Here is a 288,358-nt window from a genome sequence, read left to right as displayed (position 1 = left end):
CGGGAGGCTGAGGCAGGAGAATGGCATGAACCTGGGAGGCGGAGCTTACAGTGAGCCGAGATTTCGCCACTGCACTCCAGCCTGGGCGACACAGCAAGACTCCATCTCAAAAAAAAAAAAAAAAAAAAAAAAGAATTTTAAAAACCAAAATCCAACATGCCTTTTTACAAGGGTCAGGATAGTCAAGGCCCTCAGACAAATAAACTTTGGTGGTTCGGAGAGGACAGAAAATGGAGCAGGCCAATCACCTGGTAGGGCTTGTTATCAATGTCATTTGTAAGGCTACTTTAAAAAAGATTGTCCAACGAGAAACAAGCTACCCCCTCGCCCATCTCCACTATGCTGAGGCAATCACTGAAAGGCGCACTGCCCCAGAGGACAAAGGTTCTCTGGGCCAGAAGCCCCCAACCAGATGATCCAACAACAGGACTGAGGGTGCCCAGGGCAAATGCCACCTCACATCATCACCTTCACTGAGCCCCGGGTACATTTAACCATTGAGGGTCAGGAAATTGACTTCCTCCTGGACACTGGTGTGGCTCTCTCAGTGTTAATCTCCTGTCCCGGACAGCTGTCTTCAAGGTCAACTACCATCCGAGGAATCCTGGGACAGCCTGTAACCAGATATTTCTCCCACCTCCTCAGTTGTAACTGGGAGACTTTGCTACACATAGTAAGTATGCTTATCTAATCCTACAAGCCCATACTGCAATATGGAAAGAAAGGGAGTGCCTAACCTCTGGGGGAACCCCCATTAAATATCACAAGGAAACCATGGAGTTATTGCATGCAGGCAAAAACCCAAGGAAGTGGCACTCTTACACTGCCGAAGCCATCAAAAGGGGAAGGAGAGGGGAGAACAGCAGCATAAGTGGCTGGCAGAGTCAGGGAAAGATCAGCAGAGAGGAAAGACAGAGAAAGACAGGAAGAGACAGAGACAAAGAGAGACACAGAAAGAGACAGTCAAAAAGAGAGGAAGAGACAGAGACAAAGAGTCAGAGAGACAGAAAGTCAGAGAAGGAGAGAGGAAGAGACAAAGGAATCAAAGAGAGAGACAGAAAGTCAGAGAGAGGAAGAGACAGACAAAGGGGAGTCAGAGAGAGAAAAGACAGAAAGTCAAAGAGAAAGAAAGAGAGATGGAAGTAGTGGAGAAAAAACAGTGTACCCTTTTCCTTTAAAAGTCAGGGTAAATATAATTGATCATTGAAGGCCTTCTCTGTAACCCTATAACAATCCAATACCACCTTGTCAGTGTAATCAAGGGCACAGCCCAAAAGCACTGAGGCCACTGACAACCCATAGCCTTCCTATCAAAAATCCTTAACCCAGCAGGTTTCCTAACAGGGGATCTAAACCTTAACTAATTACCATACAAAGGTCCTACCAGATATAGGAGGAACTCCCTTCAGGACAGAAAGACAGGTGGTTCTTCCTGGGCGCTTAAGGGAAAAAGACACAATGGGTATTCAATAAGTGATAAGGAAACTCTTGTAGAGGCAGAGTTAGGAAAATTGCCTAAAAATTGGTCTGCTTAAACGTGTGAGCTGTTTGTGCTCAGCCAAACCTTAAAGTACTTACGGAATCAGGAAGGAGCCATCTATATCAATTCTAAGTTAATATGGACTGAGCGAAGTCTTATTAATAGCAAAGAGTAATTGAAATCCCAAGCTTACAAGGTTTTCAACAAAAGTAAAATTTGCTAAAAGTTAACACCTCTCCTTGCCCCTTTAATGGAATCCTTTTACTATTTCATCATATTATTAAGCAGCATACTAACCATACTCTTTGCCTATCTATCCCTCCTGCTTCCTTGGATACCTCATACAATCACCCCTCCCCTTCCACTAGCTCCTAATTACCTATACAAGACTCTCAACTTAACCCACTGTCTGTTAAACCAGTCCAATCCTTCCCTGGCAAATGACTGTTGGCTTTGCATCTCTCTATCAAACTCTGCTTGCGTTGCCACTCCCATTCCCGCAAAAAACTGGGTCTTTACCAACTTAACTTACCATCCTCATTATGAAGGAAAAGACCCTTTCTGACATCTAGATATGCAATCATTAGCCAACTTCCCCATCTCTGATAGGACCAAGAATACCCTAACAGGACGTGCAACCAACTTTAACATTCTTACATTTCCAACCTCACCTATTACACAAGCAATGAAAAGCCCATACATGGCCATGTAACTACGAATACCACCTTAACTTTCCAAACCCCTTTATGCATCCAACGCAATCTGTTATCAGGCCTTCCCCCGGGGCACCTACTACTCCATCAGTGTAATTACACCCTACAACTTCAAGCCCCAACTGATCATAGTAACTTCTGAGTCACCCAAACAGCTCCATTCAGACAGCATGTCTGTCTCTCAGGGTCTCCAAAAATCATCACCTCCTCCCTGCTTAACAAACAGTCCAGGTTTTGTAATGGCAAACATACTTCCTGCATGACCATTCACCCCTGGACCCCCTGCAGCAGCGCCCCCACCACTAGTGAATGCCTTTTCATCCCCTCTTTCAATCACTCTCTCCAATGGTTCCTAGTAGATACAGAACGGTTTTTTCTCCAATGGGAAAAGAGAACACAGGGAGCCACTCATTTTTCTCCCAACACCCCTTTCCAGCTGCTCACCAGAGCTACCTTGGCAAGTACTCTAGGAGTATGGGAAAACAAAAACAACAAACTCACACACCTTTTTAACATACACAACTAGTTCTGTCTACCCAGGCAAGGTATATTCTTATGTGGAACGTCAACCTATAAATCTGCCTCCCCACTATCTGGACAGGCACCTGCACCTTAGTCTTTCTAAGTCCCAACATTAACATTGCCCCAGGAAATCAGATCCTATCAGTAACCCTCAAAGCTCAAGTCCAGCAGCACAGAGCCATACAACTAATACCCCTACTTACAGGGTTAGGAATGGCTATGGCTACAGGAACCGGAATAGCCAGTTTATCTACTTTATTCTCCTACTACCACACAGTCTCAAAGGATTTCTCAGACAATTTGCAAGAAATAACGAAATCTATCCTTACTGTACAATCCCAAATAGACTCTTTGGCAGCAGTGACTCTCCAAAACTGCTGAGGCCTAGACCTCCTAACTGATGAGAAAGGAGGACTCCGCACCTTCTCAGGAGAAAAGTGTTGCTTTTACACTAACCAGTCAGGGATAGTATGAGATGCTGCCTGGCATTTACAGGAAAAGGCTTCTGAAATCAGACAATGCCTTTCACCCTCTTATACCAACTTCTGGAGTTGGGAGACATGATTTTTCTCCTTTCAAGTTCCCGTGACAGTCATCTTGTTATTACTCGCCTTCAGGCCCTGTATTTTTAACCTCCTTGTCAAATTTGTTTCCTCTAGAATCGAGGCCATCAAGCTACAGATGGTCTTAAAAATGGAACCCCAAATGAGCTCAACTAACAACTTCTACTGAGGACCCCTGGACAGACCTTCTGACCTTTTCACTGGCCTAAAGAGTTCCCCTCTGGAGGACCCTACAACTGCAGGGCCCCTTCTTCAGCCCTATCCCACAGGAGGTAGCTAGAGTGGCCATCACTCAATTCCCAACAGCAGTTGGGGTGTCCTGTTTAGAGTGGGGATTGAGAGGTGAAGCCAGCTAAGCTTCTGAGTCAGGTGGGGACTTGGAGAACTTTTGTGTCTAGCTAAAGGATTGTAAACGCACCAATCAGCATGCTGTAAAAACACACCAATCAGCACTCTGTAAAATGGACCAATCAGCACTCCGTAAAATGGACCAATCAGCACTCTGTAAAACGGACCAATCAGCAGGATATGGATGGGGCCAAATAAGGGAATAAAAGCTGGCCACCAGAGCCAGCAGTGGCAACCTGCTGCCGTCCCCTTCCACAGGGTGGAAGCTTTGTTCTTTTGCTCTTTACAATAAATCTTACTGCTGCTCACTCTTTGGGTCTGCACCACCTTTAAGAGCTGTAATACTCACCATGAAAGTCCGCAGCTTCATTGTTGAAGTCAGTGAGACCAAGAACCCACCAGAAGGAAGAAACTCCGGACATATCTGAAGACCCGAAGGAAGAAACTCCAGACACACAATCTTTAAGAGCTGTAACACTTGTTGTGAAGGTCCGTGGCTTCATTCTTGAAGTCAGCGAGACCAAGAACCCGCCAGAAGGAATAAATTCTGGACACATTTTGAGTAGGCAAGCTGAGATTTTAACAGGAGAGCAATCCTCTAAGAAATAAAATGTTAGCCATGTGTGAATTTTTTTTTTTTTTTTTTTGAGCCAGAGTCTCCAACTGTCACCAGGCTGGAATGCAATGTCATGATCTCGGTTCACTGCAACCTCCACCTCCCAGGTTCAAGCAATTCTCCTGCCTTAGCCTCCCAAGTAGCTGGGATTGCAGGTGCCTGCCACCACACCTGGCTAATTTTTTGTATTTTCAGTAGAGACGGGGTTTCACTATGTTGGCTAGGCTGGTCTCCAACTTCTGACCTTGTGATCCACTCCCCTCGGCCTCCCAAAGTGCTGGGATTACAGGCCTGAGCCACTGTGCCCATCTTGAATTTTAAGTTTTTTAGTAGCCACATTAAATATAATAAAAAGAAACAAGTGAAATTTTTTGTAATTAACCCAGTATATCCAAAATATTTTTATTTTAATACGTGATCAATATGTAATTATTAATAAAGTAATTTTTGGTTCTAAACCTTCTTAACTCACTCTGTATTTTATATTTGCAGCACATCTCATTTTAAATCTGCCACATTCCAGGTTCTTAGTAGCCTCAAATGTCAAGTAGCTGCCACATCAAAGAGCAGCTCTGAGGGATCTGACTCTCTGATCTCAGGGAGCTGAAGGGCCTAAATACCCGCTTTCTGCTGGAAATGAGGGAACAGCCTCTCCCTGCTGCAGCTTGCCATGGTTACCACAGGACTGAATGAAGGAGGACAAATGAGAAATGAAAACCTAAAACAAAAGAAACTATTTTAAAGGAAGGGGCCAGGGGAAGAAGAAGAGGACGCCCTGCGTCTGGTGAGTGAAGACAGCCACCTTGAGCTTCTACAGCCCTTCATATTTATTGGGTAGAAAAAGCAGGAAGGAGGAGGTAATGTTTGGTCAGCTGCTTGAGTGATCACAGGTTCACATTATTGCTAACAGGCTTCAGATGTGCCTAATTACAAGAAGCACTGTGCTTGGGGTGTGACTGCCCTCAGCATTCTTTCTGGGTGGCAGATGCAGTTGTCAGCTGCTAACATCCTGCATTTATGAGAACAGTTTGCTGTTTACTAATATAGCCTCCAGTGGTATACTGAGTTGATCACAACCCTCACTCTTTTGGCCTGCAACATCTCCTTATAAACTTCTCCGTTCAGGCCCAAAGATGGGAGGGACAGTGCCCCTAGAATGAGCAGCCACTGCAAGCAGGAAGTGTCCACATGTAGACCATTGTCTCCCAGTTTCTGTTTGGTGAGAATTCCTCTTCCTTCCAAACATCAGACAGTAAACAATGGATGATAGGGCCCCAGCAACAGGGAACCCCATGTCTTCAGGACTCTTTATAGTGTTGACCTCCAAAGTTTAGATGTGGAGAAAATAGACTAAAGGCTGATATGGTTTTGTTCTGTGTCCCCACTCAAATCTCATCTTGAATTGTAATCCCTACATGTCAGGGGAGAAACCTGGTGCGAAGTGATTGAGTCATAAGGGGCAGACTTCCCCTTGCTGTTTTGTGATAGAGTTCTTATGAGATCTGGTTGTTTAATAAATGTGTTTCTTCCTCTCTCTTTCTTTCCTGCCACCTTGTGAAGACGGGCCTTGTTTTCCTTTTGCTTTCTGCCATGATTGTAAGATTCCAGAGCCCCCCTTAGCCATGTAAAACTGTGAGTCAATTAAACCTCTTCTCTTAAACTACCCAGTTTCAGGTAGTTCTTTACAGCAGTGTGAAAATGGACTAATACAAAGGCCAACTTCTTATTTTGCCGTTTGGCCTTGGACCTAATTGTTCAGCTGTAGCTGCGTGTTTTTCTCCTGTGATGTGGGGCACTGTGTGAGTTTCAGCACCAATCACATGCATCCACATCTACCTGCTCTTCTGTATAACTCAGTACCATCTAAGTGAAATCTAACTTTAAATGAAGGAAAAAGAAAATTAATACTTATAGGGTGCCAAACATCTGGAGGTTATTTGTAATTAAACTTTACTGAAATCCTTACATCCTGCCTATAATAAATGTATTTTTTAGTAAGACATAACTGCATAACAAACTATCCCAAAGCTTACTAGCTCATTATTGAGCTGGTTAGAAATTTAGGCTGAGCTCAGCTGGGCTTCTTCAGGCATGAATGGTCAGCTGATGGCAGATTAGGTGGCTCTGCTTCTGAGAGTGAGCTGTCTGTCAACTGGGGCACTTTGGTTTTTCTCCCCATGATATTTTATTTTTCAGCAGGCTAAAATGGGCTTTTAAGACCAAAACTGGCACACTGTCATATTCACAGTTTTGCCCCATGCAAATAAGACCAGAAAGATCCAAGGTTTGAAAAACAGATTCTTCCTGTTGATGGGAACTACTATAAAAGCATATTGCTAAGGGCATGACTATAAGAATGAATAAAAAGAATTGTTGTATTTTCAATCAATATTATTATACCTTTTCTTGCACATAAGATTTATATAACTGTCCCACAGCTACTAAGCTGCTGGGCTGGGACTCAGGATTAACTCTGTCTGAGTCCAAATCTCATTCACCTCAATAGACCACACTACTCAGCCAGGTTTTCTAGTCCATCGAGGTCCTGGAGAGAGACACTTCTGAAATAGAAGCTATATATATATATATTCTCATTCCATTTACCTAGTACTCTTCAAACATTGAAATAAATTCATTATCACCAGAGAATACTGCTGAAGCCTGTGGGAAAAACAGAGGAAATGGCTGAGCACTGAGTTTAGAAATTAAGGCCTAAAATTATATTTTTTATTTCTTATCACAGGAGAAATTTGAAAACACCTATAATGCACTCCATATATCTGCAAACTCTTTGTATCTCTCTTTGGTATTTGTAGACTATGTATGAGTTCCAAAACAAACTACATCAAATTACTGTGCCTGATAGAGCTGCTGACTATTTTCTTCTGCTGCAATTTGGCTGAACAGTTGTGGATGCCTTAAAAGGCAAAGATATTTTATAAGACCACAAATTTAGGAGTAGCTATAGGGCAAAGCCCTGAAGCACATATAAAAATCACACAACCGATGCATTCCTCACCCTGAATCAATGCTTTTCACCCCTGGCTGCATATTAGTACAAACTGAAGTGGGGTTATTTAAAGTCCCCAAACCCAATTTGCAATGGAACAATTAATCAAAATTCCTGGAGTGAGACCCAGGCAATAGTGTGATATGAAGGTCTCCAGGTGATTGCACTATTCAGCCAAACCCCCAAATCACTGCTTTAAACTAACATCATTTGGTTAACTAGTTGAAAAAAAAAATTTTTTTTTTTGAGACGGAGTTTCACTCTTGTTGCCCAGGCTGGAGTGCAATGACGTGATCTTGGCTCACCGCAACCTCCACCTCCCGAGTTCAAGCAATTCTCCTGCCTCAGCCTTCCAAGTAGCTGGAATTACAGGCATGCATCACCATGCCTGGCTAATTTTGTATTTTTAGTAGAGACAGGGTTTCTCCATGTTGGCCAGGCTGGTCTTGAACTCCCAACCTCAGGTGATCCACCCACCTCGGCCTCCCAAAGCACTAGGATTACAGGTGTGAGCCACTGTGCCTGGCTGAAAATATTTCTTAAATAAATGTAAAAGTGTTTGCTGCTGAGTTGTTGTCTTTCAGTCTTACTTGTATTGCCTACTTTCTATCTTTTGCAGAACTGACATCTGCTACTTATTTCACTCCTAATTCAAATCAGTTTCATACCTACCAAGTGCACAATATGTGCAGAGCACTGTGCTAGGTGTTCTGGCCTTGGTGACTATTATCGTGGGGAGAAGACTTTGCAGTAAAAAATTGCATTCAGCTGGGTGTGGCGCTCATGCCTTTAATCCCAGTGTGTCAGGCCAGGTCTCACTAATGCAGTCTTCCATAGCAACTGTTTCAGTACTGACTGAGTGCTTAAGTTAAATGTTAAGAGCCAGTGCACTTATACAAAGGCTAGAATGTAACAAAAGCTCACCAAGAGTTTTGCCTAGGCCTTCCCTGTGCCCTAAAGCATGACAAAATAATGAAGAACTTCATCTTGAGTTTGTCTGTTGATAATTTCCAGGCCTTCTTCCTGTAACCAGTTGCAGAAAAAAAAAATTCTCTTCATCCCCAGTTCATCTGAAATAGCAGCCCAATCATTAGTTTGGTCCAGGAACAAAATTTGGCACAACGGCCAGGAAAGACCAGGATGGTGTTGCATTCAGCAGCCAGCGGCTTGAGATGAGACAGCCCCTCCCGAAGGCTGTCCCGTGTGCAAAATTGCATGTCTCTTTCACTACTGGGGAAGAATGGAGATCATGAGTGGACACGTTCAAAGGGTGAGACCACCCAATCATATGCCGGGAGCCTATTGTTTTCTTATCTGGGCTTGTTAAGCCATTTGTCAGGTACTGCCAAGGGAAACAATAGGGCTCACTCATATACCCACTTTACACTTTGGTTGAGATCAGGTTTTGAGTTGGTTTTAAGTACCTTTTGTCTGAGTGCACTCCCACTTGTGTTGTCCAGAATTTGTCTCCGCTCGTTTGTGTATCTGTCTTATCCTTTTTGATACCATGTAAACTTGAAAATGGGAGGTATTGGGTCCAGTCCTGCTGAGAGGCCTCTGGGAAGAAAAAAAAAATTTTTAGGAGCTCAATAGCTAATTGTCAGCTTCATTAAAAGCTAACATCCAACATGTGTATATGTATGTGTGCATGCTTGTATTTAAAAGGCAACCATGTTTTTATTTTTGTTTATTTCTCTCCTAGGATGTTGCCTTTTTGAGCAAAAATTTTCTCAGATTAACTGAATTCTGTTTTCTTCATTAATAGCTATTGCAACAGAAGCTACTCTGGGATTTTTAAGAAAAAGTGTAATTTAGACACTTAGAAATGCCTTCGTTTGGGAAAAAAAAATTTTTTTTTGATACCAAGTTTCACTTTTTCGCCCAAGCTGGAGTGAAACGGCGTGAGCTCGGCTCACTGCAACCTCTGCCTCCCCGAGTTCAAGCAATTCTTGTGCCTCAGTCTCCCAAGTAGCTGGGATTATAGGTGCCCACTACCATGCCTGTTGAATTTTTGTATTTTTAGTAGAATTGGGGTTTCGCCATGTTGGCCAGGCTGGACTTGAACTCCTGACCTCATGTGATCCAACTGCCTCAGCCTCCCAAAGTGCTAGGATTACAGGTATGAGCCACTGTGCCCGACCTGGGAAAAAAATTCTTAAGTGCACTGTAAAAGCATCAAATAGTCTAGTCTCATAATAATTCTCCCTTTTTGAAAACCGAGGATTCAGTGTGGGCTCTGCTCAGAGCTCAATGATCCAGCTAAAAGATAGGTAGTCAAGATCTAAATAAAGTTAGTCTCCTTATACAGTTGTTTGAAAAATTTCTATAATCTTTTGTTTGATCTGGCATCCATTTTTAATCTTGCTCTAGCACCACCAGACTTTCTCTTTCTGTACCTTGAGATGTAAATTTTGCCATTTGATTTTCACCTAAGAGTTGTTTCCTTCCACATGCAGATTTAGGCCTATGTAGCTGACAACTGCCAGAGTAATAAAGCAGGTCATCAAGAGTTTGCAAGTCGAAGATAGGAAAAAGGAGGTCTTATGAATCTATTAAATGTACTTCTATTGGCATGGCTAATATGTCTATGTATTTATGTCTAGTGTACCCCATGTTTACTACTGAAAATATATAAAAGAATTCTAACCAATTGGCTCAAAAAAAAAGCACTTAAATGCTTTTTTTTTTTTTTTTTTTTGGAGATGGAGTCTTGCTCTGCCACCCAGGCTGGAGTGCAGTGGTGCAATCTTGGCTCACTGCAACCCTCCACCTCCCGGGATCAAGAGATTCTCCTGCCTCAGCCTTCCAAGTAGCTGGGACTATAGGCACCTCATACCATGCCTGGCTAATTTTTGTATTTTCAGTATAGAAGGGGTTTCACCATATTGGCCAGGCTGGTCTCAAACTCTTTACCTTGTGATCCACCCCCCTTGGCCTCCCAAAGTGCTGGGATTACAGTCATGAGCCACCGCACCTGGCTAGCACTTAAATACTTTAACAGAAAAAAGAAAAGACTAGTCAAATGCTTTTTTAAGTTTATATGGCTTAGTAAAATAGTAAATAAGCTACCTTTAAAAATTATTGGTAAAGTAATATTAGAAATGTCTTAAGAGTTGCCATACATTTTTGCCTGCATTTATTGATAAAGCAATTTTATACTTATCTCTGCCAAAAACTATAAGGTGTCAAAATTTGGCATAGAGGCTACAAAACTATAACTCAGCCCAAAACAGAATGATCTTTGCTGTGTAACTCTTAAAAAATAAAACATTAATATTTGTTTAATGAAGATAGCTACAACTTGAATAATTCAGTAAAATACCCTCACTTCTAATTTTGTGGCTTTAGGCAGTCTAGTCCACAGACATGAAGGAAATTTGTTCTGGGAAAGGACTGTTATCATCTTTGTTTCAAAGCTAAACTGTAAACTAAGTTGATGAATAAGAATAGACTAGAAGTTAGAAGCAAGATGGAGTCACTTAGGTCAGATTATTTTCACTGTCTCAGTTATAATTTTGCAATGGCAGTTTCATAACTTTAAATAATGACTATCACAGTTTTCATAAATAATCTAGGTAAATGGTTAAAATAAATCACAGATAAATGTAATGGGATAAATACTCATAAACAACTTTGTCATAATTTGGAATCTAAAGTTAAATTAAACAACAGTTATTTCATTATTTGGGTATTTTCCAATAAAAAATATATTGTAGGAAAACATTCTTTCTAGAAATTATGTCCTTTTTAAAGGGGAACCAATTTTCATCTAATTCAAAGCTTATTTAAAGGTTATATATAAAACAAAGTAAAATAAACCAGGAAATAAAGGAGATATAAAGAAAGTTATAAAAATAAAGATAGTTTTAAAGATTATTGGTAAAATATAAATATTTTCAGAAATGTAAACATTTGGTCTAAATTATGCTGATCAAATATTACATTTGCTGAAGGCTTTAGGTCATACACTACTTTTTTGACTTAAAAATTGTTCAATTTCTTTTGGAGTGTTAAATTCTAGATAAGGCCTGTGGACATATGAAATTAGCCATGCCCCTAGCTATGCAAAAAGGTATTAAAGAACAGATATTTTATGTAAGAAAGGATCTTGTATGGTAAATTCTTGTCATATAGTAAAATAACTGGTCATTTAAAAAAAAGGAATGTTTAGGACAAGTCAGAAAGTCAAGGCATGTCATAGCTTGTCTGTGTAAGTAGTGAAAGAATTTATAAAGGGGAATTTATGCAAGAAATGTCATACAATTTAAAGGTAATTAGGCCTCCTAAATACTTTATAAAATGCCACTATGACTCTTAGCTATACAACTTGCCTGCTTTACAGCTAGGTATGTCCTGGGATATATGGAGTTAGATGCTGGAATAAGTCAGACCTTATCTGCACTTCTGTCTAGGTCCTAGGCTCCACATCTAGTACATCATTAAAATCCCAAACTTACCTGGGTTTTCACCAAAAGTGAAGGTTGCTAAGAGTTAACATTGTAACATGTATGTGTGACTATTGAAGGAATGGTTTATATGCAATGTAAAAAATATATATATACTTTTGGTAAAATAAATTATAAGGAAGCATGAGAATGTGGATATCTGACTAGATTAAAAGGTTAAAGAACTGTTTTAAGTTGGATAAGATAAAGACAAAGGTTTAAGCAAGTTGTGGAAGGGTGATTGTAAAGGAAATTCTGTGTGTAAACATACTGGCTGTAGTTAAAAAGGGTATTGTCCAGTTTTTCTGTAAATTGAGCATTAAAATAAAAGCACAATGGGTTTCTCTTACAGCACTATCCTGCTTTTTTTTTGCTTTTTTTTTTCTTTGGAGACAGAGTCTCGCTCTGTTGCCCAGGCTGGTCTCGAGCTCCTGACCTCATGATTCATCCACCTCGGTCTCTCAAAGTGCTGGGATTACAGGCATGAGCCACCATGCCCAGCCATATTTACCCAATTTTAATGTTTGAGTATGAGGTAACATTTTTATAGACATTTTATAACCCTTTACAATTTTTGTTAAAGAGCAGGTTAGTGGGTCGTGTGCAGTGGCTCATGCCTGTAATCCCAGCACTTTAGGATGCTGAGGCAGGTGGATCATGAGGTCAAGAGTTTGAGACCAGCCTGGCCAGCATGGCAAAACCCCATCTCTACTATAAATACAAAAAATTAGCCAGGCATGGTGGCACACATCTGTACTCTCAGCTACTTGGGAGGCTGAGGCAGGAGAATCGCTTGAACCCAGGAGGCGGAGGTTGCAGTGAGCCAAGATCACGCCACTGCACTCTATCCTGGGTGACAGAGCGAGACTCTGTTTTAAAAAAAACAAATGGGTGAATATGTCTATAAGGTTTTATTAAGAATTGGGTTTAACAATGTAAAAGGTAAAATTTGGCTCATTTGGTACCAAAAATCATACAGGAAGCATTGCCAAATATAAAATGGGGCTTGGCTTTCTTTGGGCTATATTTGTATAAATATGTTATTGGTATGTGTTCCAAAATCATGTGAAACTCCTATAATTCTGATATATCTTAGTGTATGTTACCAGTAATAATTACAATTGTTATGTTAAATTATTGTGTGCCATAGAGGTAACAATTTTCACTGTCAATCGTGTTTTTAACTATGGCTATCCTAAAACTTTTTGTCATCAGTAAACAATTGTTTTCTTGTTTTGGTCCTCTTTAGAAGGTGGTTTTATAATCATCTGTAAAGCTCTAAACAGTGCTCTTGAATGCAGGTTTCTGATCACTTTGGAGATTGTGACATAAGAATAAAGGAAAAATGTTCAGGACTCTTGAAGTGCTAAAATGTTCATTAATGTCAAGAAGAACAGGAATTAAATGCATAAATTAAACTAATGGGAAACTGAAGTGATCTTATTGACTTTTTGCTTAAATTGCTGCTAATCCTTTGTTTTGTTTTTCAGAATCAAGGAAACTTTTCTTTTGAACTATTAACAGCTTTTAACAAGTGTACTTCTATCAACAAAATTTGGAGCTATTAACAGCTTTTAACAATTAAGTATACTCCTATGAACAAAATTTGGAGCATATTTATTTCTCTCTACCTGATTTCTGCAGAACTTGGAAACTATTTTGAGTATTCTTAATTTATAGCAATATAGTTATTTGCATAAGTGCAATAAGAATTTGTTTTCTTTTGTAACAGGACACAATTGGCAAACCTGGTTATTTTACCAAGGCTTTGACTAGAATGGTGTGCTCTCCTTTAAGGAATCAAACTTGATTTATGAAGCCAATAAAGCCCTTGGAAAACTGGCTTCATATTTTGTGTACACAGTCCCTGTACAGGGTTTCTGATCTGTGATAAGTAAAGAATGTCACTTTCTAACAGGTCAGGAACCAAAAGTTATCTTGGAACCTCAAGAGAAGAAGAAGTCACCCAACACATAGGTATTTGATGGTACAAATCCATGGTTGGGCTCAGTGGTTTTTTTTTTTTTTTTTTTTTTTTGAGATGGAGTCTTGCTCTGTTGCCCAGGCTGGAGTGCAGTGGTGCAATCTCAGCTCACTGCAAGCTCCGCCTTCTGGGTTCAAGCAATTCTCCTGCCTCAGCCTCCTGAGTAGCTGGGACTACAGGCATGTGCCACCACACCTGGCTAATTTTTTGTATTTTTAGTAGAGATGGGGTTTCACCATGTTAGCCAGGATGGTCTTGATCTTTTGACGTTGTGATCTGCCTGCCTCAGCCTCCCAAAGTGCTGGGATTACAGGCATGAGGTCTTATCTCAGATTCCTTCTATGGAACAAAGTTCCATCAAAGCCAATTTAAAGGGCCTATGTGAAAAATAATTATTCTTGCTGCACTGTATACCAATAATTAGGCCAAGTATAATAAAGCAAACCAGTCCTACCACAATTTATCTTTTAGTAAAACTGAGAAACTGGAGAGAAAGAAGTTATGTTTCAAAAACAATAGTACACCTGTGATTAAATTCTAGTCTTACCTGATGTTTTTCAAATTTTATTGTTTTCTACAGTTTGGATTAAATTCTAATTTTTCTGGCTACAAGTCTCCAAAATAATGTTTTTAACTTTTTGCTTTATATTGTTCTGTTTCCCCATTTTTCCTAATAAGAAATCACTAAAACCCAAGCTGTGCTTTCTTAAAGCCCTGTGAACTAAAGACTAGATGACTTAAACTTCAGAAGAGCAGCAACCTATTTATGCGTGCTTCTGTTGCATACTATTATGTTTCAGAAGGTGCTGCCTCTAAGCCCCCAAAACAGAGAGTGCTATAGGAAACAAATTGACCTCTTCCACTCCAGCGCTGCATTCAGTGCCCCATAACAATGACCCCCTCTCTGCAGGAAGTATCCAGAAGGATTATGACCCCCTCATCTCCCTCCAATTCTTGTGATAAATAAATACACAAGCAAGACAGAAATCATGCATGAATTGACAGTAGGGATTGTGGCAGTCCAGCTCTTACTAATAGAGGCCTCCAAAACAACTGTTTCAGTACTGACTGAGTGGTTCAGTTAAATATTAAAAAATAGTGCCCTGGCTGGGCATGGTGGCTCACACCTGTAATCCCAGCACTTCGGGAGACTGAGGCAGGTGGATCACCTGAGGTTGGGAGTTCGAGACCAGCCTCACCATCATGCAGAAACCCCATCTCTACTAAAAATACAAAATTAGCCAGGCGTGGTGGTGCATGCCTGTAGTCCCAGCTACTCGGGAGGCTGAGGCAGGAGAATCGCTTGATCCTGGGAGGCAGAGGTTGCAGTGAGCAGAGATCATACCATTGCACTCCAGCCTGGGCAACAAGAGTGAACCTCAGCACCCCCACACCCCCCCCCCCACAAAAAAAAACCAGTGCCCTTATACAAAGGCTGGAATGTAACAAAAGCCCACGAAGAGTTTTCCCTAGGCCTTTCCTGGGCCTTACAGCATGACAAAATAATGAAGGAATTCTTAACAGGACCTATGTAGAATTAAATGAGCTTTTTTGTGGGTCTGAAGAAACCCCCAGGCCTCCACAAACAAGTTTACTGGGGGTCTGAAGGAACTACCCTAACCTCCGTGATTCAGCAGGAGACAAGATAAGGGTAATCACCTCAGCACCTGGACCCATTTAGATTAAGTAAATTTACTGAGGTTCCAGAGGAAAGTCTTCAGGACTCAGACATTAGTTATATTAGTGTTAATTTTCCAATGCTTCTGTATTACAATAAATACTTGCTTTACTGAAAGTAGAAATAATCTAGAACAAAAAGTAACAACCATCTCTAAATTGTTAAATTTATGTGAATATTTTGGAGTTGATGTTTTGTGACCTCTTCCTTGACATCCTAGCAAAGATATTTCTGTAAAAGTATATTTCACAAATACACTTTCAAATACAAATTAGTACTATCCATGTTTTGGTTACTTTTGCTTTGCGCTTCCACCTCCATATTATTTTTGATAACAAAGCACAGCAACATGATTTTTCTTTTTTTTCTGAGATGGAGTCTCACCCTGTCGCCCAGACTGGAGTGCAGTGGTGCAATCTCAGCTCACTGCAACCTCTGCCTCCCAGGTTCAAACAATTCTCTTGCCTCAGCCTCCCAAGTAGCTGGGACTACAGGTGTCTGCCACCACGCCTGGCTAATTTTTTATATTTTGATAGAGACAGGGTTTCATCATGTTGGCCAGGCTGGTCTTGAACTCCTGACCTTGTGATCCACCCACCTTAGCCTCCCAAAGTGCTGGAATTACAGGCGTGATCCACCGCAGCTGGCCTGCAACATGATTTTTCTAAAGCAGGCCTCATGAATTTCGCCTGGATGTTAACACATTAAAAGGAGGTGAATGCAATTAAAAGGTGTTTAATACATTCCACCAGAAAGGAGAGGCACAGCTGGCCATGCTGGGCCTCACAAAGGCTGTCTCATGCACAGATTGGAAAGCAGAGGTATCAGGGAACTGGGACTTTGTCTTTATGACCATGATGATTGTAAGCAACCAAGCAAGGCTGTCCCTTTGGACACAAAGTAAAATCTTGCATGTTGGGGTCTGTGGTTGGGAAGATGATAATATTTGCATGCTAATAAAAGCTGCCTGAAAAGGAACATGTAAACAACAGTGATTGCTTATCTGCCCCTGTGACTCAGCAGGCTTATGAAACAGTTATAAATAGCAGCTGTCAAATGGCCAACACAATCTAACAACATTTTCAATATAATTTATTACTAGTGGAAATCCTGAATTAATTTATTATTATTTTTGAGATAGAGTCTCGCTCTGTCACCCAGGCTGGAGTTCAGTGGCATGATCTCGGCTCTCTGCAACCTCCGCTTCCCGGGTTTAAGCAATTCTCCTCTCTCAGCCTCCTGAGGAGCTGGGACTACAGGCGCACACCACCACGCCCAGCTAATTTTTGTATTTTCAGTAGAGACAGGGTTTCACCATATTGGTCAGGCTAGTCTTGAACTCCTGACCTATGGTGATCCACCCACCTTGGCCTCCCAAAGTGCTAGGATTACAGGCATGAGCCACCACACCCGGCCCTGAATTCTTTAATTTCTGCAGTTTCCGTTACTTCTTAAGATGCTTTAAATGAATAAAATCTGCCTTAAATGTTGATACCTGATAACTTCTCTCTGGAGGATTTTGAATTGGCCAACTTAATCAAAACTCCAGCTCTTGCCATCTAAGTGCAATTAAATGGAATATTTAAGATTCCTAAGGGGTCAACTATTACACTTTCAACTTCTTTTTAACGATATATTATTTTCCAAAAATTCTTATGACCATTTGAATAGTTTAGCTTTTGCTCCTCTCTTGTGAGCAACAGGATTATATATATTTGGTAAAATGTAATACAGAAAACTTAAAAATTATACTGGACAACCATCAGTAAAATGTATATATCTGGTATAAACAACCTTTTTCCGCAAATTGAATTCTGCATTTTTCTCTTTTCTGATATATATGAGATGCACAAGTATGTTTTTCTCCTGTATGGGCATAAAGAGGTGATTGTCATTTGTATTATCTGCTAAAAGCTTGTGGCAGCTCATGGTATTATTGACCACATGTTCTAATGTCTTTTTGCAGATTTAAATATTATATTGTAGTGTCAATTTAACATTTAGATGTGGGTTAAATCTCTAGATATATTGTAATTAGATTGATTTTTTTTTTTTGAGACAGAGTCTCCCTCCATTGCCCAGGCTGGTGTGCAATGGGGTGATCTTGGCTCACTGCAACCTCCACCTCCAAAGTTCAAATGATTCTCCTGCCTCAGCCTCTCAAGTAGCTGCGATTACAGGCACCTGCCACCACACCCAGGTGTGTGTGTGTGTGTGTGTATTTTTAGTAGAGATGGGGTTTTGCCATGTTGGCCAGCCTGTTCTCAAACTCCTGACCTCAGGTGATCCACCCACCTTGGCCTTCCAAAGTGCTGGGATTATAGGTGTGAGCCACCATGCCTGGCGTAATTAAATTGATTTTTTTGTAATGGTGATTGTCCTGGTAAATCAATATAAAATAAAAATTATACACCTTTAAAAGATAGTTATTTACAATTGCTTAGAGTTTACCTGGTCAGCCGAGGCCTATCTTCTTCAAGACTTTGCTGAAATTGCACCTGCTCAGTTACAGTCTCTCTGTACAGTCAGAAAAATAATCCTGACTGAGAATGGCTAAGAAAAGAATGAAAAAATTTTGGCAGAGGAATCCTACATGTAAAGAAACAGTTGTGGAAAAGAAAATAATGTTCAGAGATGTGTTTTACTGCAGTTATTTTTTATTTTCATTTTATTTATTTATTTATTTTTTGAGACTGAGTCTTTCTCTGTCACTCAGGCTGGAGTGCAGTGGTGCTATCTTGGCTCACTGCAACCTCTACCTCCTGGGTTCAACCGATTCTCCTGCCTCAGCCTGCTGAGTAGCTTGGACTACAGATGCACGCCACTACGCCTGGCTAATTTTTGTATTTTTAGAGAAACAGGGTTTCACCATATTGGCCAGGCTAGTCTCGAAATCCTGACCTCACGACCCGCCTGCTTCTGTCTCCCAAAGTGTTGGGATTATAGGCATGAGCCACTGCGCCAGGCCCGTAGTTATTCTTTAAAAAAAATAAATGCTTAGGCCGGGTACAGTGGCTCAAGCTGTCTCTAAATAAATAAATAAATAAATGCTTCAAAGTCAAATCAAATTTATGTACTTAATTGAAAAATTGCAAATATAGTGGTGAATGAAATAAAAGGTTTTTGTCTTCACAGAGTGACGAGGGAGCCAGCATACTGTAGGGTTTAGAAAATAAGGATAATTAGATAATAAATAATCCCTCATATAAATCAGGTAGTATAAGTTGCTACTACATTCTGGAAGAAGGCTTGCCAATGCCTACACAAGCTGAAGATACAAATATATTTCAATTATATTTGTGGTTATAAAGTGGCATCATTTGTCTGGGGTAATACCCCAGGTTCCTTGCCTCATGCCAAGGAAATCAAGGACACGGACATGCAAGGAGTGAGTTTAAGAGGGAAATTTTAATAAACAAGAGAGAAAAGCCCCCTCATGCAGAAGCAGAGGGTTCTGAACAGATCTCTTCATTCATGGCAAGATGCATTTGGTTTTATAGATGTGCTTGAGGAGGTGGTGTCTGATTTACATAGGGCACAGAGGATTTGTTGGACCAGGTGTGCCAATTACATAGTGTGTGAAGAAGCTTGCCATAGCACCCTAATCTTTTAATATGCAGATGAATTCTCTACCTGGTGGGTGCCATGTTACCTATTCTCTGACTTCACACATGTTGACAAAGAAAGAGGAAGATCATATCTTTCTTCATCTTCTATCTGCATCCTCCTCTTCTGTGAATAAATTTAAAAAGAGATGCCAAGAAGACACATCTGTTTCCTATTCACACATCACTTCAACTCACTATCAGTCAATGTAAGTAGAGCTGATTGATTATAGCAATTTCCTGGCAGGACACTTCTCAGCAATAAATAACACACTGAAAGAAAAGTATAGGCTGGGTGCAGTGGCTCATGCCTGTAATCCCAGCACTTTGGGAGGCCAAGGTGGGCGGATCATGAGGTCAGGAATTCAAGACCAGCCTGGCCAACATAGTGAAACCTCATCTCTACTGAAAATACAAAAAAAAAAAAATCAGTTGGGTATGGTGGCAAGCACCTGTAGTCCCAGCTACTTGGGAGGCTGAGGCAGGAGAATTGCTTGAACCCAGGAGGTGGAGGTTGCAGGGAGCCGAGATCGTGCCACTGCACTCCAGCCTTGGCAACACAGTGAGGTTCTGTCTCAAAGAAAAGTAAAGTATAGATTTTTCGTAAAAAGCTAATGTATTTTTAGCGAAGTAAGCATATGCATCAATAACAAAATGCTTCCTGCCAGGCACGGTGGCTCCTGCCTGTAATCCCAGCACTTTGGGAGGCCAAGACAGATGGATCACCTGAGGTCAGGAGTTCGAGACCAGCCTGGCCAACATGGTGAAACCTCGTCTCTACTAAAAATACAAAAATTAGCTGGGTGTGGTGGCACCACCTGTAGTCCCAGCTAGTCGGGAGGCTGAGGCAGGAGAATGGCTGCAACCCAGTAGGCAGAGGCTGCAGTGAACCGAAATTGCACCACTGCACTCCAGCCTGGGCAACACAACGAGACTTTGTCTCAGAAATAAATAAATAAATAAAAATAAAATGCTTGTGGTAAAATATAGATTCATTTTGTTGATTTCTATTGAGCTCAGGTAATATTTGACCAAAAGCTAGCAAATATACCACAGAAAAAGGAATATTTTAAATAAGAATATGGTGAATGAAGTTATCCTATCAATAGAAGTAAAAATATTGGCCAGGCGCGGTGGCTCACACCTGTAATCCCAGCACTTTGGGAAGCCGAGGCGTGTGGATCATGAGGTCAGAAGTTCTAAGACCAGCTTGGCCAACATGGTGAAACCCTGTCTCTACTAAAAACTACAAAAATTTACTGGGCACAGTGGCAGGCATCTGTCATCCCAGCTACTCAGGAGTCTGAGTCAGGAGAATCACTTGAACCCGCGTGGCTGAGGTTGCAGTGAGATATTGTGCCACTGCACTCCAGCCTGGGTGACAGAGTGAGACTCAGTCTCAAAAAAAAAAAAAAAGAAGTAACAATATTATAACCTCATACTAATAGTCTCATCTATAGTTATACAACATCAAATGCTTCTTTTTATTAAAAAGTATATTTCATATGATTATTCAATGTATATCACCCCCCTTCATTATTTCAATGCCTTCTCCACTTTATATCCCTGCAAAACAGGCCAGCTGTTTCTAGGAAAGCACATGGTGCTATTGCTATTTTAATGATGATATTGGAGAGCACTTGTTTGGGTGGTAATTCCATGGCAAACACTGCTATTTGGCCCAAAGTACTGGTTTTCTATTCTTCTCTAAATTTATGGATAAAATAAAATTCTTAGCTAAGAAGACTTTATCTTATTCAAGTACGTATTATGGAATTTTGTTGACACTTAAGTGTTTCTGACTTACCTGGAATATTGAAATTTCCCATGAATTCAAATTGAACACTGTAAAGAAACAATCCTTTACTAAAAGCGTTTTTGAGGCAGAGTAAGATTCATAAAATTTCTTTATAATATGGAAACAATTGTGTTAATGACGTTCCTAGTAATCCCTCTGAACATAGCATTCTCAATTCTCAGTATTCACCCTGAATCACTCAGGGAAAATTGGTATCTCTGCGAGCAGGCAGAAGAAGGTGCTGAGTAGAGGTGCATCACATTGCACATAAATGCTGTCCACATGCACCTATTAGAGTCTTAATTTAATGGACTGTTATTTGCATGGCTAGATACTTACTAAATCTAGTCATATTATTTTTGGCAGCTAACGGTATCTGTTACCCATTAATTTTTTTTTTTTTTGAGACAGAGTCTTGCTCTGTCACCCAGGCTGGGGTGCAATGGCATAATCTTGGTTCACTGCAACCTCTGCCTCCCAGTTTCAAGCCATTCTCCTGCCTTAGCCTCTCAGGTAGCTGGGACTACAGGCATGCGCCACCACACCCGGCTAATTTTTTTGTATTTTTAGTAGAGATGGCATTTCACCATGCTGGCCAGGCTGGTCTCAAACTCCTGAGCTCAAGTGATCCGCCTGCCTTGGCCTCCCAAAGTGCTGAGATTACAGATGTGAGCCACTACACTTGGCCACCCATTAATTTTATACAATTATTTCCCTGGCTGAAAAATTAATCCTTTCCTAATTTACTCTACATAGAGAGATCAGATTTGCAATCTTCAATCTTTTAATGTTAAAGCAAATCAGAGAAGAGCAGTGTATGTATATAGAATGCATTCTTCTGCCTAACTTCAAAATTCTTCTTGCCCTCTTCCCTCTTCCCTCTCCCCTCTCCCCTCTCCCCTCTCCCCTCTCCCCTCTCCCCTCTCCCTCTTGGTCTCCCTCTCCCTCTCTTTCCGCGGTCTCCCTCTGATGCTGAGCCAAGGCTGGACTGTGCTGCTGCCATTTCGGCTCACTGTAGCCTCCCTGCCTGATTCTCCTGCCTCAGCCTGCCGAGTGCCTGCGGTTGCGGGCGCGCGCCACCACGCGTGACTGGTTTTCGTACTTTTTTGGTGGAGACGGGGTTTCGCTGTGTTGGCCGGGCTGGTCTCCAGCTCCTAGCCGCGAGTGATCCGCCAGCCTCGGCCTCCCAGGGTGCCGGGATTGCGGACGGAGTCTGGTTCACTCAGTGCTCGGTGGTGCCCAGGCTGGAGTGCAGTGGCATGGTCTCCGCTCGCTGCAGCCTCCATCTCCCGGCCGCCTGCCTTGGCCTCCCAAGGTGCCGAGATTGCAGCCTCTGCCCGGCCGCCACCCCGTCTGGGAGGTGAGGGGCGTCTCTGCCTGGCCGCGACCCCGTCTGGGAGGTGAGGAGCGTCTCTGCCCAGCCACCCCGTCTGAGAGGTGAGGAGACCCTCGGCCCAGCATCCGCCCCATCTGAGAGGTGAGGAGCCCCTCCGCCCGGCAGCCGCCCCATCTGAGAAGTGAGAAGCCCCTCTGCCCGGCAGCCACCCCGTCTGGGAAGTGAGGAGCCCCTCTGCCGGGCCAGCCACCCCGCCCGGGAGGGAGGTGGGGGGGTCAGCCCCCCGCCCGGCCAGCCACCCCGTCCGGGAGGTGAGGGGCGCCTCTGCCCGGCTGCCCCTACTGGGAAGTGAGGAGCCCCTCTGCCCGGCCAGCCGCCCCGTCCGGGAGGGAGGTGGGGGGGTCAGCCCCCCACCCGGACAGCCACCCCGTCCGGGAGGTGAGGGGCGCCTCTGCCTGGCTGCCCCTACTGGGAAGTGAGGAGCCCCTCTGCCTGGCCAGCCACCCCGTCCGGGAGGGAGGTGGGGGAGTCAGCCCCCCGCCCGGCCGGCCGCCCCGTCCAGGAGGGAGGTGGGAGGGTCAGCCCCCCGCCCGGCCAGCCGCCCCGTCCGGGAGGGAGGTGGGGTCAGCCCCCCACCTGGCCAGCCGCCCCGTCCGGGAGGTGAGGGGGCGCCTCTGCCCGGCTGCCCCTACTGGGAAGTGAGGAGCCCCTCTGCCTGGCCAGCCGCCCCGTCCGGGAAGGAGGTGGGGGGGTCAGCCCCCCGCCCGGCCAGCCACCCCGTCCGGGAGGTGAGGGGCGCCTCTGCCCGGCCGCCCCTACTGGGAAGTGAGGAGCCCCTCTGCCCGGCCACCACCCCGTCTGGGAGGTGTACCCAACAGCTCACTGAGAACGGGCCGGGATGACAATGGCGGTTTTGTGGAATAGAAAAGGGGGGAAAGGTGGGGAAAAGATTGAGAAATCGGATGGTTGCGGTGTCTGTGTAGAAAGAAGTAGACTTGGGAGACTTTTCATTTTGTTCTGTACTAAGAAAAATTCTTCTGCCTTGGGATCCTGTTGATCTGTGACCTTACCCCCAACCCTGTGCTCTCTGAAACATGTGCTGTGTCCACTCAGGGTTAAATGGATTAAGGGCGGTGCAAGATGTGCTTTGTTAAACAGATGCTTGAAGGCAGCATGCTCGTTGAGAATCATCACCACTCCCTAGTCTCAGGTACCCAGGGACACAGACACTGCGGAAGGCCGCAGGGTCCTCTGCCTGGGAAGACCAGAGACCTTTGTTCACTTGTGTATCTGCCGACCTTCCCTCCACTATTGTCCTATGACCCTGCCGAATCCCCGTCTGTGAGAAACACCCAAGAATGATCAATTAAAAAAATAAAAATTAAAAAAAAAAAAAAGAAAAAAGAAAAGAAAGAAAAAAAGAAAAAGAGAAAAAAAAAGAAAAGCAAACAAACAAACAAACAAAAAAAATTCTTCTTATATTTTCTTGGATACCCTAGGAAGCCACCTAAAGAATATGCCTGTCAAATCCTTTAGCCAGGAGTTTAGATTTCATAAGGTCAATAACTTAATGATTGAGCAAAGCCAAAATCTTGTCTTTGCTTCTTCTTAGCAATCTGAGCATTTCAAAAAGCATGGCAATTATGCCAAGCCTTTGAAAAGATGTGGTTTTGATTAATTTTATCCCATTTCAAATGTTTTCTCTAATTGTTACTTTTATTATGTTACTCTAAGAGCAGATATCTACGTAACTGTTCATACATTAAAGAAATATTCATGGCTGGGTGCGGTGGCTCACGCCTGTAATCCCAGCATTTTGGGAGGCCGAGGTGGGCGGATCAATTAAGGTCAGGAGTTTGAGACCTGCCTGGCCAACATGGTGAAACCCCATGTCTACTAAAGTTACAAAAAACTAGCTGGGCGTGGTGGTGCGTGCCTGTAATCCCAGCTACTCAGGAGGCTGAGGCAAGAGAATCATTTGAACCCAGAAGGTGGAGGTTGCAGTGAGCCGAGATCGTGCCACTGCACTCCAGTCTGTGCGACAGGGCGAGACTCCGTCTCGAAAAATAAATAAATAAATAAATATTCATATTATGACCAGGTGCAGTGGCTCACACATGTAATCCCAGCACTTTGAGAGGCCGAGGTGAACAAATCACTTGAGGTCAGGAGTTCGAGACCAGCCTGGCAAACATGGTGAAACCTCATCTTTACTAAACATAAAAAAATTAGCCAGATGTGGCCAGAGCAGGGCTGAGGCTAGAGTGCAGAGCTGGCGAGCCACAGCTGGGGCCAGAGTAGGGAGCGCGGCGTGGCGTTGCCACCCAGTGCAGGTGGCAGAGAGATCAGAACCCTCTTCCCCAAGCCAAGCGAACCTCGGCAGGGACCCGGGCTCAGGGGCGCGGCAGCGGCGACTGCAGTGGCTGGATGATGGCAGCGCCCGCTGGAGCCGGGGCAGTGATTGCAGCCCCAGACAGGAGGCGCTGGCTGTGGTCGGTGCTGGCGGTGGCGCTGGGGCTCTTGACAGCTGGAGTATCAGTCTTGGAAGTATATTTACCAAAAGAAATCTTCGTGGCAAATGGTACACAAGGGAAGCTGACCTGCAAGTTCAAGTCTACTAATACGACTGGCGGGTTGACCTCAGTCTCCTGGAGGTTCCAGCCAGAGGGGGCCGACACCACCGTGTCATTTTGCCACTACTCCCAAGGGCAAGTGTACTTTGGGAATTATCCACCATTTAAAGACAGAATCAGCTGGGCTGGAGACCTTGACGAGAAAGATGCATCAATCAACATAGAAAATATGCAGTTTATACACAATGGCACCTATATCTGTGATGCCAAAAACCCTCCTGACATTGTTGTCCAGCCTGGACACATTAGACTCTATGTCGTAGAAAAAGAGAGTTTGCCTGTGTTTCCAGTTTGGGTAGTGGTGGGCATAGTTACGCGCTGTGGTCCTAGGTCTCACTCTGCTCATCAGCCTGATTCTGGCTGTCTTCTATAGAAGGTAAAACTCTAAACGGGATTACACTGGCTGCAGTACATCAGAGAGTTTGTCACCAGTTAAGCAGGCTCGTTGGAAGTCCCCTTCTGACATTGAAGGTCTTGTAAAGAGTCTGCCTTCTGGATCTCACCAGGGCCCAGTCATATATGCACAGTTAGACCACTCTGGCGGACATCAGAGTGACAAGATTAACAAGTCAGAGTCTGTGGTGTATGTGGATATCCAGAAAAATTAAGTGAAGACCTAGAACATATCCTCAGCAAGAAACAAAACTAAACTGGACTCTTGTTCAGAAAATGTAGCCCATTACCACATGTAGCCTTGGAGACCCAGGCAAGGACAAGTACATGTGTACTTACAGAGGGAGAGAAAGATGTCTACAAAGAATATGTATAAATATTCTACTTAATCTTCCTGATGTGGGAAGCCAATGTTGCATGATGAAAAGATGGTACGATTCTACATATGTACCCATGGTCTTGCTGTTTTTGTACTTTCTTTTCATGTCATTTAGAATTGGGAGATTTCAGAAACATTCCTTTCACCATCATTTAGAAATGGTTTGCCTTAGTGGACACAGTAGCAGATCCTGTAGTATTTCCTGTAGAATGGCCTTTTAACCTAAGGGCTTAATCAGTCTTAGCATTTATTGTAGTTGGAGGATGGAGATGCTATGATGGAAGCATACCCAGGGGGCCTTTAACACAGTATCAGTACCAATTATTTGTTTGCAGCTTTAAAAAAATACCCATTGGCTCTGCCACTTGAAAACAACTTGAGAAGTTTTTTTGATGTTTTTCTCACTAAAATATGGGGCAATTGTTAGCCTTACATGTTGTAGACTTACTTTAAGTTGTACCCTTGAAATGTATCATATCAATTTCTGGATTCATAATAGCAAGATTAGCAAAGGATAAATGCTGAAGGTCACTTCATTCTGGATACCTTTGGATCAATACTGATTAAGTAGAAAATCCAAGCTTTGCTTGAGAACTATTGTAACGTCGAGAGTAAAAGTTATCGGTTTTATTCTTTGCTGATGTCCTTTCTGCTTGAAATAACAGTCCCCATACAGCTAAAGGAGAGGAGTTTCTTCTAAGTAGGCAAAAATGGGATCATTATATTGCCACTCTCCAATATCCAAGAGCTCGCTCTCTAGAGAATCACCTTTTGATTTTTTTTTTTTTGAGGTAGTCTCACTATGTTGCCCAGACTAGCCTTGAACTCTTGGGCTCAAGTGATTCTCCCTTCTCAGCCCCCCAAGTAGCTGGAACTATAGTTGCACCATGGCAGCTGGCAAGAATCACCTTTATAAAGCGTCAGTCATGCTTCCAGCAAGAGGCAGCATCAGTCATGGCTTTATAACAGCTTCATGGTGCCTCAAAGACTCTTGAGGTTAACGAGAGCCTAGATTAGACAGTTTGGCTGTCCTTCCCTAAAACTTGTTTTCTCCCATTCACTACTCCCCATCCCACTTAAAATCTATGAGTTTTTACTTTTTACTGGGAATGGAAAGCATGGTGAAGATCATTAAACACTTACGTTGTCATTTCAAAAAAAAAAATTTGCCAGGTGTGGTGGTGTGAGCCTGTAGTCCTAGTTGCTCTGGAGGTTGAGGCAGGAGAATCACTTGAACCTGGGAGGTGGAGGTTGCAGTGAGCCAAGATGGTGCCACCGAACTCCAGCCTGGTTGATGAACTGAGACTCTGTCTCCAAACAAAAAAAAGGAATACATATACATTAAGATGTTTAAAGTTCAATATTGTATTAAAGTATAGTAAAATTCTCTAAAATCTAAAATTAACAGAAGATAAGTTCATCATCAAATTAATTATGTTTTCAAGATTTTTCAGTTGTGAAAATGAAAAATTAGATATGTTTTTCATGATAATTTTAATTCTAGGAGGGTACCTACTGGTCCCCATGGTATTTCTGTAATGAGTAGTGTAAAACTGGGTCACCAGAATGGTGAACACATGCTGATTTAATTAGAGTAAGAATGAGTTCACCCTCACTGATGGTAGACTATCAATATCCCACAGGTTCATCATTCACTACGACTTACTAAATGTTGCTTCATAATGCCAGTGACCCCTTTCAACCAGATTGCCTCCTTCCTCCCATTGATGTGGTCATGTTGTGGTCTCCTCTGTTTATCTTAAGCTATCTCAGATCAGGTGATTATTTATTGAATGAATGAGAACCCCCTCTTCTTTCCTCTGCCATGGAGAGGATCCATGGGATCCTCTTGTCCTCCCTACTGGAAGCAACATGTGGGAGACAGGAATGATGAAAAGATACAAGTATATTTCCTGCCATGTGGCCTCCATAAGCAGTTTAGCATGGCCCGCCTGGAAGTCTCTTACTTCCAGACCAGCAGGGGTGTTTTTCTCTGACATGTCCTTTTCTTTGTTTGTTTTGTTTTGTTTTCTTTTTGAGACAAAGTCTCACTCTGTCATCAGGCTGGAATGCAGTGGCACGATCTCGGCTTACCACAACTTCTGCCTCCCGGGTTCAAGCAATTCTGTCTCAGGCACCCGAATAGCTGAGACTACAGGCGCACGCCACCATGCCCAGCTAATTTTTGTATTTTTCATAGAGACAGTGTTTCACCATGTTGGCCAGGATGGTCTCCATCTCTTGACCTTATGATCCACCCGCCTAGGCCTCCAAAGGGCTAGGATTACAGGCGTGAGCCACTGTGACCAGGATGTGTCCCTTTCTTTTAAAAGCACCTCTGATTCAGTTTAGCCCAATCAAGATAATCTCTCTTTTGAGGAACACAAAGGCAACACATTAGTAACCTAATTTCATGAGTGATTTTCCTCCACAGTCACACTTTTTTTTTTTTACACTTAACAAAAAAAGGATTATACACCAGGTGTGCAACAGACTGGGAATCCTGAGGATCATCTTAGAATTTTGCCTAGCCACCTGAATAGACTTTTAAAATAGTCTTTTACTTGCTTTTGTCATCTAAGCAAACAAAGATATCATCTGCAAATAATAATTAACTACTTTCCAATTTTATTCATTGAAATATTAACTAAATTATCCTTTTTCTGGCTTATTTCTCCTTTATATATCATTTTATACATTCACAAGCACATAGAACAATGAAAATGTATCCAATTACTCAATTCTGGTTAACTTTTATTTAAAAATTAGTGTTAAAAATAATTATTTTGTGGGCCGGGCATGGTGGCTCATGCCTGTAATCTCAGCACTTCGGGAGGTCGAGGCGGGACAAGGTCAAGAAATTGAGACCATCCCGTCCAACATGGTGAAACCCCGTCTCTATTAAAAATACAAAAATTAGCTGGGCATGGTGGTGCATGCCTGTAGTCCCAGCTACTCCAGACGCTGAGGCAGGAGAATCACTTGAACCCGGGAGGCGGAATTTGCAGTGAGCTGAGATCGCGCCATTACACTCCAGCCTGGTGACAGAGCGAGACTCTGTCTCAAAAAGGGGGGGGGTCTCCTTTCTTGGCTTTGGAGCACCCCCCTCCCTCTGTCTCTGTACAGGGAGCTTCTTCCTTCTTTCTTCTCCCTTCTTTCTTGCCTATTAAACTCTCCACTCCTTAAAACCAAAACATAAAATAAATAAATAAATAAATAAATAATTATGCTTTGGCCGGGTGCGGTGGCTCACGCCTTTAATCCCAGCGCTTTGGGAAACCAAGGTGGGTGGATCACCTTAGGTCGGCAGTTCGAGACCAGCCTGACCAACATGGAGAAACCCTATCTCTACTAAAAATACAAAACTAGCCAGGCATGGTGGCGCATGTCTGTAATCCTGGCTACTCGGGAGGCTGAGGCAGGAGAATCGCTTGAACCCAGGAGGCGGAGGTTATGGTGAGCCAAGATTGCACCATTGCACTCCAACCTGGGCAACGAGAGCAAAACCCCATCTCAAATATATATATATATATATATATATATATATATATATATATATATATTACTAATTTTTCTGTTTGAAGAGGGTTTTTATTGTTTTATTGGTTTATCTCTGGAGACAAAGTTGCCTGTGGTTTAATATTGGCTTTGGTATGGTAAGCAAGTCATTTTTCTCCTTGGCTTTGTTTCTTTCTCTGTAAAATGAGGATAATAATACCTGTTATTCAGTTACTGTGAGAATTAAATTTATTAACACATAAATTGTGTTACGGCTAGTGCTCAGTACAAATTAACTATTATTAATAATATACATATATGCTGAATGATATTAATACATGTTTTAACACAGAAATACTCTTCCATGACATGAGTTTTTCAACGAATAGATGAATATATTTAATTTTTTTTTTGAGACAGAGTCTCGCTCTGTCACCAGGCTGGAATGCAGTGGTGTGATCTTGGCTCACTGCAATCTCTGTCTCCTGGGTTCAATCCATTCTCCTGCCTCAGCCTCCCAAGTAGTTGGGATTATAGGTGCATGCCACCACACCCAGCTAATTTTTGTATTTTTAGTAGAATCAGGGTTTCATCATGTGGGCCAGGATGGTCTCCTGACCCTGTGATCCGCCGGCCTTGGCCTCCCAAAGTGCTGGGATTACAGGCGTAAGCCACCGCGCCTGGCCTTAAATTATTTTTTTGTAAAACAAATGTGGCATAGATACACAATGGAATACTATTCAGTCTTAAAAGGGGGTAAATCTCATAATTTGAAACAATATAGATAAATTTGGAAGACATTATGCTAGATGGTATAACCCTGAGACAGAAAGATACTGCATGACCTCATTTATATATAGAATAAAGTTTAACTCAAAAAAATAGAAAGTAAAATCATCTTTAACAGAGGCTGAGTGTGGTGGGAAGAAAATAGGGAGTTGTTCATCAAAGGGTACAAAGTTTCAAATAGAAGGGGTAAGTAGGTTTTGAGATCTATTGCACAGCAGGGTGACTGTCATAAAAAATAATGTACTGTATATTTTAAAATAACTAAATGTAAATTTCAAGTGTCTCACCACAAAAAAATGATAGGTAAGCAAGTTGATAGATATGTTATTTAACTTGATTTAATCATTCCATATTTTTTATATATATATATTCAAGCATCATATTGTACTCCAGAAATGTATACAACTTTGATATGCCAATCAAAAATACTATTATGCTTTTTTTTAAAAAAAGGATAGTATTAAAAATATTTAACTAGTATTATAGCCCCAGACTAACTAGAATAAACATGGGTTACAAACCACTGATGTAGCGACCCTGTTTTCAGGCTTAACATTAATCATGATCTAACAGAATTGACAAATAAGAGCTAATAAGTTTCCTATACACTTGCTACGTTCTGGGTACTCTTTGGACATCTTTGTTTTAATTGCTTTAATTTTACCAAAACTCTAGTATTTGGGACTATTATTTTCACTGTACAGTTGAAAAGTCAAGCAAAGAGAGGTCAAGAAACTGTATTTATGGGGTGGGCATGGTGGCTCACACCTGTAATCCCAGCACTTTGGGAGACTGAGGTGGGTGGATCACGAGGTCAGGATATCGAGACCATCCTGGCTAACACAGTGAAACCCCGTCTCTACTAAAAATACAAAAAATTAGCTAGGAATGGTGGCGGGCGCCTGTAGTCCCAGCTACTTGGGAGGCTGAGGCAGGAGAATGGCGTGAACGTGGGAGGCGGAGCTTGCAGTGAGCCAAGATCGCACCACTGCACTCTGGCCTGGGCAACAGAGCCAGACTCTGTCTCAAAAAAAACAAAAAAACAAAAAAAACCTGTATTTATGTCATACAGCCCATAAGTGGCAGAACTGGGATGCAATCGAAACCACCTGATTCTGAGTTTCAATATATTAACCATTATGCTCTACACCCTCTCACCTGATGCTTGTTTTTATTCCTGATCTAGTATTTTGCCTCTGAATTTCGTAATTTAGTAAAAAAATAAAGAGAAATTTGCAAACCACTTTTTTGGAAAAAAAAAATGGCATTCAGGAGGCAGAACCAGATTGCAGCTCCCACTAGGACAGACAAAGCAGTGTGTGGAGACTGGCATCGTGAATTTTTGCTCCAGAACTACTGCAGGAATAAACCAGGAATGCTGAGAGAACCCACAGACCCTCTGAAGAAAGTGGATTGCTCCTGCAGGACTTAGGAGACAGCCCAAATACTGTGAGTGCCCAATCTGTGAAAGTGGGAAAAAGGGATCATCCACCCCCAAACACATACCCTTACTGGGGAAAATGAATGTCTAGATCATGGGAGAAGGATCTCACCTTACCTGGAGCTGAGTCAGTTTAGAGAGTGACTGAAATATAGGGATAGAGGAAACAGCAGAAAAAGCCCTGTGGGCTCTCTGTGTTCCCTGGGAAGCTATTTCATACTTGCCTCGAAGGGGTTTTAGGGGAGGGCTGCCAGAAGTACTTGGAAAAGACCACAAGAGGAAGGAAACCTCCAGCTGAACTTTGTAACAATTCCAACTGAACACAAAGTCTCCTGGCAAGAACTCTGGGGAAGGCATGAATCTGGTGTGCAGTCTCTACAGGAAGGGAGGCACCAAAGCCCTGCTCACTTTCTCAGCTGGGAGGCTGGTAGCCTGGGGCAAGTACTCAGCCCTGCTCACCCACTGGCTGGAAAAAATCTCAGTGCTGTTGAGGGGTGGGGTACGGTGGGAATGAGACCGACCTTTTGGGTTGCATGGGAGCTGAGTGAGGCATGTAACTGCTGGCTCTCTTCCACTTCCCTGACAACCTGCATGACACCACAGAGGCAGCCATAATCCTTCTGAGAGCAGATCTCTATTAACCTGGGAAAAACACCCCCATTTCCTGCAGCAGCTGTAGCAAGCCCTATCCAAGGAAATCCTGGCTGAGACACCTGCAGACAGTTCACATTACAGGACTCTGTGCAGACAACCCCCAGTGTACCAGCCCAAAGGCTGGTAGACCTGCTGGGTGGCTAGATCCAGAAAAGAGATAACAATCACTACAGCTCAGCTCTCAGGAAGCCACATCTCTAAAAAAGGGTGTACAGTAGTACATCAAAGGAACACCCAATGGGACAAAAGAATCTGAACAGCAGCCTTGAGCCCTAGACCTTCCCTCTGACATAGCCTACCCAAATGAGAAAGAACCAGAAAAAAAAATCTGGTACTATGACAAAACAAGGTTTTTTAACATCCCCCAAAAACACATTAGCTCACCAGCAATGAATCCAAACCAAGAAGAAATCCCTGATTTACCTGAAAAATAATTCAGAAGGTCATTTATTAAGCTAATCTAGGAGGTATCAGAGAAAGGTGAAGTCCAATTTTTAAAAAATCAAAAAAATACAAGAAATGAGAGGAGAAATTGTCAGTGAAATAGATAACATGAATAAAAAGCAATCACAACTGCAGGAAATAAAGGATGCACTTAGAGAAATAAAAAATGTTCTGGAAAGTCTCAGCAATAGAATCAAACAAGCAGAAGAAAGAATTACAGAGCTCAAAGACAAGGTTTTTGAATTAACCCAGTCCAACAAAGACAAAGAAAAAAGAATAAGAAAAAATAAAGCCTTCAAGAAGTCTGGGATTATGTTAAGTGACCAAACCTAAGCATAACTGGTGTTCCTGAGAAAGAAGAGAAATATAAAAGTTTGGAAAATGTATTTAGGGGAATAATCGAGGAAAACTTCCCCAGCTTTGCTGGAGACCTAGAAATCCAAATACAAGAAAATTGAAGAACACCTGGAAAATTCATCACAAAAAGATCATCACCTAGACACACTGTCATCAGGTTATCCAAAGTCAAGATGAAGGAAAGAATTTTAAGAACTGTGAGGCAAAAGCACCAGGTAACCTCTAAAGGAAAATCTATCAGATTAACAGCAGATTTCTCAGCAGAAACTTTACAAGATAGAAGAGATTGGGGCCCTACCTTCAGCCTCCTTGAACAAAACAATTATCAGACAAGGATTTTGTATCCAATGAAACTAAGCTTTACTTATTTATTTATTTATTTATTTGAGATGAAGTCTCACTCTTTTGCCAAGCTAGAGTGCGGTGGTGTGATCTCGGCTCACTGCAACCTCTGCCTCCTGGGTTCAAGCAATTCTCCTGCCTCAGCCTCCTGAGAAGCTGGGACTACAAGTGTATGCCACCACACCCAGGTAATTTTTTTGTATTTTTAGTAGATACAGGGTTTCAACATGTTGGCCGGGATGGTCTTGATCTCCTGACCTTATGATCCACCCACCTTGGCCTCCCAAAGTGCTGGGATTACAGGTGTGAGCCGCTGCACCCAGCCAAAACTAAGCTTTATAAATGAAGAAAAGATACTGTTGTTTTTAGACAAACAAATGCTGAGAGAATTTGCCACTATGAAGCCAGCACTACCAGAACTGTTAAAAAGAGCTCTAAATCTTGAAACAAATTCTGGAAACATGTTAAAACAGAACCTCTTTAAAGCATAAATCTCACAGAACCTATAAAACAAACAAATAAAAAAACAAGGTATACAGGCAACAAACACCATCATGAATAGAATACTACCTCACATATCAATACTAACGTTGAATGCAAATGACCTAAACACTCCACTTAAAAGATACAGAATTGTAGAATGGATAAGAATTCACTGACCAACTATCTACTGCCTTCAAGACACTCTCCTAGCACATAAGGACTCACATAAACTTAAGGTAATGAGGTGGAAAAAGAAATTCCATGCAAATGGACACAAAAAGTGAGTAAGAGTAGCTATTCTTATATTAGACAAAACAAACTTTAAAGTAACAGCAGTTAAAAAAGACAAAGAAGGAAATTATATCATGATAGAAGGCCTTGTCCAACAGAAAAATATTACAATCTTAAATATATATATGCACCTAACACTGGAGTGCTCAAATTTATAAAACAATTACTACTGGACCTAAGAAATGAGATAGACAGCAACACAATAGTAATGGGGGACTTCAGTACCCCACTGACAGCACTAGACAGGTCATCAAGACAGAAAGTCAACAAAGAGACAATGGATTTAAATTATACCCTGGAACAAGTTGACTTAACAGATATTTATGGAACATTCTACCAAACAACCACAGAATATACATTCTATTCATCAGTGCATGGAACTTTCTCCAAGATAAACCACAGGATAGACTACAAAACAAGTCTCAGTAAATTTAAGAAAGTTGAAATTATATCAGGTACTGTCTCAGACCACAGTGGAATAAAACCAGAAATCAACTCCAAAAGGGACCTTCAAAATCATGCAAATACATGAAAATTAAATAACTTGCTCCTGAATGATCATTGGGTCAACAATAAAATCAAGATGGATATTTAAAAAAATCTTCTAACTGAATAATATCAAAACTTCCAGGATACAGCAAATGCAGTGCTAAGAGAAAATTTATAGCCCTAAATGCTTACAACAAAAAGTCTGAAAGAGCACAAATAGACAATCCAAGGTTATACCTCAAGGAACTAGGGAAACAAAAACAAACTAAACCCAAACCCAGGAGAAGAAAGGAAATAACCAAGATCCCAACAGAACAAATGAAATTGAAACAAAATAATAGAAAAGATAAATGAAACTAAAACCTGGTTCTTTGAAAAGATAAATAAAATTGATAGACCATTAGCAAGATTCACCAAGAAAAGGAGAGGATCCAAAGAACCTCAATTAGAAATGAAACAAGAGCTATTACAACTAACACCACAAAAATACAAAAGATTATTTAAGGTACTATTTAAACATCTTTATATGCATAAACTAGAAAACCAGAAGAAGATGTATAAATTCCTTGAAAGATACAACCCTCCTAGCTTAAATCAGGAAGAATTAGAAATCCTGAACAGACCAATAAGAAGCAGCGAGATTGAAATGGTAATAACAAAATTGCCAACAACAACAAAAAAAAGTCCAGGACCAGACAAATTCACAGCTGAATTCTACCAGACATTTAAAGAAGAATTGGTACCAATCCTATTGACACTACTCCACAAGATAGAGAAAGACGGAATCCTCCTTAAATCATTCTATAAAGCCAGTATCACCCTAATACCAAAAACCAGGAAAGGACACAACCAATAAAAAAACTATAGACCAATATCCCTGATGAATATAGATGCAAAAATTCGTAACCAAATACTAGCTAACCAAATCCAACAGCATATCAAAAAGATGTGCAAAAATCATGCTGCTATAAAGACACATGCACACGTATGTTTATTGCGGCACTATTCATAATAGCAAAGACTTGGAACCAACCCAAATGTCCAACAATGATAGACTGGATCACGAGGTCAGGAGATCGAGACCATCCTGGCTAACACAGTGAAACCCCGTCTCTACTAAAAATACAAAAAAATTAGCCAGGCGTGGTGGCGGGCACCTGTAGTCCCAGCTACTCAGGAGGCTGAGGCAGGAGAATTGCTTGAACCCAGGAGGCAGAGGTTGCAGTGAGTTGAGATCGTGCCATTGCACTCCAGCCTGGGTGACAGAGCAACACTCTGTCTAAAAAAAAGACAAAAACAAAAAACAACTGCTTTTTGTTGCTGTTGCTGTTGGCTGCTGATATAATTGTATACCTAGAAAACCCTAAAGACTCTTCCATAAAGCTTCTAGAAGTGATAAATGAACTCAGCAAAGTTTCAGGATACAAAATTAATGTACACAAATCCATAGCTCTGCTATACACCAACAGCACCCCAAGCTGAAAATCAAATAAACAACCCAACCCCTTTTATAATAGCTGAAAAAAAAATAAAACACTTAGGAATACACCAAACTACAAAACACTGTTGAAAGAAATCATAGATGACACAATCAAATAAATACACATCCCATGCTCATGAATGGGTAAATCAACATTGTAAACATGGCTATACTGCCAAAAGCAATCTACAAATCCCATGCAATTCCCATCAAAATACCACCATCATTATTCACAGAACTAGAAAATGCAATCTGAAAATTCATATAGAACCAAAAAAGAGTCCACAAACCAAAGCAAGATTAAGCAAAAAGAACATTTCTGGAGACATCACATTACCTGATTTCAAACTATACTATAAGGCCAGAGTCACCAAAACTGCATGGTACAGATATAAAAATAGGCACATAGACCAATGAAACAGAATAGAGAACCCAGAAATAAACCCAAATACTTATAGCCCACTGATCTTCAACAAAGCAACAACAATAAAAAAAAAGTGTGAAAGGACACCCTATTCAACAAATGGTGCTGGGATCATTTGCAAGCCACATGTAGAAGAATGTAACTGGATCTTCATTTCTCACCTTATACAAAAATCAATTCAAGATAGATAAAGGTCTTAAATCTAAGACCTGAAACAAAAAATTCTCAATGATAATATTGGAAAAACCATTCTAGACATTGGCTTTGGCAAAAACTTCATGATCAAGAACCCAAAAGCAAATTCAATAAAAACAAAGATAAATAGGTGGAACTTAATTAAACTAAAGAACGTTAGCACAGCAAAAGAAACAGTCAGTAAACAACAACCCACAGAATGGGGGAAAATTTTCACAATTTATACATCTGACAAAGGACTAATATCCAGAATTTACAATGAACTCAAACAAAATAGCAAGAACGAACAAACAATCCCATCAAAAAGTGGGCTAAGAAAATGAATAAACAATTCTCAAAAGAAGATACACAAATGGCCAACAAACATATGAAAAAGTGCACAACATCACTGATGATCAAGGAAATGCAAATCAAAACCAAAATGCAATACAATCTTACTTTCACAGGAATGGCCATAATCAAAAGATTAAAAAAAATAGATGGCATGGATGTGGCGAAAAGGGAACACTTCTGCACGGCTGATGGGAATGTAAACTAGTATAACCACTATGGAAAACAGTATGGAGATTCCTTAAAGAACTAAAAATAGAACTACCATTTGATCTAGCAATCCCACTACTGAGTATCTATCCAGAGGAAAAGAAGTCATTATACAAAAAAAATACTTGCACAGGCATGTTTATAGCAGTACAATTTGCAATTGCAAAAATGTGGAACCAATCCAAATGCCCATCAATCAACAAGTGGATGAAAACTATATATAAACAAGTGGATATATATATATATATAATCGAATATATATAATAATCAAATATATATATATAATCAAATATATATATAATCGAATACTACTCAGCCATAAAAAGGAATCAGTTAATGGCATTCACAGAAACCTGGATGAGATTGGAGACTATTATTCTAAGTGAAATAACTCAGGAATGGAAAACCAAACTCGTATGTTTTACTCATAAGTGGGAGCTAAGCTATGAGGATGCAAAGGCATAAGAATGACACAACAGATTTTAAGACTCAGGGGGAAAGGGTGGGAAGAAGGTGAGAGAGAAAATACTACACATTGGGTTCAGTGTATACTGCTTGAGTGATGGGTGCACCAAAATCTCACAAATCACCACTGAAGAACTTACTTGGGTAACCAAATACCACCTGCTCCCCAAAAACCTATGGAAATAAAAATTTTTTTAAAAAAGACTGAAAGGAACCTCAGAACTCATCCAGCCTCACCTTCCTCATTTTGCAAATGCAGGAGAGGGACTGAAGACATTGCCAACTTCACATAGCCTTTAAGAGGCCAACTCCAGACCTAAAATCAGGCCTTGTGACCCCAAACCCAAGTCCCCTTCTTGCCTTTTGCTATTACTCTGTCTCTTCAAAGGACAAGATAGAGCCAAGTTGGGATGGGGAGTGGTCACACCCACACCCAGATTCTACCCTCACGGGCACTGCCTTCCCTATGGGACCTATTTCTTTCATTTCCAGTGCTCATGTTATGGCCAAATCCCGGAAAAATGTGCCCTTTAAATCTTCGTGCACCCCTAGAACTAGCAGACATTAAAAGTAATAATAATGGGCTGGGAACACTGGCTTGTGCCTGTGGTCCCAGCTACTCGGGAGGCTGAGGAGGGAGGATTTTTTGAGGCCACAAGTTTGAAGCTGCAGTGAGCTATAATTGCACCACTGCACTCTAGCCTGAGTGACAGGATGAGACCCTTTCTCTCAAATAAAGGAAAAAGAAAAAAGTAATAATAACAAAATAAAAAGAGTAATTTACCAATTACTGAGGGAGTCTAGAAAGGTTAAGTATACCCCCTCTAAATTGGAAATAACAGTTTAAAAAATATTTTATTGGTAAAAAAATAAAAGCCACTTTTTATCCTGAGAGAGTATGTAGAACTTGAATTTTGGTTTAAAGCACTTATTACTAAGCTTAACGTAAATACTTTGGCAAATTGATTCTAACAAAGATATCCTTCTCATGACTTAAAAGAGCCACTAATTTTACTTTTGAAATATGTTTAATTTTTATATTAAAAGCTAGGATGGCTGGGCGCAGTGGCTCACGCCAGTAATCCCAACACTTTGGGAGGCGGAGGTGGGTGAATCACCCGAGGTCAGGAGTTCGAGACCAGCCTGGCCAACATGGTGAAACTCCGTCTGTACTAAAAATACAAAAATTAGCTGGGCTTGATGGAACATGCCTGTAATCCCAGCTACTCGGGTGGCTGAGGCAGGAGAATCACTTGAACCCAGGAGGTGGAGGTTGCCATGAGCTGAGACCGTGCCATCGCACTCCAGTCTGGACATCGCAGGGAGACTCTGTCTCAAAAAAAAAAAAAAAAAGAAGAAGCTAGGATGAGCCTATTATATAGAAAATTTGTGATCTGTATGTGCCTCCTCATCTATTGAGTGGTCAACAGTTTCTGAAACTTTCAGAAACACTACTATAAGAATACTTTTTCCAACTGAAGAATTTAAAGATATTAAGTTTTCTCAGTGATTAAAATGAAATATATTGGAATAATCAGTCACTTACAATGGGGTTTTAAATGTTATTTAATGAACACGTGAAGTTTCTTTTAAACTCATTTTAACAAGTTATTTCTATTGATTTTTCACTTTCATTAGAAAAAATATTAACATTTCTGTTACTACAAAGCTATGAATTTTACATAAACACAGTGCTAATCTTAAAAGATCTGTATGCTTAGGATTATAGAAAGTCTATTCTCTGTTTACATTTAGAAGATAAATAACTGCTTTCCAGTAAACCAAATGGGGCAACTGTGACTCACAATCATAAGATATTAAAATACTAATACTATTTTTTTTTAGATAGAATTTCGCTCTTCTTGCCCTGGCTGGAGTGCAATGGTGCCATCTCCACTCACTGCAACCTCTGCTTCCTGGGTTCAAGCGATTCTCCTGCCTCAGCCTCCCAAATTGCTGGGATTACAGGCATGCGACGCCATGCCCGACTGATTTTGTATTTTTAGTAAAGACGGGGTTTCTTCATGTTGGTCAGTCTTGTCTTGAACTCTCGAACTCAGGTGATCCGCCCGCCTCGGCCTCCCAAAGTGCTGAGATTACAGGCACGAGCCACCGTGCCTGGCCAAAATATTAATACTATTATCTAGGTAAAAATTTTAGGTATCTGCATGTTCAAGTTGTTTAACTTATACAATTCAGAAACTAAAAATTTTTATAAACTAAAAAAAGTAAAAATATAAAGTATCAATTTTTTTCAGTTATGAAATACTGTCAATATTTCTAGTTGACATAACGTGAGAATTCAGATGCTGTGGTTGTAGAAACTAGATATGTCATGGTTGACTGTTTTGCTTCTTGTCTTCCTATTTTACATAAACAAAGAAGCACAAGAAAGGCCAGAAATGCTATACCTTGATTCCAAACACACCAAGGCCCTTCTAGGGAGAATATATGTGTGAGCATATTAACTTGAAATTTATGGCAACTTTTGTTGAAGTACAGTATTGTTTTTCTTTTTTTCGAAACGGAGTCTCACTCTGTCACCATCCTGTTTGAGCCCAGCCTGACCAACATGAAGAAACCCCGTCTCTACTAAAAATACAAAATTAGCTGGGCGTGGTGGCACAGGCCTGTAATCCCAGCTACTCGGGAGGCTGAGGGAGGAGAATCACTTGAACTCAGGAGGGGTAGTTTGCAGTGAGCGGAGATCGCGCCGTTGCACTCCAGCGTGAGCAACAACAACAAAATATGATTGAACAACTTAACATTTTTCTCCCCAAAAAAGTAGAGTAACAAATTAACTCTATAGTCTAGTGTACAGTAAATAAATGAAAAACAAAGATATTGAGTCATTTATTTTAGCTGCACAATTGGGAATAAAACACTTCTTGGGCTACAGGCCAAGAGCTTTCAAATATGTTAGCTTATAGAATGTGGGGAGACCTGGTATAGAAACATTCACCCCTCGTGCCAGGCGTGGTGGCTCATGCCTGTAATCCCAGCACTTTCGGAGGCCAAGACAGGCGTTATCACTTGAGGTTAGGAGTTTGAGACCAGCCTGGCTAACATAGTGAAACCCTGTCTCTACTAAAAATACAAAAATTAGCCGGGTGTGGTGGCAGGTGCCTGTAATCCCAGCTACTCGAGAGGTTGAGGCAGGAGAACCACTTGAACCCGGGAGGTGGAGGTTGCAGTGAGCCAGGATTGCACCACCGCACTCCAGTCTGGGCGACAGAGTGAGAATCTGTCCCCCCACCCAAAAAAAAAAAAAAAAAAAAAAAAAAAAAACAGAAACATTTGCCCCTATGCCCAAAGTGAACATAATTCTCTTTCACTCCTAATTCCAACTATTAACTTAGAACTGGAGAAATGTAATATGTCATTATTCCACAAAGTGTTTTATTACTTTTATTTTAGATTCAAGGGGTACACATACATATTTGTAACATAGGTATACTGCATGATTTTGAGGTTTGGGTATTTAATAATCTCGTTGCCCAAGTAGAGTACATCATACCTGATAAGTAGTTTTTTCAAAGCTTATCTCCTTTTTTTTTCTTTTTTAGAATTCCCAGTGTTTATTGTTTTTATTTTTGTTTCCAGGTTCACCCAAGGTTTAGCACCCACTTATAAATAAGAACATGTGGTATTTGAGATACTTATACACATGCAATACTATGGAGCCATAGAAAAGAAAAAGTAATGTTCTTTGCAGCAACGTGGCTACAGCAGGCCTTTAATCTAAGCAAATGAACGTGAAACATCAATCTAAGATTCATATGTACCTGGTTTAAATCCATGCCTTTGCTATTGCGAATACTGCTGCAGTAAACATCTGAGTGCAGGTGTCTTTTTGGTAAAATAATTTATTTTTCTTTAAGCATATACCCAGTAACAAGGTTGATGGGTCAAATGGCAATTGTATCTTTAGTTCTTTGAGAAATCTCCAAACTGTGTTCCACAGGGGCTGAATTAATTTGCATTGCCACCAACAGTGTGTAAAGATTCCCTTTTCTCCACAACTACGACGTGTTATTTTTTGACTTTTTAATAACAGCCACTTTAACTGTTGTGAGATGGTATCATATTGTCATTTTGATTGACATCTCTCTGATAATTTGAGATGTTGAGCAATTTTCTTGCATGTTTATTGCCAGTTTTTATGTCTTCCTTTGAGAAGTATCTATTCATATCATTTGTCTGCTTTTTTCCTATTAAATTTCTTATAGATTCTATATATTAATTTTTATTGTACACAGTTTGCAAATATTTTATTCCATACTGTAGGTTGTCCATTTACTTTGTCAATAGTTTATTTTCCTGTACAGAAGCTCTAGATTAGATGTCAATTTTCAATTTTTTTTTTTTTTAAGACAAAGGACTCACCCTGTCGCCCAGGAAGGAGGGCAATGGCATGATATCAGCTCACTGCAACCTCCGCCTCCTGGATTCAAGCAATTCTGCCTCAGCCTCCCGAGTAGCTGGGATTACAGGTGTGCACCACCACACCCAGCTGGTTTTTTGTATCTTTAGTAGAGACAGGGTTTCACTGTGTTGGCCAGGCTGGTCTCAAACTCCTGACCTCATGATCTGCCCACCTAAGCCTCTCAAAGTGCTGGCATTACAGGCATGAACCACTGCACCCAGCCTGTTGCATTTATTTTTAAGGTGTTAAATTCCTTCCAGAGGCCAGTGTCTAGAAGAGTACTTTCTAGGTGTTCATCTAGGATTTTTATAGCTTGAAGCTTCACAACTAAGTCTTTAAACTATCTTATGTTTTTTATATGGTGAGAGGTACAGGTTCAGTTTTTTTCTTCTGCATATGACTCACCAGGTTTCCGAGTACCATTTATTAGATAGGGAGTTACTTTCCCTTTGTTTATTTCTATTGACTTTGCCAAAAATAAGTTGTTTGTAGAAGTGTAGCTTTATTTCAGGGCTCTCTCTTCTGTTCCATTGGTCTATATGTATTTTTTTGTTTTTTTGTTTTTATTTTATTTTATTTTTTTATTGATCATTCTTGGGTGTTTCTCGCAGAGGGGGATTTGGCAGGGTCATAGGACAATAGTGGAGGGAAGGTCAGCAGATAAACAAGTGAACAAAGGTCTCTGGTTTTCCTAGGCAGAGGACCCTGTGGCCTTCCGCAGTGTTTGTGTCCCTGGGTACTTGAGATTAGGGAGTGGTGATGACTCTTAACGAGCATGCTGCCTTCAAGCATCTGTTTAACAAAGCACATCTTGCACCGCCCTTAATCCATTTAACCCTGAGTGGACACAGCACATGTTTCAGAGAGCACAGGGTTGGGGGTAAGGTCATACATCAACAGGATCCCAAGGCAGAAGAATTTTTCTTAGTACAGAACAAAATGAAAAGTCTCCCAAGTCTACTTCTTTCTACACAGACACAGCAACCATCCGATTTCTCAATCTTTTCCCCACTTTTCACCCTTTTCTATTCCACAAAACCACCATTGTCATCATGGCCCGTTCTCAATGAGCTGTTGGGTACACCTCCCAGACGGGGTGGTGGCCGGGCAGAGGGGCTCCTCACTTCCCAGTAGGGGCGGCCGGGCAGAGGCGCCCCTCACCTCCCGGACAGGGCGGCTTGCCGGGCGGGGGCTGACCCACCTCCCTCCCGGACGGGGCGGCTGGCCGGGTGGGGGCTGACCCCCCACCTCCCTCCCGGATGGAGCGGCTGCCCTGGGGGGGGCTGACCCCCACCTCCCTCCCGGACGGGGCGGCTGGCCGGGCGGGGGCTGACCCCCACCTCCCTCCTGGACGGGGTGGCTGCCAGGCGGAGACGCTCCTCACTTCCCAGACGGGGCGGCTGCTGGGCGGACGGGCTCTTCACTTCTCAGACGGGGTGGCCGGGCAGAGATGCTCCTCACCTCCCAGATGGGGTCGTGGCCAGGCAGAGGCGCTCCTCACATCCCAGATGGGGCAGCAGGGCAGAGGCGCTCCCCACATCTCAGACGATGGGCGGCCGGGCAGAGACGCTCCTCACTTCCTAGATGGGATGGCAGCCGGGCAGAGACGCTCCTCACTTTCCAGACTGGGCAGCCAGGCAGAGGGGCTCCTCACATCCCAGATGATGGGCGGCCAGGCAGAGACGCTCCTCACTTCCCAGACGGGGTGGCAGCCGGGCAGAGGCTGCAATCTCGGCACTTTGGGGGGCCAAGGCTGGCGGCTGGGAGGTGGAGGTTGTAGCAAGCCAAGATCACGCCACTGCACTCCAGCCTGGGCACCATTGAGCACTGAGTGAACGAGACTCCGCCTCCAATCCCGGCACCTCGGGGGGCCGAGGCTGGCGGATCACTCGCGGTTAGGAGCTGGAGACCAGCCCGGCCAACACAGCAAAACCCCGTCTCCACCAAAAAAATACGAAAACCAGTCAGGCGTGGCGGCATGCGCCTGCAATCGCAGGCACTCGGCAGGCTGAGGCAGGAGAATCAGGCAGGGAGGTTGCAGTGAGCCGAGATGGCAGCAGTACAGTCCAGCTTCAGCTCGGCATCAGAGGGAGACCGTGGAAAGAGAGGGAGAGGGAGACTGTGGGGAGACGGGAGAGGGAGAGGGAGAGGGAGAGGGAGAGGATGTATTTTTTTTGTATCAGAACCATGTTATATTGGTTACTGTAGCATGTAGTACAGTTTGAAGTCATGTAATATTAGGCTTCCAGGTTTATTCTTTTTAAGAATACCTTGGCTATATGGGCTCTTTTATTCTTTAATATGAATTTCAAAGTTTTTTTTTTCTAGGTTCACCAAAAATGGCATTGATAGTTTGATAGAAATAACACTTAATCTGTGGGTTGCTTTAGGGAGCATGGACACTTTAATTATATTGATTCTTCAAATTCATGAGGATGGAATGTTTTCCCTTTTTTTTTTTTTTTTTTTTTTTTTGAGACATAGTCTCGCTCTGTTGCCAGGCTGGAGTGCAGTGGCGCAATTTCGGCTCACTGCAACCTCTGCCTCCTGGGTTCAAGCGATTCTCCTGCCTCAGCCTCCCAAGTAGCTGGGATTACAGGCACGCGCCACCATGCCCAGCTAATTTTTGTAGTTTTAGTAGAGATGGGGTTTCACCATGTTAGCCAGGCTGGTCTTGAACTCCTGACCTCATGATCCACACACCTCGGCTTCCCAAAGTGCTGGGATTACAGGCATGAGCCACCGCGCCCAGCCATGTTTTCCATTTCTATGTGTCGTCTCTGATTTGTTTCAGTAGTGTTTTGTAGTTCTCCCTGTGGAGATATTTTACCTCCATGACTTAATGCATTCCTAGGTATGTTAATTTTTTGGTGTGGCTATTTTAAATAAAGCTGTGCTCTTGATTTTATTGTCAGCTTGAATGTTATTGGTGTACAGAAATGCTACTCATTTGTGTATGTTAATTTTGTATCTTGAAACTTTGCTGAAGTCATTTTTTAGACTTAGGAGTCTTTTGGTGAAATCTCTAAAGTTTCCCTGGTAGAAAATTGACTTTCTTTTCTCCTATTTGGATGACTTTTATTTCTTTATCTTGTTGGATTGCTCTGGCTAGGACTTCCAAAACTATGTTGAATAGGAGTATTTAGAGTGGATATTCTTATTTTTATTCTTATGAAGAATGCATCCAGCTTTCACCTGTTCAGTATGATGTTGGCTGAGAATTTGTCATAGATGGCTCTTATTATTGTGAGATATGTTTCTTCAATGCCCAGTTTGTTGAGGATTTTTGAACGAATATTGGATTTTCTTGAGTGCTTTTTCTGCATCTATTGTTATAATCATCTGATCTTATGAGTTTAATTATCTTCACATGGTGAATGACACTTATTGACTTGCATATGATGAAATATCTTTGCAGTCATAAAATAATACTCACATGATTGTGGCAAAATAACTTTTTGATTTGCTTATGAACTCAGCTTGCTAGTATTTCAGGAAGGATTTCTGTTTCAATGTTCACCAGGAATATTGGCCTGTAGATTTTTTTTGTTGTGTCTTAAGCAGATTTTGGTATCAAGATGATACTGATTTCATATAACAAGTTGGGAAGGAAACCCACTTTCATTTTTGGAATATATTCAGTAGAATTAGTACCAGATCATATTTGTATTTGTGGTAAAATTAGGCTGCAAATACATCTGATCCAGGGCTTGTTTTATTTTGTAGGGTTTTTGTTTTATTACAAATTCAATTTTATTATACATTTAATACATTTTTGCTCTGTTTAAGACTTCTCTTTTTTCCTGATTAAATCATGGGAAGTTGTGTATATTGACACATAGGCCAATGGAACAGAAAAGAGAGACCAGAAGTATATTCATGTATTTACAGTTAACTAATTTTAGACGTAGGTGAACATTTTCTAGGGAAAAAATAGTATCTTCAACAAATGGTGTCAAGAAAACTTTATATCCACATGCAGAGAAATAAAATGAGACCATATTACACTATATATAAAAATCAACTCAAAATAAATTAAATACTTAAATGTAAGGCCTGAAACTCTGAAACTACTATGAAAAATATAGAGTGAAATCCCCATAACATTGGTCTAGGCAGTGACTTTTTTAACTTAACCTCAAACTCTCAGGGAATCAAAGAAAAAATAGATGAGTCAGACTATTTCAAATTAAAAAGCTGCTGCACAGAATCTGATACGACCAACAGGATAAGACAACTAAAAAATGAGAGAAAATGCTTGCAAATCACATGTGACAAGGGGTTAATATTTTAAAAAAAGCTTAAATGACTGTACAACAAAAGACAAATAACCATTAAAAATGAGCAAGAGGCTTAAATATTTTTCAAGGAAAGACATACATATGGCTAAGAGATATATAAAAAATGCTCAACATCAATTATCAGAGAAAATAAACCAAAACTCTTTGAGGTATCCATTCACTCCTGTGAGAATTACTCTTATTACAAAGAAAATAGGTTGTGAAGAAAAGGGAATGCTTGCACACTGGTTTGAATGTGAATGAGGACAGTCATTATAAAAAACTAAATATTTCTCAAAAAATAAAATTAAACTACCATATAATACAGCAATTTCAGCCAGGTGCAGTGGCTCATATCTGTAATCCTAGCACTTTGGGAGACCGAGGTGGGTGGATCACGAGGTCAGGAGATCGAGACCATCCTGGCCAATGTCATGAAACCCTGTCTCTACTAAAAATACAAAAATTAGCTGGGCGTGGTGGTGCATGCCTGTAATCCCAGCTACTCGGGAGGCTGAGGCAGAAGAATCACTTGAACCGGGGAGGTGGAGGTTGCAGTGAGCCAAGATCGCGCCACTGCACTCCAGCCTGGCAACAGACCTAGACTGTCTCAAAAAAAAAAAAAAAAAAAAAAAAATTCACTATTGTTTATATATCCCAAACAAATGAAATCAGAATGAAGAAATAATTGCACTTCTACACTGCTTGCAACACTCTTCACAATTCTCAAAATATGGAATCAATAGTTCAACATTTAACGAATAAAGACAATGTGGTACATACTATGGAATACTATTCATCTTCAAAAAAGAAAATTCTATTATTTTCCATCACATAAATTAAACTGGAGGACATTATATTTGTTGAAATGAGCCAGGTACAGAAAGATGACCATTTCATGATTTCACGTACACATGGATTCCAAAAAACATAATCTCGGCCAGGTGCGGCGGCTCATGCCTGTAATCCTAGCACTTTGGGAAGCCAAGAGGGGTGGATTGCCTAAGCTCAGGAGTTCGACACCAGTCTGGGCAATGTGGCAAATCCCTGTCTCTACTAAAAATACAAAAATTTAGCCAGAGGTGGTGGTGAATGCCTGTAATCTCAACTACTCAGGAGGCTGAGGCAGGAGAACCACTTGAACCTGGGAGGCGGAGGCTGCAGTGAGCTGAGATAGCACCATTGCACTCTAGCCTGGGTGACAGAGTGAGACTCTGTCTCATAAATAAATAAATACATACATAAATAAACAAAATGTAATCTCATTGAAGTAGAGAGTAAACTGGTGACCACCAGAATCCAGCGTATTTAGAAAAAAGGGAGGGTGGAAAGATGTCAAAGAATACATAACTATAGTTGGATAGAAAGAAGTTCAGGAGGTTTTTTTTTTTAAAGCATGGTGACTATAGATTATAATAATATATTAGTATTTTTGGAAAATGCTGACAATGTCATCTGCTCTCACCACAAAAATGTTAACTCTGTGAGGTAAAACTTTAATGACCTAAAATTAAGCATTTGACAATGTATATATACTTCCAAACATAATGTTTTACAGAGCAAATACACATTTATTTATTGCAGACAGTAATGGAATGAAAGACACTGAAAAAGAGGTGTTTCTTATGGTCTCATGACTAACTACTCTGTTAACACAGTAAATAAGTTTGCATGCAAAATAACAGAAAACGTTTTAATCCAAAAGCTGCCATTATCTCCAAAAGTTTTCCATAGAAAATAAGAAGTTGGCTAGTTAGGTGACTAAGAATAAAAACTGTAGACTAAACCAGTTATTAAAATAATTATATAAAGAGTGAGAAATTTTTCTGAATTGTACCTATCAATATAGAAAAGACATAGTATTCCAAATATTGAATCAACAGAGGTCATATTACTTTGCAACCTTGAATATTCACCCTTTAAAATAGAAGATTCTGCAAAAAAAAAGTATGCTGTGCTATATCATGGAAAATTAAATTTAAAATTCTTCACTTACCATTAGCTCTCTTAAAAATTTAATTTCTAAGATCTATTTTCTAGTAAATTTAATATTTGCCACACTTTATGTAAGAATTTAATAAGATGCTCCTTTTAAAAACAGGGGAAAACAATGCTGATTTAATCCTCTCACCTGTGGACATTAAATGCCTTTTTTCTTAACTAATCTGAAAGTTATATTGATAAGCAAACTCTCTAGTTATAACCAATTTTTCAGTGCATTAAAAAATACCAACTTTCTCATCAAAGCCTACAAAGTACCATGTGAATTGACATGGCATGAAGACAACAGTGAGAAAACTGTGGCAATAACACAGAAAAAGAAGGACTGTGTTGAATACACTGAAGACACATAAGATAAACAAAACTGAAGATAATTAGGAAATTAAAAAAAAAACAGCAAGATTCAGCTTTGCAGCCTGAAAAAAAATGTTCTCTCCACATAAAAAATCAATGTTAGTTCTTCACTATTAATATTTTCCATCTCTGACTTGAAGTTAGTTACAAACTAACACCAGCAGAAATACATATGGCTCATTATGGAGCATCTGTTACACCATAAGCAATGTCATGTTTGTTTGCTACATCTATATATAAAAACATTTTCATGACTTATGAAGTCTTTCTAGTTCTTACCTGAACTAGCTCAATAAATAAATTTACTTATGTCACCTATAACAAGACAAAAGAATACTAACTAAAGAAAAGTAGGCTTATATAGGATTCTACAATGGAAAGAAGAAATAGAATGTTCTAAATAAAATATAATACACAAATTTTGGAAACACATCTAGAAGTTATTTTGTGTGTACTCCTAAACTTTATAAAAATCATTCTTATAATCCATGACCAGCTCACATGATGAATACCTGATAAATTATAAAAGAAAAACGCATAAGTAACAAGAAAATTAAAGGTGTAGCATGAGTATCACGCAAGTATAAACAAAAACTTTGCATGGGGAGATTCTAAATCGTAAGCCAGATTTTACAGAAATGAATTCAATGCAAAGCAGAGGGTATAGATTTGCTTTCAGCATTTTTGAGGTTTTCAGTTGTCTAGTAAATTAGTCACCTTTTAAAAATTATTAGTTTTGGCCGGGCGCGGTGGCTCACGCCTGTAATCCCAGCACTTTGGGTGGCCGAGGCGGGCGGATCACGAGGTCAGGAGATTAAGACCATCCTGGCTAATGCGGTGAAACCCTGTCTCTACTAAAAATACAAAAAAATTAGCCGGGCGTGGTGCTGGGCGCCTGTAGTCCCAGCAACTCGGGAGGCTGAGGCAGGAGAATGGCGTGAACCCGGGAAGCGGAGCTTGCAGTGAGCCGAGATCGCACCACTGCACTCCAAGCCTGGGCGACAGAGCAAGACTCCGTCTCGAAAAAAAAAAAGATTAGTTTTGTTCCAATATTGCTCGTCTTCTGAAAATAGGTACAAGCTAATACACAAACACACTTACTTGCTCCATAATTTTCTCATACCTAAGGTTCATTTTTAGAGTAATATATGTGTATAGTTAAGTGTATGTAAATCAAAACTAAAATGCTGTATGTTTGCAGGCAGAGAGGTCACATGTTCAAAGAAAAATATATAACATTTTTTAAATGTTTATTCAGAACTCAGAATTTTCTCATGGTTTATTTATACTTGTATATAATTTTTATTATAACCATAAAATGACCCTGTAGTAACGACTGTACATTCTAAAGTATCTAAAAGTGCAGAATTGGTTTGTAATACAAAGGAGAAATGCTGGAGTTGATGGATACATCTTTTGCCCTGATGTGATTAATACATAAAATTATATGCCTGTATCAAAATATGCCATACATGGCATAAAGATATACACATACTATGTATCCACAAAAATTAAGAGAAATAAGTTTAAATTTTAAAAAGAATAAAAATCTAACCTATGGGAACAATATTCTTTATTAGCAGTTTAAAGTCACTAGCAAAAATAATTATTAGAGATGTTAGCCCATTATGTTATCAAGTAGTATACTGTTACCCTCTTTTACCTAAACCCTTGAGTAATGTGGGATAGGTAAAGTCAGTGGCATGAAAACACTTCATTGAATGCACAATAGTTTTAACATGTTAAAAAAAGTTTAATTAAAAAACTAAGTTCACGCATAATCCAAAAATTTTTAAACACATTGCATTTTATTACATAAAAGTACAAATAGTAAAATGATATACTACTAATTCACTTTAATTTTAACTAAGATTAAAAATGGTTTTCTCTTACTATAATGCAGAAGAATATTGCTCTGAAAACCTACTTCATGGATCACTCAATATTATAAGTTAAACACAAACAGCCTCTTCACTCAGGTTTTCATCATGCATCTTACATTTTAATGTCCTTATTCTTTCATAGAAAGTGTCATAAATAATACCGACCTAACAGAAATGATTTCTCATATCTTTGATGCATGAAAAATTAATCACATGCTTTCACATGTGAATACAATAGGAATGAAGAGCATGAATTTGAGTTGAATTACATCATTTGCTTTTCAAAAACTAATTTTTCAAGAAAAAATATAATTTGAATGTAATTATACATCTACAAAAAAATTCTACTTCTTTTAAAGTTATATACACATTATTTACCTACCAACTTTAGTTTTAAATTATTTTCTATACTCAGCATTCTGATTCTATACTCAGCAATGTCTGAAGTGTCAGTACCTTAGATATTTCTACTGTGAATTCTCTGATATTTATATAGACTTAATTTTGGATTAAATTATTTTTATATTTACTTCACTTGCAAAAATATATTTTAGTATGAGGCCTCTGGTATTTTCTAAGCTGTAGTTTTTTAAAAAATGTTTTCACAAATGCATTACATTTACAGTGCTTTTCTCCAATATAAATTTTCTGGTGTTGAACAACATTTGAGCAACTGCTTCATGGTTTTCCTCTAGTGCAAAATGGGTACAAAAGTATCTGTGATACAAGTAAAGGTACTACAACCCTCTTCGTATTTGTATTGTTTGTCCTCACAATGAATACTCTTTTTTTGTTTTGTTTTTGAGACGAAGTTTTTGCTCTTGTTGCTTTGGCTGGAGTGTAGTGGTGTGATTTCAGCTCACTGCAATCTTCGCCTCCCAGGTTTGAGCAATTCTCCTGCTTCAGCCTCCCAATTAGCTGGGATTACAGGGGCCTGCCACCACACGCAGCTAATTTTTGTAAAATTTTTAATAGAGATGGGGTTTTGCTATGTTGGCCAGGCTGGTCTCAGACTCCTGCCCTCAGGTGATCCACCCACCTTGGCCTCCCAAAGTGCTGGCATTACAGATGTGAGCCAGCACAACTGGCTCCTCTTCTTCACTTTAAAGGCTTATATTTTCTGAAAGATCTCTTGACAAAAATTGCATTTATAATGCTTTTATTACGTACTAACTCTCTAATGTTGAGTAAAATCTGAGCAGATAATAATGGCTTTTCCACATTCCTTGTATTTGTACAATCTTTCTGAAGTATAAATGCTTTCCTGTGCAATAAGGGGTGAGCATTTATTAAAAGTGTTGCCACATTTTTTACACTTCCAGGAGTTTTCTTCAGTATGGATTCTTACCTACAATCAAGTGTGACAACCATTTAAAGGCTTTGTGATATTTTTCACATTTCTAGGATTTTTCACCAGTATGATTTATGTTAGAAAGTTCGAGGTGTTGTCAAAATTATTGTCACATCATTCAGGTTTGTAAAGTTTTCAGTATTATCTTATGTTTAGTGAGGTTTGAGGATTGGTTTAAAGTATTGCCACATTATTCACATTTGCAGGGTTTCTCTCAAAGTATAAACTGTCTTATATGTAGCAAGGTGTGAGGACCAGTTAAAGGCATTGCCACGTTTTTTACATTTGTAGGGTTTCTTTCCAGTATAAATACTCTTACATGTAGTAAGAGTTGAGAATCAGTTAAAAGCTTTGCCACAGACTTCACATTTGTAGGGTTTCTTTCCAGTATGAATTTTCTTATCTACAGTTAAGGGTTAAGGAAGGTTAAAAGCTTTGCCACATTCTTCACAATTGTAGGCTTTCTCTCCAGTATGAATTTCTGTATAGTAAGGTATGAGGATTGGTTAAAAGCTTTGCCACATTCTTCACAACTATAGAGTTCCTCTCCAGTATAAATTATCTTATGTGTAGAAAGGTGTGAGGACTGATTAAAGGCATTGCCACATTCTTCTCATTTGTATGGCTTTTCTCCAGTATGAATTACCTTATGTTTAGTAAAAGTTGAGGATCAGTTAAAGGATTTGCCACATTTTTCACATTTGTAGGATTCTCTCCAGTACGAATTTTCTCAACTTTCAGTAAGGTTTGAAGATTAGTTAAAAGCTGTGCCACATTCTTTACATTGTAAGGTTTCTCACCAGTATAAAATACCTCGTGTGTGCAGAAAAAGTTGAAGACTTGTTAAAGGCTTTAACACATTCTTCACATTTGTAGTTTCTCTCCAGTATGAATTTTCCTATGTGTAGTAAGCTTGTAGGATCAATTAAGTTTTGCCATACTCACATTTGTAGGGTTTCTCTCCAGTATGAATTTTCTTATGTGTAGTAAGATTTGAGGATAGGTTGAAAGCTCTGCCATAATCTCCACATTTGTAGGGTTTCTCTCCAGTATGAATTATCTTATGTATATTAAGAGATGAGAACTGGTTAAAGGATTTGCCACATTCTTCACATTTGTAGGGTTTCTCTGAAGTATGAATTTTCTTATGTGTAGTAAGGTTTGAGGATTGGTTAAAAGCTTTGCCACATTCTTCACATTTATAGGGTTTCTCTCCAGTATGAATTTTCTTATGTGCAGTAAGGGTTGAGGATAGGTTAAAAGCTTTGCCACATTCTTTACATTTGTAAGGTTTCTCTCCAGTATGAATTATCTTATGTCTATTAAGGGTTGAGGAGCAGTTAAAGGCTTTGCCACATTCTGCACATTGGTAAGGTTTCTCTCCCGTATGAATTCTCTTATGTATAGTTAGGTTTGAGAATCGGTTATAAGCTTTTCCACATTCTTCACATTTGTGGGGTTTCTCTCCAGTATAAATTATCTTATGGTTAGTAATGTTTGAGAATAGGTTAAAAGCTTTTCCATGTTCTTCAAATTTGTAGAGGTTCTCTCCAGTATGAATTATCTTTTGTGTAGTAAGGTTTGAGGACTGGTTAAAAACTTTGCCATGTTCTTCACATTTGTAGGGTTTCTCTCCAGTATGAATAATTTTATGTATAGTACGGTGTGAGGACTGTTTAAAGGCCTTGCCAAATTCTTCACATTTGTTGAGTTTCTCTTTAGTATGAACTATCTTATGTCTAGTAAGTTGATAGGATTGATTAAAGGCTTTTCCACATTCTTCACATTTATAGGGTTTTTCTCCAGTATGAATTCTCTTATGTTTAGTAAGGGTTGAGAATCGGTTAAAAGCTTTGCCACATTCCTCACATTTATAGGGTTTCTCTCCAGTATGAATTTTCTTATGTTCAGTAAGGTTTGAAGACTGGCTAAAAGCTCTGTCACATTCTTCACATTTGTAGGGTTTCTCTCCAGTATGAATTTTCTTATGTCTAGTAAGGGTTGAGGATCGATTAAAAGCTTTTCCACATTCTTCACATTTGTATGGTTTCTCTCCAGAATAAATTTTCCTATGGTTAATTAGGTTTGAGTGTTGGTTAAAAGCTTTGCCACATTCTTCACATTTATAGGATTTCTCTGCAGTATGAATTTTCTTATGTTCAGTAAGGTTTGAAGATTGGTTAAAAGCTTTGCCACATTCTTTACATTTGTAGGGTTTCTCTCCAGTATGAATTATCTTATGTCTAGTAAGAGTTGAGAACTGGTTAAAGACTTTGCCACATTCTTCACATTTGTAGGGTTTCTCTTCCATTAGAATTTTCTTATGTGCAGTAAGTTTTAAGGATCGGTTAAAAGCTTTGTCACATTCTTCACATTTGTTGAGTTTCCCTCCAGTATGAATTTTCTCCTGTTTATTAAGGTTTGAGGATATGTTAAAAGCTCTGCCACATTCTTTACATTTGTAGGGTTTCTCCCCAGCATGAATTCTCTTATGGTTAGTAAGATTTGAGAATAGGTTAAAAGCTTTTCCACATTCTTTACACTTGTAGAGGTTCTCTCCAGTGTGAAGTATCTTTTGTGTAGTAAGGTGTGAGGACTGGCTAAAGACTTTGCCACATTCTTCATATTTGTAAGGTTTTTCTCCAGTATGAATTATTTTATGTATAGTAAGGTGTGAGGCCTGTTTAAAGGCCTTGCCACATTCTTCACATTTGTTGGGTTTCTCTTCAGTATGAATTATCTTATGCCTAGTAAGTTGTGAGGACTGGTTAAAGGCTTTGCCACATTCTTCACATTTGTAGGGCTTTTCTCCAGTATGAATTCTCTTATGTTTAGTAAGAGTTGAGAACCAGTTAAAGGCTTTTCCACATTCTTCACATTTGTAGGAATTCACTCTAGTATGAATTCTTCTATGCTGAGTTAGTTGTGAAAGCACGCAAAATGATTTGCTACATTCTTTACATTTGAAGTGTTTGTTTCCTGTATGTCTTCTCTTATATCTATTTGAATTTGAAAATTTATCAAAGACTTTCACATATTTATTACACTGGAATATTTTGCTTGGGGTAGCTGTCAAACATTGGTTAACTGTATTATGACCTCCTTTGTGCCCCGTACACTCATCCACATGTTTACAGCCTTTTCTTAACTGTAAATTCTCATATTCACATTTTCCGTATCTTCTCAGTGTCACTTTCTGGAAAGAATCTTTTATGTTCTGCTCTGGCCAAAGGTCTTGGGCAAAATGAAAAGACATTACTGAAAGAAATAAAAATAATAAATTACTCCACTTGCTAGACTCAGATAAATGTACTTTAAAATCTAATCTATAAAATTATACAAACTACATAAGCCAGATTGCATAGCAAAATACCACAGGCTCTAATTTCTTCATAGACATATAAATGTAACAAAAACATAAACACCAAAATACATTTGTGGAAAATTTATAAATGAGTTCAGTGTGTGCAGTGCCCTAGGTGAGCACAATGCAAAGAGCCACATAGAAGAAAGAGACAAGTCTGTTTTATTTACCCAACAAAGCTCTTTCTGTTCCCCAATATAACATAGTGCCTTTAGAAGTAAATTGCCAACTCTTAGTGTTTTTTTTTTTAAAGACAAGAAAAATAATAACAAACATATACATCTTTATTTCTGGCTTCTATGTGCCTTTGCAGATATTGGTTTCGGTCTCCCATGACATAGAGGGCTGAAAGAAATGGTGGTATACTTTGGAATGACATTTTGAGTTGCTGAGATCAAAGGTAAATGTTACAGCAGTGAAGAGACTGCAGTACTACAGACAGGTAACAGTTGTAGCAAGTGATTACCGACTATCAAGAAGAAACATGAACAAACTCTTTTAACTGAAAAAAAAAAAAAAAAGCTAGAAAATTTCAGACAAGACACATCTTAAGAACATGTCTGAAAGACTCTCAGAATCACTACTCAAGACAAATGGTTTCCAACTATGCCAGGACAAAGCTACATTATAAAGATTGTGATGGACAACTTGTTTTTAATTTCCAAATTTCAATTAAAGATTACAACGTATAAAAAATATTAGGGCAATACAGCCCCACAAAAATTATAAAATTTTCAGAAAGCAACCATTAAAAAATAAAAATGTACAAATTAATTTTAAAATTTTAAAGTAAATTGAATAACACTCCATGAGTGAATAGGAACACAAACAACTATTGAAAATCAGAAAAATGAGAATACCAACAAAAATATTAAAAATAGCAAAAAACAGAAATTGTGGAGGTAAAAATGCAAAAAAAACTTAAAAATATAAAAGAAAAATTAATGTAAAAATAAAGACAACAAACTAGAATACACACGAAGATATTTATAAAACATATATAAGCAAAATTTCAAAAGTCACAGACAACAGAATCTTGCGAACTGCAAGATGAAAGTGATATGTCATTTATAATAATAGGCTTATAAGATAGCCAGTGAATACGTCAAGAAAATTTTGCAGGTCAGAAGGGAAGTATGATATAGTCTAAGTGCTGAAAACAATAGCTGTCAAGTGAGAATAATACCAACAACTGTCCTGCCAAATAAAAGAAAAACACCTTCCAAAATAACAAAATTTGGCTGGGTGCGATGGCTCACGTCTGTAATCCCAGCACATTGGGAGACCAAGGCAAGTGGATCACTTGTGGCAGGAGTTCAAGACCAGCCTGATCAACATGGTGAAACCCCATCTGTACTAAAAATATAAAAAATAATTAGTGAGGCATGGTGGTGCACTCCTGTACTCCCAGCTACTTGGGAAGCTGAGGCAGAAGAATCGCTTGAACCCTGGAGGTGGAGGCTGCAGTGAGCCGGGGTCACACCACTACACTCCAGCCTGGGCAACAAGAGTGAAACTCCATCTCGAAATAAATAAACAAAAAACAAAATTCTGAAAATGTATTTTGGCACTGCCTATGCCCTACATATCAAAGATACTGAAAGGAGTTCCTTCCACTGAAAATAACATGATGCAAGAAAACAGCACATAATCATATGAAAATATATGACTTTCAGCCAGGCGCGGTGTCTCGTGCCTGTAGTCCCAGCACTTTGGGAGGCTGAGACGGGCAGATCACAAGGTCAAGAGATTGAGACCATCCTGGCAAACATGGTGAAACCCTGTCTCTACCAAAAATACAAAAATTAGACAGGTGTGGTGGTGCATGCCTGTAATCCCAGCTACTCAGGAGGCTGAGGCAGGAGAATCACTTGAACCTGGGAAACGGAGGTTGCAGTGGGCCAAGATCGCGCCACTGCACTCTAGCCTGGCGACAGAGTGAGACTCCATCTAAAAAAAATAAATAAATAACTTTCTGGGAAAGATATGCACATATACAAAAACAGAATTTCACAGCATTATCATAATGGCGCATAAAGCATTTTTAATTATTATCTAAAATGTAAAAAAAGCACAGGAATTATTATAAACACCTGCTAATGAATATACAACATATAAATATATAATTAACATCAATGACAAAGTTGAGGGCAGACGTAATGAATAAGAATTTTTGTATGCAAATAAAGTTGATTTTTTTTTTACTAGATTATAATATACTGTTTTATCTTGTAGAGGTTTTATGTAATCCCCAAGGAACCACAAAGAATATATCTGTGTAGATATACAAAACCAAATAAGAAAGAAAAGCATATAAATACAAAAATCAAAAGACACAAAGGAAGAAAGAAAGACAGAAAATAAGGGACAAAGATACAAGAATCAAATTAAACAATAACGTTAGCAAGTCTTTCTGTTTCAGAAGATTATTTAAATATATATATAATTCACTTTATTTAAATATCTATAAAATCAAGAGACAAACTTTTGGCCAGGCACGGTGGCTCAGACCTTTAATCCCAGCACTTTGCGAGGCTGAGGCAGGTGGATCACCTGAGGTCAGGAGTTCAAGACCAGCCTGGCCAACATGGTGAAACCCCATTCAATTGAAAATACAAAAATTAGCTGGGCATGGTGGTGGGTGCCTGTAATCCCAGCTACTCAGAAGGCTAAGATAGGAGAATTGCTTGAACCTGAGAGGTGGAGGTTACAGTGAGCTGAGATCATACCACTGCACTTTAGCCTTCAAATTATCTTTCAATCTAAACGTTTTGCTCCCACACAAAAATATGGATTCAAATATAACTAAATGTTGAAATTAGGAGAATTTTTATGACTGCTCACCTAGACAAAATTGAACAACCATTCACAACAAACCTGTGCCAGAAAAATACAAATCATAAAAAAATACAGGGATAATATTTATACAAACAGATAATTACATTGGCAGTAGACAATGAATATGGTTAATTCATAGTTGATTTTGCTCCACACTGTCTTAAATTGCAGAGTTAAATATTGTCATACACAATTAAAATATAAACTATCAAAATACAATTAACTGGTGTGAGGTGGCACATCCTAAAATATATAACATAAAAATATTAAATTGCAAAACAAAATTAAAGCATGGAATGCAAAACTTATCGAATGCCATCAAGTATGTCAATATATTCAAGAAAGAAATATTAGAAGAAGAATATAGAAAAAAAGTAATAGAAAGGTTACTTGAAGACATAAAAGGCGGATAACTTCCCAAATTTTGATGTAATAAAAAAATTTTAACCAGTAAGACTTAATTCAAAATTATTTTACTTCAAACACAAAATATAAATAAAGACTTCCCAAAAAAAGAGGTAGGCTGGGTGCGGTGGCTCACGCCTATAATCCCAGCACTCTGGGAGGCTGAGGCAGACAAATCACCTGAGGTCGGGAGAGTTCGAGAACAGCCTGACCAACATGGAGAAACCCCGTCTCTACTAAAAATACAAAATTAGCTGGGTATAGTGGCACATGTCTGTAATCCCAGCTACTCCGGAGGCTGAGGCAGGAGAATCGCTTGAATCTGGGAGGCAGAGGTTGTGGTGAGCCGAGATCGCACCACTGCACTTCAGCCTGAACAAGAGCGAAACTTTGTCTCAAGAAAAAAAAAAGTACATGAAAAATGAAATATTAATCTGTTAACAAATACACAATATAAAATAATTTGTAATATCAACAACTGAAAAATATAGAGGTTTAGTTTTTGTATTTAATTGAAGTTGTTAAGAGTTTAAAAATATTGGCCGGGCGCGGTGGCTCACGCCTGTAATCCCAGCACTTTGGGAGGTTGAGGCGGGTGGATCATAAGGTCAGGAGTTCAAGACCAGCCTGGCCAAGATGGTGAAACCCTGTCTCTACTAAAAGTACAAAAATTACAGTGTGCCTGTAATCCCAGCTACTTGGGAGGCTGAGGCAGGAGAATCACTTGAACCTAGTGGGGCGGAGGTTGCAGTGAGCCGAGATCATGCCACTGCACTCCAGCCTGGGCGACAGAGCAAGACTCCGTCTCAAAAAAAAAAATAAAACTGTTTTAACTTTAAGATGTTTTATGTAATCTCCATTTTTCATGACCATTATGAAAATATTTATAGAATGTATGAAAAACATTTTAAAAATAAAGTATGTCACTACACAATTAAAATTTAAATTGAAGAAAACAGAAGAAAAAACATCTACAGGAAACACATAAAACAATAATAATAAAATGATAATAGTAGCTTCATTTATTTAAACAATCATTTTAAATATAAATTAACTAAACTACTTAATAAGAAGAAATGTAATCCCAATATTTTGGGAGGCCAAGGTGGGCTGAACACTTGATCCTAGGATTACAAGACCAGCCTAGGCAACATAACAAAACCCTGTCTCTACAAAAAATACAAAAAATCTAGCTGGGTGTGATGGCACTTACTTGTAGTAGAGATACTTGAGAGGCTGAAATAAGAAGATTATCTGAGTTTGGGAGGTTAAGGCTGCAGCGAGTTGTGATTACACCACTACAAGCCAGCCTGATTGACAGAGTGAAACCCTATCTTAAATATGAATGAGTAAGTAAATATATTAAAAAAAAAAGAAAATACCTGAATGACTTAAGAAAAAAGCATACAATATGCTGCCTATAAGAGACTAATTTTAGGCCTGGCACAGTGGCTAACACTTGTAATCCCAGTACTTTGGGAGGCTAAGACCAGCCTGGCCAACATGGTAAACCCTGTCTCTACTAGAAAAAAAAAAAATACAAAAATTAGCCAGGCATGGTGGCACACCCTTGTAATCCCAGCTACTCAGGAGGCTAAGGCAGGAGATCACGTGAACCTGGGAGGCAGGGGTTGCAGTGAGCCAGCCTGGGTGACAAAGCAAGACTGCATCTCAAAAAGAAAAAAAAACGAAACTCATATTAGCATTGAGTCAAATAGGTTGAAAATATCAGAATGGGGAAAATATCTTTATTCTATGCAAATAGTAACCACAATTGGGTGAGGTAGTCATAATTATATTAGACATAATATGCTTTAAGTGAAGTATTAGCATGAGACAAAGATTGATATTATATAATAGTAAAATGGGTTAATTCACCAGGAACATGTAACTATTATATTTATCTATATGTACATGTATATATAACAATAGGGCTTCAAAATATATAAAGAAAATACTGACAAAAATGAAGCAAGAAATACATAGCAACATAATTGTAGACATCAAGACCCTATTTTCAATAACAGTTCAGATAAAAGATCAATAACAGCAAACTTAGAAAACATTATAGACTGTATTAATTTTTTTACATATAGAATAATACCTGAGAGCAGATAACTTATAAAGAAAAAAATGGCCAGGCATGGTGGCTCACGCCTGTAATCCCAACACTTTGGGAGGCAAAGGCGGGTGGATCACCTGAGGTCAGGAGTTCGAGACCAGCCTGGCCAACATGGCAAAACCCCATCTCTACTAAAAATACAAAAATTAGCCAGGCATGGTGGCAGGCACCTGTAATCCCAGCTACTTCAGAGGCTGAGGCAGAAGAATCACTTGAACCCAGGAGGCTGAGGTTGCAGTGAGCTGGGATCACGCCACTGCACTCCAGCCTATGCCACTGCACTCCACAGCCTGGGCAACAGAGGAAGACTCAGTCTCAAAAAAAAAAAAAAAAAAAAAAAAAAAAAGGTTTATTTGGCTTGGTTTGACAGACTGCACCTGTACAAGAAGTGCATGCCAGCATCTGCTTCTGGTGAGGATCTCAGGAAGCTTACGATCATGGTGGAAGGCAAAGAATAACTGAACATACACATATCACATGGTAATAGACAGAGGAAGTATGAGGTGAAGGAGCTAGTTTATTTTAATGAATCAGCTCTCATTTGAATTAACAGAGTATAAACTTTTTGATTACCAAGAGGATGACGCCAAGCTATTCACGAGGAAGTTGGCCCCATGGCCCAAATACCTGCCACCAGGTTTTACATCCAACATTGAGGAGTACATTGCAGCATGAGGTTTGCAGAACATGGACATGCAAACCATATTACAGACCAACTAAGCTTAACAGACATGTATAAAACTTTTCAGTCAAAAGCAAGAGAATGTACAATATTCTTTTTTTTTTTTTTTTGAGATGGAGTCTCACTCTGTCGCCCAGCCGCGGTGGCATGATCTCGGCTCACTGCAAGCTCCGCCTCCTGAGTTCACACCATTCTCTTGCCTCAGCCTCCCGAGTAGCTGGGACTACAGGCACCCGCTACCAAGCCCGGCTAATTTTTGTATTTTTAGTAGAGACGGGATTTCACCATGTTAGCCAGGATGATCTCGATCTCCTGACCTAGTGGTCCGCCCGCCTCGGCCTCCCAAAGTGCTGGGATTACAGGCGTGAGCCACCACGCCCGGCCGAGAATGTACAATATTCTTATTTGCACCTGGCGTATTCTGTTAGGAATCAAACCAAGTCTTATGAAATTTAAAAATACCAGTGAACTGCAGGAGCTCATGAGACCAACGTGGGAAGATTACTGGGGCCAGAAGTTTGAGACCAGCATGGACAACTTAGTGAGGCCCTGTTCCTACAAATAATAAAAATATTATCCAGACATGGTGGTCCCATAGTATGTCTGTAGTCCTAGCTACTCAGGAAACTGAGGTGGAAGAATCACTTGAGCCCAGCAAGCTGAGGCTGCAGTGAGCCAGTCATGCCATCATACCACTGCACTTTAGCCTGGGTGAGAGTAAGATCCTGTCTCAAAACAATGACAACAACAAATAAATTTAAGAAGACCAAAATCATACATTCCATGTTTTCTGACAAAACTGAATAAACCTACTAATTAAAAGCAAAAGTAAAGCTGGAAAACTCAAAAATATATTAAAATAAAACACACTGTTCAACATATTCTTGCTCAAGGGTAAAAAAATTTAATTTTTAAAAGATGTCAATATAACATACAGTGGTGAACAAATTCAATATAATTTTTATAAAAATCTTAATAGCACAATTTTTTACAGAAATATTATTTAAAATTTTAAATTTTTATTATAAACTATAACACCCATGGAAAAAAACAAAGAGGCATTATACTTCCTGATTTCAAAACAATTAAAAGCTATAATAACAAAAACAATGTGGTACTGACACAGACAGATAAACAGATGAAAGAACAGAAGAGACCAGAAATGAACCCATCTGTATATAATCAAATGATCTTCTACAAAGTTGCCACGAGTACAAAAGAGGGAAAAGATAATCTTTTCAAAAAATAATGTTGAGAACTGGATATCAACACTGATGAAATAAAGTTGGATCATTTCTTTGAACCATTCTCTTTGAAAATACAAAAAATATTTTAAAAAAATACTTAGAAATAAAAAATAACAAATCTCTTAGAAAAGAATATAAAGAAAATACATGACATTGGTCTTGGCATTACTTTCTTAAATACAACATTAAATGCAAGAGCAACAAGCCAGGCATGGTAGCTCACGCCTGTAATTCCAGCACTTTGGGAGGCTGAGGTGGGCAGATCACCTGAGGTCAGAAGTTCAAGACCAGCCTGGGCAACATGGTGAAACCCTGTCTCTACCAAAAATACAAAATTATCTGGGCATGGTGGCAGGAGCCTGTAATCCCAGCTACTGGAGAGGCTGAGGCAGGAGAATGCTTGAACCTGGGAGGCAGAGGTTGGAGTGAGCTGAGATCACACCACTGCACTCTAGCCTGGGCAACAAGAGCAAGACAGTCTCAAAGAAAAAAAAAAAAGAAAAATTCAACTATACTATATTTAAAATTAATGCACATCACAGACAACATTCAATAGAGTGACAACACCTCTTAGGAAATGAGTGAAAATATTTGCAAATCACATGTGATAGAAGTTAATATTACAAATATACAAACAACTCTTAAAACTGAACAATAAAGTTGAATTACTTCATTTAGAAATGGACAAATAATTGAATTAAATTTTCATCAAAAAAGATACACAAATTAGAAAACGCAACTGAAAGAACACAGTAAATTATCATTTGTAGAGAAATGCATAAAAATCACAATGAAAAACAAAATCACCTCACACCAATTAGAATGGCCATTATCAATTTTTTAAAGACACCAAATCTGTTGATGATGCAATAAAAATGAAACCCATATTGACTTCTGGTGAAAAACAAGAATGCAGCCATTGTTTTAAAATGTTATGTTTTACCGGCCGGGCGCGGTGGCTCACGCTTGTAATCCCAGCACTTTGGGAGGCCGAGGTGGGCGGATCACGAGGTCAGGAGTTCGAGACCACGGTGAAACCCCGTCTCTACTAAAAAATACAAAAAATTAGCCGGGCGTGGTGGCGGGCGCATGTAGTCCCAGCTACTCGGAGAGGCTGAGGCAGGAGAATGGCGTGAACCCGGGAGGCGGAGCTTGCAGTGAGCCGAGGTTGAGCCACTGCACTCCAGCCTGGGTGACAAAGCGAGACTCCGTCTCAAAAAAAAAAAAAAAATGCTATGTTTCTAAAATAATTAAAAATAAAATACTGTATCAAATAATAAATCCTATTTCTTAATCTATATCCAAAATATGCAAAACAGGACCTGAAAGACATATTTGAACATCTATGTTTATTGTACCAGTATTCACAAAAGCCAAAAGGCTGAAGGAACCCAGGTGTTCCTTTACTTATAAACACATCAAAAAATTTAACATATACATACAACAGGTGCTGGAGAGGATGTGGAGAAATAAGAACGCTTTTACACTGTTGGTGGGACTGTGAACTAGTTCAACCATTGTGGAAGTCGGTGTGGCGATTCCTCAGGGATCTAGAACTAGAAATACCATTTGACCCAGCCATCCCATTACTGGGTATATACCCAAAGGATTATAAATCATGCTGCTATAAAGACACATGCACATGTATGTTTATTGTGGCACTATTCACAATAGCAAAGACTTGGAACCAACCCAAATGTCCAACAATGATAGACTGGACTAAGAAAATGTGGCACATATACACCATGGAATACTATGCAGCCATAAAAAAGGATGAGTTCATGTCCTTTGTAGGGACATGGATGAAGCTGGAAACCATCATTCTCAGCAAACTATCGCAAGGACAAAAAACCAAACACTGCATGTTCTCACTCATAGGTGGGAACTGAACAATGAGAACACTTGGACACAGGAAGGGGAACATCACACACCGGGGACTGTTGTGGGGTGGGGGCAGGGGGGAGGGATAGCATTAGGAGATATACCAAATGTAAATGACGAGTTACTGGGTGCAGCACACCAACATGGCACATGTACACATATGTAACAAACCTGCATGTTGTGCACATGTACCCTAAAACAAAGTATAATAAAAAATAAAAAATAAATAAATAAATAAATCTTGTCACATTTTAAGATAAACTTTGAGAATATTATGTCACTAAAATAAGCTAGTAAAAAACTGATGGATACTACATGATTCCACTTACATGAGATAACTTAAGTAGTCACACTCATAAAAACCAAAAGTGGAAGGGTGTTTGTCAAGAGCTGGAAAAGGGGTAAAATGGGCAGTTGTTACTTAACGGGTATTGAATTTTAGTTTCACAAGATGTAAAATTTCTAGAAGTCTGTTAAATAACAATGTGAATATACTTAACATGCCTGAAATGAACAGTATATTTTTTTGAGACCAGGTCTCACTCTGTCACCCAAGCTGGAGTGCAGTGGCACAATTATCACTCACTGTAGCCACTAACTCCCAGGCTCAAGTAATCCTCCTCTCTCAATCTCCCAAAGAGCTGGGAAAACAGGTGCACACTACCATGCCTGGCTATTTTTTTAAAAAAACTGTAGGCTGGATGCGGTGGCTCATGCCTGTAATCCCAGCACTTTGAAAGGCCGAGGCGGGTGGATCAGGTCAGGAGTTCGAGACCAGCCTGGCCAGCATGGTGAAACCCCGTCTCTACTAAAAATACAAAAATTAGCCAGCCATGGTGGTGCACACCTGTAATCCCAGCTACTTGGGAGGCTGAGGCAGGAGAATCACTTGAACCTGGGAGGCGGAGGTTGCAGTGAGCCAAGATCATGTTTAGCTGGGCAACAGAGCGAGACTCCATCTAAAAAAAAAAAAAATTGTAGAGAGGGAATCTCCATATGTTTTCCAAGCTGGTCTCAAACTTTTGGGCTCAAGCGATCCTTTTGTCTTGGCTTTCCAAAATCCTGGGATTATAGATGTGAGCCACCACCATGCCTGGCCTTGAAATGTACACTTCAATAGATTTAAAACTGTATATTTTATGTAATGAGTTTTTACAACAATATTTTAAAGAAAAACTGAAAAAAATATAGAATTATAAATCTTTTCAAAAATTGCCTCAAATCACAAAACTGTTTCTCTCACACAAAGGAAATATAAATTCATCGTTAAACACACAGTGAAAAGATGATTTCCATGACTACTTAGACAAGCTAAAACCACCATTTAAAATCAGCTAAGAAAGAATATAAACAAGATAAGCCATAACCAAAATTTGGGTCATATTTATATATAAAACACGCACATATATAATCTGATTGTAATAGACATATGGCTAATTTATTTTTTAAACCCCACATTGACTTAAAAGTGTACAAACAGAATTGCAAATTATCTAAAATTACATAAATAAAACAAAACACAATAATCTGATGTTAAGAAACCTACACTGAAAAACCACACTAATATGGAACTACAAAACAATAAGAAAAATGTTTATTCATGAAATCTTTTTTGCAATATTGATGTACCATTAAGAAAGAATTTGTCTAGATAACTGCAATATTTAAGTGTGTACTCATGGAAGACAGGTATTTTGAATCACTGGCATGTGTTGTGTGGCAGTAAAAGTTCAGAGAAAATGCAGTATAATCATAAATAGAAGATGCTAATGAGAAAATTTTAATAAATGAGTATTTAAAAGGAAGTGGAGATAATTCTGATATTTAAAATATATGCTATTCTTACACAAAATAAAACTTCTGTAACCTTACTTTAGAAGCAAAGAATACCCTTACATTGCTAAAGAGAAAATATATGTGTATGTATATATATATTTATTTGGGTATGTAATATATATTTATATGTGTAAGTATGTGTGTGTGTGTGCACAGAATATGGTTAGAGTCTCTAATATATAAAAGTATTTGAGAATAAGTTATATTATTATTTAGATATAGGCTGAAGAAAGTGGGTGAAAATCCTATAATTTGTTTATAACGACAGCTAGCTCAAATTTGTAAGTAACTATTTTAGTAAATATAGAATGCCTACTAATTATCTAATTTATTTTAGGCATAACTTGTAAATTCTAGTACATTGCCCTAAATGTCTGAATCTGAAGTTATAGACAAATTTGAAGTAGAAAATAAAAAACAAAAATGTATACAGAGTGACATCAGTAAGATGGAAAAATAAAAGGTGCCCTACTTTCTTATATCCCAACAGCAAAAACATTTATCAGCCATCCCTGACCAAAAAAAATGTATTTATGAGAGAGCCAGGCATCATGTATCACACCTGCGATGACAGCTAAATGGTATATTCAGGTTGAAGAACTGCTTCAGACCAGGATTTAAAGACCAGCCTCAGTTATAAAGCAAGAACCCATCTAAAAAATAAGTGCCTTTAAAAACAAAAAACAAAAAAAAACAAAAAAAAAGAAAAAAGAAAATAAATAAAAAATAAGTGCCTTTAAGAGAGCTCCGAGTTCCAGGAAGGGAGTTGTGAAACTCTGCTAGAGCCAAAGATTGAGAAGTGTTCCTTTTCAGAAGGCGGGTCCTTATTCAGGAGGCAAACTACAAGACCCCTGTACTTGGCTACAGACCAGGAAATGGCCCTCCCAACTTGGTCCCACTAATTCTGAACTCTGTCATCACCTCAAACTTCTCCCAGCCACAGTCTGCGAGAGGTCCTGTCTTTCCAGAGGCCTGGAGGAGAACACTCATTTGTAGCCATGCAGGCAGGCCTGCAGACCTTGGCCTCTACTGTGGTCCCTGAAACAGTTCAATGACTCAGTTCCAGCTCCCTGATCCACAGTTCATGGTCAGTTCTGCCTACATAGAAACCCACACAGTGGCTGGGTGTGGTGGCTCACGCCTGTAATCCCAGCACTTTGGGCGGTAGAGATGGGTGGATCACCTAAGGTCAGGAGTTCGAGACCAGCCAGACCAACATGGTAAAACTCCGTCTCTACTAAAAATATAAAATTAGCCAGGCGTGGTGGCACACATCTGTAATCCCAGCTACTTGGGAGACTGAAGCACGAGAATCGCTTGAACCCGGGAGGCAAAGGTTGCAGTGAGCCGACATCACGCCACTGCACTCCAGCCTGGGCAAGAAAAGCGAAACTCCATCTCAAAAAAAACAAACAAAAAACCCACACAGTGACCTGGAAAAATCCTCTCTGGTATTCAGTGAAAACCATACTCATCCACATCCTGATATAAGGCCTACCATATGCAGACCCGACTGCAAAAACATGCCCTAATATCTGCCCTGCAGAGCAACATCCTGAAGGACATTCAGTCTATCCAAAACTAAAATGGGAATTAAAACTACCCAAGCTTCTAGTAACAAGCCAATAAAGGTGGACCCTAGTGCAGACCCAACATCCTTGTGACTAAGCTACAACCCCTCTCCACTACAAACCCAGAGGGCATCCCATCACCTGGGGGCTCAACAAAAGATCTTTACCTCCTAAAATTAGTTTATAAAAACTTAAAGAGGTTTTTGCTCTTTCAAATTCACAGACACCAGTGCAAAACTATATTGTGCCCATTGTCAATGCTTTTATCATAGCACTGAAAGTATGTGGCAAAAGAATTAGTTAAGAAAAAAAAAAAAAAAACTGGCCAGGCGTGGTGGCTCACGCCTGTAATCCCAGCACTTTGGGAGGCCGAGACGGGCAGATCATGAGGTCAGGAGATCGAGACCATCCTGGCTAACATGGTGAAACCCCATCTCTACTAAAAATACAAAAAAAAAAAAAAAAAAAAATTAGCTGAGTGTGGTAGAGGGCGCCTGTAGTCCCAGCTACTCAGGAGGCTGAGGCAGGAGAATGGTGTGAACCCGGGAGGCAGAGTTTGCAGTGAGCCGAGATCACGCCACTGCACTCCAGCCTGGGCGACAGAGCAAGACTCTGTCTCACAAATAAATAAATAAAGAAAAATAAAATAAAATAAAACAACACTGAAATTGAAGACAAGTAAAAAGTTGCTGGTTGCAGATCATATACTCTTACACATACAAAACCATAAACAGTACATTAAAACCCATCAAAACTGATAAATATACTTAGCAAATTACCAAAATATAAAATTAACATACAAGTATAAATTATGGTTCCATCCACTCAAAACAAACTATCTGATAAAACAGAGGAAGAACACAATCCTATTTATAATACCATTAAGATAATATATTCTTGAGAACAAATTAAACCAAGGAGGTAAAAAAAATTTACAATGAAAGAAATTAGAGAAGACACAAATAAATTTTAAAATATTTTATGAATATGGATTGAAATAATAAATATTGATAAAGCACCATGTTTTCCAAAGTGATCTATAGATTCAATAAACTCCCTATTGAAATTCCAGTGGCATTATTTTCACAGTAATGAAAAATAGAATTCTAAAATTTACATGAAACTACAATAAACTTTGAAGAGCCAAAGCAATTTTGTGAAAAAAGAACAAAGCAGAAGAACATCATAGTTTATAATTTCAAACTATATTTCAAGACTATAGTAATAACAACAGAATGGAATGGCAGAAAAATCAACAAATAAAAGAAAACCCAATGGAACAGAAACCACTACTCACACATTTCAGATATGATGCAAAAAATAACTTAAAAAAGTTTAACATAGAGGTTTTCAAAATTATGCAGATGTATGTGTGTCCCCCAAAACAATAAAAAAGTCAGATTGTGCACTCTCTTATATGCCATGAAAAGAACTTTGGCTGTCACTGTGAACTTGAAGAAAGATCACTGAAGGGAAAGTAGAATCCTTAGAGAATTTAAAAGCATAAGACAGAAGATGCCCTATGTGACAGCAAAAGAAAAAAAAACTCAGGCTTTCCAGAAACTATTTCCTTTGGAACACAGCTTCCCAAATCATATTTTAAGGACTGGCTTTTTCTTTGACCTTTGACCTTTCATCTTTGTCATCTGTTGTATTCACTTTCACTCTCACCTACCTGGGGGTTTGGCTACCATCTCATGTCTTTTTATATTCCAGGGCTCTTTTTTTTGCTCCAGACAGGTGATCAGATATGGCTTAGAGACAGCAATACCTGTTTTATTGAAAATAAATATATAACATGAATCTTAATCATATTCTCCAATTACTAATCCAGTAAGGTGCTCAGTAAAGAGGATGTAATAGAATAAATACTAATTTATAACATATATTTCTAAATATTCAGAAAATATTTTAAATGTGTAGGTTTTAAATTTTACTATCTGGTACTATTGAATCAAAAATTGGTGTTGGAAATTAGATTTTAAGGCGTGGGCAACAATATTTCATGCCACTAAATTTCTGGAATTATCACTAATCTAGAGTGAAAAATACAGATTAGCTCACTAATGTGAAAAGTTCAGGTCAAGATGAAGTATCTTGAAGGAATTATTTTCTACACAAAGAAATCTCAAGGATTTTCTTGAAAACAGAGATCTGAAACTCATTTATGCAAAGCATAAATTACCAGAAAACAGTCTACAGAAATAGAGAAATAAAACTTTAAGGGTATTTTGGGAATTGTGTATTGAAGTTATCCTCACCCAAAAAGACCAGGTTTCTGTAGTTCTCTAACAACACATTCCTATATAAATCCCGCTGTGCAGTATCCAGGCATTGCCACTCCTCCAGAGAGAATTCTATGGCGACATCTTTAAATGTCAGTGGTTCCTGAAAAACACAAACACACACACATTTACCAAGCAGCCATAAGCTGTCATTGAATTTTTAAAAAAATGTATAGGATAGTCGGGTACTGTGGTTCATGCCTGTAATCCCAGCACTTTGGGAGGCCAAGGCAGGCAAATCACGAGGTCAAGAGATTGAGACCATCCTGGCCAACATGGTGAAACCCCGTCTCTACTAAAAATACAAAAATTAGGCCGAGCGCGGTGGCTCACGCCTGTAATCCCAGCACTTTAGGAGGCAGAGGCGGATCACCTGAGGTTGAAGAGTTCGAGACCAGCCTGACCAACATGGTGAAACCCCGTCTCTACTAAAAATACAAAATTAGCAGGGTGCAGTGGCACATGTCTGTAATCCCAGTTACTAGGGAGGCTAAGGCAGGAGAATTGCTGGAACCCGGGAGGCAAAAGCTGCAGTGAGCTGAGATTGCTCCACTGCACGCCAGCCTGACAACAGAGTGAGACTCTGTCTCAAAAAAAAAAGAATAAAAAAATGTATAGGATAAAAGCTAAATATAGTCAGATGAGAGGGATACAGAAAAGGACAGTTTAATGTGGTTTAGATAAATTTTCACTGTGTTTATTTTTTTGTGACTTGTGGGAAACTACTGGATCTGCAGGAATAGAAAACACATTGCTAAATGGAATGTCTCTGCAAATACTGGTTTTAATAAAAAATTTTAAAAATTAGGACCCTAAAATGCATACCTTTTTTTCCCATTTATCTCCTTGTGGAATTCGGGAATTGTTAGCAACCACTCCGGAAAGGCACCAGCCAAAACTCTGATCTCTTCTAATCAGTTCTGTGAGGCAAGACTCCAGGGTGGGGCCAGACCTAAATAAAGCCTCCAAAAAGGGTGAATCTGAACAGAACTGCAGCTGGGAGTAAACCCTATATATTACTCTGCTCAACCCATCAACTGTGTAAATATACTAATTAGCCATTTAAACAAATCTCCTGGGGTTTTCTAGGGTAATTTTATTATAAGATAAATATGTATTCTTAGCAAAGTAAAAGAAATAAAAATATTTAAAACTCTTGTGGTCATAAACATTCATTCAAATGATGACCTCAGAAGTCACAACGATATAAAGAAAGTGGCCCAAATAAAGCCCACACGTTTTCCCACACATCTATTCACTTTGCCAACCATATGATGCTTAATTCAACCACGTATTCAGTTGCTAGTCTAGACTAACAGTTCCTAGATGGTAGGGACCATGACTGCTTTATCTATTTTTCTAAGGGCCATATGAAATGGTAGCAATTAGTTTATCTGCTTGAGTCTCCAGACCTCCTCCTTGTTTTTCATCCAACTATCAGGAAACTGGGAAACTCTCAACTGGATACCAACCAAAGACATCTCTTGTATGAGGGGAGGAGCAAACACAGGATGTCTCATTTCTCTTACACTGAGACAGAGGCAGAATTAACCACTCTTGTCAACCTGACACAATTCTGCTCTGGACATCCTCAAATATCTCAAAGATGCCTAGGTGATTGTGAGAGAGTTCCCAGTGACCCTGGGCTGATGGCCAAGGATAAGGCAGGCAGGAGAGACTCAGGCTGATTCTAAATAGAAAGTGGAACTGCCACAGTGGAGCTCCAGATTACGGGTCCTAATTAGCTAGCTCTTGGGCAAAAGGAAAGAAAAAATACTCTAGTCCAGTATTACATTTTACGGGTAGGTATAATTGTGATCATGACTCTCGATACTTTGTGGCCTTCATCTCTCACCCCTAAGATGCTTGTTTACGCTTACAGAATCTGTCATCAGATTCTATTTACACCTGGATCCTCTCACATAACTGTAGCAGGTCACTGAACAAGATCTGAAAAGTTCTAAGAGCAACACTCTCAAAGGGAAGCTTTAAGATGTCTATGTTGACATCTCACAATGCAGAAAATGTCTCCTGTTGGTTTTCTGTACTTTCTCAAACCAGAGTCTGGCCCTGTCTTGTAAATTCCAGGGAGAGGCCAGACCTTATGTACAGATTCTAGGTGGGAGCAGCCTGCCTCTGCATTTTTGGGTGTTACAGCAAGTGGAGCACAACCAAAGGAGAGATCGCCTCATAGAGGCTGCTCTAGCACATTCTAAATAATATGTCTACTTGAAAGGAAAAAGCTGAAGCTACATGAATATAAGTAGAGAGTTTATTTGAGCCAAGATTGGGAATTGTAACCTGGGATCAAAGATTCATGTTGCCAGGAATCTACACTTTGATTAGCGCAGCTGCAAGTGGATTTGTAAAGGCAAAAAGAGAGGGAAAGAGGGTGGGCTGATACAAAGTTGTTTGTCAGAAACTCTCATTTGTTTACAAAAAAATAAGATTGATTATTGATTGGATAAACATTGTTAAGCTATAGGGTGTGGGTTACAGGATCCAGTGTGTCATTATTAGTTTAATTTATACCTACTTGTGGCAATAGCAAGCAGTTTCAAGAGATAAATTCTTAGCTCAAAGAACAGAGAAATACATAATTGTGGTATTATTTTAATGTCTCTGAACCTTATAACTAAAAGAATTTGCATTTCTCAGATAAAAGGTTTTATTTTTTCCCAAATCTTAAGACCCTGATTCAGAATTTGGAGCTGCAAATTTAGTTCCTGGATGGGTGCAGTAGCAGTAGGTGTCATCCACACATTTGTGGGTATTTTAAGAAGAGGAAGAAGGGGTTGGGTGTGGTGGCTCATACCTGTAACACCAGCACTTTGGGAGGCCGAGGCAGGCAGATCACCTGAGGTCATGAGTTTGAGACCAGCCTGGCCAACATGGTGAAACCCCCCCTTCCACTAAACATACAAAAATTAGCTGTACGTCTTGGTGCGTGCTTGTAATCCCAGCTACTCAGGAGGCTGAGGCAGAAGAATCATTTGAACCCAGAAGGTGGAGGTTGCAGTGAGCCGAGATCATGCCACTGCACTCCAGCCTGGGCAACAGAGTGAGAACCCATGTCAAAAAAAAAAAAAAAAAGAGGAGGAAGGGAAAAAATATGGAGATTCTCATGTCTACTTAAGGCACACGTTACTCTGGGTTTCTGGGTCCCATGATCTCTGAAGCAGTTTCTGGTCTAAAGATACAAGAGTCATTGAAAGAGGTAAAATGGTTAACTGCTGCCCTGTGAAGTATGTAGAAATCTGGCCTAGCTCTCTAGAGGTGACTGTAGAGGACTATAACACCAAATAGACAGAGACACAATTCTGCCTGCATATTTAGGGGACAGCATGCATTTTGCAGCACAATTGTGAGTTGACTGGAAGCCTGAAAGGAAAAGCCTCCTCTGGATTAAAGCTTGGTTGGCACCTTATATGTTTATATCATGTGTGGTAATTCTAGACAGTGTTTGGAAAATATAAATAAAAGAAAAATTTTCTCCAGCTCCAGAGTAACTCCACAATGATAGAACAGAAAGAAAGCTGTTTTATTACACAATTCAACCAGAATGTGACATGCATCACAGTCAATCTGCTTAAGAGATTGCAAAGACAGAAAGACGGTCACAATAATTAGTCCACAAGTAGAAAAATTTACAGCACATGTCATACATAGTTCATCATAAATTCACCTGGTAATTTGGGAGGTCATCCATATATGCTAATTGGTTATAATCAATGACAAAATACACTTTTCACATCTTCATGACAAAAGGTAATTTTGCAACTTAAAGCCAGGTGCCTCCTGCTTGCCGTCTCCTGGTAGCTTGTGTCCTCTCTTGACTCCTACCATCTGCCACTGAGGCAGAGCCCCCAGCACACAGCTCACACCTGGCACCCTATATATAACCCCAACTGCCACAGCAGCACTTCAATGCCACATCAGAGAATGAAGCCTGAGTTGCAGGAGGAGAGCCTGCAGGCCTCCTGGGTAGAATTGCACCTTCACAATAATGGGAATGGGTGCAGTGTTTAAGCCTCAGTTTTTTATTTGTAATGGTGACATGGAAATCACTCTGCTGGATTTCCAGCATGAGTCCATATAGAGATAGCTCCAAGAGTTCTCACTATGACAGCCCACCTCATTAACAGACACCATGGGATAGTAATAGGGCTTCCAAAACAGACACCCAATGCATTCAAGAGAAAAACAGCTCACTCTGAAAATGATTATATTGAGAGGGAAAAAAAAAGAAAAGCATCTTAAGAAAAAAACTCAGATTAGATATGATTGAACAAGTCAGCCAGAAAAACTTCCCCTAAAACACATTTCTCTGTAAAAACCCAAAGTGCACAGCTACCCTCAGTATGAAAAACATGAGCATTATGAATAACGGGGGGCATATTCTCAGCAGAATTTTGTAAGTGTGTGTTACAGCGTGGTCTGGATTGAAGACCCAAGCAGACTTTGTGTGAGCAACAAGGCCGTTTATTCACTTGGGTGTTAGTGGGCTGAATCGGAAAAGGGAGTCAGCCCGGAGGTGTGAGGGAGAGCAGTCTTTACAGGGCAAAGTGGCGGGTGGAAAATTACAACATGGTTTTGGGACTTGTTGACTCAAGAAGTTGATCAACCAGTTGGAACAGAAACCCGTTGTTCTTCTTTTGTGGTTTTTGGTTGTTGCAGGTTTTCTGGTTCCAGGAAGTCTGGAGGCATATGTGCTGGTCACAGAGTTCTTAATGGCCCACCGTCAATAATGGCCTGCTGGCAATAATGCAGCCATATTTGTGGGATATGACATTCCTGTCTTTTTGTTTTAATAAGAAAAGAAGTGGACGGGGTGATGTTTCTCAGGGATTCTTCGAGCGGGACTTGGGGCGGCATGGACTCCTAATTGGGAGAGAGATCTTGGGGTGGGGGTGACATTGAGGGGCAGTTAGGAGTAGCATTTGTCGCATAGATTGATTGGTAATAGCTTGAATGAGATTTTGTAGGAACTGAGAGGCTAGACGGAAGAGGCAGGGTCCAAATAGGAGAAGGAGAATGATGGAAATGAGGGGCCCAGCTATAGGGAGAAGCCACAACGCCCAGCTCCAAAGATTGGTGTTAAAAGTCTGAAAGACATTGTCTGATTTTAGAAGCCTTTTCATTTAACTGCGAGGCAGCATCTCGTACTAGTCCAGACTGGTTGGTGGAAAAACAATCTTCCCCTAAAAAGGTGCATAGCCCACCTTTTTCGACGGTTAGGAGGTCTAAGCCACGGTGGTTCTGCAGAGTTACTGCTGCTAAGGAGTCTATTTGGGATTGGAGAGTAAGGGTGGATTTTGCTATGTCTTGTAGGCTGTCTGAGAGATCCTTTGAGAGTGTATGATAGTAGGACAGGGAAGGGGACAAACCTGCTATTCCAGTTCCTGTGGCATTGGTAACTCCTAGTCCTATAAGCAAGGGTATTATCTGCACAGCCCTATGCTGATGGACTTGGGCTCTGACAGGGACTGGTAAGGTTTGGTTTCCAGGGGCAATGTCAATTTTGGGGCTTAGGAAGATTAGGGTACAGGTGCTTGTCCAGTTAGTGGTGAGGCAGACATAGGTTGAAGTTCCACACAAGAAGAATATGCCTTGGCTGGGTAGGCAGAACTGGCTGTGTATGTTAAAAAGGTGTGTGAATTTGTTTTCATTTTCCCACACCCCTAGGGTACTTGCCAAGGCGGCCCCAGTGAGCGGCTGAAAAGGGATGTTTGGGATAAGCTGAGTGGCTCCCTGTGTTTTATTTTCCCATTGGAGGAAAAATCATTTTGTATCTACTAGGAGCCACTCAGAAGGGTAATCGAAAGAGGGGATAAGGAGGCATTCGTCAGTGGTGGGAGTGCTGCTGCAGGAGGTCCAGGGGTGAATGGTCATGCAGTGCGTATGCCTGCCATTACAAAACCCGGATTGTTTGTTAAGCAGAGAGGTGCTGATGACTTCTGGGGGCTTTGAGAAGCGGACAGGCTGTTTGAATGTAGCTGTTTGGGAGACCTGGAAGTTAATACAGTCAGTTGGGGCTTGAAGCTGCAAGGCGTAGTTGCACTGATGGAACAGTAGGTGACCTAGAGGTAGGCCTGATGACAGGTTGTGTTGGATGCATAAAGGGGCTTGGAAAGTTAAGACAGCGTTTGTAGTCACAGGGCCGTGTATGGGCTTTTCATTACTTGTGTAATGGGTGAGGCTGGACATGTAGGAGCGTAAAAGTTGAACTGCACGACCTGTCAGGGTATTTTCGGTCATTTCATTGATGGAGAAGTTGGCCAATGACTGCATATGTAGGAGTTAGAAGGGGCTTTTTCCTTCATTACGAGGGTGGTAGGTTAAGCTAGTAACTACCCAGTTTTTTGTGGGAATGAGAGTGGCAACGTAAGTGGTAGCTGATAGAGAAATGCAAAGCCAGCGTCCTTTGCCAAAGAAGGGTTGGACTGGTTTAACAGAGAGTGGGTTGAGAGTTTTGTAGAGGTAATTAGGCATTACTGGAAGTGGGAGTGCGGCCATGCCAGGTAGCCAAAGGAGCAGGAGGGATAGATAAAGAGTGAGTAGGAAGGTAAACAGAGGCGTCTCATCTGGGAAGAAGTTATACAGAGTGCCCTAAAAGATGAGATCATCTATCCAGTTTAAGAGAGAATCTAAGGTGGGAGTTTGGGGATGAAACCAGGAGATGTCTTGGCAAATAGAGTGGAGGAAGAGGGTGAAGAAGCAGGGCGGACAGGAGCAGGACATTTAAGTTTCTTCAGGGATTTCGGTGAGTTTTAACGAGGTCGGGGAGAGTACTTGCGACTTCCAAGAGGAGGAAGAAGGGTCAGGCTGAGTGTCAGATGGACACAGCTTTACTCTGGAAGGGTGAATCCACTGAGGAGGATCTTGTAAGCAGACAGCCATTGGGGTACCATAAACGACCAGGAAGGGTCCTGTCCACTGAGGTTGTAGAGATCAGGGGGTTAAGCTCTTTATCAGGATGGGCTGTCTGGCCAGAGTGTCCTCATATGGCTGGGTATCTGAGGTGGGTAAAAGAAGGTTAGCAGCCTGACAGATTTCATTCCTAGCCTGTTGGAGGACTGGTGTCTGGGATGAGGTTGGGCCCCAGTAGAAAAGTACTACCATATAAGAGTTCGAATGGGCTATACCTGGTAGGTTCATGGGCGGTGGCTCAGATCCTGAGAAGCACAAGTGGTAGGAGAACAGTCCAGTCCTTTCGGAGTTGGAGGGTGAGTTTTTAAGAGGCCGTTGGCTCTTTCAACCTTTCCTGAGGAATGAGGATGGTATGGGGTGTGGAGATTCCACTGGATGCCAAGGGCCTGGGAAACTGCCTGGGTGATTTGGCTAATGAAGGCTGGACCACTGTCAGATTGGATGGAAGTAGGGAGGCCGAAACAGGTAACAATATCTGTTAGAAGAGAGGTAAAAACTGCTGCAGCCTTTTCAGATCCAGTAGGGAAGGCCTCGACCCATCTGGTGAAGGTATCAACCCAAACTAGGAGGTACTTATATTTTTTGACACGAGGCATATGAGTGAAGTCAATTTGCCAATCTTGTGTAGTAGTAAACCCTCAGGCCTGATGTGCTGGGGAAGGAGGGGGCCTAAGAAAACCTTGGAGTGGCAGACAGAACATTAAGAAGTGATTGTTTAAGGACGGACTTCCATGATGAGAAAGAAATAAGGGGCTCTAGGAGGCGAGCCAAAGGCTTGTATCCTACATGGAAGCGGTCATGGAGGGATAAGAGAATAGATTGCGCTTGTGAGGCAGGAAGAAGGAACTTTCTATGATCTAAGAACCACTTGCCTTGTGAGTTGGAAAGGACTAGCAGAGCAGGTTTTCAGAAGAAGAGTAGTAGGTAGGGATAATAGATGAGAAAGAAATATACTGGTCTTTTGGAGCAGAGACTGGAACGTCTGCAGACACTGAGGTGTTTGCCACCTCTTTTGCTGTTTTACTGGCATGGGCATTTCCTTTAGTGATAGGGTCTGTTGGTTTTTGGCATCCTCTGCAGTGGACAACTCCAGCCTTGGCTGGCAGAAGAGCAGCCTTAAGGAGGGCCTTTATGAGAAAGGCATTGATAATGGAAGACCCTTGTGTGGTTAGAAAACCTCTTTCCACCCAGATGGCAGCACTGTGATGAAGGATGTGGAAAGCATACCTGGAATCAGTATAAATATTGACGTGCATTCCCTTAGAGAGAGACAGCGTGAGTTAAAGCAATTAGTTCAGCTTGCTGAGAGGTGGTGGAGGGTGGAAGTGCAGCAGCCTCGATAACAGATGTGTGGGACACAACAAATAGCATAACCTGCCTTGGCTGGCGAAAATTGGTTGGGTCTTGAAGAACTACCATCAATAAACCAAGTGTGATCTGGGTTTGGGACTGGAAAAACAGAAATGTGAGGAGAGGGGGAGGATGCCATGTGTATTAAGGAGATGCAGTCATGTGGCTCAGGACATGTGTTGGGTGCTAAGTGAAAGGCTGGGTTGAAACTGGGTCCAAGAGCAATGGTTAGCATGGGGTTTAAAATAAAGAGTGAATAAAGCTGGAGGAGATGGGAGGAGAGTAGTTGTGTGAGGTGAGAGGAAGAAATGAGACTCTGGAGGTTGTGAGCGCTATAGAGGGTAACTGGGGTGTAACCAGTGATTTTGAGGGATTCTAGGAGTATTAGGGCAGTGGCCGCTGCAGCATGTAAACAGGGCAGCCAGCCTAGGACTGTGAGGTCAAGTTTAGATAAGTAGGCCACTGGTCGTGGGCCTGGCCCTTGTGTTAGGACCCCAACTGCACATCCCTTTACCTCTGCCATGTAGAGAGAAGGGCTGGGTGGAGTCGAGGAACGCCAGTGAGGAGGCTGTCTCAAGAGCTTTTTTCAGGGAGTGAAAGGATGAATGAGGGAAGGTTTGGGGTCTATGGGGTCAGCTAGGTTGCCTTTTGTAAGCTTATAAAGGGGTTTTGTTAAGAGGGCAAAACCAGGTACCTAGAGGTGGAAGTACCCAATGATGCCTAGGAAGGAGAGAAGCTGCTGTTTTTGAAGGGACTGGGGTCTAGGAGATTAGGTGAATACGGTCAGCGGGGGGAGTGCGGGTGTGCTGATGGAGAATTATGCTGAGACAAATAACAGAAGGGGAAGAAATTTGAGCTTTAGAAGGGGACATTCGGTACCCTTTAGAGTCTAAATGCTGAAGGAGTAGGAGGATATTCTGTTGGGAGGATTCCTAGGAGAGACTGCAGAGATCATCGACATACTGGATGAGGTAGGAAAAGGAAGGCTGAAAAGAGAGTAGGTCGCAGGCAAGGGCTTGGCTAAAATAATGAGGGCTATTCCGGAAGCCCTGGGAAGAATGGTCCAGGTTAGTTGTTGGGACTGATGGGTGTCAGCGTCAGTCCAGGTGAAGGCAAAAAGAGGTTGAGAGGAGGGATGTAGGGGAATGGTGTAGAAGGCATCTTTTAGGCTGAGAACGGAATAATAGGTAGTGGTGGGAGGTATTCTGGACAAGAGAGTATATGGGTTTGGCACTATAGAATGGATGAAAAGTACAATCTGATTGATGAGACGAAGGTCTTGAACTAATATGTAGGACTTGTCTGGTTTTTGAAAGGGAAGGATGGGAGAGTTAATGGGTACTAAGAGGCCATGTTGTAAAAAGTGGGTAAAAAGGCTTTAGGCCTTTTAGGGGTGGCATAGGGATAGGATACTGGCATTGGGCAGGGTAAGGATGGTTTGGCCTTAAAGGGATGATAAGGGGGGAGTGATCTGTAGCAAGGGAGGGAGAGATGATATCCCAGACCCTGGGGTTGAGGAAGGGAGACGTTAGAGGAGCTTGTGGGGATGGTGAAGGGTTGGGGAGAAGGGTGGCAAGGAGGTGTGGCTGTAGCCTAGGAATAGTGAGGGAGGCAGACAGTTTTGTTAGGATGCCTCAGCCGAGGAGAGGGACTGGACAAGTGGGGATGACTAAAAGGAGTGCAAAAAGGAGTGCTGATCTAGTTGACACACAAGTGGAGTCTGGAGAGGTCTGGAGGCTTTGCCGTCAATTCCCACAACAGTCATGGAGGCTAGGGAGACAGGTCCCTGAAAGGAGGGCAGGGTGGAGTGAGTGGCCCCCATATCGATCAAAAAGGGGATGGACTTACCCTCCACCTTAAGAGTTACCCGAGGTCCATGATGGTCCATGGGGCCTCCGAGGTGTTCGGGCAGTGTCATTCCTCAGCCGCCAAGCCGAGGAGATCAGAGAAGGAGTCAGCCAGGGGGCTGTGGGGTTAAGCTCCAGGAGCTCTAGGGATGGCAGCTTGAGTTGGACAGTCTGACTTCCAGTGAGGGCCTGCACAAACAGGGCATGGCTTAGGAGGAACCCCAGGCTGCAGGCATTCCTTGGCCCAGTGACTATTTTTATGGCACTTGAAGCATGGCCCTGGAGGGGCTGCTGGGCGCTGCGGTCTGGATGCCTTGAAATCCCTACAGGCCATTGGTGTGGCTGGGGTTCGTCTTACGGCGGAGGCAAGCATCTGTAATTCAGAAACACGCTGCCACCAGGTAGCCTCTTCCCTGTTACTGAACACCTTAAAGGCAAGGTTAATTAAATCCTGTTGTGGGGTTTGAGGGCCAGACTCTAATTTTTGAAGTTTTTTTCTAATGTCGGGAGCTGACTGGGTAATAAAATGCATGAGTCGGCCTTCTGGCCCCTGGCCCTTCAGGGTCTAAAGCTGGATTTATGGCCAGATGGGCCACAAACTGGGCTGGATTTTCGTCCTTGCCCTGAGTGATTTCTTTTAACTTATCATAATTGACAGCCTTATACGCAGCTTTTTGGAGTCCCTCTACTAAGCAAGTGATCATATAATCTCGCCCGGCCATACCAGGAGATCCTGTTTGATAGTTCCACTGGGGGTCCTCACGGGGGACCTCCCTGGAGACCTGGCTCAAGGCGCCAGTGGTCACCTGCATAGGACTGAGCTAGGGCCCAAACACCCTCCCATTCTTCAGGAGTGAGTGTAGAAGTGAGGATGACATTTAAGTCACTCCAGGTGAGGTTATAAGACTGAGTTAAATATTGAAATTCCTGGATATATTTAGTGGAGTCTTATGGAAAAGAACCTAAACACTGGCTGACCTGAGACAGGTCAGACAGGGAGAAAGAAACATGAACTCGGACTATCCCTTCAGCTCCAGCCACCTCTCAAAGGGGAAATAGTGGGGTGGGAGGAGGGGGATTAGAAGTGGGACCAAATTGTCAGCCAGTTCGGGTATGGGGCAGAGTAGGGACAGAAGGGATATAGGGAGGCATGGTATGGGTAGAAGGGGGACTGGGGTCTGGAGAAGGGTTGGGACCGGAGTCGGACGGGCAGGGAGGAGAAATATCGGAAGGGTCTGTGGACAAGAAGGACTCGCTGTCGCCAGAGGGTGGTAGGGGAGCAGATGGGCGGGACAGAAGGAGAATTTGAGACAAATTGCATTGGGAACAAGGGCTGGGGAGGGACCGAAGTGTAAAACATGCCTGGATGTATGGAACCTCAAACCATTTGCCCATTTTGTGACAAAAGTTGTCTAAGTCCCACAAAATAGAGAAATTGAAAGTGCCATTTTCTGGCCACTGAGAGCCACTGTCTAATTTATATTGGGGCCAGGCCATATTACAGAAGAAAATGAGATGTTTAGGTTCCAAATCAGGTGAAAGACGGAGCGGTTTTAGATTCCTAAGGACACAGTCCAAAGGACAAGGAGGAGGAATGGAGGGTGGAAGGGTGCCCATAATGAACAGCGGAGGACTGAAGAAACAGAGAGACAGGGAGAGAGAAACGAGGAGGAGAGCAACCACAAGGACCTTCAGCAGGTGTCCCCATCTGGGTTGTGCAGTGGATGAGTGGCCAAGGCACATGTCCCTGTGGTTGACCAGTCACCTAGGGAAGCCTGTCTTCCCAGAGATAATCCATGACCAATGTTAGATTTAGGAAACACAGACAGTGAGTGTCCTCTCCTCTCTAAGAAAAGGAAAGTTTGAGAAAGGATGGAGGTCTCTTACCTATCCGAAGGCAGAGGCGGGGCTTTTACAGAGCTGGTCCGAGGTACCGAGGTCGCGGGTGGGTCTCTTCAAGAAGTCGGGGGAAGGGGTTAAGGGACACGACTCCCAAAGGAGTTCCCCTATCCCGGATTTCAGCATCAAATGTGTGTTATGGCACAGTCTGGATTGAAGAGAAAACCCAAGCAGGCTTCGTGTGAGCTCGCACCCAAGTGAATAAATAGCCTCACTGCTCACACAAAGCCTGCTTGGGTCGTCTCTTCAATCCAGACTACACCATAACACAAAGTAAGGTTCCTCTTTCATCTCTGCTGCTCTCTTATCTTCTAGCCATTGAATGGGAGATCTATACTGGAATATGCCTGACAATTTCCACCAAAACATTTTGATGAACAATTGGAATATGACTTTGTTAATATAGTGGAATATATTTGAGCTTGCATCATGGCTAAGTGAAGAGCTATTATGGTTTTTGAGTGGCCACATCACCCTTATTTGTCTTGTAATAGCAGCATTCCAATTTAGTGAAATAAAAGACACTAAAATCATGCTTCCCTAATATTATCTCTATTGAATAAACTAGTAAGCATATCATACTAATATCTACTATAATAATTTGGTAGTAAATTTTCTTTCACATTGGATAAAATACCTAAGTATAAATAATTTTAGTGTACTAGTCATAATGTATGTAGGATTTTAAAATATTGTCTGTAACCATAATTCAATTAAAACACTTTATGTTTTGAAAGTATGAATAACAATACTAAAATGACTAAGGGATTCATTCAAAGTAAATATTGTGGCCTTACATTTATACTAGTGTAGAAAATACTGTTCAATTGATATGAATGCAGTTTGTCTACAAATGCTACACCTAACTATGCTAATTGTTCTGAAGTAATAAATAGAAACCAAAGAACAACTACATACTCCACTGTTCGGTTCATACACTGAACCTCGCTTTTGCAATGGAAGTATTTTAGCCTGCAAATATTAGATAATTACGTTGGATAATCCATTTTCTGTCAAAGGAATTTACTCAGCATTTTTTAGTCCTCATTATTCAGTACTGCTAAATTTAATACTATCTTTGTGCTCAACTTTTGTGTGCTCTTAAAATGAGTTTTGATTTAAACAAATCTGTGTCTACTTTAAAAGATTAAAAAATTTTAAAAAATTTGCCAAAGCAAAAACAAAGCAATAAACCTGAGGTCTCAGATAAAGACAATCCCAAATCAAGAACAATGACCAAAAATTTATTTAGCTGTTAATATAATTTATGTATCGTTCAAAACAACAAAGACAAAAATCTATGTATAATTTAAATCCTTTAAGAAAAAAGAGATTAGCAAAATATCCTCCCTTATTTTTCACATAGGAGAATAAAGCCTCTTATTTCTAATTTTTATTTTCTCCTACAACAGACAGGTCTCTGGACATGTTTTTGAACTCCTGGACATCCTTTTTTTTTTTTTTTTTTTTTTTGAGACAGAGTCTTGCTCTGTCGCCCAGGCTGGAGTGCAGTGGCTTGATCTTGGCTCACTGCAAGCCCCGCCTTGCGGGTTCACACCATTCTCCTGCCTCAGCCTCCCAAGTAGCTGGGTCTATAGGCACCCACTACCACGCCCATCTAATTTTTGTATTTTTAGTAGAGACAGGGTTTCACCGTGTTAGCCAGGATGGTCTCGATCTCCTGATCTCATGATCCGCCCGCCTCGGCCTCCCAAAGTGCTGGGATTACAGGCGTGAGCCACCACGCCTAGCCGAACTCTTGGACATCTTAATTTTGCACACTGTATGCAACTGAAAGAATGTTATCAGAAAAAAAAATAGAAGAGAGAAAGGTGTTATAAAAAAAAAAATCCGGCGAGGTGCGGTGGCTCATGCCTGTAATCCCAGCACTTTGAGAGGCCAAGGCGGGTGGATCACCTAAGGTCATGAGTTCGAGACCAGCCTGACCAACATGGCAAAACCCCGTCTCTACTAAAAATACAAAAATTTGCCAGGCATGGTGATGCATGCCTGTAATCCCAGCTACTTGGGAAGCTGAGGCAGGTGAATGGCTTGAACCTGGGAGATGGAGGTTGCAGTGAGCCAAAATCATGCCACTGCACTCCAGCCTGGGCAACAAGAGTGAAACTCCATCTCAAAAAAAAAAAAATCCATGGGTATGTTAATCCAGAAAAATGACAAGACAAATCTCAATCATTTTAGGAGGTTTTTTGCCAAAGTTAAGGAGGTGTGCCCTGGAGACAAGTCTATGTCTTTCTTCTAAGATCATTTTGAGGACTTCATATTTAAAAGGAAAAGGGTGGGATGTTGGTAAGTATACAATTTTCATGTAAGAAGAGGATAGAAAAATACAGTCATTCATGCCTTTGTCTGGCTCAGTGAATCTGCATTTTTTTTAACATAAGATGACACAGACAAATAGGGCAGAAGAAAAATGCAGGGAACCTGAATTTTTACATAAGATAACATAGACAAAATGGGGCAGAGGAACAGATAGGCATCTGTGTCTGATGGAAAGGGGAGTGACTGAACCTATAAACTATCAATTTACATTTCTATGATAAAATTTTAACAGAAACACCTTGGGGTAAAGATCTGCAGCTCACTAGGAATTTTACTGTGGACACATATGGGGGGAGGTATGCAGCTTTTCATCTTTTAACCATCTTATTTAGGAACCAAAAGGGAAAGGCAGGTTTGTGTGACCCAGTTCTCAGATTAACTTCTCTCTTTGGCTTAATGAGTTTGGAGTCCCAAGATTTAATTTGCTTTCACAGGTGCACATGAATAAAGCAATTTCTTAGAGATTTATAAAGAGACTTAGATTCTGACACAGTAATAGTGGGAGACTACAACACCCCACAGACACTAATAAATCACTGAGGCAAAAAATTAACAAAGATATCAGGACCTAAATGTAACACTTGACCAAATAGTCCTAATAGACAGCTACAAAACTCTTCATCTACAAACTACATAATATACATTTTTCTCATCACCATATGGCACATACTGTAAAACTGACCACAATCAGAAATAAAACAATTCTCAGCAAATTCAAACATCCCAAAATTATACCAACCACAAACTTAGATCACAGCCTGATAAAAATATAATTGAATACAAAGAAAACCACTTGAAACCATACAATTACATACAAATTAAAAAACCTGGGCTGGGCATGGTGGCTCATGCCTGTAGTCCCAGCACTTTGGGAGGAAGAGGCAGGCAGATCACTTGAGGTCAGGAGTTTGAGACCAGCCTGACCAACATGGTGAAACCCTGCCTCTATTAAATATACAAAAATTAGCCGGGCGTGGTGGTGCATGCCTGTAATCCCAGCTACTCAGGAGGCTGAGGCACAGAATCACTTGAGCCCGGGAGGCAGAGGTTGCAGTGAGCCGAGATTGTGCCACTGCACTCCAGACTGGGTGACAGAGTGAGACTCTGTCTCACAAAACAAACACCTGCACCTGAATGACTTTTTGGTAAATAACAAAATTAAGGGAGAAATCAAGAAATTCTTTGGAACAAATGAGAACAAAGTACTGCAACACAGCTGACACAGTGTTAAGAGGGAAATTTATAGCACCAAATGTTCACATTAAAAAGTTAAAAAGATCTCAATTTAACAAACTAACATTATAAACAAAAGCATGAGAGCAGCAAGAGGAAACCAACTTCTAAACTAGCAGAAGGCAAGAAATAACCAAAATCACATCTGTACCAAAGGAAATTTAGACATGAAAAACTATACAAAAGATCAAGAAACCTAGGAGTTAAATCTTTGAAAAAATTAATAAGTTAAATAAACCACTAGTTAGATTCATGACAAAGACAAGATCCAAATAAACACAATTAGAAATGACAAAAGAAGCATTACCACTGACCCCACAAAAACACAAATAACTGTTGAAGTCTGCTATGAACACCTCTATGCACACAAACTAGAAAATCTAAAAGAAATGGATAAATTCCTGAACAAATACATCCTCCCAAGACTGAGCAGAAAAAGAAATTGAATCCCTGAATAGACCAATAACAAGCTCCAAAACTAAATTACTAATAAATAGCCAAGCAACCAAAAAAGGCTCAGGACCAGAGAGATTTACAGCTGAATTTTACCAGATGTACAAAGAAGAGCCGGTACCATTTCTTCTAAAACTATTCCAAAAAATTGAGAAGGCACTCTTCCCAACTCATTATATAAGAACAGTATCATATGATACCAAAACCTGACAGAGATATAACAAAAAAAGAAAACTTCAGGTCAATATCTTTGATGACCATTTATGCAAAAATCATCAGCAAAATACTGGCAAATTGAATCCAGCAGCACATCATAAAAGCTAATCCACTATGATCAAGTAGACTTTATCCCTGGCATATAAGGTTGGTTCAACATACACAAATCAATAAATGTGATTCATCACATAAACAGAAATACAGACAAAAACCACAAGATTATCGCAATAGATGCAGAAGAAGCTTTCAATAAAATTCAACATCCTTCGCATTAAAATAATTAAAGGCCCTCAACAAAGTAGGCACTGAAGCTACATACTTCAAAATAATGAGTTATCTATGAGGAACCCACAACCAACATATGGAATGGACAAAGCTAGAAGCATTTCTCCATGAAAACTGGCACAAGACTAGGATGCTTTCTCTCACCACTCCTATTCAACATAGAATTGGTGGTCCTCACTAGAGCAATCAGGCAAGCGACAAAAATAAAAGGCATCCAAATAGTAAGCAAACAAGTCAAACTATCCCTGTTTGCAGACAACATATCTAGAAAAGCCTATAGTCCTCACAGAAAAGCTCTTTAAACTGAAAAATAACTGAAGCAAAATTTCAGAATACAAAATAAATGCACAAAAATCAGTAGCATCCCTCTACATCAACAACATCCAAGATGAAAACCAAATCAAAAACACAATCTCATTCACAATTGCTACAAAAAGAATATTTAGGAATACAGCTAACCAGGAAAGTGAAAGATCTCTACAACAACAATTACAAAACACTGCTTAAAGAAGTTAGATATGACACAAATAAATGGAAAATCGTTTTATGCTCTTGGATAGAAAAGATCAAAATTATTAAAATGGCCATACTGCCCAAAGAAATGTACAGATCTAATATTATTCCCATCAAACTCCCAAAAACATTCTTAGCAGAACTTAAAAAAAAAAAACACCTATTTTAAAATTCATATGGAACAACAAAGAGCTCAAATAGCCAAGGCAATTCCAAGCAAAAAGAACAAAGCTGGAGGCACTGCATTACCTGAATTCAAACTATACTTCAGGGCTACAGTAACCAAAGAAGCATGGTAGTGGTAAAAAATAAATAAATAAAAATAAAACAACAACAACAACAACAAAAAACAGACCAATAGACCAGTGCAACACAATAGAGCCCAGAAATAATGCCACACACCTACAGCCATTTGGTCTTCTCACAAAGCTGACATGAGGAATGCGGGAAGAATTCCGTATTTAATAAATGATGCTAGAATAACTAGCTAACACTATGTAGAACATTGAAAGTGGATACCTTTCCTACACCATATATAAAAATCACTCAACATGAGTTACAGATTTAAATGTAAAACTTAAAATTATAAAATACCCTGGAAGACTAACCTAGGAAATACCATTCTAACATAGAAACTGACAGAGATTTCATGACGAAGATGCCAAAAGCAAATGCAACAAAAGCTAAAACTGACAAATAGGATGTAATTAAACTAGCTATTTCACAGCAATGGAAACTATCAACAGACAAACTACAGAATAAAATAAAATATTTGCAAACTATGCTTCTCACAAAGGTCTAATATCCAGCATCCATAAGAAACAAACAAATTTGTAAGAAAAACACAAACAACCTTATTAAAAAGTAGGCAAAAAACATGAACAGATGCTTTTCAAAAGAAGACATACATGTGGCTAAAAAGTAAATTTTAAAAATGCTCTGTCAGGTGCGGTGGCTCATGCCTATAATCCCAGCACTTTGGGAGGCCAAGGCGGGTGGATCACGAGGTCAGGAGTTTGAGACCAGCCTGACCAAGATGGTGAAACCCCATCTCTACTAAAAATACAAAAATTAGCCAGGCACGGTGGCAGGCACCTGTAATCCCAGCTACTCGGGAGGCTGAGGCAGAAGAATCGCTTGAACTCAGGCGGGAGAGGTTGCAGTGAGCCAAGATCGTGCCACTGCACTCCAGCCTGGGCAACAGAGTGTGACTCCATCTCAAATAAATAAATAAATAAATAAATGCTCATCACTAATCATTAGAAAAATGCAGAGAAAAACTACAATGAGATACCATCTCATACCAGTCAGAATGGCTGTTGTTAATAACAGATGCTGGCAAGGTTGAAGGGAAAAGGGAATGCTTGTACACTGCCTGTGGGAATGTAAATTAGTTCAACCATTGTGAAAAGCAGTGTGGTGATTCCTCACAGAACTAGAAACAGAATTACCATTTGACCCAGACACCTCATAATTGGGTTTATACCCAAAGAAATATAAATTATTCTATCACAGAGACACATGCACATGCATGTTCACTGCAGCACTATTCACATAGCAAAGATACGGAATCAACCAAATACCTATCGACGGTAGACTGGATAAAGAAAATATGGTATGGTAGGGCACGGTGGCTCACACCTGTAACCACAGCACTTTCGTAAGCTGAGGCATGCAGATTTGCGGAACTCAAAAGTTCAAAACCAGACTGAGCAATGTGGAAGAACCACGTCTTTACAAAAAATACAAAAAGAAAAATTAGCCGGGCATAATGATACACATCTGTAGTTCCAGCTACTTGGAGGGCTTAGGTAGGAGGATTGCTTGAGCCAGGGAGGTTGAGGCTGCAGTGAGCCAAGATCACACCACTGCACTTCAGCCTGTGTGACAAGATGAGACCCTGTCTCCAAAAATAATTATAATAAAAATAAAATAAAACAAAATATTTAATACAAACAAAATATGATACATAAACATCATGGAATACCATGTGGCCATAAAAAAGAACAAGAGCACGTCCTTTGCAGCAACATGGATAAAGCTGGAGACCATTAGCCATAGAAAACTAATGCAGAATAGAAAACCAAATATATTTTCTCATGTATAAGAGCTAAATAATAAGAACACATGGACACAAAGAGGGGAACAACAGAGGCCTAGCTGAGGGTGGAAGGTGAAAGAACAAAAAGGGTCGCCAGCCGGGCGCGGTGGCTCACTCCTGTAATCCCAGCACTTTGGGAGGCCGAGGCGGGTGGATCACAAGGTCAGGAGATCGAGACCATCCTGGTTAACACGGTGAAACCCCATCTCTACTAAAAAATACAAAAAAAAATTTAGCTGGGCTTGGTGGCGGGCACCTGTAGTCCCAGCTACTCGGGAGGCTGAGGCAGGAGAATGGCCTGAACCCGGGAGGCAGAGCTTGCAGTGAGCAGAGATCGCGCCGCTGCACTCCAGCCTGGGCAACAGAGCGAGACTCTGCCTCAAAAAAAAAAAAAAAAAAAAGAACAAAAAGGATCAAAAAAATACTTGTTTGGTGCTATGCTTAGTATCTCAGCGATAAAATAATCTGCACACGAAACCACCCTGACACAATTTTACCTATATAACAAACTGCATGTGTACTCCAAAACAGAAATAAAAGTTAAAAGGAAAAAAATCCATGGGTGGGGGAGAATGCCATGTAGGTGGGAGGAATGGTCTGTGCTACAGATAGTGGCCCAGATGGGGCTGTCCTCTGATTTATTTGCGTCCATGCAGGCAGATGAGATTATGAACAGGTGGTCCAGAATCCTTGGTTGGTGGAGAGAGCAGGCTGCTGCTGCAGATTCAGTGTCTGGGAATAGGAATATGTCAGGAGACTTGTAGACACTTTGGTGGGTTTTTGGCAAAAAACACTAGAATAAAAAAATGCTGTAGTGAAATTCCTAAGGGCGGTGCCTAGTCCTGGGAGGGGTGTGGACACATCAATGTATAATGGGTATGTTTGTGAGTGGGTGGAAATTCTGGGATGGCAGCTGCGAGAAAAGGGGGTCTATAATCAGACCTCCTTTCCTCTAAGTTTTCAGTCCTCTCTCACCATGGAAGGAGACCTGGAATCACAGGACAATGGGCAGTGTGACAGTCTGTGTACAGGAGGGTAGAGCGTCGCATTCCCAGACACCCAGAGTTCCACTCCAGGCCAGGCCTCTGTGATATCTTTCTTTTGGCACCAAATCTGTAAAGTTTGCTTAACACCAAGCAATTCTCCAAAACTAACACATTGTTTAACATTTGAATTCTGACCCCAGAGTCAGCAGACCCTGATTCAGGGCTCAGTCCCACAACACTGTCCTCACTGCAGATGCCAGTCAAAAACCATACGGGCCTATCAGTGCTTCTAAACTACTGTTTGAAAATTTAGAATTCCCATAACTCCCTCAAGTTCAATAATTTGATAAAGCTACTCACAGAACTCTGCAAAACACTGTGGTTATGTCGACCAGTTTACTATACAAGATACAACCCAGGAAAATTCAAATGGAAAAAATGTATAGGACAAAGAAAAGAGATGGGGAAAGATGAAGCACATAGATAATCCTGGTAAATAGCTGCGATTAATAAAAGTCCCCATCCTTTGTGTTCTCCAGGAACAGTTTATGAAAAGAAACACCCTTCCCATTATGACTTAGATGGTACTCTTTTTCTTAACTGTTTAATAACCAAACACTCACTCTGCATATTTTCTTTTTCATATTAAAAAATTAGCTGAATTTTTCTTCAGTGGTCAAAAGAAAGTTCTTCTTAATCAAACTTCACTTAAGTTTATCTCCTTTCCACAGGCTCCTGAACTTTGAGGTACCCTCAGTCTGAGCCAACATACAACCCCATTTTTTGTCCCTCCTAAAGACTTGATGACTTCAGGATAAAAGTGTTCTAATCTAGTATTTGATTTTTTTCACCCTCCATTTGCCATTCCCCTGTGACCTTCTTTCTAACCTTCTTTGCTCCTCCCTAAAAAAAAAAGTCTTTGTCTGCCTAAACTTTGCAATTCTTAAAGATCTTTTAGTTGGTATTTCCTTCTGTTGCAATACTCCTTTAAAATTCAGAATTTTTTTTACAGAAACCTTATTCTGTTTTTACAAAAAGTAAAATACTGCCTCAAAACGATAACAACTTCATCTTTAGTAAGACTCTCTCATTCCCCTTCCATCTTAACGTTAACTGCATCTGCCTGTGGGTCCCCCGACGTCCAGGGCTCTGTAGCTTCTCTCAGAATAAAGGCTTCTTCCATGGCTGGGGTGAGCAGGGGAGGCTTCCAAGAAAGAACTAACTGGGCCTTTAATAACCTCCCTTCCCTTTGCAGGCTCAATATTAGCCTTAGCTTGGAATCACTGGGCATAAGCTTTAATTTCCATGTCAAGGTTATTCACTTGGGTTTTGAAACTGCTTTAAAAATTCAGCAAAATTATGCACAGTATTTATATATGGGAAGGAAATTATTTTTTCTTTTTTTTTGAGACAGAGTCTCGCTCTGTTGCCCAGCCTGGAGTGCAGTGGTACACTCTTGGCTCACTGCAACCTCTGCCTCCCAGATTCAAGTGATTCTCCTGCCTCAGCCTACCGAGTAGCTAAGACTACAGGTGCCTGTCACCCACACCTGGCTAATTTTTCAGTAGAGACGGGGCTTCACCATGTTGGCCAGGCTGGTCTTGAACTCTTGACCTCAGGTGATCCGCCTGCCTCAGCCTCCCAAAGTGCTGGGATTACAGGCGTGAGCCACTGCACCCAACCAAGGGAAGGAAATTTTAAGGTGCTTACATTTCATACCTCAGTAAGAAATGCAAAGTATTTATTTCTTTCAGACGATAAATGTATTATTCTATTATTTTCATTAAAAATTAGGTAGTAATCAATTAGTCATATGGGATTAGTAATCAAGAAGTCATACTTCTAGGAGGTACCAACTTTCATCTCATAAAATTTAGCATTAACCAGCTGGGTGCAGTGGCTCATGCCTGTAATCCCTTGGGAGACCAAGGCAGGCAGATCACTTGAGGTCAGGAGTTCAAGGCCAGCCTGCCCAACATGGTGAAACCCCGTGTCTAATAAAACTACAAAAATTACCTGGGCATGGTGGTGCATGCCTGTAATCCCAGCTACTTGCGAGGTTGAGGCAGGAGAATTGCTTGAGCCCGGAAGGCGGAGGTTTCAGTGAGCCGAGATCGCACCACTGCCCTTCAGCCTGAGCAACAGAGCGAGACTCCATCTCAAAAAAAAAAAAAAAAAAAAAAAAAAAAAAAAAAAATTAGCGTTATCCTCACAAATCAAGATGATAGGATATAGAACAGAGGTATTTACTGTAACAAAAGTACCCTGCAAAAAGAGGAACTGATGCTTTCATAAATCTATGTAACTCATCAATTATCTACCACATTTTCTTGTAAAAATGTATTCATTTTCTACAGTCAAAATGGAAGAGAGGTTTTTTTCCTTTTTGTTTCCCTGCTAGCACTCTAAAAACTAAGCCTTGGAATACCGTTGGACATCACCCAGCCATAAAAAACACACCTGAGTAAATTCCTAAACTAAGTCTGGGAAAGAAAAAGGTAAATGAGAATTCTTAATAAATGGAATATATGATTAGATATTATTTTTCTCTGAAACTCACCTCTTTTATGCTCTGTAAATATTTTCTTAACTTTTAAATCATACTAATAAAATGCAAGTTACAGTTATAAAACTGAAATCAAAATAAGTGAACAAATCTTTTCAAGGTGACAAACCCAGGGAGTGGCGGGGCTGATTAGAAAACAGATGTGTCTGATGAGTTCATGGCCTTTGCAGGGACATGGATAAAGCTGGAAACCATCGTTCTCAGCAAGGACAAAAAACCAAACACCGCATGTTCTCACTTATAGGTGGGAATTGAACAATGAGAACACATGGACACAGGAAGGGGAACATCACACACTGGGGCCTGCTGTGGGGTGGGGGGAGGGGGGAGGGATAGCATTAGGAGATATACCTAATGCTAAATGACGAGTTACTGGGTGCAGCACACCAACAGGGCACATGTGTACATATGTAACAAACCTGCACGTTATGCACATGTACCCTAAAACTTAAAGTATAATAATAATAAAAAAAAAGAAAACAGATGTGTCTGACTCATGTGTCAAGTCAGGCCACCCAAACACTAGATTCTCCTACCCCATCCTGCTCATTTAAGTGCCCAATGACCACCCTCTCTGTAGACACTGCCCTATGCCTCAGTGACTACTCCAAGTGCATTTCATTTTGCAAGTTCTTGTACCATCTCACTGGGGTCAAGTTTGATTTTTTTTTTTTTTTGTCTTCTGGAATACTATTTTTTCTTTCACAAATCTTAGAGAATCCAGGGGGCAGAAATTATTTCTGAGTTTTCCTCTCAATACCAGCATCTGATTGGCTGACCAGCAATGTACCTCTGAGAAATGGAAGTCGGGTTGAGTGAACACAATCTTAATGCCTCAAAGGGTTAGCTTTCCAAAGGAAGGGTATACCAGGAGATTCCTCTCAGCCCCAGGGCATCCACCTGCTCCCTTGAGAGGCTACACTCCAACCTCAGATTGTCCTCTGTCTCCCATTCCCAGATACCCAGAGTTCCATTCCAGGCCAGGAGCTGAAATTTACTAGAGATTCTAGCATACACAGCCACAGTTGATATCTTGATTTATCCCCAGACAGTACTGAAACCCAGGACCAGGAGAAAACCGAAAGGTGGCTGAGGACACATCACCCTGTAAAGTTTCCAAAGGGAAACCTTGACCCAAAAACATTCTGATAAGATCTCTGCGCCTAGGGAAGATAAAAGGAAAATAGGCACAGACTTTTTTTTACAATACAGTGTCAGGGGATTATTTTTTGTTTTCTTCTCATTGGAAATATTTTCAAACAGCAAACAATTTGTTTAAAGTGCCACCCAATAATTTGTCAACAATGATTAATTAAAATACAGTATCTAAAATGTACACTAAAGGACAAATAGTTGATAATGTGAATTAGGGAGGGGAAGCTGGGATTTGGGAATGTCAAAGGAAACTGGAAATTTAGCATTTTACTGAAAGTCAGTTAGGCTAAAAGAATGGGGAATAGGGAGTAGTCTTGAGACCCTGCTTGAGACACGTGAAAGTTGCAGGGGAAAATCTGTCCCCTGTGGAGTGTGAAAATAACTAAATGGCAGGCAATTAGACTGAGGTGGCTCTAGTCCCAGGGTTTTTACTTTTTAAAAAATCTAACTCAAATGCTTTTTTTTTGTAAATTACTACATTGGGGAAAACAAAATTTAGACTTAATCAACCATGAACTGCCAATTAAGCTCTGATTACGTGACCAGAAAATTTCCACCTTCATCTAAAACTAAGAAACTACGTAACTCTACCTAACCAATTATTGAGTTTGCTTTCCTTTATCATGCACCTTCTAAAAGTCTTTTCTTCAAGCCCCTCCCATGGAAAATAAACTACAAACCACAGCTGGGTGCTCTATAATTCTTCAATTACTCTTTGATTAAATTCTTTAACATTTTTGTGGTGACTTCCATAGATTTTTAAGAGAAAAAAGATGGACTAGGAACCCCACAGACTAAAGCTTTTCCCATTCATGAACCCCGCATCCCGAGTCAGGATTCTCCCCTGATGACCCTCCCGGCATCCCTGCACAATCGGGGAGAGATGCCGCGCTGCGGGTGCAAAGCCGCCCGGAGAGGGCTCCAGGCCAGGGCACAGTCACTGAGCAGGGAGGAGACAGGACGCCCAGGGTCCCGGCTGTCAGCCCAGCCGCCATCTTACGGCTGAAGGGGACTGAGGACCGAGCTGCGCCAAGGAGAACTCGGGGCCGCGGGGGACTGAGGGCCGAGCTGCGCCAAGGAGAACTTGGGGCCGCGGACTTTGGAGGCCCGAGTCCAGCCACAGCCACTTCCGATCGGTTCCAACCAGCCCCTCCCCCTCTCTCGGGATGTCGGACCCAGCACTCTCACCATTTCTAGGTTTCCAGGGAGTCCCGGCGTCTTAGCTGTGGATCTCCCAATATCTGCAGGTCACAGGGACACAGAGGCTGGGCCTCTAGGAGCAGAGGACACTGAGCAGTGAGGAGGAGAGCAGGAGCTCCGGCTGCAGCCAGAGACAAAGGCCCCGCCAAATCCCGGAAGCCGTCCTGTCCGCTCCAGCTGCGTGCCTGATTGGACGGTTCCCAGCCCAGCAGTCCTGATTGGATAACGTTTGCTGCCCTGCTCCCTCAGGCCCTGAGTGACAGAAGCTGTGCTCAGATGCTGGGCTGGAAGAAGATAAAGTGAAACCTAAGCTGCAGCCTTTTCAGGCAGGGCTCCTCCCTGAGTTGAGCCAGGTCCACCCCAGAAGGCATTTGCATTTAACCTGTATATAAAGTCATATGCATTTATAAATAATATATTATGTGGCTATTCACACATGAAAATAATATAACAATTATTTTAAAATTCCAGATTTTATGCCCTTTCTGAATTCTGGTCCTTTGAGCAGGCCGATTGAGAGTTTAAAAAGGAGGCAATCCTCTGAAATAAAACGTGAGCCACATGTGTATTCTAAATTTTCTAGCAGTCAAACTTCAAGAAGGAAGAAGAAGGCCAGGCGCGGTGGCTCACGCCTGTAATCCCAGCACTTTGGGAGGCCGTGGTGGGCGGATCACGAGGTCAGGAGATCGAGACCATCCTGGCTAACACGGTGAAACCCCGTCTCTACTAAAAATACAAAAAATTAGCCCGGCGCGGTGGCGGGGGCCTGTAGTCCCAGCTACTCGGGAGGCTGAGGCAGGAGAATGGTGTGAACCCAGGAGGCAGAGCTTGCAGTGAACCGAGATAGTGCCACTGCACTCCAGCCTGGACGACGGAGTGAGACTCCGTCTCAAAAAAAAAAAAAAAAAAAAAGGAAGGAAGAAGAAACAGGTGGAATTCATTCTAACCATTTAATTAACCCACTATATCAAAAATATTATATTAATATCTGAGCAATATGTAATTATTAATAAAGTGTGTATATTTTTGGAACTAAATCTTTAACTCTGTATTTTACCTTTCTAGCACATCGCAGTTCTGACCAGCCACATTCCGGACACCCAGTAGCCATACATGGCCAATAGCTGTCACATTAAAGTGCAGCTTTGACAACAGGGGTTTGAAGGGCCTGAACATTCCTTTTCTGCCAGAGGTGAGGGAAGAGCCTCTCCCTACCAACATCTCTCTTCAGTTCTGAGGTGGAACAGACCGTGGCCATAAAAAGAGCAGAGGACAGCAGGAATAAAATAACCTAAGGTTGTTAAGAATTAATGTAATTAATATGTATATAATTAAAACTACTAGATGTATGAAAAACAATTCTGCATAGAGAATGTATAAACAAAAGTAAAATATGCTTTTAAGGAAGAAAGTTAGAAACATTTTATCTAGTTTGAAATTACTTAATGATTGTTTCAAATTGAAAAAAGAAAAAACCAAAAATATAATATAAAAAGTTGAAAAATTTATTATAATAGACTATAAAATATTTATGAAAATCTACAGTAGCCAAAAATGACACATTTGATGGATTTATTTATAAGGTTTTATTAAAGTTAGCTTTAGTATTAATAATACAGTAATACAAAAGTAAAAGTTGATTTTCTTTTGAACAAAAATTTTACATATCAATATGACATAGTACAATATTTTTGTCCACCTTTTGAATAAATTTTAAAATAAAGAAAGTAAAAAAGAGAATTTTTCTCATGCAGTCTTTCTCAGGTTTTTTGACTGGAAAACTGAATCTCCTGTATCAAACAGTAAATGATTTTGTTTTTAAAATCTTTTAATTATCACTTTGGATAAATAAATGACTATTATTTTATGGTGATCTGTGGTCCTATTTTAGTGAAGTGTTTTAACCCTATGACATATTTGACAGGCTTCCCAACATCAAATTTTGCTTTAAAAGTGTCTTTTTTTTACACCCCAAACTTTTGGATGCTATAGAGTGTCAATGCAGCATGCAAAAGAGTGATAAACAGGCAGGGGGAGGCGGGCAGATCACCAGGTCAAGAGATGGAGACCATCCTGGCCAACATGATGAAACCCTGTCTCTACTAAAAATACAAAAATTAACTGGGCATGGTGGTGAGCGCCTGTAATCTGAGCTACTCAGGAGGCTGAGGCTGGAGAATGGAGAATGGCTTGAACCTGGGAGGCAGAGGTTGCAGTGAGCCAAGATCGCTCCATTGCACTCCCACCTGGGCAACAAGAGCAAAACTTCGACTGAAAAAAAAAAAAGTTAACTTACATGGAAGCATTATCAAAATAAAAATAATGTTTGCCAGGCGTGGTAGCTTATGCCTGTAATCCCAGGACTTTGGGAGGCTGAGGCAGATGGATCACCTGAGGTCAGGAATTCAAGACCAGCCTTGCCAACATGGCAAAACCCTGTCTCTACTAAAAATACAAAAATTAAGCCAGACGTGGTGGTGGGTGCCTGTAATCCCAGCAACTCAGGAGGCTGAGGCAGGAGAATCGCTTGAATCCAGGAGGCAGAGGTTCCAGTGAGCTGAGATTGTGACATTACTCTCTAGCCTGGGTGACAGAGCGAGATTCTGTCTTAAAACTATATATATATATTTGACCTCCTTCGACTTATATTTTAATAAATATGTTATTAATATTTATGTCAAAATTGTATGAAATTTCTAAAACTCTAATGTATCTGAGTATACGCTCTTATTCATAATTATGGTTATTATGATAAATTATTGTAGGCAACAGATATAATCAATTTCTTTTAATTTGTTTCTTTATAACCATGAAAGTCATTTCCACAGTTAATGGCTTAATTCTGATGTAGTTTCTAAAAACTTTAAAAGCATGAAAAATCCTAGAGTACTGTGTATTCAAGGAGGTTCATGAAAAGATGGAAAAGGCCCAGATGAGTTGAGCACAGATTTCTGATAACGTTAGAATTATATTGTTTGAATTAGGTAAAGATTGTGAGAATTTGGCCAGGCACGGTGGCTCATGCCTGTAGTTCCAGCACCTTGCATTTCTGTGGGATCAGTCGTGATATCCCCTTTATCATTTTTTATTTCAACTATTTGATTCTTCTCTCTTTTCTTCTTCATTAGTCTGGCTAGCAGCCTATCGATTTTGTTGATCTTTTCAAAAACACCAGTTCCTGGATTCATTGATTTTTTGAAGGGTTTTTTGTGTCTCTATTTCCTTCAGTTCTGCTCTGATCTTAATTATTTCTTGTCTTCTGCTAGCTTTTGAATTTGTTTGCTCTTGCTTCTCTAGTACTTTTAATTTTGAGGTTAGGGTGTTGATTTTACATCTTTCCTGCTTTCTCTTGTGGGCATTTAGTGCTATAAATTTCCCTCTACACACTGCTTTAAATGTGTTCCAGAGATTCTGGTACATCGTGTCTTTGTTCTCATTGGTTTCAAAGAACATCTTTATTTCTGCCTTCATTTCGTTATTTACCCAGTAGTCATTTAGGAGCAGGTTGTTCAGTTTCCATGTAGTTGAGCGCTTTTGAGTGAGTTTCTTAATCCTGAGTTCTAATTTGATTGCACTGTGGTCTGAGAGACTGTTTGTTGTGATTTCCATTCTTTTGTATTTGCTGAGGAGTGCTTTACTTCCAATAATGTGGTCAATTTTAGAATAAGTGCAATGAGGTGCTGAGAAGAATGTATATTCTGTTGATTTAGGGTGGAGAGTTCTGTAGATGTCTTTTAGGTCCACTTGGTCCAGAGCTGAGTTCAAGGCCTGAATATCCTTGTTAATTTTCTGTCTCGTTGACCTGTCTAATATTGACAGCAGGGTGTTAAAGTCTCCCACTATTATTGTGTGGGAGTCTAAATCTCTTTGTAGGTCTCTAAGAACTTGCTTTATGAATCTGGGTGCTCCTGTATTGGGTGCATTTATATTTGGGATAGTTAGCTCTTCTTGATGCATCGATCCCTTTACCATTACGTAATGGCCTTCTTTGTCTCTTTTGATCTTTGGTGGTTTCAAGTCTGTTTTATCAGAGATTAGGATTGCAACTCCTGCTTTTTTTTGCTTTCCATTTGCTTGGTAAATATTCCTCCATCCCTTTATTTTGAGCCTACGTGTGTCTTTGCACGTGAGATGGGCCTCCTGAATACAGCACACTGATGGGTCTTGACTCTTTATCCAATTTGCCAGTCTGTGTCTTTTAATTGGCGCATTTAGCCCATTCACATTTAAGGTTAATATTGTTATATGTGAATTTGATTCTGTCATTATGATGCTAGCTGGTTATTTTGCCCATTAGTTGATGCAGTTTCTTCATAGTGTCGATGGTCTTTACAATTTGGTATGTTTTTGCAGTGGCTGGTGCCTGTTGTTCCTTTCCATATTTAGTGCTTCCTTCAGGAGCTCTTGTAAGGCAGGCCTGGTGGTGACAAAATCTCTTAGCCTTTGTTTGTCTGTAAAGGATTTTCTTTCTCTTTCACTTATGAAGCTTAGTTTGGCTGGATATGAAATTCTGGGTTGAAAATTCTTTTCTTTAAGAATGTTGAATATTGACCCCCATTCTCTTTTGGCTTGTAGGGTTTCTGCAGAGAGATCCACTGTTAGTCTGATGGGCTTCCCTGTGTGTGTAACCCGACCTTTCTCTCTGGCTGCCCTTAACATTTTTTCCTTCATTTCAACCTTGGTGAATCTAACGATTATGCGTCTTCGGGTTGCTCTTCTCGAGGAGTATCTTTGTGGTGTTTTCCGTATTTCCTGAATTTGAATATTGGCCTATTTTGCTAGGTTGAGGAAGTTCTGGATAATCTCCTGAAAACTGTTTTCCGACTTGGTTCCATTCTTCCCGTTGCTTTCAGGTACACCAGTCAAATGTAGATTTGGTGTTTTCACATAGTCCCATATTTCTTAGAGGCTTTGTTCATTCCTTTTTTTATTCTTTTTTCTCTAATCTTGTCTACTTGCTCTATTTCAGTAAGTTGATCTTCAATCTCTGATATCCTTTCTTCTGATTGATTGATTCGGCTATTGATACTTGCGTAAGCTTCATGAAGTTCTTGTGCTGTGTTTTTCAGCTCCATCAGGTCATTTATGTTCTCTAAACTGGTTATTCTAGTTAGCAAATTGGCTAACCTTTTTTCAAGGTTCTTAGCTTCCTTCCATTGGGTTAGAACATGCTCCTTTAGCTCAAAGGAGTTTGTTATTACCCACTTTTTGAAGCCTACTTCTGTCAATTCATCAAACTCATTCTCTGTCCAGTTTTGTTCCCTTGCTGGCGAGGAGTTGTGATCCTTTGGAGGAGAAGAGGCGTTACAGTTTTTGGAATTTTCAGTCTTTTTACGCTAGTTTCTCCCCATCTTTGTGGATTTATCTACCTTTGGTCTTTGATGTTGGTGACCTTCGGATGGGGTCTCTGTGTGGACGTGCTAGTCCTTTCTGTTTGTTAGTTTTCCTTCTAACAGTCAGGCCCCTCTGCTGCAGGTCTGCTGGAGTTTGCTGGAGGGTCCACTCCAGACCCTGTTTGCCTGTGTATCACTAGAGGAGGCTACAGAACAGCAAAGATTGCTGCCTGTTCTTTCCTCTGGAAGCACCCAGAGGGGCAACTGCCAGATGCCAGCCAGAGCTCTCCTGTATGAGGTGTCTGTCAGCCCCTACTGGGAGGTGTCTCCCAGTCAGGATACATGGGGGTCAGGGACCCACATAAGGAGGCAGTCTGACCCTTAGCAGAGCTCAAACGCTGAGCTGGGAGGTCCTCTGCACCCTTCAAAGCCGTCAGGCAGGGATGTTTAAGTCTGCTGAAGCTGCGCTAAAATTTTTTAGTATGCCATTTGAATAAACTCTGCGGTCCAAGTCAAATCACCTATAAGAACCCCTCATTTATTTGTCCTATGCACCTAATTTGGAGACACAAACTTCGTACTTAAGAGGACATAAATTTAATGTTCAGTGTGGACCCATGAAGAACCTAGACAGCCAACAGCCAGTTGTTCATTCCTGAGTTCTTAAAGCTTCTATTATTAAAAAGCTGTGCATTCCATTATCATTATAGAAGAGATAAAATGATCTACATAAAATATAAATTAGGCTGGGTGCGGTGGCTTACGCCTGTATTCCCAGTACTTTGGGAGGCTGAGGTAGGTGGATCACGTGGTCAAAAGATCAAGACCATCCTGGCCAACATGGTGAAACCCCATCTCTACTAAAAATACAAAATTAGCCGGGTATAGTGGCACACGTCTGTAATCCCAGCTATTCAGGAGGCTGAGGCAGAAGAATCACTTGAACCCGGGAGGTGGAGGTTGCAGTGAGCCAAGATCACACCATTGCACTCCAGCCTGGGCAACAAGAGCGAAACTCCATCTCAAAAAAAAAAAAAAAGAAAGAAAAAGAAAAGAAAATAGTCACATCATCTACATGTTGAGGCCACACATATGTATATGTATTGATATGTATCAATAACCCTTGTGGGCAGGGACCAGACAGAAGAACCACATCACCTGTGTGCTGGGCTCTGTGATAAGTCACCCTTTATCTGTGGGTATGGCCCAGGTAGAAAAGGCAAGCCAAATCACCTGGTGCAGGGCCCAGAGATATGTCACAATGTCTTCTATAGGCAAAGGCCAGGGAACAGAGGAGAGTCACATCAAATAGTTGATGGACCCAGAGATATGTCACAATGTCCCTGTAATCAGGGTCTAGGTAAGAGACTCAAATCACCTTTGTTCTGGGCCCAGCAATATGTCACAATGCTTTCTCCATAGCTGTCATACAAAGAGGAGACCCAGGCTCTTACCTAATTCACTAAGCCTAGCTATGACAGTATCTCTTACATTGGCTGGCTTGTAGGAAGAGGATCGTCAGCTCTCCTGTGAGCTGGACCAAGATATATGTCATAATCCAGTAGAGAGCAAGCATGAGAGTCACATCACCTGGGTGCTGGGCAAGTGATATGTTACAGTCTTCCCTGAGGACAGGGACCAGGCAGGAGAGTCACATTAGCAGGAGAGTCACATTACCTGGGTGCTCAGGGAGGGATCTTATTTGACAATCCCCTCCTGAAAGCAAGGCACAGAATGCATAGTCACATCACATGGGTTCTGGGCCCAGTAATATCTTACGATGCTCAGTATGAGCAACACCCTCTCAGGAGAGGCAGATTACCTTAATGGTGGACCCAGCAATATGTCACAATCTTCTTTGTGGGCAGGATGCAGGAAGAACAAAAGTCACATCTTCTAGGTGATGGATGCAGGGAGATGTAAACAGTCCCTCTGTGGAAAGGGCCAAGGCAGAAGCCTCCAATTCTATAAATGTAGGGCCCAGTGATTTGTCACAATACCTAACATATGCAAAGCCCAGGCAAATAGGAGAGTTATATCACTTAGCTCCTGGGTCAAGTAATATGTCCCAATCCTCCCTTTTGACATGGCCCAGGCAGCAGAAGAAAGTGACATCACCTAGGTAATGAATAAAGAGATATGTCATAATACACCCGTGGACAGGGCCAAGGCAAGAGTCACATCACTTAGATGTTGGTCCCAGCCATATGTCAAAATACACAAAGTATACTGGACCCAGGAAGGAGAGGAGAGTCATGTCACCTAGGTTCTGGGCCCAGGCATACATCACAATCCCTACTTGGGCAGAGCCCAAGCAGTAGAAGGGAATTACATCACCTAGATACTGGGTCAAGAAATATGTCACGATACTTTCTGAGGGAAAGAATGAAGCAGGAGATTCACATCACCTAGGTGAGGGGCCCAGAGATATGTCACAATGACCTTTGTTAGTAGAGCTCAGGGAAAAAAAGTTACATAACACAGGTGCTGGTCCAAATGATATGTCACAATTCTAACCATAGATAGATCCCAGTAAGAAGAAAGTCAAATCATCTATAAGATGGGCCCAAAGATAAGTCAAAATTACCTCTGTGGGCAGGGACCAGGCAGAAGAATCACGTCACCTGTGTACTGGTGATAAGCCACTTTATTTTGTGGGCATGGCCCAGGTAAGAGAAGAGAGTCACATCACCTAGGTTCTCAGCCTAAAAATATGTCACAATCTCTTTTATGAGCAAAGCCAAGGTAAGAGAGGAGAATGACATCAAATAGTTGATGGGCTAGAAGACATGCCGCAATGCCACCTGTGGGCAGGGTTTACAGGGAGACTCACATCACCTTGGTGCTAGGTTCAGCAATATGTCACAATGCCTTTTGAGGGCAGGGCTGAGCAAAAGAGTAACTTCAGCTCTTTTTTTTTTTTGAGACGGAGTCTTGCTCTGTTGCCCAGGCTAAAGTGCAGTGGTGCAATCTCAGCTTACGCAAGCACCACCTCCCAGGTTCAAGCAATTCTCCTGCCTCAGCCTCCCAAGTAGCTGAGATTACAGGCACCTGCCACTGCGCCTGGCTAATTTTTTATTTTTGTAATTTTCAATTTTGTATTTTTAGTAGAGACAGGGTTTCACCATCTTGGCCAGGCTGGTCTGGAACTCCTGACCTCATGATCCACCCTCCTCAGCCTCCCAAAATGCTGGGATTACAGGCATGGGTCACCGCGCCCAGCCAGTAATGTCAGCTTTTTGTTGGGCCCAGCAATATGACACAATCTCCTCTCTTGGCAGGACCTAGGAAGACAAAAAGAGTCACATCAACTAAGTACTGGGCCCAGTGAAAGATCACAATCACCTCTGTTAGCAGGAAGAAGGCATAGTCACAACACCTGGGTAATGGGTGCAGCGATACATCACAATGCCCCCTGTAGGAAGAGCCCAGCAGCAACATAACACTGGTAATGGACCCAGCAGTATGTTACAATGGCCAAGGTGGCCAGGGCATGGCAGAAGAGTCACATAACTTGGGTGAAGGGCCAAGTTATATGTCACAACATTCTTCTGTGACCAGCACCAAGGCAGGAGAGGAGACTCAAATCCCCTGTGTGCAAAGCCCAGCAATGTTTCAAAATGCCTCCTGTGAGCAGCATCAAATGCAGGAGAATAGTGTCACATTAAGTAGATGGTGGGTCCAGCCATATGTCACTATTCCGTCTCCAGGCTGGGCCTAGGCAGAAGAGTCATTCACTCAGGTGCTGAGCAGAGGTATATTTCACAATCACACCTGCAGGAAAGTCCAGGGATGAGACTAACAATTCCACACATGTCCTGGTTGTAGGCGTGAGCATTAACACTTTCTGCGCTTTTTGTCTAACTACACGAGTTACAATCTCATTGGTAAACTGTATCTGCGCATGACAGCCTCAATCCCTTCTGCAGATTTGTGTTGCTTTAGTGGAGCCACAGCCTCACGGGTGTGCTGAATTTGTTTCTGACAGTACCAACTAACCTGGAGATCAGATCCAGGTATGAGAAGAAATTTTAAAACTTTTAACTGCTTAAGGGTCTGAAATTTAGAACCTCAATAGTGGGCTGTGTTCATGTGAAAGATGACAAGTTTTACTGTCAACTTAGTGTGCATACCAGTGTCACAATCTCACCTGTGTGCTGGGCCTTGTTAGGACACTCTCTATACCACTCGAGGGCTTTATATAATATACACGTGAGTCACAATATGCTCTGATACCTTCATGCTGGTACAGACCAATGATTGTAGCTGTGATCCTAGGCCCAGGTATGAGAGTCAGCATCTTTTCAATTGGCTGTGTGAAAATAATACAGTCATCACCTGCCCATGTGGTAAGTTTAGAAGTGAGTCACCATTCAAACTGTGGCCAGATGTTAACAAATGACAATCACAATTCCAATTGTGAACTATGTCTCCGTGTAAGATTCAGGACCTCACTAGTGGGATCTGTCCATGTTTGAGGGTGACAATCCTTATGGTTGGTGGTGTGTGCATATGAGAAACACAATCTCACCTGTGTGCTGGGCTCTGGAATGTCACACTCTACCACCCAAGGGCTTTATGTGATATGCAAGAGAGCAGTAGTCTTGAATAACCTTCATACAAAGAGAAGACCGAGGATCTTACCCATTTTTCTAAGCTAGCTATGAGTAACAGTGTCTCTCCTATTGGCTGATTTGAGAGTCATCATTGTACTTGTGACCTGGCCCCAGATATATGTCACAATCCCACCTGTAGGAAGTGAGCAAAATAAGAGTGTCGCATTACTTGGGTGCTGGGCTAGGCCTATGTCACTATCTCCCCTGAGGACAGGGACAAAACCCAGAAAACATCTGGGTTTTTGGCCAGGGATATTTTGCAATCCCCTCCTGAAAGCAGGACACAGGCCAGCAGTGTCACATCACGTGGGTGCTGGGCCCAGTGATATTTCACAAAGTTCCCTGTGAGAAAGATCAAGGCAGGAGAGACACACCACCTGGTTATTGGGTCTAGTGACATGTCACAATCTTTCTTGTGGACAGGGTACATGCAGAAAAGGAGAGTCAGATTCTCTGGGTGATAGATGCAGAGATATTTCACAAGGTTCTAGGTCAGCAGAACACAGGCAGGAGTCTTTTATTCCCTACATGTTGGGTCCAGTGATATGTCATAATTCCCAATATATGCATTGCCTGGGGAAAAAGGCAAGTCATGGCACCTAGGTGCTGAGTATAGTGATATGTTATCATTTCCTCTTTTGGCAAGATTCAAGCAGAAGCGGGGGGTCACATCGCCTAGGCGATGAATGAAAAGTTGTGTCATAATACCCTGGTGGGCAGAGCCAATGCAAGAGAGTAGCATTACCTAGGTTTGTGATCGAGCCCCATGTCACAATACACAATTTATGCCGGGCCCAGGCAAGAGAAGAGAGTTACATTACCTAGGTGCTGGGTTCAGCAATCCATCACAATTTTCTCATGAGCAGAGCCCAAGCAGTAGAGAAGAGTCACATCACCTATTTGCTGGGCCCAGAGATATTTCATAGTCTCTTCTGTGAGCAAAGTCCATGTAAGAGAAGAGAGTTACATCAATAGCTGATGGGCCCAAAGATATGTCACAATGCCCCATGTTGGCAGAGTCTACTAAGAAGACACATCGTTTTGATGCTGAGCTAAGAAATATGTCACAATGTCTTCAAGGGTGGGTCCAAGGCAAAAGTGTCACATCACCTTCATTTTGAGGACAGCAATAAGTCAAAATCTCCCTTGTGGGCAGAACCTAAGAAAAAGAAAAAAGTCACAATAGCTAAGTGCAGGGTTCAGCAATAGGTGAAAAGCCCCTTGTGAGCAGAAACCAGGCAGGAAAAGGGAGTCAGAACACCTGAGTGATGAGTGCTGAGATATGTCACAACGCTCCCTGTAAAAAGGGCCCAGGCAGAGGAGTCACATCACCCGGGTCTTGGACACTGCAATATGTCAAAATGGTCAATGTGGGCAGGGCACAGGCAGAAGAGTCACATAACCTGGGCTCAGAGGCCAAGCAATATGTCACAAATGTCCTCTCTGTGGGCAGCTCCAAGGCAGGAGTATAGATCACATCACCTGAGTTTTGGGCCCAGAGAAATATTAAAATTCCATCTGTGGGCGTGCCCTAGGAAGGGAAGTCAAATCAGTCAGATACTCGGCACAGGCATGTGTCAGAACCACACCTGTAGGAAAGTCCAGGGATGAGATGAACAATCCCACACATGTTCCAGCTTTAGGTGTGAGAGTCAACACCTTGTGTGTGATTGGTCTAAGCACATGAGTAAAAATCTTTTTAAAATTTTTTTTATTTTAGTTTTATTTATTTATTTATTTATTGAGATGGAGTCTTACTCTGTCACCCAGGCTGAAGTGCAATGGCACGATCTCGGCTCACTGCAACCTCTGCCTCCCAGGTTCAAGTGGTTCTCCTGCCTCAGCCTCCTGAGTAGCTGGGATTACAGGCACTCACCACTATGTCCGGCTAATTTTTGTATTCTTAGTAGAGACAGGGTTTCACCATGTTAGTCAGGCTGGTCTCGAACTCCTGACCTCAGGTGATCTGCACGCCTCTGCCTCCCAAAGTGTTGGTTTACAGGCGTGAGCCACCGCATCCGGCTATGAGTAAGAATCTTAATGGTAAACTTAATCTCTGCATGAGAGTCTCAATTCCTCCTGTGACCTCCTTAGTAGAGTCACAGCCTCACACGTGCTGAATCTTGGTCTGAGGGTCACTGACTCACATGTGGACCAAATCCACGTGTGAGTCAATTTTCAGCTGGACATGGTGGCTCATGTCTATAATCCAAGCACTTTGAGAGGCCAAGGTGGGTGGATCATTTGAGGCCAGGAGTTTGAGACCAGCCTGGCCAACATGGTAAACTTCCCTCTCTACTAAAAATACAGAAATTAGCCGGGTGTGGTGGCATATGCTTGTAAACACAGCTACTTGGGTGGCTAAGGCGCAAGAATCGCTTGACCCTGGGAGGCAGAGTTTGCACTGAGCTGAGACCGTGCCAGTGCACTCCAGCCTGGATGAGAGAACAAGACTCTGTCTCAAAAAGAGAGAGAGAGAGAGAGTCAATTCTCCAGATTTTGACTGTTTCTGGGTGGAAGATTCAGAACCTCAAAAATGGGTTGTGTTCATGTGGAAGGATGCCAGTTTTTACTACAGTGTAGCTGCACAGGAGTGTCACAATCTCAACTCTGTGCTGAGCTCTGTGAGAACACTCCCTTTATCACCCAAGAGCTTTATACAGAATGCATGAGAGTTGTAATTTGTGCAGGCCCCATGATCATACCTGTGGCTCTGAGCCCGTGTATAAGAGTAAATACCTTTCCAATTGGCTAGTTTCTTTTTCTTTGTTTCTTTGTTTGTTTCTTTCTTTTTTTTTCTGGGTTGCGGGGTGGTGGGGATAGAGTCTTACTCTATCACCCAGGCTGGAGTACATCTCAGCTCACTGCAACCTCCGTCTCCTGGGTTCAATCAACTCTCCAGCCTCAGCCTCCTGAGTAGCTATGATTACAGGCACAAGCCACTATGCCCAGCTAATTTTTGTGTTTTTAGTAGAGATGGGTTTTTGCCACATTAGCCTGGCTGGTCTCAAACTCCTGACCTCTGGTGATCTGCCCACCTCGGCCTCTCAAAGTGCTGGGATTACAGGTGTGAGCCACCATGCCCAGCCTAATTAGCTAGCTTCTGATAAAAGAGTTCACACTTACCTATGACCTGGATTTAAAAATAAGTTGCCATTTCAACTGTGGCTGGATGTTGACATGTGAGAGTCAAAAATTCAGCTGCATACTGCATCTATGTGTGAGATTCAAGACTTAACCAATTTGTTCTTTTCATGTGTGAGGGTGACAATCCTAACATTCAGCTGGGTGTGCATGCAAAAAAGACAATCTCACCTTTGTGCTTGGCCCTGTGATGACACGCTCTGTATCGCTGAAGGGCATTATGTAACATGTGAGAGTGGTAATCCCGTATAACTTTTTTTTTTTTTAAGATGAAGTTTCACTCTGTTGCCAGGCTGGAGTGCAGTGGCGCGATCTCGGCTCACTGCAATCTCCACCTCCCAGGTCCAAGCGATTCTGCTGCCTCAGCTTCCCAAGTAGCTGGGACTACAGGCAAGTGCCACCATGCCCAGCTAATTTTTATATTTTTAGTAGAGACGGGGTTTCACCATTTTGGCCAGGACGGTTGTCATCTCTTGACCTCAGGAGATTGCCCGTATCGGTCTCCCAAAGTACTGGGATTACAAGCGTGAGCCACTGCGCCCAGCTCCCATAACTTTTTTTTTTTTCTTGAGATGGAGTCTCACTCTGTCGCCCAGGCGGGAGTGCAGTGGTGCAATCTCAGCTCACTGCAACCTCCGCCTTCCGGGTTCAAGCAATTCTCTGCCTCAACCTCCCAAATAGCTGGGATTACATGCGCCCGCCACCACGCCCAGCTAATTTTTGTATTTTTATTAGAGATGGGGTTTCACCATCTTGGCCAGGCTGGTCTTGAACTCCTGACCTCATGATCCACCCGTCTTGGCCTCCCAAAGTGCTGGGATTACAGACCTGAGCCACCGCGCCAGGCTGCCCATAACTTTTATATAAAGAGGAGACCCAGGGTCTTACCCGTTACACTAAGCCTCAGTACAAGAGACAGCATTGCTCATATTGGCAGGCTCAAGGAATAAAAGTCATCATCATACCTCTGAGCTTGGACAAGATATATATCAGAATTCCAGCTGTGGGTAGAGAGTAAGCAGGAGAGTAAGTTTACCTGGGTGCTGGGAAAAAGACGTGTTACAATATTCCCTGAGGACTGGCACCAGGAGAGTCACATCATCTGGGTACCAGGCCAGGGAAATGTCACAATTCCTTCTGGAAATCAGGGCAAAGAAAGCAGAGTCACAATACCTGCATGCTGGGCCCAGTGATATGTCACAATGCTCCCTGTAGGCAATACCCAGGCAGGAAAGACACATTGTCTCAATCGTGGACCCAGCAATATGTCACAATCTTCCTTATAGGCAGGATGCAGGCAGAACAGGAGAGTCACATCTCAGTGACAGATGCAGGGATACTTTACAATGCCCCCTGTTGGCAGGGCCAAGGCAGGAGTCTTAAATCCCATTCATGTAGGGCTCAGCCATAGGACTCAATACCCGATATATGCAAGGTGCAGGCAAATAAGACAGTCACATCACCCCTAGGTGTTGGGTCAAGTGACACGCTCCAATCCCCTTTTTTGTCAGGGCCCAGGCAGAAGGAAAGAGTCACATCACCTAGGTGATGAACAAAATAACATGTCATAATACCCTTGCGGGCAAAGCACAGGCAAAAGAGTTGCATCACCTATGTTTTGATCCCAGCCATATGTCACAATGTAAAATGTATGCAGGGCCCAGGCAGGAGAGGAGAGTCACATCACCTAGCCTCTTGGCCCAGTGATACATCACAATCTCTTGGACAGAACCCAAGCAGTAGAAGAGAGTCACATCATCACCTAGGTGCTGGCCCCAGCAATATGTCACAATATACCCTAAGGGGAGGGCCCAGGCAGGAGAGTCACATCACCTAGGTGAGAGGCCCAGAGGTATATCACAATGCATCCTGCATTAAGGCTAAGGAAGAAGAAAAAGAAAGTCATAAAGCCTATGGGATAGACCAAGTTATATTTCACAATCACCCTAGTGAGCATGGTTGAGGCATGAGTGGACAGTCACATGATGTAGGTGCTGAGCCAAGTAATTTGTCACAGTCCCCTCTGTGATTAGGGACCAGGTAGGAGAAAAAAGTCAAATCACCTGGGTGATGGATGCAGAGATATGTCACAATATGCCCTGTAGGCAGGGCTCTGACAAGAGAGTAACATCACTTTGGTGTTGGATTCAGAAATATGTCACAATGCCCCATGTAAGCATGGCACAAGCAGGAGAGTCAGAAAAATTGAATGCAAGGCCTGGTGATATTTTATAATTTCCACTGTGGACAGGTTCAAAGAAGAAAAGGAGACTCACATAATCTAGGCTATGGGCCCAGTGATATATCATCATTAGCTCTATTGACAGGAACCAGGCAAGAGTATCACATCACCTTTGTGCTAGGTCACTTCACCTAGGAGATGAACAGCAATATATTACTCTTTCTTCTCTGGGCATGGCCCAGGCAAGAGAGGAGCATCACATTACTTAGGTACTGGGCCCAGAGATATGTCATCATATTTCTTTTTTTTTTTTTTTTTTTTTTTTTTGAGACGGAGTCTCGCTCTGTTGCCCAGACTGGAGTGCGGTGGCAAGATCTCGACTCACTGCAACCTCTGCCTTCCAGGTTCAAGCGATTCTCCTGCCTCAGCCTCCTGAGTAGCTGGGACTACAGGCGCACGACACCACACCCAGCTAATTTTTGTATTTTTAGTAGAGACGGGGTTTCACCATGTTGGCCAGGGTGGTCTCAGTCTCCTGACCTTGTGATCCACCTGCCTCAGCCTCCCAAAGTGCTGGGATTACAGGCTTGAGCCACCGCACCAGGCCAACACCACATTTCTTATGAGCAAAGACATGGTAAGCAGGGAGAGTCAAATTAAATAGTTGATGGTCCCGGAGATATGCCACAATGCCCCCATGTGGGCAGGGTTCAAATATGAGACACACGTCACCTTGGTGCTGGTAACACTAATATGTTACAATGCCTTCTGAGGGCAATGCTTGGGAAAAAGAGTAACATTATGATCATGTTGGGCCCAGCATGATGTCACAATCTCCCCAGCAAGCAAAACCTCAGAAGAGAAGAGTCACATCAGCTAGGTACTGGACCAAGCCATATGTTACATTTTCCCGTGTGAGCCAGGACCAGATAGTCACATCAGTTGGGTGATAGGCCCATGATATGTCACAATTTTTGTATAGGCAGGGCTTAGGCAAGAAAGTTAAATCAAATAGGCATAGGACCAAGTGATATGTTACAGTGCAGTATCAAGGCGTGAGAGGAGACGCATCACCCAGGTGCAAGTCTCAATGAAGTCAAAATGCCCTCTGTGGGCAGTGCTACGGAAGGAAAATAGAGTCACATGACCTAGGTTCTGTGTCCAGTTACATGTCACAATCTCATACGTGGGCCGGGTCAAGGCAGTAGAGTCAAATCACTCAGGTGTTGCACTGGGGCCTATGTAGCAATAACACCTGCAGGAAGGTCCAGGGATGAGATTAACAATTTCACACGTGTCACAGTTCTATGTATAAGAGTTAACATCTCCTGTATGGTGGTTCTAAGTGCACGAGTTACAATTTCAATGGCTGACAGAATCCATGCTTGAGAGCCCCATTTTGTCCTGTGCACTGTGTCTTTTTAGTGGAGACGCAGCCTCACAGGTGTGCTGAATCTTAATCTGAGTGTCATAAACCCATCTGTGGAACAGATCCAAGTATAAGAGTCAATTTTCCAACTTTCAACCACCTCAGGGTGTGAGATTTAGGACCTCAACAGTGGGCTGTGTTCATGTGGGAGAAAGACAATCTTTACAGTCACCTAAGTGTGCATATGAGTGTCAAAATCTCACTTGTGTGCTGGGCCCTATTAGAATACTTTCTGTACCACCTGAGGGCTTTATACAACATGCATGAGAGTCCACTTTTGCTCTGATTCCTTCGTGCTGGAAAGGACCCATGACTGTACCTGCGGCCCTAAGCCCAAGTATGAGAGTCAACATCTTTCCTATTGACTGTGTCCAGAAAGGAGAGTCCTCACCTGCTTATAAGCCTAAACCCAACTTATAGGCAGGTGAGAACTCTCCTATCTGGACACAGTCAACAGGAAATGAGTAACCATTCCAATTGTGGCTTGTTTTCCAGATACGACAGTTACAATTCAAACTGTGGACTGTGTTCATGTGTGAGTTTCAGGACCTCAGCAGTAGGCTATGTTTATGTCTGAGGGTAAAAATTCTAATGGCTGGTGAAATGCACATATAATAACACAATCTCACTTGTGTTCTGGGATCTGCAAGAACACTCTAGTACCCAAATGTTCTATATGATATAGGAGAGTGGTAACTTATTATGACCTTTCTACAAAGAGGAGACCCATGATCGTACTCATTTCCCTAAGCCTAAATATAATAGAAGGTATTTCTCCTGTTGGTTGGTTCAAGGTATAATAGTCATTATTGCACCTGTGGGCTGAAACAAGATATATGTCACAATCCCTCCTCTCAGTAAGAAGTGAGCAGGACAGCCACATCACCTAGGTGCTAGGCCGTGAATATTTCACAACCTTTCCTGAAAGCAGGGACCAGACAGGAGAGTCACATCATTTGTACGTGTGGCAGAGAATACTTTAAAATCTCTTGTTGAAAGAAATGCAAGGATACCTAGGAATTGAACTCAGCTCTGCACCAAGCAGACCTAATAGACATCTACAGAACTCTCCACCCCAAATTAACAAAATATACACTTTTTTCAGCACCACACCACAACTATTCCAAAACTGACCACATAGTTGGAAGTAAAGCACTCCTCAGCAAATGTAAAAGGACAGAAATTATAACAAACTGTCTCTCAGACCACAGTGCAATCAAACTAGAACTCAGGATTAAGAAACTCACTCAAAACCACTCAACTACATGGAAACTGAACAACCTGCTCCTGAATGACTACTGGGTACATAACGAAATGAAGGCAGAAATAAAGATGTTCTTTGAGACCAACGAGAACAAAGACACAACATACCAGAATCTCTGGGACACATTCAAAGCAGTGCGTAGAGGGAAATTTATAGCACTAAATGCCCACAAGAGAAAGCAGGAAAGATCCAAAATTGACACCCTAACATCACAATTAAAAGAACTGGAAAAGCAAGAGCAAACACATTCAAAAGCTAGCAGAAGGCAAGAAATAACTAAAATCAGAGCAGAACTGAAGGAAATAGAGACACAAAAAACCCTTCAAAAAAATCAATGAATCCAGGAGCTGGTTTTTTGAAAAGATCAACAAAATTGATAGACCGCTAGCAAGACGAATAAGGAAGAAAAGAGAGAAGAATCAAATAGATGCAATAAAAAATGATAAAGGGGATATCACCACCGATCCCACAGAAATACAAACTACCATCAGAGAATACTACAAACACCTCTACGCAAATAAACTAGAAAATCTAGAAGAAATGGATAAATTCCTCGACACATACACCCTCCCAAGACTGAACCAGGAAGAAGTTGAATCTCTGAATAGACCAATAACAGGCTCTGAAATTGTGGCAATAATCAATAGCTTATCAACAAAAAAGAGTCCAGGACCAGATGGATTCACAGCCAAATTCTACCAGAGGTACAAGGAGGAGCTGGTACCATTCCTTCTGAAACTATTCCAATCAATAGAAAAAGAGGGAATTCTCCCTAACTCATTTTATGAGGCCAGCATCATCCTGATACCAAAGCCGGGCAGAGACACAACCAAAAAAGAGAATTTTAGACCAATATCCTTGATGAACATTGATGCAAAAATCCTCAATAAAATACTGGCAAACCGAATCCAGCAGCACATCAAAAAGCTTATCCACCATGATCAAGTGGGCTTCATCCCTGGGATGCAAGGCTGGTTCAATATACGCAAATCAATAAATGTAATCCAGCATATAAACAGAACCAAAGACAAAAACCACATGATTATCTCAATAGATGCAGAAAAGGCCTTTGACAAAATTCAGCGACCCTTCATGCTAAAAACTCTCAATAAATTAGGTATTGATGGGATGTATCTCAAAATAATAAGAGCTATCTATGACAAGCCCACAGCCAATATCATACTGAATGGGCAAAAACTGGAAGCATTCTCTTTGAAAACTGGCACAAGACAGGGATGCCCCCTCTCACCACTCCTATTCAACATAGTGTTGGAAGTTCTGGCCAGGGCAATTAGGCAGGAGAAGGAAATAAAGGGCATTCAGTTAGGAAAAGAAGAAGTCAAATTGTCCCTGTTTGCAGATGACATGATTGTATATCTAGAAAACCCCATTGTCTCAGCCCAAAATCTCCTTAAGCTGATAAGCAACTTCAGCACAGTCTCAGGATACAAAATCAATGTGCAAAAATCACAAGCATTCTTATACACCAATAACAGACAGAGAGCCAAATCATGAGTGAACTCCCATTCACAATTGCTTCAAAGAGAATAAAATATCTAGGAATCCAACTTACAAGGGATGTGAAGGACCTCTTCAAGAAGAACTACAAACCACTGCTCAATGAAATAAAAGAGGATACAAAGAAATGGAAGAACATTCCATGCTCATGGGTAGGAAGAATCAATATTGTGAAAATGGCCATACTGCCCAAGGTAATTTATAGATTCAATGCCATCCCCATCAAGCTACCAATGACTTTCTTCACAGAATTGGAAAAAACTACTTTAAAGTTCATATGGAACCAAAAAAGAGCCCGCATCGCCAAGTCAATCCTAAGCCAAAAGAACAAAGCTGGAGGCATCACGCTACCTGACTTCAAACTATACTACAAGGCTACAGTAACCAAAACAGCATGGTACTGGTACCAAAACAGAGATACAGATCAATGGAACAGAACAGAGCCCTCAGAAAGAACGCCACATATCTACAACTATCTAATCTTTGACAAACCTGACAAAAACAAGCAATGGGGAAAGGATTCCCTATTTCATAAATGGTGCTGGGAAAATTGGCTAGCCATATGTAGAAAGCTGAAACTAGATCCCTTCCTTACACCTTATACAAAAATTAATTCAAGATGGATTAAAGACTTAAATGTTAGACCTAAAACCATAAAAACCCTAGAAGAAAACCTAGGCAATACCATTCAGGACATAGGCGTGGGCAAGGACTTCATGTCTAAAACACCAAAAGCAATGGCAACAAAAGACAAAATTGACAAATGGGATCTAATTAAAGAGCTTCTGCACAGCAAAAGAAACTACCATCAGAGTGAACAGGCAACCTACAAAATGGGAGAAAATTTTTGCAACCTACTCAGCTGACAAAGGGCTAATATCCAGAATCTACAATGAACTCAAACAAATTTACAAGAAAAAAACAAACAACCCCATCAAAAAGTGGGTGAGGGACATGAACAGACACTTCTCAAAAGAAGACATTTATGCAGCCAAAAAACACATGAAAAAGTGCTCACCATCACTGGCCATCAGAGAAATGCAAATCAAAACCACAATGAGATACCATCTCACACCAGTTAGAATGGCAATCATTAAAAAGTCAGGAAACAACAGGTGCTGGAGAGGATGTGGAGAAATAGGAACACTTTTACACTGTTGGTGGGACTGTAAACTAGTTCAACCATTGTGGAAGTCAGTGTGGCAATTCCTCAGGGATCTAGAACTAGAAATACCATTTGACCCAGCCATCCCATTACTGGGTATATACCCAAAGGACTATAAATCATGCTGCTATAAAGACACATGCACATGTATGTTTATTGCGGCACTATTCACAATAGCAAAGACTTGGAACCAACCCAAATGTCCAACAACGATAGAATGGATTAACAAAATGTGGCACATATACACCATGGAATACTATGCAGCCATAAAAAAAGATGAGTTCATGTCCTTTGTAGGGACATGGATGAAATTGGAAATCATCATTCTCAGTAAACTATCGCAAGGACAAAAAACCAAACACCGCATGTTCTCACTCATAGGTGGGAATTGAACAATGAGAACACGTGGACACAGGAAGGGGAACATCACACTCTGGGGACTGTTGGGGGGTGGGGGGAGGGGGGAGGGATAGCATTAGGAGATATACCTAATGCTAAATGACGAGTTAATGGGTGCAGCACACCAGCATGGCACATGTATACATATGTAACTAACCTGCACGTTGTGCACATGTACCCTAAAACTTAAAGTATAATAATAATAAAATTAAAAAAAAAAAAATAAAGAAAGCAACGCAGAAGAAGCAGAATCATTTCATCTGGGTGCTGGGACCAGCAATATGTCACAGTGCTCCCTGTAGGAAAGGCCCAGGCAGGAGAGATACGTCTATTGGTTGCTGCATGCAGAAATGTGTCAGAATTTTTCTTGTTGGCAAAATGCAGGCAGAAATGAAGAGTCACAAGTTTTAGGTGACAGATGCAATTTTTAGGGGATGGATGGATTTCACAAGGCTCCCTGCAGGCAGGGCTCAAGCAGGAGACTCACATTCCCTAGGTTCTGGGTCTAGCAATATGTCATAGTACCAAAAATATGTCGGGCAAAGCAAAAAGAGGGGAGTTACATCATCTAGGATTTTGGTCCACCAATATGTCAAAGATATTGTTTGGCTCTGTGTCTCCATCCAAGTCTCATCTTGAAGTGTAATCTTTATAATTCCCACACGTCAAGGGAGGGACCAGGTGGAGGTAATTAAATGAGGGGGTGGTTTTTTTCCATGCTGTTCTCATGATAGTGAGTTCTCACAAGATCTGATGGTTTTATAAGGGGCTCTTCCTTCTTTGCTCAGAATTTCTCCTTCCTGCCAACTTGTAAAGAAGGTGCCTTGCTTTTCCTTTGCCTTCCACCATAATTGTAAATTTCCTGAGGCCTCTCCAGTCATGCTGAAATGTGAGTCAATTCAACCTCTTTCCTTTATAAATTACCTAGTTTTGGGCAGTTCTTTATAGCAGTATGAGAATGGACTAATAAAGTCACAATCCCCTTTTGGCCATGCCCAGGTAAAAGAGAAGAGTCACATCTTCTAGGTGATGAACAAAAATATATGACAGAATGCCCCTGTGTGTAGGCCCCATGCAGAAAAGTCACAAAACCTAGGTGTTGGCCTCAGTCCTATATCACAATATGCAATGTATGCAAGGTTCAGGCAGTAAAAGAGAGTCACATCACCTGGATCTGAGCCCAGTAATATGTCAAAATCCCTCATTGGACAAAGCCCAAACAATAGAAGAGTCATATTACCTTGGTGGTGTGCCTAATGATACGTCACAATTCTTTCTTGGTCAGAGCCCAATCAGTAGAAGAGAGTCAATTCACACAGGTTCTGGGTTCAGCAACATGTCACAATACCCTTTGAGGAGAGGGCTCATGCAGGAGAGTCACATTACCTGAGTGACAGGCCCAGATATATGTCACAATTTCCCCTTTGGGGAGGGCTCAGAAACAAAGGGAGAGTCACATAACCTAGGGGCTGGGCCCAGCTATATGTCACAATCACCCCAGTTGGCAGAGCCCAGGCATAACAGAAATGTCATATCATGTAGTTGCTTACCCAAGAGATGTGTCACAATTTTCACTGTGAATAGGTCCCAAGAAGAGTCACATTATCCAGGTGATGGACCCAGAGATATGTTACAATGTTCCCTGTTGGTAGAACTCAGAAAAAGAGGAAAATTACATAACATAAAGGCTGAGTTTAGCTATGTCAGTTATCTCAGTGGGCAGGCCCAAGGCATGAGAGAAAAATCACATCATTAGTAAGTGCAAGGCCTGGTGAAATGTCACAATACTTACCATGTACAGGACACAGGAAGAAGAGGAGAGTCACGTCATTTAGGTGATGGGCCCAGAGTTAAGTCACAATGAGTTTTGTGGGCAGGGACCAGGCAGAAGAATCACATCACCTCTCTGCTGGGCCCAGAAATAAGTCACTTTCTCTTCTGTGAGCACCATCCAGGCAGAAAAGGGAGTCACATCACCTAGGTGCTGGGCCCAGAGTTATGTCCCGCCTTGGTCTCCCAAAGTGCTGGGATTTGCCTCTCCTACAGGCAAAGCCAAGGTAAGAGAAGAGAGTAACAACAAATAGTAAATGGGCCCAGAGATATGTCACAATAGCCCCTGTGTGCAGGCTCCAGGCAGGAGACTCACATCACCTTGGTGCTGGGCCCAGCAGTACGTCACAGTGAACTTCAGAGTTCTGGGCCAAGGCAAAAGTGTAACTACACCTTGGTGTTAGGCCCAGTGATATGTCACAATCTTCCCTGTTGGTAGAACCTAGGAAAAAGAGAAGAGTCACATCAGCTAGGTGCTGGGCCCAGCAGTAGGTCACAATCTCCTCTGTAAGGACCAGGCAGGGGAAGAGAGTCATGTTGCCTGAGTGACAGGTGCAGAGGTATATAACATGATGCCCCCATTAAGCAGGACTGAGGCAGGAAAGTTACATCATTTGGGTGTTGAACGTAGCAATATGTCACGATTTTTTTTTTTTGAGACAGAGCCTTGCTCTGTTGCCCAGGCTGGAGTGAGGTGGCATGATCTCAACTCACTGCAACCTCCGCCTCCTGGGTTCAAGCAATTCTCCTTCCTCAGCCTCTTGAGTAGCTGGGATTACAGGTGCGTGCCACCATGCCCAGTTAATTTTTGTATTTTTAGTAGAGACGGAGTTTCACCATGTTGGCAAGGCTGGTCTCAAACTCCTGACCTTTTGATCCACCCACCTTGGCCTCCCAAAGTGCTGGGATTACAGGCATGAGCCACTGCACCCAGCCAATATTTTACAATTATTCCTGGGGACAGGGCACAGGCAGAAGCCATCTAGTACCAAGATGCAGAACCCAGCAACATGTCACAATACCCCTGTGAGCAGTGCCAAAGCAGGAGGGGAGGCCCACATAACCTTGGTGCAAAGCCCAGAGATATAGCAAAATGCCCCTGTGGGCAATACCAAGGCAGGAGAATAATGACACATCACGTAGGTTCTGAGTTAAGCAATATGTCGCAATTCCACCTGTTGTGCCCAGCTAGGAAAGTCAAATCACTCAGGTATTGGGCAAAGAAATATTTTACAATCACACCTGCATAAAGGTCCAGGGATAAAATGAACAATTATGTACATGTCCCGGTCCTAGGTATTAGAGTCGATACCTCCTGTATGTAAGGTCCAAGTACATGAGTCACAATTTCAACAGGTGACTGGATCCATGCTTGGGAGCCACAGTCCCTCAAGTCCACTGTATATTCTTCATAGAGTCACAGCCTCACAGGTTTGCTGAATCTTGGCCTGAGAGTCACAAACCCACCTGTGGACCAGATCCATGTATGGGAGTCAATTTTCCAACTTTTGACTGCCTCTGGTTGTGAGATTCAGGACCCCAACATTGGCTGTGTTTATGTGGTTGAATGACAGTCTTTATTGTTGGCCATGTGTGCATACAAGTGTCACAATTTTACTTGTGTGCTGGATACTGTAGGGACCCTCTCTGTTTTACTAAGGACATCACACAGTATGCATGAGAGTTGCAATCTGCTCTGAAACCTTTGTACTTGGATCCAGAGATATGTCACAATGCTCTAGGTTTATAACTGTATTTGGGCTTATAACCACTATCTTACCTGTGGTTGTAGGCACAGATATGAGACTGAATATCTCTTAAAATGACTGGTTTTAGATAGGAGGGTCTTCACCTGCCTATAAGCTCGGTTTAGAAATGAGTAACCATGGGCTGGGTGTGGTGGCTCACACCTGTAATGCCAGCACTTTGGGAGGCTGAGGCAAGTGGATTGCCTGAGGTCAGGAGTTCGAGACCAGCCTGGCTAACATGGTGAAACACCATTTCTACTAAAAATACAAAAATTAGCCAGATGTGGGGGCAGGTGGCTGTAATCCCAGCTACTGGGGAGACTGAGGCAGGAAAATTGCTTGAACCCAGGAGGTGAAGGGTGCAGTGAGCCAAGATTGCGCCATTGCACTCCAGCCGGGGTGACAAGAGCGAGACTTCGTCTCAAAAAAAAAAAAAAGAGAAAAAGAAATGAGTAAACATTCCAACTGTGGCCAGATGTTCAGATGTTCACATATGCAATCACAAATCTAACCGTGGACTGCATCCATAAGTTGGATTGAGGATGTCACCATTGGGCTCTCTTCATGTGTCAAGGTGACAGTGCTAATAGTTGGCTGGGTGTGTCTATGAAAAGAAAAATCTCCCCTGAATTTACGCTCTCTGCATCACCCAAGGGCTTTATACAATGTGGGAGAAAGTGGTAATTCTTTATGATCTTTGTACAAAGAGGAGACCCAGCATCTTACCTGTTTCCCTCAGCCTAGCTATAAGAGAGAGTATTTATTTTTACTAGCTAATTTGAGGAATGAGAGTCATCATCACACATAGAAGTTAGGCCAAGATATATGTCACAATCTCATTTGTTGGTAAGGATTGAGCAGGAGAGTCACATCAACCGGGGGCTGGGAGAGGAATATGTCACAATCTTCCATGTGGACAGAATGCAGGCTGAAGAGGGGAGTTACATCTCCTTGGTGACAGACGCAGATATATATCACAAGGCCCTATGCGTGACAATGCAGATATTTATCACAAGGCAGTGCCCAGGCAGGAACTTCCCTTTCTGAAAGTTTTGGACCCAGCAATATGTCACAATATCCAAAGTATGTGGATTTTGAGAAAAAAAGAGAGTCAAATCACAGAGGTGCTTGGTCCACTGATATGTGAGGCCCAGGAAGAAGAGGAGAGTCACATCACCTAGGTGATGAATAAAAAAATGTTTCATAATACCCCTGTGGCCAGAGCCCATGCAGAAGAGTCTCAATGGACCAAGCCATATGTCACAATACACAATATATAGAGTACCCAGGCAGAAGATGCAAGTCATGTCACCTAGGTGCTAGGCCCAGTGGTACATCACAGTCCCTTTCAGGGCATAGCTCAAGCAATAGAAAAGAGTCACATAAACTAGGTGCTGAGTTTGGCAATTTGTCACAATACCCTTTGAGGGTAGGCCCCAAGAAAAAAATTCACATCGCCTAAATAAGGGGGGCAAAGAAACCCCATCCATACTAAAAATACAAAATTAGCTGGGTGTGGTGGTGGGTGCCTGTAATCCCAGCTACTTGGGAGGCTGAGGCAGGAGAATCGCTTGAACCCTGGAGGCGGAGGTTGCGGTGAGCCAAGATGACACCATTGCACTACGTGCTGGAAAACAAGAACAAAATTCCATCTCAAAAAAAAGGAGAAAAAAAAAAGGTAGGTGTTGGGCCAAGCCATATGTCACAATCCCTGCCATGGACAGGTCCCAGAAAGAAGAGAAGAGTCTCATTATCTAGGTAATTGGCCCAGAGACATGTCACAATAACTCCTGTGGGCAGTGATCAGGCAGAAGAATCACATCACCTGTATGCTGAGCCCAGGAATAAGTCATTCTCTCTTCTGTGGAAATTGCCCAGACAAGCACAGCAAGTCATATCACCTAGGTCCTATGCCCAGAGATATGTCACAATCTTTCCTATGGGCAAGTCCCAGGCAAGAGAGGAGAGACACATTAAATAGTTGGTTGGCCCAGAGATAGGTCACAATGACCCTGTGGGGAGGTTTCAGGCAGGTTCACCTTGGTTCTGGGCTCAGCTATTTGTCACAATGTCTTCTGAGGGCAGGGCCAAGGCAAAAGAGTAACGTCACCTTGGTGCTGGGCACAGTGATATGTCACCATTTCCCTTGTGGGCAGAACCTAGAAAAAAGAGGAGAGTCACATCAGCTGGATTCTGGGCATAGCAATATGTCACAATACCCGCTGTGAGCAAAGACCAGGTAGAAGAAGACAGTGACATCATGGAGCCTCCTGCAGGCAGGGCCATGACAAGACAGTTACATTACCTGAGTGCAAGGCCTGGTGATATGTAACAATGTCTACTTTGGGCAGTGCCAAAGCAGAAGAGAAGACTCACATCACCTGGGTGCAAGGCCCGGTGATATGTCACAATGCCCACTGTGGGCAGTGCTGAGACAGGAGACTAGATCACATTACCTAGGGGCCAGGTCCAGCAACATGGCACATTTTGAACTGTGGGCCGGGCCCAGGCAAGAGAGTCAAATCACTTAAGAGCTGGGCAGAGACTTATTTAACTATCACACCTGTAGGAAGGTGCAGGGATGGTATTAACAAGCCCACACATGTCCGGGTTCTAGGTATGAAAGTCAGCACCTCTTGTATGTTGGGTTTAAGTACATGAGTCACCATCTCAGCAGTGGACTGGATCAGTGCATGGGAGCCTCAATCTTTCCTGCAGACTATCTCACCTTAGTAGAGTCCCAGCCTCACAGGTTTGCTGAATCTTAGCCTGAGAGTCACCAGAACACTTGTGGACCTGATCCACATATGAGAGTCAATTTTCCAACTTTTGACTGCCTCCAGGTGTGAGTTTCAGAATCTCAACAGTGGGCTGTGTTCACGGGAAATGATAACAATCTTTACTGTCAGCAGGGTGTGATATGGGTGTACGGTCAATCCTCTTGGGAGAGATTGACCCAACATACAAGATATGTTGACACTCCCACCTAGAACTAGAACATGTGTGGGATTGTGATCTTATTCCTGGACCTTCCTGCAAGTGTGATTGTGACATACACCTTTACCCAGCACCTAAGTGGTTCGACTTTGCTGCCTGGAGTGAACTCACAGATAAAATTGTGACATATTGCTCGACCCTGCACCTTGGTGGTGTGACTCTACTCTCAAGCCTTGTCATTGCCCACATGAAGAATTATGACATACTGCTGGGTCTTGCACCCAAGTTATGTGAGTCTTTTCTTCTGCCTTGGTGTTGTATACAGGGAGCATTATGATATATTGCTGCATCCTGTGTCAAGGATTTGTGGCTCTTCTGCCTGTGCCTTGCCCACATGGGCCAATGGGACATACTGCTGAGTCTAACACTTAGGTAATGTAACTCTCCTGCCTGGGCACTGCTTACGGGAAACATTGTGACATATTTGTGTACCTATCAACCAGGTTACATAAATCTCTTCTCCTTCCTGATTCCTGACACTTAGGTAATGAAACTTCCCTGCCTGGGAACTTCTTACAGAGGACATTGTGATATATGTGTGTACCCATCAACCAGGTTACATAAATCTCTTCCCCTTCCTGATTCATGCTAACAGAGGGGATTGTGGCTCTTCTATTGTTTTTAGGTTCTGTCTTCAGGGAAAATTGTGACATACCACTGGACCCAACACTAACAGGATGTTACCGTTTCGCTTTGGCCCTGACCTGGAAAGGCATTCAGCCCTATTGCTGGGCCTAGCACAAAAATCATGTGGCTCTTTTGCCTGGAGACACATTGTGACATATCTCAAACTTATCAACTATTTGATGTGACTCTCTATTCTTACTTGCACTTTGCTTTTGAAAGATTCTGACATATCTCTGTCTCTGGGTCCTCTCCTTCTGGACAAACCCCCTCAGAAAAAAAAAAAAGTGACTTATTGCTGACCTCAGCACACAAGTGATGTAATTCTTCTGCCTGGTCCCTGCCCACAGAGAGCACTGCAACGTATTTTTTAGTCTATAAACTTTTGATGTAACTTTCCTCTTTTACCTTAATCCTCCACATGGTCCCTGCCCACCCAGGGCATTTTGACATATCTCTAGGCCCCTCAACTATTGGATATGATGCTCTTTTCACATCTGAGCTTTGCCAAAAAGTGAGATTCTGATATATACCTGTGGGCTCAGCACCTAAATAATATGACTCCTCCTTTGCCTGGGTCCTGTATTCATTGTGTGTTATGACATATGGCTGAGTCCAATACCTACATGATGTGACTCTCCTGCCTGGGTTTTGCCCACAGGGTACTTTAAAATATCTTTTTCTTTATTACCTATGTGATGTGACTCTCTTATTCCACCAGAGCCCTGCCAAATAGAAGGATTGTGACATATCACTGAACACAGCACCTAGGTGATGTGACTCTCTCCTTTTGCCTGGGCCTCACATATTTTGGGTATCGTAACAAATTGCTGGGCCCCACCACTGGGAGATGGGAGGCTTGTGCATGGATCCTGCCTATGTGGGGACCTTTTGATACTTATCTGCATCTATCACTTAGAAGATATGACTTTCCTACCTGCACCCTGCCCACAAGGAAGATTGGGAACTATCACTAGGCCATGCGTCCAGGTTATGTAACTCGGCTGCCCGTGTTCTGCTTTCAGGAGGGAATTGTCACAATCTCTTCTACAGGCAATGCCCAGGTAAGAGTAGAGAGTTACATCAAGTAGTTGACAGGCCCAGAGATATGTCACAATGTCCCCTGTGGACAGAGTTCAGGAAAGAGACTCACATCACGTTGGTGCTGGGTCCAGCAATATGTCACAATGCCTTCTGAGGGCAAGGCCAAGCCAAAGAGAAAAGAGCAATGTCACTTTGGTGCTTGGCCCAGTGGTATTTTACAATCCCCCACATGAGCAGTGATCAGGCAAAACGAGAGTGTCATATCACCTGCGAGATGTGCATAGAGATATGTCACAGTGCCCCCTGTAGTCAGGGTCTAAGCAGGAGAGTTACATTACCTGGGTTTTGGACTAAATAACATGTTATAATGCCTTATGTGGGCAGGGAACAGGCAGAAGAATCACATACCTTGGGTGTGGAGCCCAGTGATATGTCACAGTGCCCCCTATGGGCAGTGCCTAGGTAGGAGAGGAAATTCACATCACCTGGTTACTGGCCTAAAAAATCTGTCACGATTTTTTTTTCGTGGCCAGGGTTCAGGCAGAATGAAGAGTTACATCTCCTAGGTGATAAATGCAGAAATATGTCAAAAGGCCCCCTGTGGACAGGGCCCAAGCAGAAGCCTCCCAGCCCCTGGGTGTTGGGCTAAGAGATATATCACAGTACCCAAAATATGCTCAGGCCAGTAAAACAAGAACAGTCATATTACCGAGGTGCTGGGTCCAGTTATATGTCACAATCCCCACTTCTGGCAAAGCTCTGGCAGAAAAGGAGAGTCACATAACTTAGGCAATGAATAAAAAGATACCCCTAAGGGCAGAGCCCATCAAGGAGAGTTGCATAACCTAGGTGTTGGACCTGACCCTATGTCTCAATACACAATGTATGAAGAACTCAGGTGGGAGGGGAGGGTCACACTGCCTAGGTGTTAAGCCCAGCAATACAACTAAATCCTTTTTTTAGGCAGATCCCTAGCAACAGAAAAGAGTCAGATCACCTAGATGCTAGGTCCAGCAATATGTCACGATATTCCTTGAGGAAAGAGCCGAGGTAAGACAGTAACATCATCTAGGTGAAAGGCCTAGCAATATTTCACAATCTTCTCTGGAGACAGAACCCAGAAATAAAAGGAGTCACATCAGCTAGGTGCTCGGCACAGTGAAATGTCATGTTGGGTATAACTACATGAGTCACAGTCTCAATGGTGGACTGGACCAAAGAATGAGAGCCTCAATCCATCCTGTGGACTGTGTCTTCTTAGTAGAGTGATGGCCTCACAGGTTTGCTAAATGTTGATTTAAGAGTCACAAACGCAAATGTGAACCAAATCTACATATGAGAGTCGATTTCCCCACTTCCCTGCCTTTGGGTGTGAGATTCAGAACCTCAACAGTGGGCTGTTTACGTGGAAGGAAAGAAGTTTATACTGTTGGCTGGGCATGCATATGAAGGTCACAATCTCAGCTGTGTGCAGTGCCCAGGCATAAAAGAAGAGTCCAATCGCCTAGGTGTAGAATTAAGAGATTTTAATCTCTTTTTTTTTTTTTTTTCAGACAGAGTCTCGCTCTGTCACCCAGGCTGGAGTGCAGTGGCTTGATCTCAGCTCACTGCAAGCTCCGCCTCCCAGGTTCATACCATTCTCCTGCCTCAGCCTCCCGAGTAGCTGGGACTACAGGCGCCAGCCACCACACCCGGCTAATTTTTTGTATTTTTTAGTAGAGACAGAGTTTCACCGTGTTAGCCAGGATGGTCTCGATCTCCTGACCTCATGATCCGCCTGCCTCGGCCTCCCAAAGTTCTGGGATTACAGGCATGAGCCACCATGCCCGGCCTTAATCTCTTTTTTAATCTCTTCTGATACTTCTGTGGGCAAAGTCCATTGAGGAGAGCCACATCATCTATGTTTTGGACCCAGCCATACATCACAATGCACAATGTATTCAGGGCCCAGGCAGAAGAGGGGAGTCAAATAACCTGGGTACTGGGCCCAGTGATACATCAAAATACCTCCTTGGACAGGGCCTAAGCAAAGGAGGAGAGTCACATCACATCAGTGTGTGTGCAAAAATATGTCACAATACCCCTCTGAGTGAATGGCTTAGTCATGAAAGTCATGCCACCTAGGTGAGGGGCTCGATAATATGTTGCAATTTTCTCCATGTGTAAGGCTCAGTAAGAAAAGAAGAGTCACATAACCTAGGGTCTGGGCCCAGCTTCATGTCACAATCATTCTAGTTGGAAGAGCCAGAGAATGAGAGGAGTGTTACATCACACAGGCACTGGGCTCAGCAATAGGTCACAATTCCTGCTGTGGACAGGTCTCATGAAGAAAAGGAGAGTTACATCATCTAGCTGATAGGCCCAGAGACATGTCTTAATGACTCCTGTCAGCAAGAACCAGGCAGAAGAATCACATCACCTGTGTGCTGGTCATAAGTTACTCTCACTTCTGTGGGCATGGCTAGGCAAGAGAGGAGAGAGTCATATCACCTAGGGAGGGGCCCATATACGTGTTCTAATTTTTTCTTTGTGTAGGGCTCAGAAAAAAAGGAGAGTCACAAAACCAAGGGTTTGGGCCCAGTTATATGTCACAATCACCACAGTGGGCATGACCCCAGTATGAGAAGAAAGTCACATCATGTAGGTGCTGGGTCTACCGATATGTCACAATCTTCACTGTGGATAGGTCCCAGGAAGAAAACGAGTGCCATGTAATCTAGGCGATGGGCCCAGAGATACATCACAATATCTCCAATGGGATAAGCCCAAGCAAGAGAAGAGCACTCCACCAAATAGTTGATGAGTGCAGAGATATGGCACAATGCTTCCTGCAGCCAGGATCCAGGTAGGAGACTCACAGCACCTTGGTTCTGGGTCCACCAATATGTCCCAATGCTTTCTTTTGGTAGGGCCAAGGCAGAAAACTTACATCACCTTTGTGTTCGGCCCAGCAATACATCAAAATCGCTCCTGTGGACACAACCTTGAAAAAAGAGAAGAGTCACATCAGCTAGGTGCTAGGCCTAGTGATATGTCACAATCCCCACTGTGAACAGGGATAAGGTAGGAGAAGAGAGTCATAACACCTGGGTGATTGGCATAGAGATATGTCATAATGTCCCCTGTAGGTGGGACTCAGGCAGGAGAGTTAAATTGCCTTTATGTTGAACCCAGCAATAGGCCCCAGTGACCCGTGTGTTGGATGTTAGACCCAGCAATATGTCCCAGTGATCCATGTGGGCAAGGCACAGGCTGGAGAGTCACACAACCTGGGTGTGGGGACCAGCAATATGTCACAATGCTGCCAGTGGGCCATGCTAAGAAAGGAGGGGAGACTCACATCACCTGGGTGCAAGGTCAAGCTATGTGTCGCAATACTCACTGTGGGCAGTACCAAGGCAGGAAAATAAAGTCACATCTCCTAGGTGCCGGGTTCAGCAACATGTCATAATGCTATCTGTGGACTGGGCCAAGGCAGGAGAGTCAAATCACTCAGGTGCTGGGGAGAGGCATATTTCACAATCACACTTTCAGCAAGATCAAGGGATTAGATTAACAATTCAATCTAGGTGATGAAAGAAAATTTATGCGATAATACTTCTGTGGGAAGAGGCCATTCAAGAGTCAGATCACTTCGGTGTTGACCCATCCAAATGTCACCATACACAATGTATCCAGGGTCCAGAAAAGAGAGGAGAGTCACGTTACAAATTGCTGGGTCTAATGACAATTCTTTTTTTTTGGCAGAACCAAGGCAGAGATTAATAGTCACATCGCATAGTTGATGGATGAAGAAACGTGTCACAAGACCCCCTGTGGTCAGGACTCAGGCAGGAGCCTCCCATCCTTTAGGTGTTTTGCCCAGTAATATGTCACAATACATAAAATATACTAAACTGAGGCAAAAGACCAGGGTCACATCACCTAGGTGCTGGGTCCAATGATATGTCACAATCTCCAATTTTGGGAGAGCAAGGGCAGAGTTTTCATATCACCTAGGTGATGAATGAAAAGACACATAATACCCCTGCGAGCAGGGTGTTGGACCTAGTGGTATGTCACGATAACCAACAAATGCGGGTCCCAGGAAGGAGAGAACAGGTACATACCTGAGTGCTTCACTAGCAATAAATCACACTCTGCCTGGAAAGAGCTCTAGCATTATAGGAGGGTTACATCGCTGAGGTGCTGGGTCAAGCCATATGGCACAATACCACCAGAGGTGATGGCCCAGGCAGGAGTCACAATACCTAAGTGAGGGGTCCAGAAATATGTCCCAATTTTCTTCATGGGTAAGGTTTAGGGTAGAAGAGAGTAGCATAAACTATGGAATCAGGTCTTGGGCAAAGCAATATGTCACAACAACCACTGTGGACAGGTCCCAGGAAAAAGAGGAGTGTCACATTATCAAGGTGATAGCCCCAAGGTATACAAGGTATGTCATGATGACCTCTGTGAGCAGGGACCAGACAGAAGTATCATATCATCTGTGTGTTGGGCCTAGAGATAAAGTCACTCTCACTTCAGTGGGCATGGCCCAGGCAGGAGAGAAGAGTCACATCACCTAGGTGCTGGACCTAGAGATATGCCATAATCTTTCCTATGGGCAAATACCAGGTAAAAAAGGAGAGTCACATCAAATAGTAGATGGGCCCAGAGATATGTCACAATGCTTCATGTGACCAAGGTCAAGACAGAAGACTCATATCACCTTGGTGCTTGGCCCAGCATTATTTCACAATACCTTCTGAGGGCAAAGTAAAAGAGTAATGTCACTTTAGTGATGGGCCCAGCAATATGTCACAATCTCTTTTGAGGGCAGAAATTATGAAGAAGAGAAGAATCATTTCAACTAGTTGCTGAACCAAATAATATGGCACAATATGCCCCTCGGAGCTGAGATCAGGTAGAAAAGAAGTCACATAACCTGCATGATGGATGCAGAGATGTCACAATGCTCTCTCTAGGTAGAACCCAGGCAGGAGAGTTACATTACCTAAGTGTTGGACCCAGCCAAATGTCACAATGGCCCACATGGGCAGAACACTGGCAAGAGAGTCACATAAGCTGGTGGTGTGGCCCAGTAATATGTCACAGTTCCCTCTGTGGGAAGCACCAAGGCAGGAGAGAAAAGTCGTCTTATCTAAGTGAAAGGCCCAGCAATATGTCACAATGCCTTCTGAAAGCAGGGCCAGTGCAGCAGAGTAATGTAACCTTGGTGCTGGGCAAAGTGATATGTCACCGTCTTCCCTGTGGGCAGAACCCAGTAAGATGCAAATAATAAAATCACCTCAGTGCTGGACCCAGTGATAGGTCACAATTACCCCTGTGAGTGGAAACCAGACAGGAGGAGAGACTCACATCACCTTGGTGATGGCTGCAGTGATATATCACAATGTCCTATGTAGCCAGGAACCAGGCAGGAGAGTAATATCACCTGGGTTCTGAACCCAGAAATACATCACAATTGCCCATGTGGGCAGGGCACAGGCAAGAGAGTCACATAAAATCCATAACAACCCCATTTGTTGGTTGAGGCAGGCAAGAGTATTAAGTCACTCAAATGCTGAGCAGAGGCATACATCACAATCATACCTGCAGGAAGCTCCAGGGATAAGATGAACAATCTATCTTGCACATGCCCTAGTTCTAGGTATAGGAGGCACTGTCTCCTGAATGTTAAATCTGTGTGCATGAGCCACAGTCGCAATGGTGAACTGGATCTCTGCATGAGGGCCTCAATCCTTCCTATGGACTGTGTCTCTGTAGTGAAGTCACAGCCTTTATAGGTGTGCTGAACCTTGGTCTGAGAGTCACCAACCTACCTGTAGACCAGATCCACATATAAGTAACAGTTCATTTTCCAACTTTTACCTGCCTCCTGGTGTGAGATTCAGAGCCTCCACAGTGAGCTATGTCTATGTGGAAGAATGACAATTTTTCTGTCAGCTGGGTATGAATATAAGTGTCACAATCTCATCTATGTGCTGTTCCCTGTTATGACACTCAACAGCTTTATACAGTATGCATGAGAGTCACAATTTACTCTAGAATCTTCGTGCTGGTATGGAAACATTATTCTACCTGTGGCCCTAAGCCCAGGTATTACAGTCAACATCTCCTTAATTGGCTGGGTCCAGATAGGAGAGTTTTTACCTGCCTATAAGCTGGGTTGATAAATGAGTCACCATCCAAACTGGGCCAGATGTTTACATATGGCTGTCAGAATTCCAACTTTGAACTGCGTTCACGTGTGAGATTTAGGAACTCAACAGGAGGCTCTGTGAGAGTGACATTCCTAACAGTTGGAAGGGTGTCCATATGAGAAACAATATCTCACTTGTGTCCTGGGCCCTGTAATGACACTCCCTGTACCACCAGAGGGCTTTACACCATATGTGAGAAAGTGATGATTTTCTATGAGCTCTGTACAAAGAGGAGACCCAGAATCTTACACATATTTCTAAGCCTAGCTATAAAATACAGTGTCTCTCTCTCTCTTTTTTTAAAAAAAAATTAATAATTTTCTAAGTTCTTGGGTACACGTGCAGAGTGTGCAGGTTTGTTACATAGGTAAATGTTGCCATGGTGATTTGCTGTACTTATCAACCCATAACCTGGATATTAAGCCCAGCATCCATTAGCCATTTTTCCTGATTTTCTCCCTCTACCCACTTTGCCAGACGGGTTCTAGTGTGTGTTGTTTCCCAACTTGTGTCTATGTGTTCACATTGCTCATATCCACTTATAAATGAGAACATGTGGTGTTTAGTTTACTGTGCCTGTATTAGTTTGCTGGGGATAACAGCTTCCAGCTCCATTTATGTCTTTGCAAAGAAAATGACCCTGTTCCTTTTTATGGCTGCATAGCATTCCATGGTGTATATGTACATTTTCTTTATCCAGTCTAACATTGATAGGCATTTGGATTGATTCCATGTCTTTGCTATTGTGAATAGTGCTGCAGTGAACATACACATGCATGTATCTTTGTAATAAAATAATTTATATTCCTTTGGGTATATACCCAGTAATGGGATTGCGGGGTCAAATGGTATTTCTGGTTCTAGGTCTTTAAGAAATTGCCAAAGTGTCTTCCACAATGATTGAACTAATCTATATTCCCACTGTGTAAAAACATTCCCATTTATCCACAGCCTTGCTAGCATCTGTTGTTTCTTGACTTTTTAATAACTGCCATTCTGACTGGTATGAGATGGTATCTCATTGTGGTTTGATTTGCAATTCTCTAATGATCAGTGGTGTTAAGCTTTTTAAAAATGTTTGTTGGCCACATAAATGTCTTCGTTTGAGAAGTGTCTGTTCATGTCCTTTGCCTAATTATTGATGGAGTTTCTTTTTAAAAATTTTTGTTTAAGTTTCTTCTAGATTCTGGATATTAGATCTTTGTCACATGGATAGATTACAAAAGGCTTCTGCCATTCTGTAGGTTGTCTGTTCACCCTGACAATAGTTCCTTTTTCTGTGCAGAAGCTCTTTAGTTTAATTAGATCCCATTTGTCAATGTTTGCTTTTGTTGAAGTTGCTTTTGATGTTTTTTTCATAAAATCTTTGCCCATGCCCATGTCTATGTCCTGAATGGTATTGCCTGGATTTTCTCCTAGGATTTTTATAGTTTTGGGTTTTACATTTAAGTCTTTAATGTATCTTGAGTTAATTTCTGTATAAGGTGTAAAGAAGGGGTCCAGTTTCAATTATATGCTTATGGCTAGCCAGTTCTCCCAGAACCATTTATTAAATAAGTAATCCTTTCCCCATTGCTTGTTTTTTTAGGTTTGTCAAAGATCAGATGATTGTAATGTGCAGTCTTATTTCTGAGTTTTCTCTTCTGGTTTCATTGGCCTATGTGTCTGTTTTTCTACCAGTACCATGCTGTTTTGGTTACAAGACACAGTGTCTCTTTAACTGGCTGGTTCAAGGTAACAGAGTCATCATCGCAGCTGTGAACTGGGCCAAGGTGTATTTCACAATCTTACCTGTGAATCGGGAGCATGCAGAAGGGTCACATCAGCTGGGTGTTAGGCCAGGAATATTTCACAATGCTCCCTTTGGGCAAGAACCAAGCAAGAGAGTAACATCGCTCAGTTGCTGGGCCCAGCAATATGTCACAATTTTCTCTGTGGGCAGGGTGCAGGCTAAAGAGCAGAGCCATATCTCCTAGGTAATAGATGGAGAGATATGTCACAAGGTCCCCTGTGGTAAGGGCACAGGCAATATCTTTCTATCTCCTCAGTGTTGGGCCCAATGATATGTCACAAATACTCAAAATATGCAAGGCCAAGGCTAAAGAGGAATGTCACATCACTTAAGTGCTGGGCCCAGCCATATATCACAACACATAATGTATTCAGGGCACAGGCAGGAGGCGAGAATCACATCACCTAGGTGCTGGGCCCAGAAATACATCACAATTCTTTCTTAGGCAGACCCAAGTAGATGAGTAGGTTTATATCACCTATTGCTGGATCCAGCAATATGTCACAATACCTTATGAGGAAGCAGCTTGGGCAGGAGAGTCACATTACCTTGGTGAAGAGCTCAGAGATATGTCACAATACTCCTTTTGGATAGGGCTGAGAAAGAACAGTTACATAACCTAAAGATTATGCCCAGCTCTATGTCATCACTGGCCCAGAGGGCAGGGCTCATGCATAAGAGAAGAGTCACATCACATAGCTGCTGGGCAAAGCAATGTGTGATAATCCCCACTGTGGACAGATTTAAGAAAAAAGAGGAGAGTCATATTATTTAGGTGATGAGCCTAGAGGTATGTCACAATAATTCCTGTGGGCATAGGCCAGGCAGAAGAGTCACATCATGTGTTCGCTGGACACAGTGATAAGTCACTTTCATTTCTGTAGGCATGGCACAGGCAAGGAGAAGAGTGCCAACATCTCAGTGCTGGACCCAGAGGTATATCACAATCTTTCTTATGGGCAGAGTTCAGGTAATAGAGGAAAGCCACATCAAATAGACAATGGGTCCTTAGGTATGTGTCACAATAACTCCTGTGAACAGCATCCAGGGAGAAGGCTCACATCACCTTGGTACTGGGTCCAGCAATATGTCACAGTGCTTTCTGAGGTCAAGGCCGAGACAAATGAGTAATGTCACTTTGGTGTTGGGCCCAATGATATGTCACAATGTCCTCTGTAGGCAGAACGTAGGAAGAAGAGGAGTCACATCAGTGAAGCGCTATGTTCAGTGATATGTTACAATTCCACTTGTAAACAGAAAAACCAGGCAAATAAAGAGAGTCTCATCACCTGGGCCACGGGTGGAAGATATGTCACAATGCCTTCTATAGGCAGAGCACAGGCTGGGGGATTAAATCCCCCACAGGGGCCCACAGTGGCCCCCATGGGCAAGGCATAGGGAGGAGAGTCATATAACCTAAGTGTGAAGAACAGTCATATGTCAAAATTCTCCCTGTAGGCAAACCTAAGGCAAAAGAATAAATTCACATCGACTAAGTGCTGGGTGCAGCAATATATAACCATTCAGTCTGTCAGCTGAGCCCAAGAAGGAAAGTAAAATTGCTCAAGTGCTAGGCGGAGGTGTATGTCACAATTGCAGCCGTAGGAAGGTCCAGGCATGAAATTAAGAATCCTGCACATGTCCCAGTTCCAGGTATGAGAGGCGCCACCTCCTGTATGTTGGGTCTAAGTGTGTGACCCAGTCTCAACACTTTACTGAATCCATCCACAAGAGCCTCAATCCCTCCTGCAGACTGTGTCCCTTTAATGGAGTCAAAGCCTCATAGATATGCTCGATCTTGGTCTGAAGGTCACCTACCCACCTATGAACCAAAGCAATGTATGAGTTAATTTTTCAACTTCTACTTTTTTTGGATGTGAGATTCAGAACCTCAACAGTGGCCTGTGTTCATGTAGAAGAATGACAATTTTATTGTTGGCTGGGTGTGTATATGAGTGTCATAATCTCACCTGTGTGCCATGCTTTGTTAGGACACCCTCTGTAACACCTGAGGGCTTTATACAATATACATTAAAGTCACAATCTGCTCTAAGATTTTTGTGTTTGTATGAACCCATGATTCTACCTGTGGCCCAAAGCTCAAATATGATAGTCAACATCTCTCCAATTTGATATGTCTACATAGAACAGCTCAAACCTGCCAGAATTAGAAACGAGTTGCCATTTCAACTGTAGCTGGATGTTTACATATGACAGTCACAGTCCGAACTGTGAGCTGTGTCAACATGTGAGACTAAGGACCTCCCCAGTTGGCACTGTCCATATGTGTGAGGTGACAATATTAACAGTTTGTGGGGTGCACATATGAGAAACACAATCTCACTTGTTTACTGTGACACTCTCTCTACCACTTGAGGGCTTTATATGATATGTAAAAGAATGGTAATTTTTTATGACCTTCATTCAAAGAGGAGACTCATCATCTTACTTTTTTTTCTAAGACTAGCTATGGAAGACAGTATCTCTTCTATTGGCTGATTTGAAGTATGAGAGTAATCAATACACCTGTGAGCTGGATAAAATATATGTCACAAACCCACCTGTGGGTTGTGAGTGAGAAGTCATACCATGTAGGTTTTTGGCCAAGGATATGTCACAGTCTTCCCTTAGGGCAGAAATCAAGCAGGAGAGTCATATCACCTAGGAGCTCAGCCACAGATATGTTACAATCCTCTCCTGAAAACAGACCACACGCAGCAGAGTCATAGTGAAGTGGCTTCATTGTCTGGGGAAATACCCGAAGTTTGTTGTCCTGCACTGAGAAGAGTAATGACTCGAACACACACACGGAATGAGTTTCAGGAGCAGAAAGTTTAATAGACAAAAGACAGAAGAGAGAGAGGGAGAGAGAGAGCTTCCTCCTGCGGAGAAAGTGGGTCACCATAGCAGGTTTCCAGGTTTGGGGCAGAATGTGATCAATTTTATAGAGAGGCTTGAGGAGGCAGTGATTGATTTATATATGTCCCAGGAAATTGGTTTGACCAGGTGTGGCATTTACATAGCACACGAGGAAACTGGCCCTCCCACACTAATCTTATTATGCAAATGTGGACACCCACATGCATGGTGACAAAGTAAAGGGAGAGGGAATCGCCACTTTGAGTGTACTTGGCTTTTAGTATAGCTGCTGGCATTTACATATGCAAACTTCCAGCTTGCTTATCTATGCTTGCAGTTTGACTTTTCAGGCTGCTTTCTTTTAGAAAAGAGATGGTTTTTTGGCTGCTTTTCATTGAAGGAAAATTCCACCGAGAACTCTTTTACCCTTGCTAACTGCCTAAAATATATTTTTTTAAACTCCTATGTTATTCACCCCTCAGAAGATAGTATTCTAACTGCTGTTGGGGGTGTTGGACGACGAATATTTCTGGCTACTTCCTGCTGAAAAGGGGTGTCGTGTGGGGGATCAACAGCTGGGGCTCCTCCTGAGGTTTATTTAAGTGTTCTCGGAAGAATGGCATGTCTATGGGTGGTTCTGTTTGCAGCGCCATTTGGAGTTTTTTTCTAGGTAAAAAGATAAATTTTACAAGAAGTTTTAGAATATAGGGTTTTAACATGAGTATTAAGATTATTATTATTAGTGAGAGTACTATAGGCCATAACTATGACAGCAGAGTTTGATACCTGTTACTATTTCAATTAGTTGTAATACAGGTAGATGTCCACTAGATGTCGCTGTAGACTACCAGAAACGTTACTGTAAAAGTAACATTTTTCTTTGAGAAACACATACATTTATCCCCTTGGCTTGCCGTCAGGAGATAATTTTAGGTTCGGGCAATTTTTTATAACTTGTGATATGATTAAGAGAAATACATTATTCAGTGGCTAAAGTAACTTAAGTGTTAATCTTGGCCATTTCTTTCCTTTATTAAGTTCTTTCATGACTTCCACAGATTATCTTACAACATTCTTAAACTTTCTGACTTGTCCTAAATATCCTTCCTTTAAACAACCAGTCTTTTTAGGACAAGAATTTACCATAAAAGCCTTGCTTATAAAATCTCTTTTATAACCTTCTTTCCATAGCTTGGAGTGCACCATATTGCCAATCTTTAATAAAAAGTCCTGTCAAGCTCAGTGATAGTATAACTTTCATGCTTACTTCTTGTCTGTAACTATTACCCCTGCTATAGGGATAATAATTAAGCAAAGCAACCTTGACTAAATTTTTTCTACAATTATTCAATTATTATTCCTCTTATAAAGATGATAATTAGGCAAAGTATTATGGCAATTAGAATTTTACAACTAGAATTCCACACTGTGAGTTCCATAGTGTATAGTTCTACTACAAATAGTAGAGTGAATTTAGCAACTCCCACAAGAGTGATGTAGTAATTTTTATTTATAAATTTTATTTGCCAAGGTATAGAATTTCCCTTTGGGGTTCTATGAAGTTACAAATGCAATCCTATGAATAATTAAAATTTTCTTGTAAATATGTGTTAAAAGAGAAGTTTTAATAGTTGGCGGCAAACTTGGAGAGGAAAAATAGAAATGACAAAAAGTGTCCAATGACGTAGTAGTGAGCAAGATGAGTAGCCCTAAGTTACTTATCTTTTATGATTTTCAGCTTAAGATTTTCTATTTCTTCACACTGATATTCAGGACATTCCTCTGGGCTTGTAAGGGGTTGCTCCCTCAGCTCTTCAGGACTTGACTTGAGTGTGGTGTATCCAAGAGTTGATATCTGTAATTTTTTTTTTTTTTTTTTTTTTTTTTTTTTTGAGATGGAGTCTTGCTCTGTCGCCCAGGCTGAAGTGCAGTGGTGCGATCTTGGCTCACTGCAACCTCAGCCTCCTGGGTTCAAACGATTCTCCTGCCTCAGCCTCCCGAGTAGCTGAAATCACAGCCCCATACCATGCAGCCCAGCTAATTTTTGTATTTTTAGTAGAGATGAGGTTTCACCATGTTGGCCAGGCTTGTCTCAAACTCCTGGCCTCAGGTGATCCGCCCACCTTGGCCTCCCAAAGTGCTGGGATTACAGTCATAAGCCACCACGCCCAGCAAATACCTGTAACTTTTATTGCCAAGGGAAGAGGGGGTTGAAAAAAAACAGTGTAGGGCCCTTCCCAGCTTGGGCTTAGGGAAAGAGAGAGAGAGGCATGAGATTTACTGATAGCAAATCTCCTGGGTTAAATGAAGGTGGTCTTATTTCTTAGGGTTGGGCTACTGCTAGTTGTGTTAATTTTTGTTGGAAGTGAGCTAGAGAGGTTACATACTTAACCAAATTAGGTTTTCTGCTTTAATAGAAAAATCGTTGGTAAGAAAAGGCCATTTATAGAGCTTAGACCTAACTTTGTTTTTGTTTGTTTGTTTGAGACAGAGTCCCACTCTGTCTCCCAGGCTGGAGTGCAGTGCCGCGATCTCGGTTCACTGTAAGTTCTGCCTCCTGGGTTCATGCCATTCTCCCACCTCAGCCTCCCTAGTAACTGGGACTACAGGCGCCCGCCACCACACCCAGCTTATTTTGTTTTTATATTTTTAGTAGAGATGGGGTTTCAACGTATTAGCCAGGATGGTCTTGATCTCCTGACCTTGTGATCCACCAGCCTCGGCCTCCCAAAGTGCTAGGATTACAGGCCTGAGCCACCGCACCCAGGTTACACCTAACTTGGAAGGCATATTTCTTACCCATAGTAAGGCCATGGGAAGAAGAGTGACAAGTTTTTTAAGGTGTCTCTTGATAATATCATTTGTTCTATACCTTTACTGAGAATTGGGATTTTTAAGCACAATGGAGACCATATTCTGTGCCTAGCACATTTGAGACTCCCATGTGACAGCTGCCTTAAATGAGGGGCCATTGTCACTTTGAAGGTATTTAGGTAGACCAAAGCAGGGGTTTTTTTTGTTTGTTTATCTTTTTCTGAAACAGAGTCTCGCTTTGTCACCCAGGCTGGAGTGCAGTGGCATGATCTCAGCTCACTGCAACCTCCGCCTCCCAGGTTCAAGCAATTCTCCTGCCTCAGCCTCCTGAATAGCTAGGATTACAGGTGTGCACCACCATGCCTAATTTTTTTGTATTTTTAGTAGTGACGAAGTTTCACCATGTTGGCCAGGCTGGTCTCGAACTCCTGAACTCGTGATCCGCTCGCCTCGGCCTCCCAAAGTGCTGGGACTACAGGCCTGAGCCACCGCGCCTGGCTGGAGTTATTTTATTAATTAACACTTTTATTACCTCAGAGGTCTTTTCTGTATGGCATGGAAATGCTTCCACCCAGTTAGTAAAAGTATATACCCAAAACAGAAGGTATTGGATACCCTTTGTCTTTGGCATGCGGGTGAAGTCTATCAGCCAGTCCTCCCCCTGGATAGCTTCTTATTTTTTGGGTTTTAGGAGGAAGGAGCCACCTGTTCAGTGGATTATTTTTAAGACAGACTTCACAGGAATTAACAACCTATTTGACTGTTTTTAGTAAGTTCTCTTCTGAAAACAATCTCTGGGCATAGTGATAAGTTTTATCCTTTCTTAAGTGAAAAACTTGGTGAAAGATTCTAAGGATTTTCCTTTGGCTGAAGGCTGGCGAATGGAGTTTGCCATCCTCTGATTGTAGCCATCCTGAGGTCTAAAAATATACCCTCGAAAAGTGGCCCATTCTATTTCTGCAGGGGAGTACTGAGGCTTAATTTCTCTTATGGAGCCTTCCCAGGTTAGAGGGGCTTGAAGTGTGTTGATGCCTCAAGGCTTCCTTGCTGCTGACTTAATTGCCTGATTAGCTAACGTATTTCCTTCGGCTACTTCATCTGTTCCCTTTTGATGTCCCTTACAATGCATCATTGCTATTTTTCATGGAAGAAAAACGGAGAATAATTTTCTGGTGATACTTTAAAAGAGATCCATTAGCGGTAAGAAAATGTATTTTCTTCCAAATGGCAGCATGAGCATGAAGAACCAAGAAAGCATACTTTTAGTCTGTGTAAATGTTAGCTACCTTTCCTTTGTTTAATTCAAGTCCTCTTGTAAGAGCTATCAGTTCAGCTAATTGAGCGTTTGTGCTGGGGAGAGAGACACACTTTTAATAACGTTGTTTAGAGTGACTACTGAGTATCTTGCCTTATGTATTTTTTGCTTTACTGGCTATTTGTTACCTAAGAGGTCCCCCTAGAGGACAGTAATTGTGTCATGTTGTGTGGGGTGTAAGTTAAATTCTCTAGTATAATTAAAGAGAATTATGATTATAATTTCCAGGGTTAATTTGGAGACTTTTCTAAGTAGTAGAGCCACCATGGCAGTGGCTACAGGAAGAGGGGAGACCTGAATTAGAGAACAGAAAAGAGGGAGACTGGCTCTATTGTTTAGAAGGATGATTATCTTCCTTCTTTTAATTTCCAGAATCACCTTGGGATCCTAGGCTATAATGGCAGTTTGAGCTGCTGGAGCTGGGGGTTGGGTCCCTAGGACCCATTATTCCTGCCAAACGATCTGTGAGACTGGTTCTGAATCTAGTGACCTCATCTCTGGGGGCAGTTTGCTCTCTAGTGTCTCTGCCACAGCCTGCAGAGGGTTGAGGTGGCTTCTTCTTGATGCTTGGGCACTGCTTCTTAAAGTACCCTGACTTGCCAGACTGATAGCAATGAGCAGATGAACCTTGGAAATCCTGGACATTGCAGGCTTGCAAAGCAACTACTAGAGCCTTTGTCCTTCTCCTGAGTTTCCTCGCTTTCTCTTGGGTTTTCTCCTGGTCCCTATTATAAAAGGCTGAAGTGGCTACCTTCAGGAGGTTCTCTAAGGTGCTATCTGATTCTATAGCCTGCTTTTGTAGTTTCTTTTTTAATATCAAGAGCTTGGCCTGGCGCGGTGGCTCACGCCTGTAATCCCAGCACTTTGGGAGGCCGAGGCGGGCGGATCACGAGGTCAGGAGATGGAGACCATGGTGAAACCCTGTCTCTACTAAAAATACAAAAAATTAGCTGGGTGCAGTGGCGGGCGCCTGTAGTCCCAGCTACTCGGGAGGCTGAGGCAGGAGAATGGCGTGAATCCCGAGGCAGAGCTTGCAGTGAGCTGAGATCGCACCACTGCACTCCAGCCTGAGCCACAGAGCGAGACTCCGTCTCAAAAAAAAAAAAAAAAAAAAAAATATCGAGAGCTTCGTGCGTAATAAACCTGTCCTTTAGAATGCACTATTTGTTGATTGGATCAGAAGAAAAGGAGATATGCTCTATTAGTGCCTCTCTCTGCCTTTTCATAAAGGCTGCAAGACTCTTTTCTGGCATTTGGTCTATCATGGACAGTTTAGAGTAAGAGATTTGTCCTCATGGACAGTTTAGAGTAAGAGATTTGTCCCTATTCATAAACCCTCTAATATGCATATTAAAGTGTTTTTTTTTTTTTCCATTTATCTGCAGAGCTATTGGAGTTCCAACCAGGGTTGTAAAGAGGAACTGCTTCCCTTCCTATTGGGAATGGTGTTTCTGTTATTTCTTCACTTTCTCCTTTTTAAATTTTGGTGCATTATAGGCGACATATTGTTCATTTCTGCAATTCTCTGCTGCCTGTAGAGCTGCCTGCTTTTCAGCTGCAGTTAGGGTTTGGTTTAGGAGCAGCACAACATCCTTCTATGTGAGGTGAAACACCTGAGTCAAATTTTGGAAAGCTTCTATATACCTATTGGGGGTTGTCAGAAAATCAGCCTAAGTCTTCCTTTATTTGGCTAAGGTCTTGTAATAAGAGAACTTGAGATGGCTCTAAATAAGGGGGATTCTCAAATGGCTTCCCTGGAACTTGCTTTTCTAATTCTGGTGAATCATTTTCTATAAGCCTGCCTGATATGACTTTTTAAAAAGCTGGGTTGATCTTACACTACCTGCAAAGGTGTAGTATAAATGTCATGCCCTTGTGCAAAAGAAAATGGTTGCTTTCTTCTTCAAAGTCCGGAGGTTAAAGAAGTTCCAGTGTTACAGAATGCACTCCAGAGGGTTGCAAGCTGAAGTTGGTCTGTTGCCCATCTAGAAAAAGTGAGAATAAAAGGGTCCTTTTAGTCTCCCTTTTTTTTGGTATGACCAAGGGTGAAGGGGAAAACAGTGGGAGTGTCACCTCTACTCTTTTCTCTCCTTGGTTCCTGGGTCCTGTCACCATGTTAAATGTGTCACTCATGGTTGTGGGTGTGACCTCTCCAAGCCATGAAACCAGATGAACTAGGTGATGGATTTTAGCCACAATTACCCATATAGCCTTATTTGTCCACTTGTGATTTCCCTTTGACTTTCTAGACTTGTGTGATCTGTGTGCCACCCCAAAAAATGGATTTTGGGAAAGAATATGTAATAGTTGCCTTTGGGCAAGGCTCATTTAATGGAGGGATTGTGCTAGATGGAACTCTGTATTCTACTCTTATGCCCCATGCTAAATCATTTACCCTTAGAAAATGATTCTGGTTAACTTTTGGATGTAAAGTTCCCTTACTAATTAAGTACTATTTTAATTAGAGACAGAATAGGTGCCTTAAAGAACACAAGGGACCTAATGGCATTTTTCCTGCTGATAGGACAGTATTCAAACTAAAATTTAGCTATGGAAGACATTTTACTCTTAATTGTTAAAGGCAGCATTTTCCCATTCACAGAAGGGCATAGAGCCTGATTTTTAGCGGTGCAAAAAGGGAGAATTGGGAAGCTACAGTGTATTGCAAAAGACTGACAATGTGCCTCATGGAGATAATTTCTATTTCCACTAGGTGGTGCTGTTGGCTTAGAAATACCATGTACTCACGGAGGACGTGTATTGGGTTAGTATGGCATTTGCCGATCTTTCCTAACAGAACTGTTCCCCCGAATTGTAAAAATTCCTGCACATTTCATACACAGAGAAAAGACATGGTGACTGCAGATAGAAAAGGAGAAATTTTGCAACAGGATAGATGGAGATTCTCTTTGCTAACACCTGGATGAGTGGTCAGAAGTTGGCTTTAGTCCAGAAGCCTTTGGATAACACCAGGGTATGCCCTGGCCCGAAATTTTCAGTTGCTCCAAAACCTCTCCCAGCCCCATGTAATGGCTAGGTCCTCCATGAAAGAAAACTGGTTTAAAGCATGGCCAATGTGTGTATTGCAGGGGATTCATCCTCTCCCCAGTAACCCTCACATTTGAGTCTTCAAGAACAGTAGCCATGCTAATCACATTTTTAAATGGCTGTTTGGATGCCCATTATTAATTTGATTTGATTTTATAATAAGGCCCATAGCCTCAAAATTAAAGGACAGATTCTGAGGTTCACTTCCATACTTATTGCTTTGATGTTTATACCTATCATTCCATTTCTGATTCTGAAGGAGCCCCCAAATGAAGTGGCTTTGTTCTGTGGGGACATACCTGAGGTTTCTTGTCTCATACAGAGAAGATTAATGACATGGACACGCACACACGGAGTGAGTTTAAGAAGCAGAAAGTTTAATAGAAGAAAGGGAGAGACAGAGCTTCCTCTTTCAGAAAAAGTGGGTCACCCAAGGGGGTTTCTGAGTTTGGGGCAGAATAGATTCAATTTTATAGAGGATTGGATTGAGGAGGCAGTGATTGATTTACACAGGGCCCAGGAGATTGGTTTGACCAGGTGTGCCATTTACATAGCCCACAAAGAAAATGTCCCTTCTACCCTAATCTTTTATTATGTAAATGTAATCTCTACCTGGCCGATGCCATGACACCTGCACACGTGATGACAGAAAAAGGAGGGAAAATTGTCATGTGTGGTGTACCTGGCTTTTAGTATAGCTCCTGGCATTTGCATATGCAAGCTTCCAGCTTGCTGATCTATGCTTACAGCTTCACGTTTTAGGCTGCTTTCTTTTAGGAAAACAAATAGCTCTGGGGCCCTGTTTTATTAAAGAAAAATTCCATTGAGAACCCTTACTCTTACTAACTCCCTAAAATAATTTTGATTTAACTCCTGTATTAATATTGCCTGTATGCTAAGTCCAGTGATGTCAAAATGCTCCTTCTGGGCATGGCCTTAGCAGGAAAGACAAATCACCTGGTGTCATGGCCCAGCAATATGTCACAACATTTTCTATGGGCAGAATACAGGTAAGAGAGAGTCACATTTCCTAGGTGATAAATAAAAAGATATTTTACAAGGTCCCTTGTGGGCAGGGCCCAGGCAGAAGCACCCCATCCCATAGGTATGGGTCCCAGATATGTGTAATAATCTCCAAAATATGTGGGGCCCAGGGAAAACAGAAGAGTTTCATCACCTAGATGCTAGGTCCACCTACATGCTAGATGCTACCAGGTTTCATCACCTAGATGCTAGATGCAAAATCAGAGATATGTCACAATCCCTGATTTTGGCAGGGCCCCGGCAGAAGAGGAGAGTGAAATCAATCACCACCTCTTCTCCGTCACCTGGGTGATGAATAAACAGATATGTTCTAATACCTCTGTAGGCCGGGCCCATGCAGATTTGCATCATGAAAGTGTTAGACCCAGCCATATGTCACAATACTCAATGTATGCAGGGCCCAGGCAGGAGAAGGAAGTCACATTACCTAGGTGCTGGGCCCAGTCATATATCACAATCTGTCCTTGGGCAGAGAGATCAAGCAATAGAGGAAAGTCACTTCACCTGGGTGTTAGGGCCAGCAATATTTCACAATTCTCTCTGTGAAAAGTGCTTAGACAAAATTATAGGCTCACATCATCCAGGTGCTAGGTTTAGTCATTTGCCACAATCCCATCTGTAGGGCCCAGGCAGAAGGGTCAAATCACTTAGGTGCTGGGAAAAGGTGTATGTCACAATCACACCTGCAAGGTCTAGGGATTATATTAAACATCCCACACACGTCCTGGTTCTAGGTATGAGAGTCAATACCTTCTCTATTTTGGGTCTAATTTCGTGAGTCATAGTCTTAAAGGTGGCTAGATCTGTGTCTGAAAGCCTCAATCCCTCCTGTGAACTATTTTCCCCTAGTGGAGTCAGAGGCTCACAAGAGTGCTGAATCTTTATCTGAGAGTCACCAACCCAGCTGTGGGCCAGATCCACATGATTCAATTTTCCAAATTTCAGCTGGCTTTGTGTGTGAGGTTCAGAACCTCAACAGCGGGTTGTTTATGTGGGTGCAGGACAATCTTTACTGTTGAAAGTGTGTGCATACAAGTGTCGTAATCTCACCTGTGTGCTTGGCCCTGTTAGGACACTCTCTGTACTATGCTAGGGCTTTATGTTTTGCATGAGAGTCACAATCTATTCTAAGACATTTGTGCTGGTATGAACCTATAATCATATCTGTGTTCTTAACCCCAGGTATAAGAGTCAACATCTCCCTAATTTTCTGTGTCTAGATAGGAGAGCCCTCACCTTTCTATGAGCTGCATTTAAAAATGTTTTACTATCCCATATCTGGCTGGATGTTCACATATGACAATTCCAAATGTGGACTGCATCCATATGTGAGATTACAAGTAGGGTCTGTCCGTCTGTGAGAATTACAATTTTAATGGATAGTAGGGTGTGCATACACACAAGTAAATCTCACCTGTGCACTGGGCTCTGCAATGACACACTGTGTACAACCTGAAGACTTTATACCATATGTGAGAGTGTGATACTCCTTTCTGACCTTTATAAAAACAGAAGACCCAGAATCTTATCCATTTTTCTAAGCCTAGCTATGAGAGACTGTATCAACTATTGGCTGGTTCAATATATGAGAGTCATCATCACACCTATGAGCTGGAACAACATTATGTGTAACAAATCCACGTGCAGGTAGGTAATAAGCAGGGGAGTCACATCACCCGGGTGCTGGGCCAAAGATTTGTACAATATTACTTGAGGGCAGGGACCGGGAAGGATAGTAACATCCCTTGGCTGCTGAGCCCAGAGATATGTTACAATGCTCCCTGTGGGCAGGGTTCAGGCAAGAGAGACACATCACCTGGTTGCTAGGTCCAGCAATATGTCACAATCTTCCCTGTAAGCAGGGTGCAAATGGAAGACAATAGTCACATTTCCTAGGTAATGAATGCTGAGATGTCACAAGGCCTTCTGTGAGCAAAGCCCACTCATGTGCCTCCCATCCATCCCCTATATCACAATACCCAAATATGTGAGCCCCAGGCAAAATAGGAGTCACCTCACCTAGGTTCTGGGTCCAGTGATACATTATAATCCTCTTTTTGGCAAGGCCCAGGCAAAAGAGGCACAAAAGAGAAATGGCAGGGGATGAATGAAAAAATATTTCATATCTCCATGGACAGAGCCCATGCAGAAGAGTCACATCAACTAGGTGATGGACCCAGACATATGTTTCATATACTATGTGAACAGGGCCCAAGCATAAGAGAGTTACATCATCTAAGTGCTGGGAATATTGATACATCATAGTCGCTTCTTGGGCAGAGTCTAAGTAGTGGAGGACAGTCATACCACCTATGGGCTGGGTCCAGAAATATGTCTTGATACTTCCTGAGGGGAGAGCCCAGGCAGTATTATCACATCACCTGGGTGCTGGAACAGAGATATGTCATGGTCTTCTCTGAAAGCAAGGACCAGGCAGGAGGCTCATGTCACATTTGGCCAGTGATAAGTCACAATTCCTTTCTAAAAGCAGGGCTTGGGCAGTAGTCACATCACCTAGTTTCTGAGACCAGGTGTCACAGGGGGCTCCACAGGGAGCATTGTAACATATCACTGGGCTCAGAAACCAGCTGTCACAATACTTCTGGTGGGCTAGGCCCAGGCTGGAGACACATCACCTAGTTGTTGTGTTATGTCACCATCTTCCCTGTGGGCAGGTGCAGGCAGAAGAGATGAGAGACGTATGCCCTATGTGATGGATACAGAGTAATGTCAGAAAGCTGCCTGTAGTCAGGGCTGAAGCAAAAATGTCTCATTTCCTAGGTGTTGGGCCCAGCAATATGTCACAATACCAAAAACATGCAAGGTCCAGGCAAAAGAGGAGAGTCACATCACTTAAGTGCTGGGTTCAGTGATAAGTCACTATCATTCTTTCTGGCAGGGCCCAGGCAGAAGTGAGTCACATCACCTAGATGACTAAAAAAATGTGTCATAATACCCCTGTGGGCAGGGTCCATGCAGGACAGTCACATGACCTAGACATTATTCCCAGCCGTATGTCACAAAAACAATGAATGTAGAGCCCCGGCAGGAGAGTCACATAGCCTTGGTGCTGGGTCCAGTGATACATCACAGTTTTTTATTGGGCAGAGTCCAAGCTGTAGAGAGAGTCATATCACCTAGTTGCTGTGTGTGACAATATATAATAATACTCCCTGAGAAGTGGGCTCAAGCAGGAGATTCACATCACTTAGGTGAGAGGTTCAGAGATATGTCACAATGCCCCCAGGTGAGTAGCAGTCAGGAAGAAAAGTTACATAAACTAGGGCCAGAGCCCAGCTATATGTCACAATTACCGCAGTGGGGAGCACTCAGGTATGACAGGAGAGTCACATCACATAGGAGCTGGGCCAAGCAATATGTAGCAATCTGCGCTGCAGACAAGTCTGAAAAAAGAAAGGTCACATCAACTAGGTGATGAATCAGAAATACAGCAAAATGATTCCTGTGGGCAAAGACCGAGCAGAAGAAATTACACCACGTATGTGATGAGCTTAGTAATACATCACTCTCTTTCCTTGGGCATGGTCCAAGCAAAAGAAAAGTCACATTACCTAGCTGTTAGGCCCAGAGTTATGTCACAATCTCTTTTACAACAGAAGCCCAGGTAAAAGGAGAGTCACATCAAATAGATGATGGTCCCAGAAGTATGTCACAATGCCTCTTGTTAGCAGGGTCCAGGCATACCAACTCACATCACCTTGGTGCTGGGTTCAGCAATATGTCACAATGCTTTCTGAGAGCAAGGCCAAAGCAAAAGGGCAACATCACCTTGCTGTTGGGCCCAGTGATATGTCACAATGTTCCTTGTGGGCAAAACCTAGAAAGAGTCACATCAGCTAGGTGCTGGGCCTAGCAATCTGTTTTGATACACCCTGTAAGGAGAAACCAGGCAGAAACTGTCTTATTAACTGTGTGATGAGCAGAAAGATATGTCACAATGCTCTCTGTAAGCAGGGCCTAGGCAAGAGAATTATATCACCTGGGTGTGGACCCAGCAATATGTCACAACAGCCCGTGTGGGCAAGGCACTGGCAGGAGAGCCACATAACCTGGGTGTTGGGTGCAGCAATATGTCACAGGGTTCCCAGTGGGCAGTGCCAAGGCAGGAGAATAGATTTACATTAGTTAGGTCCTGGGTTCAGCAATGTTTCACAATCCAATCTGTGGGCTGAGCCCAGGCAGAAGAATTCAATCACTCAGGTGCTGGGCAGAGGCATATGTCACAATCACAGCTGCAGGAATGTTCATAAATGAGATTAACAATCCTGCACATGTCCAGGTTCCAGGTATGAGAATCAACACCTCTTTTATGTTGGGCCTAAGTACATGATTCACAATCTCAACAGTGGACTAGATCCATGGACGAGAGCCTCAATTCCTCTCACAGACTGTTTTCTTAGTGGAGTCACAGTCTTTCAGGTGTACTGAATCTTGGTCTGAGTGTCAATAACCCACCTGTGGACTGAAATAAACGATGAGACAATTGTTCAACTTTTGGCACTTTTTTTTTATTGTGGGGTTCAGAATCTCAACAATGTGTTGTGTTCATGTGGGAGGGTGACAATCATTACTGTTGGCTGGGTGTGCTTATGAGTGTCACAATCTCACCTGTGTCCTGAGGTCTATTAGAACATTCTCTGTCCTACTTGAGGGCTTTGTACTGTATGCATGGGAGTGCAATCTTGTCTGAGACCTTCATGCTGGTATGGACCCATGATTGTACTTGTGGCCCTAAGCCCAGGTATGAGAGTCAACATGTCTCCAATTGGCTGAGTCCAGAAAGAAGATGCCTTACCTGCCTAGGAGCTGGGTTTAGAAATGTTTCACCATTTCAACTCTGGCTGAATGTTCACATATGACAGTCACAATTTCAACTATGGACTGTGTTTGTGAGATTAAGAACCTCATTAGTGAGTTCCATCCATGTGGGAGGTTGACAATACTAAGGGTTTTTAGGGTGAGCATATGAGAAACACAACCTTACCTGTGTGCTAGGCTCTGTAATGACACTTTCTGTACCATTCAAGACCTTTACACAATATGCAAGAGAATGGCATTTACAATCTTTATAAAGCGGAGGCCCATGAACTCACCTATTTGCCTAAGCCTTGCTAAGAGACACAGGATCTCTGCTATTGGCTGGTTCAAGGTATGAGACTTATGCCATCTGTGAGCTAGGCCAAGATAAATGTGACAATTACACCCGTGGATAGGGAATGATAAGTAGAGTCACGTCACCTGTTTTTTGGAGCCAGGAATATGTCAAAATCTTCCTGGAGGCCAGGGACTAGGCAGGAGAGTCACATTACCTGTTTGCTGGGCCCGGGAATATATCACACTGCTTTCTGTCAGCCAGGCCCAGGCAGGAGAGACACATCACCTGGTTGCTAGGCTCAGTAATATGTCACAATTTTCTCTGTTGGCAAGGTGCAGGCAGAAGAGGAGAGACACATTTCCTAGGTGATGGATAAAGAGATATGTCACAAGGCCCCATGTGAGCAGGGCCCAGGTGGTACTCCCATTCCCTACATGTTGGGCCCAGCGATATGTCAGAATACCCAGAATACACAGGGCCCAGGCAATAGAAAAATGTCACATTACCTAGGTACTGGCCCAGCAATACACCACAATTTTTTTTTTTTTTTTTTTTGCCAGAGCCTAAGCAGTAGAGGAGAGTCACATCACCTAGTTTCTAGGTCCAGCAATATGTTACCGGACATGGCCCAGGCAAAAAAGTAAAATTATTTATGTGAAAGACCCAGAGATATGCTACATTGTCATCTGTGTGTAGGGCTAAGAGAGAAGAAAAGTGTTACATAACCTAGGTCCTGCTCATGCCACCTGTTTCACAATCACCCCAAATGACAGGGCCCAGTCATGACAGTCACATCACATAGGTTCTGGACCAAGTGATATGTCACAATATTCTCTCTGTACAGTTTACAGGAAGAAGACAGTCACGTAATCTAGCTGATGGGCTTAGAGATATGTCAAAATAACCCCTGTGGGCAGGGACCAGACAGGATTACCTCACCTGTGTGCTGGGTTTGGCAATAAGCCATCTTTCTTCTGTGGGCATGACCCTGTCAGAAGAGAGTCACATCACCTAGGTTTTGGTCCCAGAGATATGTCACATTTTTTCTTATGGGCAAAGCCCAGGTAAGATAGGAGAGTCACATCAAATAGTTGATGAAGTCAGAAGTATGTCACAATGCCCTCTGTGAGCAGGGCTCAGGCAGGAGACTCACATCACCTGGGTGCTGGGCCCAGCAATATGTCACAATGTCTTCTGAAAGTAGGGCAAAGGCAACAGATTAATGTCACCTTAGTGTAGGGCAAAGTGAAATGTCACCATCTTCCATGCGGGTGGGCCTTAGAAAGATGGGAAGAGTCCCATCAGCTAGGTGCTATACCCAGCAATAGGCAAAAATATCCCATCTGAACAGAAACCAGACAGGAGTCACATTACCTGGGTGATGAGTGCAGAGATACATCACAACGCCCATGTAGGCAAGGCTGAGGCTGAAGAGTTATATTACATGGGTGTTACACTAAGCAGTATGTCACAATGGCCCATGTGGGCAGGGAAAAAATAGGAGAATCACATAAGCTGGGTTTTGAGCCCAGAGATACGCCAGTGTCCCCCGTAGGCAGTGCCAATAAAGAAATGGTGACTTACATCACTTGGATGCAAGGCCCAGTGATATTCCACCATCTCCCCTGTGGGCAGCACCAAGGCAGGAGTATGGAGTCACATGTGCTGGTTCAGTGATATGTCGCAATTGTGCCTATAGACTGGGCCCAGACAGGAGAGTCAAATCACTCAAGTACTGAGCAGAGACATATGCCAAAATCACACCTGCAGGATGGCTTAGAGGTTAGATTAACAATCTCACACATGTCCCAGTTCTAAATTTGAGTCAACACCTCCTGTATGTTGGGTCTAATTAAGAGACTCACAATCTCAATGGTGCACTCGATTTGTTTATGAGAGCCTGAAGTCTTCCTGCAGACTGTGTACCCTTACTGGAGTCACAGACTCACAGATGTGCTAAATATTGTGAAATGCATCCACATATAAGAGTCAAGTTTCCAGGCTGGGGGTGGTGCCTGATGTCTGTAATCCCAGCACTTTGGGAGGTCGAGGCAGGCCTGGATCACTTGAGGCCAGGAGTTTGAGAGCAGTCTGGGAAACATGGTGAAACCCTGTCTGTAGAAAATATACAAAAATTAGCTGGGTGTGGTGGCACATGCCTGTAATTCCAGCTACGCAGGAGGTTGAGGCACGAGAATTGCTTGAACCCAGAAAGTGGAGGTTGCAGGAGCTGAGATTGCACCACTGCAGTCTAGCCTGTGTGTTACAGTGAGTGAGACTCTAAAAAAAAAAAAAAAAATAAAGTCAATTTTCCAACTTTTGACTGTTTTCATGAGGGAGACTCAGGACCTCAACAGTGGGCTGTGTTCATGTGGAAAGATAACAATTTTTACTGTTGGCTGGGTGGGTGTATGAGTGTCACAATTTTGTCTGTGTTCTAGGCTCTCTCAGTACCACACGAGAGATTTCTACAGTATTAACGAGAGTTGCAAACCACTCTATGACCTTCATGATGAAGGTATAGACCCATGATTGTACCTGTGTCTCTAAGCCCAGGTATGAGAGTCAGCATCTCTATCACTGGCTGGTTCCACGTAAAAGAGGACAGGCATGGTGGCTCATGCCTGTAATCCCAGCACTTTGGGAGGCCGAGGCAGGTGGATCACTTTAGGTCGGGAGTTCGAGACCAGCCTGGCCAACATGGTGAAACCCCATCTCTACTAAAAATACAAAAATTAGCCCGGTGTGGTGGTGCACATCTGTAATCCCAGCTACCCAGGAGGCTGAGGCAGGAGAATCGATTAAAGCCAGGAGGTGGAGGTTGCAGTGAGCCATTATTAAACTACTGCACCCCAGCCTGGGTGACAGAGTGAGATACTGTCTCCAAAAAAATAAAAATAAATAAAATAAAAATGAAAAATAAGAGTCCTCACCTGCCTAGGAGCTAGATTAGAAATGAGTCACCATCCCAACTGCAGCCAGATGTTCACAAATAACAGTCACAATTTCAACTCCATCCACATGTGAGATTCAAGACCTTACCAGTAGGCTCTGTCCATGTGTGAGGGCAAAATCCTAATGGCTGATAGTGTGCATATGAAAAACACAATCTCACCTGGGTCCTGGGTCCTGTGATGAGACTGTCTGTACCACTTGAAAAATTTATATATGTGAGAGGCTGGTAATCAACTATGATATTCATACAGAGGAGATCCAGGACCTTACTCATTTTCCTAAGCCTAGCTTCAAAAAACAGTATCTCTCCTATTGGCTGGTTTGAGGCATGAGAGTTATCATCTCACCCACAAGCTGAACAAGGATATATTTTACAATCCCACCTGTCGATAGAGAGTGAGCAGGAGAGTGACATCACCTGGTCGCTAGGACAGGAATATGTCACAATCTTCCCTGATGGCAGGAACCAGGCAGAAGAGTAACATCACCTGGGTGATCAGCCAGGGATATGTTACAATCCTGTTCTGAAAGCAGGGCATGGGCAGCAGAGTCACAGCACCTGGGTGCTGAGCCCAGTGACATGTCACAATGCTCCCTGGGAGCAAGGCCCAGGAAAAGGAAGCACATCACCCTGTTGCTGAGTCAATGTTATTGTCACAATCTTCCCTGTGGGCCAGGTGCAGGCAGCAGCAGAGGAGTCACATCTCCTTGGTGAGGAATACAGAGATATGTCACAAGGCTCTTGAGCGTTGTAGGGCTAGAGCCCTGTTTGCAGGGCATAGGCAGGCACCTCCCAAATTCTACATGTTTGGCCCAGTGATATGTCACAGTACTCATATGTGGGGCCCATGAAAGAGGAGAGTCACATCACCTAGGTGCTAGGTCCAGTGATACATCACCATCCTACATTTTGGCAGAGACCAGGCAGAAGGAGAAGGCCACATCACCTAAATCATGAATGTAAAAATATATCATAATACCCTTGTGGGCAGGACCCATGCAGGAGAGTCACCTCACCTAGGTATTGGACCCAGCCATATGTCACAAAACAAATGCATGCAGTGTGACAGTAGGTAGCTAGTCCAGCATAGGCAGGGCAAGAAAGGGCACCCCACTCCACACACACCAGAAATGTCAGGCAGCAATCAGGTAATGGCCAGGCAGTGAACTATCTCTCTAAAGTAATAATTGGTGACAGCTGTTGCCAGGGACAGGCAGTCTCCTAATAAATACGAAACACCTAAAACTGGTCATCAGTAGCTTCCCAGTGAGATCTCAGGAGTTGGGTGGGTTAGGAGAAGTAATGCAAGACCCCAGAAGTATGCCAACACATAAAATCCCAAGAGGAGAAGAGAGTCACATCACGACAGTAATGGCAACAGAGATATGACACAATGACCCTGTAGGCAGGGCCCAGGCAGGAGAGTTACATCAACTGGGTGTTGGACCAAGTAAAATGTTACAATGGCTCACTTGGGCAGGGCACAGGCAGGAGAGTCACATAACCCGGGTGTGCTGCCCAGCGATGTGTCACAATGTTCCCTGTGGAAAGCACAAAGGCAGCAGAGGAGACTCACATCACTTGGGTGCAAGGCCCAGCGATCTGTCAAGATGCTCCTGTGGGAAGTACCAAGGAAAAAGAATAGAGTCACATCACCTAGGTTGGGGTCCAGCAATATGTCACAATTTCCACTTGTGGGCTGGGCGCAAGCAAGAGTCTAATCATTCAGGCGCTAAGAAGAGGCATATGTCATAATCACACCTGCAAAAACGTCTAGGGATGAGATTAACAATCTTGCACATGTCCTAGTTCTAAGTAAGAGAGTCAACATCCCCTGTATTTTTTTTCTGAGTACACAGTGACGATATTAACTGTGGATAGATTTGTGCCTGAGAGCCTCAATTCCCCATGGACTGTGTACCTGTAGCAGAGTCACAGCCTCACAAATGTGCTAAATCTTGGTCCTGAGTCACCCATCATTCTGTGAATGGAATTTATGTAGGGGAGTCAATTTTCCAACTTTCCACCACCTTCAGATGTGATATTCAGAACCTGAGCACATTCAGAACCTGAGCACCTATAAACACAGTTCATAAAAGATGACAATCTTTACAATTGGCTGGGTATGTATACAAGTAACACAATCTGACCTGTGTGCTGGGCCCTGTTAAAAACACACTCAGTACCACCCAAGGGCTTTAGAATGTGGCAATTTGTTGGCCAGGCGTGGTGACTCACACCTGTAATCCCAGCACTTTGGGAGGCCGAGGTGGGTAGATCACGAGGTCAAGAGTTCAAGACCAGCCTGGCCAAGATGGTGAAACCCCATCTCTACTAAACCCCATCTCTACTAAAAATACAAAAATTAGCCAGGTGTGGTGGCGCACGCCTGTAGTCCCAGCTACTCAGGAGGCTGAGGCAGAAGAATTGCTTGAACCCGGAAGGCGGTGGTTTCAGTGAGCCGAGATTACGCCACTACACTCCAGCCTGGGTAACAGAGACTCTGTCTCAAGAAAATAATAATAAAAAAACAAAAAAATAAATTTGGTATGAGACCTTCATGCTGGTATGGACCCATGATTGTACCTGTGGACCTAAGAGCAAGTACAAGAGTTAACATCCCTTCAATTGGCTGGGTCCAGATATAAGAGTTCTCACCTACCTATGAGCTGGGTTTATAAATGAGTCACCGTCTCAACTGTAGCAGGATGTTGATATTTGACAATCACAATTTCAACTGTAGACCTCATACATGTGTGTAGTTTAGAACCTCACCAGTGGGCTCTTTCAATGTGTGAGGGTGACAATCCTAACAGTTGGCAGGGTATGCATAGAAAAAACACAATCTCACCTGTGTGCCGGGCCCTGTAATTACACTGTCTGTAACATTTGAGGGCTTTATAAGGTATGTGAGTGAGTGGTAATTCTTTATGACCTTCATACAAAGAGGAGACCCAGAATCTTACCTAGTACCCTAAGCCTAGCTACAAGAGACAGTATCTCTCCTATTTGCTGACTCAAGTTACAATAGTTACTATTGCACCTTGATCTGGATCATATATTTTATATATATCACAATATTTCCTGAGGGCAATATATATATATATCACAATATTTCCTGAGGGCAGGCACCAGGCAAGAGAGTCACATCACCTAGATGCTCAGCCAGATATGCTACAATCCCTTCCTGAAAGCAGGGTACAGGCAGCAGAGTCAAATCATAGAAGTGCTAGGCTCAGCAATATGTCTCAATACCTTCTGTGGGCAGTGCCAAAGCAGGAGGATAGTCATATTACCAAGGTGCTGGGTCCAGTGATATGTCACAATCTCATTTGTAAGCTGGACTCAGGCAGGAGAGTCAAATCACTCAGGTGCTGAGGAGAGGTGTATGTCAAAATCACACCTGCAGGAGGTCCAGGGATGAGACTACCAATCTCACACCTTTCCTGGCTCTTGTTATGAGAGTCACTGCTCACTGTAGGTTGGGTATAAGTGAAGTAAGAAATTAAGAAAATAACAAAATAATAGCATAAGTAATAATAGTAAAGATTATAGTAATAGTAAGACAAATAATAATAGCTCATAGAATGAATTGCTGTATTAACCATGGCTGAAAAAAATTTAAGTAGCGCCCCACGAAGTTAAAGTTAAAAAAAAAATTAACTGCCTGTCCCAAGAAACATTAACCATATCCACTCTCCACATATTTTGTAGGCTCTATAAGCTCCTGTTCCTTTCTTCCCTGCACAGCTGCAAGGTCACAAAACAAATAAGCATAAGCTACAAACCAAGTATTCCCAAAGATGTAAGACATGTTGCAAAAATATCACAGCAGCCTTTGTTCTTGCTTCTGTAAGCCTGCTTCCTGCTTCACATAGTGCCCGCCTCAAAATACTTAAAAGGAACTCGTTTTCTTTGTTCGGGGCTCAGACTTTCAGGACACATGTCCACTGAGCCAGTGTACACCTTAAATAAACACTTCCTGCCCTCCATTTGGTCTCTCCGGTTCCTTAATTTCCCGCAACGTAAGTACACAAGTCACAATCTCATTGGTGGACTAGACATGTGTTTGGGAGCCTAAACTTCTCCTGCAGACTTTGTCTCCTCCGTGGATTCACAACATCATGGGTGTGCTAAATCTTGGTCTGAAAGTCAGCAACCCACCTGTGGATGGAGTCCACGTATGACAGTCATCCATGTATACAGTCAGTTATCCAACTTTCGACTGACTTTGAGTGTGAGATTCAGAAACGCAACAGTGGACTGTTAATGTAGAATGATGACAATCTTTGCTGTCTGTTGGGTGTACATCTAAATGTCACAATGTCACCTGTATGCTGAGCTCAGCACTCAGCACTATTCAAGTGTTTTATACAGTATGCATAAGAGTCGCAGTCTTCTTTGCAACCTTTGTGATGATATAGACAAATAATCATACCAATGGTTCTAAGCCTAGATATGCGAATCAATATGTCTCCAACTGGATGGATCTAGATTGGAGAGTCCTCACCTGCCTATGAGCTGGGTTTAGAAATGAGTCACCATCCCGGGCCGGGCGTGGTGGCTCGCGCCTGTAATCCCAGCACTTTGGGAGGCCGAGATGGGCGGATCACAAGGTCAGGAGATGAAGACCATCTTGGCCAACATGGTGAAACCCCGTCTCTACTAAAATACAAAAAATTAGCTGGGGGTGGTGGCATGTGCCTGTAATCCCAGATACTGTCCACAGAGAGCCAACAGAAGAGTCACATCACTTCAGTGATAGGCCAGAGTTATGTCACAATCTTTCCAGAGGGCAGGGGTGAGGCAGGAGGGGTCACATTACCTGGGTGCTCAACCAGAGATATGTTACAATTTCTTCCTGAAAGCAAGTCACATGAAGCAGAGTCCCATCACCAGTGTGATTGGCTCAGGAGTATGTCACAATGCTCTCTGTTGGCAAGTCACAAGCAGGAGAGACACATACCTGGTTGCTGAGCCCAGCGATATGTGACAATCTTCCCTTTGGGCAGAGTGAAGGTAGAAAAGAAGAGTCACATCTCCCAGATGATTGATGCAAAATTATGTCACAGGGCAACTGTGAGCCAGGCCCAGGCAAGAGCCTCCAACTGCCAAGGTGTTAAGCTCAGCAGTATGTCACACTACCAAAAATTCTAAGTCCCAATCGTAAGAGGAGAGTCACATCACCTGGGTGCTGGGTGAAATGTCACAATCCCCTTTTTGGCAGGACAAAGGCAAACAAAAAGAGTCACATCATGTAGGTGATGAATAGAAAGATATATTATAACCCTGATGGCAGGGGCTGTGCTGGAGGGCAAAATCACCTAGGTGCTGGACCCAGAAATATGTCCCAGTACACAATATATGCACGGCCCAGGCAGAATAGGAGAGTCACATTACCTAGGTGCTAGATACAGGTATATATCATAATGTACCCTGAGTGAAGGCCCAGAAAAGAGTCACATCACCTAGGTGATGGGCCCAGAGATATGTCACAATGCCCATTGTGGATAGGGCTCAGAAAAAAAGAGGAGAGTCACATAACCTAAGGGCTGAGCCCAGCTGTATTTCACAATCACCTCAGTGGGCAAGGCCCAAGGAAAAAAAAATTGTATCATTTAGGCGATGGCCTCAAAAATATGTCACGATGACTTCTTTGGAAAGAAATCAGAATAATTACATTTGTGTGCTGGTTCAGGCGATAAGTCACTCTCCATCTCTGGTCATGGCTCACACAGCAGAAGAGAGTCAAATCACCTAGGTGCTGGGCCCAAAGATATGTCAAAATCTCTTTTATTAAAAAAACTCAGATAAGAGTAGAGTCACATCAAATAGTTGATGGGCCCAGAGATATGTCACAATGTCTTCTGTGGGTAGGTTTTAGTCAGAAGACTTAACATCACCTTGGTTCTGGGCCCAGCAGTATGTTATAATGTCTTCTGAGAGCAAGGCCAAGTCAAAAAAGTAATGCCACCTTGAAGTTGGGCCCAGCATTATGTTACAATCTTTTCTACAGGCAGAACCTAAGAAGAAGAGAAAACTTACATTAGCTAGGTGCTGGGCTTAGCGATACATCAAAATCCCCCCTGTGAGCAGAGACCTGGCAAGAAGAGAGTCAAATCACCAGAATTATGAGTGCAGAGATATTTCACAATGCCCCCCTGGACTCAAGGCAGGACTCAAGCAGGAGAGTTACATCACCTGGGTGTTGGACCCAGCAATATGTCACAATAATCCATGTAGGCAGGGCACAGACAGGAGAGTCACGGAACCTGGGTGCAGAGATTAGTGATATGTTACAATGTGTTTTGGGGGCAGCCCCAAGGCAGGGGAATAGGTTTACATCACCTGGGTGCAATTCCCAGCAACATGGCACAATGCCCCTTGCCACACAGTACCAAGGCAGACAAATGGAGTCACATTACTTAAATGCTAGGTCCAGTGATGTCACAGTCCCATCTGTTGTCTGGTCCCAGGCAGAAGAGTCAAATCAGGTGATGGGCAGAGGTATATGTCACAGTCTCATCTGCACAAAGGTCCACAGATGAGATTAACACTCCCAGACACATCCCAGTTTTCAATATAAGAGTAAACACCACCTGCATATTGAGACTAAGTACAGGAGTCACAGTTTCAGTAGTGGACTGGATCTGTGAATTAGTGCCTTAATTTTTTTGTGCAGACTGTTTTAGTGGAGTCACAGGCTCACAGGTATGCTGAGTGTTGGACTCAGGGACACCAATCCACCTATGGATGAAATCCATGTACAAGAGTCAATTTTCCAACTTCTGACTCTTTCTGGGTGTCAGATTCCAAACCTCAATAGGGGGCTGCATTCATGTGTGAGGATAACAATCTTTACTGTTGGCTGGGTGTGCATACAAGTGTCACAATGTTGCCTGTGTGTGGGGCCCTGTTAAGACACTCTCTGTATTATCTGAGGGCTTTATATGGTATGCATGAGAGTTGGAAATCCACCGAGACCTTCTTGCTGGTATGGACCCATTTTTGAACCTGTGGCACTAAGCCCAAGTATGAGAGTCAACATCTCTCCAATTGGCTGGGTCTAGATATGAGAGTCCTTGCCTGCCTATGATCTAGAAATGAGTCACCATCCCAACTTTAGCCAGATGATTACTTATGACAGTCACTATTCCAACTATGGACTGTGCCCACGTGTGAGATTAAGGACCTCACCAGTGGTTTCTTTCCATGTTTAAAGGGTGACAATCCTAACACTTGGTGGAGTGTGCATACTAAAACCACAGTCTCATATTTTTGCTGGGCTCTGTGATAACATTCTGTGCACCAAATGAAGGTTGTATACAATATGCAGAAGAGTGGTAATCCTCTATGACCTTAGTATAAAGAGAAGACCCAGAATTTTACCCATTTCCTTAAGGTTACCTAACATAAATGGTATCACTCTTATTGGCTGGCTCAAGGTATGAGAGTCCTCATTGCATATGTGAGCGGGGCTAAGATGTATTTCACAATCCCATCTGTGAGCATGGAGCAAGGAGAGACACATCGACTGCCTCTCTGCCAGGGATATGTCACAATCTTCCCTGAAAGCATGAACCCAGCTGGAGAGTCCCATCACCCAGGTGCTTGGCCAAAGATATGTTACGACCCCCTTCTGAGAGCAGGGAACTGGCAGCAGAAGAGTCAAACCCCTGGATACTGGGCCCAGCAATATATTCCAATGCTCCCTGTGGGCAAGGCCAAATGAGAAGAGACACATCACCTGGTTGCTGGGCCCTGCGATATATTGCAATCTTCCATTTGGGCAGCATGCATGAAAAAGAGGGAAATCACATCCCCAAGGTGATGGATGCAGACATATGTCACAAGGGCTACTGTAGACAGGGCCCAGGAAAAGTCTCTCATCCCTTGGGTGTTCAGCTCAGCAATATGTCACAATACCCAAAATATGCAGGCTCCAGGCAAAAAAAAAAAAAAAAAAAAAAGCACCAAGGTGCTGGATCCAGTGCTATGTCACAATTCTCTTTTTGGTTAGGGTCCAGGCAAATAAAGAGAGTCACTTTGCCTAGGTGATAAATAAAAGGATATGTCATAACACCCCTTTGGGCAGGGCCCATATAGAAGAATCTTATTACCTAGCTGCTAGACTCAGCAATACATCACAATTTCACTCTGAGCAGAGCACTAGCAATAGAGGAGAGACACATCACCTAGGTGCTGGGTCCAGAGATATTTCACTGTCTTTCTTTTGAGCAAAGCCCAGGTGAGAGAGGAGAGTTCTCATCAAACAGTTGATGAATGCAGAGATATGTCACAAACCCCTAAGAATAAAGCCCAGGCAGAAGAGTCACATCAGCTGGGTGCTGGGTTCAGCAATATGTCACAACCAGGCAGGAAAGTCACAATTACTTGGATGCTAGGTCCAGCAATATGTCACAATGTCCCTTGTGGACTAGGCCCAGGCAGGAGAAGAGTCACATCACCTAGGTACTGGACCAGGCAATTATGTCACAATCCTCCCAGAAAGCAGGGCAAAACAGGACAGTCAAATCACTTAGTTGCTGGGTCCAGTAATATATTGTAATATCTCCTGAGGGCAAGGCCCAGGCAGAAGAGGAGTTACATCATGTAGGTACTGGGTCCAGCCATATGTCACATCTCTTCTGTGGGCAGAATATAGGAAAAATGGAAGTGTCACATCAGCTGGGTGCTGGGCCAATGATATTTCCAAATAGCTTCTGTGACCAAAAACAAGCAGTAAAAGAGAATCACATCACCTGAGTAATAGGCATAGAGATATGTCACAATGCCCCCTGTAGGCAGGTCTCAAAGAAGAGAGTTACATCCCCTTGGTGATAGACTTATCAATATGTCACAATGCCTCTGTAAGCAGGGTCCTTGCAGGAAAGTTGCATTACCTAAATGTTGAACCCAGCGATACATCCCAGGCAAGAGGGGGAAGAGTTAAATCCCTTTGGTCAGCCAAGCACGGTGGCTCACGTCTGTAATCCCAGCACTTTGGGAGGCCAAGGCAGGCAGATCACCTGAGGTCAGGAGTTTGAGACCAGCCTGGCCAACATGGTGAAACCCCATCTCTATTAAATACAAAAATTAGCCAGGCTGTGGCGGTGGGTGCCTGTAATCCCAGCTACTCAGGAGGCTGAGGCATGAGAAATGCTTGAGCCCGGGAGGTGGAGATTGCAGTGAGCTACGATCCCACCACGGCACTCCAGCCTGGGTGACAGAGGGAGACCCTGTCTCAAACAAACAAACAAAAAAGTTGGCAATCATCAGTGATAATGTATTGTGAGACCTTTGTATCTTGTAAATTCTTTTTGAAAAAATAAATAAAAATTAGGCCCTAAATCTCAACAAACCACAAAAAAAGGAAAAGTCACATTAACCTGATTGTCAGCTCAGCATTATGTCACAATGTGCTTAGAAAATAAGACCCAGGCAGAAGAGAAGAGTCACATCACGTAGGGGGCTGGGATCAGCAATCTTTCACAATCATCCCTGTGGGCAGGGCCTATGCAGGAGAGTTGTATTACCTGCGTGCTGGGCCCAGTGATAGATCACAATTCCTTCTGTGGAAAGAAGCCAAGCGGTAGAGGAGAGTGACATCACACAGGTTTTGGGTCAAGCAAATTGTCACAATACTCCCTAAGGGGGTCCCAGGTAGGAAGGTCACATCATCCAGGTGAGAAAAGCAGAGATATGTCACAATGCCTTCTGTTTATAGGGCTCAAATCAAAGCAGAGAGTCACATAACTTAGAAGATGAGTTCAGCTATATGTTAAAATTGCTTTATTGGGCAGGGTCCAGGCATGAGAAAAGGGTCACACCATTTAGGTGCTTGATCAGGCAGTATGTCACAATCCCCATCATGGACAGGGCCTAGGCAGAGGAGAGTCACATCAACTAGGTGACGGGCCCAGAAACATGTCACAATGACTCCTGTGGGCAGAGCCCAGGTCAGAGAAGAGAGTCATATCAAATAGTTGATGGGTGCAGAGATATGTTACAATGCCCTTTGTGGGAAGGGTCCAGAGAGGATACTTACATTTCTTTGAAGCTGGGACCACCAACATATCACAATGCCTTCTGAGGGCAGTGAGAAGGCAAAAAGTAACATCACCGTGGTGTTGCAACCAGCAATATGTCACAATCTTCTTTGCAGGCAGAACCTAGGAAGAAAAAGGTCACATCAGCTAGGTGCTGAGCTCAGTGATATGTCACAATCACCTTTTGGGACATGGAATTGTCAGAAGAGTCAAATCACCTTGGTGATGTTTGCAGAGGTGTGTCACAATGCCCTCTGCAGGCTGGGCCAAGGCAGAAGAGTTACATCACCTGGGTTTCGGAGTCAGCAATATGTCACAATGGCCACTATGAGCAGGGCCCAGGAATGGAGAGTTACATAATGTGAGTTATGGGTGTAGAGCCCAGTGATATGTCACAATGCCCCCTATAAGCAGTGCCAAGGCAGAAGAGACTGACATCACCTGACTTTAAGGATAAGCAATATATCATATGCCCCCTTTAGACAGTGCCAAGGAAGGAGAATAGAGTCACAATACCTAGTTGTGGGGTCTAGTGACATATCACAATCCCATAGGTGGGCTGGTCTGAGGCAGAAAAGTCAAATAAGTCAAAGGCTGGGCAGAGGTTTATTTCTCAGTCACACCTGCAGGGAAGTCCAGGGATAAAATGAACAATCCTGTACATTTCCCAGTTATAGGTATGAGGCAACACTTCCTATATGTTGGGTCTCAGTATATGACTCACAATTTCAACAGTGGACTGGATCCACGCATGACAGCCTCAGTCCCTCCTGCAGACTGTGTACCCTTAGTGAAGTCACAGCCTCACAGCTGTGCTGAATCTTGGTCTGAGAGTCACCAACCCACCTGTGGACAGGATTCACCTATGAGAGGCAATTTTCCAACTTTTGTCAGCTTCCTAATGTGAGATTCAGAGCCTCAGTGGTGGGTTGTGTTACTGTTAAAGAATGACAATCTTTACTGTCATCTGGGTGTGCAACAGTCACAATATCACCTCTGTGCCATATTTCATTAGGTGTCAACATTTAGCATGAAAATTATAAAACTATAAACCCAGCTCAAGGCAGAATAATCTTTTTGTGATTTTTAATAAATGAGACATTTAATACGGTGTATTTAAAAAGCTACACATTCTGAGTTATCAACAAAATGTCCGTGTATTTAACTTAAAGGTTTTTACATAAACACCTAATGTTCTCAAGCTTTAAAATGGTTAACAAATAACTTTAAATAATAACTACCTTTGTGTAATATCTCAGTTTTCAGAAGTAGTCTAAATAAATGGCTAAAAATGAAAAAATTGGGTACATAGATAAGATAAAAAATAGTATTTTGAAAATCTGTTTCAAAATTGTGGAATGGTCCTCATCTATGAAATGCTCATATCTGATGGGCAGTTCACAAATTTTTGCTTCATAGGTTTATATTAAATGTGCCAAAAAGATAGGTTCTCATTGAAAAATGAATAATTTTGTCTAATTCAAGAGTTATCTAAAAGTTAACTCAAATTATGAATTTAAAAAGATTATTGTATTCATGCAACTCTCTGTATTGCCTGAAAAATCCTTGTGCTGTTAAGTTCCAGGGATTCAACTCTTGGGTCTAAAAAGTGCACATAATTGTTTTCACATATATATATAAACCCATATGTATACATACATATATAAATATACACACACACATATACACATACATATACACATACACACACATATATACATGCATATATACACACATACACATATATACATACATTGTGTATATATATTCATATATACACATTCATACATATATACACATATACATATTTATACATATGTACGTATGTGTGTGTATATATACGTATATATATTATTTGAGACAGTCTCGCTCTGTCACCCAGGCGTCCAGTGGCGTGATCTCAGCTCACTGCAACTTCTGCCTCCCTAGTAGCTGGGATTACAGGCATGCGCCACCATGCCCAGCTAATTTTTGCATTTTTAGTAGAGACGGGGTTTCGCCATGTTTGCCCAGGCTGGTCTCAAACTCCTGACATCAGGTGATCCACCCTCCTCGGCCTCCCAAAGTGCTGGGATTACAGGCATGAGCCACAGACCCCAGCCTAATTTTGTATTTTTAGTAGAAATGGGGTTTCACCATGTTGGCCAGGCTGGTCTTGAACTCCTGACCTCAAGTGATCCACCCACCTCAGCCTCTCAAAGTGCTGGAATTACAGGCATGAGCCACCACACCTGGCCAGTTCTATTTCTTTAAGCCTATACATTTGCACTTGTTGAAAGTATTTGAACTGGGCCAGGCGCGGTGGCTCACGCCTGTAATCCCAGCACTTTGGGAGGCCGAGGCGGGCGGATCATGAGGTCAGGAGATCGAGACCATCCTGGCTAACACGGTGAAACCCGGTCCCTACTAAAAATACAAAAAATTAGCCGGGCGTGGTGCGGGCGCCTGTAGTCCCAGCTACTCGGGAGGCTGAGGCAGGAGAATGGCGTGAACCCGGGAGGCGGAGCTTGCAGTGAGCGGAGATCGCGCCACTGCACTCCAGCCTGGGCGACAGAGCCAGACTCCGTCTCAAAAAAAAAAAAAAAAAAAAAGAAAAAGAAAGTATTTGAACATACAATTATCCAGCTTCATGCTTTCACTGAGTCTTCATAATGTGGCATTTTAATGATGTGAGCAAGCCAGGAGCTTTGAGCTTTCTGTGCCACGTAAGGATGCTAAGCCCAGAGACAAAGAGGCCAAGGCTAGGGTTTGGGAACAGGCAGAACCTGGGTTCACCCCGGTCATGGAGGTTTGCTTGAAGCAGAAATAGTCAGGATTCAGTCAGAATGGTGACTATTAAAAAGTCAAGAAATAAAAGATGCTGGCAAGGCTGTGGAGAAATAGGAATGCTTTTACACTGTTGGTGGGAGTGTAAATTAGTTCAACCATTGTGGAAGACAGTGTGGTAATTCCTCAAGGATCTAGAACCAGAAATACCATTTGACCCAGCAATCCCATTACTGGATATATACTCAAAGGAATATAAATGATTCTAATATAAAGACACATGCACATGTATGTTTATTGCAGCACTTTACAATAGCAAAGACATGGAACCAACCCAATGCCCATCAATGATAGACTGGATAAAGAAAATGTGATACATATACACCATGGAATACTATGTAGCCATAAAAATGAGATCATGTTTTTTGCACGGACATGGATGAAGCTGGAAGCCATCATCCTCAGCAAACAAAACACCGCATGTTCTCACTCATAAGTGGGAGTTGAACAGTGAGAACACATGGACACAGGGAGGAGAACAACACACACCAGGGCCTGTCGGGGGAGTCGGGGGCAATGGGAGGAAGAGCATTAGGACAAATACCTAATGCATGTGGGGCTTAAAACCTAGATGACGGGTTGATCAGTGCACCAAAGCACCATGGCACATGTATACCTATGTAACAAACCTGCACGTTCTGCACGTGTATCCAGGAACTTAAAGTAAAATAAGATTTAAAACAAAAAGAAAATGCACTAAGGCCACGAGAAACATTTATTGCAAGGTCAAGGCTGACCACTCTAATTCTGGTGAACACAGAACTAAAGATAAAGTAGCTTCAGCTTAAAAGCTCTCCCTCAAATTTGAAAGTGCTAGAAATTTTTCTTCACAGCTTTCATCAGTATAGGGTATCTGTTTTTTTGAAAATGTGACATAGGAATAACATATCATATTTATGTGGGATTCTTTGGCTGGAAAAGTGAATTATGGGGTAAAAAAGAAAAGCCAAGAGTTGTTACTTAAAGATAGACTATGATATTAAAAGCACATTTCAGTTTATTTTGGAAGCTTTACTCTATGGATTTAGATACAGTATAAAAATGTAGATAGGTTAAAAATACAAACACACAGGGTTATATAAATATGTGTATTATGTCTTGTAATAAAGCCTTGAAATAAAACTGAGTCAGATGAGAATTCTCTACTCATCCCACCCACTCAGTACTTGTAAATCCAACTAGGTAATTAGCTCAGGTCAGTTGGTTGTTTTTTTTGGGGGAAGTGGGGGGATGACGCAGGGGGAAGGGAACGGAGTCTGGCTCTGTCGCCCAGGCTGGAGTGCAGTGGTGTGATCTCAGCTCATTGTAACCTCCACCTCCTGGGTTCAAGCGACCTCCTGAGTAGCTCGGATTACAGGCGTGCGCCACCACACCTGGCTAATTTTTGTATTTTTAGTAGAGATGGGGTTTCACCATGTTGGCCAGGCTGGTCTCAAACTCCCGACCTCAGGTGATCCACCCACCTCGGCCTCACAAAGCTCTAGGATTACAGGAGTGAGCCACAGCGCCCAGCCAGGACAGTTTTTCTAAAATTAGCAAATTATCTCAGCCCAGATGATTCCAATCAGCAAATTATAAAATTAGGTTCTTTCAGAGGGGGGCGAGGTGGCTCACACCTGTAATCCCAGCACTTTGGGAGGCCGAGGTGGGCGGATTGTAGCAGGACGAGTCACAGACAAAACTCCTCAGACACCGGATTAAAGGAAGAGGTTTTTTATGTGGCCGGGAGCATCGGCAGACTCGCGTCTTAAGAGCCGAGCTCCCCGAAAAAGAGATTCCTAGCCCTTTTAAGGGGTTACAACTCTAAGGGGTCTACGTGAAAGTCATAATAGATCAAGTAAGGTGAGCAACGTGACTGGGGGCTACATACATCAGCTAACAGAACAAAAAGTTTTACAGTGCTTTTGCATACAATGTCTGGAATTTACAGATAACACCAGTAGTTTTGGTCAGGGGTTAATATTATTATTATTATTTTAACCACCAGGGCCAGGTGGTGACGCCAAGGGTGTCTAGCTATTTATCTTACTTCTGTTTCTTTCCAACTTTTTGCTTTCTCCCTTTTCTCCTGTCTTATAAGCTAGGGAAAAGGGGAGGTTGGGGAGAAACTGGGAAGGACAACAGGAGAAGTGGTGGTCTCATTCCATAGGATGATGAGGTCAGGAGTTCAAGACCAGCCTAGCCAAAGTGGTGAAACCCCGTTACTAAAAAAAAAAAAAAAAAAAAAAAATACAAAAGTTAGCTGGGTGTGGCAGCGGGCACCTGTAATCCCAGGTACTCAGGAGGCTGAGGCAGGAGAATGGCTTGAACCCAGGAGGCGGAGCCTGCAGTGAGCCAAAACCACGCCATTGCACTCCAGCTTGGGTGACAGAATGAGACTCCATCACACACACACACACACACACAAAATTAGGTTTTGTGTTGTTTTTTTTTTTTTCCCAGAGCAGGAGTGGGCAAGAAGGAAAGTGCACTTGGGAGAAACCCAAGTGGGCACCTGACGTTTAAAGGGAGTAAAATTAGGTGATTTCAACTAGCCAGTTGCCTCAGCCCAGGTGTATCTAATTAGCCAATTAGCTCACCTTAGATGATTTCTATCAGCCAATCAGCTCAGCCTAGGTGGGTACATCCAGTCAATTATCTAAATAGGAACTGCAGATTCCTCAACTCAGGCTCCAAATGCTAGATGTGAATAGCATCCTATTCACATAGTTCTAGGAATAGGTCCTAGAAAAAATATGTTTATATGCAGATGTATTTGATGCAATTTTGTATCCATATTTATACAGAATAAAGATATAGGTGGTAGAAGTATTGATACTGAAATTAAAAAAACTTTCATGCAGGTATAAACTTCTATACCCTAAAAATTATATCTACAATAGTACAACATCCTGTTGCATTTTATATATATAAAGGAAGCATTGGTCCGTTTTGCTCAATTTTGTGATACTAAAATGGGAATTATGTGAGACTAAAATTGAAATTAAAAGGTCATGGGAATCATTCATTGCCAGGTCAAGGTTGACTCCTCTTTTTCTGGTAAAAATGGGCTCGCATATGAACCAGCCTCAGTATAAAAGCACTCACCCAAATTTCAGAATGCTTATTTCTTCTTATAGCTTCTGTCAAGATAGGGGTTAATTTGTTTCTATGAGTGTGGGATGTAAAAGTACACTTTTGTATTTACATCTTTGTGGCTAGAGTAGGGTCTTCATGGTAAAGAAAAGAAAGTCTAGGTCTGTTTTCAGAAGATATACTGTGATACTAAAAGTAAAATTATGGTAGATGGTAACTGACCACTTTTTTTTTTTTTTTTTTCTGAGACAGAGTCTCACTCTGTCACCCAGGCTAGAGTACAATGGCATGACCTCGACTCACTGCAACCTCTGCCTCCCAGGTTCAAGCGATTCTCCTGCCTCGGCCTCCCAAGTAGCTGGGATCACAGGTGTGCACCACCATGCTCAGCTAATTTTTATATTTTTAGTAGAGACGGGGTTTCACCATGTTGGCCAGGCTGGTCTCGAACTCCTGACCTCAGTTTACCCACGTGCCTCCACCTCTCAAAGTGCTGGGATTACAGGCGTGAGCCACAGTGCCCAGCCTACCTGACCACATTTCTACCAGGTAATAGTGAACATGTGCTGAAGTGTCAAAGGTGGATTTTATTAAGCAGGCCAGAGCTTGTTTGGACGAAGTCTAGGCCCACTGTTGTTAGGCATCTCTGACTGTTTATAGATGAATGGTTAGAACCACAAGTGGGCTCATTTAATGAAAAACTAAATTTAAAACACCTTGGAGCCAGTATCAAGGACATTTTCACATTAAAAAATGTGGTTTGGTGTTTGGCTTGTATTAGATAAATCTTCACAAAGTGAATTGGCTGATTGGATTCACCTGGCCTGGAGGTAAAGGCTATGGAAAGAACCTCTGACCTAGTTATTTGTGGGGGATTTTTAAATTTACATTTAAATATAAGATTGTGGATAAACATATACACACTGGCTGGGCACTGGCTCACGCCTGTAATTCCAGCACTTTGGGAGGCCAAGGCGGGTGGATCACCTGAGGTCAGGGGTTCAAAACCAGCCTGACCAACATGGTGAAACCCTATCTCTATTTAAAATACAAAAATTGGTTGGGCATGGTTGCGGGCGTCCTGTAACAATCTCTTCAGCACATAGCACCTGCTTAATAAACATTACATTAGTACACATGAAAATGTTGTTTTCCCAATGCAGATTTATTCAGACATGGCTGCTTTTTGTTTGTTCTGTAAACTTTAAAGAGCCAGCAAAAAATATGAAAATCAGTTGTCTTCATTTTTCCTAAAGTTGGCTTATTGAATTCACCTGTTCTGCCTTGGTTGGGAAGAGACATGACCTCTGATCTACTTTTCTTCTGAGGCTTTATTACCAAACATGCATATATGGGCATTACCTAAACAAACCCATGAAACACATTCTGTGTGTATATGTCTTTATTTTTTGGGCGCCTGTAATCCCAGCTACTTGGGAGGCTGAGGCAGGAGAATCGCTTGAACCTGGAAGGTGGAGGTTGCGCCATTACACTCCAGCCTGAGCAACAAGAGTGAAACTCCATCTAAAAAAAAAAAAAAAAGATATAGGAGTCATTGGCTAGGCGCGGTGGCTCACGCCTGTAATCCCAGCACTTTGGGAGGCCGAGGCAGATGGATCACCTGAGGTCGGGAGTTTGAGACCAGTCTGACCAACATGGAGAAACCCTGTCTCTACTAAAAATACAAAATTAGCCAGGCATGGTGGTGCATGCCTGTAATCCCAGCTACTCGGGAGGCTAAGGCAGGAGAATTGCTTGAATCCAGGAGTCGGAGGTTGCAGTGAGCTGAGATTGCACCATTGTACTCCAGCCTGGGCAACAAGAGTGAAACTCCTCTTAAAAAAAAAAAAAAAAAGATATAGGATTCATTGAAAGAGGTAAAATGGTTGACTGGTGCCTAATGAAGTGTGTAGAAATCTAGTCTAACCTCTCCAGATGTGACTGTAGAGGACTATAGATACCAAATAGGCAGAGAAACAATTCTGCCTGCACATTTAGGAAACAAAATCCACTGTGCAGCACAATTGTGAGTTGACTGGAAGCCTGAGAGAGAAAGGCCCCTCTAGAGTAAACCTTGGTTGTCACCTTACATGTTTATATTACGTCTGGTAATTCTAGACAGTGTTTGGGAAATGTAATTAAAATAAAAATTTTCCCCAGCCCCAGAGTAACTTCACAATGATAGAATAGAAAAAAAAAAAAAAAAAACAAAAAAAAAACTGTTTTACTACACAATTAAATCAGAATGTGACATGCATCAGTCAATCTCCTTAAGAGATTGTAAAGAGAAAAATATGGTCACCATAATTAATCCACAAGCAGAAGAATTTGCACACCATGTCATACATAGTTTATCCTGAATTCACCTGTCAATTGGGGGAGGCCATGCATGTGTGCTAATTGATATAAACAATGACAAAATAAACTCACATCTTCATGACAAGTGGTAATTTTACAACTTGAATCCAGGTGCATGCTGAAGGTAGGCTCTCACTCTTTTACAAAAATGATTGAAAAGGGCACTATCTTTTTGATCATTTACATTTTAAAGCAATGGCTGTCTACTCCCTGAGCACTGGGCTGTATGTAGCACACCTACTTGCCTTCTACTGGTGGCTGGTGTCATCTTTTGACCCCTACCATCTGCTACTGAGGCACAGCCCACAGCATACAGCTCACATATTACATGGACACCAATTGCCACAACATCACTCCAGTGCCGCGTCAGAGAGTGAGGCCTGAGCTGCAGGAGAGCCTGCAGGCCTCCTGGGTAGGACTGCACCTTCGCAAGAATGGAAACGGGAGCAGTGTTTCAGCCTCACTTTCTAGGTGACATGAAAAAATACTGCTGGATTTCCAAGACAAGTCCGGATAGAGATAGCTCCAAGGGTTTTCACTATGATAGCCCACCTCATTCATAGACACCATGGGATATTAATAGGGCTTCTGAAACAGAAACCCAAAGCATTGGAAGAAAAACAGCTCTCAGTCTGAGCAAGATTATATTGAGAAAAAGAAGTTAAAAGCATTCTTTAAAAAACTCAGATTAGATATAAGATTGATCAAGTTTACCAGAAAATATTCCCCTAAACGAAATTTCTTTCTAAACACTCAAAGTGCACAGCTACTCTCAGCATGAGAAACATGAGTGTTATGAAGAAAGGGGGCATATTCTCAGCAGAATTTAGTAAGGTTTCTCTCCCATCTCTGGGGCTCTCATCTCCTAGCCATTGAATAGGGGATTTATATTGAAATACATCTGACAATTTCCATCAGCACTTTTTGGATGAAGAATTGAAATATGACTTTGTTCATACAGTGGAATATATTTGAGTTTGCAACATGGCTAACTAAAGAGGTATTATGGTTTTTGGGTGCCCACATCGTCCTTGTTTATTTGTCCTGTAATAGCAGCATTCCAATTTAGTGAAATGAAAGACACTAAAATCATGCTTACCTATAATTATGCCTTTGGATAAATTAATAAGCATGTGAGACTAATATCTACTGTAACAATTTGGTAGTGAATTTTCTTTGGATATTAGATGTAAATATCTAAGTATAATTTGTGTACTAGCCATAATGTACATAAAAATTTTTTAAGTTGTCTGTAACCATAATTCAATTAAAACCCTTTATATTGCAGAAGTATGAATAACGATTTAAAATGACCATTTAAGGGATCTATTCAAAGTAAATACTGTGGCTTTATATTCATACTATTGTAGAAAATACTGTTTAATTTTTTCTACAAACACTACACATAACTATTCTTACTGTTCTGAAGAAATAAACAGAAATCAAAGTACAACTCCAGACTTCACTTTTCATACACTGAACCTTTTGCAGTGTAAGTACTTCAGCCTGCAAATATTGCATAACTACTTTGGATAATCAGTATTTTTTGTCAAAAGAACTTACTCAGTATAGTAAAGTCTATCATTCTGTACTGCTAAATTTAATCCTATCCTTGTGCTCAACTTTTGTGTGTCTTAAAATGAGCTCTAATCTAAACAAATCAGTCTACTTTAAAAGACCAAAAATAAAAAAACAAAAACAAATAAATCTGAGGTACTAGATAAAGACAATCTTGAGTCAAAAATAGTAACAAAAGGTTTCTATGGCTGTTACTATGATTTACATATCTTTCAAAACAAAGAAAAAATCTACATATAATCTGAATGCTTTAAGAAAAGAGAGATTGGCAAAATATCCTCTCTTATTTTTAACAAAGGAGAATAAAGACTCATTTCTTTTTTTTTGTGACATAGTCTTGCTCTGTAGCCCAGAAAGGAGTGCAGTGGCCTGATCTTGGCTCACTGCAACCTCAGCCTCCCGGGATCAAGCGATTTGCCTGCCTCAGCTTCCCGAGTAGCTGGGACTACAGGCGTGCACCACCATACCTGGCTAATTTTTGTATTTTCAGTAGAGACGGGGTTTCACCATATTGGCCAGGCTGGTCTCAAACTCCTGACCTTGTGATCCACCCGCCTCGACCTCCCAAAGTGCTGGGATTACAGGCATGAGCCACCACGCCCAGCCAAAGCCTCTTCTTTCTAATTTATATTTTCTCCTACAATAGCCAGGTCTCTGGACATGTTCTTGAACTCCAGGACATCTGAATTTTGCACACTGAAAGAATGTTTGTGGGGAGAAAAGCAGAAGAGAGAAAGGTGTTATTTAAAAAGCAAATTCTTAGAGATTTATGAAGAAACTTGGATTCTCACACAATAACAAGAGACAACACCCCAGAAACACTAATAGATCACTGAGGCAGGAATTTTATGAAGATATTAGGACCCAAACTCATCACTCGAACAAATGGTCCTAATAGACATCCACAGAACTCTCCTAAATAGACATCTACAGAACTTTATTTAAAAACAACATAATATACATTATTCTCCATCACCATGTGGCACATACTCTAAAATATTGACCACACAATCAGAAATAAAACAATTCTTAGCAAATTCAAACATCCCAAAATCATACCAACCACACACTCAGATCACAGCTTGATAAAAATATAATTCAATACAAAGATAACCACTTGAAACCATATAATTACATGGAAATTAAACAAGCTGCACCTGAATGACTCTTGGGTAAATAATGAAATTAAGGCAGAAATCAAAACATTATTTGAAACAAATGAGAACAAAGTACAACATACCAGAATCTCTGCAACACAGCTAAGGCAGTGTTAAGAGGAAAATTTATAGCACTAAATGCTCACATCAAAAAGTTAAAAAGTGGGCCCGGGTGTGGTGGCTCACGCCTGTAACCCCAGCACTTTAGGAGGCTAAGGTGGGCGGATCACGAGGTCAGGAGATCAAGACCATCCTGGCTAACACGGTGAAACCCTGTCTGTATTAAAAATACAAAAAATTAGCTGGGCGTGATGGCGGGTGCCTGTAGTCCCAGCTACTCAGGAGGCTGAGGCAGGAGAATGGCGTGAACCTGGGAGGCAGAGCTTGCAGTGAGCCGAGATCACGCCACTGCATTCCAGCCTGGGCGACAGAGTGAGACTCTGTCTCAAAAAAAAAAAAGTTAAAAAGTTCTCAACAACCTAACATAATAAAAGTATGAGAGAAGCAAGAGAAAACCAACCCCTAAGCTAGCAGAAGGCAAATAATAACCAAAATTAGATCTGTACTAAAGGAGATTTAGACATTAAAATACAAATAACTATTGAAATCTACTATGAACACCTCTACGCACACAAACTAGAAAATCTAAAATGAATAAATTTCTGAATACATCCTAACAAAACTGAACAACAACAAAAATTGAATCCCTGAATAGACCAATAACAAGCTTCAAAACTGAATTACTAATAAGTAACCTAGCAACCAAGAAAACCCCAGGACCAGAGAGATTCACAGCTGAATTTTACCAGAGGTACAAAAAAGAGCTGCTACCATTTCTTCTAAAACTATTCCAAAAAATTAAGGCACTCCTCCCCAACATATTATATAAGAATAGCATCATTCTGATACCAAAACCTAGCAGAGCTAAAACAGAAAAAGAAAACTTCAGGCCAATATTCTTGATGACCACTGATGCAAAAATCTTCAACAAAATACTGGCAAACTGAATCCCGCAGCACATCAAAAAGCCAATCCATAGGCCGGGCCCAGTGGCTCACGCCTGTAATCCCAGCACTTTGGGAGGCTGAGGCAGGCAGATCACGAGGTCAGGAGATCGTGACCATCCTGGCTAACACAGTGAAACCCCATCTCTACTAAAAATACAAACAATTAGCCAGGCGTGGTGGTGGGCACCTGTAGTCCCAGCTACTTGGGAGGCTGAGGCAGGAGGATGGCGTGAACCCAGGAGGCAGAGCTTGCAGTGAGCCAAGATAGTGCCACTGCAATCTGGCCTGGGTGAAAGAGCGAGACTCTGTCTCAAAAAAAAAAAAAAAAAAAAGAAATGTACAGATCTAATGTTATTCCTACCAAACTACCAAAAACATGCTCAACAACAACAACAAAACTATTTAAAAATTCACATGGAACCAACAAAGAGCCCAAATAGCCAAGGCACTTCTAAGCAAAAAGAACAAAGCTGGAGACATTACATCACCCAATTTCAAACTATACTAAAGAACTACAGTAATTAAAGCAGCATGGCACTAGTACAAAAACAGATTCATAGACCAATGCAACAGAATAGAGCCCAGAAATAATGCCACACATCTACAACCATCTGATCTTCAACAAAGCTGACAAGGGGAATGTGGGAAGAATTCCCTATTAATAAATAGTGCTGTAATAATTAGCTAACACTATGTAGAAGATTGAAACCAAATGCCTTTATTACACCATGTACCAAAATCAACTCAAGATAAATTAAGGACTTAAATGTGAAACTTAAAATTATAAAATATCCGGCCAGACACGGTGGCTCATGCCTGTAATCCCAGCACTTTGGGAGGCTGAGGCGGGTGGATCACAAGGTCAGGAGATCGAGACCATCCTGGCTAACACAGTGAAACCCCATCTCTACTAAAAATACAAAAATTAGCTGGGCATGGTGGCATGCGCCTGTGGTCTCAGCTGCTGGGGAGGCTGAGGCAGGAGAATGGCATGAACCCAGGAGGCAGAGCTTGCAGTGAGCCAAGATCGTGCCACTGCACTCCAGCCTGGGCGACAGACCGAGACTGCATCTCAAAAAAAAAAAAAAATTATAAAATACCCTGGAAGATAACCTAGGAAATACCATTCTGGACATAGAAACTGGCAATAATTTTATGATGAAGGTAAGAAAAGCAATTGAAACAAAAGCAAAAATTGACAAATGGGACCTAATTAAAGAGGTATTTCACAGCAGAGAAAACTATCAACACAGTAAACAGACAACCTACAAACTAAAAGAAAATATTTGCAAACTATGCTTCTGAGAAACGTCTAACATCCAGCATCCATAAGGAACATACATAAATTTATAAAAACAACATTATAAAGTAGGCAAAAGACATGAACAGATGCTTTTCAAAAAAGACATACATGTGGCTAACAAGCATATGAAAAAATGCACATCACTAGTTATTAGAGAAATGCAGAGAAAAACCACAATAGCATCTCACACCAGTCAGAATTGCTATTATTAAAGTCAAAAAATCACAGATGCTGGCAAGGTTGAAGTGAGAAAGGAATGGTATACACTATTAGTGGGAGTATAAATTATTTCAACCACTGTGAAAAGGAGTGTGTTTATCACAAAACTAAAAAGAGAATTACCATTTAACTAAGCAACCTCATAATTGGATATATAACCAAAGTAATATAAATTATTTTATCATAAAGACACATGCACATGTATGTTCACTGCAGCCCTATTCACAATAACAAAAACATAGAATCACCTGGTATACCTATCAATGGTAGACTGGATAAAGAAAATATAATATGGCAGGGTACACTGGATCACACACCTGTTTGGGAGGCCAAGTGATGTGGATTGCCTGAGCTCAAAAGTTCGAGACCAGCCTGGGAAATGTGGAAAAACCCCATCTCTACAAAAAATACAAAATGAAAAATTAGGCTGAGCGCAGTGGCTCATGCCTGTAATCCCAGCACTTTGGGGGGCTGAGGCAGGCGGATCATGAGGTCAGGAGTTCAAGACCAGCCTGGCCAACATGGTGAAACCCTGTCTCTATTAAAAATACAAAAATTAGCTGGGTGTCGTGTAGTGTGTCTATAATCCCAGCTACTCAGGAGGCTGAGGCATGAGAATCACTTGAACCCAGAAGGCGGAGGTTGCAGTGAGGCAAGATTGCACCACTGCACTCCAACCTGGCAACAGAGGGAGGATCTGTCTAAAAAGAAAGAAAGAAAGAAAAAAAAAAAAGAAAAATTAGCCAGGAATAACGGTGCATGCCTGTAGTCCCAAGTACCTGGGGGGCTGAGGTAGGACGATTTCTTGAGCCCAGGAGGTTGAGGCTGCAGCGAGCCAAGATCACACCACTGCACTGCAGCCTGGACTACAGCATTAGACCCTGCCTCCAAAAATAAAAGGCTTAATAAAAACAAAATATGGTACATAAACATCATGGAATACTGTGTGGCCATAAAAAAGACCAAGATTATTTTCTTTGCAGCAACATGGATAGAGCTGGAGACCATTATCTTTAGAAAATTAATGCAGAAACAAAGCCAAATGCATTTTCTCATTTATAAGAGCTAAATAATAAGAACACATGGACACAAAGAGAGGAACAACAGACACTAAAGCCTAATTCAGGGTGGAGGATGAAAGGACAAAAAGGATCAAATCAATACTTGTTTAGTGCTATGCTTGTACCTCAGCAACAAAATAATCTGCACACCATAGCCCCATAACACAGTTTTATCTATAAAACAATCCTGCACGTGTACCCCTGAATCAAAAATGAAAGTTAAAAGAAAAAAAAAAAATCAACCAGCCATGGTGGCTCACACCTGTAATCCCAGCACTTTGGGAGGCCAAGGTGGGCAGATCACCTGAGGTCAGGAGTTCGAGACCAGCGTGGCCAACATGGTGAAACCCATCTCTACTAAAAACACAAAATTAGCTGGGTGTGGTGGCACACACCTGTAATCCCAGTTACTCAAGAAGCTGAGGCAGGAGAATCACTTATCACCTGAACCCAGGAGGTGGAGGTTGCAGTGAGCTGAGATCACACCATTACACTCCAGCCTGGACAAAAAGAGCAAAACTCCATCTCAAAAAAAAAAAAAAAAGAAAAGAAAAAAAATCCATGGGTGGGGGACAGTACAATGTAGGTGGAAGGACAGTACAATGTATCTGGTCTATGCTACAGATAGTGGCCCAGGTGCCGCTGTCCTCTCATTTGTGTCCATGAAGGCAGATGAGATTATGAACAGATGGTCCAGAATCCCAGGCTGGTGGAGAAAACGGGTTCGTACTGCAGATTCAGTGTCTTGGTATAGGAATATGTCAGGAGCCTTGTGGACACTTTTGAGGGTTTTGGCAAGAAATACCAGGATAAAATATGCTGTGGTGAAATTCCTGGGGGGTGGTGTCTATTCCTGGGAGGGGTGTGAACACCTCAATGTCTAGCATCTTTTTTTTTTTTTTTCCCAGAAACTCAAAGTCAGTGATTTATTTTTTATTATGTTAAAGGTGACAAATCTTGGCTTAAGAAAAACTAGATTTGTGACTAAAGGAAACATTTTCTTGGAGCTTTTCATTGTTCTGGCTTAAATTTCCTTTTAAAAAGTAACTTTCCGGCCGGGCGCAGTGGCTCACGCCTGTAATCCCAGCACTTTGGGAGGCCGAGGTGGGCGGATCAGGAGGTCAGGAGATTGAGACCATCCTGGCTAACACAGTGAAACCCTGTCTCTACTAAAAATACAAAAAATTAGCCGGGTGTGGTGGCGGGCGCCTGTAGTCCCAGCTACTTGGGAGGCTGAGGCAGGAGAATGGGGTGAACCCGGGAGGCGGAGGTTGCAGTGAGCGGAGATAGTGCCACTGCACTCCAGCCTGGGCTACAGAGCAAGACTCCGTCTCAAAAAAAAAAAAAAAAAAAAAAAAAGTAACTTTCCATAAGTTAAAGTTAGCACTTTCACAAATACTAGCAGAGTCACTAAATGAAATATCAACATCAAAACAAAAAACATGATTAACAAAAAAATATTTTATTATTTTGCTGCAAAGCTGTTGCTTCACTGTGTAAAAATAGCATCAGCAAATGCAGTGTATTGCAAAATTAAGATAGTATTGTTCCTCATCTGACACTGTACAAGCAACAAAAACCTCTTCACTCCCAGTTATTTCCAATAGAAAGATCATTAAGTATTTCAGGCCAAATCCAGGTATGGATATATGCAAGTTACAATATTATATAAAGCTTAAGAATAACATTATCTTTGAATTATGTAATTTTTATAACCAGTTTTTACCATGGATAATCTCATGAATTCTGAATACCAGAGCCTAGACTAAAAATCATAGGATATTGTGGAAAAGACGTGTATTATCTTTATCTATAATCATTAGAAAGTTAAAGGGCATTTTCTTTCATTAGCAGTGTTAACAGTAGTTTTTCCTCCCCCCCCCCATCGGTAATGCTGAAAGTTGCTATTCTAAGTCTTCCATCCACCACTAATTTAAGACAGCTCTGCTGGGTTATTTCACACTAGTTTATTTAGGGGTTCCATTTTCACTCCTCAATAGATTTTCTCTATCTCTCATATACTTCTTCACTCATAAGTTCATCTAGTTCTGAAGGGTTACTTAGTGTCATCTTGATCAGCCAACCATCTTCATAACAAGATTTGTTTACAAGTCCTGGATTTTCTCCAAGAGCTTCATTAATTTAAGTTACTTCTCCTGATAAAGGAGAATAGAGTTCACTAGCAGCTTTCACACTTTCCAAAGCACCAAACTCATCTTGTTTGTTCTTTTGTCCCAACTTCAGGCAGACTACAGTAAACAATATCTCCCAACGTTTCCTGTGCAAAACTGCTGACTCCCAGTGTTCCAATATCATTTTCTGTTGCCATCCATTCATGTTTCTCTGTGAATTTACGCACCGAGAGCAGAGGTGGTCCCGCGCGCAGCGTCCGAACAGCGCCCACCCCCCAGCTGCCAGGGCCTCGGCGGGCAGGGCGCGGCGGGTGACAGGGCCGCGTGAAGGGTGCGCCCGCACACATGCTCCGCGCCACTCGCAGCGCCACTCTCCAGCGCCACGTTCGCAGGGGTGCTGGGGGTCGCAGCCCTAAGCCTCAGCCAACGGCGCGGGGAGGCGGGGCGGGGCGGGGCCTCTAGTAGGTATCTTTGTTAGTGGGTGAAAATCCTGTGGTGGTAGCTGTGGGGAAAAGGTGATCTGTTATCAGCGCTCCTTTCCTTTAAGTTTTCAGTCCTCTCTCACCCTGGGAGGTGACCTGAATCACAGGACAATGGGCAGTGTGACAGCCTGTGTACAGGAGAGCAGAGCCTCCCTTTCCCAGATACCTAGAGTTACATTCCAGGCCAGGCCTCTGAGATATCTTTCTTCTGGCACCAAATCTGTAGTTTGCTGAATATCAAGTAATTCTCCAACACCAACGCACTGTCTAAAACTTGAATTCTGATTGTTAGTCCAAGCTGCACCATTTTGTAAGCCCCCCACCACCACCATTTCGCAGACCATGGTCAGAATGAAACATTCCACGGGGATTCGGGCCGTGCCAAACATCCTGCCCAACCACAGGATTTTCTTATCACACACGTCTGTGTAACAGTCCAAGCAACCTCCTTATTACATCTTGCTGGAAAAAGGGCCAAACTGCCTGACCACAAGAACATCTTATCAACATCCATCCAGGCAGCAAGCCATACTGCCTAGATCCCTCCCACCAGTCTGAGCCAACATACAATTCCATTTTATATCCTTCCTAAGAACATGCTGACTTCAGGGTACAACACTTCCTAATCCAAAATCTTGATATTTTCTCACTCCATTTGCCATTCCCCTTCCACCTTCTTTCTAATCTTGTTTTCTCCTCCCTATGAAAGAAAGCCTTTGTCTGCCTAAACTTTGCAATCCTTAAAGATTTTATAGCTGGTACTTCCTTCTGTTGCAATACTCTTTTAAAATTCAAATGTTTTAATAGAAACCTAATTTTGTTTTATTTTACAAAATCTAGAAACTGCCTCAAAACAATAACAACTTTATTTTCAGTAAGACCCTCCCATTCCTTTTCCATTTTAACTTTAACTGCATCTGCCTGTGGGTCCCCAGCTTTCCAGGGGTCTGTAGCTTCTCTCAGTATAAAGGCTTCTTCCACGGCTGGTGTGAGCAAGCTGGGACATCTGCAGGGGCGGCTCCCCAGAAAGAACTAACTGGGACTTTTAATAACCTCCTTTTGCAGACTCAATATTAGCCTTAGCTTGAAGTCACAGGGCTCAAGCCTTAATTTCCATGTCAGTTATTCATTTGGTTTTTGAAACTAAGTGTTTGAAAAATCCAGCAAAATTACTCAAACATGGTGTTAATATAAGAGAAGAATTTTTTTTTTTTTCTTTTCAGACAGTCTTGCTCTCTTGCCCAGGCTGGAGCACAGTGGCACAATCTCGGCTCACTGCAATCTCTGCCTCCCACGTTCAAGAGATTCTCCTCCCTCAGCCTCCTGAGTAGCTGGGATTACAGGCACCCGCCACCACGCCTAGCTAATTTTTGTATATTTAGTAGAGACGGGGTTTCACCATGTTGGCCAGGCTGGTCTTGAACTCCTGACCTCAGGTGATCCGCCTGCCTTGGCCTCCCAAAGTGCTGGGATTACAGGAGTGAGCCACCGCACCCGGCCGACAGTTATATTTTATACCTCAATAAGAAATGCAAAAGTATCTATTCCTTTCAAAAAATAAACCCGTTATTATTTTTTTTTTTTTAATTTGAGACGGAGTCTCGCTCTGTCGCCCAGGCTGGAGTGCAGTGGCGCGATCTCAACTCATTGCAAGCTCCGCCTCCCGGGTTCACGCCATTCTCCTGCCTCAGCCTCCTAAGTAGCTGGGACTACAGGCGTCCGCCGCCACGCCCAGCTAATTTTTTTGTATTTTTAGTAGAGACGGGGTTTCACGGTGTTAGCCAGGATGGTCTCGATCTCCTGACCTCGTGATCCGCCCGCCTCGGCCTCCCAAAGTGCTGGGATTACAGGCTTGAGCCACCGCGCCCGGCCCCATTATTATTTCTATTAAAAATTATGTAGTAGGCCAGGCGTGGTGGCTCACACCTGTGATCCCAGCACTTTGGGAGGCTGAGGCGTGTGGATCATGAGGTCAGGATCACGAGGTCAGGAGACCGAGACCATCCTGGGTAACACGGTGAAATCCCATCTCTACTAAAAAAAAAAAAAAAAAAAAAAAAATTAGCCGGGCATGGTGGCACACACCTGTAGTCCCAGCTACTCGGGAGGCTGAGGCAGGAGAATCACTTCAACGTGGGAGGCAGAGGTTGCAGTGAGTCCAGCTTGTGCCACTGCACTCCAGCCTAGGCGACAGAGCGAGATTGTCTCAAAAAAAAAAAAATTATGTAGTAGACAACTAGTCATATGGGAACACTTCTAGGAGTATCAAGTTTCAGCTCATAAAATTTAGCATAAATCTCAGAAATCAAGATGATAGGATATAGAACATAGTGTCACAAATTTACTCTGCCAAAGGAGGAACTGATGTTTTCATAAATCTATGTAACTCACCAATTATTTACCACATTTTCTTGTGGAAATGTATTTATTTTCTGCAGCCAAAATGAAAGAGAGTTTTTTTCTATTCTTTTCCTTGGTAGCATTCTAAAAGCTAAGTCTTGGAATTCTGTTTGTAATCACCCAGCCATTTAAAAAAGACACACACACCTGAGAAAATTCCAGAACTCACTCTGGGCAAGAAAAAGGTAAATGAGAATCGTTAACAAATGGAGTATGAAATTAGGTATTAATTTACTCTGAAACCCACCTCTTTGATACCCTTTGTGAACATTTTCTTACCTTTTAAGTCCCACTAATAAAATGCAAGTTACAGTTTAAAAGCTGAAGTCAAAATAAGTGAACAAATTTTTTCAAGGTAACAAACCTAAAGAGTGGCAGTACTGATGAGAAAACAAATGTGTCTGACTCACGTGTCAAATCAGGCCATCTAATCACTTGAAAGATTCTCCCACCCCATCCTACTTATTTAAGTTCTCAAAGACCACCCTCTCAGGAGACACTGCCCTATGCCTCAGTGAGTGCCCCAGATGCTTTTTACTTTGCAAGTTCTTGCACCATTTCACTGGGGTCATGTTTGGGTTTTTTGTCTTTGGGGATACTACTTTTTCTTTCACAAATCTTAGAGAATACAGGTGGCAGAAATTATTTCTGTGCTTCACCCTCAATGGCAGCATCTGATTGGCTGACCAGCAATGTGTCTCCAAGAAATAAGCTGGGTTGGGCAAAGACAATCTTAATATCTAAAAAAGCCTGGACACGGTAGCTCACGCCTGTAATCCCAGCACTTTGGGAGACCGAGATGGGCAGATTACCTGGGGTCAGGAGTTCGAAACCAGCCTGGCCAACATGACAAAACCCCATCTCTACTAAAAACACAAAAATTAGGCCGGGCGCGGTGGCTCACGCCTGTAATCCCAGCACTTTGAGAGGCCGAGGCAGGCAGATCATGAGGTCAGGAGATCGAGACCATCCTGGCTAACATGGTGAAACCCCATCTCTATGAAAAATACAAAAAATTAGCCGGGCGTGGTGGCAGGCGCCAGTAGTCCCAGCTACTCGGGAGGCTGAGGCAGGAGGCTAGAGAATGGCATGAATCCGGGAGGCGGAGCTTGCAGTGAGCGGAGATCGCGCCACTACACTCCAGCCTGGGCGACAGAGCGAGACAAACAACAATAACAACAACAAAATTAGCTGGGTGTGGTGGGCGCCTGTAATCCCAGCGACTTGGGAGGCTGAGGCAGAAGAATTGCTTGAAGCTGGGAAGCAGAGGTTGCAGTGAGCCAAGATCGCGCCACTCCACTCCAGTTTTCGCGACTCTGTCTCAAAAAAAAAAAAAAAAAAAATCTAAAAAGGTTTGCTTTTCCGAGGAAGACTACACCAGGAGATTCCTCTCAGCCCCAGGGCACCCACCTGCTCCCTTGAGAGGCTACACTCCATACCTCAGGTTGTCTTATGGGAGAAAATGACTCAGGAGCTGATATTCACTAGACACTCTAGCCGACATAGCCACAGTGGATATCTTGATTTATCCCCAGACAGTACTGAAACCCAGGACCAGAAAAAAACTGAAGGGTGGCTAAGGACGCATCACTCCATAAAGTTTCCAAAGGGAAACCTTCACCCAAAAACATTCTGATAAAATCTCTGTGGCTAGGAAAGATAAAAGGAAAAGAGGCACAGAGATTTTTTACAATAAAGCGTCAGGGGAATTATTCTGCTTTCTTCTCATGGGAAATAATTTCAAACAGAAAACAAAGTGCCATCCAACGCTTTATCAAAAAATGATTAAAATACGGAATATAAAATGCATACTGAATGGCAAAAATTTAAATGCATTCTAAATCTAATGCTTTTCTTTTCTTTTCTTTTCTTTTTTTTTTTTTTTGAGACAGTTTTGCTCTTGTTGCCCAGGCTGGAGTGCAATGGCGCAATCTCTGCTCATCGCAACCTCCGCCTCCCAGGTTCAAGTAATTCTCCTGCCTCAGGCTCGCGCCTCAGCCTCCCAAGTAGCTGGGATTACAGGCATGTGCCACCACGCCAGCTAGTTTTGTATTTTTTTTTTTTTTTATTGATCATTCTTGGGTGTTTGTCGCAGAGGGGGATTTGGCAGGGTCATAGGACAATAGTGGAGGGAAGGTCAGCAGATAAGCAAGTGAACAAAGGTCTCTGGTTTTCCTAGGCAGAGGACCCTGCGGCCCTCCGCGGTGTTTGTGTCCCTGGGTACTTGAGATTAGGGAGTGGTGATGACTCTTAAGGAGCATGCTGCCTTCAAGCATCTGTTTAACAAAGCACATCTTGCACCGCCCTTAATCCATTTAACCCTGAGTGGACACAGCACATGTTTCAGAGAGCACAGGGTTGGGGGTAAGGTCACAGATCAACATGATCCCAAGGCAGAAGAATTTTTCCCAGTACAGAACAAAATGAAAAGTCTCCAATGTCTACTTCCTTCTACACATACACAGCAACCATCCGATTTCTCAATCTTTTCCCCACCTTTCCCCCTTTTCTATTCCACAAAACCGCCATTGTCATCATGGCCCGTTCTCAATGAGCTGTTGGGTACACCTCCCAGACGGGGTGGTGGCCGGGCAGAGGGGCTCCTCACTTCTCAGACGTGGCGGCCGGGCAGAGACGCTCCTCACCTCCCAGATGGGGTCGCGGCCGGGCAGAGGCGCTCCTCACATCCCAGATGGGGAGGCGGGGCAGAGGTGCTCCCCACATCTCAGACGATGGGCGGCGGGGCAGAGACGCTCCTCACTTCCTAGATGGGATGGCGGCCGGGCAGAGGCGCTCCTCACATCCCAGATGGGGAGGCGGGGCAGAGGTGCTCCCCACATCTCAGACGATGGGCGGCCAGGCAGAGACGCTCCTCACTTCCCAGACGGGGTGGCGGCCGGGCAGAGGCTGCAATCTCGGCACTTTGGGAGGCAAAGGCAGGCGGCTGGGAGGTGGAGGTTGTAGCGAGCCGAGATGACGCCACTGCACTCCAGCCTGGGCGCCATTGAGCACTGAGTGAACGAGACTCCGTCTGCAATCCCGGCACCTCGGGAGGCCGAGGCTGGCGATCACTCGCGGTTAGGAGCTGGAGACCAGCCCGGCCAACACAGCGAAACCCCGTCTCCACCAAAAAAATACGAAAAGCCAGTCAGGCGTGGCGGCGCGCGCCTGCAATCGCAGGCACTCGGCAGGCTGAGGCAGGAGAATCAGGCAGGGAGGTTGCAGTGAAACGAGATGGCAGCAGTACAGTCCAGCTTCGGCTCGGCATCAGAGGGAGACCGTGGAAAGAGAGGGAGAGGAAGACCGTGGGGAGAGGGAGACCGTGGGGAGAGGGAGACCGTGGGGAGAGGAGAGGGAGAGAGAGGGGGAGGGGGAGGGGGAGGGGGAGGGGGAGAGGGAGAGGGAGAGGGAGAGCTAATTTTGTATTTTTAGTAGAGACGGGGTTTCTCCATGTTGGTCAGGCTGGTCTCCGTGATCCATCCGCCTCGGCCTCCCATTGTGCTGGGATTACAGGCGTGAGCCACCGCGACCGGCAATCTAATGCATTTTTTTTGTAAATTACTCTTTGGGGAAACAAAATTCAGCCTTAACCAACTATAAACTGCCAATTAACCAATGAATACCTAACCAGGAAATGTCCACCTTGATCGTACAAATTAAGAAACTACATAACTCTACTAAATCAGTTATTGAATTTGGGTTTCTCCATCATGCACTTTATATATAAAGTTTTTCTTTTATATTTAAAGTTTTAGGGACATGGATGAAGCTGGAAACCACCATTCTGAGCAAACTATCTCAAGGACAGAAAACCAAACACCGCATGTTCTCACTCATAGGTGGGAATTGAACAATGAGAACACTTGGACACAGGGTGGGGAACATCACACACCGGGGCCTGTCGTGGGGTCGGGGGAGGAGAGAGGGATAGCATTAGGAGATACACCTAATGTAAATGACAAGGTAACGGGTGCAGCACACCAACATGGCACATGTATACATATGTAACAAAGCTACACGTTGTGCACATGTACCCTAGAACTTAAAGTATAAAAAAAAAACCAAAAAAATAAAAAAAGGAATCGTTATAGAAAGTACTATGTAGAGATATAAGAGAAGCAGTAAAATCTCATTATAAATAAAAATAAATAAACTTTTATATATAAAGTTTTTCATGGACCACAAACTACACACCATAGCTGCTAGCTGGGTGCTCTTCAATTCTTGAATTACTCTTTTTTTTTTTTTTTTTTTTTTTTTTGAGACGGATTCTCGCTCTGTCGCCCAGGCTGGAGTGCAGTGGCGCAATCTCGGCTCACTGCAAGCTCCGCCTCCTGGGTTGACGCCATTCTCCTGCCTCAGCCTCCTGAGTAGCTGGGACTACAGGAGCCTGCCACCACGCCTGGCTAATTTTTTGTATTTTTAGTAGAGACGGGGTTTCACCGTGTTAGCCAGGATGGTCTTGATCTCCTGACCTCGTGATCCGCCCGCCTCGGCCTCCCAAAGTGCTGGGATTACAGGCGTAAGCCACCGCGCCCGGCCCTTGAATTACTCTTTGATTTTGTTCTTTAATATTTTTACCTTGACTCCCATACTTTTTTTTTCTTTTTTTTTGAGACGGAGTTTCGCTCTTCTTGCCCAGGCTGGAGCGCAATGGCGCGATCTCGACTCACTGCAAACTTCGCCTCCCGGGTTCAAGCTATTCTCCTGCCTCAGCCTCCAGGGTAGCTGGGATTACAGGCGCCTGCCACAACGCCCAGCTAATTTTTGTATGTTTAGTAGAGACGGGGTTTCACCCTGTTGACCAGGCTGGTCTTGAACTTCTGACCTCAGGTGATCCACCCGCCTCGGCCTCCCAAAGTGCTGGAATTACCGCGTGAGCCACCGCGCCCGGCCCGACTCCCATAAATTTTTAATCAAAAAAAAAAAAAAAAAAAAAAAAAAAAAGGCGGGGGCACTGGAAACACCACGGCCCAAAGCTCTTCTCATTCATGAACCCCACACCCTGAGTCAGGATTTTCCCTTGACTACCGTCCCGTGGTCCCGGCACAATGGGGAGAGATGCGGCGATGCCGGTGCAGAGCTGCCCAGCGAGAGCTCCAGGCCATGGCACAGTCACCGCGCAGGGAGGAGACAGGACGCCCGGGGTCCTGGCTGTCAGCTCAGCCGCCATCTTATGGCTGAAGGGGACTGAGGGCCGAGCTGTACCAAGGACAACTCTGGCCAAGGATTTTGGAGCCGACAGCGGGGAGGCCGGAGTCCCGCCACAGCCACTTCAGACTGGTTCCAACCAGCCCCTCCCCCTCTCTCGGGGTGTCTGACCCAGCAGACTCACCATTTTTCTAGGCTTCCCAGGGGGTCCTGGCATCTTAGCTGTGGATCTCCCAATACCTACAGGTCACAGGGACACAGAAGCTGGGCCTCTAGGAGCAGAAGACACAGAACAGAGAAGAAAAGACCTGGAGCTACGACTGCAGCCAGAGACAAAGGCCGCGCCAAATCTCGAAAGCCGTCCTGTCCACTCCAGCTGCGTGCCTGATTGGATGGATCCCAGCCCAGAGTCCCTGATTGGATAACGTTTAACACCATACCCCTTTAGGCCCTGAGTGACAGAAGACGTGCTCAGGTGCAGGGCTGAATGAAAATAGAGTTGCAGCTTTTTCAGGCAGGGCTTCCTCCCTGAGCTGAGCCAGGCCTGCCTCAGAGGGCATTTGCATTTAACCATGTGTAAAAGATCATATGTGCATTTATAAATAATATATTATATGGCTATTCACAAGTGAAGATAATGTAATAACAATTATTTTTAAATTCCAGATTTTATTACCTTCCCGGCTTCTGGTCCTTTGAGCAGGCAGCCTGAGATTTTAAAAAGAAGGCAATCCTCTGAAATAAAATGTGGGCCACATGTGAATACTAAATTTTCTAGTAGTCAAATTTTAAGAAGAAAGAAGCAACAGGTGGAATAAACGGTAACCATTTAATTAACCCAATATATCCAACATACTATCATTTTAATATGTGAGCAATATGTAATTATTAATGAAATATATATAATTTTTACTCTAACTTTCTAGCATATCGCAGTTCAGACCAGCCACATTCCAAGCACCCAGAAGCAACATATACCCAATAACTGTCACATTGAAGTGCAGCTGTGATGTCAGGGTGGGCAAACGGCCTGAAAATCCCTTTTCTGCCAGAGGTAAAGGAAGAGCCTCTTCCTACCAACATCTCTCTTTCGTTCCAAGGGTGCAAAAGATAGTGACCATAGAAAGAGCAGAGGGCAGCCGGACACGGCAGCTCATGCCTATAATCCCAGCACTTTGGGAGGCTGAGGCGGGTGAATCACTTGAGGTCAGGAGTTCGAGACCAGCCTGGCTATCACGGCGAAACCCCATCTCTACTAAAAGTACAAAAATTAGATGGGCATGGTGGCAGGTGCCTGTAATCCCAATTACTTGGGAGGCTGAGGCAGGAGAATTGCTTGAGCCCTGGAGGTGGAGGTTCTAGTGAGCGAGATCATGCCACTACACTCCAGCCCAGGTAACAGAGCAAGACTCTGTCTCCAAAAAAAAGAAAGAAAAAAAAGAAAGAACAGAGGCCAGCAGAAATAAAATAACCCCAGGTAGACCACTGCTGCCAACGTGTTTTCCATTTTTGTTCCAGAGATCAGACAGTAAACAAAGGATGATGGGTCCACAGGAGAAGAAAACTCTATGTCTTCAGATATGTCCACAGTCTTGACCTCCAGTGTATAAATATAGAGAAAACAGATTAAAGGTAAACTTATTTTGCCATTTGGCCTTGGCCCTAATGGTCAGGCTGTGGTTATCTGTTTTCTCCTGTGGTTTATGGAAATGTGTGAGTATAAGCACCAATCACATGCACACATGTCTACATGTATTTATTCATTTCTCAGTATTACAAAACATCTAACTTTAAATCAGGGGAAAAAAGTCAGCACTTTTAGGGTGCCCACTGTTAGAACGTAATTAGTAATCAACTTGCCATTAATTTTTGGCATCCTATCTGCACTGGGTGCACGTATTAGTTAGCTCTTACAGCATAACAAACCATCCAAAACTTCTTAGCTCATAATTGTGATGGTCAGCCATTTAGGCTGGGCTTGGTGGGGCCATTCTTCTGGTCTCAGCTGAGCCTGTCAACTAGGCAGCTGTGCTTCTGGGCATGAGCTTCTGCTTCTGGGATTGTCAACAAGGGGCACCTTGCTTCTCCTCCCTGTTGTATCTTATCCTCCAGCTGGCGAACATGGGCTTTTTTCATGGAGATGGCAGCATTCTAAAAAACAATTAGAAGCATTTAAAACCACTTGAGCCTAGGCCTCAAACTAGCACACTGTCATGTTCACAGGTGTCTACCACCCCGAACAAATAAGGCCAGCCAGATCTGGGGTTTGGAAAACAGATTCTGGATCTCCATGGGAACACCTGTAAAAGCACCTGGCAATGAGCATGGAACAGGGAGAACAAAAAATTGCTACCATTTGTGCAATCAGAATCATTCTGTTTTTCAGCTTTTTGTTTTGTTTTGCTTTGTTTTTGGATATATGTGGCTTATAGAACTCTTCCACATCAAGAAATTGCCCAAACACCCACAGCTATTAAGTGACTGGGCTGAGACTCACTCTCTAGGGCTCTAAATCCTGGAGAGTAACACTTCTAAAATAGAAGCCAGATTCCTTTTAGATTTGTGCCCAAATAGTACTGTTTATTATTGGAAATAATCTCAATAAATTGCATAAGCACATGGTGGCTCATACCTGTAATCGTAGCACTTTGGCAGGCTGAGATGAGAGAATTATTTGATATCAGGAGTTAAAGTGCAGCCTGGGTAACATAGTAAGATCCTGTCTCCATGAAAAAGACATTATCCAGGCATGACAATGCATGCCTGTATTCCCAGCTACTCGGGTGGCTGGGGCAGGAGGACTGCTTGAGCCTGGAAGGTTAAGACTGCAGTGAGCCATGATTGGTTACACCACTGCACTTTAGCCTGGGTGATGGAGTGAGACCTTGTCTCAAAAGAAAATAAAATAGCTGGGCGTGGTGGCTCACGACTGTAATCCCAGCACTTTTGGAGGCTGAGGTGGGCAGATCACCTGAGGTCGGGAGTTTGAGACCAGCCTGACCAACATGGAGAAACCCCATCTCTACTAAAAATAGAAAATTAGCTGGGAGTGTTGGCACATGTTCGTAATCCCAACTACTCAGGAGGCTGGGGCAGGAGAATCGCTTGAACCTGGGAGGCAGAGGTTGCAGTGAGCCGAGATCGTACCATTGCACTCCAGCCTGGGCAACAAGAGCAAAACTCTGTCTCAAAACAAATAAATTAATTGGCCTGGTGTGGTGGCTCATGCCTGTAATCCCAGTACTTTGGGAGGCCGAGGCGGGTAGATCACAAGGTCAGGAGATCAAGACCATCCTGGCTAAGATGGTGAAACCCCGTCTCTACTAAAAATACAAAAAATTAGCCGGGTGTGGTGGTGGGGGCCTGTAGTCCCAACTACTCGGGAGGCTGAGGCAGGAGAATGGCGTGAACCCAGGAGGTGGAGTTTGCAGTGAGCCGAGATTGCGCCACTGTACTCCAGCCTGGGCGACAGAGTGAGACTCCATCTCAAAAAAAAAAAAAAGACATAGAATAATGTGGAGAAAACAGCTGAGAGATGAGTTTAGAAATCAAAGTCCAACAACACATTACTTATTTTTTTCATAGAAAAAAATTTGAAAACGTTTCAAAGAAAAAAGCTTTTAGAGAAATTAAATTTTACAGAGTTTAATTGAGCAAAGTATTATTTGCAAATCAGGCAATCTGTGGGCCCAGAGTAGGCTCAGACTTCAACACAGCCACATAGTAAAAAAAGATTTATAGACAGAAACAGCAAAGTAACATACAGAAAAAGAAAGTGAGGTACAGAAACAGCCAGATTGATTACAGCTTGAGATATGTCTTATTTGAACATAGTTCGAAAAGTTGATGTCCTTTTATTGGCATAAACACAGTAGTTGGTACAAGAATGGGTTACAGTCTATTTATATATCCAGTTAGGTTCAGTTTACTATGGTACTATGTACTATGGCAATTAGCAATTGCCATAACAGAATTAAATAAATATTTCTTATGGTCATCTGCTACAAGCTAATTAATTAGAAAAATTGGATAATGACTTTATGCTTTATTACATGTTAATTGTAAATGGTTCCAATCAGCATAAATATACTAAAGTATTTTCAACTTTGAAAGATCCAAGAATGATTAAATCCTTCTGAATAAGTGTTTATAATAACTAAGATTATAGCCCTGTAGCTACAAAAATAATAGAAAAAATAAAGTTGTTATCTATGAGAACAACATTCTTCAAATTATTTGAAGTTTAAAGGCACTGGGAAAAGGGATTACTAGAGATGTCATTTTACTATGTTACCCAATAATGTATTATTACCATTTGTTACCTGCAGCCTTGATTAAGGTGGGATAGGTTACAGATGGTGACAGGATATACTTCATTCAATGCACAACAATTTAAACACACTAAAGCCACTTTTGTTTGATTTTAAAAATTATGGATCGCGCCCCCCAGCCCCCTCCCCCGACCCCGGGCCGGTGCAGCCGCAGGCGGGGTCCCCCTCCCCCTTCCCCCTCCCCCTTGCCCCTCTCCCCCCAGGCCTCGCGCGCCCCGGACCGGCCCCCCCTTTCCCCTCCCCCTCCGTGCCGCCTCTGCCGCGATGCCCCCCGCTGCGCCCGGGGCCCGGCTCCGGCTTCTCGCCGCCGCCGCCCTGGCCGGCTTGGCCGTCATCAGCCGGGGGCTGCTCTCCCAGAGGCTGGAGTTCAACTCTCCTGCCGACAACTACACAGTGTGTGAAGGTGACAACGCCACCCTCAGCTGCTTCATGGACGAGCATGTGACCCGCGTGGCCTGGCTGAACCGCTCCAACATCCTGTACGCCGGCAACGACCGCAGGACCAGGGACCCGCGGGTGCGGCTGCTCATCAACACCCCCGAGGAGTTCTCCATCCTCGTCACCGAGGTGGGGCTCGGCGACGAGGGCCTCTACACCTGCTCCTTCCAGACCCGCCACCAGCCGTACACCACTCAGGTCTACCTCATTGTCCACGTCCCTGCCCGCGTTGTGAACATCTCGTCGCCTGTGATGGTGAATGAGGGAGGTAATGTGAACCTGCTTTGCCTGGCCGTGGGGCGGCCAGAGCCCACGGTCACCTGGAGACAGCTCCGAGACGGCTTCACCTCGGAGGGAGAGATCCTGGAGATCTCTGACATCCTGCGGGGCCAGGCCGGGGAGTATGAGTGCGTGACTCACAACGGGGTTAACTCGGCGCCCGACAGCCGCCGCGTGCTGGTCACAGTCAACTATCCTCCGACCATCACGGACGTGACCAGCGCCCGCACCGCGCTGGGCCGGGCCGCCTACTGCGCTGCGAAGCCATGGCGGTTTCCCCCGCGGATTTCCAGTGGTATAAGGATGACAGACTACTGAGCAGCGGCACGGCCGAGGGCCTGAAGGTGCAGATGGAGCGCACTCGCTCGATGCTTCTCTTTGCCAACATGAGCGCCCGGCATTACGGCAACTATACGTGTTGCGCCGCCAACCGGCTGGGAGCGTCCAGCGCCTCCATGCGGCTCCTGTGCCCAGGATCCCTGGAGAACTCAGCCCCGAGGCCCCCAGGGCCCCTGGCCCTCCTCTCCGCCCTGGGCTGGCTGTGGTGGAGAATGTAGGCGCAACCCAGTGGAGCTCGCCTCCCCCTGCAGGGGGCCTCAGGCCAAGAGTGAGAGAAAAGGGGGAGCAAGAGCCCTGGGTCTCGTGGGGGCAGAAGGGCTCTCGGCCACCAAGGAAGAAGAGAAGAGGAGAAAGAGGAGGAGGCAGAGGAAGAAAGATCTTTAGAGAACCCATCACTGTGAGGGGTAACGCAAAATTATGTATCTTTCTACAGCCATTCTCGCTACCCGTTCACGTTTCCGATTGTGACCCACTCCCGCCACCCCATACCCCTCTCTCTTAGCTCAGGCTGTCAACAGGCTTGTGTGGGTGTGGGTGTGTGAGTGTAAGCCTGCATGCGTGTGTAGGTGTCTGTGTCTCTGTGTGTGTGTGTGTGGGTGGGCTGGGGGAAGGGACTCAACCGTCCTCCCACCCCCGAAACCCCCATGTCCACTGTCCCCAACCCTACTGCCTCTCACCTCTGGCTGGAGGTAGGTATGAGGCTCTGCAGTGGAAGCTGTGAAGAGAGGCTTACCAGGCTCCCTGCTTCCCCAATATATGCAGGCACACTGACCCCTCCCCCTGTCGAAAGGACAACTCCTGGCAGGTTGGGAGTGGGGAGGGGCATCGCACTCACCTGTCAAGCTGTCATTCAGCCTTTGCGAGTAAGTGGGGGACCTCCATCTGGGTTCTGGGCTTCCCTGCTGTCAACCACCAGCTTCCTGTAGCCAGAGGCTCCATCGCTGGCTCAGTGGCCTGAGACCTTCCCACTTTTCCTGTCCCTACCCACCCTGGATTTTCTGGCCCCCTCTTGGGCCAATCGGTGCTTCCATCCAACTGTCAGACTGGTGGCAGGAGTCACCTGTCTGTTTCAGTGCTTTGCCTTACCCCTGCCACCACTCCCCTTGGCCTTGATTTCCCCACCTGCGGAACCAGCCAGCTGCCCCTGGGGCCTTTGCAGCTGGCCCACAGGTGTGGGCTTGCTGGTCTATCACTTCCTGGCCTCTCCACCAACTGTACTTCCCAAAGGCTACCTGACCGCCCTCACACACACTCAGACACACCACACACACACACACCAGCGACTGTGACCAGCAATAGCCCCCTGGCTCCAGCTGTCCTGTAGCTGGTGACTAGCTGTATTTCCCCCTGGGTAGGCATCTGTTGTCAGGAAGGGACGCTGAGAGGCTGCAGCCTCAGCTCTGATTGTAGGAATACTCCGCCCTGGTACACCACACCACACAAAGTGGGGGACAGAGAGGCATCACACAGACATCCTGAGCCCAGATAAAGATGCCATGTCACCAACTCCGACTCCCACGAGACCCTCTATATAAACACCCACCCCAAACCACACCACTCAGAGTCTGGTGGAGAAGAGGAGAGGGCAAGGCTCAGTGACTGTACCTCAGACGGGGGCATGGGCCCCATCCCACGTTGTCTTCCATTCCCAGGGTCCAGGGGATGGGGTGGGACTGGGGAGGGATTCTAGGGAGGGGGTGGGAGGCCCTGGGGGCTGTGTGTTCCAATTCATGGGGATTGTTGAGACCACCACACCAATAAATGCCTTTTTCCAAAAAAAAAAAAAAAAATTATGTTCACGGCCAGGTGCGGTGGCTCACACCTGTAATCCCAGCACTTTGGGAGGCCGAGACGGGCAGATCACGAGGTCAGGGGATAGAGACCATCCTGGCTAACACGGTGAAACCTCGTCTCTACTAAAAATACAAAAAATTAGCCGGGCGTGGTGGCGGGCACCTGTAGTCCCAGCTACTCAGGAGGCTGAGGCAGGAGAATGGTGGGAACCCGGGAGGCAGAGCTTGCAGTGAGCCGAGATTGCGCCACTGCACTCCAGCCTGGGCGACAGAGGGAGACTCCATCTCAAAAAAAAAAAAAAAATTATGTTCACACAGGCTAGATGTGGCTTGCATTCCAATGGTTGAGACTCTTTCACCTGAGACTGAGACTTGGTGGTCTTCAGTTCACTGTCTTCTAGTTGCAGTGATGAGTGCATGTGTAAGATCAAGATTCAGAGGAAGAGGAGATGGTCAAGAGGAATCTGATTTGGTTGCATTCATGGCTTCCCAGAAGCACCGTGAATCTCAATAAAAGAAACCACTGGTTGGTGTGGTGGCTCACGCCTGTAATCCCAGCACTTTGGGAGGCCGAGGTGGGTGGATCACCTGAGGTAAGGAGTTCGAGACCAGCCTGACCAACATAGAGAAACCCTGTCTCTACTAAAAATATAAAAAAAAAATTATCCGGGTGTGGTGGTGCATGCCTGTAATCCCAGCTACTTGGGAGGCTGAGGCAGGAGAATTGCTTGAACCCAGTAGACGGAGGTTGTAGTGGGCTGAGATTATGCCATTGCACTCCAGCCTGGGCAACAAGAGCAAAACTCAATCTCAAAAAAAAAAAAAAAAAAGAACACTAACTGAGAATTAGGATATTAAACCTGGACAAGAGAAAGAATAAACACCTGTGATTGAGCAACGTAAATTGGAAGCTGATTGCCGGAAATTGCATCTGGAAAAGACTGGGAGTAAGTGCAAAGATGGCCCTGATGTAAAAGAGAAGACTCCACCTAATCTGAAGCGTGCTAAGATTATAGAAGCAGGAGATGGGCAGCCATAAATTAAAAAGAAGATGAAGTGGTTGGTCGCAGTGGCTCACGCCTGTAATCCCAGCACTTTGGGGGACCAAGGCGGGTAGATCACGAGGTCAAGAGTTCAAGACCAGCCTGGTCAAGATGGTGAAACCCAGTCTCTACTAAAAATACAAAAATTAGCCCAGCTTGGTGGCGAGCATCTGTAATCCCAGCTACTTGGGAGGCTGAGGCAGAGAATTGCTTAAACCCGTGAGGCGGAGGTAGCAGTGAGCCGAGATCGTGCCACCACACTCCAGCCTGGGTGACAGAGTGAGACTCCGCCAAAAAAAAAAAAAAAAAAAAAAGAAGACACACACACACACACACACACACACACAGATGATGTCACATTGAAAATTTGACTGAAATTTTGAAAATACTGTCAATTAAGTTTGAGTTTTCACTGAAGCAAAAAATAAAACAAGCATCTTAGAATTAACTGTATTTTATTGTCTTAATGTGCAATTGGTAAAACCAATTTACTTCTTTAAACTTCAAATTTTTCTGACTATAATGCAGTAGACTATGACTCTAAACATTTCCCTCATGCATTTTGTGGGTATTATGACTTACCATAGAGTCAATCACAAAGAGAGTCTACACTTAAATTTTCTCCTTGCATCTTAAATTTCAGTATCTATAATCCTCCATAAAAAAGTATATGAGAGGCTGGGCATGGTGGCTCACGCCTGTAATCCCACCATTTTGGGAGGCTGAGGCTGGTGGATCACCTGAGGTCAGGAGTTTGAGACAAGCCTGGCTAATGTAGTGAAACCCTGTCTCTAGTAAAAATAGAAAAATTAGCCGGGCGTGGTGGCAGGTGCCTGTAATCCCAGCTACTCAGGAGGCTGAAGCAGGAGAATCGCTTGAACCCAGGAGGCGGAGGTTGCAGTGAGCTGAGATGGCGCGATTGCACTCCAGCCTGGGTGACAAGAGCGAAACTCCATCTCAAAAAAAAAAAAAAAAAAAAAATGAGGCCAGGCGTGGTGATTCACACCTGTAATCCCAGCACTTTGGGAGGCCGAGGCAGGTGGATCACCTGAGGTCAGGAGTTCAAGACCAGCCTAGCCAACATAGTGAAACCCAATCTGTACTGAAAATACAAAAATTATCTGGGCATGGTGGTGTGCGCTTGTGGCCCCAGCTACTCGGGGGGCTGAGGCAGGAGAATTGCTTGAATCTGGGAGGCAGAGGTTGCAGTGAGTCTAGATTACTCCACTGCACGCCAGCCTGGGTGACTGAGCAAGACTCCATCTCATAAATAAATAAATAAAGCAAATCTAACATAGAAGCATTTTTCATAGTTTTAATGCAGCCAACAATTGATCAAATGCTTTTCTATAAATGCTACAAATGAAGGCATAACATCAAGTGATTTGAGAGTTAAATTACCTCAACATTCATATTTTGAAAATTTAAAATTCTTTTCATGCAAAACAAGAAAAGTCAAATATAACTATAACGCCTCAAAAGATAAATCCTTGCTTCTTTTAGTCTTACACAAAAGTAAATGATATATTTTAACTTTGGATTACTCTGTATAATAAACACTGTTTAGAGTAATGTCTAAAATGTTAGTGTCTTAGAGTTTTCTACTGCGAATTACCTGATGATTACTTCTACTTGATTTCTAATTTTTTTTACATTTACTGAATTTGAAGAATATTATTTAATGTGAACACTCTGGTGTTTTCTAAGGTATACTTCTTAGAACAAATGGTTTTTCTCTATTTATTATATTATTCATAGGGTCTGTCTAAAATACAAATTTCCTAAAGTTGAAGAAAGTGTCAACAACTGATTGAGGGTTTCTCTCCAGTATAAATTCTCCTGTGTACAATAAGATATAAGTGAAGATATTAAACTCAACTTTTCAAAATCAGGAAATGTAACATTAAAAAATGAGGTGAATCTTAATAACATAAATAAAGTATACAATCACAAAAAACAGATACTGTCCGAATCCACTTACATGAGATAGCTAGAAACAGAAACCAAAATGATATTTTGAAAAAGATAAATAATAGGAAATTGGGCAGTTGTTTCAGGGGTATTGAGTTTTGTTTAGAAGATAAAAATGTTTTCCGAGCGTGGTGGCTCATGCCTGTAATCCCAGCACTTTGGGAGGCCAAGGTGGGCAGATCACCTGAGGTTGGGAGTTTGAGACAACCCTGACCAACATGGAGAAACCCCATCTCTACTAAAAATACAAAATTAGCCAGGTTTGGTGGCACATGCCTGTAATCCCAGCTATTCGGGAGGCTGAGGCACTAGAATCACTTGAACCCGGGAGGTAGAGGTTGCAGTGAGTTGAGATCACGCCATTGCACTCCAGCCTGGGTGACAAGAGCAAAACTCTGTCTCAAAAAAGAAAAAAAGAAAAAGAAAGACCAGGGAGGGATCTGTAGACATAGAGCATTCTTCTTCTGTGGCCCCATCGTCCTTTGTTCACTGTCTGATCTCTGGAAGAAAGGTGGGCAACAGGTGGTCTTCCTGTTGTTATTTTATTCCTGCTGTCCTCTGCTCTTTCTATGGCCACTATCTGTTCTACCCTTGGAACTGAAGAGAGATGTTGGTAGGGAAAGACTTTCCCCTTATTTATGGCAGGAAAAGGATGTTCAAGCCCAGTGTGGTGGCTCATGGCTGTAATCCCAGCACTTTGGGAGGATGAGACAGAAGGATTACTTAAGGTCAGGGGTTTGAGTCCAGCCTGGCTGACATGGCAAAATTCCATTTCTACTAAAAATACAAAAATAAGCCAGGCATGGTGGCACATGCCTGTAATCACAGCTACTCTGGGGAAAATAAGGCAGGAGAATTGCTTGAATCCGGAATGTGGAGATTGCAGTGAGCCGAGATTGCACCACTGCACTCCAGCCTGGACATAAGAGCAAGACTCTGTTTGAAAAGAAAAGAAGAGAAGAGAAAGGAAAAGAAAGAAAAGAAGAGAAGAGAAAGGAAATAAAAAGAAAGGAAGAAAAGAAAAGAAAAAAGAAAAGGGATGTTCAGGATTTCATCTTCTGCCATCAGAGCTGCACTTCAATGTGGCAGCTATTGGCCACCTGTGGCTACTGGGTGCATGGAATGTGGCTGGTCTGAACTGCGATGTGGTAGAAAGGTAAAATACATAGTTTTAATTTTTTTTCCAAAATATATATACTTTGTTAATAATTACATACTGGTCACATATTAAAATGATAATATTTTGGATATATTGGGTTAATTAAATTTCTACAATGAATTCCTCCTGTTTTTTTTTCTTTTTAAAATTTTCCTTCTAGAAAATTTAGAATTCACGTGGCTCACATTCAATTTCAGAGGACTGCCTTTTTAAAAAAAAATGTCAGGCTACCCGCTCAAAGGACAAGAAGCCAGGAGCTCATAAAATTGGAAAATTTTAAATAATTGTTATTGCATTATTTTCATGTGTGAATAGCCACATAATATATTATTTATAAAGGCATACGACCTTATACGCAGGGTTATATGCAAATACTCTCTGGTGTGAGCCTGGTCCGTTCAGGGAGGAAGCCCTTCCCTGAGAACCCTGCAGCTTGGATTTCACTCTTTCTACGTTCAGCCCAGCCGCTGAGCACATATTCTGTCACTCAGGGCATTAGGGGGTGGCGCCCTAAACATTATCCAATCAGGGACGCGGGGCTGGGACCCGTCCAATCAGGCACGCAGCTGGAGCGGACAGGACGGCTTCCGGGATTTGGCGGGGCCTTTGTCTCTAGCTGCTGCGGGAGCTCCAGGTCTAGTCTTTACTGCTCTGTGTATTCTGCTCCTAGAGGCCCAGCCTCTGTGACTCCGTTATCTGCAGGTATTGGGAGATGCACAGCTAAGATGCCAGGACCACCTGGAAGCCTAGAAATGGTGAGAGTGCGGTCCGACACCCCGAGAGAGGGGGAGGGGCTGGTTGGAACCGGTCGGAAGTGGCTGTGGCAGGACTCCAGGCTCCAAGCACTGGGCTCCAAAATCCGCGGCCCGAGTTGTCCTTGGCGCAGCTCGGTCCTCAGTCCCCTTCAGCCATAAGATGGCGGCTGGGCTGACAGCCGGACCCCGGGCGTCATGTCTCCTCCCTGCGCAGTGACTGTGCCTTGGCCTGGAGCCCTCGCTGGGCAGCTCTGCACCCGCAGTGCCGCATCTCTGCCGATAACTCGGGGTGCAGGGTTCATAAATGGGAAGCGCTTTGGTCCATGGGGTCCCAGTCCCTCCTTTTTTCTATTAAAAATTCATGGAAGTCACTGCAAATATATTTAAAAATGTAATAGAAGAGTGGTTCAAAAATCGTAGAGCACCCAGCTATGATTTGTAATTTGTGGTCCATGGGAGGGGCTTGAAGGAAAGACTTTTAAGTGGTGTATGATGAATAAAACCAAATTCAATAATCGGTTAGGTACAGTTACATAACTTCTTAATTTGTAAGATCAAAGTGGAAATTTTCTGGTTATGTAATCGGAGGGTACTTGGCAGTTTATAGTTGGTTAAGCAAGAATTTTATTTCCCCCAATGTAATACTTTACAAAAAACAATGTATTTGAGTTAGATTTTTTTTTTTTTTTTTTTGAAACGGAGTCTCGCTCTGTCGCCCAGGCTGAAGTGCAGTGGCACGATCTCGGCTCACTACAACCTCTGCCTCCCGGGTTCAAGTGATTCTCCTGTCTCAGCCTCCCGAGTAGCTGGGATTACAGGCGCCCGCCACCATGCCCGGCTAATTTTTGTATTTTTAGTAGAGACGGGTTTCACCATGTTGGACAGGCTGGTCTTGAACTCCTGACCTTGTGATCTGCCCGCCTCGGCCTCTCAAAGTGCTGGGATTACAGGCGTGAGCCACTGTGCCTAATGTAAATTTTTTTTTTTTTTGAGACGGAGTCTTGCTCTGTCGCCCAGGCTGGAGTGCAGTGGCGCGATCTCGGCTCACTGCAAGCTCCGCCTCCTGGGTTGACGCCATTCTCCTGCCTCAGCCTCCTGAGTAGCTGGGACTACAGGCGCCCGCCACCACGCCTGGCTAATTTTTTTGTATTTTTAGTAGGGACAGGGTTTCACCAAGTTAGCCAGGATGGTCTTGATCTCCTGACCTCGTAATCCACCCGCCTCGGCCTCCCAAAGTGCTGGGATTACAGGCGTCAGCCACCGCGCCCGGCCCTAGTGTACATTTTTGATACTATATTTTAATTAATCATTTTTTGAGAAATCATTGGATGGTACTTTTTAAAAGATTTGTTTTCCGTTTGTAAAAATTTTCTGTAAGAAGAAAGCAAAGAGTAATCCCTGGACACTATTGTAAAAAATCTCTGCGCCTCTTTTCCTTTTATCTTCCATAGGCACAGAGATCTTATCAGAATTTTGGGGGGTCACAGTTTCCCTTTGGAAACTTTATGGGGTGATGTGTCCTCGGCTACCCTTCAGATTTTTCCTGGTCCTGGGTTTCAGTACTGTCTGGGAATAAACCATGATACCCACCATGACTATGTCTGCTAGAGTGCCTAATGAATATCAGCTCCTGGGTCATTTTCTCCCACAGGACTGCCTGAGGTACAAAGTGTAGCCTCTCGAGGGAGCAGGTGGATGCCCTGGAGCTGAGAGAAATCTCCTGGTGCACTCTTCCTTGGAAAGGCTGACACCTTGAGACATTAAGATTGTCTTCACCCAACTCAGCTTCCGTTTCCTTGGGACACATTGCTGGTCAATCAGATGCTGGTATTGAGGGAAAAACATAGAAATAATTTCTGGATTCTCTAAGGGGGCAGAAAAATAGTGAAAAAAAATGATGAAAAAAGAGTGAAAGACAAATAGTGAAAAATTTGTAAAGGAAATTAAAAGGTAAAATATTTACGAATGGTGTAAAAGAGGTGAGTTTCAGAAAAAAATTAATATCTACATATATTCCATTTGTTAAAAATTCTCATTTACTATTTTGTTTTCCAGACTGAGTTTAGTAATTGTCACAGGTAGTTTTTTTACGGCTGGGTAATTTTTTTTTTTTTTGAGACAGTCTCATTCTGTCACCCAGGCTGGAGTGCAGTCACATGATCTTGGCTCACTGCAACCTCTGTCTCTTGGGTTCAAGCGATTCTCCTCCCTCAGCCTCCTGAGTAGCTGAGACTACAGGCGCTAGCCACCACACTCAGCTAATTTTTGTATTTTTAGTAGGGATGAGGTTTCACCATGTTGGCCAGTCTGGTCTCAAACTCTTGATCTCAGGTGATCCACCCGCCTTGGCCTCCCAAAGTATTGGGATTACAGGCATGAGACACCGCACCCAGCCTAGCTGGGTAATTTCAAACAGAATTCCAAGCCTTAACTTTTAGAATGCTAGCTATCTAGGGAAAAAATAGAGAAAATCTCTTCTCCATTTTGGCTTTAGAAAATGAATACATTTCCGGCCGAGTGCAGTGGCACACGCCTGTAATCCTAGCACTTTAGGATGCCAAGAGGGGTGGATCACCTGAGGTCAGGAATTCGAGGCCAGCCTGGCCAACATGGTGAAGCCTTGTCGCTACTAAAAATACAAAAATTAGCCGGGCGTGGTGGTACATGCCTGTAATTCCAGCTACTTGGGAGGCTGAAGCAGGAAAATTGCTTGAACCCGGGGGGTGGAGGTTGCAGTGAGCCAAGATTGTGCCACTTCATTCCAGCCTGGGCGAAAGAGTGAAACTTCATCTCAAAAAAAAAAAAAAAACAGAAAAGAAAATGAATACATTTCCACCAGAAAATGTGGTAGGTAATTGGTGAAGTTACATAGATTCTTGAAAACATTAGTACCTCTTTTTGCATGGTAAATTTGTGACAGTGAATATTTCTAGTCTATACCCTGTTATCTTGATTTCTGAGTTTTATGCTAAATTTTATGAGATGAAACTTGGTACCTCCTAGAAGTGTTTCCAAATGAATAATTGTTTACTACATAATTTTTAATGGAAATAATAAAATAATACATTTATTATCTAAAAGGAATACTTTTGCTTTTCTTATTGAGATGTAAAATGTTATGCATCTTCAAAAAAGTCCTCCCTGGCCAGGCACAGTGGCTCAAGCCTGTAATCCCAGCACTTTGGGAGGCCAAGGTGGGTGGATCACTTGAGGTGAGGAGTTTGAGACCAGCCTGGACAACATGGTGAAACCCCGTCTCTACCAGAAATATAAAAAATTAGCCACATGTGGTAGTGGGCACCTGTAATCCCAGCTACTCAGGAGGCTGAGGCAGGAGAATTGCTTGAACCCAGGAGGTAGAGGTTGCAGTGAGCTGAGATCACACCACTGCACTCCAGCCTGGGTGACAGGGCGAGACTCTGTCTCAAAAACAACAGCAAAAAAAAAAAACCTAAACAAACAAATAAAACAAAAAGTGGATTTATACGCCTGTGCTCCAGACTTGCTGAGTCACTCTGGCCCGGCTGTCTGCCTCGGCCTGTTTCTGACCAAAGCATATCCATGTACCTTACAGCCCCCCAAATGAATAAAGCCTTTCCTAGAAGTTGCCAACTTCCTAATGAAAACTTTGCCCTTGACTTCGGTAATATCAAAAATTGCAGATATATGTGGAAGGAAAATAAACTCTTGGGACCCTGAACTCACTATGCCAAAAGTAAAGCTGGGAACTGGGTCATGCAAAGATTGGCTTCCTTTTATTCCCAAACAGCTGTAATTTCACATGCTTACTTTATCTTGTATAAAATGTAGAGTTACTGAGGGAGAGAGAGAAGGGGGAATGCATGATTGACTTCTCCGACCCCTTTCTTTCTACATGTAAAATATAGATTCACTGAGTGCTAATCAGAGCCTCATGGGAATGTAGCCAATAGCCTCATCACCTACACTCCCTCTTGTTTCCCCCACCCGGCCTTTTTTCTTCCCCTCCCACTTGCTCTTTCCTCTTTAAATACTGAAGTTCCCAAAACATTCTTTGGAAAAAACACAGGACACAGATCCTATTGCGACTTGTGTTTCTTTCTCCCCGGTGTGTCCTCAACATTAACAAAATAAATCTCAAAATTGATTGAAAAAAAAAAAAAGCAACCCCTTTTCTGCCTAAACTTTGCAATCTTTAAAGATTTATAGTTGGTGCTTCCTCCTTTGGAATTCAAATTTTTATTACATAAATCTGTGTTTTATTTTACAAAGTCTAGAAACTGCCTCAAAACAGTAACAACTTCATCTTCAGTAAGACCCTCCCAATCCCCTTCCGTCTTAACCTTAACTACATCTGCCTGTGGGTCCCCAGATTTCCAGGGCCCTGTAGCTTTTCTCAGTATAAAGGCTTCTTCCATGGCTGGGGTGAGCAGCCTGAGACATCTGCAGGGGAGGCTCCCTAGAAAGAGCTGGGTCTTTAATAATCTCCTCCCAGGGTGAGAGAGGACTGAAAACTTACAGGAAATTAGCTCTGATAACAGACCCCCTTTTCCCACAGCTGCCACCCCAGGATTCCCACCCACTCACAAACATACCCATAAATTGATGTGTCCACACTCCTCCCAGGACTAGGCACCACCATCAGGAATTTCACCACAGCATTTTTGATCCTAGTGTTTTTTTTTGCCAAAAATCCACAAAAGTGTTTATAGTCTCCTGCATATCCCCACCCCCAGACACTGAATCTGCAGCAGCAACCTTTTTCCTCCACCAACCAACGGTTCTGTACCACCTGTTCATAATCTCATCTGCCTGCCCGGACACAGAAATAAACAAGTACAGCCCCACCTGGGCCACTATCTGTAGGGCAAACAAGTCCTTCCACCTACATTGCACTATCCTCCACCTGTGGATTTTATTCCTTTTAACTTTTATTTTTGTTTCAGGGTTGGGGGTAAACGTGCGAGTTGTTATATAAGCAAAATTGTGGCATAGGGGTTTGGTGTAGATTATTTTGTTAATGAGGTACTATGCATAGCATAAACAGGTATTTTTTTCTAGTCCTTTCTGTCCTCCTACCCACCACCCTCAACTAGGCCTGTGTCTGTTTTTCCTCTCTTTGTCCTCCGCCTCCGGGGTTCAAGCAATTCTGCCTCAGCCTTCTGAGTAACTGGAACTACAGGTGCATGCAACCACAGCCGGCTAATTTTTGTATTCTTAGTAGAGACAGGGGTTTCACCACATTGGCCAGGCTGGTCTCAAACTCCTGACCTCAAGTGATCTGCCTGCCTCAGCCTCCCAAAGTGCTGGGATTGCAGGCATGAGCCATTGCACCCGGCCTTTTTGGTAAGTTTTTTTTTGTTTTGTTTTTTTTTGTTTTTTTGTTTTTTTGAGACGGACCCTTGCTCTGTCACCCAGGCTGGAGTGCAGTGGCACGATCTTGGCTCACTGCAACCTCTGCCTCCCGGATTCAAGCGATTCTCCAGCCTCAGCCTCCTGAGTAGCTGGGATTACAGGTGCGTGCCAACACACGTGGCTACTTTTTGTATTTTTAGTAGAGACGGGGTTTCACCATGTTGGTCAGGCTGGTCTCGAATTCCTGACCTTGTGATCTGCCTGCCTCAGCCTCCCAAAGTGCTGAGATTACATGTATGAACCACTGCGCCTGGCCTTATGGTAAATTTTTTTTTTTTTTGAGACAGTGTCTCGCTCTGTCGCCCAGTCTGGAGTGCAGTGGCGCGATCTTGGCTCACTGCAAGCTCTACCTCCCAGGTTCATGCCATTCTCCTGCCTCAGCCTCCGGAGTAGCTGGGACTACAGGTGACTGCCACTACGCCTGGCTAATTTTTTTGTATTTTTAGTAGAGACGGGGTTTTACCATGTTTGCCAGGATGGTCTCAATCTCCTGGCCTCGTGATCCGCCCGCCTTGGCCTCCCAAAGTGCTCGGATTACAGGCGTGAGCCACTGTACCCGTCCCGCCTTATGGTAAAATTTTTAAAATTCCTTACAAATTTTGAATAATAGACCTTTGTCAGAAGCATATTTTACAAATATTTTCTTTTTATTGTGTAGGTTGTTTGTTTACTCTATTGATAGTTTGCTTTGCTGTGAAGAAGCTCTTTAGTTTCTTTAGGTCCCATTTATCAAGTTTTGCTTTTGTTGCAATTGCTTTTGGCATCTTCATCATAAAATCTTTGCCAGTTCCTATGTCAATAATATTTTCTTTATCCAATTGACATAGGTATTTTTTAGATTTTCTTTCAGGGTTTTTTACAATTGTATGTTCTACATTTAGGTCTTTAATCACCTGGAGTTGATTTTTTTTTTATATGGTGTAAGGAAAGCATCCAGTTTCAGTCTTTTACATAGTGCTAGCTGGTTATTCCAGCACCATTTATTAAATAGGGAATTCTTCCTGCATTGCTCTTGTGACCTTTGTGGAAGATCAGATGGTTGTAGGTGTGTGGCATGATTTCTGGGCTCTCTTATTCTGTTCCATTGTTCTGTAGTCTGTGTTTGTACCAGTATCATGCTGCTTTGGTTACTCTGTTGTATAATTTGAAGTCAGGTAATGTAATGCCACCTGCTTTGTTCTTTTTGCTTGTGATTGCCTTGGCTATTCAGGTTTTTGGTTTTTTTTCGGTTTCATATAAATTTTAAAATACTTTTTTTTTTTTTTTTTTTTAGTTCCGTGAAGAATGTTATTGGTAGTTTGATAGAAATAGCATTAATTCTGTAAATTTCATTTGGCAGTATGGCCATTTTAATGATATCAGTCTTTTCTATCCATGAGCATAAAATGGCTGCCCATTGGCTTGTGTCATCTCTGACTTCTTTAAGAAGCATTTTGTAATTTTTGTTTTAGAGATTTTTCACCTCCCTGATTAGGTGTATTCCTAGACATTTTATTATTTTTGTGGTTATTGTGAATGGGATTTTTTTTGATTTGGCCTTAGGTTGAATGTTGTTGATGTTCAGAGATGTTACTGATTTTTGTACACTTATTTTGTATCCTGAAACTTCTATTTTCTAGTTTGTGTGCATAGATTTTCTAGTTCATGTGCATAGAAGTGTTCATAGTAGACTTCAATAGTTATTTGTATTTCTGTGGGGTCAGTGGTAGTCATTTCTAATTGTGTTTATTTGGACCTTCTCTTATTTCTTTATTATTGTAGCTAGTGGTTTATCTTATTTTATATATATATATATATTTTTTTTTACAAAGGTTTAATTCCTGGATTTTTTGGTCTCGTATTTTTTTTCTGTTTAAATCTTCAGTTCAGATCTGATTTTGGTTATTTCTTGTCTTTTCCTAGCTTAGGGGTTGGTTTGCTCTTGCTTTCTCTCATTCTTTTATTCATGATGTTAGGTTGTTAAATTGAGATCTTTGTAACTTTTGGATGTGAGCTTTTAGTGCTATAAATTTCTCTTTAACACTGCCTTAGCTGTGTTGCAGAGATTCTGGTATGTTGTATCTTTGTTCTCATTTTTTGCAATGAACTTGATTTCTGCTTTAATTTCATTATTTACTCAAAAGTCATTTAGACTCAGGTGGCATAATTTCCATGTATTTGTATCACTTCAAGTGTTTTTTTTTTTGGTATTGAATTATATTTTTATCAAGCTGTGCTCTGTGTGTGTGGTTGGTGTAATTTTGGAATTTGCTGAGGGTTGTTTTATTTCTGATTGTGTGGTCAATTTTGGAGTATGTGCCACATGGTAATGAGAAGAATGTATAGTATGTTGTTTTTAGATTAAGAGTTTTGTAGGACTGTTTGTCCAAGTGTTGAGTTTAGATCCTGAGTTATTTGTAAATTTTCTGCCCTAATAATCTAACAGGGTCTGTGGGGTGTTGTATCCCACTATTATTGTGTCAGAATCTAAGTCTCTTCATAGGTCTCTAAGAACTTGCTTTATTCATGTACATCCACAGATTTTTTTTTTAATTTTTTTAGTATTTATTGATCATTCTTGGGTGTTTCTCGGAGAGGGGGATTTGGCAGGGTCATAGGACAATAGTGGAGGGAAGGTCAGCAGATAAACATGTGAACAAAGGTCTCTGGTTTTCCTAGGCAGAGGGCCCCGCTGCCTTCCGCAGTGTTTGTGTCCCTGGGTACTTGAGATTAGGGAGTGGTGATGACTCTTAACGAGTATGCCGCCTTCAAGCATCTGTTTAACAAAGCACATCTTGCACCGCCCTTAATCCATTTAACCCTTAGTGGACACAGCACATGTTTCAGAGAGCACGGGGTTGGGGGCAAGGTTATAGATTAACAGCATCCCAAGGCAGAAGAATCTTTGCCAGTACAGAACAAAATGGAGTCTCCCATGTCCACTTCTTTCCACACACAGAAACAATCCGATCTCTCTTTCTTTTCCCCACATTTCCCCCTTTTCTATTCGACAAAAACCGCCATTGTCATCATGGCCCGTTCTCAATGAGCTGTTGGGTACACCTCCCAGACGGGGCAGCCGGTCAGAGGCGCCCCCCCACCTCCCAGACGGGGCAGCGGCCGGGTGGGGGCTGCCCCCCACCTCCTGGACGGGGCAGCTGGCCGGGCTGGGGCTGCCCCCCACCTCCCGGACGGGGCGGCTGCCAGGCGGAGGAGCTCCTCACTTCCCAGACTGGGTGGCCGGTCAGAGACGCTCCTCACTTCCCAGACGGGTTGGCGGCAGGGCAGAGACACTCCTCAGTTCCCAGACGGGGTCGCGGCCGGGCAGAGGCGCTCTTCACATCTCAGACGGGGCGGCGGGGCAGAGGCGCTCCCCACATCCCAGACGATGGGCGGCCGGGCAGAGACGCTCCTCACTTCCTAGACGGGATGACGGCCGGGAAGAGGCGCTCCTCACTTCCCAGACTGGGCGGCCGGGCAGAGGGGCTCCTCACATCCCAGAGGATGGGCGGCCAGGCAGAGACGCTCCTCACTTCCTAGACGGGGTGGCGGCCGGGCAGAGGCTGCAATCTCGGCACTTTGGGAGGCCAAGGCAGGCGGCTGGGAGGTGGAGGTTGTAGCGAGCCGAGATCACGCCACTGCACTCCAGCCTGGGCAACATTGAGCACTGAGTGAGCGAGACTCCGTCTGCAATCCCGGCACCTCGGGAGGCCGTGGCGGGCAGATCACTTGAGGTCAGGAGCTGGAGACCAGCCCGGCCAACACAGCGAAACCCCGTCTCCACCAAAAAATGCGAAAACCAGTCTGGCGTGGCGGCGCGCGCCTGCAATCCCAGGCACTTGGCAGGCTGAGGCAGGAGAATCAGGCAGGGAGGTTGCAGTGAGCCGAGATGGCGGCAGTACAGTCCAGCCTCGGCTTGGCATCAGAGGGAGACAGGAGAGGGAGAGGGCACAGATTTTTTTTTATAACACCTTTCTGTATTCTGCTTTTTCTCTCTGTAAACATTCTTTCAAGTGCACACAGTGTGCCCAAGGCCACTCCTTGGATGCCTGAATCCAGTGTCTACTGAAATTCAGATGTCCAAGACTTCAAGAGCATGTCTAAAGACTTGGCTGTTATAGGAGAAAATAAAAATAAGAGGCTCTATTCTCCTACCTGAAAATAAGGAAGGCTATTAAGGCTATTATCCTCATCTCTCTTTTCTTAAAGCATTTGGATTATGTGTACTTTTTTTCTCTGCTTTATTGAAATATATGTAAATCATATAAATCATATTAATCTAGGTGTAGCTAAATAAACGATTCAGTATATAACAGTGGAGTTGGAGTTGAACCTTGGTTTCTATTTATTACTTCAGAACAATTAGCATTGTCACAGGAAGCATTTGTAGACAACCTACAATCATATACTTTTTTTTTTTTTTTTTTGAGATAGAGTGTTACTTTGTCCCCCAGGCTGGAGTGCAGTGGCGCAGTCTCAGCTCACTGCAACTCCATTTCCCAGGTTCAAGCAATTCTCCTGCCTCATCCTCCTGAGTAGCTGGGACTACAGGCATGTGCTACCACGCCTGGCTAGTTTTTGTATTTTTAGTAGAGACAGGATTTTGCCATGTTGGCCAGGCTGGTCTTGAACTCCTGACCTCAGGTGATCTGCCCATCTTGACCTCCCAAAGTGCTGGGATTACTGGCGTGAGCCACCGTGCCTGGTCAACATTCATATAAATTAAAGAGTATTTTCTACAATAATATAAATATAAGGCCACGACATTTACTTTGAATGAAACCGTTAGTCATTTTAATATTGTTATTTCTACTTTTTAAATATAAAGTGTTTTAACTGAATTATGGTTAAAGAAAATTTTCACAAATCCTACATACATTATGACGAGTACATTAAAATTATTTATATTTAGATACTTATCTCTAATATCCAAATAAAACTTATTACCAAATTGTTACAGTAGATACTAGTCTTACATACTTATTACCTTATCTGGTAGGGATAACTATAAGTAAGCATGAGTTTAGTGTCTTTCATTTCAGTAAGTTAGAATGCTGCTATTAAAGGACAAATAAACACAAATGATGTGACCACCAGAAAACTATAATAGCTCTCCTCTTAGCTGTGTTGCAAGCTCAAATATGTTCCACCATATAAACAAAATCAGATTCTAATTTTTCATCAAAAAGTGCTGGTGGTGACCGAGCACAGTGGCTCACGCCTGTAATCACAGCACTTAGGGAGGCCAACGCGGGTGGATCACTTGAGGTCAGGAGTTGGAGACCAGAATGGCCAACACAGTGAAACCTGTCTCTACTAAAAATACAAAAATTAGCTGGATATGGTGGCAGGTGCCTGTAATTCCATCTACTCTGGAGGCTGAGGCAGGAGAATTGCTTTAACCTGGGAGGCGGAGGGTGCAGTGAGCTGAGATCATGCCACTGCACTCTAACCTGAGTGACAGAACGAGACTCCATTTCAGAAAAAAAGTGCTGGTGGATGTAGTGTGATGTATTCCAATAGAATCCCCCTTTCAATGGCTAAAAGATGAGAGAGCAGCAGAGATGGAGGAATCTTATAAAATTCTGCTGAGAATATGCTCCCTTTTTCGTAATGCTCATGTTTCTCATGCTGAGAGTAGCTGTGTAATTTGGGTATTTAGAGAGAAATATTTTATAGGGAAATATTTTCTGGCTGACTTCATCAATCTTACATGTAATCTGAGTTTTTTCTCAAGATACATTTAACTTATTTTTTCTCTCGGTATAATCTTTCTGAGACTGAGAGCTGTTTTTCTCTCCAATGCTTTGAGTGTCTGTTTCAGAAGCCATTTTAGCATTTCACAGTGTCTGTGAATGAGGTGGGCTGTCACAATGGAACTCTTGGAGCTGTCTCTTTACAGACTCATGCTGGAAATCCAGCAGAATGTTTTCCATGTCACCATTATAAATAGAAACTGAGCCTAAAACTGTTCCCGTTCTCATTATTGTGAAGGTGCATTCCTACCCAGGAGGCCTGCAGGCTCTCCTCCTGCAGCTCAGGCTTCACTCTCTGATGTGGCGCTGGAGTGCTGCTGTGGCAATTGGGGTTCATGTGAGATGTGACCTCCTGGCTGTTCACCCTGTATTGTGGGCTGTACCTCAGTGGCAGGAGGTAGGAGTCAAGAGAAAACTCCAGCCACCAGGAGAGGGCAAGCAGAAGTGCTGTAGTCCAACGCTTGGGGAGTAGAGAGCCATTGCTTCAAAATGTAAATAGCCAAAATGATAGCACACTATTCAAATGTTTCTGTAGGAGACTGAGAGCCTACCTTTAGCAGGCACCTGGTTTTATATTGCACAACTACCCTCTGTCATGAAGATCTTAAAAGTTTATTTTGTAATTATATATAACAAATTAACATACACGGATGGCCTCCCCAATTACCAGGTGAATTTAGAGTGAACTATGCATGACATGGTGCTGTAAGTTTTTCTACTCATGGGCTAATTATGGTGACCATCTTTCTGTCTTTGCAATCTGTTAAGCAGATTGACCTTGATGCATGTCAAATTCTGGTTTAATTGTGTAATATAACAGTTTTATTTCTGTTCAGTCATTGTGGAGTTGCTCTAGGGCTGGAGAAAATTTGTCTTTTAATTATATTTCCCAAGAACTGTCTAGAATTACCAGACATGACATAAACATATAAGGCGCCAACCAAGCTTTACTCTAGAGGGGCCTTTCCCTCTTAGGCTTCCAGTCAGCTCACAATTGTGCTGCAGAATGCATACTCTCCCCTAAATACGCAGGCAGAATTGTTTCTCTGCTTGTTTGATAATCTGTAGTCCTCTATAGTCACTTTTAAAGAGGTTAGACCAAATTTCACAGGGCAGCAATCAACCATTTTACCTCTTGCAATGATTCTTGTATTTTCAGACCTGAAACTGATTCAGAGACCATGAGGCTCACAAACTTAGAGTAACGTGTGCATTGAGTAGAAATGAGAATCTCTGCTTTCTCTTTCCTCGTGTTGCTAAAATGTCCATAAATCTGCAGGTGACACCTGCTACTACTCCATTTATTCAGGACCTAAATCTGCAGCTCCAGATTCTGAATCGGGATCTTGAGATTTTGGGAAAAAATAAAACATTTTATCTGAGAAATGCATGTTCATTTAGTTATAAGACTCAAAGAGACATTAAAATGAGACCACAGTTATGTCTTTCTTCCTTCTTTTAGCTATTGATTTATCTCTTAAAACTGCTTACTATAGCCATAAGTAGCTATAAATTAAACTAATAATTCCACACTGGACACTATAACCCACACCCTATAGCTTAACAATGTATAGCCAATTAGTAATCGATTTTATTTTTGTAAATAAATAAGAATTTCTAACAACTTTGTATCAGTCCACTCTCTGTCCCTCTATTTTTGCCTTTACAAATCCACTTGTAACTGCTGCTAAGCAAAGTGTAGATTTTTGACAATTTGAATCTTTGCTCTCAAGTTAACAATCCTCAAGCTTGACCCAAATAAACTGTCTACTTATATTCATGTTGCCTCAGTTTTTTGTTTTTGTTTTTTTTGAGAGGGAGTCTTGTTCTTGTCGCCCAGGCTGGAGTGCAATGGTGCGATCTCTGCTCACTGCAGCCTCTGCCTCCTGGGCTCAACTGATTCTCCTGCCTTAGCCTCACAAGTATCTGGGATTACAGGCACGTGCCACCACGCCCAGCTGATTTTTTTGCACTGTAAGTAGACATGGGGTTTCACTATGTTGGCCAGGCTGGTCTCAAACTCCTGACCTCAGGTGATCTACCTGCCTCGGCCTCCCAAAGTGCTGGGATTACAGGTGTGAGCCACTGCGTCCAGTGTCTCAGTTTTTTTTTTTTTTAGGTAGACATATCATTTAGAATGTGCTAGAGCATCCTCTATAAGGGGATCTCTCCTTTGGTTGTACCTCATTTGCTGTAACACCCAAGAATGCAGAGCTAGGTTGATGCCACCTAGAATCTGCACATAAGGTTTGGCCTCTGCCTGGGATTTACAATACAGGGCCAGACTTAGGATTGAGAATGTACAGAAAACCAACAGGAGGCATGTTCTGCATTGTGAGATGTCAACATAGACATCTTAAAGTTCCCTTTTGAGAGTATGGCTTCTTGAGCTTTTCAGATCTTGTTCAGTGACCTGCTACAGTTATGTGAGAGGCACCAGGTATACATAGAATCTCATGGGAGAATCCCTAAGTGTAAACAAGCATCTTAGGAGTGAGAGAGCAAGGCCACAGAGTATCCAAAGCCATGACCACAGCTGTATCTACCTGTAAAATGTGGTACTGGAGTATTCTTGTCCTTCCTCTTACCCAAGAGCTAGCTCATCAGGACAGGTGATCCAAATTCTGGAGCTCCACCAGGGCAGTTTCATTGTTTTTTTTTTTTTTTTCTTTTTTTGAGGCGGAGTCTCACCCTATTGCCCAGGCTGGAGTGCAATGGCGTGATTTCAGCTCACTGCAACCTCTGCCTCCCGGGTTCAAGCGATTCTCCTGCCTCAGCCTCCTGAGTAGCTGGGATTACAGGCACATGCCACCACGCAGGCTAATTTTTGTATTTTTAGTAGAGACGGGGTTTCACCATGTTGGCCAGGCTGGTCTCAAACTCCTGACCTCGTGATCCGCCCACCTCGGCCTCCCAAAGCGCTTGGATTACAAGCATGAGCCACCGCGCCCGGCCAGTTTCATTTTTTATATAGGATCACCCTGAGTCTCTCCTGCTTGGCACATCATCGGGTCATCAGCCCAGGGTCATTGGGAACCCTCTCACAATCACCTAGGCATCTTTGAGACATTTAAGGTTGTCCAGAGCAGAACTGTGTCAGGCTGACAAGAGTGGTTAATTATGCTTCTGTCTCAGTGTAAGACAAATGAGTCAGTCTGCATTTGTTCCTCCCCTCATACAAGAGATGTCTTGGTTGGTACCCAGATGAGAGTTTCTTAAGTTTCCTGGTGCTTGGGTGAAAAAAAAGGAAAGGGTCTGGAGACTCAAATAGATAAACTAATTGCTTCCATTTTATGTGGCCATTAGAAAATAGTTGAAGCAGTCAGGGTTCCTACCATGCAGGATCTTTAAGTCTAGACTAGTAACTGGATAAATGGTTGAAGCAGTATATGGTTGGTACAATGTATAGATGTGTGGAAAAGAAAAAAACTTGGCCTTTGGCCACTTTCTTTACATTGTTGTGACTTCTGATGTCATCACCTGAAAGGATATTTATGAACAGAAGAGTTGTTATTGTTTGTATTCTTTTTTACTTTCCTATTAATACATATTTATGTCCTAATAAATTACCCTAGAAAACCTTAAGGAATTTGTTTAAATTATTTATTAGTATACATTATAAAATTGACATGGCAGTGGCTAAAAGAAATTAGTTAACACAAACTCTGTAATGTAAGTTTCTCTTAGGTAAGCTTAGAAAAATCAGAACTGGAAATACCTCAGTGGCATAGAGAGCAGAATTCTACATAGGGTCCACTCCCTGCCCCAGTTCTGCTAAGATTCACTCTTTTTGGAGGCCTTACTTAGGTCTGACCCCACTGTGGAGTCTTGCCTCACCAAACTGATTAGAAGAAATTAGTTTTGGCTGGTGAGTCCTGCAGCCTTTTTAGAACTGGTGCCCATAATTCTTTGAAACTCAGAAGCAGATTAATGGGAAAAATATTTATTTTAGGGCCTTAATTTTTTATTTTTATAAAAACCAGTACTTGCTGAAATGTTCCATGTAGCAACTTGTTTTCTATTACTGCAGATTTAGTAGTTGCTCCATAAGCCACAAAAAAGTAAATATAAACACAATAAAAATTTTTTCTAAATTACATTAAGCTTTTCTGTATCCCTCTCATCTGTCTATATTTAGCTTTTATTTTATACATCTTCAAGAAAAAATCAATGACAGAGAAACAGAAGAAATAAAAATCCTGGGCTCTTTATCCTGAGATTTATTGAACACCTCATACCAACTCCCAGGGTGTTATGAGGATTAAATCAAATAATGTATTTTTCCCAGCACAATGCTGTGTAACACTTGAGGACATAGTACCTGCTTAATAAACGTTACGCTAGTACATGTGTACATGTTGTTTTCCAAATGCAGACTCATTCAAACATTGCTCCCTTTTGTTTCCTCTGTAGACTTTAAAGGACCAGCAAAGAATATGATACTTGAGGATGGAGATTGGTTGTCTTTATTTGTGTTGTGACAAGAGTGCTGAGTTTAAGGGAGTCTGTGCTGTGCCTGCTTTCTCCAACTAATGCTAATAATGAGCCCAGGAAGAGCAACATCAGCATTGACAGAGGATTTGTTTAAAACACCCATTCATGGACCCTTTCCAAACCTGCAGAATCACATTACATAGAGTGAGACCAAAATTATCAAGTGATTTATAAGCTCATTAAAGCTTGAGAGACAATGCTTAGCTAAGTGGTTATCAGCCCAGTCTTCTAATTAGGATTACATGGCCAATTTAAAAAATCTTACTTGTGTCTTTTCCACAGGTTCTGTTAATTGTTCTTGGTGGAAGCATCCGTATTGTTTTAAGTAAGGGCCTCATGTGACTCAAAATGAGGACAGAGTCAAGTATGAGGGGTTCAGGATACATTCATGAGAGTTAAGTTCCACCTTTGCATTGAAGGTTGGTCACAGGGCCTGTTCTGTTCGGGTTTGGTAGAGACAGGTCAGTGTGGCCCATATTGCCATTATTGTAGCAGAAATTGCTGGTGTCTGTGCCTGGGGAGGGCACCTGAGAACAGGAAAAGAGAAACATATATTTAAGAGATGGAGTCTCACTCTGTCGCCCAAACTGGAGTGCAGTGGTGCTATCTCGGCTCACTGCAACCTCTGCCTTCCAGGTTCTAGCAATTCTCCTGCCTCTGCCTCCTGAATAGCTGGGATTACAGGCTCATGCTGCCATGCCTGGCTAATTTTTTTGTATTTTAATAGAGATGGGGTTTCACCATGTTGCCCAGGCTGGTCTCGAATTCCTGAGCTCGGGCAATCCACCTGCCTCGGCCTCCCGGTATGCTAGGATTATTGGCCTGAGCCACTGTGCCTGGCCGAGAAACTTGTATTTTTATCTTCATGGAGCGTCTCATTGTTCCCGAATCTCTTCTTGTATAAAGGACAGAAGTGGGTGGACTTTTTCTCCAGGTTTTGGTTTTTCTGCCTGTGGGTGTGGTGGTAGCAGGTAAACAGGGGGTGCTGACACCTTTAGAGGCATATTCTCAAGATACAAGTGTAATTTGTCCAGAGAATCTCATCTGAGAAGGAATTCCAAAAAAGGAGAAACAGGAAGAATTGGTTCTTTTTTTTACTTAAACCTGTCTCAGATCAAGAGCTGTGTCCACTCTTCCTCCTGGAATGCCATGTGTTTAGTACTTGCAAACCTTTACTTCTCTACTCAATCTTTTCCTCCCTAATGAGCTAGTTTCAATTACTTTAAAAATTCATTATAATAGTCAAGGGTCTCAGAAAAATATTTTTCCTGTGTACCAGAGCCTTCTTTACATTCTCTGCATCATGGCTTCTTATGTGCCATGCAGAATTCTCATTATGAATTTAGAATCTGCAATATTAAAAATATTTCCTTTGTAGCTGTTGAATTATGGGAACGTGTGGATACTCAAGATTTCTACTGGGGAAAAGCTGGGGTCCTTAGTAAAGAAAAAGAACATGTAATGTTGAGGATCCATCTGTGTTCTCTATTAGCTCTATACAGAAAAGGATCAAGAAAATGCTTATTTAAACAGAATGGCATTTATCACCCATGAAGTTCTGAAAAAAATTTTAGGAGATTCCTGCTTTCTAGGGTGCTGAAGAAAGACTACTTAAAATCACTATTTAATAGTACAGTAAATAGGAGATACCTGTATTTTGAACTTTGCATAAAATTGATGTTTCTTTATGGTTAAATTTAGATTATAATTTACTTTTTGGGGGCAGTCTTCCAGCAGTGATGCTGTGTTCTTTGTGCATCAGCACATCATAAAAATTTGTTCCTAGTGCAGTTGATGTTAATGATTCACTTGGCTAAAGAGCTGTCTGACAAGTTTTTTTTATAGTTAATTACTTTTCATTAGTAAGTATCTTTATGCAGCTGATGTGCATAAATTATCACATTTGATTTGGCAGCTGCCTTTCTTCCTTAGGTTTTATTTGCATATATGTCTTTGGAAGATGAAGGCTCTCATCTTTATTTACAGAAAAACTGGGAAAACACAGGATCTTTTTTTTTTTTTTTTTTTTTTTTTTTTTGAGATGGAGTCTCACTCTGTTGCCCAGGCTAGAATGCACTGGCGCAGTCTCAGTTCACTGCAACCTCCACCTCCCAGGTTCAAGCGATTCTCCTGCCTCAGCCTCCCAAGTAGCTGGAATTACAGACGCACATCATTGTGCCCGGCTAATTTTTGTATTTTTTTTTTAGTAGAGATGGGGTTTCGCCATGTTGGCCAGGCTGATTTCGAACTCGTGACCTCAGGTGATCCGCCTGCCTCGGCCTCCCAGAGTGCTGGGATTACAGGCGTGAGCCACCATGCCTGGCCAACACAGGCTCTTTTACTTAGTGGATGTTTGACAAAATACTCTTCTTGGGCCAAAAACATTGGCATTACTGGTGAGCTTGTTAGAAATTCAGAAATTCAAACTTTATTCCAGATTTTCTAAAAACAATCCGCATAATAAGATCTTCAGTTTATTGTACACATTAAAATTTGAGATGTACCTTCTAATTCAACATGTCTTTTCTATCTGAAAAATATACACAACTCATTGTGTATGATGTAAATATAGCACTCAAAAATTTACATGTTTGTATTCATGTCCTGTTATAGTTTTTCTTCAAAAAAGTATATATACACTGATGTTGTGGATCTTATGCTGTTCTCTTATCTGAGTTAAAGAATATATTAGAGAATATTTCTGCATTGAAATTTATTTTATTGTATAATTTGACTCACTCCTGTAAGTCAGAATCAGTTTTCTATACTGTCTTACTTTGCCTTGAGCCAAAATAAAAATTCTGCCCATGGTCATTTAGTAAATATATAAGTGTGTGTGTGTGTGTGTGTGTGTGTGTGTGTTTTTCAGGGACCACTGACATTTAGGGATGTGGCCATAGAATTCTCTCTGGAGGAGTGGCAATGCCTGGACACTGCACAACGGAATTTATATAGGAAAGTGATGTTTGAGAACTACAGAAACCTGGTCTTCCTGGGTGAGGATAACTTCAACACACAATTCCTAATATGCCCTAAAGGTTTTATTTCTCTTTTTTTGCATAACTTGTGGTAATTTGTGCTTTGCATAAATGAGTTTCAGATCCCTGTTTTCAAGAAAATCTTTGAGCTTTGTCCATGTAGAAAAAAATTCCTTCAGTACGTTTCATCTTGACCTGAACTTTCCACATTCCTGAGCTGATCTATGTCCTTCACTCTAGATTAGTGGTAATTACAGAAATTTGATGGCATAAAATGTTGTTGCCCACACCTTAAAATTTAATTGCCCCCACCAATTTTTGATTCAGTAGTACTGGGTAGTGAAATTAAAGACCTAAAAATTTAAAGTATTTTCTAAATATTTAGAAATGTCTGTTATAAATTAGTAATTTGGGATTAATTTACTAGAATATGCTATGACATTCTCTTTACTGAGCACATTAGTAGTTTGGTAATTGGAGAATATGAGCAAGATTCATGTTATTTATTTTTAATAAAACAGGTATTGCTGTCTCTAAGCCTCACCTGATAACCTGTTTGGAGCAAGGAAAAGAGCCCTGGAATAGGAAGAGACAGGAGATGGTAGCCAAACCCCCAGGTAGGTGAGAGTGATAGTGAATACAACAGATGACACAGATGAGAGGTCCAGATGTCAAAGAGAAAGTCAGTTCTTGACATGGGATTTGGGAAGCTATGTTCCAGAGAAAATAGTTTTTGGGAAGCTCAGTTTCTTTTCTCTTGCTCTCACATAGGGGCATCTTCTTTATGCTCTTAAATTCTCTAAAAATTCTACTTTCCCATCAGTGATCTTCCTTCAAGTTTACTGTAAGCCAAAGTCCTCTTTATGGCTTATAAGAGACTGCACAATCTGACTGATGTTCCATTGTTTTAGGGACACACAAATATCTGCAAAATTTTGAGAAACTGTTATTTTTTAAGTTCTCTTTCTACATCACGTCTGAAATGTGTGTGATTAGTGGTTTCTTTTCCATTTTTTTGGTTCATTTTTCTGCACATTTCATATTTTTATTATTATAGTCTTTTTTGATAGTCGAAATATAGTTCGAAATTATAAAGTATAATGTCCTTCTTTGTTCTTTTTCCTCCAGATTGCTTTGACTATTCAAAGTTTATTGTAGTTTCATATAAATTTTAGGATTTTATTTTTCATTGCTGTAAAAAAATGCCACTGGAATTTCGATAGGGAGTTCATTGAATCCATAGATTATTTTGGATAATATGGCACTTTAACAATATTTATGCTTTCAATCCATAGACATAAAATACTTTAAAATTTATTTGCGTTGGCCAGGCACAGTAGCTCACACTTGTAATCCCAGCACTTTGGGAGGCCAAGGCAGGGAGATCACTTGAGGTCAGGAGTTTGAGACCAGCCTGGCCATCAGGGTGAAATCCCATCTCAACTAAAAATACAAAAATTAGCCTGGCATGGTGGCAGGTTCCTATAATCCCAGCTACCCAAAAGGCTGAGGCAGGAGAATTGCTTTAACACAGGAGGTGGAGGCTGCAGTGAGCTGAGATTGTACCACTGCACTCCAGCCTGTGTGACAGAGACTCTGTCTCAAAAAATAATTATTTGCCTCTTCTCTAATTTATTTCATTAATATATTTTTATTGTAAAGATTTTTTTACCTCCTTGTTTAAATTTGTTCTCAGAAATTATTTTAATGCTACTGTAAATAAGATTGTTTTCTTAATAATCAGTTTGCTTTAAGTGTATGGAACCATAACTTAAACTTGTATGTTAATTTTATATTTTGCTAATTTACTGAATGTATTTATTAATTTAAACAGGTTTTAGTGTACTGTTTATAATTTTTTATATATAAGAGCATATGATCGATAAGCAGCAAGTTTTTACTCATTTGTCTTCAATTTCAGTGAGTTTAAAAACTTTTTTTGACTAATTTTTCTGCCACATACTTGCAGTTCTATGTTAAAATAAAGTATTTACAGTGGGTACAATATAGTTTTGCATTGGTGTCTGAATTTAAAGGAGCAAACACCTCTTTAAGTTTTTATAAACTGGTTTAGAAGGTAAAGATTTTTTTTGTTGGGTTCTCAGGGTGATGGGATGTCCTCTGGGTTTGTAGTGGAGAGGGGCGTAGCTTGGTCACAAGGCTGCTGGGTCTGCACTAGGGCTCACCTTTAGTTGGCTTAACAGGGGCTTGGGTAATTGTAATTTTCATTATATTTTGGAACAGACTAAATATTTTTCTGGATGTTGCTCTGTAGGGCAGACAGTAGGGCAGGTTTTTGTAATTGGGTCTATATATGGTGGGCCTTATATCAGAATGTGGATGAGTATGGCTTTCACTGAGTATCAAAGAGAATTTTTTCAGGTCACTGTGTGGGTTCCTTTATAGGCAGAACTGGCCGTGAACTGTGGCTCAGGGAGCTGGAACTGAGTCATCGAACTGCTTCAGAAACCACAGTAAAGGACAAGGTCTGCAGGCCTGCCTGCGTGGCTATAAATGGCTGTCTTCCTCCAGGCCTCTGGAAGGGCACGGTCTCTCCCAGACTGTGGCTGGGAGGAGTTTGGGATGATTAGAGAGTAAGTTCAGAATTCTCAGTGGGACCAAATTTGGTGGGCCATTTCCTGGTCTGCAGCCTAGAACAGGGGTCCTGTATTTTTCCACCTGAATGAGGGCCTGCCTTCTGAAAAGAACACTCCTTAATCTTAGACTGTAGCAGTTTCACAACACCCTCTCTGGATCTCAAAGCTCTCTTAAAGGCACTTATTTTTGAGATGGGTTTTGGCTTCATAACCCAGGTTGGTCTTGAAATCCTGGCCTGAAGCAGTTCCCCAACCTGAATGTACCATGTAGCTGTCATTACAGGTGTGAGCCATGGCTCACATAAATGCATTTTTGACAGGGATGGCTGATAAATTTTCTTGCTGTGGGATGATAAGCAAATAAGGAACCTTTTATTTTTCCATCTTACTGATGTCACTCTCCCTATACATTTTTACTTTCTATTTTCTATTTCAAATTTTTCTGTACTTTAGGTTCAGACATTTAGGACAATATGCTAGAATTTACATGATATGGTTGATGTTACTTATAAATTTAAGTTTGCTTCAGGCAAACAGGAATTACAGGATTTTCACCCACTTAAGCATATATCTAAATAACAACATAACTAATTTCTAAATATTTGTTTTATATATAAGAAGTGCTAACCATATTCTGCAAAATATATAATTTTTAAATTTAGCAATGCAAGACTATTGTTTTGCTTCTAAAGTTGGATTACAGTAGTTTTATTTTGTGTAAGAATAGCATATATTTAAAACATAAATACTAATTTCTTGTAAATTTTTGTTTATTATAAATTTATTGTTAGAATCTTTTATTTATAATTATACTGTTTTTTTCCTGAAATTTTATTGCAACACAGCGCATGCCAATGATTTGAAATACCTGCTTTCCATGAGTACACATAGTCAAATATTGTAATTATCTAGACAAATTTTTTAATGGCACATAAATATTGCAAAGCAGATTTTGTGAGTAAACTTCTTTAGTTATTGTTTTGCAGTTCCATATTAGTGTTTTATTTAGTGTACTTTTTAAACATCAGTTTATTGTGATTTTTTGTTTTACTTATATATTTAGACATTTTGCAATTCTGTTTGTAAACTTTAAGTCAACATGGGGTTTAATTAAAAGATAAATCAGCCGGGCTCAGTGGCTCATGCCTGTAATCCCAGCACTTTGGGAGCCCGAGGCAGGTGGATCAGAAGGTCAGGAGTTCGAGACCAGCCTGGCCAATATGGTGAAGCCCCATCTCTACTAAAAATACAAAAATTAGCCTGGTGTGGTAGCGGGTGCCTGTAGTCCCAGCTACTTGGGAGGCTGAGGCAGGGGAATCTCTTGAACCTGGGAGGCAGAGGTTACAGTGAGCTGAGATTGCACTACTGTACTCCAGCCTGGGCGACAGAGCGAGCCTCCATCTCAAAAAAAAAAAAAAAAAAAGGATAAATCAGCCATATGTCTATCACAATCAGTTTGTATATGTGTGTGCTTTTATCTACAAATATGACCTCCATTTTGGTTATGGCTTATTTTGTAGGTATTCTTTCTTAGCTGATTTTCAATGGTTGTCCGATCATATCTAAATGAGTAGTCATGGAAATCGCCTTCTTTTCACCATGTGTTTAATGATGAATATATATTTCTTTTGCATGAGAGAAACACGTTTGTGATTTGAAGATAATTTTTGAAAAGATTTATAAATCTTTATTTTTTCAGTTTTTCTTTTAAAAAATTAATTGTGAAAATATAACATAAAATTTACCATCTTAAATTCATTGAAGTGTACATTTCAGGGCCAGGCATGGTGGTGGCTTACATCTGTAATCCAGGGATTTTGAGAGGCCAAGACAGGAGTATCACTTGAGCCCAAAATTTGGAGACCAGCTTGGGCAACATATAAAGACCCAGTCTACAAAAAAAACTATTTTTAAAGACAGGCATGGTGGTGTGCACTTGTGGTTTCAGCTACTTGGGAGATTGATGGGGGAGGATTTACTTCAGCCTGGTTAAGGCTATAGTAAGCCATAATTGTGCCACTGCACTCCAGCTTGGGTGACAGAGTGAGATCCTGTCTGAATAAAAGTTGTACATTTCGAGCATGTTAAGTGTATTCACACTGTTAGGCAAAATACTTCTAAAAGTTTTACATCTTGTAAAACTAAAACTCAGTACACATTAAGTAACAACTGCCCATTTTACCCTCTCTTCAGCCCTTGACAGACACGCTTCCACTTTCTGTTTTTATGAGTGTGACTACTTAAGATATCTCATAAGTGGAATCATACAGTACCCATCATTTTGTTACTGGCTCATTTTAGGTGACATAATTCTCAACATTTATAATAAAATGGGACAAGATTTTCTTTTCTTTTTTTTTTTTTTTTTTTTTTTTGAGACGAAGTTTTGCTCTTGTTGCCCAGGCTGGAGCGCAGTGGTGCCATCTTGGCTCACCTCTACCTCCCAGGTTCAAACAATTCTCCTCCCTCAGCTTCCCAAGATTTTTTTTTAAGGCTGAATAATATTCCATTGTATACATATGTTACTTTTTTTATGTATTTATAAATCAACATCTGGATTGCTTCAGCATTTTGGCTTTTTTTTTTTTTTTTTTTTGAGATGGAGTCTTGCTCTGCCTCCCAGGCTAGAGTGCAATGGCACAATCTTGGCTCACTGCAGTCTCCGCCTCCCAGGTTCAAGTGATTCTCCTGCCTCAGCCTCCTGAGTAGCTGGGATTACAGGCACCCACCACCACACCTGGCTAAATTTTGTATATTTAGTAGAGACAAGGTTTCACCATGTTGGCAAAGCTGGTCTCAAACTGCTGACCTCAGGTGATCCACCCGCCTCCGCCTTCCAAAGTGCTGGGATTACAGGTGTGAGCCACTGTGCCTGGCCGCGTTTTGGCTTTTGTGATGCTGGTACAAGAAACATAAATGTTCAAATATGTCTTCCAGGTCCTGCGTTGCATAGTTTGGATGTAGATCCATAAGTGGGATTGCTGTATTTAATAATTCCATTTTTAATTATTTGAGGAACATTTATAACATTTGTAAATAATGGTTGCATCCTTGTTTTGCACCAACAATTAACGTGTTTTTGTTGCAAATTTTCATTGCATCATCAACTGATTTGATGTTTTCTAGAAAACTTATAGTGGCTATTATAATGGGTGTAAGAGGATTCTGTTTTTCATTGTGATTTTCATGCATTTGTCTACAAATTAGTATTTTGTGTATCCTTTCAAATGCTTTTTTGCATTTGTATCAATTTGATGAAAATTTAGTTCAATTATTTGTCCACTTCTAAGTTGTTATTCAACTTTATAATTCAGTTTTAATAGTTGTTTATATATTCTGAATATTAACTCCTATCACATGTGATTTGCAAATATTTTCACCCATTTCCTAGGAGGCATCATTACTCTTTTGAATGTTTTCTTTGATATGCAGAAATTTTGAAGTACTGTGTAGTTCAGTTATTCTGTTCTTCTCTTTGTTGCTCATGCATTTAATGTTGTATCTAAGAAAATGGTGCCAATACCAATGTCATGTTTTTTTCCTATATTTTTTCTAAGAGATTGTTATTTTTTAAATTTCTAAATATTTTATTTCAAATATTCTTTGTATATAGTTCAAGGAAAGGATTCAGCTTTATCAGTGTAGATAACCTGATTTCAACGTTATTTTTTTGAAAAGATTATCTTTTCTCTATCATGTGTTAATGGTGACTTAGTGAAAGATCATTTGATCATACACAAAAGCGTTCTTTTCTGGGCTCTCTATTCTGTTTTTGTTTGTTTTTTTGTTTTTTTTTGGAGATGGAGTCTTGCTGTGTCACCCAGTCTGGAGTGCAGTGGTGCTATCTCAGCTCACTGCAAGCTCTGCCTCCCGGGTTCACGTCATTCTCCTGCCTCAGCCTCCCAAATAGCTGGGACTACAGGCGCCCGCCACCACGCCCGGCTAATTGTTTTTTGTATTTTTAGTAGAGACAGGGTTTCACTGTGTTAGCCAGGATGGTCTCGATCTCCTGACCTTGTGATCTGCCCGCCTTGGCCTCCCAAAATGCTGGGATTACAGGCGTGAGCCAGCGCACCTGGCCGTCTATTCTGTTTTTTATCTCTTTATATGTCATTGTGTCAGTACCACATTGTTTTTGCTGTTGTAGCTTTTAATATGTTTTTCAATCAGGAAGTATAATGCTTTTTTTTCATGGTTGTTTAGCTAGTTATGATCATAATCAAATTAAAAAATTTTAAACATTTCTGTAAAAAAAACTGTGCTATTGGGATTTTTATAGAGATCATATTGAATTTTTTTACCACTTTAGGTTATATTGACATCTTAACAAAATTAAATTTTTTGACCCTTGAGCAAAACTATGTCAAAGAGTATGTTTTATTTTATTTTAAATTAAATTAAATTTAAAGACAGGGTCTCACCTTGTTGCCCAGGCTACTTTCAAACTCCTAGGCACAGGTAATCCTTCTGCCTTGGCCTCCTGAAGTTCTAAGTTTACACATTTGAGCCACTACACCCAGCCTGTGTGTTTCATTTTCATATATTTTTGGATTTGCCAATTTTACGTTTGCTTTTAATTCCTAGTTTTATTAAGTTTTTGTCAGAAAACACACAGTGTATGATTTTGGTGTTCTTAGATTTATTCATCATTGTTGTTTTGAGACAGGATTTTACTGTCACTCAGGCTGGAGTGCAGTGGCATAATTTTGGCTCACTGCAGCCTCAGCCTCCTGGGCTCAAGTGATCCTTCCACCTCAGCTCCCCGTGTAGCTGAAACTACAGACATGCACTATCATGTCTAGCTATTTTTTTTGATTATTTGTAGGGACAGGGCCTCACTGTGTTACCTAGGCTGGCCTGAAACTTCTTGTGCCAAATGATACTCCCACCTTGGTCTCCCAAAGTGTTGGAATTATAGGCATGAGCCACTGCACCCAGTTGTTATTGTTAAATTTAATAAGACCCATTATGTGTTTTAACAGAATACACTAGGTGCAAATAAGAATATCATATATTCTGTTGCTTTTGACTGAGAAGTTTTTTATGAGTCTGTTAAGCCTAGTTGTTCTATGCTATGGTGTGGGTGTCCGTGTTCTCCAGACCTCATGTTGCAATGTAATCCTTAATGTTGGATGTGGGACCTGGTGGGAGGTGTTTGGGTCATGGGGGCAAATTCCTCATGAATGGCATGACGCCATCCTCGTGGTAATCAGAAAGTTTACACTCTATTAATTCAAATGAAAGCTGCTTCATTAAAAGAACGTGTTTCCTTCACCTCACACTTGCTCTGTCTCTTACCATGTGATATGTCCAGTTACTCTTTGCCTTCCATCATGATTGTAAGCTTCCTGAGACCCTCACCAGAAGCAGATGCTGGCACACACTTCTTGTACAGTCTGCCAAAGTGTGAGCCAAATAAACATGTTTCTTTATAAATCATCCACTCTTAGCTATTCCTCTATATGCAAAATAATCAATACAGTCTATAATGTCTAAGTTTTCTGTTTTCTTATTAATCTTTTCTCTTAATTTTTTATTATTGAAAATGGGGTCTTGATATCTACAATTATTATGTTGCTATGTATTTCTTTCTTCACCTTTGTCAATATTTGCTTTATATATTTTGGAGACCTGATGTTATTAATACACATACATATAGATAGATAAATATGATAGTTATAGATTCCTGGTAAATTGACCCATTTTACTTACCATTATATAATATCAATCTTTGATTAATGCTACTACTTGACTTATTTGTTTGTTTGTGTTTTTGTTTTTTTGAGACAGAATCTCATTCTGTCGCCCAGGCTGGAGTGCGGTGGTGTGATCTCGACTCACTGCAACCTCTGCCTCCCGAGTTCAAGCAATTCTCTTGCCTCAGCCTCTCGAGTAGCTGGGATTACAGGTGTGTGCTACGATGCCTGGCTACTTTTTGTATTTTGGGTAGAGATGGGGTTTCATCATTTTGTCCAGGCTGGTCTCGAACTCCTGACCTCAAGTGATTCACCTGCTTCGGACTCCCAAAGTGCTGGGATTACAGGCATGAGCCACCGTGCCTGGCCAAGTACTTCACTTAAAGTATATTATATCTAATATAATGATGACCATCTCACCCAATCGTGGTTACTATTGGCATGAAATAAGATTTTTTTCATTTTGTTACTTTCAGCCTATTTGACTCAATGCTAAAATGAGTCTCGTATAGAGAACATATTGTATGCTTTTTTACTGAAGCCATTCAGGCGTCTTATTTCTTTTTCTCTTTCTCTCTCTCTGTCTCTCTCTCTCTCTCCCTCCCTCCCTCCCTTCCTTCTTTCCTTCTTTCCTTCCTTCCTTCTTTTCTTTCTTTTGTTCTTTCTTGTGGCCTCGCTCTGTCAGCCAGGCTGGTTTGCAGTGGCGTGATAATTAATGACCCACTGCATCCTCAACTTTCTAAACTTAGAAAATTCTCTAACTTCAGCGTCTCCAGTAGCTGGGTTACAAATATGCACCATCACATCCAGTTAGTTTTTTTGTATTTTTGATAGAGACAATGTTGTCCAGACTGGTCTCAAATTCTCTTTTATTTTTTAAATTTTATTTTTCTATAGGGTGTTTGGTTCCATGAGTAAGTTCTTTAGTGGTAATTTTTTAGATTTTGGTGCACTCATCACGTAAGCAGTATTCACTACACCCTATTTGTAGCCTTTTATCTCTTGCCCCCCTCCCACCCAAGCCCCCCCAAGTCCCCAAAGTTTATTGTATCGTTCTTATGCCTTTGCATCCTCATAGCTTAGCTCCCACATATCAGTGAGAACATACAATGTTTGGTTTTCCATTCCTGAGTTACTTCACTTAGAATAATAGTCTCCAATCTCATCCAGGTCACTGCAAATGCCATTGGTTCATTCCTTCTTATGGCTGAGTAGTATCCTATATATATACCACAGTTTCTTTATCCCATTGTTGATTGATGGGCATTTGGGTTGGTTCCATGATTTTGCAATTGCAAATTGTGCTGCTATAAACATGCGTGTGCAAGTATCTTTTTCAGATAGTAACTTCTTTTCCTGTGGGTAGATACCCAATAGTGGGATTGCTGGGTCAAATGGTAGTTCTACCTTTAGTTCTTTAAGGAATCTCCACACTGTTTTCCATAGTGGTTGTACTAGTTTACATTCCCACCAGCAGTGTAGAAGTGTTCCCTGATCACCGCATCTGTGCCAGCATCTACTGTTTTACGATTTTTTGATATGATCATTCTTGCAAAAGTAAGGTGGTACTGCATTATGGTTTTGATATGCATTTCCCTGATCATTAGTGATGTGGAGCATTTTTTCATATTTTTGTTGGCCATTTGTATATCTTCTTTTGAGAAATGTTTATTCGTGTCCTTAGCCCACTTTTCGATGGGATTGTTTGTTTTTTTCTTGCTGATTTGAGTTCATTGTAGATTCTGGATATTAGTCCTTTGTCAGATGTATAAATTGTGAAGATCCTTTCCCACTCTGTGGGTTGTCTGTTTACTCTGCTGACTGTTCCTTTTGCTGTGCAAAAGCTCTTTTGTTTAATTAAGTTCCAGCTATTTATCTTTGTTTTTATTGCATTTGCTTTTGGGTTCTTGGTCATGAAATCCTTGCCTAAGCCAATGTTTAGAAGGGTTTTTCCAATGTTATCTTACAGAATTTTTATAGTTTCAGGTCTTACATTTAAGTCCTTAATCTATCTTGAGTTTATTTTTGTATAAGGTGAGAGATAAAGATCCAGTTTTATTCTCCTACATGTGGCTAGCCAATTTTCCCAGCACCTTTTGTTGAAAAGGGTTTCCTTTTCCCACTTATGTTTTTGTTTGCTTTCTGAAAGATCAGTTGGCTGTAAGTATTTGAGTTTATTTCTGGGTTCGCTATTCTGTTCCGTTGTTCTATGTGCCGATTTTTATAATAGTAACATGCTGTTCTGGTAACTATGGCTTATAGTATAGTTTGAAATCAGGTAGTCTGATGCCTCCAGATTTATTCTTTTGCTTAGTCTTGCTTTGGCTATGTGGGCTCTTTTTTCGTTCTGTATACATTTTAGAATTGGTTTTTCTAATTCTGTGAAGAATTATGGTAGTATTTTGATGGGGATTGTATTGAGTTTGTTTATTGCTTTTTGCAGTATGGTCATTTTCCACAAGATTAATTCTACCTATCCATAAGCATAAAATGTGTTTCCATTTGTTTGTGTTGTCTATGATTTTTTTCAGCAGTGTTTTGTAGTTTTCCTTGTAGAGGTCTTTCATGTAATTGATTAGGTATATTTCTAAGTATTTTATTATTTTTGCAGCTACTGTAAAAGGGGTTGAGTTCTTGATTTGATTCTCCACTAGGTCACTGTTGGTGTATAGAAGAGCTACTGGTTTGTGTACATTAATCTTATACCTGGAAACTTTGCTCAATTCTTTTATCAGTTCTAGGAGTTTTTTGGAGGAGTCTTTGGGGTTTTCAAGATAAAAGATCATATCACCAGCAAACAGTGACAGTTTGACTTTCTCTTTACTGATTTGGATGCCCTTTATTTCTCTTGTCTGATTGCTCTGGCTAGGACTTCCAGTGCTATGTTGAAGAAGAGTTGTGAGAGTGGGTATCCTTGTCTTGTTCCAGTTCTCAAAGGGAATGCTTTCAACTTTTTTCCCATTCAGTATTATGTTGGCTGTGGGTTTGTCATAGATGACTTTTATTACGTGGAGGTATGTCCCTTGTATGCCAATTTTGCTGAGAGTTTTAATCATAAAGAGATGCTGGATTTTGTCAAATGCTTTTTCTGCATCTATTGAGATGATCATGTAAGTTTTAACTCTGTTTATGTGGTGTATCACACTTATTGACTTGCATATATTAAACCATCTCTGCATCCCTGGTATGAAACTCACTTGATCATGATGGATTATCTTTTTGATATGTTGTTGGATTCAGTTAGCTGGTATTTTGTTAAGGATTTTAGCATCTATGTTCATCAGGGATATAAGTCTGTAGTTTTCTTTTTTGATCATGTCCTTTTCTGGTTTTGATATTAGCATGATGTTGGCTTCATAGAATGAATTAGGGAGGGTTCCCTCTTACTCTGTCTTCTGGAATAGTGTCAATAGGATTGGTACCAATTCTTCTTTGAGTGTCTGGTAGAATTCTGCTGTGAATCTGTCTGGTCTTGGACTTTTTTTGTTGGTAATTCTAAAATTACCATTTTAAAAGCTACTTGCTTTTGGTCTGTTCAGGGTAGGAGGGTTTTATTTTTACAGGAATTTATTCATCTCTTCTAGGTTTTCGAGTTTATGTGTGTAAAGGTATTCATCGTAGCCTTGAATGATCTTTTGTATTAATGTGGTATCAGTTGTAATATCTCCCATTTTGTTTCTTATTGAGGTTATTTAGATTTTCTCTCTTCTTTTCTTTTTTTTTTTTGAGATGGAGTCTCTCTCTGTTGCCCAGGCTGGAGTGCAGTGGTACGATCTCGGCTCACTGCAAGCTCTGCCTCCCAGGTTCAGGCCATTCTCCTGCCTCAGCCTCCCGAGTAGCTGGGACGACAGGTGCCCACCACCATGCCCGGCTAATTTTTTGTATTTTTAGTAGAGATGGGGTTTCCCCGTGTTAGCTAGGATGGTCTCAGTCGCCTGACCTTGTAATCTGCCCCCCTGGGCCTCCCAAAGTACTGGGATTACAGGCGTGAGCCACCGTGCCTGGCCTATTTATGTTTTCAAAGAAACAGCTTTTTGTTTCATTTATCTTTTGTATTTTTTTGCTTCAGTTTCATTTAGTTTTGCTCTAATCTTGATTATTTCCTTTCTTCTGTTGCATTTGGATTTGTTTTTTTCTTGTTTCTCTAGTTTCTTGAAGTGTGACCTTACAGTCTCAGTTTGTGCTCTATCAGTCTTTTTGATGTAGGCATTTAGGGCTATGAACTTTCCTCTTAGCACTACCTTTGCTGTATCCCAGAGGTTTTCATAGGTTGGGTCATTATTGTCATTCAGTTAGACAAATTTTTAAATTTTCATCTTGGTTTCATTTTTGACCCAATGATCATTCAGAAGCAGGTTATTTAATTTCCATGTATTTGCATGGTTTTGAAGGTTTTTTTGGAGTTGATTTCTAGGTTTTTTTTTTTTTTTTTTTGAGACGGAGTCTCACTGTGTTGCCCAGGCTGGAGTGCAGTGGCACGATCTTGGCTCACTGCAAGCTCCACCTCCTGAGTTCACGCCATTCTCCTGCCTCAACCACCCGAGTAGCTGGGACTACAGGCACCCGCCACCATGCCTGGCTAATTTTTTTGTATTTTTTAGTAGGGACGGGGTTTCCCCATGTTAGCCAGGGTGGTCTTGATCTCCTGACCTCGTGATCTGCCCACCTCAGCCTTCCAAAGTGCTGGGATTACAGGCGTGAGTCACTGCGCCCGGCTGATTTCTAGTTTTATTCCACTGTAGTCTGAGAGAGTGTTTGATATAATTTCAATATTCTTTAACTTATTGAGGCTTGTTTTGTGGCCTATCATATGGTCTATCTTGGAGAAAGTTTCACCCGCTGTTGAGTAGAATGTGTATTCTGCGGTTGTTGGATGGAATGTTTTGTATATATCTGTTAAGTCCATTTGTTTCAAGGTATAGTTTAAGTCCGTTGTTTCTTTGTTAATTTTCTGTCTTGATCTGTCTAGTTCTGTCAGTGGACTATTGAAATTCCCCACTCTTACTGTGTTTATCACATTTTTTAGGTCTATTAGTAATTGTTTTATAAATTTAGAAGCTCCAATGTTAGGTGCATGAATGTTTAGGTTTGTGATGTTTTTCTGTTGGACAAGGCCTTTTATTATTATTATTATTACTATTATTATTATTATTATTTTTAAATTTTTTTTTTTGAGATGGAGTCTCGCTCTGTTGCCCAGGCTGGAGTGCAGTGGCACAATCTTGGCTCACTGCAACCTCCGCCTCCTGGGTTCAAGCAGTTCTCCTCCTCAGCCTCCCGAGTAGCTGGGATTACAGGTGCCTGCCACCACACCCGGCTAATTTTTGTATTTTTAGTAGAGATGGAGTTTCTCCATTTTGGCCAGGCTGGTCTTGAACTCCTGATCTTGTGATCCACCTGCCTCAGCCTCCCAAAGTGCTGGGATTGAACCAGCCAAGGCCTTTTATTGTTCTATAATGTCCCTCTTTGTCTTTTTAAACTGCAGCTGCTTTAAAGTTTGTTTTGTCTGATACAAGAATAGCTACTCCTGCTCACTTTTGGTGTCCATTTGCATGAAATGTTTTTTTCCACCCCTTTACTTTAATTTTATGTGAGTTCTTATGTGTTAAGTTAGTCTCTTGAAGGCATCAGATGGTTGGTTAATTCTTATCCATTCTGTATCTTTTAAGTGGCAGATTTAGGCCACTTACATTCAATGTTAGTATTTAGATGTGAGATACCATTTCATTTATCGTGCCATTTGTTGCCTGTGTACCTTGGTTTTTGTTTTTTTGTTTTTGCTTTTTAAATTGTATTTTTGTTCTATAGGTCCTGTGAGATTTATGCTTTAAAGAGGTTCTGTTTTGGTATATTTCCAAAATTTGTTTCAAGATTTAGAGCTCTTTTAGCAGTTCTTGTAGTAGTGGCTTGGTAATGATGAATTATCACAGAATTTGTTTGTCTGAAAAAGACTATATCTTTCCTTCATATGTGATGCTTAGTTTCACTGGATACAGAATTCTTGGCTGATAATTGTTTTGTTTGAGGAGGCTGAAGATAGATAGGGCCCCAGTCCCTTCTAGCTTGTAGGATTTCTGCTGAGAAATCTGCTGTTAATCTGATAGTTTTTACTTTATAGGTTACCTGGTGCTTTTGTCTGACAACTCTTAAGATGTTTTTCCTTGTCTTAACTTTAGATAACCTGATGGCAGTGTGCCTAGGTGATACTCTTTTTGTGATAAATTTCTCAGGTGTTCTTTGTGCATCTTGTATTTGGATGTCTAGGTCTCTAGTAAGGCTGAGGAAGCTTTTCTCGGTTATCAACCCAAGTGTGTTTTCCAAACTTTTAGATTTCTCTTCTTTCTCACAAATGCCAATTATTCTTAGGTGTGGTCATTTAACATAATCCCAGACTTCTTGGAGGCTTTGTTCATATTTTCTTATTATTTTTTCTTTGTCTTTGTTGGATTGGGTTAATTTGAAGACCTTGTCTTTGAGCTCTGAATTTCTTTCTTCTATTCATTCAATTCTATTGCTGAGACTTTACTGTAAGTGTGTCCAGTGTTTCCTGAAGTTTTGATTGTTTTTTCTTTATGTTATCTATTTTCTTGAATATTTCTCCCTTTGTTTTGTGTATTGTTCTTTGAATTTCCTTGCACTGGGCTTCGCCTTTCTCTGATGCCTTTCTTATTAGCCTAATAACTAACCTCCTGAATTCTTTTTCAGGTAAAACAGGGATTCCTTCTTGGTTTGGATTTATTGCTGGTTAGCTAGTGTGATAATTTGGGGGCGTTAAAGAGCCTTGTTTTGTCATATTACCAGAGTTGGTTTTTTGGTTCCTTTGCAGTGGCGTAGGCTCTGTCAGAAGGAAGGTCTAGGGCTGAAGGCTGTTTTTCAGATTCTTTTGTTCCCTTTATTTGGTATTCTACCCTTTTCCTGTGGATGTGGCTTCCTGAGAGCCGAGCTGTATTGATTGTTATCTCCCTTCTAGGTATAGCCACCCAGCAAATCTACCAAACTTTGGGCTGGAACTAAGGGTTGTCTGCCCGGAGTTCTGTGTTGTGAACTGTTTATGGGTTTCTCAGCTGTGGATACCAGCACCTGTTTCAGTGGAGGTGGTAGCGGGGGTGAAATGGACTCTTCCAGTGTTCTTAGCACTGGTGATTTAATGCTCTCTTATTGTGCTGATTTGCCTCCTTCTGGGAAGTGGTGCTTTCCAGAGAGCATCAGCTGTGGTAGGGTGGAGAGGAACCCAGTGGGTGGGGCCTTACAACTTCTTAGAGTATATGCCCTTTGTGTTCAGATACGAGTGTGGGTAGGGAAGGACCACTGGGTAGGGGCAGGGCTAGGTGTGTCTGAACTCAGACTCTCCTTGGGTACATACTGCTTTGGCTGCTTTTGAGGATGGGGGTGAAGTTCCCAGGTCAATGGATTTATGTACCTAGGAGGATAATGGCTGCTTCTGCCAAGTCATGCAGGTTGTCAGGGAAGTGGGGAAAAGCTGGCAGTCACCTGCCTCACCCAACTTCTACACAATCCAAAGGGCTGGTCTTACTCCTACTGTGCCCCACCTAACAGCACCAAGACTGTTTTCACGCAGTTAGCAAGCTGGGCTAAGAACTTGCCCCAGGCTACCCACCTCCTAGCTGTGAAAGAAAAGGGCATTAGTTCTTCCCCGGCCCTGTGACCTGTGACCTGTGGAGTCTGCAGGATGGATTTGATGGATTCTCGCCCTTTGCCGAGTTCTGGCCCGGAGGCTTCTCAGCTGGTTCAAATTGTCACAAAGTTCAGCTGGAGGTTTTCTTCTCCCTGTGGTGTTTTTCTCGTGCCTGTGGCTGCCCTCCAAAAAGATCCTTGTGATGCCAGGAAGGAATGGCCTGCTTGGGGACCCAGTGAGCTCCTAGGGCCTTTTCTGCTGCTTCTTCCACCCCCCATATTTCACTTGGCTCTCAATTGACTCACCTCCAGGTAAGGTCGGCATCTTCTCCCACAAACTAGACCTTCAGTTTCCCCAGTGGGGGTGCATGTTCAGCGGTGAAGGATCTCCCTTTTCCACTTCTGCAGTTTGTATACTCACAGTATTTGGGGTGTCTCCTGAGTCCTGTAGGAGCAGTCTGCTTCATTCAGAGGATCTGTGGGTCATTTCAGGTTTCCTGATTTATTCCTGCAGTTATTCTGAAGCTAAAATTTATGACGCAAGCCTTCACACACTGCTTTGTTCGCCTGAGTTGGAGCTGCAGTCTAGTCCTGCCTCCCATCCACCATGATGCCCCCAGATTTGTCCTCAAATTCTTGAGATCAACTGATCAGCCCACCTTGGCTTCTCAAAGTCCTGGGATCACTTTTTTTTTTTTTGGAGACAGAGTTTTGCTGTTGTTGCTCAGGCCGGAGTGCAATGGCGCCATCTCGGCTCACCACAACCTCTGCCTCCCGGGTTCAAGTGATTCTCCTGCCTCAGCTGCCCTGGTAGCTGGGATTATAGGCCTGTGCCACCATGCCCGGCTAATTTTGTATTTTTAGTAGAGACGGGGATTCTCCATGTTGGTCAGGCTGGTCTCGAACTTCTGACCTTGGGTGATCCACCCTCCTCGGCCTCCCAAACTGCTGGGATTACAGGCGTGAGCCACTGTGCCCAGCACCTTTTTTTATTAATTAGTTTAATTAATGTATTTTTAAAATGATTGCTTAAAGAAATAAAGTTACTATTATCAGTTTATTGTTATTGTTTTATGTGTTTCTTGTAGATATGTTTTCTTTTTCATTGTTCATTTTAGTGCTTATTTTTGTTTGTTTATTTATTTATTTATTTATTTGAGACAGAATCTTGCTCTTATTGCCCAGGCTGGAGTGCAATGGCGTGATCTCGGCTCACTGCAGCCTCCGCCTCCTGGGTTCAAGTGATTCTCCTGCCCCATCCTCCTGAGTAGCTGGAATTACCGGCACCTGCCACCACACCCAGTTAATTTTTGTACTTTTAGTAGAGAAGGGGTTTCGCCATGTTGGCCAGGATGGCCTCGAACTCCCGACCTCAGGTGATCGGCCCACCTCGGCCTCCCAAAATGCAGGGATTACAGGTGTGAGCCACCTTGCCCTGCCAATTTTTGGTTAAGTTTGTTGTGACATACTTTGATTATTTTAAAATTTGTTTCACATACTTTCTGGAAATACAATGTAATTATCTTGAAAAGTGGAGATTACATAAAACATCTTAAAGTTAAAACAATATATTTTAATTTCATAACAACTTCAATTTAATGCAAAAACTAATATGTTTTCCAGTTTTTTGTTGATGTTAAAAACTATTATTTTTTATTGGGTATCGACAGATTTATGCAGACTTATTTTTAGTTTCTCATATAGAATAACTTTAAAGGTTTTATGCTCCATCATTATGAGAGTAAAGAATTGTATGTGTGTGTGTATATTTACATTTAATAGCTTTATATTTATATATAGTTTTATGATGCTGTCCAGCATCATTTTTTTTTTTTAAATAATGGACTCATTTTAGCATTTCTGTTTGTTTATATGCAGAGTCTTACTGTGTTGCTCAGGCTGATCTTGAACTCCTGGTCTCAAGTTATCTTACTGCCTTGGCCTCCCTAAAGATGTGGGATTACAGAAATAATCCACTTTGCCAGGCTACTATGTAGCCCTTCATGTAGAACTGTGCTAGTCATAATGAATCATAACACTGTCACCTTTTATTTTGAAAAGTCTTTATTTTTATCTGTTTTTAAAGTACACTAATCTTGAATCAAGTATTCTTGGTTAGGAATTTTATTACTGCATCAAAATTTGGGAAGTTCTTAGCCTTTTTCATCTACAAGTAACCTCTACATTACTTTTTCCCTACATTCTTCTTCTAAGAGTTTTTTAATGAATATATTGATGTACTTGATGGTGTCCAATAAGTTTTACATTTCATGTTTTAATTTTCTTTTGGAATTTTATATTTTTGTTTTATATATTTTAGGATATGCCACCTCACATGAGTTAATTGTTTTGGTTTTTTAGTTTATATTATAATTGAGTATGCCAGTATTTAACTCTGTAAAATTTAAGACAGTGTGGAACAAAGTCAAATATGAATCAGCCATATGTCTACTACCAATATAACGATCTCTGTGTTTACCTGTATAAATATTTTCCCTGTTCTTTTTATGACTTGTATATTTCTGGTATAGGTTTGTTGCAAATGGTTATTTAATCTTGACTAGGTGAGAAGTCATAGAAATTCTCCTAATTTCAACATCTATTTATTCATGGATCTATATTATTTTTGTGTGGGAGAAAAACTTTTCTATTTAAAGATAATTTACAAACGATCATAATCTCTTTTAGGTATGTCTATTTTTACTTGTCAAAAACACATAACATTTACAATAGAATATTTTTAAATGTTTATTTTAGTCCTATTATATTGACATTGTTATGCAACATATTCCTAAAATGTTTTTATCTTGCAAAGCTAAATATCAATACCCATTAAAAAACTATGAATTTTACCCATTTCCTGGCACTTTTCAAACACCACTCTGTTTTCTCTAAGAGTGTAACTGCTTCATATATCTCATACAATCTCTGTCTTTTTGTGACTGGCTCATTTTATTTTGCACAATATCATCAAGCTTTATAGTTGTTAGAATATTTTCTGCTTTTTAAATACTGGGTGATATTTAAGTATTTTGTATTTTAGATTATATCTACTGAGTAATTTGGTGACAAATTTGCACTGCTTTTACCTATTGGCTTTCAGTAACAATGCTGCAATAATTACAGGTATGCAAATGACCTATATGATCATATATGTGTAAGTTTATATATGTGCCGCATTCTGTTCTACTAGTGTACGTTTTTACCTTTGTACTCATACCAAATTGTTACAATTCTGTAGCTCTGTAATGTGTTTCAAAATCAGAAACTGTAATGCCTTCAAAATTGTTTATTTTATTGCAGATTTTTGGGTACTTTATTATCTCTTAAGACTTTATATACTTTGGGGGTTGCTGTTTCTATTTCTTCAAAAATGCATGAGAAATTTGAACAACATTGCATTAAATCTGTAAATTACATTGAGCAGGATGGACATCTTCACAAGATTAATTATTTTAACATTTCAACAAGCATGCTCAAGAGTGTATTGTTTTAATTTCTATGTATTTGTGAATTTTTCAGTTTTTTCTTCTTACTGTTCTATACTCATTTCATTTTGGTCATAGAAAGTAATCCATAAAAATTTAGTTTTAAATAATTTGTTAAGACTTCTTTTTTGGTTTACCAGGTTTTCTATCAAGGAGAATTTCGTATGAGGTATTGAGAAGGCTGTTTATCATTATGTTGTTGAGTGTTCTTTATGCCTCTGTTATTAATAATTGTTTTATACTCCCTTCAAGTCCGGTTTCTTTACCAATATTTTGTCTTTTTAAAATCTTTATTACAGAAAGTGAAGCATTAAAATATTCTACTATAATTATATTGCTCTGTATGTGTTTCTTTCATTCTGACTGTATTTGCTTTATATATTTGGAAACTTAATGTGAGATACACACACTGCTATATACAAATTTGTCATTGGTTCCCAGTAAATGAATCTATTACTGTTTAATATTCTTCTTTGTGAGCCAGGCGTGGTGGCTCATGCCTATAATCCCAGCACTTAGGGAGGCTGAGGTGGGTGGATTGCCTGAGGTCAGGAGTTTGAGTGAAACCTCGTCTCTACTAAAAATACAAAAAATTAGCTGGGTATGGTGGTGGGTGCCTGTAATCCCAGCTACTAGGGAGGCTGAGGCAGGAGAATCGCTTGAACCCGGAAGGCAGAGGTTGCAGTGAGCTGACATCTCACCATTGCACTCCAGCCTAGGCAACAAGAGCGAAACTCCATCTCAAAAAAAAAAAAAAAAATTCTTCTTTGTCTCTTTGGAGTTTGACTTCAAGTATATTTCATAAAATATGACAGTTTTTGACTTAAGATGTATTTTGTGTAATATTTTGACCTCTTCTTCTCTCATTTGATTAATATTTACATGAAATGTGTACTTTTGTCTTGCTACTTTCAGTCTGTTTATCATTAGATCTATCCTGGCCCTTGTAAAAAGGCATGTTGGATCTTGGTTTTTAAAATTCTTTTTTTTTTTTTGAGATGGAGTCTCGCTCTGTCGCCCAGGCTGGAGTGCAGTGGCGCGATCTCAGCTCACTGCCAGCTCCGCCTCTTGGGTTCACACCATTCTCCCGCCTCAGCCTCCCAAGTAGCTGGGACTACAGGCGCCCACCACCATGCCCAGCTAATTTTTTGTATTTTTAGTAGAGACAGGGTTTCACCATGTTAGCCAGGATGGTCTCAATCTTCTGACCTCGTGATCCGCCCGCCTCGGCCTCCCAAAGTGCTGGGATTATAGGTGTGAGCCACCACGCCCGGCCTTAAAATTCTTTTAATAAATCCCTTTAATGAAAGTATATCTCTTGATTGGAAAGTTAATTTTACATATATATTTTACATATGTATATATTTGGATAATTTTCTGAAAGAGAAAGAATGTTATTTTATTGTTTTATTTGATTCTTTTTTGTCTCTGATTTTCTCTCTGTCATCCTTGGTGTCTTGTTGATTTTTGTATTGAAATGCTTTCACTTCCTTCCTATTTTCTTTTGTATATCTATACAGATATACAAAATACTTTCTTTGTGGTACCTTGGGGATTACATAAAACCTCTAAAGGATACAATATACATTATAATCTGGTAGAAAAATTAACTTCCCTTGCATATAAAAGTTCTATTTCATTACATCTGCCCTGAACTTTGTTATTAATGTTGCTAATTATTTCGTTTTATGTTGTATATTAATAGACATTTATAATACTTTCTATGACTTTATCTTTCAAATTTTAGAGAATAATTAACATTTTGTGCACCATTATAATAATGTTAAGGAATTCTATTTGTATGTGCATATCTTTTTCATAAAGTTATGTATTTTTATATAATAATGTGTTGTTTTCTGTCATGTTATTTTCAGTGGAAGAAACTGCTTTCAGCATCTTTTATATGTAGGGAATTTGCAGTGCCAATATACTTTTTCAGAATTTGGTTATTTTGGAAGTTTTTTCTTTTTTTTTTCCATTTTGTAGGACAGATTTGCTGATGGTATTATTCTCATTTGATATCTATTTTTTTCATGACTTTGACTATATCACACACTTCTTTTCTTGCCTGCAAAATTTTCTTGACAAATTCACTGGTTATTTAAAAAGACTATGCTTGTAAATGACATATCATTTTTATACTGCAACTCACAAGATTCTCTTCTTGTCTGTGACTTTTGAAATTGTGTTTATATATGTGTTTGTTATAAATATCATTGTGTGTATCCTAATTTGTTGAGCTTCTTCATTTGTACATAACTTTTTTTTTTTTTAACTTTTAGGATTTTTTAGTTATTTATTTTTGTATTTTGCTTATGTAGTTTGTGTAATTTTATAAATTTGATATGTAAAATATATTCATCTGAGTCTAGGAAGTGGTGTAATTTGTTACTTTTATGTCTTTCAGTTATATATTCTCATTTCACTGAAGACCTTTGGCCAGAGCATAGCATAAAAGATTCTTTTCAAAAAGTGATACTGAGAGGATATGGAAAATGTGGACATGAGAATTTACAATTAAGAATAAGTTGTAAAAGTGTGGATGAGTCTAAGGTGTTCAAAGAAGGTTATAATGAACTTAACCAATGTTTGAGAACTACCCAGAGCAAAATATTTCAATGTGATAAATACGTGAAAGTCTTTCATAAATTTTCAAATTCAAACAGTCATAAGAAAAGAAATACTGGAAAGAAGGTTTTCAAATGTAAAGAATGTGGCAAATCATTTTGCATGCTTTCACATCTAACACAACATATAAGAATTCACACTAGAGAGAATTCTTACAAATGTGAGGAATGTGGCAAAGTTCTTAACTGGTTCTCAGAGCTTATTAAACATAAGGGAATTCATATGGGAGAGAAACCCTACAAATGTGAGGAATGTGGCAAAGCCTTTAACCAATCCTCAACCCTTATTAAACATAAGAAAATTCATATTGAAGAGAAACCCTTCAAATGTGAAGAATGTGGCAAAGCCTTTAGTTTATTCTCAATCCTTAGTAAACATAAGATAATTCATACTGGAGACAAACCTTACAAATGTGATGAATGTCACAAAGCCTTTAACTGGTTTGCAACCCTTACTAACCATAAGAGAATTCATACTGGAGAGAAACCCTTCAAATGTGAAGAATGTGGCAAAGACTTTAACCAGTTTTCAAACCTTACTAAACATAAGAAAATTCATACTGGAGAGAAACCCTACAAATGTGAAGAATGTGGCAAAGCTTTTAACCAGTTTGCAAACCTTACTAGACATAAGAAAATTCATACTGGAGAGAAATCCTACAAATGTGAAGAATGCGGCAAAGCTTTTATACAGTCCTCAAACCTTACTGAACATATGAGAATTCATACTGGAGAGAAACCCTACAAATGTGAAGAATGTGGCAAAGCTTTTAATGGGTGCTCCAGCCTTACTCGACATAAGAGAATTCACACTAGAGAGAATACCTACAAATGTGAAGAATGTGGCAAAGGCTTTACTTTATTTTCAACCCTTACTAACCATAAAGTAATTCATACTGGAGAGAAATCCTACAAATGTGATGAATGTGGCAATGTTTTTAACTGGCCTGCAACTCTTGCTAATCATAAGAGAATTCATGCTAGAGAGAAACCCTACAAATGTGAAGAATGTGGCAAAGCTTTTAACCGGTCCTCACACCTTACTAGACATAAGAAAATTCATACTGGTGAGAAACTCTACAAACCTGAAAAATGTGACAATAATTTTGATAACACCTAAAACTTTTCTAAACATAAAAGACACCATCCTGTTGAGAAACCCTAAAAATGTGAAGAATTTGACAAAGCCTTCCAATGATTGTTACACTTGCTTGTAGGTAAGATAATTTATATTGGAGAAAACTTTATAAGTGTAAAGAATGTGACAAAACTTAACCAATACTCACATCTTATTGCACAGGAAAGCATTTTTACTTGAGAAAGATTGTACAAGTATAAAGAATGTGAAAAAGTCATTGATATCTTTTCACATCTTACTCAACACCAGAGTTTATACTTATTAAAAGCATTATAAATGCAATTACTGTCAAAAGAAATTTCAGAAAACATAACACTTTAAAGTGAAGAAGCGTGTTTATTTTGAAGACAAACATAACAAATATAAGGAGCATAGGAGGGTTGTAGTACCTTTACTTGTATTACAAATCTTATTGTACGCATTTTGTACTAGAGAAAAACACTGAAGCAGTTGCTCAAACTTTGTTCAACATCAGGGAATTTATATTGGAGAAAAATCCTGCAAATGTAATGAATTTGGAAAAACATTTTTTTTCAAAAACTACGGCGTAGAAAACATGAATTTATATTGAAATGTGTTTTTGCAGATGCAGTAAGTATGAAAAATATTTAATCCAAAATTGAGTCTATGTAAATATTAAATAATTTACAGTAGAAATAACTAAGGCACTGACACTTTAGACATTACACTAAAACAGAGTGTTGAGTATAAAAAAATCTATAAGTTGTTAGATTATTTGTAAATAACTTTAAAAGGAGTAGAAGATTCTTTGGAGAGTTATAATTACATTGAAAGTATACTTTTTTTCTTGAAAAAATTATGGCTTATTTGAAAAGTAAATAATGATGAAATTCAACTCTCAAATTACTTTATTTCATTCCTATTGTATTCACATGTGAAAGCATGTGATAAATTGTTGCTGTGTCAGATATAGGAGAGATTCTTTTTTATTAGATGGGCATTATTTATGGTTTTTTCTGTGGAAGAGTATGGGCATTAAAATGTAAGGTTTATGATGAAAATCTAAGTGGAGAGGCCCTGTTAGTTTACTTTTCATATTGAGTGATGCATGAGGTAGGTGTTTGGAGTAATATTCTGCATCATAGAGAAAAGCATTTTTAATTTTACTTTAAATTAAATGTAATTAAATTACTAGTGAATCATTTTACTAATTGTACTTTTATGCTATAAATGCAGTACATTTGAAAATTTTTAGATTATGTATAAGCTTAATTTTATAATTAAACATTTCTTTAACATGTTAAGACTATTGTGCATTCAATGAAGCGTTATTATGCCATTAACTTTAACCTTTTTCACTTTACTCAAGGAGGGAGGTAAAAGAGAGTAACAATATGTTATTTGGTCATGAGATGTTAATCTTTCTGTGCCTGGCTTATTTCAACTAATATGCTGTCCTCCAGATTAACTGATGTGATCAAAAATAATAAAATTTTCTTTTAGATTCCACATAGCAAAAGCAAGAGTAAGAGAAAAGAACAAATCTGGAGGCATCACATTACCTGACTTTAAACTATACTATAAAGCTTTAGTCATCGAAACAGCATGGTGCTGGTATACAAATAGGCACATAGACTATAAACGTGTGTGCAAGTATCTTTTTTCATATAATGCCTTTTTTTCCTCTGGATAGATACCCAGTAGTGGGATTGCTAGATCAAATGATAGATCAACTTTTAGTTCTTTAAAAAAATCTCCACACTATTTTTCATAATGGTGCTAATTTACATTCACACCAGAAGTGTAAAATTGTTCCCTTTGCACCACATCCCCACCAACACTATATTTTTTTATTTTTTAATTATGGCCATTCTTGCAGGAGTGAGGTGGTATCATATTGTGATTTTCATTTGCATTACTCTGATAATTAGAGATGTTGAGCAAGTTTCCATATGTTTCTTGGCCATTCGTATATCTTCTTTTGAGAATTGTCTATTCATATCCTTAGCCTACTTTTAAATGAGATTGTTTTTATTTCTTGCTGGTTTATATGAGTTTTTTGTAGATTCTGGATCTTAGTCCTTTGACAGATGTATAGATTGTGAATATTTTATCTCACTCTGTGGGTTGTCTGTTAACTCTGCTGATTATTTTTGCTCTGCAGAAGCTTTGTAGTTTAATTAAGCCCCATCTGTTTATATTTGTTTTCGTTGCATTTACTTTTGGGTTCTTATTCATGAAGTCTTTGCCTAAGCAAATGTCTAGAAACGTTTTTCCAATGTTATCTTCTAGAATTTTTACTGTTTTAGGTCTTAGATTTATGTCTTATGTCTATCTTGAGTTTATTTTTGTATAAGTTGTGAGATGAGTTTCCAGTTTTATTCTTCTACATGTGGCTTGCTAAACATCCCTCCATTATTTGTTCAATAGGGTTTCCTTTCCCCACTTCATGTTTTTGTTTGCTTTGTCAAAAATCTGTTGGCTGTAAGTATTTGGTTTTATTTCTGGGTTCTCTATTCTGTTCCATTGGTCTATATGCCTATTTTTATATCAGTACCATGCTGTTTTTGTGACTATGGCTTTATAGTATAAAGTTATGTAAACTTTAGGATTGTCTTTTCTCATTCTGTGAAGAATGATGTTGCTATTTTGATGGGAGCTACATTGTATTTCTAGATTGCTTTTGGCAATGTAGTCATTTTCACAATAGTGATTCTACCAATCCATGAGTATGGGATGTGTTTCCATTCGTTTGTGTCGTCCGTGATTTCTTTTAGCAGTGTTTTGTGGTTTTCCTTGTAGAGGTCTTTCATGTCATTGTTTAGGTATATTTTTAAGTATTTTTTTTCCAGCTATTGTAAAAAAAAGTTGCATTCTTGATTTAATTCTCAACCCAGTCACTGTTGGTGTATAGCAGAGTGACTGATTTGTGTACATAAATTTTGTATCTAGAAATTTTGCTGAATTCACTTGTCAGTTCTGGGAGATTTTTGGAGGAGTCTTTATGGTTCTTTAGGTATACAATCATATCATCAACAAATAGTGACAGCTTAAATTCCTCTTTGGATGCCCTTTATTTCTTTCTCCTATTTGAGTGCTCTGGCTAGGACTTCAGTGCTATGTTAAATAAAAATGGTGAAAGTACACATCCTGGTGTTGTTCCTGTTTTCAGAGAGAATGCTTTCAACTTTACCCTGTTCAGTGTTATGTAGGCTGTGTGTTTGACATAGATGGCTTTTATTACATTGAGATATGTCCTTTGTATGCAGATTTTGCTGAGGGTTTTAATTATAAAGGAATGCCGGATTGTGTCAAATGCTTTTTCTGTGTTTATTGAGATGATCATTGTTCATAATTCTGTTTATTGGTGTATCACATTTATTGACTTGTATATGTTAAATCATCCCTGCATCCCTGATACAAAACCCACTTGATCATAGTGGATTACCTTTTTGATATGTTGTTGGATTCAGTTAGATTTTTTTTTTTAAAGGATTTTAGCCTCTGTGTTCATTAGGTCAGTCTGTAGTCTTCTTTTTTGGCTATGTCCTTTTCTGGTTTTGGTATTAGGGTGATGCTGGCTTCATACAATGAATTATGGAGGTTCCCTCTTACCGTGTCGTGTGGAATAGTGTCAATAGGATTGGTACCAATTTTCCTTTTAATGTTGGGTAGAATTCTGCTGTGAGTCTGTCTGGTCTTGGACTTCTTTTGTTGTTAATTTTTTAAATTACGATTTTAATCTCACTGCTTGTTATTGGTCTGTTCAGGGTTTCTGATTTTTCCCGATTTAAGCTAGGAGGGTTGTACATTTGCAGGAATTAATTTATCTCCTCTAGATTTTTGTGTTTATGTGTGTAAAGGTGTTCATAGTAGCCTTGAATGATCTTTTGTATTTCTGTGATGTCAGTTGTAATATTTCCTGTTTTGTTTCTAATTAAGCTTAATTGAATATTCTCTCTTTTTTTCTTAATCTTGCTAATGGTCCATCAATGTTATTTATCCTTTAAAAAACCAGGTTTATGTTTCATTTGTCTTTTTTTCTTTTTAATCTTATTTAGTTCTGCACTGAGCTAGGTTGTTTCCTTTCTTCTGCTGGGTTTGGGTTTGGTTTGTTCTTGTTTCTCTAGTTCCTTGAGGTGTGACCTTAGTATATTGTGCTCTTTCAGACTTTTTGATGTAGACATTTAAAGCTATGGACTTTCCTCTTAGCACGGCCTTTGCTGTATCTCAGAGGTTTTGATAGGTTTTGTCACTATATCATTCCATTAAAATTTTTAAATATTTTTTGTCTTGATTTTATTGCTGACCCAATGATCATTCAGAAGCAGTTTATTTAATTTCCATGTATTTGAATGGTTTTAAAGGTTTTTGTTGTTAACTTTCAATTTTATTCCACTGTGGTCAGAGAAAGTACTTGATATCATTTCAATTTTCTTAAATTTATTGAGACTTGTTTTTTGGCCTATCATATGTTCTGTCTTGGAGAAAGTTTCACGTCCTGATTAATAAAATGCATAGTTTGTGGTTTTTGGCTAGAATGTTCTGTAAACAGCTGTTAAGCCCATTTGTTCCAGGGTGTAGTTTAAATCCGTTTTTTCTTTATTGACTTTCTATCTTGATGACCTGTCTAGTACTGTCAGTGGAGTATTGAAGTCCCCCACTATTATTATGTTTCTGTCTATTTAATTTCTTAGGTCTAATAGTTATTGTTTTATAAATTTGGGAGCTTATAAAGCCCCATTTTCCATTTTTACAGTTTGGGCACTCAGAATATTTGGGCTGTCTCCCAGGTCCTACAGGAGCTATTTGCTTCCTTTAAAGGGACTGTGAATTATCCTGCCTTTCCTGGTATATTCCTAGAGTAGTTCTATGTAGTTTTAGCAATGCAACAAGATTTAACAGGTTTTCTTTTGTTTGAGATAACACTTAGAGTTTTTTGTTTTATTTTTATGAAAATTAAAAAGTACGAACACAAAAGTGAGGTTGGAGTGAAAGTTTAATAAGCAAAAGAAGAAAGCTTTTTGCTAGCAGAGAGGGGTTTCTGAGTAGGAGTTCCCCCTGTGAGGCTGGGGTTCAGGGTTATTATGGACTAGGAATAAAAAGAAATGTGCTTAGTTTGTGGGCTGTTTTGGAGATCTTGTGACTTAGCTTGGCCTGGGACTAATTAGAAAGCTTGGGCTGAGATCTTGGCCCAGGACCAATTAGAAGCTGAAATGATGATATATAGATGCTGCTTAGCTTGGCCCAGGACCTATTAGAAGCTGAAGTGAAAGCTTGGCCTGGGACCTTGGCCTGGGACCAATTAGGGTCTGAAATGATGATTTATAGGAGCCGCTGTATAGTTTAAATAAAGGTGAGTGCCCACTGGAGCCCACTGTGTTTATGCCCACAAAAGGAGAAGAAACTTTTTGTGGAGCCCTCTGATTATATAAAGGATAAAGGCATTTTATACCAGGCCTTGTTTTTTATTTGAGTGAGCTAGAGGTTTGTGCAAGTTTTTATGTAAATAGGCTGGAGGGTTTTTTTATTTGTGCAGTTGTGGGCATGTTTTTAGGCACAATACTTTGTGCCTGTTTTTTTATTGGTGCCTGCAGCTTGAATTTTTTTTTCCAGGCTGCATTTTACATTATATGGGGTGGAGGCAATGACTCATGGGCTGGGGACTTTTCAGAGACCTTTCTGTTGCTATTTACCTAAGGCAAGCAAACTTCTTTCAGTCTCCACTCAGGAGTGGAAACCCTAACTATTTTTATAGAGATTAGGCATTGGATTTTTTTGGACTGCTTTTTGCTTGAAAGGGGCATTGTGTAGGGAACAGTAGCTAGGATTTTTTAGGGGGGGGTGCTAGTTTAAGGGTTTTTGGAAGAGGTGCACATTTATGTGTGTGTGTATGTGTGTGTGTTGCACTGATGCAAACAACTATATTGTTGTAAGTCAAGAATAATTTAACTAGTTTTTAGATTTTAGAGGAGCTAGGCTGAGAGAAAGAAATGCATTTTAAATTTTATTTACAGGAGTGTACCTTGCTTGTTAAAAGGTTTTAAGAAATTCTTACTTACTTTGAAAAGCAAAATAAAGATTAGCAATTTGTGTGTGGGTGTGTCTGTGTGTGTGTGTGTGTGTGTGTGTGTGTGTGTGACAGAGTTTTGCTCTTGTTGCCCAGGCTGGAGTGCAATGGCGCGATCTTGGCTCACTGCAACCTCCGCCTCCTGGGTTCAAGCGATTCTCCTGCCTCAACCTCCCAAGTAGCTGGGATTACAAGCATGCGCGACCACGCCCGGCTAATTTTGTATTTTTAGTAGAAACTGGGTTTCTCCATGTTGGTCAGGATGGTCTTGAATTCCCGACCTCAGGTGATCCATCTGCCATGGCCTCCCAAAGTGCTGGGATTATAGGCATGAGCCACCACACCCAGCCAAGATTAGCAATGGTTTAAGCAAAAGTTAAAAACATTGCTTTTGTTTTTTATTAGTTTAGTTTATTTTGTTAACTTTTGTTTTGCTTGATATTTATAAATATTATAAGTTTTTATTATGAGTTTTATTAATGAGTGGTGAGTTTATTTTATTGACATTTATAAATATGAGTTTTTATTATGAGTTTTATTATTATAGAATTTTTTTATTATGAGCTATTTATGAGTTTTGTTTTGTTATGAGAAACCTGCATTGGAGAACATTTGTTAAAGTTTTACAGCTAATTGTAAACCATTTTTTGAAGAAAATTAAAATAACAATTGTTTATAAATGACAAAATGTTTAGGGTGGTTACAGTTAGCAGCACAATTGACAAAGAAATGTGGTTATTTTTGTGGCTTATAATAACATAACCTTAATTGTGATTGATGGTGCACATTTAGACATTAGAATCTTAGATATTTTATATGGTTTTGGAACATATGTTAATGATACTTACTAAAATATAACCTGAAGAAGATTAGATATTAATTTGGCAATTTTATATACCTAAACTTGTTAAATAATTTTGTTAACCTCTGTTTTGGATGCCCCAGGAGCCCCTTGCAGAACTCAAGAGCTAGACATTAGAAAAGACAACTTTGAAACTGAAATTTGATCTTGTGAAGTTTGTTGAAGATGTTGGAGGTTTAAAACACTTGATATTCTGAAATAAAATTTTAAATTACCGTAAGTTATTTGTTTTGCTAAAATGATGATTTAAAATTTGAAAAAGCAAAACCTTTTACTAGCTCTTATTATTACATAAAAATTTTGATTGGCCAGGTGTGGTGGCTCACGCCTGTAATCCCAGCACTTTGGGAGGCCTAGGAGGGTGGATCATGAGGTCAGGAAATCAAGACCATCCTAGCCAACATGGTGAAATCCCGTCTCTACTAAAAATAAAAAAAGTAGCTGGGTGTGGTGGCAAGCACCTGTAGTCCCAGCTACCCAGGAGGCTGAGGCAGGAGAATAGCTTGAACCCAGGAGGCAGAGGTTGCAGTGAGCTGAGATCACGCCACTGCACTCCAGCCTGGGTGACAGAGCGAGAATCTATCTTAAAAAAAAAAAAATTTTTAATTAAAAGAAAGAAAGCTAAATTTTACTTTTGCATACTGTTAATGTTAACCCCAATTTTAATGAAACCTTATAAACAATTTTCTTCAATTTTAACTAATTAGACCATGAGGTGAGAGTTTTATAAACCTTTTATAACCCTTTACAAATTTTGCTAAGAGTTGATTAGTGCTTTAATAAAACCTTGTGTTTGTATTTTAATGCTTAATTTGAAAAACTATATAATATCCTTTTGAATTTTAGTTGATATGTTTACATACAGAATTTTTTTGCAAGATTAATTTTTACAATTCTTTTTTTTTTACAATTTGCTTAAAGCTTTTGCTTTAAGACTTTTTTTATTTTTAGGCAAAACGTACTTTTAAAAAAGATTTTACTAAAAACACATTTTACTGCTTTTGCATACCTTGCATGTAAATTTTTTTTAGTAGTTTTAATTATATGTTATAATGATAACTTTCAGCAATTTTTAACTTGAATGTAAAACCTGGTAAATTGTTTTAGTTATGTTCTAGGTGCAGATGAATTTTGACTTTTTTTAGCATAGTTAGGGGCACATACGCTTTTTGGCCTTACTCATTGTGAAGCAGGCAAATAGAACAGTTTTTAAAGGCCAAAGGAGCAGTTTACAACCTTAAAACATTTAGCAAATTTAATATTTGGCCAGAATAATTTTGATTACCTATTTACATTTTGAAGACATTTATACTTTATTAATAAGTTTTAAGGCTGATTTTATTTTTTAAAGATTAAAGTTACATAAACTGAAAGGTACCACAGCCTTCATTTTAAAAAAATTGATTTAAGCACTTATTTTTAATTAGAGCTTTTTTAAATAGACATTACACACACAACACATGTATAACCACACAGAAAAAAAAAAGATTTAGTAGTTACAAGATTTTTTACTTGCCAGTTTTTAACTGGATTATTGGCCTCTGGGTAAAGCCCTTTAGGAACAAGGCTAGAAATACAGTTTTTATTTACAGGGCTAGGAATACAGTTTTTAGGGATTTTATGAGAAAAATTTTTTTTAAATGAGATTTGTGGTGTTCTTGTTTTTAAGAAGTTTTGGGCCACCAGAAATTATTTTAGGACCTTTTATGAATGGACCAAGAATGGCAAGGCACAGTGGAGAAAAGTCATTTAGTTGACTGAGAAGAAATTTTTTTTTTTTTTTTTTTTTTTTGCTGGAGACGGAGTTTTGCTCTTGTTGCCCAGGCTGGAGTGCAATGGTGCGATCTTGGCTCACTGCAACCTCTGCCTCCCGGGTTCAAACGATTTTCCTGCCTCAGCCTCCTGAGTAGCTGGGACTACAGGCGCACGCCACCAAGCCCAGCTAATTTTTGTATTTTTTTTTTAGTAGAGAAGGGGTTTCACCATCTTGGCCAGGATGATCTCGATCTCTTGACCTTGTGATCCACCTGCCTTGACCTCCCAAAGTGCTGGGATTACAGGCATGAGCCACTGTGCCCAGCCCCTTAAGAAACTTTTTTTAGAAAAGATTTATGAAGAGAAAAACATGAAACCTTTTAAAATATATTTATGGCTTGGATATTTATTTTTAATAGTGCTTTTTTTTTTTTGGAGACCAAGTCTTGCTCTTGTCTTCTGGGCTGAAGTGCAATGGCACGATCTTGGCTCACTGCAACCTCCGCCTCCCAGGGTCAAGTGATTCTCCTGCCTCAGCCTCCCGAGTAGCTGGGATTACAGGTGCCCACCACCATGCCCGGCTAATTTTTGTATTTTTAGTAGAGACGGGGTTTCACCATGTTGGCCAGGCTGGTCTCAAACTACTGACCTCAGGTGATCTGCCTGCCTTGGCCTCCCAAAGTGCTGGGATTACAGGCATGAGCTGCTGTGCCTAGCCAATAATGCTTTTTAAGAATTTTTTTTTTTATTAATTAAAACTTCACAGAGAATATAAACAGTAATTTTACCATTTTTTTCCTAGTTTGCACCACTACCTGTTTACAATTATGTTTAGGTTTTTTTAGAGGGTTTTTTTTAAAGAAAGTGTCTGGGTTTGGGCAAGGGCAAGGTTTTTTTTTGTTTGTTTGTTTGTTTTACTGAAGATTTTTTTTAGCAGCAAAGCTTGATATTTGAGGCGGTGATGGCCAGAGACTATTTTTTAGAGGACAACAGTTTTGCAGTACTGTGTGAGGTGTAAACAGTTAAGTTATTTTCCATGGTTAGCCCACTTGCTGTTGAGTCAGAGCTTGAGCCTTAGCCAAAACTTTTAGGGCTATTTTCTTTTTTCTTTTGATACATAGAAATTAAATACCTGAGGGCATCAGCCCTCAGTCTTCCCATAGAGACTGTGCTTTAGCTGGTTAAAAGTTTTTGTGTTTTAGGTTTTATTTTATTTTATTTTTTTGAGACGGTGTCTTGCTCTGTCACCCAGGCTAGAGTGCAGTGGCCCAATCTTGGCTCACTGCAACCTCTGCCTCCTGCGTTTCAGCAATTCTCCTGCCTTAGCCTCCCAAGTAGCTGGGATTACAGGCACCTGCCACAGTGCCTAGGTAATTTTTGTATTTTTAGTAGAGATGGGGTTTCACTGCGTTGACCAGGCTGGTCTCGAACTCCTGACCTCGTGATCCACCCGCCTTGGCCTCCCAAAGTGCTGGGATTACAGGCATGAGCCACCGTGCCTGGCCTGTGTTTTAGGTTTTTAAGTTAGGAAGTGAGTTTTATTTTTATTTTTATTTTTATTTTTTATTTTTTATTTTTTTTTTTTGAGACGGAGTCTCGCTCTGTCGCCCAGGCTGGAGTGCAGTGGCGGGATCTCGGCTCACTGCAAGCTCCGCCTCCCGGGTTCACGCCATTCTCCTGCCTCAGCCTCCCGAGTAGCTGGGACTACAGGCGCCCGCCACTACGCCCGGCTAATTTTTTGTATTTTTAGTAGAGACGGGGTTTCACCATTTTAGCCGGGATGGTCTCGATCTCCTGACCTCGTGATCCGCCCGCCTTGGCCTCCCAAAGTGCTGGGATTACAGGCGTGAACCACCGCGCCCGGCCGATATTTTATATTTTTTACCTGCTAGAAAATTAAAAAGAACCTTAGTGCCTTTTTGAAAGACCCCCTCAGTTGGGGCACAGAGGAAAGTGTTATTTACATACTGCAAAGTTTTAAATTGAGGCTGAGCAAAATTAGATTTTTGGAAACAGCCTGTTTTTGCAACTAATTTTTTTTTAATATTAAGGGCTGCCTGAATAATAAACCTGTTTTTTTTATTGAGTTGGGATACAGGTAGGTGTTTTTACTAAAGCTTTTTTTAGGCTATTTAAAAAGGTGGCGGGGTGGGGGTGCGTTATTTGGTTTTTGATTTAGCAAGGACAGTTTAGAGTTACTACGAGGTTTGGTTTTGGTTTTTTGCAAGCTTTTTAAAATGCATATTAGAAAGTTTTTTTTTTTTTTATTACGTATTTATGGGATCACCAAGACTTTAATTAGGTTTTTAAGGGGCATTGTTTTATTTTAATTGGGAATGGGGATCTTGTTCTACCCTTTTTTCCTTGGGGCTTTTTTGTTATTGTTGTTTTTTGACTGGCTAGGTCTCCAATTTGTAAGATGGCTGTGCCCTTATGCAAGAGAATATAAGTCTTTTTTTTTTTTTTTTTTTAGAGTTTTACGGTTAAAGGAGCTTTAGTAATTTAGAATACACTTGAGGGGAGTATAGACTGCAGATGGTCTGTTGCTCATCTAGAACAAGAGGGAGAAACAAAGCTTTCCTTAGTTCCTTTTCTCCCTTTTGTGTGACCCAGGGTGGAGAGCAAGAGAGAAGGGGCATCCTCTTTCTCCTCCTTCTCTCTCTCCTTTGGGTTCAGGCTACCATGATAGGTGCTGCAACATGGATACAAGCGTGACCTTTACCCATGTTCCTGGAGAAGCTAGTCGGCAGGATTTAGTTACACTTACCTGCTTAAAATTCTAGCCTTTTGCCCTGCTGGATTTCTAGACCCACTCAGCCCAAAAGGCTCCCAGGGTACCCCAGATGTTGGAAGAAAGTATGTAGTAGTTGGATTTGGGCAAGATTTTTTAATGAAGGGAATGTTTTAATACTATTTTTGGCTTTCCTTGCTATGGCCCCAGTGAAGAATTAAAAAAGCACAAAGTAAGACTGATTAACTTTTATACATAAAATTTCTGTCTCGTTTGAATGCCAATGTAATTGAATGCAGAACAGATGCCTTAAAAGTGTAAAAATTGAATGGCTGCCTTTCTTTGTTGGGGACAGTATTGAAGCTAAGATTTGTCTTATTAGGATGGCTTCCTCCTGGCTGTTGAAAGTGGAGTTTTTCTGTTTACACATAGGATGTGGGGCCTGATTACTGATAGACATAAAAGGGAAAACAATGGAAGATGAGAGGTTTTGGGCAAAGGGCTGACAAGGCTCCCCATGGAGAAAAATTCTATTCCATTATGTGGCACTGCAGGATTAGAAGTGTTAGGTAAAAACTCTGACTCCAAATTCTTTTTAGGCAAAAGTTAGGTTTGGGGTTGGATAGGCTATTATTATAGTATGCCCCCCAGCATAAGAAAATCAACTGTTCAAACTCATTGGACAATGCTGAACTTTTACATGGAGGGAAGAAACAAATGGAGAGGGGGAGGGTATTTACATGAGGTGACCTTCCCCTATACAGTGCCATAAATGTCTATTACTGGGGACAAAACGCCCTTACTAGAAAATTTAGACTGAAATCCCAAAGTCCCCCTATCTCAAGGAATCACAAAAATGGCAATTTTTTAAAGTTACATTCCTAAGACACTGACTAACTCTACCCAACAAGATTATATCTTTAGGTTGCAGAAACATCCACGACATTGTATACAAAGAAGGGATAGGAGGCATAATAGCCACCATAGAAAAGGAAAATGCAATAGTGGGGACTAGAGTTAGTCCAAAGGCCTTTAGATAACACTGAGGTATAGCCCAAGCCAGAAAATTTTAGTTGCCCTAGGACCCCCTTTTAATTCCATGTGATGGCTTAGGTCCCCTGTGAAAAGTAGCTAGATTGGAATAGACAAGAAGTCCTAAAAATGAAAGTAAAGGGTTAAAGTTAAACCACGTTGTAAGTGACTGATTAGTAATTCCCGTCTGTTTCATTTTTAGTCACGTAGCGAGTGTACAGGAAATTTATTAGCTCTCATTTTTTATTCTGTTAGATCATGATTAGTGTTAAGCCTGAAAACAAGCTGGCCACATCAGTAGTTCGTAACCCATGTTAATTCTAATCAGTCAATCTGGGGCTATAATAGTAGTTAAATGTTTTTAATACTATCCTTGGCAGATTCACATACAGCATAAATATAAATATTATGGTAACATTTCTCATTGAGTACTGTTCTTTAGCACTCCAGTAAATTTAAATGTAGTTTAAAAATACATATTCATGCTTGAACCCAGGAGGCAGAGTTTGCAGTGAGCTGAGATTGCACGACTGCACTCCAGCCTGGGCAACAGAGCAAGACTCTGTCTCAAAAAAAAAAAAAATTATGTATATATATATATATATATACATTTTAAAATATATATATATTCAAATAACTTGTTTCTCTAACAAGTGAAGGAAATAATTTACTTAGACATTTAGAGAGAATTTTACTCAAAACAGTAGCTTTAGAGCCTTTTAAAGTATTTTATTATTTTGAACATTAAAAATCAAGAAAATTTATTCTTGAGTGTTGGGTTCATACTATTCATAACATTAAAAGTTTACTAACCTACATCACTAAATGAGCAAACCAGTCGAAATAAAAAAATGTGTGTGTGTGTGTGTGTGTGTGTGTGTGTGTGTGTGTGTGTGTGTGTGTGTGTTTCCTGGAATTTTAAGATGAAAAAAACACTTTTTTCTCTGGCCCAATTCTTAAAGTTTATTTCTCTCTTTTTTCTAAGAAAAGTATTAATAGTATTTTTAAATGGCAAATCAGAGTTGTATACATTTATGGGGTACAATGTGATATTTTAATATACCTATATAATATGGATGGCTCACACCTGTAATCCCAGCTACTCGGGAGGCTGAGGCAGGAGAATCACGTGAACCCGGGAGACAGAGGTTGCGGTGAGCCATTGCACTCCAGCCTGGGTGACAAGAGCGAAACTCCGTCTCAAAAAAAAAAATAGAATAATTGAGTTGAATAACATATGTATATCAACTCACTTACCTATCCTTTGTGGTGAGACATTTGAAATTTACTCTGTTATTTTGAAATACACAGTATATTGTTGTTTACTATACACAATATATTATTGTTTACTATAGTCCCTGCTGTGCAATAGATCTCAAAACCTATTTACCCTATTTGAAACTTTGTACCCTTTGATGAACAACTCTCTATTTCCTTCCAACCACCCCCAGTCTCTGGTAACCATTACTCCACTTTCTACTTTTTTGAGTTAAACTTTATTAAATTCTACATATACACGAGATTATGCACTATTTGTTTTTCTGTGTCTGGCTTATTTCATCTAGCATAGTGTCTTCTAAATTTATCTTGTTTCAAATAATGGGATTTACCCTTTCTTGACGCTGAATAGTATTTCATTGTTTATACCACATTTTTAAAAGAATTAATATAAATATGTATTTGTCTATTGGTTGAAAAAGTCATGTCTTAGGGAAAAATATTTCTGTGTTAAAGCATGTATTAAAGTAATTCAGCATATAATTATCTTATTAAAATTACCTAATTTCTACTGAGTACTGACCATAACACTATATATGTGTTAATAAATTTAATTCTCACAGTAACTTAATAACATAGGTATCATTATTACCCTCATTTTACCAGAGGAAGAAACAGAGCTACTGAGAGAAATGACTTGCTCACAATAGCAGAGCCAATATTAAACCACAGGCAACTTTGTCTGCACAGAGGTAACACTCTTGAGTACAACAATAAAAAACTTCAAACAGAAAATAATTATTTTAAACTCATTTTAAATAAAAAATTTTTAGAAATTGAATAATTGGATACATTTGCATTGTTATATCTGTGCATGAATGTATAAAATGGTATATTAAAGAGAAATAATTTAAGCCAGAAAAAAAATTAGTTAATATTTGTTGTGAATAAAATTGGAAAGTAATTAATTATTATTTGCAGGTATTATCTTTGTTTACTTAGATAACAAAAGAAACTAAAAGACTAGGCTGGGTGTGGTGGCTCACGCCTGTAATCCCAGCACTTTGGGAGGCCGAGGCAGGTGGATCACAAGGTCAGGAGATCGAGACCATCCTGGCTAACACGGTGAAACCCCGTCTCTACTAAAAATACGAAAAATAGCTGGGCACCTGTAGTCCCAGCTACTGGGGAGGTCGAGGCAGGAGAATGGCGTGAACCCGGGAGGCGGAGCTTGCAGTAGCCGAGATGGCGCCGGCGCCCCTGCACTCAAGCCTGGGCAACACAGCAAGACTCCGTCTCAAAAAAAAAAAAAAAAAAAAATCTAAAAGACTATTTTAAAAGTCTATTCAGGTGGGTGGGCAAAATTCTAACATGATCCTCAAGATTCCAAGCCTGTTTCACACCTGCTGTGTAATCCTTTCCTCTTGAGTGTAAAAAAACTGTAACTGTGGTGTGAAATTACTCATAAAATTAGGTCACTAATGTGTTGCCTTTGTGGCCATCAAAAGGGAGATTATCCTGATTGGGCTAAACTGAATCAGAGGTGCTTTTAAGAGAAAGGGACACAAAAACACTTCAGCTGGCCTGGAAGTAAGTGATTTCTAGGTGGGCCATGCTGTAAGCTGCTTATGGTGGCCACGTGGCAGGAAATATATTTGTATATTGTCATCATTCCTGCCTCCCACATGGTGCTTCCAGTAGAGAGGACAGAAGGATCTCATGGCAGAGGAAAAAAAAAAAGGAGTCTAATTTATGCAAAAAGAAAAAAAATCACCTCTCATCTGAGATAGCCTAAGATAAACAGAGGAGACAACACTGATTACGTCAATGGGAGGAAGAAACAACCTGGATGAAAGGGCTCACTGGCACTATGGAATGACATTTAGAAAGCCGTAGTGAATGATCAGCCTCTGGAACATCAATAGCCTACCAACAAGGGATCTCATTCTTACTATAATTAAATCAGCATGTCTGCACCATTCTGGTAGCCCAGTTTTACACTACTCATTACAAAAATACCATGGAGACTAGTGTGTACCCTCCTAGAATTGAACTTATTATGAAAAAGCATACCTAATTATTTAAATAGTTTTTACAATTGAAATACCTTGAAGACATAATAAATTTATTAATAATTGACATCTAATTACAGAGGGTTTTACTATACTGTAATACAATATTGAGCTTTAAACAGTATGATTATGTCTAGAATGCATGGAGTTATATATGTAGTTTTTCTTAGTTTAACATGATAAAAGTAACAATTAGATGAAACATTTGAAGTAGAATAAAATTAATCAAAACCACATTTTTTCAATGGCTTGGCATAATTGCCATGCTTTTTGAAATGGCCTGATTACTAACACGGAGCAAAGACATGATTTTGGCTTTGCTCGATCATTATGTTCTTGACCTTTTAAAATCTAAAATTCTGGCTAAAGGATTTTCAAAGGGAGTATTATTTAGATGGCTCCCTCGGGTTTCCAAGGCAATACAAGAATTTTGATAGGCAGAAAAATGCATGCTACATAACACATTGCTCTTATCTGATTTGCCTTAACACTGAAAGATTGAAGATTGCAAATCTAGTCTCTCAATTTAGAGTAAATTGACAAAAAATTTATTTCCCAGCCACACAAATCATCATATAAAACTAATGGGTAAAAGATGCCATTAGCTGCCAAAAACTTGTATGACTAGATTCAGGAAGCATCTGGACATGCAAATAACAGCCGATTAAATTAAGACCCTAATAGGTGCATGTGGAAAGCATTTATGTGCAATGTGGTGCACTTCCTCTTGGCACCTTTTTCTGTGTCTTTGCAGAGATACCAGTTTTTTCTGAGTGACTCAGGGTGAATACTGGGCACTGAGAATGCTGTATTCAGAGTCATTACTGTGAACATGGTTAATACATTTCTTCCATATTATAAAAAGTATGAATCCTACTCTGCCTCACAAAGGCTTTTAGTAAAAGATTGTTTATAGTAATTTGGATTCATGGAAAATTTTCACATTCCAGATAAATCAGAAACAGTTAAACGTAAACCAAATTCCATAAAACATATGAATGAGATAAAATCTTCTTAGCTAAAAAATTGTATATTATCAATAAATTTAGGGAAAAATAGAAAACCAGTACTTTAAGCCAAATAACAGTGTTTGGCACGTGAATACCACCCAAACAAGTGCTCTTCATCATCATCGTTAAACAGCGATAGCAGCACGTTCTTTCCTGGCACCAGCTAGCCTGTTTTCCACTGATATAAACGGAAGAAGGCATTGAAATAGTGAAAGAGGGTAATATAAATGGAATAATTATTTAAAATGCAACTTTTAATAAAAAGCATTTGGTATTGCATAACTATAGATGAGACTATTAGTATGAGGTCATAATAGTATTCTATTGACAGAATAACTTCACAATATTCTTATTTAAAATAATATTTTTCTGCTGTATATTTGCTATCTTTTGGCCAAATATTACCCGAGCTCAATAGAAATAAAAGTAATATTTTACCACAAGCACTTTATTATTGATGCATATACTTATTTTGTTTAAAATATGTTAGCTTTTTAAAGAAGATTTATGATTTTTTTAGTGTGTTTTTATTGCTAGGAAGTGGCTGTCCTGCCAGGAAACTGCTATTCTCAGCTCTACCCACATTGACTAGTAGTGAGTGGAAGTGATGTGTGGATAAGACGCAAATATGTCTTCTCTGCATCTTGTTTTCATCCATTGGCTAAAGAAAAAGGAGGATGCAGATAGAAAATGAAAGAAGATACAATCCCTGAAAGATTAAGTCTTCTTAAGCAGACAAAAGACTCACAGATGGCCAGGTGCAGTGGCTCACGCCTGTAATCCCAGCACTTTGCGAGGCAAGGTGGGCGGATCGCCTGAGGTCAGGAGTTCGAGACCAGCCTGACCAACATGGTGAAACCCCATCTCTCCTAAAAATACAAAAATTAGCTGGGTGTGGTAGCGTGTGCCTATAATCTCAGCTACTCAGGAGGCTGAGGCAGGAGAATCGCTTGAACCCAGGAGGCAGAGGTTACAGTGAGCCGAAATCGTGCTGTTGCACTCCAGCCTGGATGACAGGTGAAACTCCTCAAAAAAAAAAAAAAAAAAAAAAAAGCCTTCCAGTTGATTTCTTAGGTAATAGCAGAATCTGTTTTCTCTGTAGCATAAGAATTCTTGATTTACCACCTTTAGAGGTACTGAACAAAACTATATGTGTGCTGAAATATGGATTTATTTATAAGCTCATTAGAGACTAAGTCATGGCAACACATTATAGTTCATTATTTTTGTCTAAATTCTTGTTGAGCCGCATCCATCTATATATAATACTAAGTTGCTAACAGCTTCTTTATACTAAGCCACAACTCATTTTACCTGGTGGTTTCATTTGAAATGTATGAGCTGTATTATATAACATTCAAATAAGTAATAATTTAATTCAATGACTATGGAAAGAAGAGTCATACAGGCACACTGATAGTGAATTGGAATCTGGCACCTGACACTGATTAACAGGTTGAGCAGATTCAACTAGACCTAGTGCCACTGCACTCCAGCCTGGGAGACAGAGCGAGACTCCATCTCAAAAAAAAAAAGTTCACAGACGATGGGGATGTGAGCAAAAAATATATTATTCTAAGCATGTGAAATTTTAGTGTACAACCTGCATTGCCTTAACAGATATATTATTCGGTTTTGATTCTTCAGGATATATGATTCAATCCTCTGGTGAATCAAAACTGAGAGGAGAATAACTTACGTGTTAAGGTAGGAAATGTAGGGAAGACACTGTTTTTTTCCCCCAAATTTCTGGTTTAATAAAGACTTGTTTATTTTGAGAAAAATAGGTCCCAAACATCAGGCTGTTAACAAAATAACCCACAGTATCAACCTTAAAAAGCAAATCGTAACACTATAACACTATTTTTCTAGAGGATGCATTTAACATGGCAACTCATTCACAAAAATACATTGTTATATTTGTGTTGAACTGCCCCACAAATCACACCTATGTGGGGGTGTAACACACATACTTCTAACTCAGCTGCTTTTAGGAGCTATGCAACTAAATGAGATTGCTTTTGCAGTTAGGGAGGCGACTACTGAAACTGTATGAATGAAAAAAACTACTTTCTGCATAATGAGATAATTTTGGAGACAGTTGATAAAAACCGTAAATCCGGCCGGGCAAGGTGGCTCATGCCTGTAATCCAAGCACTTTGAGAGGCCGAGGCGGGTGGATCACGAGGTCAGAAGTTCAAGACCAGCCTGGCCAACATGGTGAAACACCGTCTCTACTTAAAATACAAAAATAAATAAAATTACCCGGGCTTGGTAGCACGCGCCTGCAATCCTAGCTACTCCGGAGGCTGAGGCAGGAGAATTACTTAATCCAGGAAGTGGAGGTTGCAGTGAAGCAAGATTGCACCACTGCACTCCAGCCTGGGCAACAGAGCAAGACTCCATCTCAGGAAAAAAAAAAAAAAAAAAAAAAGAAATACGTCCTTTTTATTGTTAAGTCATAAAGAGGTTTCAAAATTAAAAGCAAAAACTACAGGGTAAGACTTAACAAAACTACTAGGAGTGTCAAAGGAGGTGAAATGGGACCTAGGTGCAGGGCAATATGAATTAACATGGGAAAGACAAGGACAATGAGCATGTGCTGAAGATACTAGAGAAGAAGATCTGGTAAAAAATTTGATCTTAGAGAAGCACCTAGGTAAACAAATATTGGGATAAGATTTCTAACCCCCACTATGTGCTTAAGAGTCATTTTTGCCATTGGCGCTGTCTCTGTCATCCTCTCCTTCCTCAGCCTCTTTTTCATCCTTGGTCAACTCCAGCTGGCCATCCCCCACCTTCATTATCATCATCATCCAGTAGATCCCCCTCCTCAGCAGAGTCATCTGCGCCCCCCTCAGACTTCACATTAATCTCATTTTTCTTCACTGAGCTCCTGCTCTGTTCCTCTTCTCACTTACCGTTCTTCATCTCTACTGCTTGTTTGCTCTGTTCCTTTTAAATTTTTCCAGGTTTTCCAGGGGTGAATCCACCTTTTGTTTTATCTGGGTCAGTTCCTTCTTAATGGCCTAAAGGTCATCTCCTTTCAACTTTCCAGACTTGGAAGATCCCTGCTGTCCACTCTTAGAATTGAAGCCACTTTTGCCCCTTCATGAGGTGTTTTCTGAAACATGCTGACGTTTCGAGGGCACTACAGCCTAAGCAATAGGAGGAGGAGGAGGAAAATGTGCTGGGCAACTGTACATCCTTTCACAATAATCCCGTTGAAAGTCATAGTCCAAGTCAAGAGAGGAGCTGAATAGAGGCGATGGAGAAGGGTGTTCTGTTACTGACCCATACATCGCTGCAGATCATTTCACACCTGCTTTTCCTCCGTTCACTTTTGGCTCTGCAGCCAGGTTAATATCTAAAACCTGGCCAGCAATTATTCTGCCCTTCTCTCTTCTACAGCAGCCGGGGCATTTCTCTCATTCACCTGTTGAACAAAGGCAAAGCCCTTATGAACTGAGCAACCCACAATTTTGCTGCACATCGAAAAGATTGCCTCCACATCACACTTCTTGACCACAAGAGTGTTGAGATTTCCAGTGAACACATGGGAGTTCATGGAGCGAGGATCTGTTCTGTTGGTAACATTGCTGGCCATTGTGTTTGATAAGGTTCCCACAAAGCCAAAAACAGGAGGAAGGAGGGAGAAGAGATTCGATTCTGAGTCTCCTACTCCCAGGTTCTACGTGGAGAAGCCAACTGCTGCTCGAGGTCGGCAACGTGGCCACAACCGCTCAGTCTTCGTCTCTTCACAAAATCAGCCCCATTACTTCTGACCAACATCTCCTCCACTCCCAGCCCCAGACAATCATCATTCTACCCTATGCTTCTATGAGTTTAAACCTTTTTATACTCTACATAGAAATGATATTATGAAAGTTTTTTTCTGTGCCGTCTTATTTAGCATCATGTCCTCCAGGTTCATCAATGTTGTTGCAAATAACAAGAGTTCCTTTTTTTTCCCCATAGGGCTGAGTAGCATTCCATTGTGCAAATATATCACATTTTCTTTATTTATTAACCTGTTGATGGACACTTAGGTTGCTTCCATACCTTAGATATTGTGAGTAATCCATTTCCTTCCTTTTCTCTCATTTGTTTTTATATCTTTTTTCCTTTTTTTATATCCAGGAGTATTTTACTTTTAAAATATAAATTATGAATGTTAAATGCCTTCATTTGAGCTTCATTTGGGTCATTAGCTGTGTTCCCAGGGGAAATTATTTTACATCCTTGGTATAAGAATTAAAGAGAAGAGAAACACGAAGGGTGGCTTGACAGTCAACAGGGACAGGTTTATTTTGAATAAACCTAGGGGGGCAGCTGGCCGAGTTAGGTCAGAGCCACACTCTTTTACAGACTAAAAATTTTTAAGGATTCAGGGTGGGAGAGTTTATCGGAGGCTTGGACTGCTTCTGTGTCTCTTCGTTGTGCTTATCTGGGAGGGAGAGTTGTGTGTCTGTTCCCATACATCTTTCTGCAGCTGCAGGCACAGCCCCCCAGTCTGCTTTTAGCTTCCCAATCTTAGTGCACCCGAAGGGAAAAGAATGTGCCTATTAAGGCCCACTGTTTTACTGGGGCCCATTGTATGAGGGTGAAGATTGGCAGTTACTCAAGAGACTTTCCTTCCACCTCCCTCTGTGCCCGAGCTGGCTGTTTTTTGTTTGTTTTGTTTTTTTGAGACGGAGTCTCGCTGTGTCACCCAGGCCGGAGTGCAATGGCGTGGTCTCCGCTCACTGCAACCTCCACCTCCTTGGTTCAAGCAATTCCCCTGCCTCAGCCTCCCGAGCAGGCGCGCACACCACACCCGGTTAATTTTTTGTGTTTTTGGTAGAGATGGGGTTTCGCTATGATGGCCAGGCTGGTCTCGAACTCCTGACCTCGTGATCTGCCCGCTTCGGCCTCCCAAAATGTTGGGATTACAGGCGTCAGCCACCGTGCCCACCTGAGCTGTCTTACCTGTATTTTACTGTCTGCTCTTTCTGGATGCTTGTAATTAGAAGAGAAGTGATTTCCTTGAAATGCATGAGGCTAGAAAGGGAGCTAGAACTTAAAGTGGCAGTGTTTGTCTGAGTTGATGGTGCTCCTGCTCTATCACTTGGAGCTTCAATCTTCATTATTAATAAAAAATACTATTTCCCCCAGGGCTGTTTTAATTCATACATGGTAGCTGTAAGTATTTTTCACTGAAAGCCTTGTCTGAATATAGTACAGTAAATATTTAAAAATAAGAACAAAATCATTTATATTTCAAAGATCCTTTATTATAGTTTAGTGGGTGTATTTTGTTATATTTAATGTATTTATTCTTTCCAAAAAATGCCAAAATAAAAATGTTATTATTTTTTCTGGAATAACAGACTAAGAGTTTCTACATTGTGACTTTGCTAATTTTTGCATATGGTGTTAACTGCTACCTTTGAATTTAGGTTGAATTTTAAACCCACTGTTGTTTACTTTGTGTAATATTTGTTTCTTTTGGGGAATCAAATATATTTGATATGGACTGTTTGGGGTAACCTAATTTCTGGGCTTAATTTCTGCTTTCTTTCTGTTATTAAATCTGGAATTTTAGAAATTACTAGGATTCAAATAAAGTTGGTTTGGAATCCAGCAACAGAAAATCCCAGAAAAAAGTGAAGGACACAGCTACCGGATAGTGCCTTTCAGTGAGATATATACATGCAACAGAGTTCAGTGAAATTTATAAAATTATTGCAAGTTTGTTGAATTTAGAAACTAATTGCCTACAATATATTAGGCACTTAGTTTGTCTGTGGCATCCTTAGCTTGAGAAAGCTGACATTACTGAAAAGAATATTGCTACTGTAATAAACTTTGGAACAAATATTTATGTGCTAGTAAACATTTGCCTTACTTCTTAAATACAGGTCATTCTGGCTCAGTCCTTTTGGCACAACTGTTTATAATTCCAGAGACTTTCACCAATGTTCATTTTATGTTTATTTTTACATAGTAAACTTCACAGTTGGCATCATTATACTGGGATGCCCCAGGCAATTCCTGAGCCTTAGAGCTGACCATCCTACCTCATCCTTATTTCACGTGCTCTGTTGTTGTGTTTCTCTCACTCCATATTTGAGCCTTAATGAGGCCTCAGTTTGGAGAAACCAGGGAATGGGTTGCTATATATGTTGGGTTGAGAATCAGGATCCTCTTGAGGATAAAGACTTGACATTTATTACTCATAGTACAAAGTAGAATTTTTAAGATGCAGACATGTTGTTTTTGTTTTTTTGAGGCGGAGTCTTGCTCTGTCGCCCACGCTGGAGTGCATTGGCATGATCTCGGCTCACTGCAGCCTTTGCCTCCTGGGTTCCAGCGATTCTCCTGCCTCAGTCTCCCGAGTAGACTAGCTGGGATTACAGGCGCGCACCACCATGCCTGGCTAATTTTTGTATTTTTTTTTTTTTTAGTAGAGACAGGTTTTCACCATGTTAGCCAGGCTGTTCTTGAACTCCTGACCTCAGGTGATCCGCCCACCTCGGTCTCCCAAAGTGCTGATATTATAGGCGTGAGCCACCGTGCCCTGCCAACATGTTTTATTCAAATTAAATATAGATGATTTTATCAGTATGCCCATATGGTAAAAATAACTGTATCAAGTCCATCAAATGTTCTGCTTTAGACTCTCCCAATGCAAAGATCAATATATATGAATTGGATGTTAGTTTTGTTTTGTTTTTTAGTGTAGGCTATTGTTTTTAAGATTTTTTTTCTACTTTATGCTGATGTTAAGCTACACAAAGCTTACCAAAAGATTTATTTTATCATATTTATTTTTTACCCAAAGTTACAACACTTAAATATTTAAAGTGACATTCTGGATTCCCATTTTCCAGGTGATGTAGTTTGCATTTATTAGTACTACCTTTCAGTTTTTCCTTATGTGGTGCAAGATTATAAAAATGCCTCCCAGCTGATTTCTTAGGTAACAGCAGAATCTGTTTTCTCAGACAGTAGCATAAGAATTGTTGATATACCACCTTTAGAGGTATTGAACACACTGGATAAATGTGGTGAAATCTGGATTTATCTATAAACTCATTAGAGGCTGACTCATGGCAACACATGTTATAGTTCAATATTTTTGTTTAAATCGTTGAGCCACATCCATCTATATATGTAACACTAAGATTCTAACAGCTCCTTTACACTAAGCCCGAATTCATTTTACCTGGTGATTTGATTTGAAATGTATGAGCTGTATTATATAACTTTCAAATAAGTAATACAAATTCAAAGAATATGGAAAGAAGAGTCATACAGGCACACTGACAGTGAATTGTAATCTGGCAGGTGACAATGATTAACAGGTTGTGCGGATTCAACTAGACCTAAATCCCTGAAACAATATTAAAAGACAGAATTTTTAAATTAAAAACATTGACAATATAATAGGCCTATAATATTTAAAAAAATGTTTACCCATCATCAGTCGATATTAAGTTAAACTAGAAAATTTGGAACACACTATCCAAAAAAAATGAAATAAGTCAACTATCCCCAGGCTTACTCTGATCAAAATAAGACTTCGGCATATTTGAAAACACCAAATTATTATGAAAAATATTCATTTTGAACAGATCTTTTTTATATATTACTTCTAAATAAACCTAATACTAATAGGTTTGATTTATGAAATATTTGTTTATGTCTATCGCTGTAGTTAAAAATTGAGATATTATATAAACATAGTTTAAATAATTTTGATTAAAATATTTGGTGTTTTAATTGAGTACCAGTATTCATACAGTATGGCAAATTCAGGCTTATTGTATAAAACGGCAAAATAGTATTTTACTTTTTGTAAAATGCAAAATGGTATTTTACATTTTTTGACTATTTTGGCATTTTATAAAATAAGCCTACATTTTTGGAGACATTTTTAAAGAAGCCAATCTTTTCTAAAATAAAATTAATACATCAAAAACTAGAGACATAAATGTCGTATACATCGTTTACTGAATCCTACAGTAATCTGTAAAGTTTGTTTGTGTACATCAATGTTAGATTACCTAAAACATAATAAAGTTTCTATTTTACGTTATATTTAATATACAAAAGTCCAAAATATATCCAGACAGACAAAAATTGTGGCTGCCACTTTAAAAAACAATGTTTGTCTGGCCATGGTGGCTCATGCCTGTAAGCCCAACACTTTGGAAGGCCGAGGCAGGCGGATCACTTGAGGTCAGTAGTTTGAGACCAGCCTGGCCAACATGATGAAACCCTGTGTCTACTAAAAGTACAAAAATTAGCTGGGAGTGGTGGCAGGCACCAGTAATCCCACCTACTCGGAAGGCTGAGGCAGGAGAATCGCTTGAACCCGAGAGGCGAGGTTGCAGTGAGCCGAGATCGCGTCACTGCAGTCCAGCCAGGGCAGTAGGGCAACAACTCCATCCCAAATTAAATTAAATTTAAAAAACCAAAGGTTTTAGCACGATAAAGAACGTTAAAATGTAAACTAAACTATGACAGTTTAGATTATGATGAATGACTTTTTATTTGCACTTATGTTAAGAATCACCTTTATTTATTTTTTTGAAACACACAGGAAATGCTGTGGTGGTAACTTGCTGGGTGATGACTGGGATGGTATTTACTATCCTAGGGATGGTGGGGTCCAGTGGACCAGAATCCTCAGCACCTGACCATGTTCACTGCTGTCCTTTCTCTCCCTAAGATTCGTTTCTCAGACTCCATCATCAACTCTGTTTCTATCGTGGCGTGAACGGTTTTTCGCTGCTTTAGCATCTAACTTTGATTTCTGCGAATTTTCGTTGATAGTTTGTTTTTCTTGTCCATCTCTGGTGCTGGCTTTGCTGTTCCACTTTGAGGAGTTCCGGCAGCTTCACCCTCAGCTACTCCAACAGTCCATCCTTTTGGCTCAAACTCTTGCAGTTTCTTTCGGTTCTTCTGTTCCTGGCGTCTGAGATTTGTCAGCAGAGCCTGTTTTTCAGGGAACATGGATACCACCTCCTCCCTCCTGCGGGGTGGCTCCTGCACGTCTAGTGGGCGCTAGTCCCAGCCGCGGCCCAGCCAAGCACAGCGGCAACCGCAGCAGCAGCCGGAGTGCCAGCCCCCGGGGTCGCCCAGGCCAGGGACGCCACGGCTCTAACCCTGGGTCGAGGCCCAGATCGGTGCACAGAAAGCCGATGTCAAGTGGAGCATTTCCCACAGCTGGGCGAGCCCTCCTCAGCCTGCGGAGCCAGTTCCTGCCACCAGCTTCATGCTGCCACTGCCCCCTTTCATTAGAGGGACGCACAGGAAGGCACAGGGGCACAGAGACATCGTGGAAGAGTCCAGGGGAAGGAGGAGGGGCGGGGCCCGTCAGCCTCAGGCCCAGGGCATTGCGGCGCGCCTCATGCCTGAGCAAACATCAGCCACTGTCACCGCGGGGAGGACAGAGGGGCCCAGGCTCCCCCAGCCAGCCTTCCTCTGTGCCAGGAGAGGAGACAACTTTCCTAAAAAGCAGCACAGGGTAGAACCTGCAGATCTGACCCAATTAAGTTTTCGTCCTTTTTAACTCTTTTCTCTTGTTTTGCCTTTTCCTTTCAAATTATGCTCACCTGAAGTCAGATTTCATGTTCCATCTTCATGTGGCAATTTACATGTAATCATAATGGTCACAACTTTAAAAACTTTTTTTGTTTTTTTAATTTGGAGACGGAGTCTCACACTGTCGCCCAGCCTGGTGTACAGTGTCGCGATCTCAGCTCACTGCAACCTCCGACTCCCGGGTTCAAGCAATTCTCAGGCTTCAGCCTCCTGAGTAGCTGGGATTACAGGCATGCGCCACCACGCCTGGCTAATTTTTGTATTTTTAGTAGAGATGGGGTTTTGCAATGTTGTTCAGGCTGGTCTCAAATTCCTGGCCTCAAGTGATCCGCCCAGCTTGGCCTCCCAAAGTGCTAGGATTACAGAAAAATTTTAATTTATTTTACCCAACAGTGCTGGGTTAACATTAAACTTTTAATAGTGCTTTCTGAATGCTACAGTTTATTACCTTTTATTTGATTCTATTAACTAAGCTATAGTAACTAATAATAAAGTCTCAATTTGCATACCTTGACAGTTTACAAAGGGCATGCATTTATTCATTTAACCAATAAATGTGTGTTGAGCATACACAATGTGCCATACTTTTTGCTAGGCTTAGGAAATAAAATGAAGAAAAGAAAGTATTGGTCTCTACTCTCATAAAACTTTCAGGCTGGCTTCATGAAACTCTCACACACTCCTGAGAAGTGGATACCTCTGAAGTCTCTTATTAACCTCCTACCCAAAGTAACCACCATGTGAATTTTGTGTTATTCTTTAATTTATGCATTTTTATCTATAAACCATATACATTTTAGTGTTGCCTGTTTTTTGCGTTTATATACATTTTACCATTTTATATTTGGGACTTGCTTTTTTATTTATAATTTTTTTATTATTTCATGTTGCTTAGCATAGCTGTAGTTGTCCATTTTCACTGCTGCATAGTGTAAATATACATCAATTTATAAATCAATCTTATTGCCAGTGGATATTTGTGAATTCCAATTACTCCATATTTTTACCAACTTAGAATTACTAGACATAATTTTTGACAAAATGGTGAATTAGAAAAGTGTATCATTTATAGTTTTAATTAGCATTTTCATAGTTACTAATGAAGTTGGAATTTTTCATGTTTATTGATCTAATAAGATCTAAGACTTGCCATCTCTCCTATATTTAATGTCTTTTTCTTATTCATAATAGTCTAATAAATAATAGTTATATATATATATATAAAAATATATATAAAAAACTTTTTTTTTTTTTGAGATGAAGTTTCTCTCCTGTTGCCCAGGCTGGAGTGCAATGGTGTGATCTTGGCTCACTGCAACCTCAGCCTCCTGGGTTCAAGTGATTCTTCTGCCTCAGCCTCCCAAGTAGCTGGGATTACAGACACGCACCACCACACCTGGCTAATTTTTTTGTATTTTTAGTAGAGATGGGGTTTCAACACGTTGGCCAGCTGGTCTTGAACTCCTGATTTCAGGTGATCCACTCGCCTCAGCCTCCCAAAGTGCTGGGATTACAGGTGTAAGCCACAGCGCCGGTCTGTAATATATATATTTTTAAATATCAATCTTTTGTAGTATGTCTTTTAAAAATATTTTCTCCCAATTTTGCTTTGCCTTTGCATTATCTGTAGTAAAACATGTTTTTATACATTATTAATAATCAAGTTTAAAATTGATAGTCTAATTTATAAATATTTTTATGCATTATTTTTATCTTGTGCCATGTTTAGAAAATTTTTACCCCAGTTATAATATTTTCCTGTATTTTCTCCTAAAAGTTTTAATTCCTTAATCTATGTGAACAAGTTTTTTGTGTGAGTTGCTTTTCAGGTATCCAGTCTACCTAGGTAGAACCAATTGTTTAGGTACTAGTTTATTGACTAATTCTTCTTTGCAAGTATAATTGTATAACTCATTTCTCATTTTAATCTGTTGACTGGAACCACAGATGCAATAGTTAACAAAAATGTTTACAGCAGCATCATTATCATGTTTATGACATTAAAAAACAAGCTTTTAATAGTTTATTATGTATATTTGCTGTAGTTTATTTTAGATACCTTGTATATTTACAATATAAAATCACATCTTTTATTTCTAGTTTGCTGGAAGGCTTTTACCGAGCTCTTTTCTGTGCCTATTTTATATACATGTATAGATTTTAGTGTTCAACTTATCCTGTACTCCTGAGATAATCTTAGTCATGGAAACTGGGTCTCACAAATCTGTCTCCCCCTTTTGGTTCCTAAATAAGATGGTTACAAGATGAAAGGCTACACACCTCCCCCATATTTTGCACACAAGAAAATTCCTGGTGAGATGTTAAAACTTCACCATGGCAATGCAACTTGATAGCTTATCTTTACAGGTGCAGTCACCCTGGCCCGCCGGACACAAATGCATATCTGATTTTTTTCCTACCCCATTTTGTCTGTTATGTAAAATGCAGATTCCCCACATTTTTCTTCTGCCCCCTTTTATGTAAAAACTGTGTGCTTCTCAATATCCCACCCTTTCCCCTTTAAATTTGGAGCCCTCAAAATCATCTTCAGAAAAAGGCATAGACCTGTCTCCTGGGTGTGTCCTTAACTTTGGCAAATAAATTTCCTAAAATGACTGAGATGTGTTTCGTTGTTTACTTCGACTGACATCTGGTAACCACAGAGGGATCCTGACTGAAAGTGACTTACCTGGCTTGTGGCAGTTCACCTTTCAGTGCTTGGTACCGGCTTGGGCACCTTATGGCCTGAACCGACAGGAAATTTACGGAAGTCTGGGACCCCTTTTCTCCAGGGATCCCTGATTTTCCGCGTTTTTCAGCTGGGGGTCGGAGGTTTATTTGCTGTTAAAAAGACTCTTTTGCTTCTGCATCGGCAGAGAGTCTTCTCCAGCATGGGCCCCATAAGTAGGTAAGAAACTGGTTTGGGATTCTGCCTTGCAAATTCTTCTTTCTCTCGTTCTCTTTCCTTTTTTTTTTTTGTTGTTGTTGTTGTTCTTGTTTTTGAGACTGAGTCTCACTCTATTGCCCAGGCTTGAGTGCAGTGGGGCAATCCGGGCTCACTGCAATCTCCGCCTCCCAGGTTCAAGCGATTCTCCTGCCTCAACCCCCCCAGTAGCTGGAATTACAGGTGCATGCCACCACGCCTGGCTAATTTTTCTTTCTTTTTTTTTTTTTGAGACGGAGTCTCGCTCTGTTGCCCAGCCTGGAGTGCAGTGGTGCAATCTCGGCTAACTGCAACCTCCGCCTCCCAGGTTCAAGCAATTCTCCTGCTTCAGCCTCCCGAGTAGCTGGGATTACAGGCACACAACACCATGCCCGGATAATTTTTGTATTTTTTTTTAGTAGAGACGGGTTTCACCATGTTGGTCAAGCTGGTCTCAAACTCCCGACCCTGTGATCTGCCCGCCTCAGCCTCTCAAAGTGCTGGGATTACAGGCGTAAGCCACTGCACCCGGCCTAATTTTTGTATTTTTAGTAGAGACGGGGTTTCACCATGTTGACCAGGATGGTCTCAATCTCTTGACCTCGTAATCTGCCCACCTCAGCCTCCCAAAGTGCTGGGATTACAGGCATGAGCCACCACACCCAGGTGCAAATTCTTTTAAATGACTGAAATAGCATAATAGCATTAACAACTAGCTGTTGTTAATTTCCTGCCTACACTTAGAGCACTCAGAAACTGTATATTTTGTGTGATTGTTGTTATGCTTAACGTTTTTGTTTTTGTTTTTTGGTGCGTGTGTGTGTTGTGTATGTGTGTGTTTTGGTCCTTTCCCTTATCAGATTTGACCAACTTTGAACCCTCTAGCTCATGAGTTTGTAATCTTCCACTCTGAAGAAATACAGCACCTTGCTCCCCTCAGCCTTTTGGGGCATTCTCAGATGACTGGGAATCATGTGAGGGTGTCTAGGAGAAATGCTCCCTAAAACGTGCAGATGTTCTAAATAGGTTTCCCCTTTCAGAAGAACATATTTAGAATCCAATCTCATCTAGCAGGGGCATATAACGAGCCAAACCCTACTGCACCTTGAGCCCCTGACACATTTGTGCCAAGTAGCTTCGACACAGGTGGACTGAACCGGTTCAGGGGGTAACGGCCCTGAAAAGCTAGGTCTGAAAGCAGCACATTTTGGGTTTGACACATGTCCCTACTTGATCAAATCTGAAGAGGAGCTCTAAATTATGGGGAACAAGGCCTCTAAGACCCCGCGTGCTGCAGAAAATAAGGTTCTGCCTTTGGAAACTCCGCTGGGTATATGCAAAATGCTTATGGTAAATCATCATGCAAACATTTAACTAAGTGGGCCACTGTAACTAAAGCAGATTCTAAATTCCAATGGCCTAAATTGGGATCTTTTGAGATGCCTAAATTAGTGTACCTGTGAACCAGGATGAAAAATTCAGGCACAAATCTAAGCGGCCAGAATGGGAGAGTTATTTTTAGTGGTATTTGGAGAGTAGCAAACGGGGCAAAGACTGCCTCACCTCCCTACAGGAGGCGAACAAGCAACTTAGAACTACTAATCAGGAACTCTCTAATCTTATGTCTCTCAAAAAACACTCAAAATCCCTTACTTCCCCCTTCGCACCACCCTCACCTCCACCTACAGCACCACTCTACCCTGTCCTCTCTGAACTTCCCAGACCAGACCTGTGCCCTTTCACACTCGCTCAACAGAAGGCAGTCCAGAATCTGACTTAAAAAAGGCCTCACCCACTGACAGTTCCCTTAAAGCCCCAATGGCAGTGTCTCATCTGGAAGATGTAAAAAAGAAGGACCATCTCTCATGATTGCCCCATTTCAGGAACAAAAAGTAACAGGTAGGGGAACCCAGGTTATTTTCTACTAACCTTGGTCAAAGACTGAATTATGAAGCATAATTTAAAAAATTCCTGCTAGGGTGCGGTGGTTCATGCCTGTAATCCCAGCACTTTGGGAGGCTGAGGTGGGTGGATCACCTGAGCTCGGGAGTTCGAGACCACCCTGGGCAACATGGTGAAATCTTATCTCTACTAAAATACAAAAAATTAGCTGGGCTTGGTGGCGTGTGCCTGTAGTCCCAGCTGCTCAGGAGGCTGAGGCATGAGAATCGCTTGAGCCCAGGAGGTGGAGGTGGCAGTGAGCTGAGATCGCTCCACTGCACTCCCGCTTGGGCTATAGAGTAAGACTCCATCTCAAAAAAAAAAAAAAAGTCCTGACTCCCATAAAGTTCCAATCAGGTGTACCCAAGAATTTGAGCTCATTATCAGAACCTATGACCCAGGTCATTCAGACCTTTATCTGCTAGTTCACATGTTGGTCTCAGAAGCTAAAGATAACGAATGGCTGGAAAAAAGCACAATGGTCAGACCCTATAGCTGATTTAGCCCCTGAAGGTCCAATAGAGCCACAACAACCAGCCCCCAAAATCCAGAAGACAGGTGTAAAGATGCATGGGAATGAGCGATTGCTCTGTTAAATGTTATTCCTTCAGTGTTCCAAAGGGTTGTGGATTGGAAAAAAATCCAACAATGCCACCAGAACCCAAATAAATCAGTTTTAGATTATTTCACACATTTTGATAAAACTTTTAAGACAATATTGTGGGATGTGAGCTGATTGCTTTGAAAACAATAAAATGATACATTATTAAATGTGAATTTCTTAAATGGAGTAGATGATGATTTAGCCAGCCTTGTAAAATGCCACATAACAAACTGGGCCACAGTAAGAACTAGTAAACTAGTTAACTTAGCTGACCAATTATCCTACACTATGATAAAAAAAGAAAAGCAGAAGAGTGCCCACTTACAGCTAAAGCAATTAAGTTCTCAAACCTGTCAGCTGTAGAAAGATTTTAAGCTCCCTTGGTCTGAGAACTCTTTCCCTCCCAGTCTGTTACTACTGTAAAGGATCAGGACACCTTAAAAGGGATTCTCTTAGGCTGAAATGAAAGAAAAGGCAGGAAAATGCAATTCAGGAAGACTAGGGGTGCTCTGAGGAAGTACAGAAGTTTCACCTCTCCAAATATTCTATCCTGATGAACAAATTGAGAGAGATTAATATAATAAACCATGAGCTTAAAACTGTTACAGGAAAGGTGTCCTGATCCAGATCCTGAAACAGGGTTCTTGGATCTTGCGCAAGAAAGGATTAAGGGAGAGTCTGCAATGCAAAGTGAAAGCAAGTTTATTAAAAAGGTAAAGGAATAAAAGAATGGCTACTCCATAGAGCAGCCCTGAGGGCTGCTGGTTGTCCATTTTTATGGTTATTTCTTGATGATATGCTAAACAAGGGGTGGATTATTCATGCCTCCCCTTTTTAGACCATATAGGGTAACTTCCTGATGTTGCCATGGCATTTGTAAACTGTCATGGCACTGGTGGGAGTGTAGCAGTGAGGACCAGAGGTCACTCTTGTCGCTATTTTGGTTTTGGTGAATTATGGCTGGCTCCTTTACTGCAATCTGTTTTACCAGCAAGGTATGTATGACCCGTATTTTGTGGTGACCTCCTATCTCATCCTGTGACTTAGAATGCCTTAACCATCTGGGAATACAGCCCAGTAGGTTTCAGCCTCATTTTACCCAGCTCCTATTCAAGATGGAGTTGCTCTGGTTCACACACCTCTGATATTTCCCCCCTCCCTTTTATAAGAGAACCATTAGCCCTAAGGGTTTCAGAGGGATGAAGAGCCATCTTCTGTAACTTCTTCATGATGAATAGGGGTGATAATATTCCTGCCTAGCTATGAGGGTCTCTTGCATTCAGGGTAGAGAGGAGCTCAGTAAGAAGGTATCAGTATGGTAAGGTCCCTTTATAACTCTTGAGTTTCAACAAAAGGTGGTATCTGGAACATTAAGGAGTGTTTAGTTTAAGGAAACATTCAGTAAGCTTGTCCTGTATTTCTACACAGAGTATAACAGCAATACATTTCACAACAGTGAGACAAAATAAGTAAAGTTATTCAAAGTAAACTAAATTAGAAGGCTTTCTGTGAACTGGGCAACTGTTGAAACCAAGATGATATGGGGTTGCTAGCTGATTGCAATGTGCCCAGAATAAGAATATTGATCCAGATTTTTATATTACCTATCCCTCTTGTTTCTTCTGAGCAGCAGTCAGAGATCACTGGTTGGTTCACAGGAATAAGCAGGGTTAGCCTAAATTGCAGAAACAAACTTAAAAACAACTAATGAGACTAGAATCTAATAACAAGTATACTGTAGTTTTTGAAACATAATATCCCTCTCTCCAGTTTCCCATTTTTACTAATGGCAAATCATGGTAAGACAAATTTCTTTATTATACTTGGCCTGATTATTTGTATAAAGTGCAGTAAGAATAATTATTTTTCACATCGGCTCTTTTTAAATTGGCTTTGATGGAATTCTGTTCCATAGAAGGAATCTTATATAAGACTTTTTAAAGCCAAGCTCAGCCATCAGTTTGTACCCTCCAATAACTATGAGTTGAGTAAATTCTTCTCCTCTTGGGGTCCCAAGATAACTTGGGGCTTCTGGACCTGTCAGAAAGTGACATTATTTACTTACCACAGATAAGAAACCATGTACAGGGACTGTTGTAGGCAAGGTATGAGCCCAGTTCCCCAAAGGGCTTTTACTGGCTCTACAAGTCAAGTTTGATTCCTTAAAGGAAAGCACATCATTCCAGTCAAAGCCTTGGTAAAATAACCAGTTTCTCCAATTGTGTCCTGTTGTAAAAGAAAACAGATTCTTATTGCCCTTATGCAGATAACTATATTGCTGTAAGTTAAGAACATTCAAAACTAGTTTCCAAATTCTGAAGAAATCAGGTAGAGAGAAATAAATATGTTCCAAATTTTGTTCATAGGAGTACCTCAACTGTTAAAAGCTGTAACTAGCTCAAAAGAAAAGTTTCCTTGACTCTGAAAAACAAAACAAAAGATCAGAAGTGTTTTAATCAAAGTTAAAAAGATTACTTCAGTTTTCTATTGGTTCAGTTAATTCAGTTAACTCCTGTTAACTGAACATTCCATTCATGAACACTCCACCTCTTAATGAGAGTTCTAAAAGTTGTTTCCTTTATTCCAATGTTACAATTTCCAAAGTTATTAGAAACCTGCATTTAAGAACACCTGCTAGTTCTATAGTTGATTATAAGCCATCTTCTAAAGAGGATTAAACAACTATCTATGGATAATAAAAAGTTTTAGGATAGCCACTATTAAAGCCACAACTGATAAGGAAATTTGGTTACCTCTGTGGCACACAAAATTTTACATAACAATGATAATTATTAATAACATACACTGTCATATTAGAATAATAGAAGTTTCCCATAACTTTGGAACATATACCAATAACAAATTTATGCAAATATAGTCCAAAAAAAGGAAAACATCATTTCAAATTTGATGCGTCCTGTAAGATTTTTATACCACATAAGCCAAATTTCATCTTTACATTAATGTACTATTAATGTCAAACCCAATAAAACCTAATAGACATATTTACCCAATTTTAATGTTTAACCATAAGGTAAGATTCTTATAAACCTTTTATAAACTTTTACATTGATTGGTGTGAAAGAGCAGATCAGTACTTTTAGAAAAACCTATTGTGCTTTTATTCCAATGTTTAATTTATGGAAAACTGAATAATACCCCTTTAACTTTAGCCAATATGTCCACACACAGGATCTCTTACAATTAATTTTATAAACCTTCCACAACTTGTTTAAACCTTTAGATTTTTTTCTTACTTAAAACAATCTTTTAACACTTCAATCTAGGCAGAAAAAAATCCACATTTCCATGACCTCTTATAAACTTTCACCAAAAAACACCTTGCATGTAGAATTGTTTCTTTAGTAGTTTCAATTACATGTTATAATGTTAACTCTTAGGAACTTTTATTTTTGGTGAAAACCTTGGTAAGTAAGGGATTTTAATTGTGTACTAGGTGTGGATCCTAGCCTAGGACACACCAGGCAGAAGTGCAAATAAGGGTTGACTCTCCAGCATAGCTAGGGGGCGTGGCTAACTCCACATGTCCCTAGGCCTTATCTCAATTAAGCAGGCAAGTTGTACAGTAAGAGTTATACTGGCATTTTATGAAGCATTTAGGAGGCCTAACAACCTTTGAATTGTACAACATTTTTTTGCATAAATTCCCTTTCACAAATCCTTTCATGAGTTACACAGACTATTTGAGGCATTCTTGGATTTTTTGACTTGCCCTAAACATCCCTCCTTTTAAACAACCAGTCATTTTACTTTAGGACAAGAATTTACTATACAAGATCCTTTCTTATAAAATCTCTTTCTTTATAATCTTCTTTGTATAGCTAGGAGGAATGGGTAATTCCACATGTTCCCAGGCCTTATCTAGAACATGTTCCCAGGCCTTATCTAGAATCTAATGGCTTTAGGGTAAGTAAATTGAACAATTTTTAAAAGTTAAAGAAGCAGTTGATAACCTTAAAGCATTTAACAAACTTAATATCTGACCGGCATAATTTAGTCTAAATGTTTTTATCTTATCAATAACTTTTATTTATCAATAATTTTTTTCCCCAGAAAAATTTGAGGCCAGGCATGGTGGTTCACGCCTGTAATCCCAGCACTTTGGGAGGCTGAGGTGGGTGGATCACCTGAGGTCAGGAGTTTGAGACCAGCCTGGCCAACATGGTGAAACTCTGTCTCTACTAAAATCCCAAAAATCAGCTGGGCGTGGTGGTGCATGCCTGTAGTCCCAACTACTCAGGAGGCTGAGGCAGGAGAATTGCTTGAACCAGGGAGGTGTAGGTTGCAGTGAGTGGAGATCGCTCCATTGCACTCCAGCCTGGGCAACAAGAATGAAACTCTGTCTCAAAAAAAAAAAAAAAAACAAAAACAAAAATTTGGGAAATTTTTATTTCCCAAAGATTACTAAAGTTACATGAACTAAAAGGCATTACAGTTTTTATTTTGCTTTTATAATATTGCATTTAAGCACTTATTTTTGTTTCAACCAATTAATTAGAGCCCTTTTATATAAACATTATACACAACACATCTATAGCTACACAGAAGGACAGAAGAAGATTACTACAGTAGTTGTAAGATTTTTCATTTGCCAGTTTTTAAGTCTTAATTGGATTACTGACTTTAGGGTGGAGCCCTTGGAAGAACAGGGCCAGGAAAGGGGTCTCTGGTGCCTCCTGTTTTTCCCAAGGAGTCCAGGCTGTTAAAGCTTGAACATTCACTTTTAATTAAACTGATTTTAATCATAGCACTCTTTAATAAAGTCCTTTTAGGATTTTTTATGCCAAATGGCTGATATTTCTGGCTTTTTAAACTTAACCAAAGATAACTGCCCAGGTGCTTAGAGAAAGAAAAATTTAAGACAGTCTGCAGAGAAGAAGAGAATAGACAAGGTCACGCAGATATTAAACCAAAAACGACTTACTTCCTAAGTGGGGAATCAAACCTGGACCGCCACTGTGAAAGTGCAAAAACCTTAGCTACTGAGCTACAGCATAAGACAGTCTTCATTTCCTTTCCTAGGAGCCTAGAGTAGTTAATTTTGAGCTTGCAAAGGCTTTTTAACTATTTAATATGATTTTTAGAGCTAACTATGACATGAACCCTAAAATTCCTGTTCCCTGGAAGGTTGAGATCAAGAGAAAGTACCACCACGTGATTAAAAGGTCAAGCTCCCAAGGACATAAAACAAGTTGGAGACTTCATCCAGTTTTTTGTTTGTTTCAGGGACCTGCAGCCAAGTTTGTTACTAACCAGCTTGCTGGGATGTCTTGAGAAGCAGCTTACAGTCCAGGCGTGGTGGCTCACGGACTTTGAAAGGCCGAGGCAGGTGGATCACGAGGTCAGAAGTTCAAGACCAGCCTGGCCAAGGTGGTGAAACTCCATCTCTACTAAAAAAAAAAAAATTAGCTGGGCATGGTGGCGGGCGCCTGTAATCCCAGCTACTCAGGAGGCTAAGGCAGGAGAATTGCTTGAACCCAGGAGGTGGAGGATGCAGTGAGCTGAGATTGTGCCACTGCACTCCAGCCTGGGAGACAGAGTGAGACTCCATCTCAAAAAGAAAAAAAAAAAAAAAAGGCAGCTTCCAGGTGTTCTAAGCCTGTTTTATCCTGAAGTACCCCTTGACACAGAAAAATGAATCTGTAGCACAAAATATACCAGCTTAAGACTACCCTTAGAATTCTTTTTTGCATTAGTCAAAGCTTTACAGAGAAGATAAACACTTATTTTATTTATTTATTTTTTTGAGACGGAGTTTTGCTCTTGTTGCCCAGGCTGGAGTGCAATGGCGCAATCTCGGCTCACTGCAACCTCTGCCTGTGGGTTCAAGTTATTCTCCTGCCTCAGCCTCCCGAATAGCTGGGATTACAGGCATGCGCCACCACGCCTGGCTAATTTTGTATTTTTAGTAGAGACAGGGTTTCTCCATGTTGATCAGGCTGGTCTTGAACTCCCAACCTCAGGTGATCCGCCGGCCTTAACCTCCCTAAGTGCTGGGATTACAGGCATGAGCCACCGCACCTGGCCACACTTATTTTTAATTTTTATTTTTAACCATTCATTCAACCATTTGCGCAGAGAGAGAGAGAAGCCAGAAATCTGACTACTAAGAAATTTTTACCCTTTTGACGGCATGCCAGGCTTCTGGGTTCCTTTACCCTGAGTGGCCCCAGTGATCAGGCTTGTGGCACCATTGCCCTGGGGGCCAAGTCACATCATAAAGGAAAATTTTTTTTTTTCATTCTGGCCAGAGCAAAATACGTGTGATAAAACACAGACATAAGCTACTCTGCTTAGTGCCCAATATCAACTGACAAGGCTTAAATTTGCCTCCAGATGGGCTTCATCATCTTTAATTCAACCTCCAACTTGGAGTTTCAACATGTGGTCTCTGGGCAATAAGGTTGCCCTGAGTAACAGAAAAGATAAAAAAGGAAAAGTAGAGAAGGAAAGTATTGCCTGTGGCAGGGTGGGGAAGGTGAAATGCTTAGGGAGGCCAGAGAAAAGACCCACTCATGTGGGTCGACAATGAAAAGTTCAGGCAGCCGCTTGTTGGTAGCAAGGGGATGTTTTCCAGCAGTCCCATCAGCTCTCAAGTTTCCCCTTTTAGGGACGAAAAAGCTCCCTATGTCCCACAATCCTGTACATGCCTAACCCTGTCACCCACAGCCATCAGCAAAGACTGCAAGAAAGTTTAATCCAAAGAGAATAGCAGTTGCCAAACCTGTTCTTACCTGTTCTTACTTTACTGAAAGGGACCTCTAACTCCCTAAATCTTAGAAGGGACTCTAACCCTCCTAAGTCAGGCCTCTAACCTGAGGTCAGTCAAGCGTCCTTGCCTTTTATTAAGAGGGTCCTCTAACCCACTGTGTATTAGGGGAGACTCTAACTCCCCTAAGTTGGGCCTCTAACCCAATCCCATTCTTTATGCGGGTAACCCAAAGTCATCCAATCAGTGCTGCAGTCTATTTCCTTCCCAACCCAAAGAGTTCCTTCAGTATTGTCCCTTCCAGGTTTGCCAGAAAGATGTTACAGGACCCCAACACTTACCTAAAGGTAGCCATTGGGTCAGGGTTTCTGCAATATAGTCTGTTCTGTGGTCACCAGAAATATGTTACAGGAAAAAAGTCGCAATCCAGATCCCAAGAGAGAACTCTTGGATCTTGCACAATAAAGAATTCAGGGAGAGTCCACAGTGCAAAGTGAAAGCAAGTTTGTTAAGAAAGTAAAGGAATAAAAGAATGGCTACTCCATAGACAGAGCAGCCCCGAGGACTGGTGGTTGTCCATTTTTATGGTTATTTCTTGATGATATGCTAAACTAGGGGTGGATTATTCATGCCTCCCCTTTTTAGACCATATAGGGTAACTTCCTGATGTTGCCATGGCATTTGTAAACTGTCATGGCACTGGTGGGAGTGTAGCTGTGAGGACCAGAGGTCACTCTTGTCGCTATTTTGGTTTTGGTGAATTATGGCTGGCTCCTTTACTGCAATCTGTTTTACCAGCAAGGTATGTATGACCTGTATTTTGTGGTGACCTCCTATCTCATCCAGTGACTTAGAATGCCTTAGCCACCTGGGAATGCAGCCCAGTAGGTTTCAGCCTCATTTTACCCAGCTCCTATTAAAGATGAAGTTGTTCTGGTTCACAGGCCTTTGACACAACTGCCTTAATTGACACTGGCATGACTATATCTCTGATAAATCCCACCTTATTTAAAAACCCCATTCCTTGGATAATGAAAGAATTAACATGGTAGGTATGTCTAATAAAAGGATCTTATGTTTTAAGTCGAAACCTATACCTTATCATTTCATGGGGTTCAGATTCCTTACAGCAGGCTCTAAGTGTGACGTGCTCAGTAGGTCCCATATGTTTCTTATATGCCCTGCGGCCTCTGTCAATCTTTTGGGCTATGATCTTCTCAACACCCATGATGCCTATATCTCTTTTTCATCAAAAGGTAAACTTTTTTTATAATTGGAGCCAGGGGACCAAAAATATCAAATTAAAAAATGTCCTGACAATGTACCACAATTTAGTACTAGTAATGTTAAAACATCATCTTGTGACCAGGCAAATAAAATGGAGACAGAGGAGAAAATACTAGGGGAGAAGAGAAAATATGGGAATAAAGAGCAGGAAACAATAAAACTCCTTTCAGCTTCTCTAATTTTTCTGTTAACCCCAGAAGTGGAACACTTGCTCAAGGATGTCCCCTCCCACTTATGGTCTCAGTCAAATACAGATAAAGAAAAAAGTATACTCAGCCACTCCAATAAAGGTAGAGATAAACCCCCCAAAACCCCTACCCAACCTTAAACAGTATCCTCTATGAAAAGAAGCCATAGATGGACATGCCCCTATAATACACGATTATCTGAAATAGGGGCTCATTATTCCCTGCACAAGCCCCTGCAACAACCCTATATTCCCAATAAAAAAAAAAAAAGTGGGAGAGGATGGAGATTTGTGCAGGACTAGAGGTCAATAAACAATGTCGTATTACCCAGGCACCCAACAGTCTGCAACCACATACTTTCTATCAGTTATACCCACTACCAGCCAGTGTTTCTCAGTGTGGATCGCTGTAGTGCCTTTTTCAGTATTCCTGTAGATCCAGACAGCCAGTATTTGTTGCCTTTACTTGGAAAGACCCAGGGCTCAACACTCATTCAGTAGAAGACCTTCTCCTTTGTTCAGACACACTATCTTTCTCCCAGGAAGATAGCCTATATTTACTCAAAGAGTTAGCCACCAAGGAACACAAAGTGCCTGAAGACAAACTTTAGCTATGCTTATGGCAAGTTAAATATTTGGGGCATATAATCTCGGTCAAAGGACTGATTATTAACCTGACAGAGTGAGAGGAATTTTAGTTTTCCCAATGTCCATCACTAAGAAACAACTTAGAGGAATTTTCGGCCTGTCAGGCTATTGAAGAAACTGGATACTAAATAGACAATCTAAGGTCACATCTCAAGAAATCAGAGAAACGAGAACAAACCAAACCCAAACTCAACAAAAGAAAGAAAATAACCACGATCAGAGCAGAACTAAATAAAACTGAAACAAAAAAAATTCAAAAGATAAATGAAGGCCAGGCGCGGTGGCTCATGCCTGTAATCCCGGCACTTTGGAAGGCAGAGGCAGGCAGATCACGAGGTCAGGAGATCGGGACCATCCCGGCTAATACGATGAAACCCTGTCTCTACTAAAAATACAAAAAAAAAAAAAAAAAAAAAAAAAAAAATAGCCGGGCGTGGTGTTGGGCGCCTGTGGTCCCGGCTACTTGGGAGGCTGAGGCAGGAGAATGGCGTGAACCTGGGAGGCGGAGCTTGCGGTGAGCAGAGATCACGCCACTGCACTCCAGCCTAGGTGACAGAGCAAGACTCTGTCTCGAAAAAAAAAAAAAAAAAAAAAGAAACAAAAAGCTGGTTCTTTGAAAAGATAAGTAAAATTAATAGGACATTAGCAAGATTAACCAAGAAGAGATAAAAATCCAAATAAGTGCAATCAGAAATGAAAAAGGAGACATTACAACTGACACCATAAAAATGCAAAAGATTATTCAAGGCTACTATGAACACCTTTACATACATAAACTAGAAAATCTAGGGGAAATGGATAAATGCCTGGAAAAATACAACCCTCCTAGATTTAATCAGGAAGAATTAGAAACCCTGAAGAGACCAATAACAAGCAACAAGATTGATGGTAATTAAACAATTACCAACAAAAAAATAGTACAGGATCAGATGAATTCACAGCTGAATTCTACCAGACATTCAAAGAAGAATTGATATAAATTCTTTTGACAATATTTCAAAAGATAGAGAAAGAGGGAATTTTCTAAGTCATTCTATGAAGCCCATATCACCCCAATACCAAAACCAGAAAAGAACATAACCAAATAAGCAAACTACAGACCAATATTCTTGATGAATGTAGACACAAAAATTCTTAACAAAATATTAGCTAACTTAATTCAACAGCATATCAAAAAGATAATCCACCATAATCATGAAGGTTTTATATCAGAAACGCAGGTATTATTTAACATATGCAAGTCAATAAATGTGATACACCACATCAACAGAATTAAAAACAAAAATCACATAATTAATAGATGCAGAAAAATCATTTGACAAAATTTAGCATCACTTTATAATTAAAACCTTCAGCAAAACTGGCATACATGGGACATACCTCAATGTAATAAAAGCCATTTATGACAACCACACACTCAACATAATACTGAATGAGAAAAAGTTGAAAACATTCTTTGAGAACTGGAACAAGACAAGGATGTCTACTCTCACCATTTCTCTTTAACATAGTACTGGAAGTCCTAGCCAGAGCAGACAGGAAGAAGAAATAAAAGGTATCCAAAGCAGCAAAGAGAAAGTTAAACTGTTGCTGTTTGCTGATGATATGGTCAGATACCTAGAGAACCCTAAAGACTCTTCCAAAAAGTTTCTAGAAGTGATAAATGAATTCAATGAAGTTTCAGGATACAAAATTAATGTACACAAATTAGTAGCTCTGCTATATACCAACAGCGACCAAACTGAGAATCAAATCAAGAATGCGACACTTTTTATAATAGCTGCAAAAAAACAAACAAAAAAAACTTAGAAATATACCTAAACAAAAACATGAAATACCTTACAAGAAAAATTACAAAACCCTGCTGAGAGAAATCACAGATGACACAAACAAATGACAACACATCCCATTCTCATGGATGGGTAGAATCAATATTGTGAAAATGACTATACTGCCAAAAGCAATATAAAAATTCAATGCAGTTCCCATGAAAATATCAACATCATTCTTCACAGAACTAGAACAATCATAAAATTCATACAGAACCAAAAAGGAGCTCACATAGTGAAAGCAAGACTGAACAAAAAGAACAATCTGGAGGCATCATATTGCCTGACAGCAAACTATACTATAAACCCATAGTCACCAAAACAGCACTGTACTGTTATAAAAATAGGCACACAGACCAATAGAACAGAATAAAGAACCCAGAAATAAACCCAAATACTTACAGTAAACTGATTTTTGACAAGGCAAACAAAAACATAAAGTGCGGAAAGGACACCCTATTCAAGAAATAATGCTGGGATAATTGGCAAGCCACATGTAGAAGAATAAAACTGAAAACTCATCTCTCACCTTATACAAAAATCAACTCAAGAGGGACAAAAGACATAAATCTAAGACGTGAAACTATAAAAATTCTAGAAGATAACATTGAAAAATTTTTCTAGACATTGGCTTACTCAAAGACTTTATGACCAAGAATCTAAAAGAAAATGCAACAAAAACAAAGATAAATAGATGGGGCTTAATTAAACTGAACACCTTCTGAAAAGCAAAATAAATAATCAGCCGAGTTAACAGATAACCCACAGAGTGAGAGAAAATCTTCACAATCTATACATCTGACAAAAGACTAATATCTATACATCTGACAAAAGACTAATATCCAGAATCTACAGAAAACTCATACGAATCCGCAAAAAAAAAAAAAAAAAAAAAAAATCCATGAAAAAGTGGGCTAAGAACATAAACAGACAATTCTCAAAAGAAGATATACAAATGGCCAACAGGCATATGGAAACATGCTCAATATACCTAATTATCAGAGAAGTGCAAATCAAAACCACAATGTGATACCACCTCACTCCTGCAATAATGATCATAATCAAAAAATAAAAAAATAGGACATGTTGCCAGGGATGTGGTGAAAAAGGAATGATTTTACACTTTTGGTGTGAATGTAAACTAGCCCAACTACTATGAAAAACAGTGTGAAAATTTTTTAAAGAACTTAAAGTAGATCTTCTGTTTGATCCAGCAATCCCACTACTAGGTATCTATCCAGAGGAAAAGAAGTCATTATATGAAAAAAAATACTTACACACACGTTTATTGTCTATGTGCCTATTTGTATATCCGCACCATGCTGTTTTGGTGACAATAGCCTTATAGTCAATATAGACAATAGCCTTATAGTTTGAAGTAAGGTAATGTGATGCCTCCAGATTTGTTCTTTTTGCTTAGTCTTGCTTTGGCTATGTGGGCTCTAAGAGAATACAATTTTGTTATTTTCAATCACATGGCTAAACCTGGCAGACAGTATATTAGCTGAAATTAGCCAGGCACAGAAGGATAAATATCTCATGATTTCACTTAGACATAGATTCTAAATAACTTAATCTCATTGAAGTAGAGAGTAACATGGTGACAACCAGATGCTAAGATATTTAGAAAAAAGGGGTTGGAAAGTTATCTGTTAAAGAATACATAATTATAGTTTGTTAGGAGGAATGAGTTTAAGAGATTTATTTTGCAGGCTGGTGACTTTAATTCATAATAACGTATTTTTGAAAAATGTGAAGACAAGATTCTCTCACTAGAAAAATGTTAACTATGTGAGGTAAAGCAATTAAGAATTAATCATTTGACAATGTATACATACTTCAAAACATGTTTGGCCAGGCATGGTGGCTCATCTCTGTAATCCCAGCACTTTGGGAGGCCAAGGCAGGTGGATCACAAGGTCTAGAGACCAAGGCCAGCCTGGCCAACATGGTGAAACCCCATCTCTATTAAAATGACAAAAATTAGCTGGGCGTGGTGGCACACGCCTATAGTCCCAGCTACTTGGGAGGCTGAGGCAGGAGAACTGCTTGAACCCGGGAGGTGGAGGTTGCAGTGAGTCGAGATTGCACCACTGTACTCCAGCCTGGCGACAGAGTGAGACTCTGTCTCAAGAAAAATAAAATAAAATAAAATAAAATAATTATGTTTTACCGAATAAATACACATTTTATCTGTCATGTTAAAAATATATTTTTAGGCCGGGCGCGGTGGCTCACGCCTGTAATCCCAGCACTTTGGGAGGCCGAGGCGGGCGGATCACGAGGTCAGGAGATCGAGACCATCCTGGCTAACACGGTGAAACCCCGTCTCTACTAAAAATACAAAAAATTAGCCGGGCGTGGTAGCGGGCGCCTGTAGTCCCAGCTACTCGGGAGGCTGAGGCAGGAGAATGGCGTGAACCCGGGAGGCGGAGCTTGCAGTGAGCCGAGATCGCGCCACTGCACTCCAGCCTGGGCGACAGAGCGAGACTCCGTCTCAAAAAAAAAAAAAAAAAAAAAAAAAAAAAATATATATATATATATATATATATATATTTTTAAACATTATAAGAGGATAACAATGTTTCAAATACTGTGTTTTTGTCATAAACTTGGTTGAATGATACCAAAAATATGTAATTTTTGTGCTGTTTTTGTCACTTAATTTGTCAGTCATAAGCATAAGAACTTTGATACTTAACTGCATGTTCTGGACCCAGCACAGTACATAGGAGAAGCCAATGTACTTTAGGGCTTTTACTTAAAGCTTGGGAAACCTGGAATTTCTGGTGCAGATTTTAATAATATGGAAAACACTAAAAGGTCAGGTGTTGCTTATGGTTCCATGACTACCCACACAGTAAACAAGTTCACTTACAAATTAACAGAAAATATTTTAATCCAAAAGCTGCCATGATCCCAAAATTTTTCCAGAGAAAATGACAAGGGAGTTGGCTACAGTTAGGTGACTAAGAATGAACACTGTAGACTGAACTTTACACCCCCTAAAAATTTTACATAGAATAAGAGAAAAATTTCTCCAAATTGTAACATCAACATGGAAAAAAATATTATTCCAAATTTCAAACCCACAGAGTTCCTTTTATTATTTTGCAACACTTCACATTTACACATAAAATTAAAAAAAAACTGCATGGAAACATAAGATGCGCTATAAGTGTATCATAAAAAATTTAATTTAGGCTGGGCGCGGTGGCTCACGCCTGTAATCCCAGCACTTTGGGAGGCCGAGGCGGGCGGATCATGAGGTCAGGAGATCGAGACCATCCTGGCTAACACGGTGAAACCCCGTCTCTACTAAAAAAATACAAAAAATTAGCCGGGCGTGCTGGCGGGCACCTGTAGTCCCAGCTACTCGGAGGCTGAGGCAGGAGAATGGCGTGAACCTGGGAGGCGGAGCTTGCAGTGAGCCGAGATTGTGCCACTGCACTCCAGCCTGGGCAACAGAGCAAGACTCTGTCTCAAAAAAAAAAAAAAAAAAAAAATTTAATTTAAAATTCTTCACTCACCATTAACTCTTAAGAATTTCTAAGATATATTTTCTAGCAAATTTTATATATGCCACAATTTGTGTAAGAAACTAATAAAATTTTCCTTTTACACACATAGGAAAACAATGCTAACTGATTTAATCCTCTCATCTGTCGACAGTGTATGCCTATTATGTTAATTAACTGATCTGAAAGTTATATTAATAAACTCTCCAGTTAAAACCAATTTTTTAGTGCATTAAAAAATACCAACTTTCTCATCAGAACCTACAAAGTACCAAGTGAAATGACACGGCATGAAGACAACAGTGAGTAAACTGTAATCACAACACAGAAAAAGGAGACGGGCTGTAATGCATACATAGTTGGAATACAATAAAATGACAAAACTGAAGATAATTAGAATGTAACAGAAGCAGAATTTGTTTAAATTCAGCAAAATTCAGCTTTGCAGCCTGTAATAAATGTTCTCTTCACATGAATAGTTAGTTATTTCTTCACAATTCATATTTTCCATCTCTGACTTGAAGTTACAAACTAACTCCAGCAGAAATATTTATGGCTTATTATGGAGCATCTGTTATACAGCAAGCACTTTCATGTTTTTTGCTACATTTATATTTTTAAAAATCCTCATGACTTATAAAGCCTGTACTTACCTGAACAAATTGGTTCAATAAATAAATTTACTTGTGTCAATTATAAACATGAAAGAAACAATAACTAAAGAATAGTAGGCTTGGCCAGGCGCGGTGGCTCATGCCTGTAATCCTAGCACTTTGGGATGCTAAGGTGGGTGGATTGCCTGAGGTCAAGAGTTTGAGACCAGCCTGTACAACATGGTGAAATCCCATCTCTACTAAAAATATAAAAAGTTAGCCAGGTGTGGTGGCACATGCCTGTGATCCCAGCTACTTGGGAGGCTGAGGCAGGAGAATCACTTGAATCTGGGAGGCGGAGGTTGCAGTGAGCTGAGATCACGCCATTGCACTCCAGCCTGGGCAACAAGAGTGAAACTCCGTCTCACACAAAAAAAGAAAAAGAAAAAAGAAAACAAGAATAGTATGCTTATATAGGGTTCTGCAATTAAATGGAATATTCTAACTGAAAACATAATACACTAATTTTGGAATTACATCTAAAAATTATTTTGTGTGCACTACTAGATTTTATTAAAATCATTCATATAATCCCTTACCAGCTCATATAATGAGTACTTTATATACTATATAACAAAGAAATTATAACATACAAGATAATTATAAGTCTAGCATGAGTACCAGGCAAGTAAAAAAAAAATTGCATGAGGAGATTCTGAACCATAAGCCTTAATATTTTACAGTAATGAATTCAACATAAAGCAGAGATCATAGATTTGTTTCCAGCATTTTTGAAGTTTTTAGTTTTCTAGTAAATTAGTCAGCTTATTAAAATAATGCTTTGTTTCAATATCGCTTTTTACTCTGAAAATAAGTACAAACTCATACTTACACACACACTTACTTCATAATTTACTTTCACCTAACAGTTATCTTTATAGTAATATATGTTTGTGTAAATAAAAATTAAAAGTCTGTGTTTCCAGGAAGAGAGGGCACATGTTCATAGAAAAATATAATAAAACTTGAAAAATATTTAGGACTCAGAAATGTATAAATTTATGTATATGTCTATGTAATTTTTATTATGACCTAAAATGACCTGGTAGTCACTAACAGTTTAACTGTACATTTTAATATAACTAGAAGTGTACAATTGGATTGTTTGTAATACAAAGGATAAATGCTAGAGGTGATAGATACCTGATTCACCCAGATGTGATTATTACAGATTGTATGCCTGTGTCAAAACATAACATAGGACAGGCACGGTGGCTCACCCCTGTAATCCCAGCACTTTGGGAGGCCGAGGTGTGTGGATCACCTGAGGTCAGGAGTTCGAGACCAGCCTGGCCAACATGATGAAACCTCATCTCTACTAAAAATACAAAAAAATTAGCCGGGCGTGGTGGCATATGCCTGTAGTCCCAGCTACTTGGGAGACTGAGGCAGGAGAATCACTTGAACCCCAGAGGTGTAGGTTGCAGTGAACTGAGATCATGCCACTGAACTCCAGCCTGGGTGACAGAGTGAAAAACAAAAACTAAAACTAAAAAACATAACATATATGGCATAAATATATGCACATACCCTGTACCCACAAAAATTAAGAAATATAAATTTAAATAAAAAGAAAAGAAATAAAAATTTAAGTGATGGGAACAATG

At 41.2% G+C, this 288,358-nt stretch overlaps 2 protein-coding genes, 4 long non-coding RNA genes, 1 other non-coding gene and 9 pseudogenes across 31 annotated transcripts, besides 10 other annotated features; 7 read left to right on the top strand and 9 right to left on the bottom strand.

The window, feature by feature from the left end:
- Positions 24,365-26,657, top strand: MPZL1P1 (MPZL1 pseudogene 1; annotated as a pseudogene).
- On the bottom strand, positions 49,695-95,139 carry ZNF107 (zinc finger protein 107). Of its 11 annotated transcripts, NM_016220.5 has the most exons (7): positions 94,987-95,139; positions 92,094-92,235; positions 81,936-82,095; positions 70,747-70,873; positions 69,898-70,024; positions 69,312-69,407; positions 49,695-54,948 (listed from the first exon to the last, which is right to left on the bottom strand). In NM_016220.5, exons 6-7 carry the CDS (start codon positions 69,328-69,330, stop codon positions 52,616-52,618), a joined length of 2,352 nt encoding a protein of 783 aa, NP_057304.1. In that variant the 5' UTR covers positions 69,331-69,407; positions 69,898-70,024; positions 70,747-70,873; positions 81,936-82,095; positions 92,094-92,235; positions 94,987-95,139; the 3' UTR covers positions 49,695-52,615. The 11 variants fall into 11 exon arrangements, 9 of the variants coding, with proteins under 9 accessions (NP_057304.1, NP_001374954.1, NP_001374955.1 ...); NM_001388025.1 differs by lacking the exon at positions 81,936-82,095; NM_001388026.1 differs by lacking the exons at positions 70,747-70,873; positions 81,936-82,095.
- BNIP3P11 (BCL2 interacting protein 3 pseudogene 11) lies at positions 73,879-82,318 on the top strand (annotated as a pseudogene).
- On the bottom strand, positions 82,096-82,208 carry MIR6839 (microRNA 6839). Its single transcript, NR_106898.1, has one exon. It is a non-coding gene; the product is annotated as a microRNA 6839 (primary transcript).
- Positions 94,812-94,931: an enhancer, noted in NCBI's record as "active region_26062". NCBI's record gives its function as "activates an Ori minimal core promoter by ATAC-STARR-seq in GM12878 lymphoblastoid cells {active_cell/tissue: GM12878}" and the evidence as "EXISTENCE:reporter gene assay evidence [ECO:0000049][PMID:35858748]".
- Positions 94,952-95,101: an enhancer, noted in NCBI's record as "active region_26061". NCBI's record gives its function as "activates an Ori minimal core promoter by ATAC-STARR-seq in GM12878 lymphoblastoid cells {active_cell/tissue: GM12878}" and the evidence as "EXISTENCE:reporter gene assay evidence [ECO:0000049][PMID:35858748]".
- Positions 95,252-95,401: an enhancer, noted in NCBI's record as "active region_26060". NCBI's record gives its function as "activates an Ori minimal core promoter by ATAC-STARR-seq in GM12878 lymphoblastoid cells {active_cell/tissue: GM12878}" and the evidence as "EXISTENCE:reporter gene assay evidence [ECO:0000049][PMID:35858748]".
- Positions 105,433-130,289, bottom strand: LOC124901656 (uncharacterized). 3 transcript variants are annotated; one of them, XR_007060350.1, is made up of 7 exons: positions 130,166-130,289; positions 127,674-127,790; positions 127,221-127,274; positions 121,666-121,785; positions 117,841-118,320; positions 117,599-117,702; positions 105,433-106,106 (listed from the first exon to the last, which is right to left on the bottom strand). It is a non-coding gene; the product is annotated as an uncharacterized LOC124901656 (long non-coding RNA). The 3 variants fall into 3 exon arrangements; XR_007060351.1 differs by lacking the exons at positions 117,599-117,702; positions 117,841-118,320; positions 121,666-121,785; ... (1 more) ...; positions 127,674-127,790; positions 130,166-130,289 and adding an exon at positions 109,265-109,849; XR_007060352.1 differs by lacking the exons at positions 117,599-117,702; positions 117,841-118,320; positions 121,666-121,785; ... (1 more) ...; positions 127,674-127,790; positions 130,166-130,289 and adding an exon at positions 109,128-109,247.
- On the top strand, positions 125,194-128,149 carry LOC105375326 (uncharacterized). Its single transcript, XR_927602.2, has 3 exons — positions 125,194-125,341; positions 127,201-127,354; positions 128,039-128,149. It is a non-coding gene; the product is annotated as an uncharacterized LOC105375326 (long non-coding RNA).
- Positions 130,290-142,682: 12,393 nt separating the features above from the next.
- LOC100128885 (uncharacterized) lies at positions 142,683-186,577 on the bottom strand. Its single transcript, NR_077227.1, has 3 exons — positions 186,424-186,577; positions 161,490-161,613; positions 142,683-146,773 (listed from the first exon to the last, which is right to left on the bottom strand). It is a non-coding gene; the product is annotated as an uncharacterized LOC100128885 (long non-coding RNA).
- BNIP3P44 (BNIP3 pseudogene 44) lies at positions 170,139-170,673 on the top strand (annotated as a pseudogene).
- Positions 177,521-178,662, bottom strand: LOC641746 (glycine cleavage system protein H (aminomethyl carrier) pseudogene; annotated as a pseudogene). The gene has a single exon (NR_033245.1). The product of NR_033245.1 is annotated as a glycine cleavage system protein H (aminomethyl carrier) pseudogene (transcript).
- Positions 185,998-186,498: an enhancer, noted in NCBI's record as "H3K27ac hESC enhancer chr7:64035152-64035652 (GRCh37/hg19 assembly coordinates)". NCBI's record gives its function as "activates a minimal SCP1, AML or CMV promoter by ChIP-STARR-seq in naive H9 embryonic stem cells {active_cell/tissue: H9 hESC(naive)}" and the evidence as "EXISTENCE:reporter gene assay evidence [ECO:0000049][PMID:30033119]".
- Positions 186,227-186,286: an enhancer, noted in NCBI's record as "active region_26059". NCBI's record gives its function as "activates an Ori minimal core promoter by ATAC-STARR-seq in GM12878 lymphoblastoid cells {active_cell/tissue: GM12878}" and the evidence as "EXISTENCE:reporter gene assay evidence [ECO:0000049][PMID:35858748]".
- Positions 187,979-192,597, bottom strand: LOC124901657 (uncharacterized). 2 transcript variants are annotated; one of them, XR_007060357.1, is made up of 2 exons: positions 192,304-192,597; positions 187,979-188,390 (listed from the first exon to the last, which is right to left on the bottom strand). It is a non-coding gene; the product is annotated as an uncharacterized LOC124901657 (long non-coding RNA). The 2 variants fall into 2 exon arrangements; XR_007060356.1 differs by lacking the exon at positions 192,304-192,597 and adding an exon at positions 191,213-191,354.
- On the top strand, positions 190,835-193,402 carry LOC100129293 (IgLON family member 5 pseudogene; annotated as a pseudogene).
- LOC100133092 (PAGE family member 4 pseudogene) lies at positions 193,795-194,476 on the top strand (annotated as a pseudogene).
- Positions 198,043-198,152: a silencer, noted in NCBI's record as "silent region_18196". NCBI's record gives its function as "represses an Ori minimal core promoter by ATAC-STARR-seq in GM12878 lymphoblastoid cells {active_cell/tissue: GM12878}" and the evidence as "EXISTENCE:reporter gene assay evidence [ECO:0000049][PMID:35858748]".
- Positions 198,201-262,203, top strand: ZNF680 (zinc finger protein 680). Of its 11 annotated transcripts, XR_001744687.2 has the most exons (6): positions 198,201-198,347; positions 216,840-216,966; positions 217,470-217,565; positions 225,336-225,453; positions 238,772-240,208; positions 259,899-262,203. XR_001744687.2 is itself a non-coding variant. In XM_024446743.1 (5 exons), the coding sequence occupies exons 1-5, from the start codon at positions 198,318-198,320 to the stop codon at positions 238,791-238,793; spliced, it is 393 nt and encodes a 130-aa protein (XP_024302511.2). In that variant the 5' UTR covers positions 198,201-198,317; the 3' UTR covers positions 238,794-241,394. The 11 variants fall into 11 exon arrangements, 8 of the variants coding, with proteins under 8 accessions (XP_024302511.2, NP_848653.2, NP_001123494.1 ...); XR_428175.5 differs by lacking the exon at positions 225,336-225,453; XR_007060018.1 differs by lacking the exons at positions 225,336-225,453; positions 259,899-262,203 and adding an exon at positions 247,106-247,242.
- Positions 198,253-198,612: an enhancer, noted in NCBI's record as "active region_26058". NCBI's record gives its function as "activates an Ori minimal core promoter by ATAC-STARR-seq in GM12878 lymphoblastoid cells {active_cell/tissue: GM12878}" and the evidence as "EXISTENCE:reporter gene assay evidence [ECO:0000049][PMID:35858748]".
- Positions 201,787-202,081: an enhancer, noted in NCBI's record as "tiled region #12132; HepG2 Activating non-DNase unmatched - State 6:EnhF, and K562 Activating DNase matched - State 5:Enh". NCBI's record gives its function as "activates a minimal TATA promoter and a strong SV40 promoter by Sharpr-MPRA in HepG2 and K562 cells {active_cell/tissue: HepG2 | K562}" and the evidence as "EXISTENCE:reporter gene assay evidence [ECO:0000049][PMID:27701403]".
- Positions 206,640-207,145: an enhancer, noted in NCBI's record as "H3K27ac hESC enhancer chr7:64014505-64015010 (GRCh37/hg19 assembly coordinates)". NCBI's record gives its function as "activates a minimal SCP1, AML or CMV promoter by ChIP-STARR-seq in naive H9 embryonic stem cells {active_cell/tissue: H9 hESC(naive)}" and the evidence as "EXISTENCE:reporter gene assay evidence [ECO:0000049][PMID:30033119]".
- BNIP3P42 (BCL2 interacting protein 3 pseudogene 42) lies at positions 209,206-209,774 on the bottom strand (annotated as a pseudogene).
- Positions 251,415-251,615: a silencer, noted in NCBI's record as "peak6531 fragment used in MPRA reporter construct". NCBI's record gives its function as "represses an SCP1 promoter by STARR-seq MPRAs in K562 erythroleukemia cells {active_cell/tissue: K562}" and the evidence as "EXISTENCE:reporter gene assay evidence [ECO:0000049][PMID:32103011]".
- HNRNPCP7 (heterogeneous nuclear ribonucleoprotein C pseudogene 7) lies at positions 259,543-260,447 on the bottom strand (annotated as a pseudogene).
- On the bottom strand, positions 285,110-285,715 carry VN1R41P (vomeronasal 1 receptor 41 pseudogene; annotated as a pseudogene).

The sequence above is a fragment of the Homo sapiens genome, chromosome 7, assembly GCF_000001405.40.
Source record: "Homo sapiens chromosome 7, GRCh38.p14 Primary Assembly".
NCBI lineage: Eukaryota > Metazoa > Chordata > Mammalia > Primates > Hominidae > Homo > Homo sapiens.
Note: the sequence above shows the minus strand (reverse complement) of the source record. Positions and strands in the feature narration are given on the sequence as shown.

What these genes read in the sequence shown, in the direction of transcription:
- ZNF107 (NM_001388025.1), bottom strand. An exon ending in CAGAAACCTGGTCTTTTTGG is followed by an intron (nt 69,408 to 69,897) that starts GTGAGGATAACT and finishes TCAATAAAACAG; the next exon opens with GTATTGCTGTCTCTAAGCCA. An exon ending in GATGGTAGCCAAACCCCCAG is followed by an intron (nt 54,949 to 69,311) that starts GTAGGTGAGAGT and finishes TATTTCTTTCAG; the next exon opens with TAATGTCTTTTCATTTTGCC.
- ZNF680 (NM_178558.5), top strand. Translation starts at nt 198,318, where the DNA reads ATGCCAGGACCACCTGGAAGCCTAGAAATG. An exon ending in CACCTGGAAGCCTAGAAATG is followed by an intron (nt 198,348 to 216,839) that starts GTGAGAGTGCGG and finishes TGTGTTTTTCAG; the next exon opens with GGACCACTGACATTTAGGGA. An exon ending in GATGGTAGCCAAACCCCCAG is followed by an intron (nt 217,566 to 238,771) that starts GTAGGTGAGAGT and finishes TATGTCTTTCAG; the next exon opens with TTATATATTCTCATTTCACT.